The following is a 247,781-nucleotide window of genomic DNA, read 5'->3' as shown; positions in this document are numbered from 1 at the left end:
CCCAGGGGCAGCGGCGGCAGCTCCCACGGCGGCGGGACGCTCCGCGGGGCTCCCAGCGCTCCCGCCATGAGCGCGGCGGGGCGCAGCCCTTCGGGCGGGGCTGCCGGCCCCGGCCGCGCCCCCGGCCCGCGCCGCCGTTCGGGGGCTGCCGCTCGGAACAAAGACGCCGCGCTGGGGCGGGCTCCGCTGGCGCCACCACCCTCCGCTCCGCCGCCGCGGGCCTGCGGCCGCCGGGACGCGCTGGGTGAGGCGCCGGCTGCGGGGCAGCCCCGGGGCGGGCTCGGGCCGGCCGCGCTCGGCGGCTGAGGGGGGGCGCGGCCGGCGCCCAGCGCGCGACCGCTAAGACCGTTAGTGCGCGTGAGGGCGGAGGCCGGGGCACGAGCCGTCGCTGCCCTGACTGGAAGCGAGAGAGACCGGCGGGAGCGAGGGCTGGGGCCAACACGCGGGGCTCCTTCTGGTGAGTTCTTGGCCGCAGTCATCGACGTCAACCGCCGTACGGGTAATTGCTTCTCAGATCTCGGTCTGGGCTGTGCTCCCCGGATTTTTAATGGCTTCACCGCTTACCTCTCGTGCGACGCGCGCTTAACGCATTCTTCTCGCCTCCAGGCTGCAGCTCCAGTTCCTCCCAGTCCACGCAGGCGTTTATCTGAAGCGCTGAAGCACCGTGCTCCAGCGGCTCGCTGGCAGGTAGGTCCGCGCCGGCTGGAGGACCCTCTTCAAGGAGGGGCTCCCTTCATACAGGTATCACTCTCCAGTCTGGTCTCTGGCCTGAGAGTATTTCAGTGGAGACACAACCCACTGGGCCCAACTGGTGGCCCTCACAGTGTTGGTAAATCCTTTTGAACCCTTTGAAACACAAGTAAATCACCGCCAGTGTCACCGTAATTTTGTGGAAACATACTTTCTGCCAGTTTCCCATCTTCTGAAGTGGCTGCCTTTCAGAGGTGTTACATATGCAGTGCTCATCCTTGATCAAAACTGTTAATGATTTTTAATACAGTTGATTATCTTTTGAATAAGGATTTGTCCTCCCTTAACTGGGATAAAAATGTCCAGCTGTAACGTATGGGTTTTGCTCACATGCCTTATTTCACAATACCTAGCAGTGCTATTTCTTTACATACCTTCTTAGTAGATGGATAGTTGGTACTTTTCCAGTATTTGGAACACTTTTTCTGAGCGAAAAGAAGTAATTTTTGTGTAAAGGTTAAGGTATCGGTATTACTATGGTTTTGCTTTTACATTTTGCATGTCTAACTAAATAAAACTGAGAAAGTCATTCAATTTTTTTATGTCAATTTCTGTCTTTCCCTAGACATCAGTTTTATTTGTCCACAGTCTCTTACTTTGCAGCAATCCCAGAATGCACGTACCTCGAAGTATAGCATATTGCCAATATTCTCATGGGATCTGCTGGTTAATTTTGTGTAATCTTGCTAAAGAGAATTAAGTATAGCCTGCTATTAGCAAGGTGGGTGTAAGCTAGTCTATATTTGGAGGAAGATGTGTCTTATCTGTGAAGAGATTTGCATTTTCTGTGATGGAGCTCGCTGTAGGCCTAGATGATTCTCCCAGGACTGCATGAGCTTATGTGCAGGGCTGCCTTGTAATAGCATGTGGACTGTAATTACGGATGTGCAGATTGATGTCACTGAGTCTATAAAGGTTCCTAGGGGGAGATTGTCTGCATCAGAAATGTGAGCAGGGAATTCAGATTTAATCCAGTGCTCTAGTTGCAAAAAATTATGTCTGTTTTGCTGTTCATCCACATTCAGCTTTAACTTGTACTCAGGTCTTTAGTGAGTGGTCTGTGAGAATCCAGTTGGACTGACTTTACACTTTACTGGAAATGGCTGACGCAGCGTCTGAAGGGAATTAATTCACTTGCTCAGGTGCCTACACCAGCATCTCAAATATTCCCAAAAAGTCTATGAAAGTTCTCATTATTGCACACCATTCACCACCTGATAGCCTCGCTGCTCATTGGTTGTCCTTAAAATTACTCCAACATTTCTTCCTCTCAAAAGTTGGTATTAATAAAGAAAGCTTAGGGGTATCTAGTAGCAACCTTCCAACACCTAAGTGGAGGTTACCAAGAAGAAAGAGACAGGCTCTTTACTGAAGTGCATGACAGGAAAATGAGACTCAGCGGTCATCATTTGAAAAGAGGTTCCAACTGGCTATGAGGAGGGGGAAGATGTTTTGAGGCTAAGCAATCATTGGGACAAGAAACTAAAGAAATTGTAGAATCTCCATCCTGGGAGGTTTTCGAGACCCAAATGGGCAAAGCCCAGAATAGCCTGGCCCAAGTCCAGCGTTAACCTCGCTTTGCGCAGAGGTTGGACTCAAAGTCAAGACCTCCCGAGGTCTCTTCGAACTGTAATGATTCTGTCATTCTGAAATAATTTTCTTCTTTTTAACAATAACCAACCACACAGAAAGCTCTTGCTCCCTGCCAGAGTACTCAGTTGTGAACAAATACTATTTAAGTTTAATACTTTATAACTCAGCCTGACTGTTGAAAAGGGTGGCTTTGGTGAGATAACAGTAACTTCAATCACATATGACACGTCAAGCCTAAAAACATTATTAGGTATAGAAGAGCTGATTTTGGTAACTCCTAGGTTCCTTTCCTTCTGAATTCACGTTAAAAAGGTGGCTACTGAAAGAGCCTTTCTGTACAAACTACCAGTAGGTAAAATAAGTTCTTTTACTGATCGTTGTCATAGCATCTGAACATTCAACACCGTATTACATTATCAGGAGAGAAATATCAATAAGACATGGATCCACAACAGAGCATTAACATTTAAAGGGTTTTTACTGCATCTTTTCACATGTATCTACTGCATATCTCAGGAGCAGAGAGTAGCATAGAAGCCCATTTTGACAACATATGAATGTATGCAAATGTGCTAATGGAAAACATATAAACACCTCGGAGAAATTTACTGACATTTAAGGCATTCAAAAAGGGAAAAAGTGAAAGATTTGTTCTGCTTGATCTTATGGGGGCCAAGATTTCATCCCAGAGGAATAAAATTAGGAAAGAAAAAAGAAAGTGTGACATCAGAAGGAAAAAAGCTGGAAGCTGGCTGAACTGTGTAACTCTGCCGCTTCCAGTACCAGGGGAAAATACAAAAGTTTTCCTCTCATGTAAGCCATATATGTTCTAAAATAAAGCACACACAGCTTTAACCTGTCAAGTTACTGTGATTTATCAACTCGTCACAGAAGATTTCCTATACAGCGAGACAGAAATGCACACCTGTGCAATGGACAAGGACCTGGGAGTCCAGCAGGCTCATGCAGAAGGGCGGTCCGTCCAGCCTGCGCAGGCAGTGTCACGGTATGGCACATGCACGGCACCTGTGCAGGTTTTCTGGCATGTGGACACACAAGCCCAGCAGCCGGTAGTCTCTCTCCCACCTGGACAGAAAGTGTTGAGCTGGAGAAAAGGGACACATTTAAGGAAATTTGGATTGTGATAGCCTTAGCTCGTAACAGTCTTCCAGCGTCAGTAGATTTGATTGCCCCAACTGCTATGAGGGAAAAAAATAAAATCAATAATTCATTTTTCTAAAAGGCCCTTTTTTGTGTTACACAAATTAAAGTGCTAGTTCTACAAACCTGTACGTGTTTCACAATGCTACTGTGATAAACAGGACTGTTTATCAAGGCTGGAGGGAGTTCCTGTCAGGCCTGAGACAACACTAAAAATCTGTTTTTGTTGTTACGCTAGAGTTACACCTCTTCCTCCAGACTCCTTTGTTCTCCTCCTCTGCATCTCCCTTTTTCAGGGTAGTAAAACTAAACATGTGCATGTTTATAAGTTACACAGAGATGTGCTTTTTATGCCTTTTTAGTCTAGCTGGTTATGCAGCTGGTATTGCTCTGGAAAAATGTGTTAACCAGGTCCCTTCTGGGTCTATCAGATGTAGAGCGCTCTGCCAATCTCAGGGATTGTAACTGTAACTGAAACAGTTTGAGCACAAGTCATTGAAGCTATTTTAGTGCAAATTGCTCGCCTACTGGTGAATGCTGCATCTGTTATGGTGATGTAAACCAGGTCTCATGAGCCCATGTCTGTTTCATTTCTGCTTTTAATCAACAAAAATTAAGACTGTCTAAACTTCTGCATGAACCATTCATCCACGTAATATAAAGTACAAAACAAAATCTAATTAATTGTCTGTTCATGTTTCAACTTTAATCTGAAATGAATACAAAAGTGTTTGTAGGGAAAAAGTGCAGAACAGATTGCTTTACGAGTTAGTCCGTGAAAGAACGTAAGATTTTTCCTGTAGTCCATTGCATTAGTTTTCTTCCATATGATGCATGATATATCTTGAAATCAAGTACAAAGCCTGAGAATGATCATGCCTTTGTCTAATCACATAGCAAATAATTGGCTGATGAAACACATTTTTCTAAGCTTTGCAAGACAAGTTATTAGTGGACCGATCAAAATATGTCTCAGAAATGTGTACAAAGGGCACTCTAGTGTCATATCTATACTGGAACAAAATTGTTAAAGTTCAAAGCAAGCTATTAGACAGTTCTGAAACTTAGCGAGACTAATTGATTTCTTTTTTTGAGTGCACACTTACCTTTTCAGCTTACAGTTAAAATATAGCCATGCTCAGGTATTTCAGGAAACAAAAAAACTTCGATGCACTCAGATACTCTTGCCAACAACACGTATGACTTATAGAGTTAAAACCTACAATTTACCAACAGTTCTAAACTATAAAATTTTCTAGCTGGTATGTAAAAACTAATAAGTAATCATTTAAAATATGAAGACAGACATTGATTATCTAGTAACTTAAGTTTCATTATTGTATTTATTTATATACCAAAGTACAAAAGTTTTGACAAGAAATCCAGTGTGTGTGTATATATATGCATTAAAAAACCCTCATTTGATCTTCAAGTCACCAAGGAACATAAGATTTCTTTCCCCTTTACCTCTAGGATAAGTAAAAGCGAAATTTCAGTTTGCCATGTTAACATTATCAATATAATAAATTTTTAAAAGGGACAAATACATGTTTGACAAACCTTTGTGGGCTCCTCTGCAAAATGGACTACTACCTACTCAAAGAAGTGGCCGCCTGTTGAGCGATGAATAGTGAAATGGGGACGCTCTGTGGGGAAATGAAAGAAATGCAATTTCTTGCACTTTCTGGATTATCATCTTTAATCCTTTACATTTTCCTGTTTATCATGATTTGATGAAAAGAGAGGCAAGCATTTAATTTCTGCACTCACTCAGTTCTCTCAAGAGCCCTTTCTAGTTTTCTGCAAAGGCCATGCTGATCTTTGCAATAATTGGTTATGAATGTGCTCTTGGATCCAGACTCTGTCGATGACTTTCCTGAGAGTCAAAGTTACAAAGTTTGTTGCTGTAAAAACCCGAGGAGGCCTTGTCCCAGGGTGTCCTATGCATCAGTGCATTTTTAAGTAATTAAATCTAGGCAAAGACTCCTGGGATTTGCATTGCACAATTGCCAAAGTGAAATCTTTACCATAAAACTAGAGGAGTAGTAATGCTAACCCTAGAGGTAGCAGAGCCTCTTGCAGACAAAGCTCTCCAGGCTTAGCACAGTTCTGTGGGTGTTCTCTCATCTCAGCCCTGTGCCTCAGTTAAGAGCCTTGAACAGGCACAGAGCTTCCTGACCCATGCGTATCTGTCTGCTTGCACTAGAGGGAACCTTCCTGGATATGCTGCCTCTTTTCTCTTATACACCACCAACAACTTTTTTACAGTTCTGCAAGTCATATTCATTTGACAAGATCTATATATTACAGAAAGTTCCACACACAAAAATGCATTTGTTTTGGTTTATGGTCTGCTTTTTATGGTTTTGGGGAGCGCAGTTCACAGGGCGCTGCCTCTGGGATGGATCAGACCCATTGAACATTGCTGACTGAAGTCCTTGAATTTCAAGCACTAGGACCGCTTGTCCCGTCCAAGTTAAGGACATATGGACACTGCAGCTCAGAGTATCAGGCAGAGGCACTGAGCAGAGCCTCCCCTTACTACCTCTGTAGACTGTTCTGGATTATGTGATACCACTATATGCAACTTCTAGCCACACCACAGTTGCTCTAACCCTCATTACGGATGGGTAAATAACAGCTTTCTGCACTAAGGAAGAGAATCAGTACCTCATTGCTGTAGTCGAAGAGCACACGAAGGAATAGAAATCCATGCATTTGTGATTCACTGTCTTCAGTTAAAACCGACATGTATTAGTAGTGAGACAAAATACTGACGCTCAACTCATGGTTACAAAGGCCAGCTGGTTTTGATGTTACTGTAGTAGTTTCTCTTTGGAGGACTCTGTATTGGGGTTTATAGGGTACATCTGATCTCTCTAGGAAGGACATGGATAGTCAAGAATGGGGACAGATTTTAGCAAGAACATGTCTGTTAAGAGGAACAATTAATTTTACAGCCACCTCAGTCAAATTATATCACCTGCCGTTCCCTCCATCCAGATCAGTAGTTGAGTTTTTCAGCTACAATTATGTTTCTTTGAAATTAAGAGCAAGATGCTCAGAAGCCAGCTCTATATTAAACAGCAAACGGGACCAAAATCTTAGTACAAAAATATCATTAATATTTGTATTGGGTGTAGGTGGCATGGTTTTGGTAGCAGGGGGGCTGCAGGGGTGCCCTCTGTGAGTACAGATCAGGAGCAACAAATTAATCTTTCCCAAGCCAGGTCTGTTTTGCCTGTGATGGTAATTGGTAAGCGATCTCCCTGTCTTTATCTTGACCCATGAGCTTTTTCATTTTATTTTCTCCTCATTCTGTTGCGGAGGGGGAGTGAGAAAGCAGCTTGGTGGACATCTGGCAGCCAGCCAAGGTTAACCCACCATAATGTTGCAGACCTTCTTACAGTAAGACCTCATCTATTTGCGGTAATTACCAAGCATTTCCAGCATTTCCACAATTAGCAAGTAACAAGGAAATGTAGTTAGTAGACAGTCGAGGGGACTGCTACATAATAGTATGTGCTATATGTCCCTTTTTTTTGAAACTATAGCTTAGTCTTAATTTTTAAGGAAAATATTTACTGGAATGCAGTAACTAAACCTCTATTTTGAACAAGTAACTATGCCTGAGTAATAGGAGATCTGCTGGGAAGCAGTAGCCAGCTAGTGTCTGAATTTGGGGGTTTGTAGACTATGAAAGGAAAATGCAGCTACGGCATCAAAAAAAAAAAAAAGAAAAGATATCACAAACATACCATTGTTAGAAAATGCAGTAAAAAAAAGCCACTATGAAGTCTCAGAATTCTGCCATCCTTTAAGAGGAGATAACGAATCAAACTTAGTAACGTCTGTTGTGCAATGAAAGTAGGGAAGAACACCAGAACAGATAACTAAATATGCCTAAGTACACCGTGACCTAGTTACATAGATGCTGCACTCACCCATTACATCTGAGAGCAGCTTCCCTAATCCCCAGGCTAAAATTCACATGAAATCCAGGATTTCAAGAAAAGAATGTGGAACTGATTATTTAAAATATATGCACTATCTGTCCGCAAACACCAAAGTGGATTAAATTGCTTGACATGTATTACGCCTAGTGGGTCGGATTGAAAATCTGAAATTTACAGACAGACGTTTTAGGGTGCTACACAGCTGTTCCTACGGGAATCCTGTCATTTAGTTATCTGCAACTGCAGGGCTGGGCTGTAAGTTTTGGCCCAGCTGAGCTACAGAAGAGAAACATCATCACAAACTCTTAAAACCTTGTTGAACGCTAAACCACGTTGTGGAGTGCTTCTATTAAAAGGCTGTTTCCAGTCAACCCAACTACAAATGGCAACCTCGTCACTCGGGCTGAGACTTCTAAATCATAGGATATGATGCAAACCAGCACACTCTGCTGGGTGCCAGGGTGCTTATCCCATCTAGCCAGTGCTCAAAAGCTAATCACGGAGGTAGAACAGGCTCACGTAAACCTCTGAGCCTTTACAATGGCAGAAGTGGACTCTTGGGTATTGACTGTGATTCTAGGCTGTGCTACAATGGCTTCTAATATGCAGACCTTCTTCACTGATTTTATCTTATCATATGTAGATCACAAAGCTGGAGATGCAGTATACAAAAAATAAGAGGGTGCTTTCCTCTTTAATATAGTCATTTTTCTGTAAAGTAGTGTAAAAGCCAGTATCAGAATTCTTTCCTATTATGAACTAGAGGTTGTCTTGCTTTTGATTTTGCAGAAGAATTTTGATTGAAATACTTAGATCTCAAGCGTGGACTTAACTTATCCTTTGAAGTTGGAAATCTTGATCTCAAGGGATTCATTCTGCCTTGACTGTGGGTTTTGCGTAAAGCAAAGCCAGATTGTTTTATTTGGTAGAGACTGAGCAAGCTGTTACTGACTTTTAAATATTCAGGATCTATTCCAAAGCATGATGGTTGCTAACATGAATGATACAATTTTTAATGGAAATTAATTTTTTTTTTTAATTTTACAGTCTGTGCTGTAAACTATCTTACTTCCAACTTCAATTGCATGACCTAATACAGGGAAGGCTATGAGCAAGTAGTTCAGTGGGATTGTTTTAAGCTAACATGACTGAAAACTGCAAAAAGCGAGGAGGCAGCATATATTAAGCTGTCACTCATCCCCTGGTGATGGCTTTCAGCAAACCAGAGGGGTTAATTTCCTAGACCAGCATACCAAAATGCAAATTGTTAAAGGCTGTAGTGAGCTGTAGTGCGAGCAACACTTTTCCTGCTTTCATGTGGTGCAACTGCCTGGCAGCCTAGCCAGAAATCTGCTGCTTTACTCATGAAAATCTTTTTTTCCCAATGTATTGCCATGCAGATAAAAGGCAATTCAAGACCATTCTATTACCTTGACCTCTGGGGAGTCCCCAGTCTATTTCCAGCTAAAGCAGAATCCAGTGTTTTGGGCACTGATTTAAAACTTCCCATGGAGCAGTATAATAGGAAACATATCTTCAGTCACCCACAGAAATTCACTTTCATCCTTCAAAACTGCAGATGTTTACAGTATCTAGCGTCCCCTGGACCCACCTCGAATTTTGGTCAACTTCCAGTGACGCTTGAACCATCTCTCCAGAGAAACCCTGAGGAACTTGGACCACTTCACAGCACTGCCGGAAAACCATCTCAGCTGGTTCTTGGAGGCCGAACGGGGATTCACGCCTGACAGTAAGGGCAGAGGTCTCTCAGAGAGCAGCTGGCACCCGAACATTTGCCAGCCCCCAGACCTATCTTGCCAGCCAAGGGAGATCCTACGGACTAGGGATATCCATGCACGGTATTTCTTTCACTGAGGCACAGCTAGATTCTGAATTATTTGCATTTTCTGTATGTCTTAATGGGGCATTCGTGTGTAAATAGGATTTATATTATGGGATTTAAATAAAGCTTACACTCCACTTTCAGGTAGAAACGATATGGTATCTCTTTGTCAAATCTGAGCTTGTTTACCTGGGGCTCTAGCATGCAGGTATGTGCAGAGAGGAGGGTTCAAATCCCATCCTCTTCACTGTGTGGGGAGGAAAAGGTGAAGCCAAATCTTACTACATTAATTATAGAAAGAGTAGGACACTGCAACACGGACAGGAACAGCGTTAGCACCTACAGCTTCTCTCTTACTGACAGAGGATACGCTCTACTGTCCAGCACCAATCCTGAGACCATGATTGCAGATGAAGGCAAAAGGGGAGACAGACTGGGCTGCACAGTGCCAAAATGTATTAGAAATAAGAATTGGCATAGGTTAATCCTACTGATAACAAATGCTTATGCATCCCCAAACAGAAAACCCAACTGGATTTACTTGTAAATATTCAGAAAAAGAACTTAAGGAATAAGTGAAAGGAGAGCAGATGTCTTTTTTCATATATAACAAAATGCAAAGTCTGGCTTTAGGTGCAAAGGAGATTCCAAATCTGCAGTCACCAGAGCTCCAGATTTGGTGGAGAACTGGGCTGGTTTTCAAGATATACGTACCCAGGTTAGACCTTGGGGCAGCCAGTTCCTTTAACGCGTGGTGCTCTGCACAGCATTAGCAGCCAAATACAGGCACAGACTCTGCTTCTTAAGAGAGATGCCAATTTTACCTGCTAAGTGAAAGGATGAGGACAGGGAGAGGAATTAACCCATAAAGAACTGCTGCTCACCTGTTGTAGTGCAAGGGATGTTTCACATACTGCTATCCTGATGTGTTGCCACAACTGCAGATACGAGTCCTTTCCCTCCCTGCTCCCTGCTTTCCTGCTTGCTGGGGGCTGAGCAACCTGTAAAGCATGGCAGAAAGCTGGCCTTCATATTCCAAGGTATTGGTCCTTCTATCCAAAAAACAGATAAGCAAAGACTGTAGATTGATGTCACTGATAAACTAAACAAAGAAACAGCAATGCTGTCATTTCAATTAATGTGGCCATTCAATGTAACTGGCCCTCAGAGCTCACCTGTCTGAAGCTCAGACATTCAGGTTGGTGGCAGGCTGCAGGCAGGTAGCACAGCATCAGGTCACAAACCAGGGCTGTTTTAAAGCTTTCCTTTGCAATAACAACTCCTTGAAAGATGGGGCTTTACTATTTATTTATTGCTATTGAGAATGAGGATTCTGGACTGTAAAATGTACTTGTACTAACCAGCAGTAACATAATCAGGAACTGCAGTTGGTTCCTGATGGTTCTCGCCTAGAGAAAGAACAGCATCTCTAGTGGACTACACTGGTAGAGCTTTCGTATCACTGGACAGTCCAAGACTGACTGCTCCCTAGCTATTCGAAATTCTTTGTTATCTTTTTAAATTTAATTTATTTACTATATTTAAGATTTATTCATTTTTTAAAAATACTCTGTTAAAATACTTCATTATTTTTTCAGCATTGGTCTAATTTTCTCAATTACCTCTGAATAACAATATTTCAGTGTTCTTGTATTTGAACATAAGGAATAAAGAATTTTGGATTAGAGGTTGTTTTACAAACAGTCACTGCAGCTGGAGCTCTAATACTCCCAGGAATAAATGTCATATAAGCTACCCAACGTGGCAGAACTGTTCTATAAGCAGACTCTGCAGGTAAGAACAGCTGTGATTCATAAAGAAGCATGAGGAGGCTTTTTGGATTTCCTTTGTCTTTTGAGAATTCAAAAGGAAAGAAGGACGTCGTGGTTCTACTGTAGAATCCAGGCAGCCCGACTCATCAGCACGAGATGCTGCCACAGCAGAAAGGCTCTGTCTCCTAGGGGCGCACACAGCACGCCCTCTCTCGTAGAGGCACCTGTAAGTGACAGGGCGCATGGCTCTTAGAGTCAAAATAAGAAGTAAAAATAAATTTATTCAGAAGCAGTCATTTCCTGGACATAGAAGAAAGTTAGTGAACATTTATTTCAAATCTTCAATTCCCAATACTGTGATTTCAAAGCTTTGAAATACCCGTGAAGTATCTTTTCTTTCCCATTAAGTATATTCAGTGCCAGTGAAGAGTTCCAGTCTTCTAGGGAACAATATAGATGAAAAACCAAAGTGAAACCTACCTAAGTATTGCAAGAGTTCAAATTCCATTGCTGTTTTGTTTTTATTCTCCCTAGAGACCCTGTAAATAACAGCAGTAATTACTGTGGTTTCATTTCCAGTAGTGTAAGATTTGCATGGGCACCATTACTCTAAATCCAGCTCTGTACCTAACTCTCTAAACCGCCTGGCCAATTTTTCAGTTGCTTTCAGGTGACAATCAGTAATCAACCTGCTAGCAATAGAAACCTTTTAATCCCTATAGAGCATAATTTCCTCACTAATTTAACTTGACTGACTTTCGTCTAGAATGTAGTCCTTTGTAATAATAGCAGTTTGCCTTTTGACCAACAGCAACTGCATTTTCATAGTCTTGTCATGTGTTGAAATACCAGGTTCAACAGTTAGCAGGTGTAAAAATGCACGGAAAAACTCAGTAGTGCAGCTTTGTCAGCAGCTTTCCAGACTTTTGAGAACAACTGTGCTGAGAACCACATCTTCCACACCCAATGAAAATAAACCAAAACAGAGATCTTGCGTGGGTGTTTGACAGTAGTGGGCCACAGATGGAGTTTTTAGGTGGGAAATAATTCCAGGTACGTAAATGATACATGAATACATATTTGGGAAAGTTCTGTGAATTTCAGTGATAAGGCATGTGCAGTTTATTCTCTACCTCTTTTTATGACTGAGTGCCAACACCTCCCTAGCCGCTCAGCCTAAAATGAGGCACTGTATTTATATCTTCCTTGTTTTGAGCCACTCGGCAGAAACACTGACAATAAAATATCAAGTAGCATTTTTACTAAGGAAAACTTTTATTTCAACTGTGCAATCAATCAGTATTTAGACAGCAGTTTCATAAACATTTGGCATTTAAACTTCTATGACTTTTTGGCATGACCTTGGGGTAGTATATAAACAACCCTGGAGGGGAAAAATGAACCAACACACTAGGTAACATTTACTAGAATGCTAGAAAAAGAAAAACAAATCCACATTATTAAACAAAATAGTTTTTAAAAGACATTAAAAAGTTACATTCAAATCAGGACAAACATTAGCTTCCCTCATGCAATGGAATTCACAGAGCTGATCCCCTGAGACAAATATAAAATTAATACAATTCAGCTCCATCCTCCATTAGCCAGTCAGCCATTGCTGCCCTTAGAGGAAAATGGCACACAGAGTGAAAGGATCCAGACCACCACAATATGAGATACATACCTGGCTCCTACACTGGCAATTCATTCACAACTTTAAAAAAACCCAAAAGCCAAACAATCAAAAAGCAACATTTGTATAAGTCAGTTTTTCATATACAGTCAGTCTTTACTGAAAACACACCAGGCAGATGCAATGTGGGTATATGCAACCACGAAAAGCTGAAAACTTCCAGAAGGAGCACAGCTCGCAATGGAACCAGAGGGCCCAACACAGCAAAACTTTAAGCATGTGTTTACATCCCTTTTGAGTCAATTAGGACCAGTCTCAGTGTACATCTAGAGGAATTCCAAAGAAATAAACTTACTTGCATTTGAGCCAAATTGAATTTGTGTTCTTTTCATACGGGCCTCTATTAACAGAAAGTGATTTGGTTTTGGACTTGTATTGAAGAATAGTATTTTTTGAAACACATGTGCCAAAAGATACAGTTACATAAATAATATATTGTTAACTTACGTTATTATAGAAAGGTGCTCAATCTTTCCTGCAGTCAAATTCCTCCACTTTAGAAATTGCTTGCTATTAGCAGAGCTGCAGTTGCACCAACTAGTAAGCGCGTAACAATTGTTCAAGCTAAGACCTACCTCTTTAGCAATTACTAGGTGTAATTCTGCTTTCGATTTTACCAGAATAACTTCAGTAAATTGATTTCTGTGAAACACCACCAGTTACATCTGTGCAGCTCTCTTTTCAGTTGGTGTGAATGAGATTTTTGGCTAAACATGGAGTGACCTACAAAACCTACCAACATTCCCCATGCTAGGAGATGGACTTTTCCCTGCATGAACTTCATTCTGTAACAAATAAAATGAGCAAGAGCTCCTGGTCTTAGGGCGTACAAGTTTTTTCAGAGTAACATGTTACTGAGAGCCAGCAGTCCATGGTAACTATGCTTGCGTACGCTCAGGTTGCAGCAAATGGTAAGTCATTAAGTCTATTAAAAAAAAATACAAAATCAACTGATAGGCCCTGTTCACATTCCCAATTCTCCTAGATAACTCCTGAAAGATGAGAATACTTTTTATTTGTTAAATATGAAGAAAGTATACAAGTGTAACTGTCGGCAGATTGAGCGTTTGGTTTTGGATCCAGGTCCTGCAGAACAGGCATTGCTGTTGCAATTGAAGGGCAGAGTCCTTTCCTGTGTGGAAACACAATTAGCACGGTAAGCCAGTTTCAAGATTTCCTCTATAAGTTTTGATGCTTTTCAAGTCACATCAACTGTAATTAATTTTTGCTTTCTTTTTAAAGTACAAGGGTTGCATATACACTCATTACACCAGCCATGGCTCCTTAGTTCTTAATACACTTAAACAAAATCAATTCACATAGTGTAACACTAAATTCCACATTTATGTTCATCTTCCAGAACATATTTAGTAAAATTCATAATTAAAAAAATGATAATTTTTTTCTCCAGGACCCAGTTTCTACAGACATAATCAAGAAAAAAAATACTGGAAAACCTGAAACCATTCTGCCTGCTGTGTTCTGCCAGCTCTTTCTAGGCAAATGGAATGAACAAATTTTACGTATGAAAAACTGATTTCCTTAGACAGCCACGGGTATAAACTTTTAAGAAAATTAATATCTGTAATATCATATCTATAATTACATGCATTGGCTTCAAGGATATGAAGCATTTAAACTTTGAGCCCAATTTTGCAGTTACAATCATGAAGGATTGATTCTGCTATTGAATCCAATAGAGAAAGTATCAATTTCTACACAATTTTTCTGGAAATGCCTTTGCTTACATTGGTGGAGTTTTCAATCATAAAACAAATTTTCTCTCGCAAAATCATCTTGTGATGTATTAGTAATAAGCCATGAATTTTGAGGAGAACATATTTTTTATTCTGTAGTAATCATGACTGTGACAAAGTAAAGGGAAGTACATGAATGTAGACTGGGTTCTGGAGAAACGTATTATATTTGGTTAACATAAAAATAAAGAAAAAGAATAATTAATGTCTAACTAAGCTTGCCTATATGCTGAGGTAACCTTAAATATCTTTGGTTTTCTTTATTTGCTGATAAAAAGTACCTTAATAAAACATTAAGCGATGAATAGAGTTCTGGATGCACTCCTCTCTAATACACTGACTATTTTTTCAACTCCTTGGCTATTGAAGTTAGAGCATCTATATTAGATGAACAAATTTTATATGAAGTCTGTTTCTTTCAAATTACCCATGAGTTAAACTACAGAGTGGGTCTCTGGAAGAAAAAATTCAGGATTTAAAGTATTTACCTGTAATGAAGGTCATAAAATTAGATCCAATTATCAGTACTTACAGCAAACAAGTCTTTGGAGAAGCAAACAGTTACCATCTGCATATCAGCTCTTTCTGAATGAAACTAACAAAAGAGGCTACTCTGAAAGATGAAGTGTGAAACTTCATGCTACAGTTACACATTCTTAATCTAGTTTTGATTAATTCACACTTTACCTAACTAGAAACAGTACTCTGCTGTACACTAAACATTCTGCCTGATGAGACCAAAAATAAATCTTTGGTGAAAAGGTTTTCTTTTTCTTCAGCAAGTAGATGAAAAACTGTTCAAAAATATTCTTTTTTAATACTGTATTGTTGATCAGCTACATGCTGGAGAAAAAAAAAAATTACACTTGGAAGTCTTTGGAGATATCTGCTGGTATTATTATAACTTTCTTTAAAGGCTCTTGTAACAACAAGGTAGTTAAAATTGTAGAAGCATACAACTCATCTATGCAATCAACTACTACAATCAAGAAGCCCTACTGTTTTTTGTTAGTAACTACTTATACAATAAAATGTATTCAGCTCTTCAAACCTATAGCTTTTAACTAGTTCAATTATTTTTGGACAATATGTGGCTTCCTTCTCTTCTACAGAAAAGTCTTTGGTACAAGATTATTTTTAAAGCATTTGAATCAACACTGTTATGAAAAGGTGAATGTGTACTGTCTGGTTCAGAACTAGCGAACAGTTACAAGGTAAAGAACTACAGTAACTAGAGGCCGATTCATCAACACAAAACAGACAGAACAGTAGGGCTTATTGACGACTTCTGACCACCTTTTGATACACGAGGAACAATACAAAAGTCAGCCTGGCCTACCTTAAGGGTGACATCTTGGCCCCAGTAAAGTCAATGGGAGTTCTGACAGACTTAAATAGAGCCACGAGTTCCTGTGGTTGCTTTCTCACAACGTTACTTTTTTTTTTTAAGTAAAAACATATGCCTAATTTTTTTTTCTTTTCTTTCTTTCTTTTTTTTTTTTTTTTTTTTTTTTAAGTAAAACAGGGAAAGAAGAGGAGTGGAGAAGAGGACTGGATATAGATACAGGCAAGTTTATAACATTGGATGATTCCAACCTCCTCCCTGTCTCTCCCTCTCTCCTATTAAAAAACAAAACATGATACCCTGTCAGTTTGCTCCACGTTTCCGTGAGGCAGCTCAAAAGTAACAAATGTTCCCTGAGTACAGGAAAAAACAACAACAACAAAACCCCAAAAACACTAGAATAACTTTTAAAGGAGGTAGTATAAAACAGGAATTGCATGGGTTCAAGGCAGTAGCAGTACTCACCTCTTTCAACAGACTCTTCAACTAAAGCTCTGGCTTTTTTATTTCTCATGGTAGCCTAATCAGAGTTTTAGATTGGCGTGTAGGTAAAGTCACTCCCTGAGCTAAAATTCCTAACAGCACACTAGGCGAAGGCAAGGAGCAGGGTTGCATCCCAACAACAGCTCTGAGACATACTACAATGCTAGCAGTGCTCATGAGCACTCAAAGCTGGGTAAAAATGAACTATAAACTCATGATACAGTTTACTTAAAACATCTAAGAAGCATTTAAGGCATCTTTCTGTACTCCAGAGCAACTTTATGAATACTAAAAAGGCATAAGGCAAATCAGTAATTTCATAATATATAATGCAAGGCACCATTGCTAAGAAGTACTGCAATACTGGAATACTCAGCATTATTATCTATTCCACGACTCTCAGGCAGAGCTGAACTGTTTGGAAATGCTGAATACTTGTCATTTTGCCATGCTTTTTAGCATTACGTGTCAATAAAGGGGCAATGTTTGTCACTGTGGGGAACTCAACATGTCCCAGAGCCCTAAGGATATAGCATACATCCTGTCAGCAGTTGCTGGCATCAGTTTCTGGGGGAAAGGCACTGTCCTAGGCTTACTGGGGTTATGAGAAATCAAGAGGTACAAAAGATTTCATGTGGCTGTATACGTGGAAGCACCAACTCCAGTTTTCCCAGTTTTTAACATCCTCTATGTCAACCACATTAAATCATTACATTTTATACTCTGAGGTTTCCTTCTTTTTAAAGACAGAGCTTCAGCTAAACAATCTTGTTCACCTACCTATACAACTCCCTGATCACTGAGCGCACACACGTGCACGCGCACGCACACACACACACATATTCTACACACAACTGAAAACAAAACAAAAAAAGAAACCCAAAATAAAACAACGCTACTAGGAAGTATCATCAGTTCCATAGCTGAGACCAACTAGAACACAAATGAGGTAAAGCAGTCATCATTCAGAGTTCACCTCTCGGCAAACTGAGGTAGATAGTCAGCAAAAGGGCCAACAGCCTTCCCTTTGCTCCAGTGACATATTTTTAACTTTAGTCAGAAATCTTCACTGTCCTTTCACATTTGTTGACCACTGAACATTCAAAATGAGTGAGTTTTAAAAAACAAACAAATCAAACAAACAAACAAAAAAACCGCCCCATTCAACAGAAATATGGGATCACCTGCTAGGTTAGTCAGGCTTTCCACAATAAAACTTTGGCTCCCTGTTCATTGTCTTTCGAACAGACATACACTGCAAGAATGTCTGGCGTGGCCTTAAGCATGTCAGTTTTGCACCGCAGAGTGTATTTGAAGAGGTGAGGTAGGAGTCTGGTCAGTAGCGAACAGCAGAGGAGGCTCTCTGCAGTTACTTATGGCAGGGCTCATCATGTTCATACCCAAGTCACTGCTTACAAAAGAACTGGTAGTGGGAGGGGTGGCACTTGTCACAGAGGAGAGGTGTATCTCATCGTTGGACTCGTGAGAAAATCTTCCAGAGTCACCGGTCTCGTGGCTTCCTTCGCTGTTGGCTGAATGCTCCATATCGGCAACAATACTGAATGGCACCTGGAAATTAGACTGCTGGCCAGGAGAGCTGGGGGAGTCATCCTCACTGATCAGCACAGTGGTGCCCGGCTGATACAGACACACCGCCTGCACAAATCTTCTCTGGGCCTACATAAAAAGCAGAGAGAAAAAGGTTGTTCGGCCTTTCAAAAGTTAAGCCATAATCTGAATTTTTACTGCATTTCCTCTCTCCTATTCCGCCAGAATGCCTCTAACAGCATTGGCTCGGAACAATCTGGGCTTTCCTACAGGAGGTTAAAAAGAATCCATCTCAAGTCTTGCTCATACTTTTTTCTTCCATAATAGATGACATAATCCCTCCTAGCTAAGCATGGCTAATCAAGAATGATTTCACTGGAGGGACCTGAATGGTATTTTAAAAACATACTTGGTAGAGCTCTCTCCCATCCCTTTATGCATATTCTTTAAGCATTACTCCTTGGGTGGTAGCAAATATTCTTCTTACAGAGGCATCAGAAACACACAGCTGCTTCTGGTAATATTTTGGAATATGAATTTACAACATGGATATCAAGACTTCCTATTTCTTAAACATACAAGAGCACAATACAAGTTACAATTCAATAAACATTAGTTAGATGCCCCATAGGTGTGAATTTACATGACAATGTTCAGGATTTGGTTTAACATTTCAGTTTTAAACTGTTATTTTTCTCATCCAAGTAGCAAATGTGTCCAGAGCAACAATTTCAGAAGCCAGACAGTTCTACTCAGATTCTCAATTTCTTCAGTACTTTGGGTAAATCATTTAATTTCCCTCTTTTGGTTTTTCTTCAGCAAAGTTGTAGCTGTCAGTGTAGGAGGGGATTCTTTATATTTTTTTATATTATTTTTATTTATAAATACATATTTAATTTGTATTTGTATTTATACAAAGTCTCTGCAGATGTAGTACTGTAGATGCTATGCATAGACCCAGTACACAGAAATCCTTTTGCTCACAGATAAAAGGGCACAAGCAAGAAAGTAATCAGTTAACTGTAACGAGTTACAATATCTGACAACTTGGGACAGAAAACGAAACATCCATAAGACTTCACTACAAGGTAGAACACTATCAACCTTAACACAACTGAAACTATCCAATTAAAACTTAGACCACTAATTATGCTTTTCCAGAAATTGAAAACTACGTATCTTCCTTTGCAAACACAGAGTATTACAGCAAAGATTGCGCATCTCTGCCCATTAGAGCAATTACCTCCTCAGTCTTCACCTTCTTAGTATCTTGGAAGAACAGCCACTTTTTCTTGCAGTTAGCCTTTGTGACAGGCCCATAGCTGTTAATAATCAGATCAGATCCCCCCTACAATAGAGGGAGACACACAGACATTTATTTTAACAAACAAAAGTTCTAAGATATTTGAAAATATTTTTCTATTCCTACCTATTGGCTCCATCCTGAAAAGGAAGACAAATGAAGTCTTAGTGCTCAGTCACGTTTTTGTGGTCTGGTATTCATCTACTGCTCGAGACAAGACAAGACCAGATCCACTAAATCTGGCAAGCCCAGATGCCAGGCCCAACAGCTATAATACTGCAAACACACAGCAAAATATTCCAGCCACTGCTCTTGCTCTACTCCTTTGAATGTGACCATTCATAGACATAGTGTCTGTGCCTGTACTGGGGTCCATTTCCATTTCCCAGCTCTTGAATATATCCTCAGGGAGCAGCTCCGTTCAAGTTTGCAGTGTGTACAGAACAAGCCTTAAATCAGTACATCTGCATGTGAAAGTAAGGCCAATGTGGTTTTGTCACACTGGACTCCTGGACTGTAAGATTCTACACATCCACTGATACACCCTGCCATCTAGATTAATTTATAATTTGACCAAGTATGAGTTTATAAAATGTAACGTTGTCTTACCAGTAATATACAGAAAAATAATACTTTCTTTAATACCTGCTTAGTGTCATACTTGACTAGATAGTGCACAGGCATCTACTGAACTAGGTGCTGACAAGGACTCTCTCACCTATCTCCTTGGACTCGCAGAGGCCACCTAGCAGCCCTAAGTCTATGGAGCTTTTATCCTTTGATGCTGTGCCAGAGCCAAACCCTGCCATCTGCAGAGTACAGTGTAAGACAAGTGTATTGAATCAGATCTCTAGCTGAACTTTAAGATAAGTCTTGAAAATTTGACCCTGAATTGCCAAATTTGTGCTTGTCCCATTAAAAAAACATCCTGTGGATTTGTAGTGTACATATTTTACTTTTGATAAGGACTCCGATGTTATAGCCATGAATTCTAAAGAAAGATTTCTGTTTTGGGAGTGAGTAAATCTCACAGTACCTTAGCATCGATGAAGCTGTTTCCCACTATCATTGGCAATAAAGATTCTTCATTCTCTGCAATTCCTTCAATACTCTTCTCCACCTCATTAGCACTGGCTAATGAGATGCTGTTATGTGACAGCTGGTCAGTGCTTTGCTGCACAGGTTTAGGAGCAGATGTTTTCCTACACAACGTTAAGCGGGAATAAAATTGACCCACAGGAAGAAAATACAAAAAAATCAAGGATAAACTTCAAAGCTATTATTAATCAAATAATATGGGTATATTCTGGCATTTACGTTTTGTTATATGATACTCCTAACTCTCATGGAATTTAAATGTTATTGCTTGTGATAAAAATAACGTCTGCTTCCAGTTAATCATACACAGTAGGCTACAAGCTTATGTGCAGACAGGAATTGTCATCATTAGTAATATTACTTGGAGGAAGTAACCATTAATGATATTAAGACCTTTCTACCATGCTACACAGAGACCGTCTCCCAATCCATATTTTTTCCTGCATGTATGCTAAAAAGCCCTTGTTACTAAAATATACTTTCAGACAGTTTTTTAATTTATTATTTCAAGTAACTTATATTTGTTCTGATCCCAAAGTTATGGACAGAGTCACTGGGCCAGTTTATGCCCCATAGCAGCTGATGACAAGACAGACAGATGGTGGCTTGCACCACTGCAAAGAAACTGCATCATGGAACTGCTTTATGTCACAGTTCCTCTTGTCCAGCAACACCAGAGGGTTAAAGCCTTGCAAACCAGGTCTGGGCAGGCTGGAGCGTTAAGCAGGAGGAGCAGATGATATAAAGCAGCATGCTCATCGGACTCAAAGGGGTTTTTTCTTTGGAAACATGCCTCATACTTAGTTGTCAAAGCACCACTGACTCACTCTCTGGGTTCTTCCTTCTTTTCAGTGGAGAAGGGACTCAGGTAGAGTAGGAAGAGCCAACAAAGTGCTTTGTTTCCACTGCTGGTCAGAACAGGTGAAGAGACAGAGTACTTCAGAGAACTTGGCACTCTTGGAGAAGGCGGCATGTCCCAAGAATCAGTGCATTGAGAAAGAGCTCAGTCCGCAAGAACAAAAACATACCTGGCTTTACTGCGATAAATTAAGATCAGGACGCAAATAAGGATGCAGGTCAAGGCTATGCAAACCCCAACAACAATGCCAGTCATTGATTTCTGGTCCAGATGGTAATAGTCAGAATAAGCTATCGCAAAAAAGAACACAGAAAGGCTCAGTAAATAAGAAGAGTTACCCCCTGCTCCCTGTCAGGAAATTAATAGCATTACAATCACAACCACAGTGACAAATGCTTCCTTTCAATGAGATTTCCAGACCTTCTCTGTCATACATTTTGACACTTTTGAAAATAAAACTTGTAGACCAAACAGAGGAGTATATGCAGTCCTGGTGTGGGAAGGGAAGAAGGGACTGCCCCACACCACAGCCTCTTCGGTGACCTACAACATGGAGCAGAGGAGCTCTCTCCAACCCCTTCCTTACAGGGTGCTACTAGACAACAAAGGGAAAAGGCTTGGAGAAATCCAGCCACTGTCACCTAGGAGGGTTCACTTTGGTTTACACTTTGACATTGTATGTCTATTAACCTAATCCTGAGGGCATGGCTCTATTTGCTTATTCAGGCCTAAAATATAACTGAATTCCAGGAAGGGAGAAAACCTGAGCAAGAAAAATCGCTGTGTTTTAATCACAATTCAATGTGTAGCAACAAGGGAAGGTTAAAAGGTTCATGTACCTGAATAATTACTAGCTCTTGTCACCCCCAATAGCTTTAAAATCTGTAACAAGTCACCAGGATAAATACCGTTCTATGTCAGACAAAGACAATATGTTCTTCCCTTCTTATATGGAGAAAGCACTGATGTTACCTTAATTTCTGCAGGGTAACACATAGTTTTCCCCAAAAAGCTGCAGGTGGGGCTGACTACTTTGGTGAAAATATATGCTGGTGTATCACTGACTGACAGGTTGATTTGGGTTGCTGGAATACCAGGAACCAGCAAATTTCAACAGATTTGAGATGCCACTTCATCTCTGCTGGGCTGTCTGGTTTAACTGACCCAGTGCTACTGGTATCTCAAGCCAAATAAAGGACTTAAGGCAAGCGCCTTAAAAGAGTGCCTGCAAAGTTGATATTGATGTAAAATTCAAACCAGTTACGTATTCTTATTTGAAAGGCAAACTTCCAACTTCTGAGCAAAAGAATTAAACCAGTTCTGAGTTGAACTGAGATAAAAATTCCAAAATGGTTTCATGTAGAAGAAAATGCTACACTGTTAGGACTGCCTTACGTAAAACAGACTGGTTTACCCAGAAAGCGGTTACAAGCTAAAACAAACAGGGATCTTTTTTCCTGGTACTTGTGACAGCAGTAATCAAAACATTGCTACTGACTTGTGGAATCTCCCGAATCCAAGCGTTTAGGTCTCTGATTAGACTCTGATGTCGCCTTTGGCAGGACAGCAAGTTCTACCGCATTTGAGAAGGGTCCTTCTCCCACTTCATTGGAGGCTGCTATTTTGACCAAGTAGACATTTCCTGCTACAAGGTTTTCCAGCAAAGCCATGGTCATTGCTCCTATGAAAAGATTTGATAAACAGTTCGGTTAGACAAAGTCTGTACGAACAGACTGAGATTTAGACACTGGGACCTACACTTTCTTTCCAATACCACCTCCAAATCTTGTTTGAGGACTGTGATCACTTTCCTATGTTCTAACCTGCATATACAGGGTACAGAATGAACACTGGGGTTGCCTGCTTGTCCCTTCTGTCCTTTCTCTCCACACTGCTTGAACACAGCACACTGTGAAGTGCCAGTATAGTTCAAAACCAAGAGTCAAGTACTGGCTACGATACACAGCATACTAATCCTAAATCTAGCGCTAGCTGCATTTCAGCGTGATAGCATTTATGTTGTGATTGTATCTGTGAAGAGATGCTCCCAGCATTAACCAGACTTTCAGGCAGAGAAAGCAGGATGTTAGACCTCTCTCATATACTAATCTATGTGCCTCTCCTAGATCCACTGTACCATGAATGTGAATGAAAATTGTCATAACAAAATAATTCAGGTTCAGTTTATCAAATTTCAGGTCTAGTTGGTAAAATGAACAGGACAGATTTGGAAGAGTACATTATACCACACTTTTAAAATAAAATTAAACCCTATTTAGACCTGCATAGGCTTCCTTGATTACTGTGCATCTAAGCTGTGCCACTAAAAATATTACAGAAAATGTCTCTCTCACATGCTAAGGATTCATTTCCTAAAGTCCCTGAAGGCAGGAAAAACAGATTAAGAACATAAACAGGATTCACTTGCATTGTCCTTAGACAGGCAAAACTCCTATCAAAGTCAATGAGAGCTTTACCTGTCCAGGGACTGCAGACTGCTGCTTAAAATTCCAATTCCTTTCTAAAATGCCTGTGTTTCTTCCTACCACAGAAATATATTGCTTTTCTTTCCCTAAGTAGTGGCAGTTACAGGACCAAATCTATCCCTTGTTCTCTTTCACATATTCCATTTACTTTCTCAGACTTAAGTCTAAATTTCAACCTTTCAAATTAGTTTCAGAAGTCAGAATTTATAGTGTCATGGGAGCGTATAAAATATAAGGTTGTTTTGTTGACAGAAAAGATTATACATTTGGCAAACGGGAAGCTACTTCAAAAGCTATTTCAGCTCTTCCATAAAAAACATCCATTAGCTGAAAGCATTTGAAGTAAAATGTGAGGTATTTGTAACCAAAGGAGCTGTAATATTTAGCACCAGCAAGGGCGAAAGGTCACGTTTCAATATTACAGGCTCTTTCCCACCAGCTCCTTTCAAATCTGCTGCATTGCTAAAGCAAGCAAGCACTTTGTACTGATTTACTGCGCACCAAGTGTGTAAAGGCTGTAACTTCTGATCCACTTGAAGAGAACTAGGGAAAAGGGGGGAGGTGGCTGGAAGATAACTCACATCACGAATCAGCAACAAACTGCAGTTATATTTTCTAATTCTGCCATGCCTAACGCAAGCTCAGTCGCATTAGTGGGTTTTGGTTTTTAAATTGGTGGATTGGTAGAAATTTTCATGCATAGGACTTTTACAGGTGGTAGGGTTGGTTTGTGTTTTTTTGTTTTGGTTTGGTGGGTTTTTTAATTTTTTTATTTGAAGGGGGTGTCTTTGGAGGTGTGGGAAAGGAATGGGGTTAAGATTTCACAAATCTTCTGCAGAAAAAGTTTAGAGTCAAGACAAAACAATGCTATTTATTGCATAGAGTTAGCTGATCTTATCAGAATAAATTAATTAAAAAACCCAAACCCTGCTTCTACCTCAAATTACCTATGAAAGGACTGTCACAGGACTATCACAGTATTTGCCCAATTTTTCCTCTACATACTAATTTTCTTTCACAGACTTTTTCATCTGTACTTTAACTAAGAGCATTACAGATTGTCCTAACGTGTCAAGATGCCCAAACTCCATGCCATGCCTCAAACCCCAATATATCTGTCAAAATACAAAACTAGTGACTCTAACATTGATGGACATAGTAATACACTGAGATTTATAGCTCTCCATTTGCTCATTCCCTCCAACACTTTCAGCATGGGAATACATGAAAATGTTTACTGTTATTGCCATCCCCTCGTCCAAAATATCTATGGTAAAATACTGTTTGAGATGCTGTTCAGTTTCACAGCCATGGTTGAGCTGAAGTATATACCTGAAAGCAATTTAGCCACTTTGCTGCATACAACAAATACAGCGTATCATCACCAGAATGACAAGATTTGTTCTTCAAATATAAGCTCCCTGTGAATTTAAATCTGCTGGGTTTTTTAGTGAGTAAAAATTAATATTAAATTGGTCCTTTAATATGACAACTTTACATCACTGTTTCTTTCAACAATTTAATGGGACAACTTAATATCACTGTTTCTTTGAACAACTTAATAGTGAAAAACCATGGGCTCAATCTTCTCCCTATAGTTAGACCTCATTGATCTCTCAGAGACTAGCTATTTTTCACAGATTTTGCTTAAGATTAATAGTCATTTTACTGTTATTCTTCACAGCTGACCACTCTATTTGAGGCCAGCCCGACAAATACCATTCTGCTCCAGCAAAGACAAAGCGGCACTGCCACCTTTCAAAATGGCTGTTGGTCCTTCATCCTCTCTTTAGGAGCAGCACAAAGGACAACCACCATCTTTGAACTGAAACAGTTCACTCTCACTGATGGTGAAATGATTTGTCCTCTGTGAGTGCATACTCATTAAGTTTTATGAATTTTCTCCACAGAAAATTTAAAGCCTCACTCTCTGCTGACAACTAAGCTTTCAGCCATGAAACAACACAGAACAACAAAATAGTAACTCTTCCTGGGCCATCCTCTTAAATAAGCTACTCAAGCACATGACTTTACTCTCTAACACTGAGCTTCCCTCTCTGGTTTAATACATTATTAGAACATTACCTATTCTGGACTGCCTCTGTTTATTTTGAATACCAATCGAACAGTAAATGCCTTTTTCTTTTTTTTCTGGCTATAGTAGAAATCTGTTCTTGATGCAGCTCTTCAAGTCGTAGTATTATTCCGGAAAGCGCCTATAAAAATTTAGACTATATCTACATCTAATCACAAAGGTGTGACTGCAGTTCATATCGCCATACCTGAGTTACTGTTAGATTAGCTAGCTGGGGCTCAGCAGTAGAATAGAGCCAGAGAGTTAAATTGAATTTGCAGAGCAATTTACTGGGAGTAGTGGAAAGTTCATTAAGCAAACTGAGCTAACTGGATTGGCAGTGATGGAAAGAAACATATAAACCCACACAGCCACATTTATAAATTTATTTCTGGAGAGCAAGGCATCTCAGAGACTTCCTATTTGAAAGACTGCATTTACAAAATGAAACCATCACAATCATGGTTACAACAGAACTAAGATGGATGTAATTGGATTTATGAGACATTTTGGTTCACATGCACACACTGAGCTCCAGAGCAACACAGACAGCCCCTCTCCCCTCACCTTCTGAGTATTAATTGGTTTTTAATACATTTTCATCACAACCATGGGAATAATTCTAAACTAATTATAACTCTTATGTGAACATTTATATGAATTTCTTTCTTATTGTAGTCCAAGGGAGCTGAAAGTAACAAAGCATCTTATAAGTAGCATCATTGTCCAGTTCACAGGTTTATGATTTTAGTTTACCTTCTCTGTGCAACACTTGCCATTCCCCAGCAATCCAAGACTTCCTGGATGCATAGAGGATAGTGTATCGTGTAACAACTGTTTCAGGACCATCAGGTGGCTTCCAGGAAACCAAAGCAGTATCATCCTCTATCAAAGTCACCTTCACTCCTACTGGAGGGCCAGATGGTGCTGTGAGAACAGTAACACAATGCTATTAGGCTAACCTAATTTACATGCAATTAAATTGCTCAGAAAGAAACTGATGTGCAGACCTAGTGGCTACTGCTACATCCCAGATAAACAACATATAAACAAACACATGCTGCTCCTTCAAGAGAAACTCTCCTATTAACTCTAATCTGGTCAATAGTTTAGATTTTGTAAAAGTAAATTTTGTATTTTTCCTTCAGCTCCAGGAGGAGACAGTTACTGACAAAAACCCACATCATTACCCTGTGAACAGGTACAACCCAAACATTGCAATGCTGAGAACATGAAACTGAAGTTTTTGATTTTCACTGACCAAGCTGACAGAAAAGCAAACCAGCAGCTAGGGCAGTAGATGTGTAATATTCTTACAGTTTCTAAAACTTCTGGTTTTTAAAATATGTTTTCATAATGCCTATGAATCAGCCATGTCTCTTCAATACATATTTTAAATTTTTTATTCAAGTTACTTCCATTCAGTGGTTGCTAATGGTCTAAGTATATCACATTTTACATAAAAATCGTTGCTGATCTTAGGTAGATTTTGAAAAAGAATTTCACAGTTCCATAACAAGGATTTTCCTGACAGCATTTTCCTATCTCTCACTGAGAAGAGCAATATCTGTATCTCAGAGGAAAGTATTTCTCCTTCTTACAGACAGCTTAAAATTAATAAGCAACTTTTCAGGCCATTTGCTTTTCTTTTTAGAACCATGTGGTCCTCTCCTAGTGCCTTACCTTCTGGAAGGGTAGTATGGTAGACTACTGGACTCCAGGGACTGGAGAGCTGGTCCACATGCAGCCGAACTGCAAATTCATACATGGTTTTTGGCTCAAGACCTTGAACTAACATGTGAGTCTCTGACCTGTACCGATGAAGGAATAAAATAAATTTAACAGCAGCAGTTGACTTGAAGATCCCAAACTCAAATGATATCTCTTAGTCACTGTGAGTAGATTCTCACTGTCAGTTCAACACAAGACAAACCACTTCAAGTCCAGACACGTGGTCCATCTGCGCTGTCTACCTGAAAATGTAATTGTACTAACCCTGGAGCTCTCTGGAGGCTATTATGTCTGCTATCAGTTGACTTGAGCTCAAGTTTTTATAAAGGTTGTTTGGACAGCTGATGCACAAGCAAATCCAAGAATATTATTGCCCAGATCACCAGTAGGTATCCCAAACTCAGCTCTTTCCACATTTGTCCATACGACACTATGCTTCAAGCTGGAGTAACAAACTACAACCAGCACCACAGCTGAAAAGGCACATGCTGTTGGCTCCATCAGCTATTCCTGGATCTGCTGCTCAGTTCACAGAACAGACATAGGCTATGTGTGCAAATTCCCCTTCCACTTACGGCCTCATGTTTAGGGGATCTCTGTAGAATATGAATGTTCCCTACTCATCTTGTAGTCATATTTGGTAATTTATTAATTGTAAAATTGATTATATTAATTGTAATATTGCAGTTTACTATTTGATCACAAAGTTAATTGTAGACATTCTGCTTTATTTTGATTCTGGTGGCAGCGGGAAATCTTTCATATACACCAGGGTTAATTCTGGGTGATAATACCCAAGTTGAGATTGAATCTCAATTTAAAATGGTGTTACTCTACAGATACTGCTTTATTAAATCTCATTTAGTATTTCATCTTTCATACTGCAAGGGCAGTCACCAATATTTGCAATAGTCTCATCCTATCACAAAAAGCAGCATTCATTGCTATGCTCCATATTGCACACTAAGAATTTTACATGGTGATTATACTGTGTCTAATCGTTAAGCCAGGAGTTATACAGCAGGGGATGTGTTCTTTGAAGAGAAAACCATCAATATTAGGATGGAAACTATCTTTTAAGACAGCATTTTTTTTATTTAGAAGGCTTGAGTAAACCCAAGTATTGAGGGAGCTACACACATATGGATTCCCTCAACAGCACCATGGCCCCCAGCATAGGCAGGCACAATGGAGCAAAGTCTTCTGCTCCCATACCGCCTGGGCAGAGAGTTGAACACCAAGCCTAGGCAGAATTTCTTCCCTGTTCTGCCATTCTGTGGCTCACGCATTGCTTCTCTGAAAAGCAAGCTGTAGTTCCTACTCAGCTTTCTCCTGGCAGGGTGCCACACAGTCAGGAATGTGGCATTCCCACAATAACATGCTCAACCCCTCAAAACTCAAAAATTCTTTTTTCTACTCTTAAAATCAGACACTGGACTAAGTCCATCTTTGCCCAGACAAGCTACCTATAGAATAGGTATTCAATTTTGTTTGATTGAAGAAGAGCTTAAAATTAAATTCAACTTAGACAGCTAAAAAGCCATTAAAAATTCCAGAGCTCGTCCAGGGATCCAACACAAGGATCACAGGTAGAGAATTAAGCTGTTCTATGAACACAGCTTATAAACCCAAGAAACAGAGCTAGCAGCCACTAGGCAAAACACACAGTCCTCTAAGGGAGATAAAAGTTGTTACAGTAAAAGGCTATTAAGAGAGGGCAGGAAGAGTAGAAACTGAGTGGGAAGGATCTGGAAATGGGAAACCAAGACTCATTAGTAGCGCTGCACTTACGTTTGAAGGTAGAGAACCAGAGAAGCATTCTGCAGCCCCACTGGGTTGCAGCGGATTGTGTAGTTAATGACTTGTGCAGATGTAAAGGCAGGCTTTCCCCAGTGAAGGTAGATAGAAGATGAAGTGTTAGCTTTGGCATAGAGGTGGTGAGGAGGTGGTGGCGGTGGCACCATGCGATCACGGACAGCTGTTTAAAACAAAAAAGGAGCATGAATTATTTAATGAACTGTATATAGATACTGGTAAGAGTAAGTGACAGGTCTGAGCCCACAGGTTTAGATTCAAATCTGCCCCTACCCAGCACTGCCTGGCATTCAGACCCAGGAATCTGGTTCAAGCTATTAAAGATCCCTCCTAACCCAATACATGTCACATATTACTTCTGTAGTCCCACTTGTTTAGTCAAAACCAAAGTCAAAACTATAAACAGAGACAAGGGAGAGAGATAAATCCCTCATAAGATACATGATGCATCACTGGTTAGATGATGCAGACAATCCAAAAGGGGAGGAAAATGTGCTTGGTAGCTATTTGGTTTCCTCAGCTGCAGTTCATGAACACAGGAGACTGTCTCAGTTGCAGGATGACTAGGATAGTATTTGTCACAGATATAATCTTTCTGGTTCTCTGTTTTACACTGAATTAATTATTTATAGGTTAAAAACACAGAGCTGCTGGGACCTTGAAACAGCTCAGCTCTTAAATTCTTCATGCACCTACACCACTTACAGACACATCCTGGAGTGCTAACTGTTTGGTCTGCCTGATAACCTTCTTCCATACTGTTATATGCCAGCAGCCTTACATGATACTTTCTTCTAGGATCTGCACAAAAAGAAAAGGAATAATTAGACTCAAGTAAAAAAATAAGGATTTTCAGACTTCTACAGATAGTGAGATAACTTGATTCTCCTGCAAGTTTGGTTCCAAACTTGTCCGCTACGATCAGCAGACTGATGAACAGGCTGGGTGCCTGGAAGCCTGTCTTTAGCTCTGCGAATTTCCCTGAATCTTTGCCCAGAATCAGTCACATATCTCCCAGTCTTGATTCCGATAGCCTGAAACAGAAGTTTGTAACAGAAATCAGTGGGAGTAGGATAAATATCACATTTCTATCTGTAACGAAATCACACCTTCACAGCTACAGAGCTAGATTTAATAGTATGATTCAGCATATTGAAAGTGCTTTCAGTCTATAATAAAGATTTGTTAAAACAAACAGCATGAGGTCCACAGAAACCAACATTTATTTCTGGATAAGCAGGCTGTAATGAAGCAGGGCAATCAAAGCAAAGGCATAAAGACAGGATCCAGCAAAGAAATGGGAAATGTTTTGGTTCCAGGTTCCGAGAGGAGATATACTGTGAAACAACAGTGATTGTTAATAATGCCTTTGACTAACAACATCCGCTTCCACGTGTTTTCTTGAAAGCTGGTTCTGGCATTCTTAGAGGGTCACTGTTCCTAGCTTGAAGGGTCTCCCTATTTCCCTTTCTCTGGCCATGTCTTTGGGTACCCATATTGCAGTTTGCTGCTTCTCTCAGTTCTGTTAATGATACACTGGCCTTGATCCAAGTGAAAAATTACTACAGAGAAATGAGTTAGAAAGGGGCCTTGAGCTTTCTGTAAGTGGAGATGGTGTGGGGTACCCACAGGTGGTTAGGAGTGCAAACCACCAGGACGGCTGCACTGCTTCTCTGCAGCCTACTCCCTTGCGATGGTATTTGCAACAAATCCCTTCCATACAATGATGATTTGCAAGGTGGTAGCATTTGCTACTAGTACATACAAGCTCTTCCGGGTTCAGCTAAACTTTACCCCAGTACTGATGTAGGTATTAGGACATTCTCCTCTTCTATTGTCATGAACCTATTTCTTTCTATTAAGATTTTCAGAAGGTTCAGATGTTATATAACTCTGCTGATCTTGTTTATTTATTTTTTCCTTGCCCTAAAATACCATAATATTATCCCTTCTCAAAATAAGCTCTCCTCTTTCTCATTTTAGCTGAGATTCGACGTGGCCTCTCTCATGAAATAAACAGGAACACAAATCCTTGACTTTTCTTCACCACAAATAGGACTTTTGTTTACATCAGATCGTTAGCTCCCTCTGCAGTCTCTGCACCACCAATACAATTTTAACAACTCTTGATTTGATGTTTCCGTAAAGACAGCACAGTAATTTCATAATAATGCATTTTGTAAAATCTTTTCATATTTATTTTGAAATAGACAGTCTTTTTGTGCTGTAGTTACCAACATCAGCTTTAAATGAGATATCACTAGGTAGAGTTTACATCTCTATGTATGTTTATTTTTAAAAGACTATTTTACCAAAATCTAAATATAGGTGTAAAACAAAAGGGGATCTTAAATTTGGATTAAAATATTTCTTTGATGTGCTTAACGCTAATGGTAGAATAGGCAAGAGGAGCCCATTCCCATTTTTCAAATAGACTTTAACACCACAAATAGACAACAGAAATAACAAAACGTCACAAAATGAGTTTTTTAAACTAGAGTAAAATTCTCATTTGCTTTGAAGTTTTTTTCACTTTACAGTATCACTTTAACAACAGATGATGTCAGTTGTTCCTAGCCAACAAATTACAATGAGAGAAAAGAAGGAGATGGACACAAACACACAGAATAACCTTATGCATGTGATAAAAGAAAATATGGAATTTTAATATTGAAAATTCAGAAAGACAGTAAGATATTATATGTAAATCATTGCAATCTCTTAAAAAATTGTAAAAAAAACCAGAAGACATGTGAAGGGAAGGTGCATTTAAAAACACTGAGCCCAACCAAAAAGATAACTGCACTTCAAAAGTACCAAGTGATTTGAATACACCAAAATCAAGTTATGGTGACTTATTGAGGCGAATTACAGCGTGCATCTCAGAAAAGCAGAAATATATACCTTCCCAGGCTTCTTAACCTGTGGTAGGAATACATATATTTAGCGCGTAACTGAAATATTCAAAAACAAAGCCAAAATTTAAAAAAAGAGACCATCAAGCCATCTTTAAAATCTCATTAGGATTATGCTTTGGAGGTTGTTATAATAATCAATACTCCCATCCATTCTTAGAAAAAACTTGAATTTGGGTACTATTTAGCAGACCCTTGAACAGATTCCACATAAACAGGCGGCATCCAGCCGGCCAAGTGTCAGTCTATCTTTTTCTTTACAAGTTCCTGCAGAAGAGACCCCTGCTGCATTTCCGCAAGACACAGGATGACAGACATGACAATTTATCATCCTGCTGAGCACCTTCAAAAACTCTGTGCCCTTTGAAAGTGGTCACCCAGAACTGATCATCCTCACTGTGAAATGAAGAATAGCTAAGGTCTAGTGCCCTGCTGAGCTGAATGAGGAGCCTGTGAGGTCTGTTTATCCTCATTGCTTTTTTTTTTTTGCCTTTTTTTTTAAAAACCTGAATTCCTCATTAACACTTGATTGGGGAGGACAGGAAGAATAATGGGATGTGGAAGAAAGGCAAAAATGTAACTCCCACAAAAAAAATTCAAATGTCTTTGAGAAAACCACATTTTTTAAATCTCATTTTTAAGTGTCTTTAACACTCTACATTTAGAAAAAGCACAATGTTGAATATCATTCATCTTCCTCTTGTATAATGCAAGAAGTTTCAAAAAGAATTATCTTTATATAGAAGAACCTGTTTAAAAATAAAGTCTCTCAACTAGTCTCTACCATCTAAAAAACAAGGTTATTTCCACTTCAGGACATCATGGTTCAATTGGTAGCAAGACTAGTTCAATCCAAAAGCAATGTCAGAATTTTTAAGCTGTCACACATTACTGCTGCTCTGGCTGAAAAACCATCTGCTGATATCTGTAATTGAAACAGCAACTGAGGAGGGCTGCATTATGTACTGGCCTAGAAAAGCCTAAATGTTATAATAATCTAAAAAAGAAAATATAAAAGAATTTTAAAGGCAGTGTACTGACCAGTGAAAGAAATTGATGTGAAACTTGCTTCACAGATTACGTGTATAACATTAGCAAAGACCAATTCGAAGTACCTGCTGAGATGCCGTTCCATGTTGATCATAGCTTCACCATATGCAAAACAAGATAACCAATAGCCAAAGATCTGCCTCCAGTTCCAACAGATACTTGCACACTATTTGTTTTATGAAGTGGTGGAAAATATTGTTTTGTCTGAAGTAGCCTCTGTTTAGAATATTTTTAACAATTGTTAGTTTCATTTACAGGCTTATGATATGATTTACTCCTCAATGGCAATCCCAGTACAAGCTTGGCATAAACACTTATATCTAGCAGTTCATCAGCTGGATCAAACATTCAAAGCCAGACATATCCTTAGAGGGAAAACAAACTTCAGGAGCTTTCTTATCTTTAACCAACATAGGTATCCTGAATGGTTTACATATAAATCATTGATAAAAGATTGGGGATAGCATGGCCACCTGGGGGGCTGACAGTCTCAAATTTAGTGTATGATGCCATCCATGCACGTTATACAGCAACAGGAGGCTTGAGAGGCTCAGAAAACAGGGAAGCGACTATTGAGGCCATCAGTCATGCTCATAACAGACCAAGAAGTAACACATCTTTCCACAGAAGATCACAGCTATTCAGAAACAAATTAGGTGCAGCGATTACTCAGCCCATTCAACACACAAATTCAGTCTAAGTAAAAAAAAACCTCACATCAAGATTTCACCTCTGCATTTTCAAAATTTCTCTGAACAGCTGCTAACACTGAGTCATTTCAATTAATTCTCTTGCAATTGCCAGCATTTGTGTAGTGGTTGAAGGCTTGTTCCCAGACCTAAGGTGAACGGGAACAATTTTGTAGCCATTTACCAACTCGCTGAATTTTTTAAAGTTAATTTGTTTCTGTTGAATATGGTTTGGTTTTTTTAGTGCTGCTGGCATTAGGTGGTTGTAAAATTAAGTGTCACAGCACCTACAGCTTTTTAATAGGCATTTTAATTGTTATTACTTAAATCAGCTGATGGAAAGGATGCAAAAACTACACTGTTTGTACACATCAAGAGGCCGGCACTGATGTTGATATAAACATGCTAGAGCTAATCCATAAATTTTATTACAAGAGTGTCTCTGGAGTACACAGAGACTGTCTTAAAAGACATTATAGGCTGGATGGGATAAGCTGGCATAGCTTCACACAGTACAATGGATCTGCCTCACACATCCTTTTTATATAACCGAAACCTGTCAGTATTAAAAACACATGAATAATAGTTCAACCAGAGGCACAAATTTCACCTCTGGTAATAATACTCCTATAAAATAAGAGTAGGAAAAAGCTAAATATGCCTTATATTGGTTAATTTCAAATTAGCAAAATAGATACTGTTCCAAAAATCACTGTTTTACAATTTATGTAGGACCAGCCTCATTCTCCTATGGCAGTTTTTGTAGGTAGGTCACTGCTCCCTGGTGATACTCCCCTGGAATCCCATATCCTGTCATTCACTCTCCCATAAAAATCTGCAGTGAGCCCTGCAGATTCGACCCTGATAGGTCTTTCAGCAGCAAGACACACGGGGGAGCCTTCTCTTTGTTTTGCGAGTCTATGAATATGTTCTACACCTTATAGGAAAACTACGGCAAAGCTAAATACTGCAAGTATGAGCCAAAAAATTAAGTTGAACTATCATTTAAAACATGGATTGTAACTTGGAAAAAACATTAAACATTACAGTAGCGGAAGCTTGGTAAGAGTTTGGATGACAATGATTTACTCGTGTATTTTACTGTCTTACTACATCCCTGAGATATAATCTTAGAGATTATGTTCAGCTTCTCAGAAAGCAGCTAGGAAGCTCATATCAGTTACTGGTGTTAATGCTGTAAAAACAGATTCTTCAAGAAAAACACTACAGTGCACTCACATGTTCCAGCCCTGGTTTTGTGACAAGTCATTTCATTTCCCAGCACGGAGGGAGAACCATCCGTCTGGACGCAAGAAACTGAGAGAAACTGCAAAAATATCATGAAGAATTAAGACTTGATTTATTAGCAGTTCTATTGCTCTACAGTTCATTGGAACATCCACGTTTTATTGCATCAGCTCAAAGTTATTCAGTATTCTTTACTACTGCCATCAGCCTTGCTTCTACGTAAATCTTCCATTTCTCTTTCAGTAAGGGGAGAAGTTACAACGACAAAGCAGCTGTCAGTCAGATTTTCCCATTTTCTTTTCCAAAACTTAAGATTTTAATATGTTCAAATTATATATATTTATTAGTTAAACACGGATTAAACATACAGAGCCCAGTTTTCAAAGCTTAGGAAAATATAAATGGTCTAGTAAATACATACACAGTGGCAGGCAAAAGCAACTACAGAGTTGATATCCTCTCATGCCAGAACTAGTTTTAGTGTATGTTGGTGTATTCCATGGAATTCCATTGAGTTACTGTCTCAAACTTAGTTCTTCTAAAACATTGAGACAAATACACAAAAACATATAAAATAATGTGGCATTGTTCCACGATAGAATAAATGGTGCTTCTGTCGACCCTTACTGGCCTCTGAAATATATCCACTGAAACCCTAGGTTTTGCTGGGATGACTGCTGTAGCAGCTACCATTGCGGGGGGGGAAGGGGGGAGGCGGGGGGGGGAGTCCTCTGTTTTGAAGACATTTTCCTAGTGATAAAGGTGACATGGGGAGAGGAAGGAACATCTCTCCAACCAACATAGGTTAGTTCCATCTGGTAGAGTTATACCTCATTACTGCCAGATGGTGTCCTCATGCACTTCCAATGAACACAGCTGGAAAAACTAGAGGCATCAAAGATTAAATGCCTGTATTAGCAGTTAAACAACTAAAACCAAAAATGTGCTTCTAATCACTTTGCAGCTGGTGAAGTACTTTTTAATGCAACTACCTCATTCTTAAATTACCAAGATTGCACAGACTGAACTTTTAGGAAAAGTTACTAAGAACAATAAAGTCACTTCCATATTCACAATGGAACAAAAATTCCATTCTCAGTACATTCTATTACATAATTAAAACCCTCTAAGCTTAAAGCAGTACGACACTAACAACACAACCAATGAAAAATCCTAATCCATATATAATTCCATCCTCCCTTCTCAAAAGAATACATAGAAATGCAAATGTCCCGATTACATTTTACCACTATCTTCGAATCAGTTTTCTGCAAAAGACCGAACTATGTTTATCCCATTCAGATTTTGATAATTTGTCTTCATACGATTCTTCTATTCCAGGTAAATTTATAGCAGTAAAGATAAGTATAAAACCTGTAACAGCAGGTTCCACAACCACATTGTGTACACAAGACACGCTCTGGGTAACTGTTCATTCTGCTGAAACTTACATTGAACACAAAATGAAGAGTCCTAAACCAAGAGTGTTACAGAGCTGTGTTTGCTAATATCAACACAGCCAAAATTTTGGCTTTCTGACAAATGCTTCATAGAAAGCATCTGTTTACAGGCTACTTAGCCAAGGTTACAAGAGAGTGTAATATTGCAACCCCTAAAAGCCCTGTCATTGTTTCCTTCAGCTGCTGCATGTTTGTGAAGCTCTGAAGGCCTTGAAAGGAGCCAGAGCAGAGCCAACAGGTCAGGGCTAGATAAAATTAAGGAAGAATCCGAGGTCAGACCATGAAAGAACTTTTTTTTTTTCCTCCACCCCTCCAGAACAGTGAGTCCACCTCCAGCAGCCTTTCATTCAGTCCTGATAAGAAGAGACAGCACTCCACAATCTGGATTTCAGACTTTCAGTCCTCTTTGGGGAGTGGAAAAGATAAGGAAGCCCAAAGAAAATGGACGTTTTACTATCATTTACTGTTGACTCATTAAGTCTGGATACTGAACATACATGTTCAAAACTACCTGTTTTGAACATCCCTGTTCTCAGCACTTTAAAAGGAAAACACTGATAGAAATAAAAGTATTGGGGGCTTTGTTCTTGTTTCTAAAAGAATTAGGATTGCACAGAATTTCTAGAGAAAAAAAAGTTCAGTGGCTTGATGTTCTGAGTCAAGTTCAGCAACTAGAAACCTAGAAATCACTTCTTAAGCTACATCCAATATGGCGATTCTAACAGTTGCGGAAGGGGATAAGAAAAATATTTCAGTTTTATTCTAGCTTCCATACAAAATTTTAAATAATACTTTTTTCCTTTCAATTAAAGGTATCAAAACCACAATGGTTGTTCTAAGGACAAAACTTCTGTGGCCAAATGTCCATTTTTAATTTAATCTTTTGTGCTGCTGGATTTTTTGTGTAACCTACAGGTCCATTGTTGGGTAGTGGTCCGGCTGGATAGCTCATTGGTCTGGTTTGCCAGGGTGACTGCACTGCCCCCAAGCCCGTCCCTTCAACACAATAAACTCCAGATAATTATTCAAAGAAGAGGCCAGCAGCATGGGCTGCTCTGACATCGGGTCATGGCCTTTGACATCAAATCTGGGGCTAGCCAAAGTCTGCTCCAAGCAACAGAGGTCCAGGGGAATTATTAAGGGGGAAGGGTGGGAAAGGAAGAACACTGAGAAATACTATCCTTAAAAATGTACTTTTGAAGCAAAGTAATGTAAATACAGCAGAAACTTATTAGGAAAATAAGCAAATACATTTCAAATATTCTAGACGAAAGGGACAGAGAGAAGCGCATCAAGCCCAACAGTAACATAAAGCCAGGAAGTAGAAGGATGATACAGATTCACGTCTGTTCCTCTCAAAAGCAGGTATTCCCTCTCAGATTTTTCAGTACTGGATTTTATTTCTCTTTTCTAAAAAATGCCTTTTTACCTTGCTCGAGTACATATGATTAAGCAAATAAACACAGTTTAGCAATACTGTTCTACTATGGTTTTTAAAATCTTGTCGAGGCTCTGGGTATGTAATTTCTAAGCATTATTACTAGCTTCAGATAATAACATTGAATTACTTCTATTTTTAAAGGAGTTGGAATTTCAATTGATCACACATTTTAAATAACAACTTTTTAATATCAGATTAAAATAGTTTGAGAGGTTACAAATCGCCAACATTTTACATCTCATGGTTTCTTTTTCAATTTAGAGGTAACTTTAAACAGTTAGATGGAACAAAGACTGTCTGTGATACTCATGTTTTCCTTTGCAAACCAAATAACTGAAGTAGAAACTAACCAATTTGTTCTTTGTACAACATTGTAAAAGTTTATTTTGGTAGAAAGTAGAACATATGACACATGTGAATTGATCCAGCTAAATGGTCTGGCTTTCCACGGCTTTGGATGGCTCTCGCTTATTTGTCTAAATCTGAAAAGGGTCTGTATCCCTTTTGTAGCTTTGCGCTATCCCCTTAGAGGGCCCCAGGACAAACAACACCTCACACCCCCTTGCAGTGAAAACATCACCTCTCCTACTGCCCACCATCAGCAATAGCAGCTTTATACAAAAAAAAGTGTTGGGGGAGGGCTAGCGGGGCAGGATGAATTCCCAGCATACAGCATTTTACCCTTTTGGAGACTATGGAAACAAGAGAACTATCTAAATGTCTCTAATCTTTTTAAAAGAAGTGAAGCAAATCTCAAGGATTTTAAGTTTGCTCAATTTCCTTACGGGCATAGAACATTACCACTATGCCTGCAATGTTTTCAATCAGTCCCTACGTTTCTCTTGCGCTTTAGAGAACTGTTAGATTGCACAAGCAAAAAGCTCTCTTCCAATATTATTCTAACAACACACTCTAAAACTAGCAGACACCCTCATGTTAACTAGCCTGGCTCACCGTTTTCAAAGTGCGCCCTCAAAAGCTAACTTGAAAGCAATACCAGAGGCCTGGACAAACACCTAATTTTGATCTTTTGTGCTCGTCTTTTCTTCTGAGAGACCTTTCCTTTTGTTGCTGCCCAGTGGAAAGCACATAGCTCATTGGTCCTGCTTTGAAAGATGAGAGCGCTGCCCCTCAGTCCACCCCTCAGAGCACAATCACTTTAATGGAATTATGTAGAGAGGCCATCTCTGGAAGAAGAAAGGGAGGGCGAGGGGGGAGGGAAAGAGTGTCCGAAGGAGCCAGCAGAGCCTTAATTACCCCCAGTTACTAACACAGATATGTCCACTGAGAATTCACGCAGTGGTCCAAATAGGATGTGCCACCCCGTACAACAGGTTCCCTTACATACAGCAACTGATCCATGCACGAGTGACAGAAAACAGTTAGTGAATCAAACATTACAGTAGAGGGTCAGGAAAAAAAAAGAAAGAAAAAAAAACACACAAATGCTGCTACAAGCATGCCTCAAAACAAGAGTATGCTATAAAAGGTTCTTTTCCATTAGATGGAAGAGACTGAAAAGATGATCTCCCCAGTGAAGACCAACATTTCTGGGTCCTACAGATAGGAAGGAAGTTTAAACAATTTGCCTGACCTTCATGCTAAGAGGAATGCTTCCAGAAAATGCATCTAAACACAGTGCAATAAGCACTCTACCAAGTTTGGTTCAACATCTCTTTAGGTACCAAGCTCTATCATACATATGCACTGACTGCCTGACATCCAGCATCACCTTACAAACAACACATTTTTACACAATGACAAAGGCAATCTGTTCACAGCGCCCAAACTTTCCCCTGAAGCTATGAAATAAATTTTCTTTCAGAACCAACATTTTCTGCCGGTCTGTCATGGACTCCCCATGCCATTTTGACCCTTTTGTGCGGCAAAATGAAAACACTATCTATCATTACTTGCACCACAGTGACTTTCTAAGAGGTGCACAGTTTCATTGCAAAAACATCTGTGGTCTGGTGACTCTTCTCAGATCTCAAGCTTTAGGAGCTGAGCACAACTGCAAGATGCAAAAATTTCAGGTAGGGCAACTAACAATCAGTCTGGCACTCTCCTCCTTGAGAGGGCAACAAGGAACTGCACTAAAACACATTCAAATTGCTAGATGTAAGACAAGTCGGTCATGACAGGAAAACAAACAAAATATATGCAAGTAGAAACCACCACTATATTTTTCTTAAGGCAAATATTGGCTGGATGGCCTATAGCTGCATCTATAATTAGGGCCCAAACTTCAGTGGGACATTCTGTTACTGCAGGTGTCAAGGGCCATGTGTGCTCCCGCTCACACAGCGCTGCCTTCTATTTGTCAGACACCAGGTTGTGGTGGTGCACCTACTAGACAGATAGATACCTAATCTACACTCTGTGTCCATGGGCTTGCTGGCATGCACAGTTGTGTGAGCATTGAACTATTATTATACAGACACTTTGCAGATGTAAATAAAGCAACTGCTTAATGAAACTCAAAATTTGGCACTCATTTGTTGAATACAGGGGCAAGGGGCAAGTTAACCTAGAAGGCTGACAAGTTTTAGAGTGAATTTGCTAAACCGACACATTTGTCATAGACTGCCAGTTAGTCTGATAGACATTTCCTACTTCTAATATGACAACTCTTATACTTCATTTGCTGAAGTTAAATCCAGATGCATTTAAAAAGCTTAAAATAAAAGGCTGGCATCAAGCTTCCTTTGTACACTACTTTTAATGCAAAGTATTCATTGAAAACTGAGCATATAATGCTAAATATTTTCCAATTACACAGGTTAATAAACCAGGAAGCAGGGAAGACAGCTAATAGCACTTGTAAAGAGTTCAACTCAAATGCCTTAGCTCAGCAGGTAATTTCACCTGAAGTGTGGTGGCATGAGGACACAGATCTCTGTTTCCTCAGCCATGAAATGCATTGCAGCATCTCTCTCCATACATGAGTATGTACTGTTACTTTTTCCTCAGTATCTTCTTAGATGCCTCATTCTCTACAGACTCTCTGACTGGTTGCATATCTTTGACATTTAGCAAGGGTATTCATTTTAATTACATTTAGATTATGCTGAACTACCTCTCTAGTGGTTTGGCGCAGCAGTGTTATTTTTAGCCTTTACGTTTTCATACAGCACATCCTGGACTTCTAAAACATGCCCTGAAGAAAATTTCCATTTGTAATGATAATAAAAGTATCCAGGACCCTACAATGTCCTTGGCTCTAATATGCACCACTGTTATATTCAATGGCACACTGGCATGAGCTATTCATAATGAGTTTTGTTGTAGGAATTTGCACAGAAAAGTTTATTAAAAGAACACAGGAAGTGACAGCTTGTCACCAGGCGATGAAGCCTGATATACAACATACTTCTATTCCTTCTTGAATGCTTTCAGTGAGCTTAAATTTGGCACAAATACCTGTCTAGAGGGCCAGAATTTGCTTCTCTGTAAAAATTATACTAACTTTTCATCTCCACACTGATTTCATTTTTCAATGGCATCTTGTGTTCATCTCTTTCCAGGCCAGGACTCTGCTCTTCTAAGGTAATTCACCAGAAGGATTACTCAGTCTGTATTAGTGGCAGCAGCTGTGCAAGTTAATGTTGTTGTTGCTTTTAGTTAAATAGATGTTAATGGTTTACTTGAAGACTATTTAATTAAGACCAAATTTCTGGAAGAGTATTCTTGAAAGCGCCATAGACAGATCTTGCAGGTGGTGTAAAAGGGGTCAACATATGCAATCTGAATTTGGACCTAATATTCTCAGGGGCTCATATCCTTTACTCAGAGTAATTCTCTGAACTGTGTTCTGAGTACTAATACCCTTCTACAAAAATGTTGTTTAACGTCCATACAAAGAAGCATCTAAACAAGAAGAGTAGCCTGAAAGATTTCAGGCTTCCTGAAACTTCTGAAAATCTTTTGCTCTTCTGGCTGACAACACAGCACCTACTACTTCTTTTACACTTTGTGGTGTTTTGTAAAGACAAAAGCGTATTTCTCCCCCACTTGGAAATGGATTACAACATGTTTTTAATGTAAATACTACGTACTACAGGTAAATACAACTGTACTTTAAAGGATGCTCAGAATAGCACAGAATAGCAATAACAACATGGAAAAGTAAATTACAACTTTGCAGAATCTGGAATAGAATTTCACAGATTGTGTCCCTTTTTCAAGAATGCTTTTTATGTGTGTAAAGTATTTTCCATAATTATACACATGGGAATTTGGTCTGGCTTAAATTTTTCCTTCAAAATGTTTTTCTTTAACTTCTTTTTTTTATAAACAAAATCACTTCTCATGGCAAGCAATGCTGTTGTCGTCAAAATGTTTGACCACAGACCAGTTGTAATTTAAATCTTTCACCATACCTGCTGTATTTTTTAATTAGTTTTGTGAAGAACAAGCATTGAATACATGTCAAACATTGTATTAACAAACTGAAAGGTACAGAGTAAAAGACTAGGAGACTACTCATAATCAAGGTTATTTTGTTATCTTTCCTAATGCATTCAAGATTTAAATCCAAGTTATACTACTATCTTGATTGAAAAAGGGAGAACAAAATTATCTTGATGTAATTCCTCTGCATACGAAGTTTATACAACACTTAGAAAATGGAAAGCAGTCTGACTGATCGATTACTTAAGTAAAATAAACACACAGCTACTTAACTCTTAGCTAGCTATCTTCCTTTGTACAATTAAAAGGGTTTCCCATCATTAATTCAGTTTTACAAATGCTAACTTGAGCCTGCAGTTTGCTGAGCATTTTAAACCAGGATTAGCCAACACTGCTGCTGAAAGAAGCCAGCCTGCTTCCCCTCACCCTTCAGCCACTCACTCCTGCCACAACCTTCGCTGGCCGAGTTATTTTTCATTCAGGCTAACTTCCCACCCTGTCCCCGTGCAACCACACAAGTGTTAATGGAAGCACAAACAGGAGCAGCACAAATTAGCACAGACAGGTATACAAGCAATGTGGGGTGTTTTCTTCCAAAAGTGCCAGGTTTTGCTACTTTATTGTGCTCCGAGTTGCACTTTGATGAACTCTCAGAACTAAGCGACATCCCAAGGCAACAGAGTGAACCACTGGCAGAACCACCTCGCTATTCCTAGCTGTGGCCAGCTGGTTAGGACATAACACAGCCACCATGAGTCTGTTTCATCTTATGCAGCCTGGTGAAGTTGTGAACCTCAAACCTACCCACACAAAAACTCCAACGATAGAATAGGTGTATTATGAATTTATTAATAAAAGAAGTTTCCCTCAAGGGGGAGCTGTTATCTAATAGAATGCATGCAAAGCTGGAAATCTGGAAATTTACAGCTCAGTTGTGTCACTGATTTTGGGGATATCATCTCACACAGTTTAAACCATCAGTACCAGAGCAACTCCATGAAAATGGCCCTTCTCTTCCTTGTGTTTCAGGTACCCAGTTTGTAAGATGGGAGAGTGAACACTCATCCACCTGTGAAACTCATTGGAATGGTTACAAAGTGCTGGAAGAACACAGCATGTGTTATTAGCAGAAATAACAAAGAAAAGTGGAAATACGAATAACTGCCTAAAGTGGATTTTTGTCACGCCGCTCCAGGCAGCGTGCTTCAGCTGCCTTGCACGGGGGCACAACGGGCAACATAGGCTCTGGGGTCCCACAGTGGAGACGACTCCTGGCTTCAACAAGGGGGACCCTTCAGAGGCAGATCTTCCAACAGGGAGGCTCAAGCAAAAGAGGGAGGTGTAGGCACTGCTGGGCCAGCCGGAGCACCCTGGACTTGTGCCTGCATTTTGAATCATGCTAAGCAATTCACTTTTCCGTCCTACAACTTGACTGTGCTTTGGTGCTTTTCTTCAGGTATTTTATTGGGTTGATTGGAAGCATGATCTGGCTGTCATTTCTGAAGGAGAGGGATGATTATCACTGCATATATGACAGGGCTCTTCCAATCACAGCCCATGTATACCTGTCTACTCTGCTTGGATAACATACAAAGACTTAATACATCCAAACAACCCCTGAGCAAAGTTTTTCAGCACAAATAACTGGTAGGGAGTGCTACAGCTATGGGTTTCCCAAGGCAAGTGGTTGTCACCGAGGCAACAAGAACGGATGGGAAACTAAGAGGAAACTAAGAGAAATTAGATAAAGGCAGGTGAGAAGCAGTAAGAAGGCGGCCAAAAGACATGAATAGAGAAAAAAGGCTAGGTTACGCCAACATTAACAATTATCATGAAAACAAAAATTAATACAAAGGACTAATATAGTAAGAGGTATGCTTCTGATGGAGAAGTGCTGGACTAGACTAAGAGGATCAGGAAGCCAGAAGATATCCTATTCTTCTCCCAACAGTTTCTATATACACATGCAAATATAGACACAAAGATACAGAGCTAGGCAACAGGCTGTGAGCACATCCATCCCTGCATCTTAAATACACAAAGGAGGAAGTGGGGAATTGATGGGTAAATGGGTACGAGGCACAGTAGTGCAACATCTACTCATCTGCCTCTCTTCCCCCATATACACTGCCCTACCCTACTGCTTCTAAACATCTCCAGTTCAACTGCCTTAAAAAAAGCCCTGGGATCTGATATACAGACCACATTTTCAAGACTTATTTGCATACAATATTTTATGTCTCCTCCTTTGTCTGACTATGCAAATGTGTCATTTGTACAAAGAGCCACAGTATGCACAACTGGATGCACACAAGAGGCAGAAAACTCAAGTCTTTAAACTGATCTACCAAACAGGATCAAGAATGTATTTCCCTGTCCCAGCTTCTACAAACATGTGCAGTAACAAGTATTTTTGTTTTGTAATGATAACCAGCTTGAGTCAGGGTACAATATTCAGCTATGATAATGGTAAACACACTGTGAAAGTGAGTATAAATACTGAAATACACTTTTTATGCAAAACTTATTTCTACTAAACTTTTTTCCCAGATGCAAAAAATCACAGAAGTTTCACAGCAAGAGCTGCTTCTTCCAACACAAGATTGTTTTTTTTCCCCACTTCCCACATACCCTACCTTCATTTGCCACAAAAGTGTGACTCCAGGCAGCCTGGAAAAAAAAAAAAACATTGGCTTTTCCACAATTGCATCTTTTCCCAAAATAGAAAAATGCTACTGTTAGCAATAATGCCTTCATGGCAAATATATAACCAAGGTGTTACTCAAGGCAGGAAAGCTACCAGAAAACCTATTAGCTTAGCTTTAGAAGTGCATTTACTTATCACTAACACAGAATTTGCAAAGAGCCCCTACTATTACCTTTCCCATACAACTATCACAAGTGGTAACATGACCCAAAAAAGTTAATGAAAAAAACCTCAGGAGAAATTAAGTTAACATTTTGATCACAATATCTGGATTGTTGTTTAACAAAGGAAGAATATAATTTTTTTTTAAAAAGGGAAAAAATTAAGAAATGTAACTAGGCCTGTACAGCAAATGTTTTCTTCTGTCCACTCTGAAGTCTCTTTCATGTGCTAATGGTGGCATTTTTTTAAACTCTTCCCCTTTGACTTACTCAGACCTTTAAGGACCTCACACATCTAATGGTTCCTCACATTCACCAAGAACAATCAAGAGAGGTCTGGGGGTTGACATGCAGTATGATTAATGGACAATGTTGATTTAATTTCCTATAACAGGAGTTTTCTCTAAGCTTTCTCCAAGGAGCAGTTTCTTTGCAATCCAGGACTTAAGTATTTTACTAATGAAGTCCAATAAATAGCAAATTAAATAATGCTGTCTCCCAGAGATAAATCCTCTCATTTCAGGAAAACAGAAAAAAAAAAACCCCACCACCAAAAAAACAAACAAAAAACCCCCACCGTATTTAAAGTTCTGTTTAAATCTAAAAAAGGTTATATAGCAGGAATGTACATCTTTCTTTGGGGTTTTTTTGGTTTGGTTTGGTTTATTTTGTTGTTTTGTTTAAGAAACTCGAGCAATTATCTGGTCATTCCTGCCATTGTTAACTGCTTGCTCTTTTTTCTCTTTAAACAGGGGTACACATTTAACTCAATTCCTACTTCCAAGAAATTAGTCTTTATTTGTTTGTCACTTTTACATTATAGCTATTAAAATGTATACTATTACATATTCATTGTAATACTTAGAAACATTTCAAAAGCAACTTTGAGAGTTTTTATTTAAAATAATTTACAACTTTCTTGATGTAAGGAGTGATCAATATGTCCTTTTCATAAAGCAAATTTTAACCTTCAGCTCCAGCAAACGAACAATGAAACACTATTTGCATACATCCTAACTGTTACTCAATCAACATGACACAATTTCCCAACTGAATTCCCACACAGGTTTAGCTTTAAATGGTGGAATTTCTATCCTGAGAATGCAGAGCAGCAGAGCATTTCCTGCAAGATTCTAATCACTTTCCCACCACTGAAAATTTTACCTTTAAATACTTTGAAGATGACACATTTTGCTTTACTATAGGCTGGCAAGTTATCTTCCCAGAGTGCAAAAAATCTCCCCCTCCTATTTCCAAGGCTTTGCAGTACCCTTGATTCCAGTTCTTCGTGACACAGTTAGTCTGATGTCCTGAGAGAAACAACTGCATCTGACTCAGTTATGGGGAGAGTTGATAAAGAGACAGAAAGTCTCTCAAAAACAGGCAACAACCCTCCATGCTACTGGAGTGGGCCCATGGAACACAATCTCTCCTGTTGCCTTAGTAAAGCCTGTATCTTTACATTTTTACCTTTAAAATTGCTACAAGGCATTGTCCCATGAAATAATGAAACTTCCCTCATCCTGACAGCTCCCACTATCTCTTTAGAGTCAGGCTTAACTGGTCTTAGCACTCTATTTTGTTTTTTGAAGTACAGTACATTCAATCTTTATTCTGCACTTGGGTATCTCCTCCCTCACCATGTCCTTCCCCTTTAAAGAGCCACTAGCTTGGGAAGTTAAAATGAATCACTGCGAAAGTCAAGGCATGTTTAAATGAGGATGTCAGGACTATTTTCCCAGATAAATGGGTTCAAACTGGAACAGTTCAGAGAGCATGTTCAAGAAGGTTACATAAAAATATATTAGGCAATCCTTCCAACACACAATCTACCTGTTTCTGAAAGATCTTAACTAAGAGAGCAAGAATGCATCTTTCTGACCCAAGATTAAGTGCTTAGCTTGTAGACAAATTAATAATTTTCCCTGAGTTTTAGAGCCATTTCATGACTCTGCAGTTAATTCAAAGAAGGCCTAGAGATTCCTCTTAGTAAGTGTCTGTCATATGTAACATTTTAATCAACACCAAAACCAGCTATGCTGCTAATGCAGATGTTACAGATTTCAGTATTCTAGCGCCTACTGAAGTTGATTACTGGCTAAATCAGTAACCTATTGAGAGGCTTGATGGTGTAATTTAAAATTGACAAATACATTCAACATTAATTAAAGCTTTCCATTACAAATGAACTGTATGAAAATAACATTTACTTTCAAAAAACAAAAACATGGGCAGAAGTAACTGTGATGTGATTTAAAATAAAAGAATTGATAAATCCAATTTCTTTAATAGAGGCAAACTTAAATGCTGTCAGAGAGAATACATGACAAAGTAATTTTTTTTTAAGAACAAAAATTAAAGTGAAAATACGTAACTGATACAAATCTGCAATATTGCACAGTGCAAGAGAAATACTGGCAGAACTACACAGGAAGGAAGGTACTACATTTTTACAGATGTGGCACTTGGACTGCATAAGTATGCAGCATTAGCAGCTGATAGTTAACTGGCCTCTCTTCAGCAAATCTGCTCAGAACAAGCTGATATTTATCTAGGATTCCCACTCAGTCGTGTATAAGACGGCTTAAATAAAGCTGAGCCAAAGACACAGTTGTTGTAATGGATGCCATGCCAATAAGCTCCAACAAAGGGCCACATAGTTAAACACCAGCTTCAGTTTTGCTCAGTAAGAATTCAATTTACAAATGAGTGAATCAATTTTTCATCTAAACAGAGCAGTGTAGTATTTTTCTTCCATAAGGGAGACATGAACCAAGTGGGTGAGTCTGCAAATCAGTTTGTCTGGTCACCTCATGTCAGTATGTTTACGCTGTGCAACCTCCTGATATTCCCCGCTTGCTTGTCCTGGTACATGCCAAGCTGCACATGGACCAACAAGTACATAATCAGAAACGCTGCACAAGACAGAGGTTTGATTCCTTCTCTGCCTCTGCCACCCAACCTAGTTCTTGCACAAGCAAGAACAGTAAATCTGAATCTAAAAGGAGCTCTCTGCTACAAACATATCTAGAGAAATTACTAGCACTGACGTACATTTGAAATAAAACATGATGTGACAGTTTGTAAATTCCAACAACAAAACAGAACAAAAACCAGTTTGATCTCTATTTACACTTACAGCCTGTAAAATGCAATATGGTTCCTTATATAAAAGAGGTAAAAGCTTATCAAAGCAGCATTTGCTTTGATATTTTGCAGGTAAAAAAAAAGTTACAGGGTAATAAAGCCCTCTCCCTTCTCTTTTTTAATCTGTAAGGGTTTCTCCCCCTCCCCTTTTAAACCCTGGAAGAAAAAAACAAGGGAAAAAATGATATGCAGATATGCCACGTCTGCATTTGGAAGACAGGCTCATTTAGAGTGGTGACAGGTCTGCCTTTCATGATTATGAAGTAAGGAATGTGTGTCTCTTGTTTACTGACATGTAGTAGAAGCACACTATCATACCAGGACTAGTCAAGAGCTCAGGTTTGTTAAGTACAAATGTACGTAAACTGCCATGTCTGTGAAAGAGAAAGAGGTCACAGTTAGCTGAGGAAGAGGTTGCTTTTAAACATGCCCAGTCTACTTCTAGGGCTTTTGGTTTTATTAGTGTGCAATACAACCAATTCCTCCTCCCCTCTCTTAGCAAATTCCTTATGTTTTAGCTGATAAGTAGTAGTAGCAAGCCTGTTACACACTATCAGGAGAATTGACAGGTAAGAAGTTTAGTTTAAGGATGTAATCAGCATGAGTAAATACTAGACTGACCCAGCTGTAAACAGTGGAAATAAATGATAATATTTGTCCTGGTCACCTACTGAGCTATTAGACACTTTTCACTATGTAACAATGTAAATATAATGGCTACAGTATATACAGCATACAGTGCTATCATCTGGTTTTCCAAGCAAGAAAATGGAGCTTTTAGTTGATCTTTATTAAGAACTAAAGTAATTTCTGATCATTTTTTTAAACAGAGCTGTAGTTTGTTCAAATCAACATTTCATTAACTGTGAATGTCTGACGTGATATAAAATACCTCAAGCAGAAATAAAGCATATCTGTAATACTAGATTATATTTTACTGAATGCCATTTGAGAACAGTTAACCATGAAATAAAAAAAAAAAGCGTTGAGAGAGAAGACCTGTGTTTCTTTCACATCATCTCATGAAACTGTAGGAATGCCTGGCTCCTTGAATTTGTGTGGGAATCCCAAGCTAAATTTCCATAGTAACTAGTAACCAAAAAGCACTATCAATTCCCACATGCACAATTTTGGATCTCCCAGAATTTTCAGATACAAGTATGTGAGACTACATTTTGACACCAACAAAACCTGAGATAAAACTGAAATTATAGCCCTGGCTATCAGAAATAACTACATTAACACATGTAATGCTCTTACAGTATTCCTTCTCAATATTACAGCATTTGCAGTTCTTAATGAGAAAGAAGTCATCAAAGCTGTCAAACCTGTCATTAAGTTTTTAAAATTTACATTTTTCTAGCACATCCACTTGCAATATGGTGCAAATGAAACCACTATGTCATATCTGACCATCATATCAACTGCTTTACGAAACTTTATAAGCACTTTTACAGAATTATTACAAGAGACACTTGGGTGACATGCATCAGGCAGTTTAACTGGAGAAATTCTTTGCATTGACTCTTCTTACACACCTTTATTCAGTATCTATAGACTGTAGAATCACCTTGTCATCTTTGCTGCCCTCAACTAAAGCTTAGCTATAATCATGGTTGTAATGCGATACAAACAGATCCAGGGGAAATTAAACAACTGAAGGGCAAGTCTCTGGGGGAATGCTAAGCATAGTAGGTAGTTGGCTAATTCTTCAGCACAAGCCCTCTTTTCAGAGGAGAGTGCCATGAAGGGTCACAAAATGTGTCTTTGAGTCATTTAGACTTTGACAAATTCTTCACTTGGAAATTTTGTCCAAGTCGAGGAGGGCAGGGGAATGCACTCTCCCTTATTTCTCCTCTCTGCAACTGGAAAGAGGTAGGACATAGAAAAGCTTTCAGGCAGGGAAGTTTTTCTGATTAAGACCAAACTTTTTGGAGTAAATTGCACAAATGAGTCTGACAGAATCTAATTATTTTTCCAAAAGAACTAGATTGGGGCAGGGGAAAATACCACTGGGTAATGTAAAACTGGAGTACCAGGAAAAGCAGCAAGGGGTTGTGATGTCCCTCACGTTAAACAGCTTAGATGACCCCAGTCAGCATAGAAGAAGCTTTCCCAGAGAGAGAGCTTGCAGTCTCTCCAAGCCTCAGAGGAATCACCAACCAATTTTGGGGGGTTTTTTTGTGGTTTGTTTTTTTGGTTTTTTTGTTTTTGTTTTTTTTTTTTTACAGCAGATACACTCCATTTCATGGCCCTCAAATCACTTCGCAGTTTCTGCCCAGTCCCCTGCAGCCTGCAAGCGCCCCAAGCCCTGGGGAGCCAGCAGCGCTCCTGGGGGCTGCAGCTCCCAGGGCAGGACACACCACTCTGCAGGCTCTCCTGGGGAGAGGCCTTCACCAGGGAAAGGCCAAGGTATGTGGGCTCCCACGCTCAAGGCGTTTTCACCAAAGCCAACAGACCAGTTTTTCCATCCCCTAAGGTGTCTGCTTGAAAACGGTTATTTACTGCGATATCATCTTGTATGCAACAGAAACAAAAGAACACCTAAGGTGTGCACATCTCTGCCACAACCTGCTTTCAGGGTTTCATGTGCATTTAGCGAGACCCTACGTTAGCCTTGTCACCGAAGTGCAACTTTCTGAAATCCTCACTGTAACTACCATCACTCAAGGTGGTACAGCTCCCAGACAGCAACTATGGAAGAATCAATTAGCAGAGTGAATTCTTGCTTTCCTCCCTCCCTCCAAGCATAGAAGGCATTTAATGGCACAACAACATGTTGCATTTCCCCCTCACCAGTGGCATTCATTTAACTAATTACTAGCATGATAAGAACTGAAAAATAAAAAGTTCAGAGAGGGAGACTTCCAGGCAGCTTAAAGAACAGCGTTCTTGTCTTACAGCATCAGAATTGATCATGCTTTCTTGAGTTTGTTAACCAAGAAGTTGAATTTGATTTTATTCTCCCTAGATGTACGTTCCAGGATGAGATTCCTATCAGCATTACAACCTAGTTATGAAGAGTTCCTGGCTCCAATAAACTAGATAAGCTTAAAATAGGTTCTTCTGAGCCACTGCCCTTCTTGTATAGGCTCTACCTTCCTACCGGTCATATAGCTGCAAACACAGTGAGCTGTGACAGGCAAACAGTTTACCTAGAACAGTAGTGAGTACCAACAGCATTGAGGCACAGATGCATATGCACACACTTAAAATACTCCTTGAAAAAAATAATTTGAAGACATTTAAAGGGGGAGATGAGCTTCTTTGGACACTCCCTTTGTTTTAAGTTTCAAGCTTTGCCAATCTCTGTCCTGTTGCACAGCGAGAAGGTTCTCAAACAAACTCTTCCACCAACAAAACTCACTTCAACTTCTGAACACACATATTCTGAAACATTATAGAAATAGAACCCGTACCAGCAGACTCATCAAGTCTCACAACGGAAGACTTTCTGTTAAGGAAAACTTTCTAGAGCAGGAGGAAGCAAAGGAGGAATTAAAAATAGAGGCAAAAATGCATGGTATGCACCCAAGGGTCTGCTCCTGTGGCAAATTCAAGTAATAATGGAATTTTACACTGGACTAGGAAATGGCCTGCTATTGAAAAATAAATGCCAAGACCTTTAACACAAACAAACGTCCATGTGAAACTGTGGATATTTATTTTGAGAATGGCAGCCCCGACTCTGATCAGATCATTTAATTCTATTTACACGGTGACTATCATGCTAAATAATCCAGTTTCAAAATATACAGAAGTAACTGGGTAGACCTACACTGGAGTAAGAGAGGTCAGCTCTCAAAAAACAAGGTAGGAACCAACAAGACATTAAAACATACAGCATAATATTCATATTGCTATATTTCATGTTCAGTCATTGTAACCTATTTTACACTAGCATTGCTGCTTCTGCTTTACCCATCACACTTGTCTCTCCATCAAGTCCTGTAGACATTTGCAAGTCATTTACACTAGTTATATGCTATCAACAATCAATGCAATCAACAGTGCCTATAATATCAATGCTAATGTTCTCTTTGATTAGAGAATATTATGAATTCTGATTTTGCGATGCACTTCAATTGCCACAGAGTAAGTGAGCCGTCTTCTTTAAATACACGGATTTTGCACAATTGGCAGTAGTAGCAACATCTGCAGAAAGTTCCATGGAGAGACATATTGACATGCTCCAAATGTCACTAGCAGTCTATCTGCAGTTTATTAACTATGCAAGAGAACAGGGAATGGTAGAGCAGCCTTAGGTCATGACAAACTAAGACATGAAGAGGGAGTGTTTGGAAGCCACATAACTTCAGTGGCAACAGATAATGCATGAGAAACTGCTCCATCTTCGGCACTGGGAGGCACCTAATACTATTAGCATATTCTTCCAAATCAGGAATAACCTTTTCTTTTGACCATGTTATCCAACATATATGAAACCAAAAATCTTAAAACACACCTTTCCCCTTCAGGTTTCACACTTGCAGTATTCTGCTAATTCCTGTAGGTCATAACGAAGATGTTTATTTTAAAGAGGCTGTCAATAAATCAGTAGTTTAGTGTCCTCAGGAGAGGCAAATGGATGACAGAACATTAGTCCTCAAAGCCTCTGTCCAGTTCATGAAGATTCAGTTTACCATAGTCACAAAACCTAGAGTGGCAGCTTGCCTTGTTTTATCTCAAATTCTACCAGGTAGGACCACTTCCTAATAAGTAGTATTTTAAATTTGAAATGCATAAATAAAATAACCTGGTCCAAACAATTTAGATTATTCACAAGAAATAAAAAGAAAAGCAAATCTGTCCCTTCTTAATGCACGGACGTTGCTACAGTCTTTGTGGGTTTATATACTGCGTATAATTTTACCTGCTATATTCTCCACATGTGCAGCCACAGGCAGAAAAAGGTTGGTTGTGTACTGTTTTCTAAGAAATAATGTAGCGTGCACAAGTATTTCAAACAGGCAGCTTCTCAACGGGCAAATACAGCAGTCAGACAGGCACTGTCAGTATGAGAAGTCTGTGTGAACTTTCCAAGCTTCAACATATGTAATCATCTTGGCAGTGGAAAATCATGACCTAATCAAATTTCCTGTGCCAAGTGAGTCTTTTGTAGCTGTAGCAATGAATGCCTTTTTCTGTAAATGCTACAAAGCAACAAAAATAAGAAACCAGCAAAGAAACTTACACAGGAAAACTTCCCATATTTGATATACACTTCAAATAACTCAATACATCCCATTAAAAATAAAAAAAAAGATTACTTCTACTGAAGTTATGTGAAAAAAAAAATACTCTTCAGTGGATCTAACCTATGGCAGCATAAATTATACATATGTGAAAAATATAAATGATGGCAATCAGATTAGATGGGATGTATCATGTTTTGGTCACCGTATTTAGACACTTAGAATCATGATAAGGAATAAACACTCAACACATCACGTGTACCATGACTGAATGGTTAACTCAAGTACATGAATTCTTCCATGCCCACACTTCTTGTAATTCAGTTGACAATGTGACCGTGTGAAAGTTGTAATTTCCCAAACTCACTTTGCTTTTGTTTTCTCCTCTGTCTACATGCTTACTGGAAAGAAAAACCAATAAAAACACACAGATAATATACATTCTAACACAATTCTGTAAAATAATATTTTAATCTGAGGAGGATTAGTGTACTGAGAAAATCCGTATGATGTGGATCACACAGTTAATAAGTCTGCATGTGTCTGAAATTACTGCTGTGTAACTGCATAATGACAAGACAAAAAAACCCAACGCATTTATGTCCTAGGACACACAGATACCACATCCTTTCAACCCACTGCTCTTTTGTCTCACAGCTCTGTTAAACAGTCAGCTGCTGCCAGATGCTCCGGCTAGAAATGGTCACAGATGGTCAGTTGTCCACTTAACAGACCAGAATGCTCTCCTCAAATCTGCCCTAAAATAGTATCTCAACTGTATCGAGCAGATGAGAATATCTGAGCATGGTCAAGAGGCCATTTGACCTAGTTAAGACTACAGATCAATTTTGATAATTTAGTCAAGATTAATTCTCCACTCTACCCCTAAGTAAACTATCTCTCAACACACTTCAAACAGTAAGTGGCAAGTCCTATATTACTTTTGCTGATTACATTATAGATCACATCTTTTTATGAAAGAAATTCTCAGTTATATATGTAAACAGAAGCACCTTCTACCTAGGGATGATACCAACACATCTGTACTAATACACATCGCAAGAGCTACAGAAGGAAATAGAGTCAGGTGATCAATGGAAAGACTCCAATGGGACTCAGCAAGCTCTGTGCCCTAATCTTTGTGCTCAGTCCTGCAAATATTTACCAGTACTCCTTAAAAATATTAACAGGATAATATGCACAAGGGCTACTTGCTACTATGGTGTGCAAGCAGTGCTTGTTGTGCAATATAGCCGTGACAAAGGCTACAAGTAACAGAGAAATAGGCTAGAAATACCAGAGAAAAATCTTTGGTATTTTGTATTAATCTTTCACTGTTACTAGATCAGGCATAAATACACAAAAGGCGGAAAAACTGCATATTAAACTGAATATTAAAAAGACATGTCATTTACTAGCAGTATTTATTAACTGTAAGTTCTGTATCTTGTGGTAAGTAGTTGGGTGTCCTTCTTCTATCTTACACAAGATTTACAAGATCTGGTTATCTAAGTGTTGTGCAACACATATTTTGGGAGAGGATTATTCCATCAGCAGCATAACTCAAGATTGCAAAGCTTATTGCTGGGAAAATAGATGGCCAAACCTAATGTTGTTGCCTTACAGGTCTAATGATTTAAGCTCTCTAAGATGTCCTTTGACTTCGCTGTCTCCCAGAACAGTTAAGAAATATTTTATATACTCACCTAAACCACTGACAGTATACTCAAGATCACTAGCATCCAACAGAATTGGTCCATTCTCCTGTTGGCCTTCTTCCTTGTAATACAGCTTGTACCCTTGAACAGCTGCAGTGTCCTCAGAGTCCTGCTGCCACTGTACTGTAATGGTTGTACAGTTCATCGGCTCCAAACGCAGCTCAGGAGACTTTGGTGCTGGTTTTAGAGAAATATATATAATATTCTTACATTCTAGAAACAACTAATTTTCACGCAAAAATCTGGGTGCCCATCAGTTCAAAGTTCACTCAAGACTTTGATTCTAGCTTGTCTGTGTAGTCACATAATTATTTCTTTATTATGATGTCTGACTCCCTATAAGCTAATCTAACAATTTAGGATAAATCAGAATAGAAACATTTTTTAATTCTGCATCTTAATTAATTAATTAAATTTATAAGGCAGTTATTTTCAAAGAAAAACGGAAACACTCCAAAGATAGTTATAAAATTACCTTCTGTTTTAAAGTGAGCCAAAGCAAATGTGATTAACAGTAACATCACACTTCATCAAGTGCTATTAATTCGCTATAGTACTCAAAACTCAATGAAACCCAAAGTGGATGGATGTGGACTACAGCTAAGAAATAAAGTTACAAATTCAAATCTACATATTTTTCAAACTATTCATGCAAAGTTGAATGCTCTTTTGCATGACATTACTAAATAATAATGTAATCCAAAGCTCAATTACAACTTAAATTAGACTTCAAATATCAAGTCAATTTGCATATTCAAAACATATGTGCATTTTGTTCATAATACAGCCATATATGCATCAACTCAAATCCTTTAAGTACCTGTACACACTGCTAATGTGTACTGTCCCAATTTGCAGAAAGGTATTTTACACTAAACAACAACAGGTTTTGGAGTTGTTGGATTTTTTTATCCAAATTATATAGAACAGAAGAAAACTGTGTTATCATTGGAAACGAGTCTACAAGCGAAAACATTTGAGCAGCTCACAAACATGAATTAAAGTTTCCTGCTACCATGCCAAATATGTGAACATCAACATGTGGAAACAATCAAAGATTGACACCAAAATAATACATCAGCTTTTCCTTCTCCTGTCACATATAAGGCCTTTCATAAGACAGATTAGTTCCTCTTCAACTTTTGATCCTGAAATTATGTATTAACTGCATTTAATTCATTAAAGGAACCAGAATTTTTTGCAGATTATGCACAGAATTGTGGTTAGAACACTATTTTCTAGATCACCAGAACAAGAACATGTAATGAGAAAACCTATTTCACATCCTTGCACTACCTGTCAGAAAAAAATGTAGCCTTCAGATGAAGCATGCAATTGACCCCATCTCTAGGCTGCTGGTAATGTTAAGAATTACCTTTCACACTTGTAGCTTTGGGAGTCCGGTGGGAAGTCCACAAAGATGCCTCTCCCCAGCCAATCCTTGTTGCAGCAGTGATACGAACCAAGTACACACTGTCAGGCCTCAGGCCTTCAAGGAGATACTCATCTGAAGTCCCTGGAAGCTCCAAGACTTGGATTTTGGTCTCTGTGCTGAGGCGGAAAGACAGACGGTACAGGACCACCTGACCTCTCCTGTATTTTGCGGGAATTGGCAGCCAAGAGATGAGAATATCTGTAGGACTCCTGCTTGTCAAACTAATTTCAGGAGCTCTCAAAGGAACTAAAAAGGAAAAGACAAAGCTTTTGAGCTCAGGGAAAAGAGAGATGAAAAATTCTCATCTGACACCTTAGCCTATGATGAGGTGCCAGTAATGTAAGACTAAATAATCCAAGAAGTTTTGTAGATTCTTGTTTAAGGATAACTTGACACTGCTCATACTTCTCACCTTCTGCATGCAGTACAGCCTTAGCAAGCTCCTTTCTGTAAGGCTCTCAACATTTTCTTCTCTTATTGCTGCCAGCAGTAATCAAAGGCAATCAGCACCTTACTGTTCTGACAAACTATCAAGGTTAGATGCAGCAGCTTAAACTGAGGGTCTAGACAACAACATGTACTGTTGAAGACTCAGTGCACGTTTTCTTCCACCAACCATGTAACAAGGGTAGTAACTCCTGGCAAAGAGACAGGCAGACAACTGGGACTGGCAATGTTCCACGCTGCCAAAGTTTAACCCTGTCAGAATTTGTTAATCAGTTCTAATGAACTATACTAAACAGTTTGTTGTTGCCATGATGTTCAGATTAGTTAAATCACTGCACAGAAACAAGTCAGTAGGGTCTTTTATGAAATTCTGATTCTACTAACAAGCACATAGACCAAAAACAAAAACCAACAAAAAAAGTTAATTTTTTTTTTTAATAGCAAATTTTTATTCCAAATTTTCTCCAAAATTTGCAAAAGATGCAGTGGGTGTGCAGTTTGATTTACATTTCAGATGCCCAAGAGAGAGTCACAGAGACTAAATCCTAGGCTATCATCAAATTCTCAACACTGAGGGAGTTCTTAAAAATCTAGAACAGTTATTTACATGATTTAATGAAATGTCTTTCAATGTAGAAAAAGACACCATGTAAAATACAATGTTGCCCTGTTAGAATGTTATTTTATTCTCATTCCTTTCATTAGCTGGCTCAGTCTTACATTGTGCATATCCAGAAGTCTCACTGATTGTCAATGGAAATTTGGGATCCTCAAGAACTGTTAGCACTGGATCGCACATTTCTACTCAGTGCAAATAAAAATGTTCACCTAAATCAGTGGTATTTGTCTTACCATCTTCAAGGGTGTGCTGAGTCACATGATCTGACATCTGACTGGCTCCCAGAGGCATATAAGCTACAATATAGAAGGTGTAGTTGCTGGCTGGTTCCAAGTCATCAATAATGTAATGGGTTGTATCATTTCCAATGACCACTTGGTACTCTTCGTTATTTAAACCTGGCATAAAACAAGGGTTAGACAAACAAAAATTCCTGACAATCCCTAAACATTACAGTATCTTGGCTTTACGATCTTACAAAATTATTTCGTGTTCTTCCCTAGCCTACCTCTATTTTTTCAACCCTACTAAGTAAAAGCTCTTTTATGCACAGGAGTAACTGTGTCTTGCTGTGGTGAAGATTATGGTGTTTCAGGATTTTCCTGAATAAGGGATGCTGAATGCAATTCTAAACCCTATTTAGAATTAGTCACAACAAACTGTGCCCAATGTACAGTAACACAACAGACAAGCTCTAATAGCCTTATCACTCATACCAAGCTTCTAAATCTATTTGTTTAGAGTCAGGGAGGTTTTTTCAAAACCTATTTACAGAGCCTTTCTATAGCAGACCGAGGAATGCGAGGGCTCCACTCCATCAAAAACAAAACAAACACCCCTCCAAAAAAGAAACAAACAGAAAGAATTTATTCAGCAAAAGGATCTCATTTTAGCCCTGTGAATTCTATTACATTTGATTGACATGGTTTTTTCTTTAATTTGGAGAAAGGCCAATAAGAACAGACCAGAATGAGCTTCAAAAATGTTTGGCTCCTTATTGAGTTGTTTAAAAAAAAAAAAAAAAAAAGAAAAAAATTCTCAGCAATTCACATTAAAATATGCATAGCAATGCATGCAGCAGTCCTTGTCTTTGTTGGGCTTTATTCCTATAGAGGAAGGCTATAAAGTGGAATAGGTGTGGTGAAAGCTGCTGTGTTAACGAACAATTCACACCAAGTGCATGTCAACTTAATCAAAACTCTGTAAGAGCTGGCTCCTCCTCTTCACAACTGAATTTATAAACAAAACGAAAGGCAAATTCCACCATTAAGTTTTCCCACATTTATGAATTAACTTGATAGCATTTTAATTAGACAAGATTACGAGCATCTCACAACAGACTAGTTAATGGCTTGTTAATTAGGAATTGCAAGGCACGATTTCTGACCTGCTAAACAAGATCCTTGAGCTCAAATTAAAAGGACTTGTTCTCTCATTGAATGGATTGCTAGGCCTCATGCAGAGGTCCTAATGAAACAGCCATAATAGAGAACAAGGCTTGCCTTCCACCACAATCAGTGTTCCCTTTGTGCCTTTTCTAAATCACTAACAAGGAATTAACACACTCCAACATGCACACTCATCAGACCCTTATTCCTCTTGCTACTATGACCCTGATTTGAATGTAAAATATTCTGCTTAAAGAAACAAAACCCAAAACCACAAAAAAACCACCTGTTAGTTTCTTCAACTAACTTGATTAAAACACTAACTTTTTTTTCCCCCCCCAAATAGGGAAGAGGCCCTGAACCTGTTTTTACAGTGAAACATCAGAATACTTGAGTTGTGAAATTAAATGATGAGTGATGGTATCTTTTGTATTCAAACACCTACCACATTGTGAAGTCTACAGAAAAAACCTCTACAAAACTGCATATGATTAGTGTATTATCCAATTTTCCCTTCTGTTTAAAGTTTATGGAATCATAAGCATCAGTACAATTTAGGAGACTTAGCAAGCACTGTTTTTCTTTTGCAATAAAATGTTCTTTACTCACACTGACAAATGTGTTTCCTAACTAAAACAAGAGAGCAATATATGAACATAAATGTATAAAGTAAAAAGTTACACATGAGAAGCTTTAAGCAAGTAAGAGATACTCTAAGTCAGATACATCTGAGATCATTTTTAATCTTCATTAGGGTCTGAAACAAGGTGTAAAGGCGGACTGGGGAAACACAGGCTGAAAGGAATAATGGAAGCAATACATTCATACAAACTGTTTACATTAATATATAATTATCCAGAATTCTTACAGAGTAAATAAGGTGTTGACAATGTCAACAGTCTATGTTAGCACCTCTATGGCCTGGTATGGTGTGAATATCATCAAAAGATTTTCCTTAAGATTTAATTTGCATTTCTTTAAGTACCGTTGCTTCTAAATTTACATTAGAGAGATGGCTGATGTGATACTTTCTCACAAAGGCATTCTCTAGGTTTTTAATAATGCCTCTGATATGTGGTTTACAGAAAGGTTTACAGACTATCACTTAGAAAGCAATTACTTTTACAGAAGTGCAGTCCGCTAGCCTTTGAAGCTCAACATTTTTTCTATGAAACGAGACAGAAGTGTTTTTATGTCCTGATGCAGATCTTCTGGTACTACCCAATCAAGTTACCAAAGAAAAAAATGCATGCAGATCACCTACATTTTGATTCCTACCACTGTAATTACTCCTCTTACCACAGCCCTCCCCACTCTCCCTGTGTGGATTTCTTTACTAATGCGAAAGGACGCACAACAGCATTATATTAAATAAATATCACAAGACTGTCTGGAAAGATGAAAAAATGGGTATTTGAGAAAGCAAGGTCAAATAAATCAGAGTTTTTTGTTTGGTTGCTTGCTTTTGTTTGGAGTTTGTTTTGTTTTTTAAACCAAGACAAGCTACAGTCTCATTTCACAAGACATAACCTTTCGATAAGCAAGCAAATAAAGCAGGGATTGCAAAACAATTTTGCAGAAAACACATTTCAGAAGATACCTCCTTTCACCACTGTGCAAGAGTATTTCCTGCACAAATACACACTTCTCTAAGGACAGTTTTCCAGTTTTCCTTGAAGTTACCAGTCTCTGCTCTCTACACTGGCACCGGACATACAATTACCCAGGTAACTTATCTAGTGTGACTTTATTAATATTAGCTTTAAGAGGGGGTTGTGAGCACAATACCTCAGTGACTGAAAGTGTAGGGGGTAATTTCCCGCACCTCTTGTCCTCATTATCTTTTAAAATTCTTTCCTTCCTTCCTTCAGACAAAATTCTCTTGTGTCCTGAAATATCCCACTTGCAAAAGCAAAGGCTATTCCTGCATCAGTATTAGAGTAATTAAGCTGTCCTTCCTGTCCTCTGCTTAGCAGATGGCAGCCTGGTATTCCACACAGAGCTGAGCATCTGCAGTCCTGTCCTTGAATAAACCACTCACTGAATAGAAATGGAAAAAGAAATCACTCCTAGAAAACAGAGCTGCATCGCAGCTTAGTTTAAGCCATGCACCTAACAAATTTTCAGGTCATTTGGCAATCACTTCTCCTGCTTATGAAAAATGCCTGTTTTCTACCACCTTAAAGATTACCTTAACTTAAAGCAATTACATAATACTAAGGGATTTTAAAATGTTTAGCTACTCATTTTTATTCCAACTGTCCATTGCCTTTTATACAGGAATTTATATATTATTTCAGAGACCAGGATAAACTGTTCATGGCTATTTCAGCATATTTTAGAGTTTGAGTATACTTTTCTTATCATAGGAGACCAAGGGGTGAAAGGAGAGTGGATTTTACCATTCAGCCAATATTTGTTCCAAGAGAAGATAGTTAAGCCAATAAAGTATCAATTATTCTACTCCAAAATATATGAAAGCCAGTAAAGTCATAAGAATTTGGGGATCTAGACAAAAGAGCTGTCTCTGGTGAAAAGTTCAACTCTGTAAGCCTCCAGGATTCTGTTGTATGCTCTGTCCTTCCCTGCCAAGAACACACATGGAAGAGAGTAGGCAGAAGCTCCTGCTGAGGACAGAGGGAAACCCAGACAGCAGTACAGAGGCTTCAGGTTTTAAAGTCCATTCCTAACTTCAAAATCTGCTCACTGGAGCGATCAGACAAGGGTGAGTTGGAAGAACACTCAGTCCCACAAATGAGATGATGTGGCAAAAGCATTTTTCCCCAAGCATGCCTGTTGATTACAATATGCATTTATATGCTGGTATGCTCTGATGCAGCCCTGGTTATGAACTATTCAAATTTGACAGTCTTTGCAAGGACATCAAGTTCTTACCACATGCAAGTAGTTAAATAGTATTTAAATCAAACTACTTACCTTCTGCTTTCATGTAATGCACAGAGTATGCAATCACTTTGTCTGAATTATACAGTGGCCTCTCCCATGCTAACAGGATCGCTGAGCTTGACATCGTTTCAGCATGGACATTGTAAGGTGCACTGGGTCTGTCTTCTGACATAACTACAGTAAGCCTGGCCCTGGAGAGAATAGATCCCTGGCTATTCTCAGCCATGCACTGATAAATGGCATCGTCTTCAGGAATGATCTGGTTAATCACCAATTTACTGAATTCAAAAGGAAGAAAAAGGGGGGAAAAAAGCTCACATCTTGGATAAACTTAGCTCTACATAATGCAACAACAGTTATGTTTGCCTCTGCTTCATGAGTTTAGTATAATTATGTGCCACAAACTCTTCTATTAGAAATGGATGTGCAGCTGTGAAATTTAGCAACTTGAAGTGTTCCTCAAAACCTGCCATGTTTATGTTTATGTCTGCAAAGCCAGGCACAGTGAAAACAAACCTGTAAATCTATTCCCCGTCTGCAAAAAGCAGAACCTTAGAGTTGTCATTTCTTAACCAACTCTTTAATATGATCTGCTCACTCTACAGAAGTAGTGAAATGGAGCCTCAAACAACTAGCAAGATTCTGGTCTCTGCTACAGTACTGTCAATCTAGAGCAACTCTGTGGTAAAACTCTTCAGTTCTCCCCCCAGGTAAGGCAGTGATCACAAAAGCTTTGCCGAGGACTTTAGGTATTGACTAATCTGCATTCCTTCTGCCAAGCAAATGTCCATAACTACATTTAATGTTCAATTTCATGTTTACTTGAGTTATATCTTGCTTGGCTATATTTAGTTACTAGAATTTCATCCTTTGGTAGCACATCACTAGCACAGCTCTCATACAGCAATTATAATCTTACCTGTTGTACATTTTTATTCTACCATTGGAGTGTATTCTCCTTCCATTTTTTAACCATGAAATTTTGGGCGCAGGATTTCCTTCTGCCTGACAAGCAAAACGAGCAGTACCAGCTCTAGGCCTTGTTAAACTTTCCGGCCATTCCACAAATGAAGGTGGAGCTACAGATAAGTAACAAGGGGGAAAAAAAAAAAAATCAAGCCCCCACAAACGCAAGGACAGTCAGAATAATAAGGAATTTTCCACACACAAACCTCTCTACTCAGGCCACTCAAATACACATATACCCATGCAGAAAGCACATGCCGTGTAAACAAAGCACATTTGTTTAAAGATACATACTATCTGCACAGATAGCAACATTTCTACATTTTTGTTCATGCATTTATGAATACAAACAAATCAAACTCCAGCCTCTGACATACTGCTCACAAAGCACACTTATATAGTACATATTTCTACTTGTTACAGGATTCTTTTCTGTGTTGAAAGCTTGTCTTCCCAGAGCAAACATTGCACCTGGGTATCTTCAAGTGCAAATGAACTGCTAGTTTATAACTCGAACGTTGAGTATCTGACACTTCTCATCTAAGTCAACAGACAGAAGAAGGCAGCCACAGTTCTGATCTGTTTCATCTCTGCAGTCTCCCTACAGCCCTTGGTGCGCTATGTTTGAGATAAAAATTCAGCCCAGTACATAGCACAGCTCAAAACAGACACAAGATGTCAAAACACACTGTTGAAGTCAAAACAGGCTTACCCAGCACAGTGAGAGTTGCCATTGCTACCGTGAAGTTTCGTGTGCCTGGAATAGTGGCTCGACAGACATACACGCCTGCATGCTGCACCTTTACGTCAGAGATCATGAGGTTCCCATTTCCAAGGACACGGGTATTGAAGACATCAATGGACTTATGGTCTATTTGAGAGAGTGGGAGACATGTGGTTACAAGGCTGTTCAATGTATCTAAATAACTTATCTAAATAGGGTTGCCTAAGCAGCAATGGCATAGATTAGAGTTTAAAAGTCAAAAGATGCAAAGGGAAATCACAGATGAGCTTTCAGAGGCTTCCATTTTGCATTTGCTTTGCTCTTCACTTTAGTTATCTGACCATTCGGATGGTTGGGTCTCACCACTTGGTAAGTGGTTTATATCTGAAATTCACCATCACAGCTAAAAAACTAACGCCATTTTCCCACTTAGCCTCCCCAATTGCCTTGCACTATGATTCAGTTCATCACTACCAACATCCACATCATCTTTACAAACAGGGATCACCTGTCTCCTTCTGAATTATGCTGGGGATAAAATGAGTATATTTGATTACCATATATTTTCTTCTATTTTCACAGCAAATGCTCTATGACCGTTAGGTAACTTTTTTCTTACTTGTTTGTCTACAAGAGCCATCAAATCAACCAGGAAAGATGTGTTTATTTCTCCCACTTCTAGAAATAAAAAAAGTAGGAAAACTCTTCATGATTTGCTTCTACAGGTACAGTCCTGACATTTAGGTACATGTCAAAATAAAAACAGAGGTAGCTTTCATGGAAAAATGTGATGCACTGATGAATGTTATTATTCTTATTGCATTCCCTCTCTTCTCCCCTTCCAGGCAGACTACTCAGGGTTTGACTATACCTATCCATAGTCAAAATGGCCCATTAACACAAGGTCCAAATCACATTCACATAGTGCTTCTAAGAAGAAGAGGGGGAGAAACATTTACAGGATTGTTTCATAGGACACAACCACTACAACCTGCCCTACCTCACCGTTGATTCTACTCTGAGTCACAGATCCTTGGAAGTCACCACGCTGCAGGGCACTTTGCCGACACTGCGCCGGGGGCAGTGCAGGATTGACAGCAGAAGTAGGGAGTCCAAAGCCTCAGAAAACCTCAGGGCTTCTTAACAGCAGTATGGAAGCATGCAACTGAAAGTGTTTCACTTATCCTACCCTAACCTACTAATTGTTACCGACTACATGAAGCCTCAGAACAGTAACCTAATTGCTGAAATCCTTTCTTTCCAGTTTCACTTCCTCTCCACAAGGCTGAAGGTCGTATGCTGTAATTTTAAGACCTACCTAACCGGCTCCATGAGATGATTGGCTTTGGATTCCCTGTGGCTACGCACTCCAGTATGACAGTTTGATGAAGAGATGCCGTAATGTTTTGAGGACCAGCTATTATAGATGGCTTGTGAAAAGGCTTCAAGTCTGAGGCTTTGGACGGGGAAAAAAAAAAAATTAAAAAAATCAAAGAAAGTGAGAACAATTAAACAAAAACTCAATTAAATATGAAATAAAACATGACTTTTTTAAAAAAATGCTTAAAATTAAATTTACACCAAAGCCTTATTTGGTAATTGTGGAAACTTACACTGAACAATATTTTAGCCACAAGATACAAGCAAGTAAAATTATTATTTGGCATGTGGTTCAGAGGACAGTTACAGCTCTTCAACACATGTAAGTGTTTTTGCTATACTGTAAAAAAGAATATAATGCCACTGAAAAAACTCTCACATGGTAAGTACCTGGAATAACCCTCAGCACTGCCTCAGTGCTTTTACGTCTATTGGCTACGGTTGTGGCAACACATCGATAGTTCCCAGCATCCTTCTGTTCAACACCATAGATTTGAAGAACTCCTGTAGGTAAAGCAGTTATCCTGTCACAGAAACAAAAAAAGAAATGTAGATAAACGTTCAGCCAGTGAACACCATCATGGAATTAACTATTTGATTTACGAACAGCCATTGCTACACTGACCTGGCAACGGCAGGCTGGAGACTCAAAAACATTCTCTTATACATGACTCACCTCCCTGCATTTCTGAACTACAGGTGAGATTCCCCCCAGCACCACGATGAGAGCAGAGGAATTTACTTTCAACAAGCAGATCTTTCTCACCCTCAGAAGCAACCATCCCAACCTTCTTTAGCCAGCTACTACATTCATGCTATTCCGGTTGGCTGACTTTTGGCAGCAATTTCTGATATACTGGCATAACTGGTATACGGTTCCCAGAAACCCACCTATGCTTTCAATTTTTATGTTTCTCTTTTTACCTTCCTTTGCATGCTAGGTATCTTAGACATGTTCAACAGAAGTTACATGTTGAGATGGATGGGAGTAGGTTCAACGAATACAATCTGGACAGGGAAAGAATCTAGCAGGGAGCAGGCCGTACGCTTCAAGTTAATCAATTCAAGAGAAGTCCCCCTAAGCAGAAATTCCCTAGCACGAACTGTTTTAGCCCATTTTTCTGTACATATAATTCTTTATTAGCCCTCTAAAGAAAAACAGGTTCAGCATCTATTCTTCTGTGAAAGCAGTCCTGCTAGTTCAAACCACCCCCACAGCCAAAGTCCACCTATTTTGTATCCCACAGCAATTCCCATTCCCGAAGATGACTTGCATACAAAATTCACCAATAACAATTCATAGGTCAATGATTACTGTGTAGACAATAGCGGGTGATTCTGGTCTGCATTCATAACACCTATTTAAAATTCATTAACAACATAACTATTACTAGCTATTTTAAGAGTTGACATACTATACACATGGAACCTTTTTTTATGTAATGGTATCACAAGTATTCAGATTTTCTTCTTGTAGCAGGCTCAAAATTATCACAGAAAATAAATGACATTCTAAAATGTGTAACTCTACATACCTGTCCATGACTAAAGGTAAAGTTGTTCGATTCACTTCCCATGTCACAGTGGCAGGAGGGTTTGCGGTTATTTTACAGGCAAATCGAGCTACTCCACCTTCTTGTACCTCAGTTGAAAGTGGCTGGACTTCAAATGCAGAAATGGCTAAAAATAAGAGAACATCGACTTTAAAGGACTAAAGCGAGGAAAAATTCATGGCTAAACCAAACTCCAGATCATAGATCAACTTGCAAAAATACCCAGACATACTTCAAATAGTCCTCTCTTCTACATGCAAAGAAAGATAGGTCTAATTACCTTGTCAACTTTGCTTGATAGCACGGTTTCATTGGTTGAAGGTTTACTTAAAATAACTTTACTTTAACCTAATTCAGTAAAAAAATGTTTCAATGAAAATGAAAATGACACTCTCAAATAGAGTTAAGCATACAAATTCACTGGCATACAGCTGGAAAGCATATCAATTATTAAGCTAATGAAGTTCATGTCAATTCAACTAGTTTGGGACTGGCCCCACTACACTTCAAAAAAATTTTTGACTGCAATAGAAGATTTCCAAAACAACATTCGGTTCCTGACAGTCATATTTTAATATGTCCTTTAATAATATTCACTTTAGTAAAAGCACTTGCAGAGTTGTACAAGTTCATGTTTGATAAGAAAAAGAAATCAAAACCAAAAAAGATCTCAAAGTAAGTTTAATCATGTAAGAACACTTTCATCCCAACAGTCTGAGCAGCCAACAAGCAAATGCCTGATGCACAGAGCATCAATATAATTTCAAGCATTTACAGCTTAAGGAGTTCACAAAATTGAGCCAACTGAAGTGACAGATCAATAAATACCTTCCAGCTAACAGACACATAAGAAATTGATCAGTAGCTGGATTTCTTTGCTCAGAAAATAAAAGCCAAAGGGAAAGGAATACAAAATCCTCTAATTAATTGCTTATTTACTGCTACTTACAACATAATTAACAGAAAGAACAACTCTTCAGAGGCAACTCCTTTTGGATAACTCACAACACAAATAATTCCACACACATTTCCACCTCCTGTAACTGCAGAGGGAACAATCTCTGCATAAACTCAATGGTACTGATTTGTTTTTTAAAAAAAGTCAGATTTCAAATAAATTTCTATACTTGTATGAATTATACAGAAACATGATTTCAATAGATAAACCAATATTAGTAAGTTACTCATCTCTTAACATTCAAGTTCTGTGTTGAAAGAATTCCTCTATTTTACTTGTTTATTAATTGATACGGGTTTTCATCCTATTTGCTCTAACATGTTCTCAATAATGCCTTTCCGCATAGAGGACACATACAGTACTGATTCACACCAAGCATTCTAACGAATGCTCCTCCCCTCTGTCATTTTAATACTACTGCATAGCATCAATTGATTAATACTGGAGTGTGAAGGAAATGTGACATCATCTGGTTGCTTTCCCTTCCATGCACAAATTAACTCCTAACATGGGCCTAACTACATAACTTAAAGATTCCTATTACTAATATACCTATTTCACTTCCCAGGTCATAATAAATCCTTTTTTTGCACTGCATTCCTGTAGTTGCAGCAGCACTGCGGGAATGAGCGTTCCTAATCATCCCAGCAAAGCAAAATTGTTGCAGCTTTGTGAACAGACCTCCCAAAGATTGTGATTAACAAGACAACCGAACAGCCTTATACAGCAAAATCACCTGAAAGCAGTTGCAGCCGCATGATGCAAACACCGTGGCTGTTGGAAACTAGGTCTGGCACCTCAAATGTGATTCAGACTCCCAGGATGCAAGCAGAGATGCCCCTGGTATCCATTTTTATGACGAAGCCTATGCTTTTGGCAGTGGGTCCCCACAGTCCCAGCACACTCTGCAGTCTGCTCCCTACCCACCTTCACTGCAGGCAGAACTAGTCTCTCTCACCAGCAGAATTTAACCCAGTTCCCTATGTTCCACGTTCTGTTCTTTCTTTCACTTTTGAGCAGTACCAGGTTCAAGAACAAACAAACAAACAAAAAAACCCCACAACTTGCATAAAGATGTTACAACAGAAGTCTTACATTTAAAGCCTGTTGGGGAGAGGCACGAAAACGGTTCTCTCCTTAAACAGATTTTCTTTCGATTGCTAAGGAATTATCAGAAGAAAAAGAGACTTAATAGTTCTTTGCCTACCTACAGAAGTTCAGCTTCACAGAATAGAAAGACTCAGTGCAAGTCAAATAACCTGCACATACAGCAGGTTGTTCCCATAACTCTAAACTTTCTGGATTTGCTTTCTGCTGAATTTGATGCAGTCCGACTCTCCTGTAGTTCTCCACCACGGGGGGGGGGCCAAAAAAAAAAAAAAAGCATCCAGGCTTGACTTACTTCCTCCCTTCCCTCCTTCTGCATTCTAATTCCTCCCTACACAGACAACATGTGTTCACCTGGAGTCAGAATATTTCCCTAGTGCTGTTCTTAACAGATTTTCTAACAGAAAACGTAGTGCTTTGCATTCTTCATTTATTTACTGAAAGTATGATGTAGCAAACTAGGCAAGTCTGCTTAGCTTTCAAAACAAAATCTCCAGGAACATAACAAAGGCACAGAAAATAAGAAAAACACAAATCAACATAACATGAGTTTTAGAGCCATTATGTATGTAGCACAGCTGCACCACACAGCCAGTGGCATAAGAAAGGACCATTTTAACAAGGCAGAAAGATAATTATACTCTTATCAAAGCAAAGCTCTCACCTTTAAAAGCTTAATCTCCATAGGAACTACAAAATCACACCCAGAATTTTCTTATATTGGTACGATTATCTAAAGGGACAGAGTGAGACAACAGAAACACAATATTTGGTTTTTGTTTATATATAAAAAGAATGATTTATTTCCATGCATCCGGTACATTACAGCTGAAGATTAAAGACAGAAGTGAGACTCTCAAGAGCTACAAAAGAAAATTACTATTTCACAGAACACAAAATGTCATCATGATAGCAAGCAAGAACATATTCAGCTATACTATTTAGAAAATCCAATGCAAGTTGTTAATTGAAGTTGATATTTAAAGAACATCTTTCCACCTGAGCAGGAACAACACATTTCCTCAGAAAATGAATCTTTAAAAATAGCAAAAGTCAGAACTACAGAGAACTGCACAAAATCTTCAGAAAAACTCATTAATGTCACTAAATGTGGTTTTAGAAATAAAAATCTCCACTTATCTCTCATCTAAATTTATACATTTTTTTACCAGTTTATCTCAATACTTGCTCCTTCTGTATCTTGTTTCTTTACGCAAATCTCTGGTTTCTTCTTAATTCTGACTTTATTTGTTCCAGTAAAATCTGTTTTTACAAGTCTATTGCTGTCTCATGAAACCTGACCTCTTTGTAACAGGCTTGTTTTCATGACAAGCGCTGATACCAACTCAGAACCCCAAGAATAAGTCATTAAAGCAGTGCTGTTAAGAGGCCAGAGCTCTATAAAATGGATAAGAAACAAAGTCTCAAGAGACATGCGTTGTTCCCAAAACAACCCTGCAAAACGCAATAAACGTAAGTGCCTTTTTATTTGCGTTTTCCCCCTCTTCTCCAGTCTATTTAATCATTTTGTTCCCAGATTTATAGCCAAAAGAAAACAATTAATGTTACTCCGAGAAGCTGATGCTCCCACCCTTTTTAACTTGCAAGATACCAAACGCTGCTTACAGAAGAAAACAATAGCTAGAAACCATATTTAATTTTATAAATCCCTGCAATTTATGTGATGGGAACATGTGTTTGTGTAGTTACTTTTGAGTATGAATATCTTTGATGGTATAAAGCACACAGTTCTGTCCAATAAAGTTATCTATGCAGAGAGAAATCACAGTTCAGTTCTGGTATGAGTTCCCTCATTTACCATTGAGGCAAATATCCACAGGCTCAAAAACCAAATGATTACTTGCTGTCACACACCAATTAAATATTAGAGACACACTGCTGGTGTCTCCTGCACCATACATGGATTGAATACTATCCTGCATGCGTGCAAAAAAATTTTGTGTACCTAAATAGGTTTACATAGATTTAACTATTAAGGTACAAAAAAGTAAAACTTAAGAACCTCATCCCTCACACCTTTTTTTTTGTTTGGTTAAATACAGCAGCAATCCTTCACTCACTTTAATTAAAATATATATATATATATATAAAAGAGAGAGACAAATAAACAAAAAAGAAACACAACACACACCCACTTCATTCAATCCTGAAATGAAGTCCTGAAGCTCGTTCAAACACAAGTCCAGGTGACTTGTTCCCTTACATGCTGCACTTTCTACTCACACATTCTGTGTCATTAAGTGATTTTCTGAATGAGCTTTCTTAAGAGGCAAAAGAAACTTCAACAACCTACATGTTTATTAGTGTTAAAGCTTGCTGGTTTCATCACAGCTGACACTAGCCCAAGACTGGACCGCAACTGTATAATAAAGAAACTGAAAGAATAGAAGATAAAACCCCTGAACTGAAATTACTCCCTGAACTGCAGCAGTAGCACAGAATTGGGTTTCATCTAAGCAGAATGCAGCAAATATTGAGAAACTCTCCAGCACATGATACTGACCACTTAAGTGTTTCTCAAGAGATAATGGCCACTCAGATAGATGAACTGCTCAGGTGGAAAGAACAAAAGTGCGTAATGTCATTTGTAGAACATAGTGTTAATGCTATTGAGAATTACACAATAACCCTAACCCTTCAAATGAAACCAAGAATCTTTTCCTTTTTTTTAAATTCTCAGGTGAAGAGGTTGCATTTGAGAAAAATAAACTTGTATGTTAAAAGAAAGCTATGGCTTTTTCCAAAGAAATGGATTTCAGGACAGCACATGACAAATGTAATATTGAATTTTCTCTTCTGATCTAGTTTTCGTGATGCTCTCTCTCTCTGAAACAGTGTTTAAAAATGCAACACATATACATGTGTATTAGATTTTAGTACCGAAGCAAACTTGCACATATTTTCCTGGAGTTTATTGAAATTTCTCAGTCCTTGCAGGAGCGAGGCTTAAAACAGATTATGAAAGCAGTTCTGCCATGCCTTTTGGCTATAGGGACACATATTTCCAAATTATTTGCTACTCAAATGGCACACTCTGGTCTGGATCTGGATTGGGTATAACCTCTAAATGAGTACTGACAGATCCAGACATGCGGCAAGACTACAGACACATAGCTATTCTCCCCATTTCTGATGAAGCAGTTGGAGTACACAGAGCTGGAGCTGTGGTCAAGTGATCCAATGGGTGGATCTTTGCTGAGTTTCCCAGGAGATGCTAGTAAAAATTAAATGAAGTATTTCGGAGCTCAAGTTCTGCTTAGTACATACAGTTCAGAGGTGAATGTCACACAAATGGAGCAATATGGATAAAGTTTTTCATAACTGTAAGTGAAAAGGGATTACTGTGAAAGGGCATTCTGTATGTGCTACCACAAGCACAGTGATTTCTTACATTCACCCTTAAAATTTTAATCAAGTGTTGTTTGACCTAGAATTATTATTTTTAAAGTGTGAGGCATAAAAATGAGAGATTTCAGGAGAAAACAGAACCTGACCTGTAAGGAAAGATTAAAAGAGCTGGGACCTGATTAGCCCTGGGAAAGGAAACTGAAGAGAGAAGTGACAGTCTTACAAATATACAAAGGAGATATTAGAGAGGACAGGGAGTGATGACTCTCATTAATCAGTAAGAACAGAAAAAGCAGGAAGAGGCTTTAGCTCTAGCAGGGGAAGTTCACGTGAGGTTGCTAAAGGGAAATGTATTAGCAAGGAGCAGGCAAGTAAGGGAGGCCATACAACTGCTAGCAAAAGGGGTGCCTGGGCTGTTACCTATGCGCCCAAGGGCAGTGACACTCCTCCTGCCACTTTCCTCGCATCAAATGCTACAGTAAAGGTCCTTTCACAAAGAAAATAATTTTGTCCTTGAGAAACATCCAGAATCTATTAGTGTTTTGGTTTTGTTCCCCAGGCAAAAACACAATTCAGAGTAGATTTGTATGAAGAGACTCTTCAGTTTTCCAGCCCTCCGCCTCCTCCCCCACCCTGTCTTCTCTTTCATTCTTCTTTGCTCTTCAGAGCTTTATCAGTGTAGTACATTTTACATCGATAGGCCCTAAAATCTGTGGAGATAAGATAATGAAGCTAGTACATAAACAAAAGGATTTCTAAGAAAGAGTCAGTGCCAGAAGCACTCCTCTGTAGAACACGAGTGTCAGTCAGCAAACGATCCCCTAAGGCGTAATAGACAGCTGAGGTGTGCCACTGCTCAACCTCACCTGGAACCACTATTGCTGGACAACGGTTTGTACACTCGCTATTCAACAGCTGATGCATTTGAGTCGCTTTATCAATATCCTTACACATCTCCATTCTGTTCAAGCCAAGTAAGTCAATAAAGTTATTGCCGAGAAAAAAGTGACAAGATGATCAACAGGTATGAAAGGTAGCCTCTGATGCCTCAACAGCTGTTCAACTACATTGGAAAGAGGAGAATAGCCCTACCGATTTTTAAAAACAAAACATCAACCTACTTATTTAAAATGATACATTCAGGATTTGAAAACAAGTTGACTTGGAGATAAGTTTTACAGCAACACAAACCTGAACTGTTCAGTCCAAAAAAACCTGACTATCTTTAATCAGTATAGGCTGCAGTCTGCAAATGAGTGCTGCTTTTTTAAAAGACATCCATGCAAAGAGAACAAACACAGAGTGCATGGGGAAATCCAAACCTTTCAAAGTAAAGTATTATTGGCTTTTTTTTTTTAATTATGAAGCAGGTTATAAACTGTTGTGTTTCAATTTAAAATTAATAGTTTTAATTTTAAAAAAATCCTGAAGCCAACTTTGGCATACAACGTACAATGATCATAGTTCCATACTAAAGTATGAAACCATGCACACACAAGGAAAATCTCTCCAGATAGCTGTAAAGTCTCATAAAATAGGATTTCTAGGATGCAGGTAGATGACAGCTCGAGGCATTTAAAATGCCATGTTTTTAGTAAGCTGCTAAGGAAGCAGCTTATACATCAATTCATGCAGAAGCACATAGTCTGTAAATGTCATCTAAGAGGATGTGTATTTTGCTCAAGGAGTTGGGAACATGCTGCTCCTAGTTCACTAAGAAATGTGGCTACAGGTCTGATTTAAATTGTAAGTGACATTCTAGATATGAGACAAACATCTCCTTTGTATTATTATTTAAAGGCAATATAATATCCTCCCAATGAAGTCGTCAAAGTACCAAGAATCTCCCAACTGATTCTGAACATCTTCAGTTACTACTAAACATGAATATAAAATAGTGGATATGCTCATATAAAGTATGAACATCAGAGAACTCTAAATTCGAGCAGGGACTGCTTTAAGGTTCTTGATCTAACCTGTCCTTATAATTCACTGTGTCACGATGCACTCAAAAAAAAATTTCAGTAACCATTAGGCTGCTAGACCAAGACCAAACACTTGGACCAGTATAATTTCCTTGTAGTCTCCTGTCTGAATCTGTTTATTGTCTCTTTTTTCCTACTTAAATTGTGAATTTCTTGGCACAGGGACTGCATTTTTTTCTGCATTTGCTCAATTACAAGCAAATGCTGTCTTCTGCATGTCTGAGACCATATCTCAGTTTACAACAACCTTAAACCCATTAACAAGGAAGCTGGATTTTTCCTTCCCTCAGGTTCTCGTTCGTTTTTTTGGGGTGTTTTTTTGGGGTTGGGTTTGTTGTTTTTTTTTTTTGCAAGTATCTGTTTCAAGTTTCTCTTTGTTAATGCATGTATTATTCAGCAGGACTACCATACTGAACATAGGTGCCACAGTTGATGAAAGGGATTATAATACTCAGCTTTTCCTTATAGATTCCTGTTGACTTTTTTTTGGTCCAAATTATATCTGTTTTCAGCAAAACACCATGGACAATTCAGGTAACTCCACATCACTGGCACTGTCTGCTCTGCAAAAACTCAGAACCTGCAGTGTTCTGGGTCAGTGGGGAACTGAGTAGGATCAAGACTGTAAGAGAAAATTTGCAAAGTGTCAGCCTGACTTCACCCAATGAACAAATTTCCTCTGTTTAAAGAAAATAAAATTTAAAAAAATAGAAAAGGAGAAAGAGGAGAATAAATTGAAAGAACTATTATAACTATGTTTGGATTACTGTAGTTAATAGGACCACTTACACAGAAAAAGTACTTACTTTGCAAGTAAGTATAAGTAGATCTGAAATTGTAAGTCATTCTGGAAAGCAACCAGACAACAATCTACTGTTGTCACAGTGGAGGCATTGCTACAGCTGCAACAGCAGGAGATGAGATCAAGAGGAAATTGAATTTTACTGATATTCTGTGATCAGATGAAGACCGCAGCACCATACTAAAGAACGTGTCTTCATAGAATTATGAGCTAAACATTTGAGGAACAAACCATCTGACATCCTCTTCATCGAGCTGGATAAAATCCAGCATAATTGAAAGAAAACCAAAGACAAAGTATTAAAAAAACCAACCTCCCCACACACACAATGGAGGAGGAGACTACTTGTTGGACTTTGCTTCTTGCAAAGTATTCTCCTTTAATTGGTCCTTCTCTAACCCCAAGGATCAGACTCAATTTTATCTTATTTTGCTCTTCTTTGAAATGCAACGCTATATGTTAGCTTGGGACCAAAACATTAGTCCTCCAGTCTTCTTGACCACTCCAGGCATCAGAAAGATCTGCTTCTGAACTATGGACCTCCGACAGTTTAGCTCATAAATGCAAGCATCCGCAAAGACTTTATCTTCCTTCAGTCTCACTCATTGTCTGCACAGATATTTTCCTCCTCTTAATGGCTATTATTTAAGGCAAACAGCTGAGTTTGACACGGAACTGAGTTCCGTCTGTAAGAGGAAGTGATATCATCCAGAACACATTTGGGCCTTTCACGCACAAAGGAAAAGTGTCAGTTCATTCTGACTGTTATAAAAAAGAGGAAAAGACTGTAATTCAAACAACATACTGATAATGGCATTCTTGTAAATTACCAGAGATTTAACTCTTCTGATAAATTGGAAGTGTGGCTTTTTCCCTAAAGCCAGTTGTTATTTTTAATTTCTGCCACAGTGGTTGGAAAAATAAGCTTAATTAAAATATACTTTTTCCAGATCCTTGCATTTTAAAGAAATATTCTGAAATTGCACAGTTTTGTACTACTATTGCTTAAAACTTTAGTTTAATGCACTTATTTTTAATTAATAACCAAAGATGTATAACAGTGCCGAAAGCCTGATACTTAAACTCAGTTGGAATAAAATGAGTCTTTTTTTTTCAGAAAGTCAGAAGCATGACTAAATAAATAAATAAAATCATCAAATAAATCATACAGGCTGCTGACATCACTGCCAAGATGTTAAGAACTCAGTGAAAATTCTGGATAACACTATATCAGGTGCTTAACTTTTTGCACTAGAATTTTAAACCTTTTTTTTTTTTCTCTGTATTAATCCCTGGCAGTAAATGCTATCACACATTGACATATTAATGAGCTGAGACAGCCTAACATAAAGCAACTGATAGCAATAAAACAACCAACGAATTGTCCTCGCCTTCTCCCCAAAATCTAAAAACAGGGAGGGGACCGTAGTGTCCATAAGCTCATCCTATGCCTCTCCTCAAATTCATAAATTAAGGCTCTCACGATGGTGGTTCTTTGCACTTGCATGCTTAGAAACACCTGTAGTATGAAAGGGAGGAGAATAATGACCAATCCTGTTCCAACTACTCATACATACTGCCCATGCTGCATACTTGCAGGACAGAAGAGCAGAATATTGCACGTTACCCTTGTCTAATACACAAGGAAGTCTTGACTACAGGTTGAATCTCTAACACCAGTATCCACAGATTTTAATGTCTTTGAACTAACCCGAGCTCAATCACACCTTCAGTCCCAGAAAGGCAGTATGGACCTATAACTCCAACTGCCTTTCTTAACATTTCAAACAAGCTTTTCCAGACAATTTCACTTCCAAAGATAACATACATTATAAAGGACTATTGAATCAGTTCATCACAATTTTAAAATCCATACAGGTATGTGTGTATATATATAGTATAACTGGCACAATTAGAGAAACCACAGTCTTTAAGCCATCCCACTTCACCTCACCGATACCTTGGCAATAGCTTTGCTAGAATGGCACCTGGTACCCTCTAATCCAAAATTAAACTAAATCCTTTTAATGTGCAACAAGTAGATTGCTGCTATTAATCCCTGGATTTTAACGAGATACTAACACTAAACAGTTAGACATGACTTTAAATTAGTATTTGCTTGAGTTGTCTGGAAATGTGGTCATCCCTATTGAAGGGCATTCATTTTACCTTTCTGTTTTGTTTTCCAGCTTCATATTTTAGCTTCAATTTCTGCCTCTCCTTTGTTCTATCAAGCTGGTGACTAAGAACTCACTCTTACAAAGAAGACAGGATACAGACCTAAGATTACATGATAGAAACATGCTGGTTTGCCATTAGTAAGTATGACATTTAATTTCCCAATATGAAAAATAAAATAATTTTCCTGGAAAACCTAGAGGTTGCACATCAAAAATGAAAAAAAAAGGGGGGGGGACACGACACACCTAATTGGAATATTACGTAAGAGAAAATAAAACTTTTAAGGAAGAAAGAAAGAAAACCAAGAGAGATGGAATCAAACAAACAGTAGTGTTACCTAAATAAAAGGACTGCTCAAACCACAGTATCCTGTCAGTTTAAAAGCCCTTATAGCCAGGTGTACAATTTTTACTACAAACATTGCTACAAAGCAAGGCTTGGTTGGCACCTAAGTCAGTGTTTCTACATACAGAAATATTTCAGTACTTTTCAGATTCTTTGTTAATACCTTTCTCCAGAAACATCTGAACATGCAGGTCAATAGCTAGCAGAGAGCCTTTTCACAAGACAAAAAGCCCATATATCTACAAAAGAACTACTGTGCTGGGAGGATGAAAATTCTACAGAAAAATCTAACCGCACATTTAGCCCTAAATCTATACTGCCAATACCTCAGAAAAATCAGGAGATTTTCCTCAAGAATAGTTTTGAAAAATGCCTCTATAATCACTCCAAGTGGCAGTGAAACTTCCTTAAAAGAAATGTTTATACCTTGACTTACTAAAATTAAATCTGAGGAAGAAAAACCTTCCCTTTAGCAACTAAGCACAAGGTTTAAGTTTAAATTTATCAAAACTTTTTCCATGAAAAAGTATAGTTCGAGACAAAAATGTAAATTGAGTATGGTAACGAGTCATGCTTCCTTTAGTCTACACTGAAAAGTAGTCACAGAAGTGCAAATAATGCTCCCTTTTTTAATAAATTCTCTCTACATTGTTCAGGAACACACAGAACAAAAACCCCACAGCCTGCTGTGTATACTGGAAATATCAGCAAGCAGGATAACATTCAGCTTATCACCACGCTATTTGTGAAACAGATTACACTGTGTATTTTCACAGGTATTTCTTGAGTTAAACATATTTCCAGGACAAACCTAAGACACCAATTTTCTCTTCCTAAAATTACAACAAAAAGATAAAAAAAAAGTTCCTCTATGACTTTACCAATATGAAGACATTCTTAGACTGTGACAGTAATAGCAGCAGTTTTGAAGACGATAGTTCAGAATTGCATTGAAAAAGGAGTCCAGTCTCAGGCTATTACCTTAGAGCATTACCATTAAATAATAGGGAAGTTAAATGAGACTGAAACTGCTGCATTGATTTGACATCATCAATAATTGATACGGGACACCTATTAATCTGTCTATCCCAAAGATTTTTCTTAACCATTTGCCATTTAGAGTCTCCTAGCAGGCATTTTAACATTTTAAAGAAGGTGGATTGGAATTACAGCTTGTACAGAATGCAATCATATTCTACAGCAATTGTTATTATTCTGATGCTTTGGAAAACCTGCAGAGTGGGAAATTACAGAGCTGTATTTTTAGGAGCCACTAGCTTAGCACTACAACTTGGGTTCCTCTTTCCTTCCTACCATTTTTTTCCCCTAAGCCAAAGGATAGATTTTATCAAAATGGGATGACATTTTGGGAGCTACTTGCATAGCTTATTGGCATCCATGCACTTTACATTCACAAATCCAGAGAGTTTAAGAGCCAGACATTTAAGACTGCTGACACATATTTCTTCATTTTTTCCAACCTGTTGACCAGTCGGAGTCTTATCCTTGATTTCAATAGGCTTTGAGTCATGGCCTTACCTTAGAGAGATAAGAGACCCTTTATTGAGAAAATACTGTGCGTCCTCAATTCTCTAGATGATGTATGTATTACTCCAGAACTCTGGCATATATTGCTTTGTTGGGATCAGAAGGAGGGAAGAAGGAAAACTGGAAGGGAAGGGAGTTGTTCTGGTTTGTTTTATTAATCTTTACAAATTATTTTTTTTTATACAAGTGCAAAATATGGCAATACTTCAACTGAAAACACAAGCCTAAACAATTAAAAAAAGATTTTTAAAAAGATCCAAATATTGCAAAAAACTAACAAGATTAGAAACCCCATTTCTACAGTGTGAAAGACATGTAAGCACACAGAATGAGGCAGCTCTGGCCATGAAATTTGACATTGCCTATAGACAAAACTGATCCTTCACACCATGTGCTCCTCACATTTCAGTTCACTGAATAGTATTGGCAGGTTGTAGGTGAGGAGCAAATCTTTCTGAGGCATTAGTCTGCAAGACCCTCTCAAAATCACATTTTGAGTTTTGGAGGGACCAGAAACTGCTCTGCACATAGGGGTAATTACAGAAAGCTTTCACTGATAAATACCAAGAAGACTCCAGATGAGGTAATGAGTGAGGATTTGGGCCATCTGCCCTTTCTGCTATTCTCAATTCATTACCTCTGCTCCGGACAAATCTCTTCCAGGGCCCTGGAAACTGCAGTTTCGCTTCCAACAACCTGCCAGTCAATTACATCTGGGAAACTGCTCTGTTAAAACTTATGGTCACCTTATTGCAAAAACATTTACTTCTAGCCTACCATATACTTAGTTCTGCCACTAAAACCAAAGAGAGGGAGGTGCAATAGAGAAAGGAATGGAAAAAGGAGGAAACAATGGTATGTTTTAATTTTTCCTTTCCTCTCTCATATTCTTGCCAACCTGCTGACAGATATCTAAGAAGTGTAATTTTTAGACAATGATTTCCAAACTAAGATGCAGATGACTAGGAATTACTCTCCAATCTCTGATAAGAAAGGAGAACAGGAAATTAATCATTAGCTTCATATGTAAAAAACACACTTAAAATACAATGCAAAACTGTTTCTTTGTGCATTAAAATCTTTGCACAGCAATGGCCATGATTGCCTCCACCATCAAAAAAAAAAAAAAAAAAGGGGGGGTAGCATTTGCCCAGTCACAAACTAGCCACTACTTTTCTGGTACTGAAGAATGCTATAATCTAAAGGCAATGAAACAGAGAAGCAAAGAGGTCAACAGCCTGAGCACCCTTGAACAAAAGTTCCCTTGGAGATGTCAGCTGCAATCTCATTCGTTTCCTCTCACATTTTCAGGTCCCCCTGCTCCTTTCTTTAAAGCTCCTAATTCAGTGACTGACAAATGATTACTTTAAAAATTGCTGTACAGGAATAACCAAGTCTGAATATGTCCACTGAAGATCACTAAGCTCTCCACCATTTGGGTTGGGACTAGATTCTGTAAAAGTGTTTCTGGCCACACACAGACACACACACACAGAGACACAGTTTTCACCATCAGCTTCTCAAAGTTAAGACCAGCCTGAAGTTTCATATGTAGTATTTTCTCTTCCTGAAAACTTGGAAGTCAAGTAGACTATTCTGGACTAGGTTTTTAGGGAAATGTACTCATTTGTTCTTTCTTTCCTACAGCACCCTCTTATTCCTTCTTTCTTACAGTATCCTCAGAAAGGAAAGTATATTGTCTTCTCCACATACAGAATGGAAACTATTGTGAGCAAGTTTCTGATCTATCCCACTGCAGAAACTCAAGAGAAGAGGAGGACTCAAATGGATGCATGTTGAAGACAGCTGACAGGGAAGGAGAAGAAACTTGACAAGATAAGGACAAATTCCGCCCCCCCGGAAGAACTGAGAATAGCCTTTTCCTTGTATGTCCTGACTTTCCCAAGTTTGTTTTTGTTTTCATTAAAAACAAAACAAAACTTTCTTCCCCTCTTGCAAGAGCTCTTTAGAAGTGCAAGGTCTGGAGACAGGGTCTCAAAGATGGAGTATCATCTTTGGCTGCTCCACAGAAAAAACAGCAGAAAAAAAGAACAAATGAGGCATATGGTTCTGGAACAGCCTCCCTTTTGTGAGGCAGTTTTGGAAATGCAACCCCTTCCTATACACGTGCACATCACTGAAGGCAGAAGCAAGCCCTACCACTGCCATTTAACTATTGTCTCAGAAGCTTTCAGCTCCGTAAATGTTTGTTTTCTGGGCACAGGATACATCAGATGGCACACCAGACTCTCAACGTTTAAACATGTGACTGGCTGTCTAAGCTTTCCTTCTTGGCTAAAACTGTGAATTCAAAATTATTATAATAAGCATCACAATACACCAGGAGTCCCTATGATACTGATCCATTTTTTCAAGGATAAAAGCAATCATTTCATCTCAGGATATACTGTACTTTATGAAAGATGCTCTTTCCTTTTGCTAAATAGGCAGCACATGTTCACCGTAAATTTTGGAAAGCATAACCATAGCAACAGAAAGAGTTCATAATTAGCATGTCTGCTGTATGTTAAGAAAAAACATCAAAATCATTAAAGATTGGCTCCTCAGAAGTGGATAATCACCCTTCAAAAAATTCTCTTAAATGCAGGAACATGCATGCAGGAACAGAAAAGTACGATTTGACAAGGTGACTATTAGACTGTACTGTTTCCTCCTCACTTCTTCAGACCACTCAAACAGACACACAGCTTGTTATTCATGACATATTAACGTAACTGTGACAATAAATGGGATCCTAGGCAGCACCAATGTGCTAGGGAAAATAACAAGAGGATCCTAACTGACATACTACCAACCCATGAGCGCCTTATTTTACTGTTTGTTCTCCAGTCCATCAGGTGCTCTTAGAGCCACACTGAGATGACGATACAGGAGAAGTGCAATGCGGGGGGGCATGCATCAAAATTCCCAGTCTGTGAAGGAAGAAAGTACAGGATAATACACCCATGTCTTTCTATATTACTTCAGTCAAAGCAGCTAATGATATTGCAACAACGGCACTTTCCACCTCTTGCAGGTATGTGTAAGATATTCACATAACCACACATATTGCCTTACTACACCTCAATCATTTAGTAAGTGGCAAAAAATATACCACTACCACCCTTCCCAATGAAACCAGGCATACATATAATCTCAGGAGTTATCACTAGCACTGTTTTAAATGAAATAAAAGACTGAGGCTTAGAAATAGTGGTTCTATATACTCAACAGTTTATTGATGGTGTAACTGACATACCCTACTGAATCACGTAAACAAGCATGAGAGATTTGATCTTTTCACTTTTGAAGGCATCCCAGCTGGGGTTTTCCCTTCTCAGTCTATCTATCATCCAGGCAACAGTGTGTGGCCACAGAAGTGCACAATAAATGCTAATGCACTTATCAAGGAATTCCCCTCTGCTCTTCTGCAGACAAGAAATGTAGGAAATAGTACAGAAAAGGCACACTGTAAGCCACATTAACCAGCTTCAAAGCTGTTCTACTTGTGTGGCTGCATGCATTCAGGAGAAAGAACACACCACACTCTCCCTTGCAAGGACTGCTTTCCTTCAGTTTGCCAAGTGATTGCCTTCTAGTATCTATGCTTAATCCTATAGATGCCTTTCTTTGGAGTTGTTGCCATTCTGTGAAGAATTAGTTCTGCTTAATAGCCCAACTGTTGCATGGAGAACATCCAGCACAGTTGTGCACTTTACGACACGAAGAGAAGGATCAGAACACAAGCAGGATTGTGCAACAAAAGATGCATCCCTTCACAACTATCCTAATTTGGCATCCAAAGAAAAAAAACCAACCCACAAAGAAAAACAGAAACAGAAAATTAAAGATTGACTGTTACGATTCTAAGGTTCCTCAAAGAACAACCCCAAAAAGAACAACAAAAATGTCATAATCACTCAGTGCAACACAGAAAAGACAATTTCAGCACTGTGCCACAAGAACCTCCAGCACTGTAAGCACTAAAGCTGCCCCATTCTGATGATTGAATTTCACTGCAGATGCCAGCAGAAGGGTAAGACCTCTATTTATCAGTCATGTACCTGTAAAAATAAATAAATGCTATTCCTGGCTAAAATAAAACAAGACCCTAAGCAGAATGCAATACCCACTCTTCACCTCACCCTGCCCAGCTCATCAATCAGAGGAAGCACCGCAGAGCGCATCCCAGGACAGAAGCGGGGCCCCACACATTCCTCTGCTGCGCCACCCACCACTGTGCCTTCCCTCACATCTGGGGCGAGGCAGAGGAAGAGGTTTCATTTCATATAGTGGCAAACTGACACCATCCACGTATGAACAAGCGTAGACTGATGTGGTGGTGCTGTAAGTCTTCAGACTGTCAGAAATGCTATCCCTGAAAGATATGAGCACTCTCCATTGTTTGCTTACAGTGTTTCAGAATCAGCATCCTAGGATGAAAGACGCAATTTCACTGCAAAACACTGAGGAGAGGCGCTGGGAATTCAAGCCCTTCAGCCCCCTCTCCAAATGTCAACATTTCGGCATTCCCATGGGGAAAGGAAAGAAGAGATGCCTCCACTCTCAAGGGCCAAACGCCTGCAGCTCATTTCCCTGTCACCAAATGCCCCCCTACTGCATTACACAGCCCAGAGATCTCTCCCCAATAACAGTCTTTCTACAGAGGGTAGTAACTAACAACAAAATTCTGAATGTCTTGAAGTGTGAGAGCAGCAGGGAGAAAAACAGAAACAAACTTCACACAAAAAACCCAAGTAACAAAAGGCATTGTCAGTACTGCTTGTTTATTGAAGTTACTTAAATCCTCTAATTAGATGTTTATCTGAAAATTTCTGGACGTAGGGGAGGGGGAAGAGTTTACAACTCTTGCAATTTTCACATAAAACAAATCCGAAGCGTGGCTTCCAGATAAAAATCATATTGCCTTCAATGTCATAGAAATCCCTATATTTTTCCTCAAGTAGATTTCTCTCACTCCCTTATGTGTCTGGAAAATATTCTGCAAATTTGTTCTGAATGCACCATAAAAGCCCTCATATCAAAGGCAAACAGAAGAAACCAAAAAAATTTTGTCTTTAGAGGAAGTCACCTTGCTATGGCTGTTGACTGCTTGGGTGGGAGGCAATAGTTGGATTTCCAGTTTGCCCAGTCATAGTGCAAGCAAATAATCATGTTCTTCTAAGTAGGTAATACCTCTGGTTATTAGATTACTTATATTCTCTAATATACAATGACAACCCATTTTCCTTTTCCATGATTTTCAAAAGCTCATTATTTATCTTCAACTGAAGGCCATGAATCAAAGCCACCAGGAAGGTGCCGAGGGAAGTGTTATCTGGAGCACAGAAAAGCCAGTACCCCCATCTCAGACATCATGCTCCAGCCTGAAACAAGCAAGCTCTGAGAAAGGGGATTGATCCACGGGAAATGCAACTACAGACATGAAAAGAATACCACCAGGCCTCCATGAAAGATGGAGGCCTATTCAACAGGTGTTGTACTTATCCCAGATTTCTGACACATATGTAGAGGTGTATAACAGAGGAGAGTTAAGCAAGGTTAGATTATCTGAGACTTCCTTCCTCTCTTGTGCTCTTAAGATAGTTAAGCCACTCATCTCAACAAATACAAAATTCTCCCTTTTCCCTCAAAAAAAGGGAGAGAAAAGAATACAACAGACCAAGCCTCACTGTATTTTCTTCTAAATTATGCACTTGTACTTCCGTCAGCAGAAGTATAACAGCTTGGCCTGAAGCCAATCAAAAATCCCTCATAATGCGTTCAATAAGCCAAATCAAAACAATACATGGCTTATGAGAGTGGGATAAAGAAACTTGAAGGTCATATTTCATCTGCTGCAGCTCATCATGTTCATCAAACGGAGGCAGAAGGTTAACTGGCGGGATCTGCTCTTTAATGCCTGTTATTTCCAGTGGAAGGAGCTAAGCAACAATGTTCTTTTCTCAGTACTTCATGAAGAGAATCAGCAAAAAAATCCTAACGCTAAGGGAGCACAGCCCAGCTGAAGGGAAGATGAACAGAAGAGCCTGCCAACACAGCTCCCTAGTGCAACTCAAAGTTGGGTTTTGGACGCATTAATTATAAAACTGAAAACATGATTCAAGTTTCATAAAGCATGGAAACACCTTCCTCTTGTCTGAAAAAAAGAGGTTCTAAACCAGCAGACAAATGGACAGATAGCACTCTTGCGCATTTGGAAAATGCTGGGTTTGTACAACAAACTTTTGTTCATCAGGTGAAAACAGGGACTGGATAGAAAATACTAGGTTCTACCCCCAGCTTTACAGCTGCCTGTGTTGTCTGTAGGAAAGTAATTTATTAGTTTGATCCTGTAGAATTTATTCTCCTCTTAGTCTTCTCCACATCTAAAACAGAGGTAACAAACTAATCTTTTACTTACTCTAGGCTTTTCTGGATTGCTTAACACCATATATGAGATAGTAGGAGCATTAATATTCATATATCATACACATTAAAATGAAGAGTGAGATTAATAGAAATTAATATTCTTAACCCTCTGTCATATCAACTAATCACAAAAATCCATGGATTTGTTGGCAAAAAAATGGTGGGGTGGACGAATCATAGAAAGGAGGGGGGGGAACAACAAAAAAAAAACACAAAACAAAACAGCCCTATTGCACTGATGGAATTGAAACGATCTGTCCCTCTTCATGAGCACCACACTGTGCTGATAAACTAAATCTCTCTTTGATTGAAGGCGGAATTAAAACAGAGCAATGCAGGAACTCTTCTGACCCAAAAGTAATCCACTCAATCATATAATGCATCCCCTTCCTTTTAGTAAAATGAATAGCCCTCCATAGAACCTTTTTTTCCTTGACAAGTCCTTGACAGAAGAATGTGAATCTGGACAGTTAAATGAATCAATCACCAGCTGCTAGTCTAGGGCCAAGATGGTGAGCCGAGGGGCCTGCCAGAGTTCACTGACCACTGGTCAAAGCAGGACAAAGGCTTCGCCTCTATGAATAGCCTGCTTCTGGGATCCAAAGGTCACTTAGCTGCCTTGGAAACGGTCCCCTTTGGTTATTTAAAGTTCTCAGGCTATTCTGCTGCAGATATTATTGTTTCAGGTGGTCACCATCTTTCCTCTTCACAAGTTCGTAAAAGGCCAGGCAACCATTATTTAGGTAAACGTAAGACAATGGCAAACATGGCAGCAACTAAATAATGAGGAAAGGAACAATTAAAATAAGTACAAATAATGCTTTGCATTTCCTCATAATTCCAGCTTCTGAACATGCCTGTGAAAAACATCCTCAGAGAAAGAAGGTCCCGGCACCCAAAGAGCCAGATCCCTGACAGGATCCAGGTGCCTACCTTGCACTGGAGGTGTGAAGTGTTTAATACTTCACTGCCTTTGAGATTCTTTACATAAACATGTCAGGAAAAAGAACAAAAAAAGAGTATCAGGGCTTTTCTCTAGTCTTGACTGCTGGGCTGTAGAAAGCTGCCCTGTGGCTCAAGGTAAGACATGTAGCCTAACAAGTAGGTGGTACTCTAGGCTATATGCTGGAGTAAATACTTGAGAAAAGAGACCAGATGAAGGAGGAGGTGAAACCCACAGGTGCTAACTCCTCCGCATCACTGGAGCCTGCAGTCCTCCCTGGCACCTACCCAATACCATGCACCACAAAAAAGCTCTTCTCCCGTACACCAACAATAAACCCCATTTCCTCAGTGAGGTCACAGAGAGAGTAAAGGTTGCACTGACAAACACCAGGCAGTGTACAGGTGAGCACTAACCTAAGCCCTGTCCACACACAAGCTTAAACTGTAGTCAAAAGTATAAATTAAATATGGGTTTTGTTAGTAGTGTGCTAAAATGGTTTCCTAAATCAGATTACACGCTGATAAACAATACTACCAAGAGGTTTGTAAATGTTGCTGCAGACCTCTACAGTATCTTCACCGGTCAGTAAACCTTTACATATAAGAAAAAATTATCTGAGGATTATTATTATCAAGTTAAAGCTATTGCTAAATACATGCTTAGACATCAGCCCACGTTTTGGTTGAATCAAAAAGTTCTGATAAACTTATTTAACTTGTCTCAGAAGTTGTCACAGTGCCCTCTGTTACAAGTCTTTTTTTCTGACACCCTGCCTATATAAAACTCTAATACTTTCAAGCATATTTATTTCTTTTTTTTGCTGCATTACATACATCATTAGATAAATGAAGCTAACCCCTAAACTTTCCCACTCACACAGCATGTAGTACATCTGCTCTTATGTGTGTGTATACCCACACACATGAGATGAAGATTTCCAAACTGAAATGCTCAGAAGTTAGGAAACTGAAGAAATGAAGCTGCTTATGTAACTGATTTGCTCTGTTTATGTACATGCTTTAGGAAACAATCCAACTGCACAATCACACTTCCCCCACTATTCACAGCACCAAATGAATGGTGCTCACATAATGAGCATCTATTCAATATTTTGTTTTCTCTTCTCTGTTCAGTGTGTGGCCTCATTCCTTATTTATTACACTCTATTAAGCACTGCGTTATTAACTTCCCTATGGCCTTTTCTGCAGGGCTCTGCACTACAGTTCTTCACAAACGTTAATGCATCTTTCACAACACCTCAAGATGACGTTCTATTATTATTTTAATTTTACTGTTAGGTATGGACAAAAGTTGGATGGTAGCCCAAAATATTCACTAAATTTAGGTGTCCAAGATAAGACACTGATCCTTCACAGCACTCCATGTGTTGCAACCACAGCTCCCCCAACTTGTTGCAGCTCCAGCTGATCAAACCTCAGAACCTCATATCAAACACCAAGAGCATAAGAAACACGTAATCACAGACTTCCATGAAAAGTAGCGACAAGCTGACTTGTGTCACATATTGTAGAAGCTTCTGGCTGAAGCAGTGATGCAATTTAAATCCTCCAAAGCTCCCGTGACTGGGAGGTTATTCTTTGTCTTTCTAAAGTTCCCAAGGAAAGTCCAGGACCCCTGGGTCCACATTCCATGTCCTGAAAGATCAGCTGCTCCAATGGGCACACTCTCTTGAGTCAGTCTTTGCCAGCCCCTTGGTCCTCTCCTACTCCCAACTTGCACCCATGGCAATCTCCAAACCAAGCCAACCCCAGGCCTCACTCCACAAGCTTTTCCTTAGTACTAGCTGCTTCCCACCAATGCGTTTCTCTTACCCTTCCTGACCTCTAGACACGAGACCGCTCACACCTCCACCTCACCCACTTCCCCTCCCAAACTTCCTCTCCAGGTAATTAGACCATTGTTTTCACTTACTTCAGCTTTCGATGCCAGCTAGTTTCTCCAGGCAGCATTAGATCACACTTTAGCTCCTCATTAATTCAGAACAGGAAAAAAAGGCAAGTCCACAGCTGCCTAGGACTGCTTAGAGGGAAAGCCCAGCTCAGTGTTCACAAGCAACATGCTCAGCACGAACAGCATCTTCTGTGTCTCTAGCTAGTCAAGCTGAGTAAGTCTGTGCTGAACACGTGCAAAAAAAAGTGTGATATTTTTCCTCAGAACTTACAGGACAACCAAATTTGCAAATACATTCATAGCAACAGCAAAAGCTACTTCCAGACACAAAAACCACTTCCCCAACAAATTCCATGTCTCTGTTCCCTAAGGAGACATTCCTATGCTATCCTAGTGAAAAACAAAAATACAGAAAAAGCAGTTTCATCTTAGATTTGTTCTAGGGAACAGGATAAACAGTCCTGCAGAAGTATACTGTATAAAAAAAAAGTAAAATTAAAAGCAAAGAGATGGATATTGACATGACAAATTTCTATCCAAAAGGTTAACATGTCAGAAACTTAGCAACTACAGTTCTGCAATATAAATATTTGGTAAACTTAACAGCAGAGTGCCAGCAGCCCCCTTAGAATAAGATCATCATTTTCACAAAACAATAGAGCAGAAGAAAAGTCTCCCACTGGTATTTTTTGCAAGAGTCATGATTAAAAGTATCAACAGGCTTCATCTCTACTATGCAAAAATAAAGTTTGGCAGCCAATTCTCTTTCTTGGAATGGGTGATGGAAAGACTTTTTACGTCTTCTCAGAAAATCATGGGGGTTTTTTCCCATTGATACAACTCTAGGCTCTGCTATTCCTTCAGAAACAGTCCTGCTAGGACGACTACAGCCAGGCCCTGTTAACAATTCAAACCTATTTCACCTTACCTAGCACAACCATTTTGATGATTTTAAACTAAAATAACACCTGAGTGAAGTTACCTTCACACTGCTGTTTCTTGAGATGGTCAGACCTAATCTACCATTTAGTAGCTGCTAAAAAGTGAAGACAAACTCTTCCCACATAGTCCCAAATCCCCACTACTCTTGTCTGCTTACCTCCAGCCAGCTCTAGCAGTTGTCAGATAACACAGAAAGCCAGTTCAAATCATCACAGCTAACTGCATTAGTTAGATAACTATCTATCTAGCTTAAAAAAAAAAAAAAAAAAAAAAGGTGTTTTCTCTGCCAGGTTATCAATCACATGAGCACCACAGACTGCACAAGGGATATGGCATTAACTGCATCCTATTCTACATTTCCAAAATTTCAGAACTAGTGTCAGCCACTTTATGTTTAAAGCATGATTTATTGTTCTCTTTTTGCAAACTAGTGGACTGATTAAACTTCTTTATATTCCATTGCGGTTACTTTTTTAATAGCTTCATGTTTATGTCATCAGTGGACTTTCATATCTAGTACGCACCAAAAATCCCACAGGCTACTACTAATGAAGGGCATTAAAGCAAATGTCAACATTATAAATGTTCATCTAAACACAAAGCACAGATTTTGAATGTGCTTCATTCTCTCAGTAGGATCTACTTCCAGTATCACCTCTGGTGCACAAAGTGTAATACGCCTTTGACACAGCTCTAAAAGGAAAGAAATACTGTTTCTAAACTGAAGTGTAATTAAAATTCATGAGAAATGTTTATTATATTCTTAAAATTGACCATTTTCAATAAAACCTCTGCCCATAAAAGAGCCTTATATACACCATGTATCTCATAATGATACCTATTAGCAGATTAGGTATGTCGCCTTTTGTGCAGACATAGTTTCCTGCAGTTATTTTATGATAGATAGTATAAGGGTTTTTTTAGTGTGCATATTTTTTATTATTCTTGTTTATTTATCTTAAATAAAGTCACGCAAAAACAGTAATTATATTGGGGGGAAGGGGGGAATAAAGCACTGTGTGGATTTCAGGGATTCACCATCTGAAAGCTTTTATTCTTCCACAGTGAAGGAAAGTTATGACCTTTGACATGTGGCCGTGGTGCCAAAGAAACTGCTCATAAATGTGTGTCAGTAAAGAAGCAGAAATCAATAAATTCATTTAATCCAGTGAACTATTATGTAGTGAGACACAATATATTTTAAAGAGCCAACTGCTCTACTCTTTCTCTCAAAAGACAAAAATTTTATGTAATGGATTTTTGGATATTCAATTTTTGGAAGGTTTTACAATCTGAACATTATCTTTGACCCATTAATAAATATTTTAGTCAGTTATGCCACAATTTGTTAGTACATTCATTCCTGTTTGAAAGATCCCTGATACAGTTGGATTCAGGTAGCACAATAGGAACACTAGCAGGTGGGCAGATATCCTATTAACAACCTCTACCATTATTAGAGATAGCTATCCACAGGAATCAAACACAGGCAGGTGTTAAAAGTGCATTTTTTTTTCCACACTGGGTGCTCAAGAGCAGAACGAATAAGATATTGTTCATCATTCCAAACACAGTAATTTTAAAAGACCAAACGAAGCACTGCTCTACAACATATGTTATAAAGGCTTTCAACAAAGCATTTGGTCACCTACCATACATTTTATGAGAATCAGCAATAAGCAACATCAGGTAAAGATGATGACCATTAAAAACAAGTACTAAATGCCATGTGCAGGGAATGTCACAAAACATCCATTGATGCTACCAAGAATCCCATAATTAATTTCTTGTACACTGTATCAATGCTTATCTCTTCTAGTGTTTAGTATATCCCAGAATTCCAAACACTAGAAAACATAATTATTGCTAGAAATAAAGTTCACGCCCTTGAAAGGAAGGAAAAAAAAATAAATAAAAATTACTAACTGAAATAAACAAAAAAATTCTACTAATGAGAAACAAAAAACAAAACCAAAAAATCCCCATACTCAATTTGTCTCCACTTCTTAAATAAATGAAATACTAATTTTAAGAGCATAGGCTAATGCATCTGCATACAAACTCACATGTACCTGTACCACGAGCCACTGTGCACAGAGCACTGTGGATTTGTATTATGATCATTTTTACAATAGTTTGGTCGTGTGATAAAATTGAGCTGCCTTCCTGGCACAGACTGGCTGAACTAATAAAAGCAGTATCCATTTTCAACCTCTATTGAAGATCAATGATAAATCTCCTTGCAAACTGTAGGCCACAGGGTTGTTTGCATAAATAAGCATTAAAAGCAAGATGAAAAAAGAGCTGGTCGTATGCTCACGCTTTTGGGGAGACAGTGGGGGAAGGAGGTTTCACCCTTGTAATTTGGGACACACTATGCACAAAGTTTCTTTCTCCTCAGGCAAAATGACACAGTCATGCCAGAACTCCCAGAGAATATTTCCAGTTAACATCAATTTGCCGGATGTCACAGACAAGTTTAATGAACAAAATGATAAATGTCTGTCAATGGCTTCATAAAGTCAACAAATTCTCGTTTCAAAGAACATACATAATGCACAGCTCTGCCTGAGGCACATGTTACAGTTCTTAGAGGTTTACTAGAGATCTTGATGTGGACAGTGAATTTAACAATTTACAGTAGTTAATTTGCTAAGTTACCTAAACAATTATTAGTATGTTGAAAATTGTACAAGCAGGAGTAAGCAAAAAAAATTATTTAAAACTCTCCTGCATGTTCAAAGACCTTAAGATAAATTTTAAAGTTTCTTTGAAAAGATAATGGCTTATTTGATAACTTCCAGTTGTAACAAGTTGTAAAACAAAAAACAATACTGTGTAACACTGAGCTGTTTTTATTGTACGTTGTAATAGCTATCAAAACAGCTTTTTCTTAATCATAATTATTATCTGATTTTGAAGTGACAGCCAGACCACTTGAGACAAGATACTACACTTCTGTCAAATCATTTTTACCTCATCTAAATTTGGGGTCAAAACTGACCTCAGAGTATCTTATGACACTTCCCTCCTCTGCCACAGCTGTGAAAATAAGCTCCACTGGAAAACAGTACCTCCTCCCAGTCATCAGACAGGAATAAGAAAGGAGGGGTCACCAGAAGCAGTTTTGCAAATCCAAAACAATGGTATAGCATACATGTGACAATTTATAAAGAGAAAAAGGAAAAAACCCAACTGACTACATGCAGCAAAACCAGCCTGCACCTGACATGAGAATGAGAAAAGAGTGGGAACATGGGAGAGGACACAAATGATACGAAAATTTTGAATATTAGAACAGATCAGCAAATAAATGAAAAGCTTTTCTATTTGATACTTTTTCCTCTCCTTTTAAGGTGTACAGGAAGTGAGTGTCTCTCAATACAGCTTAAAAGAACTGGCAATCCCACTTTGTAAATAGGCTAATAGATGACTTTCATGATTTTAGTGGGAGAAGAGAAGGCTGACCATTGCTACTTCACATGAGAATCTCATGCTGCAAAGGCTGACGAGATATAGAAGAGTAAGTTATTTTTCTAATCCTATTTTAACTTGTTTTGTCTTTAATCTGAAATGGCTCAAAGGAGAGAAAAAAAAAAAATTGAAACTCAAAACCCTCTTGACTGGAAGATTCAGAAAGATCTTTGGTGCAATGCAAGATTTTAAAAGTGAGTTGTGTATCTATCAGTGTGTCCAAAGATGAGCTAGTACTCATGTGGTAAAATTACACTGATCAATTAAAAATCCAACATTTTTTCTACTTTTATAATCCTATACATTTGCCAGTGGTACCATTAAGACATGAAAGTTTTGCATGAGAAATTCTGATCTACTGAAATGAGAACAAACAACGTAATCAATCAATATGAACAGGATTATTATCTGAAGACGCTAAAAATCAAATCTGAAGATACAGAGTTGCTTCTGTTCACACAATCCCCTCCAGTTTCCAACATTCATGCATCACTATACACAAGATATACATCACAAGCTGTAAAGACTTAGTTTAACTGCCCTCTAGCTATGTATTAAAAGAACACCAGATGACATGTTTAATGCTTGTAATAACTTTTACGTACCCCTTAACCCTGGTCAATCAGGTGATTATTTCTTTCAAAACTGTCTCTCATACGCAAATCATTTCAAACTGGAACTACTACACCTCAGAGCTAAAGAGCAAATTTCCATTACACATACTTCTAAGACAAGGTAAATCATTGCTATTATTAAATTCAAAATCATAATTTTAGCATGTTCTGAGGCTAGAGGACTAGAACAAGGTAAGTTTTGCTTCTTTGCCATCAACATACCACTCAGTGTAGCCTGTAGCTAGAGACAAACTCTTTTCTCCTTTCTAAAAGACTGTATTCATCCCATCTAAAGCTGTGATTCAGAAAAGCCTGCCAATTTCGGACAGAACTGTAAACTTGCGCAGAATGGACAGGTTTCTAGAAGGAGCTGGGATAGAGTACATCACATGTTCTGCAAGCCTCGCAAGCCTCCACGCCCATGACTGCAGGAAACTCTACTTAATGAGGTTTCTACCTGTTTTCTAGTTTTACAACAGAAGTTCTTGTCTGTTCTCAATTTTGCTAGAAATCAGGGCACTTTGCAATCAGTGCATTTCCATTTATTTCATATTCCAGAAGTCATTCCTTTCCTCAAAACTTTGCCTACATGCAGAAACAACTTTGTAAGATCATTTTCAAATAATTTATAGGAATAAGTGTGTATTCTTACTACTTCAGTCAGAAGAGGAAATCAGTTTATACAGGCATAAACCCAAGAACCACGATTACAAAAGATTAAATAACTGCACTCCTTGCTGACTTTCTCCCTCCCCAGTAGCTAAGTCCCCAGGAACCCTTCCAGAGATGGTGAAGTAGTATCTTGGTACATTGCAACTTTTGCGTCAAATTAATGATTGTATTCTGATAATAGCTTTGGATATAAAGCTTGTTGTCAGCATTCCTATGTCTTTTATAACGTGCATTTTCAATATTTCATTTCTCACATTGCATTCTACAGCTCTGACATCCAGTAATTGAGAAGGTACTCACTGAATACTATCACAATTGCTGCAATGAAGTGTTCGGGCTAGAAGCAAACATAACTTCCTCAAGCTTAACTACTGAAAAATTTACAGTTTTCCCATCAGCCAAACTCAGGCAATACCCTGATCACAGCAGGAGTTTTAAAAGCTGTTTAGTGTAACAGTGGCACAGAAAGACTGGGTAACCATGAAATCTTTACCCCGTAATATACAACGATTGCACATTCTGTCATTTTTAGGTTATGATAATAAGAATCTAAGTGAACATCATGAGCACGCAGCAGACCTATGTGCATCTGGGGGGAATGATACCTGGATCCTTTTCCCCTAAGCTGCAGATGCACTGATGTGTCAGAAACCTCCTACCAGAAGCCCAACAGAGATGGGCAATTGAGAAACAAGCACTTTGGAACAGGGCCTTGAGATGATAACTGTATTATCCAGATGCCACTTAGTTTATTTTGCCTTCGTGAGCGTTCATGTTGTTAAAAACAAAAAAAATTCCACTCACTTAAGGAGATCAAATTCAATTTCATTGGAAAAAAAACTAACCAGAATTACTGTTGAGAGTTATGAAACAAAGTAAAAGCAGTAAAGAAAATCTGTCTAGTAATGCTTATTTACATTTTCCTCTAGTATATTAGGAAGGCCATCTCCCTCCAAAACTTTTACATACAGAAAAAACAACACAGAAGAGGAGGTTACAATAATTTCATAAAGTCACAGACAAACCCTCTACACTCCAGTGGTTTTACAACCATCTCCTTCCTATGTCTGCTGTTTTATCTCCATCTATTGAAAAAGTAACAATTTCATCCATACAAACAAAAAATGTTTCCACTATAGATGTAGGTTTTGGAAGGTTGCCAGATGGATTTCTAAGTCACAACACAGATCATCTAGTGTGATTTTTTTTCACCGCTAACTCAGTTGTTGAGACAATCAGTTTTAAAATGTAGATGCCGCTTAAAAGCTACACAGAGGTTGACCCTAGTAACTAATGTTGACCATACAACCCACACTTACTCAACAAAATGTGGAGACTTGACATTGTTGATTACTTTTTCACTTAGGTGGTGATTACCAGTTATAAAGACTGGAAGTAATCAATCCCAATTTAACAGCTGGGCCTATTGATGAAACAAAAAAAACAATGCAAAACTAAACAAAAGATTATGTCCACAATTTTGGAGATAAGATGTGGAAAAATATGAAATCCTGAGGAAAACACACAAAAACTAAGCACAAATTTGTCCAACAATGGAAATGACCGTATTTCTGTAGGAAAATGCTTAGTAACTTTTAAATTCTTCCTCCAAGATTGTCTTTTGTCATTGTCTTAAATTGTTCTGCACACCATCAATAGCCACAGCTGTTAAATTGTGAAGACGTGACAACAAGTCTCTAGGCAAACAACTGCTCAGAGTGAGATCCTTTTCTTTAGGATAATCAGAGCTGGCTGACAAAAGGAGGCCTTACTGAATGCCCTTTCAACAATTTCTACACCAAGAAATGCAGAGAGAGAGAGGGAGGGGGAAGAGAGGGAGCCGGGGGGGGGGGAGCACCATGCTGCAAGAACAGAACAGCATCCTTTGCTGCCATACATTGCTTTGCAAGTAGAAAAAAAATCTCAATAGTTTAGTGCACATATCACACGTAGAACTTGCACCAGGTAAGAAATGAGTGCCTCTAGTCACAGCTCTGAACAACTTCTAGCATGGTACCATGTTTTCCTTCAACATTTCTCATGTAGGTGAAGGTTTTATTAGCTACAGAATACACTGCCAATAAGACTGAGCATTCCTTTAAAAAAGAAGCTGGTAAAAACTTTATACATTATAAAGTTACGGTGATAAAAACTAGTAAAAACCGTAACAGCTTTGGCCTTACTAGCTAGGAAGAAAAGCAAGGGCATGAAATGCCTCAGTTTGGCATTATGCTTGATACAAATTTGAAACTGAGGTGTTGAGGAAACCCATAAAAAGCTCACTTCTCTAGTAACGTGGTAGTGGAAACAAACACTGTTGATGTGCACTAAGTAAAGTTTTATACATTTTTTTGTCCTGGCAACAATATAAAAGCCCATCCCTTAGTCTGTGGAAGAGCTCTTACAAGTGCAGACCAGTCATTGCTGAAAGAATAGGGAATGCCCTAGTGCCAAAAAGAGAAAAAACCACACCTAGTGGTTATGTCTTAAAAGGGTGTTGACAATTTCTTCTGTAAAGGTGTTGTAGAAGTTGAGGTCAAAAGAGGTCTCGGGGAGTTCTAGAGGAAAATCCTACAAGAAGAAGAGTTAAGAAGGAAAATATTTCTCAGTTTTCTTATTTCTTCAGTGTATCTCAGTTAAAGAACAAAAATCTTACTGCTCTTCTTTACCATTATCAACTGACATTGCCGACTGAGACATTAAATGTCCTCCTCCTGCCTTAAATACAGGAATCTAAATGCACTAAGGATCAGCCATGTGCACTCTCAGCTTAGAAATGGATTCTCCTCTCAGGACATTCAAATCAACTAATCAAAGCAACAGCAATAAGGCAGCACTTGTAAAAACCTAAAACAAGAGCTTCCTTAAACGGTAACCACACCAGTTCTACAGCATTAAGACCTGGCTATCTCTTTTAATGCAAGACCATTGTCTACAACTGCCATTTGCCATTTCACTTCCACCTCAGTCAAAAAACACTTCTGCCCCCTAACCCCATCCTTCCATCTCAGAATTTGTTCCTCTCTCCATTACTATTTAAAATAAACATACCTTTGAGCTCTATATGCATTTGGACCTGAAATGACAGATTCCATACAAAATGAAAACTATATTGTTAGACCACAGCTATTAATCCCTTCAGTTAAGGCAAGATACTAAAATTAATTTTAAAAAAAATTAGTAGCAGAAGAGCAAAATTTTTGCCTACACACATGTTCCATAAAGGCCGTAGTTTGATGAACATTTATTTTTGTGACAGTCTAAGTTTCAGTAGCCTTCCTCTGTCCCCACTGAGCCTTCTCACTTCCACATCATTCCTCTCAGTTATGCCAGTGCAATCACTGTGAGTGGCTCTGTGACAAACCGCATCAGGGAACTCATTTGGGTTAAACACCATCTTTTGTTTTAATTCTATTATTTTAACCCAGATCAGTTCCCTGTTCCATTAGCCATACATGCAGCTGTGCCCACACAAGGAAGGGCACAATGCAAAAGTGGGAACAAACAGCTGGAACTGCTAAGAAAACATAATTGTCACAGTACAGAATAAGGCTCAGCTGGATGCATTCTTAAGTGCAAATATTTAAAAGCAGAGCAAAAGATGTTATTAGAATATCAAAACATAAATATTGCTAATTATTGGCACGACAGTGGACCAGAAGTCACATCACTGCCACAGCAGGTAAGCAAAATTACAAACTCTCCACAAAGTATATCCTGCTACATGTAAAAGGCCCAGCGTTTCACAAACTGCAGTGCAGCGTGCACACGCAGTTTCCCTCCAGGAGCATGCTCCCAGAAACCTTCCGCTTGCATAAACTTTCAGTCTTGTGAAATGTAGAAACCTGTACACGAAGAATTGGGCTTATGTTTTCTGTAATTCACAAACGTTAAAATCAATTCAGCCAAGTTACAAGAGGAGAAAGGTTATCTAGGAATGCTCCTACCCAGCTGTATATAGCCCATCCAACCATCTTAAGACTTCAATTTCCACTTTTTCTGAAAAGGAAATAAACAATGAGCATCCTGTCCAATCACTGCCCAAAGCCCATGTTACTAGCTTCAGAACATGATCCACCTTCTCCATTTTTTCTTAATACTATCTTATTGGAAGTCTAGCTTTATTTTTAGACAGAATATTAGTTAACTGTGGTTAAATAGTCGTAATTTAAAAATGCAGGAATACAAAAAAATCTCAGCTTGTTTATTTTTGGCTGATTCAAAGTTGTACCAGAAGTGCTTAGACTTTCTCCACTGTCTACATTCCTTTTATATTCTGTTAAAAGAGACCTCTCTTAGTAGCAGTGGCAGCAGTAAGTTGAATTTTGAGTAAGTCATACTCTTCACTATTAGCATTTTACCCCCACATGCTGCCTCACAAAGAACCACACAGGAACCTCCTCCTCTCCCCCCCATGTCAATTAGCCTGCTTTGGAAGCAACTACAAGCATGTACTGAAACTAATATTTATTTTTACCTAAGCAATACCTCAGCCCCACAGTTTCCTTTAAAAGAGTAGGGGGATCTCACCGAAAAAAAGCCCTAAATTAGTCAAATTCTTTTGTGCATGGATGAACAACAGGAAAGCAAAGCCTTGGGGCCTCTGGGGAGGAACCCTGTCCCTGCAGACCTACTCTGATGTGCTGGAGAGATAAGGCTCCATAGTGACACTTAAGGAAAGGCCTGCTCACATTTGAATTTCTGCATTCCTCAAGAACAATTCATGGCAATCACTAACTTTGCAGAGGAGCTACATGAAAGCTTTGGCCAATGAATGAGGGTCATCTGCTCTTTATCACAAGGGTAAACCTCATCCTGGCCAGTTTCTAACCTTTTAACCTTGTGAATTCTTAATTTGCACATGAATAATGGAATTCTTGCCAAGAGTGCAACCTACAGCTTCCAGTTCCTAACTTTAGAAACCAAGACCTGATCTCCTTGTGTGTTCAAATCTTAAACTCTTGGACAGATTAAAGTTTTTGATTTCCAAATGCAACACTAAACATCACAATTCTGAAGCAAAAGATAAGCTTACTGGCAAAAGCTCTGACCAGGCAAAGTAAAAGAACATCCTCGCACCCTGCTGCTACCAGTGACTGAAGAGAGCATTTGCTTTTTTCCTCCAAAGAAAGAATGCCCATTTAATGCCTATTCTCCACCTGTTTAATACGTATAGTTCCTTCTGTACCCTGACCACAAGGTAATTTGCCTTCGCAGCAACCGACAACTGCTTCTAAACAAAATTATAAGCCTACAAAATCCCCCACAAGACTTTAATTTATTTCACTTAAAACGTCTGCAAAGTTCAATCAACTCATGATAGCAAGCAGAAACACTGTAAAAATGAGATATAAAACTAATTTTGCACGTGTTTTATGGGCTTCTAAGTATAACGATACAAATTACTGCCTTATTTCACAGCTTTACAGTAAAGATGACATTCTGAAACCGGTCAGATTGGAATATGACTAAAAAGAAGAGACTGCTACATAGGATAACTTCATATTTGGCCACTAGTTAACGACTTAATCGCTAAGTCAACAACACCTATTGTGATCATTATGGATCCACTATCTCTTCCAGTTTTCTCCAACAGCCATAGGAAACTTTTCAAGTATTCAAAGAAGAAAAAGAAACCTTTTGTCACAGTCTTACGGGGGGGTGGGGGGGCTGCAAAACAAGAGTCTCACTCCACAGCATGCAATCTATTGGTTCACAACTCTTCCTTGGTGAAAACCTTTCATTATCAAAAAAACCAAAACAAAATTAAACCATCTTTCTGGTGAAATAATGCGCTTCCGAGAAACAAACATTTGTAAAAGTTCAGTACTGTCTGAATAAAACCAGATACTACAAGTGTATTACTACGCTGTACTACTATAGCGCTCTGTACTGTTCCAGAAGTTCTCTTATATTAAGCACAGAGCTCATCCTGCAATGTCTCAGATTTAAAATGGCCCTGAATTTTCCACAGTCCTACACACAGAATCCATCAGCCACTGCTTTGCTTTATATTTAACAACAACAAAAATTCCTGTCCTCTTAAGAAAGGTTTTCTTCAGTCTGTTTATTAATGGTGCTAACACTCTGAAACCTAATGATGTGAATTTAAATGTCAACAATATTAATACTTCATTTTTCATCATTTTATCAAAAGTATCCAAGAACTGCTTGATCTATTAATCCTGTATGCGAGTAAGATGCCATGATACAAAGTAATAAGTAGCCAAGTTTTTGAAATGGAGAGTTCACAGATCAGCCTCTTACAGCACGTGAAACACTCATCACTTACTTGGAGCCACCTGCTTCCAGGCTGGTTTTCAACTGCCCAATGCTCTGGCTCACTGAACAAGGTATTTCACACCTTCCTGGGGTATCTTACGGACAGTTTTTATAATCAGTTCAGAAGCACACAGAAAAAACTAACAAATGTTAACATTCAGACATTTTTTAATGTAAGCTAATGTACTAACTGTATTAACTAGTTTCAGATTGCATTTGGTAAAACTTACAATTTACAACTAATGTCAAGTTTCCATAGAGGTATCAGCACCACAGTTTTGTGCAACTTGCTACTAAAACAGGGTTGAAGAGGTCAAAGGAAGCCTTTTCCTATTAGATTAAGTTCCTCAGTTAAGTCCTATTATAGAGGGAACATTAGAAGACTACATAAAGTGTGTACTCTCTGTTACACTTTCTTTGAAATGACTCCATGTACTTTTGGAAAGCAAAAAAAAGATAGCGTTGTAGAAGCAGCCTACTGGCAAAGCTCTGCACTGGCATGGAAAAAGGCGTGGCATTCAGTTCCTAACACACATCTCTTGCTCAATACATTTAAAGATGCTAGGAAAGCAGAGGGCAACACACACTCAGGGTCAGACTGTTAAAGCCATAAAGGCACTTACACACAACTATTTGCTTCACCATTCATCCAGTAGTAGAGAGTCACCCTAGAAACATGACTCTCACTTCCTCGTGGAATCACGTAACAGACCCTCACGGTTGGTTCCAGAGGACCCTGAAGCAGTTCCAAAAGAAACAGCACCCACATCTGCTTGGCTGGACACACGTGTCAGAAATGCAAGGGCTTGGTAATATAGCCCTCACGGTTGCCCAAAAAAACCTTTCCCCTCTTTCCTCTCACAAAGACAGCCATCTCTATTATCGTTCTGCCCTGCCCCAAGATGAAACAACACAACATCAAGCTATTGAACAAGGAATAATAATTTTTTAATCAGATTTGTAGATAACCCTTGTAAGACTGCCTGAACAGCACTTGAGAAATAAGACCCAGGACTTTTGTAGCAGGTTGTCAGCACAGCTCTGCATCACCACCTGCTCTGGAGACCAGTGACCCACATGAGCCACCCACACAAGGCACTACTGTCCAAGAGGTCTCACAGGTGGCTGTGCTGCTTCTGCCACATCAGGGACTCGAAAAGGGGCCACCACAAGTTTTGCTCATAATCTTTAAACATTTAAAAAGAAACAAAGGTTCTGCAGAATTGAATTCTCTTTGCTTTCAATATTTGTCTTTTCAGGTACACAATCAAAATGATAGGTTGTTGTGTGCTGTTCAGGGAATTGCTGTCACAAACTCAGGAGCAGGCTAATAAACGAGAGCTGGAACTTACTTGCTAGTGTGAGGTGGCTTTTTTGACTGAGAATGGCCCCATATTTGTTCAGAGCTAAGCACTGGTAAAATCCTTCATCAGACAGCTCTCCTTTCTTTCCTTCCACCTCACTGATATATAACGAGCCATTGGATAAAGTGTAGATCCGTTCATTTTCAGATACTTTGCCTCCATTTTTCAGCCATGTAATAGTTATAGGAGCTTCACCACGGGCCTGGCAGTCTAAAACCACCGGATCCTTCCTTGAGACAGTAACATCCTGAGGCTCTTTCACAAAAAACAGTTCACTAAAGCACCATATTCCTAAGAGAGAGAAAAAAAGATTTTGCCTGTAAGTATAGACATGCAAGTTACCAAGCGCACTTGCGAGCTGTGAGTCATCTTGCTGAACCCACAGCACGAGGTAAAACTATCGTTATTACAGGCTCCAAGGTCTCCGAGTCCCCCAAACTCAGAAAACCCTGGGAAAGCTGTGGTACTGACTTCAAGTGGAGTAAAGCCATCAGGCTTTAAAACACCCAGACGTTTGCCTCCTCGTTTTCAAACGCATTGTGTCAAGGAGCTAGAGAACCAGAGCCTTAAACGCCCGCGCAGCCATAACCACGGCTCAGCACGGGAGGCGCTGGGTGTCGAGGTGAGCATCGGTGACCCCCGCGGGGCCGGCCGGGCGGCGGGCACGGGGAGGCTCCCCGCTGCCGCCGCCCACCCCGCAGCGGCGGGGGCTGCCACACAGGTGCGACCATTACTGCTGCCGGGGCAGCGCCGCCCAGGGAGCCGGGGCGCCCGAGCCGCTCGCTAATTTTACAAGCCTGCCAAAGGAGCCGGAGCGGGGCGAGTCGTAAAAGGCTAATTTTACAAGAAATCGTTAGCGAAACCCTCTCGCCGGCGAGCGGAGAGGCGGCAAACCGCCCGGCGCCCCTCGCGGCCCCGGGCGCCCCTCACAGCCCGCCCCGGGGGAGCCTCCTGCCCCCGCTACCCGGCCCCTCAGAGCCCACCCCCCACCCCAGCTCGCGAGGACCCGAGCGCGTGGCTAATTAACGGTCGCTCATCGCCTAACGTGGCGGTGGGGAAGTCACCCGCCGCGCGCGCCCAGGAGCGAGAACCCGCGGCCCGCTCGCGCCCCCTGCCGGCGGGGCGGGGCGCCCGGGAGCCCCTCAGCGCCGCCCGCCCCGTCGCGGCGCGGCGCGAACAAAGCGCGGGGCCGGGGCCGGGGCCGGTTCCTGTTCCCGCTCCGGCCCGTGCCGTCCCGCCGATGCCGAATAAATAAAACCACGTGCGGCGCAGCGGGGCCGGGGCGCGGGCGGACAATGGGCCTTTGGGGCGCGGGGCGGGAGGACTCACCTGGCAGCGGGAGCAGCAGCGCCCGCAGCAGCGCCCGGCGGCGGAGCGGCGCCATTTAGCGGGAGGCGGCTGGCATGCCCCGCCGGCCGCCGCGAGAGAGACCGGTCAGCGGGCGAGGGGAGGAGACAGGGGACGGACGGAGCGGCCCCGGCGCGCCCGTCCCGGCCCTACTCTCCGCATCTCGTCTCCATTGGCCTTTGGGGAGGAGAGGGGCGAGGGGCAGGGCCGGGCGGGGGGCGGAGGAGGGAGGGACGCCGCTGGACGGGGCGGGCCGCGGCGGACAATACCCCGGGGAGGGGAGGGGGGCGGCAGGACCCGCCGGCCCCGCGCACGAGGGGCGACCGAGTCCGGCGCCATCTGGGCCGAGCACAGCCGGGGGGGCCGACCGCCGCCCGGGTGAGCGCCGGCGCTGCCCCGTAGACGCGGCCTCTCCCGGACGGCGGCGTCTCGGACAGCGCCGCGACCCGACGGCAGCTCCCCGCCGGCCCAGCGGGAGAGCCGCGAGCCGGCCGGGCTCTGCCGGCTCCGGTATTTCGCGGGCAGGGGCTGAGCCCCTCCGGCCAGGGCAGGAGCTGCCGGCCGTGCCTTGCCCCAGGGCGCAGGGGTCCCCTGGGACACCACAGACTGCAGCGCTCTCCTCGCGGGCATGGCGAGCATCTGCAAAACGCGCACTTAGCCAAACCCGGCTCTACCAAAGGTCTGTGCCAAAACTAGAGATGCCCACCCGGGGCATCCAGCCGGTGGAGCCCCATGCAGTGGCCCCTGCAGTGCCCGGTGCAGGTGCAGTGGTGTCCAGGGTTGGCAGAGCACCCCCACACCCAGGTGAAACTGGCTTTCCCACACATGCGGAGTAGTTTTTGAATGTGAGGATGGGAACTGATCAGAATTGGAGTGCCATTTTGTCAATGGTTCTCACTGACCCCTTCATACAGCACCGATAAAACCACTTCCAGATGGCCGTGCGGGGCAGTGCGCTGCTGCTGACGATGAGCCAGCTGCCCTTTACTTGTCTCCATCAGAAAGCAGCCTGTAAGTTTACATCTGCCTCGAGCCCAAAACGTAGCTTGCCACAATGCAACCTGAACTACAAACATATGGCTTGAAAATCATGCTATCAACACCCTATGGACGATTTGTACCGCAGATACCATCAAATCAAATGCTGCCGCTATCATTTAAGCTTTCAGCTTCACCCGTGATTTTACTCTATGCTTGCAGCCAGTGATTTCTAAGCTCTTTTTTGTCTGCTCAGAGTTCTAGTTTGTAAAGTTACGATGTAGGAAGGCATCTTCTTACTCAGCAGATTTGCCCCCTGTTTGCATTCATTGTCAGAGCTGCTGACTTCAGTGACAGGCAAGTTGTTACTGCTTTTTGTTCCTGCCAGCACTGCAAAGCTCACAGAGCTGGGAGCTGGCAGCCAAACTTGGCCCCTTCTGCTGCATCATCACCAGGACTAGGCTACAGTGACTCCTCTCAAAGTGTCAATGACTCCTCTCAAAGCCTTCGGGAGAAAATCAGAGCTATCTAAACATGATGTAAGCCATAGTTTGACCTATATCACCTTCCTTACTTGTCAAAAATACACAAGCAGAAGAATTCAGCTTGCTCTGATCTTAGCATGGGTTTTCAAGAAAGATAATGAGGGAAGATTTGCTTTACATGCAAATCAGTTACCCAAAAGGCATCCAGGCAGTTTCACAGTCACTTTGCAGAGCAGAACTGCACATGCACTGCTTTGGTGTCCAAATAGGAGCAAATACAGCAACAGGATCTTGACCCAGTATTTTTGAATTTTCCTCAGTGTTTTACTTTATCCAGTCACAAAAGTGTGAACTATGAAAAAAAGCATCACTTACAAGCAATTTTGTTTATACTATTTTTCAATATTAACAATTAAACGTTCATTCTTTCCTGCGGCAAACTCACGACTTTCATCTGCAGCTCATGCTCGGACTGTATTTTCTCCTGTTAAACTCTGGTTGATCAGAGTGACCTGAATTTGAGATTTCCTAGATGACCTCAGCACGTCTAGAAGACAAACACACCAACAGAGAATGCATTACCCAGTAACATTTCTATGCCATGTGCTTTGGTCAGTTGGTGGAGAGGCTGAAACTCCCTGGTTAGATGCAATGTTATTTCCCTGCAGCCCTTTGCTCTGCACGGCAGGGCGCTGCTTCCCGCAGGCACGAGCGCGTGGCTGTGTTATACTGCCCAGCACTGGGCACTATCCCACCCATCCCAGGAAGGACACCTCCTTGCCCGATTCACCAGCCCTTTTTGAAGCAGGAGTTGGTCCTAGTGGACCAGGAGACAAAAAAAGCCAACGGAGAGAGAGCAAGTTGTAGTCCTACTTGTGGTCTGGTTTCCATTAGCCGTGTCATCTGTGCTCACTGCTGTATTCTGCTGTGGCGAGGAAACGGCTTTACCGTCTCCCTGGACTACGCTGTGCCAGCAGGAGGTTTTGTCTCATGAGATCAAATGTAATATTTGTCTTAAATGGCTTAACAAAGAAAAGTGCTTCCCACTGGAGCACTCCTTGTACCTGGGTCTGGGCAGCTGCGAACACCAATATTTCCATTTCCATGTTTCTGTTGAGCAAAACAAATAATAAATTCCTTACTAGAATTAAGCAGTTCTATAACTAGATGAGCATAAACTCTCCCTCCTTAATTTGTCAGAAGTCATTATTTTAACACATTTTCCAGTAATTAATTGGATTAGAGATAGTGCAGACTTGCGATAACATATCTAAATTCATACTTCACTGCAAGCTGATAAACCCACTGAACTACAGTTTAAAGGCACTACCAGCCATAACTTTGTCAAATACACCATGTTGGTAAATACGGAGCCAATAAACACAATTATCTACTCGGCTAACCGTCTCACAGAAGCATTATCTTGAGAAAGCCAGAATGGCAGTCCAGGATGAGTACAAGATATTGCCAGCCAACATAAACAAAGCTATGCCTACTTTGCTGCAGGGCAGCAATTTTTCTTCTGTCACCAACACAGACTTTTTCGCTTGACTCTATCTGTATTTTTGGCGGATGTGGGAAACTATGCAAACCTCCCCAGTTTTTGTGGTTCTCTTCAGACCCATATAAACCCTTTTCTACACTTTCTCTTAGATTTTGGGGTCTGAAAACAAGCTGCACACATCTTTCAAAGAAATAATAACTTCTAATACTTCAGCAGTCAGCTCCTCAACGCCTTAAAACCCAAGTCAGTAGTAAGAGCTCTCTTTGAAGTGCTACCAACAGCTGCAATAACAGCATACTGTCCAGGTTGCTGTCTGTAAATAACCTGATTTACCTTATATGCTGCATTTCATCCTCAGCCCTGGCAAGCCCAGTTTATATGTTTCCTGAAAAGAAAGATTTTAAAAATGAGATTGATGTGAACAGATCTAGCTCAGGGCTTTGCTCCACTGCTCTTCTGCATGTGGGTGAGGGCAGCTGTCAATCCATCCAGGACTGCTAAACTGGGCTGGGGCCATAAAATCCAGAATTTTGGTCCCATTATGAACCAGCAAGGAGAGAGAGACACTTTCCAAAGGTGAATGAAGTCTCATGACCATAGTGTTCATACACTTTGTCTGACATGTTACCAGTATCTCTAGAAAGGGAACTAACAGGCAGGACTCTTCCCTGGGATGGAATGTAGCAGCCTCAGGAAAAGGAAAGAAGCTAAAAATTCACCTGTAACTGGAGCTTCCCAACGTGAACTCTGTATTTATGAGATCTCTGCAGCCACAAGCCCAGGTGGAGAATGCAATTTCTTGCCAGGTTACAATAAGATTTTTCAGGTGTTAGACCATTTACATTTCTTTCAGCTTAAACCAGAAATAGTTCAGTTTCGTCTGTGGTCAGTTTTGCACCAAGCATTTGAGCTCTACCTGAGAAAAGAATAGCATCACATTAGCTCTCTCATCCCTGTGGTCTGGGAAAAGCCATCACAGCAGCACGGATGGTGTTCGGCATGGCCACAAACTGCCCGAGCTGGGTGCCCACATGCTGCTACATCCCGCCTGACCTAACAAGCTCAGAGATGGGAAAGTGGCTTTGCCCACATGATCCATTCCCCTGGTTTGGCTTCGCACAGCTCTGCTCTAACACCGTAACGTCGTGGGACAGAAAAGGATAGGGATGAGCACCCATGGGTGGGAAACAGGAGAGGTGGGGAGAGAGCTGCTTACAGCAGTTTAAGTGTCCCCATTGCCCCATGTGCAATCACAACACTGTCCTCAATTACCTGCAGCCTGTAAGAGGTGGTAGTAGGGTCCTGAAGCCCAGACCTGTTTTCAAACCAACATATCACCATCATCCTGGTCCCCTCACTGCTCCCAGCCCCACAGGCTCAACCCTTCCCTGCTACCACTGCCAGGTCCCAGCTCATCCTTCGGCTCTGCCAGCAGGTCACTGCAGGAGCTGCTGGGTGTCACTGCTGGCATGAGGAAAGCTGTAGCTACAGGCACCCAGGGCGGAGGAGAGGGTACAATCACCACGGGCAGCGTAGCACAGCTGCGGCAGTATTGGAGCTGCGGTCATTTTTCAGGGCAGGCTGAGCGCAGTGGTAATTGCCAGAGCCCTGTTAACTGCAGGGGAATTACAGCAATTTGCACCGGCTCAGCCCTGCCTTCAGCCGGTGGAGTCCTCAAAACCCAGCTAACAGGCTGCCACGACACTGCACTCCTGGCAGGGTGTCATTAACCCTTCTTCTCAGGGAAGCCCCTTTTTTCTTTACAGTTCTTTCTCTGAGTGTTTTTGATCTGGTCTCACTGCAGGCATGTTTAGACACTTTCTTGTTTCTCATGCCAAACTCCTGACCCAATTACAACTGTATTCACAGATTTACAATATGTTAAGCTAACTCTATTAAGACCCACCAAAAATGTTTACTTTCAGCACATTTGGTCACTTAGTGGATTCTTGCTTCATTTTGAACCTGTGTACAGTTACCATCTCCGTTGCCTTCTCAAAGGAGATTCACTCCTTCCATGAACAGATGGGCAAACACACCTTGGGCTGAGCCCTTGGGATGCTAATGAACTTTCTCTCCAGGGAGCCTTCCTGTACAGGAAAAGCACACCTCCTTGACAAGGGGATTTTAACACAGATCTCGTCTGGTTATAAACCAACAAACACCAAAGTGGAAGGAGTACAATTATTTGCCACACTAGCATTTTTTTTTTTCTTCCCTTCCAGCCACCTTCCACAATAGTGCTCCACTGGCCCAAATCGGTGGGTACACCTTGGCCAGGTTGTTTCACAGTGCCGTGGAGGCAGCCTCCAGACATTTACCCCCACCCCTGAAGGCCTGTCACACCAGCAGGAAGAGGGACCCTGCCATGAATTTCAGCAGGAGAAAGAGGACACCCCAACATCCTCCCCTGCTGCTGGAGGTAACCGCAGGCAGCTTGGAGGAGTAACCTCACAGGGATCTGGCAAAGTGCATTTCCTTGCTGTCCCATGCCCGTTCGCTGCCACTGGAAGGTGTGAAAAATACCTAAGCATTTTTGGTCAGTCACTCTGCTGTTTGCTAGAAGCAAGCCATCAGGTCTTCTTGGTACTTTTAACAAACCGCACAGCTACAGCTACAGAAAGAGAGTACACACCTGAGGGCATACCTGATCCCAGATGCACTCTTCCTCTTACACACAGCGTAGAGCTCTTATGGTGTGGAGTTTGGGTTTACCGCAGCTCCATGCTCTCTCCTCTGGCCATCATGCCACAGCTGATGCTCCTTTGCCTGGAGTGAGCTCCTCCAGACACATAACCTGCCAGAAAACTCTTCCTTTTTTCAGTAGAGCTTGTTTTCTCCTGGTTTATCTCCCTAACCTGGCTCTTTATGGTGTAAAATGAATGGTGAAACACCAAGGGTTGCAACATGCAGCTGAAGGTATGGCAATAGCATGGGAGAGCGGCTGCCCTGACTCAGATCAGCCAAACCGCCATGAACGTTTCCCAGGCCAGCACTCCTGGGAGGTAAGCCCTCGGTGCTCGGCTGGCTTGGGACCAAAGTGACAGCAGACAGGCAGCCACAGCTGGAATCTGCACACCAAAACACATGGAATAACTTCATTAAGGGTTTATGCATATGTGGAAATCACAGCAAGGAGCAAGAATGGCCAGCAGGTGGAGAAGAGCTGCACCATAAACTGCGTTTGCAATGTATATGTTTTTAATTGGCTCAGTACAGTCCCCTCTCTCAACCCTTTCCCCAATAAGAAAACAAAACAAAATCCTGGAAATGCTGCAGTACTGTACTCTGATGTTATCTTCCATAAATCAAAGTGTTAATACACTGGGTCGATACAATAAGTATCAGACCAAGAATAACTGAACAGAAAGAAAATATCTCCTAGGTTACCACTTTCTATGTTTGAATCTACAAAGGAATCTCTCGAACCTTCCAGACAGAGGCAGCTTTTTGTTAGTGTCTTTCTTGCTTATCATGACAACCCGCTGTTCTGCAGCTATTTGTTTAGCAACAGGCATGAAATATGGTCTCCTTTCATCTCCCTATAAGTTACCTTCATTCTGCTGTTACAACAGGAAATAGGCAAATAATTTCTGTCTCTTTTCCTCTATATGTTTGCAGTCAGGAAACAATTACTAGAAATAAAATAAACAAAAAACAAGGCAAGTCAGAGGCTGACTAGCAGTTGGACATACTGCTGAATATATCATGCTACAGATACCTATTTATTTTTGCTGTGAAAGATTGCAGCCCTTTCCTTTGTCTTCGCGTTCTCAGCTTGTTAACAATGCAGTCTCTCCTCTTATCTACAATTTATCCCAAGGAACTATTAAAAAGAAGGATTGGAGGAGGCTTCCTGCTGCTCTTGTCCCATTTCATCTCAGAGAGACATAAGCAATTGCTGGTCAGGGAGAGGCCACTTGGCCAAAGCAGCCTGTGCCCCATAGGTTTATCTCCTCGCTGCCAGCCCAGCTCCCTCCAGCACGCTGCCTTGTCACGGGAGAGCGATCGCCTCTCAGGAGTGTGAAGATAAACAGATTTGAAGCCTTCAAGGCATGTTCCCAGCACCTCCTCCCCCTCACATGCACACAGGCTCGTCCTGCAAACGCCCCCGCACACAACACAGCTTTGGGGATGGATAACGAGATGTTTGAAGGGCCACGCAAAGCTGTGACTTACACCAGAATGGCTTTACCAAGAATTCGGGCTGAACCGCTAAAGGCAACACCCCGGTGTAAGGAGCAAGCCAAGGGGGGGCAAACTGAGGGGAGCCAAAAGCTGGGCAGCACAGGGGTGATTTCTTTTGATGCCAAAATTACTGCCTCCATCAGCTGCAGTCACTGAGATTTTATCTCAGCTGGGCTGCAGGAGTCACTTGGGAGCCCACAGGGATTTCTCATGTTTTAGAGGTTCTGGAAGAGCTGTCTGCCCGGTGCTAGACAGGAGCTGACGGCAGGAGGCATAGCTGGATCAGAGTGCCCTGCGCGGCCCAGGGGGCTGAGGGGAAACGGAGCAGCCCACCCCAATTCCTCTTTCCCCTGCATTGTTACTAATCTGGCTCAGGTCTCCATCTAGCCCCTGTCCAGGCACAGCAGGGCAGGAGGAGGAGACCAGAGGCTCTGCTGGAAGCACATCCACAGGCACCCTCAGTTTGTTTGATGCCATTCAGCGCTTTGCAACTTGCAGTGCCTATGTTGGGTTGGCATAAGAGCTTGCGTGGCCAAGTGAGGAATCAAGATCAGAGAACTGATCCTGATGGAAATAACTTGGGGGAGAAATAAAAGTATTTTTTTGCTGGAATCAAGTTCCTGGTTCAGTTTAGTATGTGGCATACACAGATGTGCCTGCATAGCACATCAGGAGAGCAACCAGCAGTTAAGGCTGCTGGTAGTATAACTTGGTTTCAGCTGTGCTGCTATCCAGTATCTAATCATTACCCCAGGATTATGTTTGTTAGATGCTAAATAACATTTTGCTGTCATTTATGTTCAGATACCTCTGAAAGGTCACAGTGGCCAAATGCTGGCACATGACAGAACTTGTATTGGGCAAATAATACACGTATAGAATACACACCATGTGCATGCCAAAATGCTCATCCTAAGTAACTAGGAAAAGAAAGTGTGTGTGGCAGGGAGGAAGTTTTATGACAAGTTAGTGAATTAAATTGGCCTAATGTGCTCAGTTGAGGACCAGGCCAGTGCAAGTCACTGAGTGGAAATCCCATCTGGAGCGGCTGGGGCCGCAGGGGCATCCCCTTCAGCATCAGCAAGCTGTTGCAGCGTTGAAAGCATGATGCCTCAGCCTAACTAGAGAAAAGAAAACCTTCAACATGCAGAGCGCAGTCCAGATCCTCCCCCGAGTATTAAAACTCCTACTGGCTTCAGGAGGGGCAGAGATGGACAAATGCCCCTTCCCAGGCATCCTGAGCAAGCTGCAGCCCCCTCCCTGTTAACATCTGCAGTGCGGGATACCCCAAGTCACATCCTGCAGCTCAGCTCCCTGCCACATCCCATCCCTGTTGCAGCTGCAGCCCAGTCTGCAGCCCCAGATCAACCGATTTAGCTGTTCAGTCTTCAAGTTAGATACAGTGTGATTAGGAATAAATTCTTTCCGCAGTGAGAGATCAGCTGATCCAGCCTGTTTGCACCTTAAAAGTCAATTAAATAGCTAGACTTTTGCCAGTACAAAGTATTTACGTGACTGAAATGTTGTTCGCTTTCCTAATTCAGGTTTATGTAAGCGTGCAAAAAATTTCAACTTCACCTCTTTTTTATCTTTAAAAAATTGTAGACGTTTATATAAGTGAAAATTTGATCTTAGAATGGTTTACAGTCAGACTTTGAATTCTCAGTGTGGAAACAGTAAAAATGAATTATTTTTTAAAAAGGCATAATTTTTAGCTACATATTAATAGAGCTCAACCATATTATTCTTGCCTTGGATGAAGCAGGACCTCTTATGTTTTGGTAGCTAACTTAATTACACTAAGAGAAGAGCAGTTGTAACGTTCTGATAAAGAACAGAGAATTATTTTTTACTAACCTGTGAAGTAATTATTCTGTGAGTCTTCAGCACAGGATATACATGATTGCTTAATACTTTTTGCACATGATGCCTATAATCATTGGACTGAGACGCAACATACGAATGAATAGCTTCTCAATTCCCTGGTTTTTGGTCCATTTCTGTAAGCCTACATAGAAAGGCAGGCATTTATTTAAAACTCTGCATTACAGCAAGCAATAGTGCATGAACAACTAATTAGGAATAAATCTATTAAGGACGGACAACTAATTGCTGGACAGCAATTCATAGAATGGGAGGACTCATAACTACACCAAATGCTTTCTGCACCTGAATTTATTATATAATGTATCATAACTAGAAAATAATGTGTTACAGCTATTCAAAATAAAGAAAATATATTCACAGAAACCACAGCTTCAGCTAGAGAGTAATTTCTAAGCTCTTCTATATAGCAACCACCCAGAAACTCTACTACCTGGGCAAAGGAAGAAAGCAGGTTTTCAGGACAAAGGGATGGCATGGCATGGCCAGGGTAACCTCTATTAGAGTGGCATAGTTTGTCATATCTGACAACCCACTGAAGAAAGTTATCACTAGTTAAGGGCCTGACCCTGCATTCCTTAAGTAGACAAAAATCCCTTTGAAGTCAATGAAGCATTCTGCTCAGATAACTATATCAGGATTTGGCAATTAATGAAAACTTTTAATTTCTTAAGTAGATTATAAAAGGTTTTCCCTTGAAAACAACTATTACATGTTACTCGCAGCAACTCCTCAGCAGTGTGGGTTTGTTTCTGGCAGCTCTTGCAGCACAGTAACTGTTTCTCACTAACTAGGAATTACCAAAAGTCAGAACCACATTGTTTTCTATTTGCATTGATCTGCCTTAAGTGTTCTTCTCTAGCTGATGTCTAGTTGAAGGTTTTGACAGCTTTGCATTCAAAAGGTCAGTAAGCAGTCCTCAGGGCAATTTGATTTAAACCTTTAGTATTTTGCATACTCCCAAGCAGCATTGCATAGTAGGACATGTATGTTCACAGCCTCCAAAAGGTCATACTTCCCAGCCCTTAAAACAAAACCTGAGTCAGAAATATTTCAGCTTGTAAAAAATATCAGAAAAGCTATCAGACAATTATGAAAACCTTTTCCATTAAACTCAAAAGGGCTTAAGAAAAACAAACTGTGATGTATGTTTTTAGACTGTGGTGTATTTCAACAGAAAGTTTTAAATTCTGTCACATTTAGGAAGGCTGCCTTATCTGTCTTTCCTCAAGAGGCATGCTCACTTACTTAACGTCTGTTCAAGTTTTCCAAGCTGCTTTGCCTTCCCCCTCCCCGAAATCCCAAGCCTCTCTCTGGGATGAAAACCTGAAACCTACAATGCAGAATTTGTTTGAAGTCTCATTAAGCAAGAAACCTCAAATTAAGGACAGCTCAGCAAAACAAAACATTTTTCTACAGAGTCACGTGGATGTAAACCAAGCATTACATGGAAGTTCTCCCTCATTATCCCCTCTGCAAGCTGTTTGTATTCTGATTAGCGTGCTAATGATAGATGTTCCACACAGAAAAAGCAATTAAGTCTCCAGTTCAAAGAAAAATTATTTAGTGTAAGAATACCAAAGCTTGTGCTTGCATCTCCTACTGATTTTGTGATGCCACAGAGCAATACGACAGCTGCTAAATGCTTAATGCCCATTTATAACAATGGAAGATGGTAGGTGTTGGTTGCCTTTTAAACGTATAGACGTTTCAATAAGGTGCTTCTATGGCACCAGAGGTATGGATTCTTGGCGGTGGTGGTGGTCTAACTGCAGATGAAGTGAGCTCCTCTCAGTTCACATCATAAGAACTGCACATTGATTTCTTTAAAGAAATCGTTCATTAAAAAGGGGAGATATTAAAATAAACAAACTGCCCTAAAAAAGCAGAATCTCATACAAAGAAAATCATTTGATAAGACCCTATATGGAGAACCCAAGCACCACGACAAACTAATTAATGAGAAACAGAAAGGAAAACACAAATGAACAGACAGCATGAAGAACGACAGACAGAAGAGCCTGGTCTCCTAACAATCAACATTCTTTTTGACCACACAAGATATGAGTAAAATGAAAACAGTATTTAAAACTGAATATGTGTAGTTTTAATTGCTTCATATGTGGTTTAGCATGTTATCATTGTAATCATGTAATTCCCACTCTAGGGAATTCAGAGTATCGTGTATTTGCTAAATAACATTGAAGTCACACTGAAAAAAGTACACAAGAAAAAAAGGAAATCTGTGCTGATCCAGGACACGTTTCACATTGACGGTATGCCAGAGGCATCTGTGGATTTCCATGAGACACATGCAGATTTTTGTAAAGACACCATCAATTAGTGAAATAGCACCAAACTGTGCTATGGATTTACAGAACAAACCAAATGCCAAGGCATTAGGTAGCTTGCAAAGTAAGTTAATGTATGAAACAATGAGGTTAGAGAGGGAAAAATAGGATAGAGAAGGAAAATGAGTAGCCTGCACTCATATATTTTGCCTAGGTTTGATGCGTAAGTACTCAACATTGTCTCTTGTAAAAAATAATTTGTTTAGTATGCTATAGATGTGACTTATTAATAGTTATTAAAAATAATTTAAGTCACAGGTCCTTTGAGCAGTGTAAGTGAAGCCTCAGTGGCACTTAAAAGAAATTATTGTTTTAGCTTCCTACTAATGCACAGCTCTGCCTCATGATGCAACAAGAATGCTGAAGAATCACCTGTACCACCTAGAGAAGTGAAAGATGTGATACAAATAGCACCCAGCTTAATAATCTGTCAGTTGAGAGAAACGAGTTTTGAAGAAAAAACCACAGCCCCTACTGCCCCAAACCTCCAAGTTATTGTTGGATGCTTCTTGTTCATACCTAAAGTCTCATTTCTGTAACACCAGGCTGCAAAGCATTTCCACATACAGGATAACCTTTGGAGTAAATGAGAAATTTTAGAGAAAGACCATTTCAGACCAAAACCCTTAAAGTCATAAAATTATTGACATCGATTGAAAAATCCAAGAAAACATCACCCACAGCAGTCTAAGTAGACCTTTGAATTATAAACAGTTCATACTGCAAGCCTTCGTTGAGATTAATCTGTATACTTTACCTTTTTTTAGGCTAAATAAATTCACTTCTTTGACAGCATCATATTTATTTATGCAGAAACAGAAATGCCGTTCACTATATAACGGTAATAATTAACACACAAATAAGCATCACCACCACCCATATTAAACATGACACAGAACCGGTTTAACTTCGCCAGAAAAGTTAAGCCCCTGAAAAATTTCCAAGAGGTTTTACGCTGTCCTTGGATGACCCAGCCCCACCTCGTAAGAAGCTGGCTGCACGAATCACATCCCTCTGCTTCCCGCCCGGCTCCAGGTGCGGGTGAGACCCAGGTCTCGCCACGCTGCTGACCCAAGGGGGGGCCAAAACCAGGGCCATTTTTTGTCAGGGGGCCGCAAGCCCTAACCCCCGCTGCGCGCGCGCCCCGCCGCGGCCGCGCGCCGGCGCCACCTGGCGGCCCTCCCCGGCGCCGCCACCGAAAGGCGGCCTCGAGCAGCTGAGGCGGCTACGGCCGGGACGGCACCGGGCTAGGGCCACGGTATCGTGCTGAAAGGAAAAAGGTTAAATACAGGGCAGATCCTCAGTCGCCTTTTTCAGGTTCTGTAAAAGCCGGTTTGAAGCAGTGTTTACCTGCAGAAGCCATAATCAATGGCAGGGAACTGTTCTGCTTACAGCTCTCAGGCTTGGAGCAGCCCAGAGAACTACCACCAAAAACACCCATGAATTTTCAGTGCTGTGTTTTTAAAGCTGAGAAGAGTGAAACTGTTCCTGTTGCAGCCACCTTCTCCCTCATGTTACGGTCCAGTCGTGCTCTAGCATTAGCATCTTGCTCAAGTCTCCCCTTAAAAGCTAGTTTCTTCACAGATCTATGCTTCTTAACCAGATCTGCACAAAATCTCTTACCAAATGTTAACCCTATATACTATCTTTTTCCAGCAGATTGGTACACGTAGCTCTTACCTACCTGGGAAATTTTTCTGCCTTAGCCCTCATCTGGCACCACTGGGTGTTAAGAGTAATGAAATGACAGTGTAACAGAGATGGTCATTAACACACAAGGAAGCAGCTGTTAAAGCCTCATCTGTAATGCCATGGTAAGTGGTCTGCAGCTGGCACACAGAGCCATACTAGGAACAGAGTTTCCGGTGAAAAAAATACGTAAGTGTTCATAGTAGTATCTTGGAAGTTGCCCCCCAAAATCTAAGTGTATATGTTTCAGGGAGTATGGAGGTGTGATGTGCAGAAAACACAAGTACAAAGGGACATACAGCAGATCCAGGAGAGCATCTCCCTGGTCGGCCAAGCCAGCACCCTTGTTTAGCTGTTTGTGACTCCCTCCAGAAGCCTCCCAGATTGTATCCCCTCGCATTGCCCTTCCCGCAGATGTCAGGGAGTTTAGTCTCCTGTAAAAGCCAGGGTTTGCAATTTTGGAATTCCTTGAGATGCTTCAAAGACTACTCTGCCCACTTCCTCACGAAAAACAGGTGGCCTAGGACAAGTCCTCACCAGGATGTTTCCTGTACTGGTGTCTCCTCTGATCCAGACCCACAAAGGTCGGTAGCAGCCTGTCACCCCTTGCACAGATCTCCCCACATCTGAGTGGCTCCAGCCGTATAAGCCATGTCTCTTGCTCCTCCTGGTCTTTCCCCGGCTGCCTGTGAGTGTGTTCAGGCACATGAGGTGGGCCCCCTTCAGCTTGTGGCATCCTCCACAAGGGCTGCTTCACTCCCATCACTCTGCCCCAGTACCGACCACCATTGACCTCTCTTCTCTTACCTAACCACAAGCTGTTATCACCATTCCTCAACAACCCTAGTTTAAAGCCCACAGAAGGGACTCTCTGCACTCTATCACCCACCACTTCTCGGTGTGAATGCTTGGTTCAGGCCCGTCTGGCTCTGAACCCTTCCCTCAATGCAACTTGTTCCTTTCTTCATCTATTACAGTACCATAGCAATTTTGTAAATTCATACCCAAGGGTGGAGAAGAAGCCTTTCTTCTGATGCCAGAAGTCACAAGCTTCCAGCTTCACCCATCTTGGGAATCTCCATCCACCACCTGCCCAAGGAGGGCCTCCAGCGGCCCCTTCTTACTCCCATTGCACAGTTTGGTCTTTTGCCTCTACAAGGTCTCTGTGAAGGCCCGTATGACCTCTTGCTGTTCATCCTCCCTGATGCCGCAAGTCTGCTCACTTCTCCTGTAGCTCTTTCATGGGGCAACTCAGTGCCTTGCCCACAGCAAAGCTCCTGCAGGCAAGGTCAGCCCTGCCCCAGCTCCAGGGAGAGGCAACAGGTACTCCCTGCGGCCCGAGACCTGGCAGCAGCATCCTTCTCCAGGAGCTTCCACCCATGCGCCAAGGCTGCTTCCCCCAGCTGCCACTGGGGACCAAGCCCTGCAGCGCATCCCCATCACTGCTGGGCAGTCCACGCTGCCTGGAGCAGAATTGCAGGGCCCCTTTCGCACCCCTGCTGCACTCACCACCGAAGTCTGTCGGCTGCGCACCTGCCAACCAGCTGAGAAGGGTGTTCCTGCAGTAGAAGAGAGGAGCCTGACCCTCCCTCAGCAGCAGTTAGCTGGCATTTCTGTTGGGCCTCCACCTTTGCCTGTCTGCCGTGTAGCATTTCTATGCTGGCCATACAACGAAGGCTCGCAGCGACCTAGAGCTTTTATAAAAACATGGTATTAATTTTTCAAAGACTGCATGTCTTGGGAGCAGAACACTAGGGAACAGCGATGCTGCTACACCTCAACACCTACACAAAAGTAGCAGCGTATTATGGTGGAACTGCTGCCCCAGTCTACCTAGGAGTGCTAAAATTACTGAATTCTTGCTATTCCAAGACTACCAATTTACACTTCAAAGAACTCGAGTCACAACTTATTAGAATAAACTTTTATTTACTGCTCTCAGGATCCTTATTTTATACTTTAAAGTATGCAACAAAACCTGCTACATTCAAATCTATACAGATTTACTGATATATCATTCATGTTTTACAAAACTGCACATAGATTTGGGAAATTTGTATAAGTTACCTTTATTTACATGTAATATTCTCAGCCTTAACAACCTAGTCAAAGAATAAAACAAAGTGGGATTTTAAATATCCCTTAAGACCCATTACATTTGTTACATAATTTACATGTCTTTATAGAGAGATGTGCTACACTTCCTTCTTGCATATTTATAAAGACTGTGACTAAACAGAAATTTGCTGGCCAAAGCTAGGTACTGTCATTTCCTCAGATCATATTGGTAATAAAATGCTAAAATTAGAGCAAGCCAGGTATATAAACCAATTTTTTCTTTTAGAACCAACTTTGCTAATCATTTTAACCAGCACTTGCTCAAAAAAAGTGTTAACATTAATACAAAAAATACCCACATTTACAAAAGAAATCAAACTAATATTTATATGACAAGTTGATCTACAATAAATTGCACATTGTTGGTTATGACTTTGGTTATACTGTATTAACAAATTTGGTTTCTAGACTAACAGTGGAGAAAAAAAATATAAAAATGCAGCTACAGAAACTAGCATAACCTGTAAACATATTACAGAACCAAATTCTGCACCTGGTTACATGTGCATAACCTCCGTGCAGTTCAGAGAAGTTTGCACATATCAGACTGCTGAATTTGGCCCAGAAAACCCTGTAAACATGTTCTTTATTGTCATGTAGTGCAATACTGCAAGAATGGATAAAGGCCTCTAACTACCAGTAACTAATACTGAGTGATATCCATACAAATTTCACTTTAAGATTAATTTGTTGCAAAAGGCTGAATTGAAAATATTATCCATTGTTGAACTACAAATTTATCAAAAAAGTGATGAACACTCAATAAACCAACGACAGTATACAAATTCAGACAAAACGGATATAATTTCTCATTACAATTCAGAATTATGCTGCTTGTCTGTTATATATAAAAATCCTGGGTTTGTTACACTGTTTTAACAAAAGCAAGTTAGAAACAGAAATCTAACAAATAAAATGTGTCAGCAAGTCAATGTTCTGCAAACTGATGGCTGATAATGCAAACAAATGCTTTGCAATGTTTTACCTAATATGCTGCATTATAAGGTGCTTTGGGCAGATCTGTAGCAAACAGCCTGAAGCAGCACAGATTATGATATCGCATTACATGAAGTTTGTTGGGTTTTGGGTTTTTTTGAAAACAGTTTAACTATTTCAGTTGTTCCTCTTAAAGCAGCAATTCAAATTTATACCCTCTGCAAAGATTTCTTCACAGTTTTACTTCAGTAGTTTACTGCAGGACAAATACTGTCAAATACTGTAGAAGAGGCAACTGCTTAAAAACATTTTAGTTTTTGACTTACTTGGCACTGGGCCATCCAACGTGTATATTGTAGTTATTAGCAAACTACACAAAACTGTGGAAATGGCAAAATACATTTTCAAAAGTTAGTGAATTTTTAATACTTACTTATTTTACAAGTGATACTATGAAGATTCAATAGCCATGTGACTAAATACAATGGTAGTCCCTGGAAAATTCGAATTTGTTTGTAAACCCTTAAAATGAAATTGCAGCACTGGACCAATACAATTTATGTCTGTGTCTTAATCAACCCCATCAAAACCCTGAGTATTTTCAATTGCTAGAAGAAGTTTATCCCATAAATCTTCAAACGAGTCATATGGAGGCAAATCCAAGCGATTAAAGCTGAAAAAGATGAAAACTCTTAAGTATTTTATCACTCTTACTAAAGGTCGTAATTTATCTAAATTAAATACTCACCAGGTATGAGCTCTTGGCAATTTTTCAGGGGTACCCCACTGTTCAACTGTAAACAACTGTGGTCCATTTGAACCTGCAGAAAAGAATACATCAATTTTCACCCCATTATGAGATTCTTTTATAATCAGAAATTCAAATTATGAAATATTTTGGTTTTTTGTAATCCAATTCTGACATTAGTAGGAGCTATCTATATGAATCAAATAGTCTATACTCAGTAATGGTCAATAATCCCAATTCACTTGTATTTTTAATTATTTCTTGCTATATCTTAATTTCAAGAGACTTTTACACCTTAAGCTCAGAAGTCTAAGACCTAAATGCATATGCATAGTAGTTGGCATTGAAAATTTTATGCAGAGGACAGTTTTATACTGTATAAATTTTGCATGTAAAAATTTAGACAGGTGTATCACAATGTGCCAAGTTATATAACCTGGCAGAAAGTATTCAGTGTCCACTTTTACCTACGCAACAACAGAGTAGAGTAACTGAGAACTTTTTGAAACATGGTGACCATGTGTGTACTCCAGGTACGTATATATGCACTGAGAGAACTTTTTTGGCTAGCAAGTGCAGCTCCAACTATGCCTGTGCCTTCAGCAACTGTCTTACACCATGTTAAATGTGAAAGTTTCTCGGACATCTCAGCTCTTGCCAAGTGGATGCAAAGGGCATTTTGTAACCATTTCCTTAAGCTGTTGAAAGCATTTGTGTCTGGAGAAGACTGTGTAGTTTAAAAAAAAAAAAAACAAAACAAAACATCACTGTCTTGTCAGAGAACAGGACATGGTCTGTGATGGTGGGTGTCCTCTGACTATTCTACAAGGAGACCATCAATACAATTAGAGAATCGTATTCCAAGGCAGATGGCTACCCAAGTATGAGTAGCCTTCTGCTTCTGAAATGGAAGATGTGAAACATGTTACAGATTAAAGATGAGTAGCAGTAATGAGAACAGGTTGATCTACGAATACAGCTGAGGTATAAGTGCTGTGTAGAGTACCTTTAGACCTATGAAATTAATTTGGTTTTACAAGGCAGGCAGACATCTTCCCTTTTTTTCATGACTCCTCCAAAATGTTGGGTTGGTTGTTTTGGTTTTTTTTGACTACACAAGTTATAACTGTCAATTCAAAAAGATTTCATTTGTGGTTTTACGGAGACGTGAAAAAAAATGTATACATACTCATATGTCCTGGTTTCGGCTGGGACAGAGTTAACTCTCTTCTTAGTAGCTGGTACAGTGCTGGGTTTTGGATTTAGTGTGAGAATGATGTTGATAACACACTGATGTTTTAGTTGTTGCTAAGTAGCGCTTATCTTAAGCCAAGGACTTTTCAGTCTCCTGTGCTCTGCCAGCAAGCAGGTGTGCAAGAAGCTGGGAGGGAGCAGAGCCGGGGCAGCTGACCTGAACTAGCCAAAGGGGTATTCCATACCATGGAACGTCATGCCCAGTATATAAACAGGGAGGAGTTGCCCAGGCGGCGCAGATCGCGGCTCAGGAACTAACTGGGCATTGGTCAGTGGGTGGTGAGCAATTGCATTGTGCATCACTGGTTTGGTTTTTTTTTCCTTCCCCCCCTTCCTTTTTTGTTATATTCCTTTTCATTACTATTATTATATTTCATTATTACTATTGTTAGTATTATATTTTACTTTAGTTATTAAACTGTTCTTATCTCAACCCACGTGTTTTACTTTTTTTTTTTTTCCTCTTTCCTCCTCCTCACCCCACTGGGAGGGGGAAGGGGGAAGCGGCTGCGTGGTCCTGAGTTGCTGACTGGGGTTAAACCACGACATCATAATACAATGAAATGATATTATGATAATATGTAATAATGCACATTGTAGAACTGGATTTGGAAGATATTAGCCAACTTATATACAGGGGGAGGGGAGGGGGGGGGACGGACCCCGACACAAAACCCAAGACAATTAATCCCAAACATGAAAATAAAACAAGAGGAGGAGAAAACCCTTTCACAACTACTAACATACACAAAGAGGCAGGTAATACCAATCAATGCACAGAAACCATACTTTGTATAAGTCTAGTGAATGAACTAGACAGATGAGAGCAAACACTGAGCACTTCACCCTAAAATATTATCAGTGAGACAGATATGTCAGTAGTTGCAGGAACACTTCCAGCTCCTCTTCTTTACTTTCTTCTTTGGGTTACATGTTTCTTCAATGCAGAAGGCTGGTTACAAAAGATAAGTAGTAAGAACGCCTGGAATAAGGATGAAGCAAAGAAGCAGCTCTACAACTCACAGTGCATTCTACCATGGGACAAGAAAATAAAACTCCCTTTTAATAGCTAGGTAAGAATAAGTCTGCATTTTAGCTATCCAACTAATTAACTAGAGGCTGACAAAGCAGGGTGGGAGGAAGACAAGAAATATAAGAAAGCCACGTCTGTTCAGTGTCCTAGTTCTCAAAATTGGGTGGATTTGCTCCTGGACACCAAGCCCTCCCTTTTTATGAGCAGAAATGCCTCTCTGGGCCACAAGAGGGAGATCTCCCGCTAGAAAGCCAGCTCTAGGACCGCAGCCTGAAGGGAACAATCACAGGGACAGCCCGGCAGCAGCAAAAAGCCACATACCAACACAAAGCACTGAAGAACCATCTACAGCTCTTCGAATACAAGCAGGTACTAGACATGTGATTGTGGTTATTACTGGGGTTTAGTGAGGATAGCATGCTGGCCACAGTAAAGCAGAAATAACTGTAAGAAAAAGAAACAAAGCACTGTGCAAGATAACTGCTAATTGAATTTCTCATTAATGAGTGAATAGAACTACAGAAACTAGGGCTTGGCCGGAAGACTGCCCAAGGATATCCTAACCCCTGGGCAGAAGGGAGCCAAGAGCTTCAACTGTTTTTTTCCCTATATCATTCCTTAGTGCTAACACTGGTAGTGTTTTTAGACAAATAAACAAAAATCCGGAGGCAGCAGAAACCTGATGGGGTTCCACTGCGATGAGCATGTGCTGTAACTCCAACAGTACCAAGGTTCAGGTGCAACAGCAGACACATGGCTCAAGTCCGCTGAGGGCACTGTCCTTCCCACTGGAACTCACAACTCATTCACTGATGGAATGGAAAAAATAAACCGAGTATTTACGATGAAAATGAAGAGAGGGGGAAATGGAGACACATGTTGGGTCGTATTTGCTCACAGTTCTAGTGTTTTATAAACAAATTACTGTCTTGTTTACAAAGAAGGAAATGTTTATTCAAATATGCAAGTTAGGCTATTCAATCATTTGCATAGATCTCAAGCACTTTTAGCCTTAATAAAGTATTCTAGGAGAAAACATAATAGCTGATTGCAGCTGAAAACAGACTTCCCATAAGCAAAACACCCCCAACACTTTGTGGGCTGTTCTATCTGCTTGCCCGCAGTCTTTCCACAGTGGGTTTTCTGGCTTTGGTATTGAAGTCTGCTCCCTGCTGCCATCTGCTTGTTTCAGTCTCTGCATTGTAGGTTCACTACTTTTCTTTTGGCATTATGTTTAACTCATGTCATTTCAGTGGTCGTCTTTAGAGTATATCCTTACAAACAATTGTATCTGTACAACTGTGGCTTGTGAGCAGATAAAAGCAGCTGGGGAACTTAGGAGAATCTGAAGTTAACTGCTGATGCCAGCATGTCTTTGTACTCAGATCTTAGATAACTGAGAATTTTCTTCAAGCTCCATCACGTGTTAAACAGAGATTTTTGCAGCTCTTTAGAACTTTAAAAATCCACATTCATTTGAGAAGTCCTATACATTTAAAAACTTCCAAAACCAGAATTAATATGAAGTATTTATAGAACATGGGAAACGTGTGATCTAAGTGACTCTTCTCTAACTTTGCTTCTTATAACTGCCAGTATATACTCATTTTTAAAGCAAAATTTGAAAAATAATGTGCCTATGTTTGAAGTCAAATATCATGACATCGGTATCGTGTTCTCTGTTACTTAATTGTGAACGTAATTGTAAGTACTCACCATACAGCTCAGCAAACCCATTCATAGGTACGCGTGATGTGCCAGTAACAAATTGGAGTAATCTTATTCTCTTTTCAGAGTCCATCATTAAGACTGCCTATGTATGATAATGATTACAATTAAAGATTTTTAAATTATGGTTTTAAGCTAGCAGATTTATGCAACATAGTTTCTATCTCTAAATCATTATCCTTTATATATATGCATTTTTTTTAGTGACACACATAGTCTACTTCTCTGCCTATTGCTAAAAGCTATGAAGTCAACAATTTTTTAATGGCACTGTAACAAGAGTACGGTTACTGGCTTAGCAGGCTGTTAAAATACTTCCCTTGAAGATTTGGCCCCTACTTTCTTTGAAGTTCCCTGATGTTATGAGCTAGCAGCCAAATTCCTGTAATTTATTAAACAGAAGAGTTTAACACCTCTTCAGTGTAACCATGCCAGAAAAACCTACACAGAAATATTTTTAACCCCAGTCAGACATGGATTTTTTTGAAAAAGCAAGTATCAGTAGTGTATTTACATTCTTACCATGCTTCTCATCATTAGTTTTCTTACTGTCTTTCTCAGGAGTTTTAATGGTCAAATATTTACCAACCTATTGATGAATCACACGATAAACTAGCATAGCTGAAAGGCAGCAGCTTTTGAACAGGTTTTAAGTAAAAAAAATATTAGAACTTCATGATACCTTCCAGAACCACTGTATTACTTGATGGTTTATGTTGTAGCCATTTTTGTATTTTGTATGTAGTTTCCAATCAGCCACATCTACATCTCCCAGTCCACACATTAGTAACTACACAGATTAAAAAAAAAAAAACAACAAAGTTTAAGTCAGTAACATTAAGTTTCAACGTAAATTGTTTTCTTTTCCATAATAGACTTACCTCTAGCTCATTTTCATCAAAAATTTTAATCAGATCCTGTGGTATTAGTTCAAAAAAGCCCTAAAAAGATGGGAGAAGTTTTTAAAAATCAAGTCAACGTTATTTAAGCATTTTTGTTCACCAAGAACAATATTTAGATGCTTTAGTAAACAGAGCCAAAGCAATACATCAAATACAGATGTTTGGACATCAGCAGTCCCCAGTTTGGTTATAGTACTTTTAATTCTAACTTATTTCACATCTTTATTGTGCAACACTGAATGGTGAATATATAAGTCTGAATATTATATATGTAGTATCATTTATACAAATAAGGATAAACCAGCTAGTTTAATTTAATTCTAATAGTTTGATTTAATTTTCATTTCTGCAGAGTTCATTAAATAGTTTGCACTACAGCTAAAGCTATCAGCCAGGACTGAGAAACAAGCAAATTTTTCAATATGAATTAAATGCCTCGGTAAAAATATTCCAAAAAGATTTTTAAGTCTGAAATAATTCAAAGCTGACACTACAAACAGTATCACTGCCTTTTTTATACCTGTAACAACATTATCTGTGGGTCTTCAGGATGTCCAAAAAAGCTTGTCTTAAGATTAGATGCAACAAATTCTTAGAAGAATTTCTTTTGTAATTAAAACTATACCTCTTTAAAGGCTGCCATTTGTTTCTGTACTCTGCTCACAAATCTCCACTGAATTACAAGACTGTAAAAAAGCAAAACAAAAACATTTAAAATAAAAGCAATTTATATACAAAGCAACAACTTCCTTTTGTTAATACAACTAACACACAGCCCCTATTACTAGGGAGGCAATCCAGTGAGATATGTCGCACATAGTGACCACTACTTACTGAATGTAGTCTCTCTTGTTCTTGTTGGTGACGACAATTTCTGATCCCCCACTTTTCAGTTCATGTTGATGGGTCTAAATGCAATACATAGAATAGGTCTTAAATGACCTAAGTATGTAACAGAATTCATATGTTAATATTAGGTAATTTAGTTAACTCTTGAAGACTGCAGAATTTGAAAACTATGAGAAATAGAACCAGTTTCACAGGTCACCTGAATAAATAGAATTTGGTTGATCGGTTAAAAAAAAAAAAAAAGTCTTATTCACAGATGCCAGACTGCAATGGGGCAACCTCCATTTTTTCTGACCTGCTACAATAGATCAGCTAAGTTTGCACACAAGTTCTCAGTAATGTGGACTTCACTAACTGCATATCCAATGACCCAGTCTTTTTTTCCAAATCTCAAGGAAAAACACTTACAGAACAATTTCAGCAATGGTTCCAGTAAATAAGTGAATCAACATGCATATCTGTTACATAATGATTTATACTACTAGAACCTCAGTAGACAAATATCTGATTTTCAGTTCATTACGGATGTACATTTTCACGCTCCTACTTAGGATCACTTTAGTTACACAAGACCACAAAGGTTATTATCCTACTTAGATCTAGTTGGCACCTGTAATTTGGAATTTTTATTCAACACCTGTGGTATTTCTGCATGACTTATCTTGGATAGCTTTCTGCACAACAACAAATTTGTTTATTCCATAGTTTTCTAGTACATCTTAGAGAAAAAACCCTATTATTATCTTCCAGTGAAATTTATGATTCCAACCATTTCCGAAAGAGCTCATCCTTTCCAGCCAATCACATAAACCCAACTTCTACTCCAGATTAAGTAATGGGACTATGGATATCTTAGTCTTAGTTGCATTCAGAGCAACAGCTACATTTCAACGTAAGAACTATTTAAGAAAAAAGCACGAGCTATTTTTTAAAGCTCTGCTTATTTCCAAGTCCTTTATCACATCACAGCCAGGCTAACAGAGCGCTGCATGAGCATGTGTCAGCTAAAAGAAGCAGCCAAGTGAACAAACAAACATGACTGTGAATGAAGGGTTTTTCTTAATACCATACACATAAAATCAGCTAATTTCACAGGTCAAATGTTTTCTTTCATGTTTTGTATATTCTACTTTACATAAACATACTAACCTGACCAAAAAGTTCTTCATCAACTATAAATCTGAGGTCCAGTTCTGTTGGATCATTTTCAAGAATCCATCTCAGAGAATTGTAATATTCACTATCCTAAGAAAGAGAATTACAAAATAGTAAATACAAAATAGAGTAGCCACCTTTTAAGCTACAAAAGGCTCCATTACTGCCTAGTGAATGCTGCTACCTAGGATAACCCTGTATTGGATACAGAGACTCTGCAATTGTAAAAAGCTACAAAGACCTTTAAAGACATTTGAAACCTGAAGACTCAGCAATCTCAGAACTAAAAACCCCTCACGTAGCAAAATGGTGATAACATGTCACAGCATTATCTGAAGTAATGTATTTTGGACTCTTCCCTGTCTCTCATCCTGTATTTATCTTCCCTTTATTGTTAGGCATTACTACAAAGAGCCTTAGGAAATGAAAATTAAGATAAACCCAATCGCATCCTGGGCTGCATCAAAATGAGCGTGGCTAGCAGGTCAAGGGAGGTGATTCTCCCCCTCTACTCTGCTCTCATGAGACCCCACCTGGAGTGCTGTGTTCAGCTCTGGGGCCCCCAACATAAGGAGGACATGGACCTGTTGGAGCGAGTCCAGAGGAGGGCCATGAGGATGATCAGAGGGCTGGAGCACCTCCCCTCTGAGGACAGGCTGAGAGAGCTGGGGTTGTTCAGCCTGGAGAAGAGAAGGCTCTGGGGAGACCTTATAGCAGCCTTCCAGTACTTAAAGGGGGCCTGCAGGAAAGATGGGGAGGGAGTCTTTATCAGGGAGTGTAGTGATAGGATGAGAGGTAATGGCTTTAAACTGAAAGAGGGTAGATTTGCATTAGATATAAGGAAGAAGTTCTTCACTGTGAGGGTGGTGAGGCACTGGAACAGGTTGCCCAGAGAGGCTGTGGATGCCCCATCCCTGGAAGTGTTCAAGGCCAGGTTGGATGGGGCTTCGAGCAACCTGATCTAGTTGAAGGTGTCCCTGCCCATGGCAGGGGGGTTGGAACTAGGTGATGTTTAAGGTCCATTCCAACCCAAACCATTCTATGATTCTATAGTACTGAGAAGAAGAAAGAAAGAAAAAAAAAAAAAAAATCAGGACACATCTATAAATCTATTACTCAGAAACAGATAGGAACTATATTCTGTATTCTTATAGGACAGCAAAACCAGTAATAGATTAAAGAGACTGAATAAAAAAATCACTCTGCCCACAACTATTCTAGATAAGAAACATCATCAGGGAAACAAACAAACAAGAAAATTTTAAGGACCACTTTTTCTTCTAAAAATGTTACATTGTATCACTCCGTAATATTTTCAGTCTCTGAAGAATACGTTTCTTTTTAACAATCAAAAGACAAACTAATTTAAAAACCAGGTTGAGAGAGGGAACCCAAAGATGTTTACATTTAAGAACCTTAGTGTCTAAAAATATTTTAAGAAAACATCACAGAAAGTTGAGAGTCAAGTTTTCAGTATAGCTTAACTGACTTAAACCACAGTCTAGGTGTCTCTGATTTTCAGTGGAAATTTTAATTCTTATACAACTTACAGATTGTGCTGGTTTTGGCTGGGATAGAGTTAATTTCCTTCATAGCAGCTAGTATGGGGCTAGGTTTGGATTTGTGCTGGAAACAGTGTTGATAACACAGGGATGTTTTTTTTACTGCTGAGCAGTGCTTACACAGAGTCAAGGCCTTTTCTGCTTCTCACCCCACGCCACCAGCGAGGAGGCTGGGGGTGCACAAGAAGTTGGGAGGGGACACAGCCGGGACAGCTGACCCCAGCTGACCAAAGGGATATTCCATACCATAGGATGTCACGCTCAGCATATAAAGCTGGGGGAAGAAGAAGGAAGAGGGGGACATTCAGAGTGATGGCGTTTGTCTTCCCAAGTAACGGTTACGTGTGATGTAGCCCTGCTTTCCTGGAGATGGCTGAACACCTGCCTGCCGATGGGAAGTGGTGAATGAATTCCTTGTTTTGCTTTGCTTGCGTGCACTGCTTTTGCTTTACCTATTAAACTGTCTTTATCTCAGCCCATGAGTTTTCTCATTTTTCCTCTTCTGATTCTCTCCCCCATTCCACCGGAGGGGGAGTGAGCAAGTGGCTGTGTGGTGCTTAGTTGCCAGCTGGGGTTAAATCACGACACAGACTTATAAAAGATGTAGCCTAAAATTTCTTTGAATCATGCACTTTCAAAACCTTCACATGTCATTAAAGATATATAAAAAAATTAATATGAACATGAAATCCTAACATACATGATAAAGCAAATTACATACCACAGACTCCATATCATGAAGTGTTATTGGTTTTTGGAGCATCATCTTGTAAAAAGGACGAATAAAAAAGGCTTTAAAGAAGAACAAATAAATTGAACAGTATGTAACTTAAAATTCAAAATATGCACAATATTAATCTAAATATCATATTACATAAAATAAATACTAACCATCCAAAAGTTTGCCATGGTAAACAGCCATTCCAGCTACACGACCTATAAACTTGAAATAAGAGAGATGATCTTCATTGCAAAGTCCAGAGTTTGGATTGATCTGCAGAGTATAGTTATCTCTGAAATTGAGGGAGGGAGCAGGGAAGAGAAAGAAAAACAAAATGTTGTACTATTGGAACAGTCCCACATTTGAAGATCTGAAAGACATCACTGGTTAAATCTGGTATTACCTTTCATGAAGGTGAAAAAATAATCATGTTGGGATTAATAAATCACTAATCTAATATTAAACAATACTCAGTAGAAGATTCTATTAGCATAGCAGAAATAACAGTTTTGAAACACCACAAACTACCTTTGTAAGTTAGAGATATACCAAAGAGAAGAGATTAACTCCTATTAATTTTAAAGTAGTCAGAATAACATTCTCCACATTATTTGTTAAATACTGTCTCTTCTGTAAGTAGTGGATGGTTGCAAGCATATGCTTGCCTATGCAAAGATGATATAGCTTATGTTAGACTGCTGAAAAAAAAATATAGGTACTGTCTCCACATTATTCTTCTATCAAACAAAGAACTAGGTGCAGAATATTGCAGTTGCTAACAACTAAACCCTCCTATACAGTTTGGGCGGAGGGGGAGGGGGAAAATAATTCCATTCTTAAAGTAGGTATGAGAAATACAATTGATCTGCTTTCCCTAACCAGTCTTTATGTCTTCCAGACCTGTATTACTTACGTAGCTGAATATTCGAATAATCCATAATAAGGATTAAACATTTCTTTAGAGAGAAGGAAGAACCATTCCCTGGCCACTCCTCCATAGTCTAAACCTTTTTCACCATCAAATTCAATCCAAAGTCTTGCTTTAAGGAAATCTGCTCTCTTTACAGCTATAATTCTTCTATAAGAATCTTCAAGGATTGTTGTGCGATGAATTTTCATTTCAAATCTATTTGGAATATCACTCTAAAAAAAAAAAAAAGAAAACATAGGATAATAGAACAAAACCCAGCATCTTTTAGTCTTGCAGAGTATGCAAATTCTGTAAACAGACAAAGAATGGCACACAAATCCTTTTCTTAAATAATTTGGAAACGTAACAATATGATTGACAAGAGGCTCTATTTACATACAATTCAACTAGCATGGACAGTTTCAGATACTAAGTTCTATTTCATACCAATAAAATAGGGTTAAAATAAGTTCTTACTAGCAACAGCATATGCTCAGTTGTTCTGCATGCAGCAAGGCACGGAATCTTTTTTAACACTGAAAATTCATCATATTATAAGCTTGATAAAAAAAAAAAAAGGTCAGAGTTCATAAATAAAATTCTTTTGGAACAATTTTACCTGACTTATTTCACCTTCTAGTTCAATATTCTAACTATAAGGCAAGGTGTCCTGTTCTCTTACTTAAGACATACATGACAAACAAATATTCCTACAATATTAAAATAAAAATCAGTTCACTTTAAATTTAAAGTCACAGGAACAGATCACAAGGTTTATATTTACTATCATATAGGAAAATATTTAAATAAAAATATCCAAGGAGCTCATATTTGCTGCTGAGCTTTCAGAGTAAGCCCCTAATAAACCAGGAATAAAACTCTGCTGAATCATTAAATCACTACATGAGAACAGAGTATTTTCTTGATTTCACTTCTTTTCAGCCAGTTTATTTCAGCAATACCTTCAGGCAAAATTGAGAAATTCAGTGAAAGTGGGAATAGGAAATTTCAACTCGTGTTGCTCTATGACTAGATTAGGATGATGCAATGAAACTCAATGTATTTCCAATTTCAAAGAACTAGTCACACACTGAGTAGAAATAATGAATTTTTGAATGCAGAAATATTTAATGAATCACTCTGAAGAGCACATGTTCAGATATGCTTCCTTTTTATTTTCTTATACTCCTTAAACAATCTATCCTAAATGTCCCCGTCCCCCCCCCCCAAAAAAAGCTGCATTTAAATGTAATGCCTATTTATATCCAACAACAGCTTGATCCAAACTACAAACAAAAAATAATTACTTGGGGTGGGGAAGCAAATTATTTGTCATTTTCCAAGTTGCAAAATACTGTACAATATTATATCTCTAATTTACATGGTGGCTGAAATATATAGGTCTTTTTCATCATTTCAGAAAGCAGTAAACATCCCTAAATTTAAAAAAAAAAAAATAAATCCTGTTTTTAGTTGCAAATCAACTTTTTCACGAAAAAAGTTCAAGCAATAATCAACTACTAAAACCAAACTTAGCTGATTAAAATAGTATTCAATAATTAAATCTCAATATAAATCAATCCATTACCCTAATTGTCATTTAGGTATTTGTGAATGCTTAAAAGGCAATAGTAATGTATGCTTTAAAATCTACACGTTTATTTAATTCTTAAATTACTACGATTGTATTGTGTGGCTGAGCTGTCTATCACTTCTCAGATTAGGTTAATGACATTTGAACAAATGCCAAGCTTGTTTGACTTGGAACACAAAAAATGAGGTGCATATATAATTGTGTGCAATTTACATGTCAGCTCAAAACACATAGGTTTCAGAAAGGGTAGAGACAGACTTGGTAGGTAAAAGGTGAAGTATGGGTCTAAACTCAAACGCTATTACTATATATATATTAAAAAAAAAAAAAATCCTCTCCCAAGGATACCCAGTTTGATTGCAGTTGTGCAAAGACTCATTGTTATCTAGATATCCAGATGCTATTTACAGTCTTTTATGCTATGCGTTATAAATATATCTGGCACTACCACTTCAAACTAGAACTTACAAATGAGATTCATAAACTTAAGATTTTAAGGCTATAACAATTTATTACAGTCACCTAGCCTGCTCAAGATGACACTACAGATTTCTATCTGGACAGTCTAAAATCTATTCTGAGAACTTCTATTTCCATATTCTGAGTTCCAAAAACTGTTATATGCTAGATCACTGATTTCCAAACTTTTCTGTTGCCAGCCTACTTCCCGGTTCATAACTTTTTTAACGTTTTAGAATTTCCACTTTTCCAATTAGATTACTTGCAGTCTCATCACTGCATAAAGTCACAAACCCTACTGTTAGATTAAATGCTAATTGTTACCAAGTCGCTGCTTCACAAATGTATTTGTGATCAGACAGTGAATCTACCTTCCCTAAGCAGGTTACAAAGTTCAATTTCCTTTCACTGTAATCCAAGCTTTCCTTTGTTTAGGGGCATAAATTTCTTAATCTTCTGCTGGATTCCTACTGATTACTAACCTGTTTCTTCAATTTCTTTCTGAAGAACTCATACTTCCGCTTATAGTCCCTGGAGTAAGGCACAGCCTTTGGGGGGAAAAAAAAAAAAAAAAAAGAAAAAAAGAAAAAGTGCTTGAGATACTCTAACAATTAATGTAATATAAACTAGTCTATATTTGTGAAACATAGACAATGCATTTAAGTTCTCAGAAAACAGGAATACATGTTTTACTAAGTATCGGGGGGGACTTTCAATTTATAAATATACAGACAGTTCAAAACATCTGCAATGAAAAGTACTTCTCTGTTCAGATCATTTGTTCTGATCAGTGCCATAGAATTTATCCTGTTCTTTACTATTAGCTGATGTGACTGACTAAGATCACTGGCTGGCCCAGATCAAAGTGACCAAAATGCCTTTGGTGACGTACATAACGCATAGTCTTTCCTTGCTGTATCATGAGAGACCTGGCTACAAACACCTCTATTTTCCATGGACAGAGAAGGTTGTTTACATATGTGGGCTATTAATAAACACAGATATCAGTTGAACACTAAAACCCATCTATAATTATAATGTGTTCCGTCTTTGCGATTAGTCCCGGTAATTTTGCACTTAAGTATCAAGGCTAGATAATTATCTTTCAGTTGGAAATGAATGTCATTCCTTTTAAAGCCTTTTTCTTCTTTTTCTTCTTTTTCCCAAGTTTACTTCATGAATTGAGCTACTTTTATTTTGGACACTGTGGATAAAAAAATAAATAAAGTTTCTTACCCACTTCAAATCCCCCCCAGTCTATAAGGAAACTTTCTTACTACTCTGGGAAATGATTTTTCTTTCTGGCATTTAAAGACCATTTCCACAGAAAGCTTTCTAAACAGGCTTTAAAAAGAAATAAAAATGCCTTGTTCAAACACCCTGGAAGTTTCATCTTCTAGACTGAGTACCTGATAAGTGACAAGAGTTTGTTTGGATTCTATTAACAATATTCTTGAAAAATATGTAAAGCCACATAAGGAAAGCTTACTGGTCCAGTTATTGCCACATTCTGCAGTCGAGGATCCTCCCATTGTGTTTTCTTTGTATCTGCAAGACATTTCTTAATTAGTTCCATTAATTTAGATAATGTTCAGAAATAAAACGATGAGTGGGGGGAGAATACTACATTGTACATACTGTGGTTTATGAAGAATATTCTTCCATCTGTGTGAGTTCTCTCTTCCCACCCTGGCTGTAAGAAGGACACACTTTTAATATAAATTTCTGACCGTATAGTTTGCATAGAACTCAACATGACCTGCAGCTGGGGGCATTCCCCCCCTCCATGTACTCTCAGCACTGGAATTCAAAATAAGAGTATTTTTTGTATGAAAAAAGCAGGCTGCGTTTTCTCATATGCAAGTTTTGATAGTGCTAGTTTAAGTATTTCAATTGTTATATCTGCAAAACAAGTATAAAACGGTTTACTTACTGGTAACGGGCCCAGATCTACTGGATCTAGGGAAGTCTTTCTCCTTGGAGGAGCAGAAATTTTCAGTCTTGGATCTTCCTTTGAAAACAAAACAAGCAGCATTTTAAAATCCTTTTGTTGTTTTGCTTTTAATCTTTTCCTCTTTATTAACAACTGTGTAAAGAATATGCCTAGTACCAACCAGATAATTGTTGCATGTTCTGCAGCCAGATAGTTCTTTGAGGATTCTGTCTTCCAGTAGTTTACAATCACCTTCTAACGACCTCTCACCTTATTTTATATATATAAAAAGAATCCCTCAATCAACTCAGTTTTAGTGTAATTGAGTCAAATTAATCTTCCCACATGGTTTCTGGCACACCTTGTGCTTTTTGGGTTTGGTGGTTGGGTTTTTTTGTTGGTTGGTTGGTTTAGGGTTTTTTGGGGGGTAGGGGGAAGGTGTTTGTGTTAAAGGAGGTCTTTCCATAATCCTGAAGAAATGAATATTCATTTTGAATCAATTTAATGCATTTCGCTGTTTCTCTTTCACCTGACAGTAATACTGACTTACTCTTTAAATGCTTAAATCCATCTATTAGCACTGCCTAGTGGTGTGCAGTGCCACTCTGTGGAACTATAGCTGTAAAACTCCCTCATCCATATTGTAGCTGCACCTAGCCTGCTTTCTTAAGAATTCACAGAAATTTGTGTTGTGCACTGTACCACGTGATAAATTCAAGGTAATGGATTTCCTGTTGAAGGTAAGTTTGCAAAACTGATTTCTGTTAACAGCACATATAAGCTATCACAGTTTTACAGTTATGACAGAAGTGTCATTCAGGAGATGCTTTCCATCTGTGAAACAGATTCCTATATACATCAGTCTTTTCCTCCTTCCAAGCTAAACTTTTGAGTACCAATACAGTTTGTAAAATTCATAATGTTCTACTCATGACAGATATTTTAAATGACTTTGCATTTTTATTACGTGTGTTCCTTAACAGACATGCGACAGCTATCTTGGCACTAAAGAAATCTACAGAAGCTTGCTGAAAGCAGCAAAGCTTTGACTTGAGAGGAACTAGAATTCTGGTCCACGAGAGCAGCTTTCCATTACCCATGTTGTAGTTTTGGTATTGTGGTCAATAAAGAATGGTCTCCCATTAGGTGCATGTCGGACTTCCCACCCTTTAGGGAGAAACCCTTGCTCCATTTCAGGCTGCTGCTGAGAAGACTGTTGTGATGAATCACTTGATGTTGCTTGTGGTTGTCTTCCTATAGAAATACTTTGCGCAGCTGACAACTGACCTGTTTCCGTAGCAATCTATGGTAAATGACCAAAAAAAAAAAAAAAATCAAAGCCCTGTAGAGCAATATACTTTTTTTCTATTAACCTATATTTTTGACTCATGAAAGCAGTTTCGTAAAGCAAGCACCAGAGAGTACATAGATTTGCTTAGACTAATATCAACAACATTGACTAACAATTACTGATTATGCTACCAAGGTTAAAAGTAGTCTTTCAGGCTTCTCAATCAGCTATCACTCTCCAGAAGGCTTTCTTGGTACATTAATAGTAGAGTGACTTGCCATAAATATTACTGTTCCTAACTCTTGTTGCATTCTCTCAGATACTTCATGTAGTGCTTTACCACAGTTTATGCCTTTTGCATGTTCTATTTCAAAGAGGTCTCTAACTTTACTTCTATTACGTGAGATGTTTAAAAGGTTAAATGAATAAAAACATAAATAAATTAGAAGACAGACAGTACCTGTACAACTGGCTTTATCCAGGTAGTGGTTCTAGAATTGTGATCTATATAATATGACCTCCCTTTTTCATCTTGCCGTTCTTCCCAGCCTGGGGGTAATCCAGATGAAGTAGGCAGTAACTAAATATTAGTGATAACAGAAGAAAACCAGTTCAGAAAACTATGAAACTGACTGTGAAAAGGCTTTCCTCTGTCAAATTAAAATGACAAAACAAAACTATAATCCAGAAGGTTCATGATTTTCACAAACTGGATAAAATAGAAAAGCAGTATTTAAGTCCTTACTGAATAGTATGAAGTGACAGAATTTTTTAATTGTATTTGTTTTTAAATTCAAGCTCCTCATCTAAAAGGATTCATTTATATACCTGGTTTAGGCATGGCTGATCCAGCCTAGTACTTCTGGCTATGAGCTCAGTTTGCAGTGTCACCATGAAAACATAAATGTGAGGATGGTGGTACAGGTTTTAATTATAAAACAAACAATTTGAAAAACAAAACTCATATCTTCATGGAAAGACTACTTCCTTCTGCAGGCTCTATCGACGCATTAAGCTAATGTTAAACCAAAACCACAAAGTTGGAACATGAAAGCTTTACAACTGAACTCCAATCTTGCTAGACTCATAATTGCAATTTTGTCAGGACAGCTGCCAGAAGCAGAAGGCCAAATCTCATTTTAAATGTCCGCACATAATACATAGTTAAAAAAAGAAGTTTTACATGAAGAAAATCCTTCAGCTTCTCTGCTACACCAGCCTGTGTTTTTTGAAAAATAACGTACCACTGGATGTGCAGGCTGCTCTTCAACTCTGTATGTTTGCAGACTACCTCTTCTGCTGGAATGGTTCTTGAAGTAGTAAAAAGGAATGACATATTAGCTATTATTGCAGCTTTAAGGATGGCAGCAAACAGTCAACAATGGTTATCACACTTTAAACTACTACAGTTTTCATCTTGAACAAAGTGTCTTACTAGTTTTGAAGCCTCGATTTAATATAATATTTTTGAAACTCCTGTTTTAACACTGCTAGAAACATTAAGTTCACAGTGTCTATTATAACCTTAAAACAGAATAATACAGAGGCTTGTGAAAGTTCTGAAAACCCTAACAACAGATGTTTTGGCACGTAAAACATTAGAGTTAATTGCAACCAGTTATATTACAATTGAATTTACAGTATAGAACTTACTGCGTTATCTTGTCAGTAGACTAAAGCCTGTGATGCATCAGAGCTAACACAACTTCTCAGACATTAGATTAAGTTAATAATGATGCGATATGAGAGTCTGAGACATCCAGTTTGAGAAGAGTAATTCAATCCCTGGACTTTGCATAAGCACCCACCCTTCTGCCTAGAGCCATATTTAGATCTCATCTGCTACAATTAAGCAATTGTATTTCATCTTGCTCCAGAATTTCCCCTATTATTTGAAGGGTTTTTCCCTGTCTATGTACCCTTTTAGAATACTTCAAAGAAAAAGCATGACTAAGTTTTTAAATTTATTTTTTGGGGGGCGATGGAGGTGAAGGAAGGCAAGACTGCCATTCTAGCTGGCTCTTGCAAATAATTTGAACATCTGCCTCTTCCTTTGCTTAGGCAACCCAAGCAAGCTGAAATAACAGTTTTCTTGCTGTCCATAGGATTCTGAATAGCAGAGATCAAGTAAAGTCTTGTTAGTCTCACTTTGCTGTTTCCAGCAACACCAGTGATGCCTTTGTACAAACTTAGAAAAACATTGTCAATTCCAAATTTGCATTTGGAATGGCATTCTCAGCATCACAAAAGCTAATGATTTTATTTAAATACCACAATCTAACAGACTAGATGGTCTGGGTCACCTCTATAGGCTTTCCTCGATGGACAGTGGATTTCTGAAGTCACATATCGGGTTACAAGGCTGTTTGTGGAGCTCGGGTTTCACAAGACACCTGAGCTTATTTAACTGCTTGCTACCACCAAAAAGAAAAGTCTCACTCCTGGCTAGGTACTCCTGGTGCTTCCCCTTTGCCATTGTAGTATTTGTCAGACAACCTAGCATGCCATTTTGGCTTGCCAAAACTGCAAGAAACCAGAGTTGGGGGAAAAAGAATAGTTTTCTGATGGGTTAGCAAGCTGAACAGACTCACTGAGAGGTCAGACAAGTTTCATAACTGGTGCAAGGGCTGTGGAACTGTATGAGCAAGGTCCCTTTTTGACTGCTATGGAGTCACCAGCTTTACTCAGCCTAAAACCTTATCGCAATATTCACAATGACTAATGAGTTATGTTAAAACTTGTCCTAGTGGAAAAACTAACCAATATAGCACAACTCCCTCAGAAATAAGCTTTCAGGATATAGACAGCTTCCTTCATCTGTATTTTTCAGCAGCACTCAGTATGACACTAGAATAAGAGGTTGATTTACAGACTGAAAAATAGTTCATGCAAGTCTGTTTTAATCTCAGGCAGAAATTCACGTAAGCAAAGTGGGGAAGAATAAAATGTTTGCTTAAATCGGTTTCTATAGTAAAAATATTAATTTCTCTGCATTTGAGATGAAATTAAAAATATAATTGTTAATATGAAGTATTTATGGATCTAATTCTATCAGCAGTATCATTTTGTGCAAAATATTATAGATATTTCTGTACATTAGAATAATGAGAAAAACAATTTACAGTGCAGGCTGCTGACTGGCCAGTAGCTGAACTTCCAGAGGTAGTAAGTCTGGTATTCAATTCTTCTGCAAGATGAGTCTGTATATCACAACTACTCTGTGAGAGAGGTATTTGAGGGTTCTGATTGCTATACATTGTTGCCTCATCTTCAGTTATAATTTCCCAGCTCTTCAAAAAGAAAATAAAGAAAAAAGCATTTTAAAGAAGTAGTTCCAAGTTACAAATAGTTAAGACAAGCTTTTTGACTAGATTAAAAAGCTACCTGCATTTCAGAAACATTTAGAGATTGTTTTTACCTCGGGGGAATCTCTGTTGTCTAGATTTTCTGTATCCTCTGATATCTGTCGCCGATGAGTGAACACATGCTGGGCCTCCAACTGCACACTACCAATATCTGCAACAGCTACATTGTCCCTATTGGGGAGGGGGGAAGTCAGCATACAGTAGCCATATTTTATCTTTCAACAGTAAGCTAGGCTAACAGCAAAAACATACATTATAGTCATTTTGGCAGAAGAAAAAGAAACAGTCATGAGCTATAAAAATTAATGTAAACTGTTTAAAAAGAATAAGCATTCATGTCAACATGAAGTGTAAGTTAAACTAAAGAACCAGATAGCATTCCAGGTATTATTTTTGTAATTCACATGCTAATGAAAAAAAAAAAATTCTGAAAAAAAACAAGGTAAATAATTTAATGCAGTCCCTGCTGGGAAGGAAGAACCAGGCTTAGAGCTGGAAAATAATTTCCTTTCCATTCCTATAGTTATTATCTCTTATGATTGCAGCCACTTTCTATTTGAATGCGTACTTCCAGAGAACAGGAACAGTACTGTGCAGTTAAAATGACCACTAGCCAGTGACCATTACACGTGGGCTTGAAGCTGAAACTATGGAAAGCTCTCTACGAATTCTCAGGCTGCTCACTTTCTAGTTCTCCTTGCTTTCAACGTAACTAGAGTGAACTAGTTACGCTAGTTAATATAAGACTTGAATTTTCAGGCCAAAAGACGTACTGAGCAGTTGGTCTTTTCCACTGAGTTCTTCTGAATTCATGATTGACATAGTAGGTCCTGCCAAGGATATCTTGTCTTTCTTCCCAGCCTGAAGGCAGTGGAGGAGATTCTTGCTGCTGCTGTTGTGGCTGGCTAGCAGCATCTGGTTGGTCCAATATAATCCACCCAGGCTAAGAGATATAATATTAACTAGCTTTAATATCATCAAAGTTGAAAAAGTATCTCAATTTATTAAACCACTCCCCTTTTAAGGTGCAGTTCCACTACATCTTAAGCCAGTAAGATTGGCTCTGGGTTTTATTGTATATTTCTCAAGAAATGATAGGACAAATCATGCAGAAATCTTATTTTTAACTCAAGTGTCTTAAACATATTAGCATCAAAAGTTGTTTATTCCAGGAAAATAAACAGCATTCACAGAATAGATGTAAAAAAGTACATAAATTTCATTTCATACATATGCTGCAAATGTACTAGTCAGATGAGCATACCATTTTGTAACAGAAAGTTTAACTACAGCAAAGGTGGTAATGCTGATTAGAGTTGCTTAAGTCTTGAAAAGAAATCCATTGATCTAAATTGGATGTGCTTACAAAAGATTACAAAAGTAAAGCAGTTAAGATCAAATTATCCCTATAAATTGGAGAGAGTTGAAATTCTAAAACCAGCAAGATGTCAGTGTCTGGCTGGCTGAGGTCACACAACATTAAACAGCAGTAAAAATAGTCAGCAATGATACTTCCATTAATTCTAAAACAAGGAAAGTTACATAAATGTATGGCAAGTCAGTACCACAAAAAAAACCAAAAGCCTAATGTATGTTTTCTTTTTTAGATATACTGACAAAGCCACTCCTTTTAGTTAGAAAAACTGCTCCAGAATTTTTATGCAGACTTGCAACTTTTATGTAAGATACAAGCAATCGCTTTTAACTGGTTTGTTTCTAAAACACTATTTATAGCTTAGTGATTCCTAACATGCATTCTTACTGTAACTACCCTTAATAGCTGAAGACATTTGCTAGGTTTTTCAGCAATAAATACATCTTTTCCCACCTCTAATTCTTCAGCCTGTTCTGTGGTTTCTTCTTCAGACCCATTGCTTTTAGGTAAGTAAGTCATTTTTAATCTAAGGTGGCCTTTAACTCTTGATTTATGACTGCAGAAGAGAAAATAAAATGTTCTTATTGTGCACTTGTGAAATTGTTACCTGGAAACAAAATAGCCAAAAAAGCACAGCTAGAGGATTATTCTTAAGTTTAACACAAACTTGGCTTTTTATAGTTTAAATTTATGAAGTTCTATAATGGTATTGAGTTTTTAGACTTCTGAATACACCTTGATATTATGTACCACAACTGGAGACCTTTCTTTCCAACTCACTCTTCTGAACACTTCCCTAGTATCCAATGCGTAACAATGAAAAACAAGAAAATAAGAATAATGACAATTTAATTCATCTAATTATAGTAATTTGACTGTGTGCAGACAATCTATCAAGCATTATTTCAACCTACAGGACTACTTGTCCTAAAACTTTACGTTACAGCAAGCTCATATACTTCAGCATCTGCCTCTCTGTATTTAGCTTAATGCATCATTAGAAGCCTGAAAATAGGATTTCTCCATATTATTTAATACTTTCACGTGGTAAAGAAATCTGCCAAATTATCTCATCTGTTTGACTACTGGTATAAAAAAAAGAAAATAAGAGTCCTGAAAATATCACTAGTGAGTCAACTGGATACCTGCACATCATCTTGTTAAAATAAAGGAAAAAAAACCAAACCCCCACATCACTAAGGTCTAATGCTTTGCTTTCTTTTTTTTTTTGCCATGCAGATAAAGTGAATGAGATTTTCTGACATCCAGAAAAACACTTCATGTTGGATTATAAACATGTTCATTCAGATCATATTCTGGTTTCAGAAAAGCCCACATCCCTTTGAAAGAGGAAGTAACCTACTATCTTACCTTCCAATATAATAGTTAAACTAATTGATTTCAGAGTATTAACATGCTAATAATTCTTACCCAGCTTGAGGCATTGGGAAGGTAGTAACCTTATTATTAATATTCCTGTCTAAGTAAATGCAAATATGAGCAAAATTTAAGAATGTGCATTAACAATACTAAAGCATCTAAAAAGTTGCAACAAGATTTCAAGGCAGAAAAGTGCCTGAACCTGTGGCAGTATCTCTTACTACAAAGCATTGCCAAGTTCATGTGGTAGCCACTACAGGAAGAGGTCAGATCCTTGACTAACAAACAATTGAAGTTAATTTACATAGAGACAATAAATATTATTCTTCATTCATTTATAGGATAGGAAACGTTAAATTCAGAAAAATAGGAGATCAAAATGAAACTTGACAGTCACTAACTGTTAAAACCATTGATCTGCTAAAAATCAAGAAATGTAAAATACTTTAAAAACACTTCTTCTGCTACCAGTGTGGCTGAGAAAAATCTATAGAACCCATGTGTTCTGATGCTATTTCTAAATTGGAATCTATTATATGAAAAATGTTGACATGCATTTTATGTATTTTATTTCTAATAAAAGTTGCTAAAAACTGCTCATTTAGGTTAAGAATCTACATTTTAAAAACAAACATGAAATGCACAACACTAATATCAGTGTCAAAGTGTTACCTATCATTTAAAAATTCCTTGTTTTTTTTAACACAGGCCTTCCTAAATGTTAAGCAGCTTTTCAGTTTAAGTTTTATTATGTTTATAATTAAGGTCACATGAAACTGCTTACATGAAACAGGTAAACAAAAGAGACAGGAAGGCAGGAAACAATTTCAAGTTGAAAAGGGATAAATGAGTTATGGCATAACATTCGTCACTGATTTCACTGTTCAGCGAAACAGTAAATTGTTCAGATGAAGTTATAATGTGAATTATATCATGGCCTGAAGAAAAATGGTTTATTCTCATCAAATAATCTATAAGCATTTAAATAAATGCTGATTTTTTAGTAAAACCACAAATATCTTACTTCATTGATGTTAAAATTTCTTTGATGAAAACATAAACATTTAGACAATATTTACATATGTACAAGTAACTACATAACAGCATTGTTTAGATATGAAAGTTAAAATTTTTATGTGGTATTTACTAACCTTCTGGGATGAAGAACAAAATCCTTAAATGTATATGGTCTCTCCATACTTGGATTTTCTGTCTGGAATAAGACAAGTTTTTTTTCAAGAAAAATCTGTATCAAATACTTGAAGTTAAAGAAAATTATCAGAAATTTACAATGAGTTTCTTTAAAGGCCATATAACATTTTAAAATTTAAATTATAGGTATAGGTACAGTAATAGCAATACCAGCTTTAATCTTAGTAATACGACTAATTCCCCGGTTCAAGAAAAAAGTTACCTTTCAGTGTATACATATATTACAGTTTCTAAAGCACAGAAAAAAAACTGTTTAGCCTGAAATCAAGAAACAGATTCTCAATTTTCACATTTAAAAGATCTACCATAACTCTTCTTCCTCCCTCAGTATTTCTCAAATATTTTTACACAGAACATACATAAAAAGCCATTTCTAGCTTTAGGACTTGGGGATAAAAAATAATCACAGAAGAATCCATTCTGAGAACATCTCTGTTCTGATTCACAAAAGTGAAGTTACTCAACAGAAAGAAGCGCAGAGGTAAACAGACATAATTTTATAAATATACATCCCAGGTACAGGTAGAGAAATACACATGAGGGATCATTAAAAAAAACAAAGATATTTATTTTTCTGGTTAACAAATATTTATAATCCATCTGAAGGTCTGCAATTCTTACAAAAATATTTGATTTTTACAATATCATATGCTTAGGAACATTTGTAAGTCTTTTTTTTTTTGAGTCTTCCCCCCCCCTTTTCAGCTGTTTGTAAGTTCTGGGGAATAATTCTAGGCTCTTGTTAATCAATACATTTTAACCATTTCAAGAAGTACTGTATAATATGAGGAAAAACTTCAATTGCTATATTTTAGGCCTTTTTAAGAACAATGGTACATGATGCAATCCTTGAAGGCTGAACTAATTCCATAATAGTATTTCCAAAAAACATCTAAAGTGTGTTAGTATTTGATTGGAAAGAAACAAACAAACAAAAAAAGTCCAGAATCTAAAGGTTAGACATTATTAAGTTCAAGATTTAGAATTTTATTTGGAACTGTTGAGCTTTTTTATGAAAAAGTCCTAAGACTAAGCTGACTAAATTTTACTGAATGTGGTAACTATTACACCAAATCTCAGAAAGAAAAACGCTCTCTTGTATTTCAGAAATTTCAGTGTAAGCTCTTATTAATACAATTTAGAAATACTACACTCAAGTTGAAGTGTTCCACCTTCACTCAATTAAAATGCAGATCTTCAATCCTGTAATGATATATGTGTTACACTGGTGTTATCTGCAAGATCAGGTTCTATACTTATAAAATTAATTGTCTTACAACTAAGGTAAATACTTCTTTGAAACTAAAATGGAATTAAGCTTGGGTTTTGGTTTTGTGGGTTCCCCCTCCCCAACATTACATTATTTCCACCAACACACACACTAAGACACTGTGGAAATACTTCACAGAGGAGAGAAAAAGATTATCTTCTTAATCAAAGTTTTATATTTTTTTTTCTGACTTTCCAAAAACAATAGTTGCCTTAGCTTCAATGCTAGATTATACTTGGATTAATACATTTTGGTTTTGGAAAGAGCAAATTCATATCTGCCAACTATCTTACCTTGCAGATGATTTGCCCTTTTTACATGTCCCTGATTACCAGCTCTTTTTAGATACGAACAGTCTGCATTTGCATAGTATCAAGCAAAACCAAAACTGCATGTAATAAAGAATTCATAAACTGATTTTATTTATCCAAGATATATTTACTTCTGTAAATGAAAGACTTTCAAAAAAATCCACCTATATTTGGGCCAATAAAGTACAATGGATTTAGATGGCAAGACCAAGTAATGAAGAACAAGGAACCAGGAAGACGGAAACAAAGAGGAGACAGCGAAAAGTTGACATCTGAGGAAGGTAAGAAAATAGCCGTAAAAATACTCAAGTGAGGCTCTATAGATTAGTTCATACTAAAAAAAAAAAAAGAGAGAGAGGGAGAGAGAGAAAAAGAAATGCACCAATATCTCCAAAAGACTCCAGCTATTGCTGTCCAGCTTATTAGTGGGAAGTGAAAACATCGTCTTCTCCAGAGGGACATTACGGCCAGTCTTTCCAACCCACCTGACTGAGGGAGAAGGGTTAGTGTGATCTCGCATCCCAGCTACAGTGGGAAACAGGACATATCTGTAACTACTCCTGACACAGTTCTTACCGGAATGAAAAAACAACTGCTCTTGGAAAGGTTTTGCCACGGTTGTTATCCTGTCTTTAAAACAGTTGCTGATAAATCTGTTAGTATTTGTTAATGTTTTGAGACCTCAGAAGAAAATGACAAGGCTTACTTATTTCAGTGTTCTTGGTGATATTTCTTTAAAACTAAGTGTGCTTTGCAAAAGGAATATAAAAACAAAAACTAAAAAAAAAAAAAAATTGAAAAATGTACAAAGCAACACTCAACACTAGCTCTATTTCCAACTTACCCTCTTCTGTATCTCTTTACGGGAATAAGGAATATTAAAAGTAAATTTGTATACTTTAAAGAAAATACTTTAAGAAATATAGCAATAATTGCAATTATTGCTATAACTGTCTCTTCTTGTCTTTAAGACTGTTTCAAACCTTGCATTTTTATTCTTGAAAAAGCTAAAAGCACTCCTAACTCTCGTAGCAGTAGAAACCAATATCTAAACACAAGGTAATGTATATTTTTTTATAAATATCAGCACTAAAAAACCCCTAACAAATCCACAAAAGAAAACCAAACAAAAAAATCACTTATATTATCAGTACAGTTAACTTTCTTAGATGACTAATACAGTTGCATACAGAAGCATTTTTCCCTTTCACAGTCTTAAAACAAAAAAAAACCAAACAAAAAATACAAACCGGTAACTGATAAAGAGGAATATCCACTTGCCCAAGAAAATCGTCTCGAGTCTATGGAAAATAAAAACAAACAAAAACCACAGAAAGTTTAAAGTTGCAAAGTGTTTTAAAAACATTGTCCCAAAGACCTGATAGCATAGTAATTCTTTCTAAGAATTTGAAGACACGCTTAAACTATAGACAATAAAACCTGTTCTGTACAGAATGAGTTCTGATTGACCCAACAGTCAGAGCCTCGGACAGTTCTGCCTTCCTCAAAATAAATGAAGTTTGAGGGAGCTGGGGTGGAGATTTAGATTGTTTTTTAAATCATATAGACTAATGCTAATCAAACAGGAGAGAGTTGTTCAGCATCAGGACTGAGATTGTCAGTATCTCCAGTAGAAACATCATCCTAAAGGGCAAAGAATAAAGACACTTCTTCCCTTAAGCTGTTTCAGTAAAAAAATTGTCTTGGTATATGCTTAAGCAACTAAACTTTTATCACAGATTAACACAGAACTAAAGACGTTCCTCCTAGGAGTGCCTGACAATTTCTATAAGCCTAGACAGCCGTTTAACACAGGCATATATAAACTTTTTTTCTTTTCAAAATAATACAGCTACTGTCACAAATAAGATGAAGCAAAAATAAGTTTCACCTATGATAAGTGCTTTGGAAGTTCCAGCAATTCCAGCGGTCCCAAGCCTGGCAGCAGGAGCTTCAAGTTTGGCATCTCCCCTAACCCCTGCCCAACATTCCTGTTGACATCTGAAAATGTGCTAAAATTCATTATATATACAAAAAAATACCATTTGCCTACACACATTGCGGAGTTTAGTTTTAACAACTAAAATCTGAAAGATTCTGCCCTGACTTGGATGTCTGGACTGTCCAACTATGGCCAGACTATGAACGCAACAACTTTGCAGCCTGACTCCCTCCAGCCTATGCTGTAGTACCAGGGGCGGGACTGACAATACATGGTATCATTGTACAGTTTACTTTTGATCATTGATTTTTGCCTGCCAAAGAAATTAAGATTTTAGTAATTTACATAGGTAATTTCATTATGCGACAATAATCACTGCCAACAGTCAAAGTACTTTACTTGACTTCTTACTGGATTACTGGAGCATATGCTGAGTTATTTCAAGTTCATTTGTGATTTGAAAGCCTTTGCGAACCTCCACAAAAGCAGGAAAATGTATTATATGGGTCATTTAACATGAAGACATATCACTGCTTATGTGCTAAAATCAAAAGGGCATGAAATTTTTAAAAGGTATGTATAAACCTATGGCATTTTTCAAAAACCTACACTATAACAAGACTACGCTTTTTTGCATAGACAGAGTAAGGAACTGTGGAAGTCTTCAACAGTGTAGCCTGTACAGCCTCTGGATTTCTAGTCTTCCTGATTTTTCCAGCTAAAAAAAGATTTGGTGCCTATTCTTTCCTAAATCTGTTGGTGTACCACAAGCTTTTATTCAAACTCATCGCCCAAGGATTTTGATGGCCTTCTTCCATAGAACTTTCCACTAAGAGGCTCTGCATCTCGCTGACATCTATTCCCTTCATCTTAGGGCAAAGCCATGTTTTTCACCTTTCTTCTAGCATGACTATATTTTTAATTTTCAATGCCAATGTTTTACAGTATTAAAACTCCAGTCCAATTCTACTCATTTTTTTGTCCCATTGACAGCATTCACCATTCAAACAGCTCTGACATTTAAGGCTATAGGTATTTCTTGAAGCAGTTCTTTCTCCCTTAATAATTCTGGTACTTTTTTCTTTAGCTCTGTTGTCCTAAGTTTGTCCATTTCATCTTTAAATCATACATGTATATGGAGAACCAGTGCCTCACATTTGTACAAGCTCTAATTTTTACACCTCCAAAAAGCACAACTAGACTGCAGAGTTTGTCATAGATGATAACGTGCAAGAAATCTAGATACAAAACTTTAAATTGAATTTGTAGTGTGTATGTCTTATATTCAGATTTGGGGGTGGGGGGGTGGGGGGTGGAAATAAAAAAAAAAAAACACCCACTTTTTTAGTTCACAAACTCGTTTGAGATAGAAAGCCTCAACAGGTTTTCATACCTGAAGAGTGTGAAGCTTCACTGAACTACTGAAGGAAAACTTTCTGTATTATTATAGACCACAAGCTTCTGGAAAAATATAGCTATCATTTTTGCCTATGAGGTTCTTTTTAAAATGGCATGGCACATACCTTCGACATGTTAAAAGGCTTAGTATTTGTAAAGTTCTTGGCAATCCTCAAGTGGAACATGCCTTTCAAACAAATTACTGGAATGTGGGACAAAAGTCTGCTGTATTTTAGAAAACCTCAGAACATTGTGTTTGTTACCAGCATTATTTTAGTACGGGCTCCTGTTATTCACTTTATTATTCTGCTGTCTCTCCTGCTATTTTTAGCAGAGCTAGCCTCAATAACCAACCTTTAACAGTACTTTCTCCTCCAGCCAGAGAGTAAAATCCTCCAGTGGAGATTTTTGTTGACCTCCAAACAACTAATACATAGATCAAATAGCAGGAATGCTCTTTAGCAATGTGCCTCACTATGACAAGCTGACTAACTGCCTTCAAAGAAGTGCCAAAGAAGCTTTGAAACAGACGTCGCACACATTAACAATTAAATGCCAATGGAGTTGAAACTGTTTGGATCTCTGTTTCATGAGAGCAGGCATCCCAGTTTTTTCAAGACAGACAAGTGGGTCAGTTGTTCTTGTCAACTTCTAATTTCTTAACAGCCAGAGAACTCAAAACTTTCTGCTTGCCAAACCATAAGTGCATAAACCTCAATTAATGATATAGTACACTAACAAAGAGGCCTTTTATTTTACTGATTCATTGGTTTAGTCTATAGAAAGTTATTAAAAACACGTGAGGACAGACAGCTGCTGTATACAATACATTTAAAGAACTCCAGTGCAATGCCAAAGCGAGTGCTCAAAGAGGAAAACACTGAAAGAAAGTAATACAGTCCAAAACTCATTTTCATCTATTTTATGAATATATACTTAATAAGCTTTAACAGTTAAGATTTTGGATGTTTTTCTGCAATTCCCATCAGAAACTGGATAGAAGCAGATTTTAAACAGACATGCTTATCTGAGTCACACACTTCAGAGCAGTACTGAGAACATTACCCGTAATTTATCAGGTTTGAAGACAGTTAACTGAATTTAATGCCTTTCTTATATGCTGGATTCACAACAATGCCTTTTGAAATAGCTCTTGTATAAGACCAGGGTGTTGAAATAACAGGTATTTTCTCTACCAACTTTTGTGACTAATTTTTGTTGGTGTTAGTGCATGAATTAGAACCCAAGTATATTCCCAGTCTTTTTCTGACTAAACAGACAGCTAGTTGTGCATAAGTCAGTCTTCGCACAGAAATCTACAGCTGTATGGTAAAATGAGAAAGCATACAGCTTTTATTGGAGGGAATATAAAGTATCAATTCAAATTGAAAAAACAAACAGTGATCCGGACTATCGCTGCTTAAGAAAACAAGGGCTCAATAGATCCCTTATAAAACCAACATTCTTCTTGCTTAAACACCCAAACATCAACATTAGTTACAAGCTTGATGAGAATGAAAAAAACCTTTCCTGAGCTACACTAGCAACTTCAAGTATTTTTCTTTTCATGCTGCGCTGAGTATATTATTTCGTTCTCTTGAACTCCAAATCGAGAAAAATGAGCTTTTTTTTCTTCCATAAAATACTGCCAACGTATGCTATTCATCATGGGAAAATAACAGTTTCAAAAAAAGCAAAATTCAATTGTCATGTTAAGGTCTTACCAAATTCAGGGATTCTAAAAGTAATGTTTTCTTTATCTTACAAAGCAATAAATGTTGCATGGAATTCATTAAAGTCCCAGTCTCCTATATTTTTAAGGGAGAGAGGTAGATGGTGAGGAGATTTTTTTTTTTTTTAATGACATGTAGGCATTTCTTTTTAGTTGGCATCTATGATCAACTACCTCTGATACTGAGATACAAGAACATATCAGCATTTTCAAAATAGAGAAAATACATACTGCTAGATCAGTAGTTATTACACAACATATGTTTCTGCAGGACCTTCAGCCCTGCTGGCTGCTTCAACAGCAAGGTGTCAGCATAACATGCCTCAGCAGTTTTACCATCTGTTTGACAGCATTTAGAAATGACACTGAAGTTATTTTCACTAATTCTCCCTCACTTCCAAAGATATTTTCAGAGAACTGCTTCTCTAAAAAGACCAGAGCAAAAGTGTCATCTGTTTCTCCATTTATAGCTTACATTTTTAATACAGAACCAGAATCTTATAGCTTCCTTAAAAGTTCATATTTAGTCTACAGTAATTTTATAACAACATTCATATATTACTCCACTCAATGTCTGCTACTTCAAGAACTTGTGCTTAAAAGTTCACTAACAAAGCAATTTAAGACAGCTTTTTTTTTTTCCCATACAAGGACTCATTTTCACATAGGTCACAGGAAGACAAGAAGTTGCCTAATATAACCGAAGCATACTTAAGCACAACATAAACAGAGAAAAGTCAAAAGTTAGTAATGCATATATTTTATTCATCAGGAATTTGAGTTCCTTTGGTTTTATGGACAGATGTGCCAAATAAGCTACCATATAAAAAGCAGGAATATCACATTTTATGAAAAGTCAAGAGCCAATCCAGATTTGGCCTCCTATGTTAAACCAGCTAACACCAAAAAAAAAAAAAAAAAAAAAAATTCAGAAAACAGTACCAAATATTTAATTAGGTACTATTTCAACAAGCCATTCCTGATATCAAGTCAGATAACTTCATAGTAGTATAAAAACATAAAACTTTTGCATCTATTTGTGGAAGCTTTTGTGCCAAATCTTAAGACTTCAAATAAAGTTTGAAAAACAAACTCTTGTAGCAACAATTCCAGGTGCACTTTTACCTTCACTAATTAACACTATAAAGCTTAAAACACTCAAAAAATGTAAAACCCTATCAAATGTTAAACTGCACGTGTAATTTGCTCCCTGAAATGAGCAACAGATAAACCAGATATGACAGATGTTAACCATACTGGCTAATTAATACATGCAGCCAAAGGACTCAACAGACAGTCAACTTTCTGTTATTCAGAGCAAGAGGGAACAAACAGAATTTAAACAAAAAAAAAAAAAAAAAGAAAAAAAGAAAAAAAAAGGAAAGAAAAAGAGACAAACTATTTGTCTCCAAAAGGCAGCTAGGCAGTTGGAGCATCTCTGCATCATGGTCTCACTCCTGGGAAGTTCATGAGGTCCAGTACAGTGCCACACAGATGCACAAATGCGGCTGAGCCTGGAAGCTGCTTTTTCCAGCCCTAAATATAATCTTGAACAGTCGGCCCAGGCTGTACAAGTAACTGACCCCTTCTAAGAAATTTCTGTGAACACGGACCTACAGCAGGGCTGGATGCTAGCTGAATGGCCTCAGCCTACCCCAAAGTTAGTCCAGCAGTTTTCAAAAGCATTTTTAAGTCTACTGTTCTCAGCTACTATTGATGTAAATTAAACATCAACACTAACAACTCAGGAATTCCCTGTGCCTTTGCACCAGCGCACAGCTAGTGGCCACTGCCAGCCACGCTGTAGTTTTCCAAGCTCTTCTGCGCTCTGCATTAGTCCTCAGCCACCACTGATCTGAACGGGAGCCCCAAGCCCTACCTATTGACCTCTCCCAGCTCCAAGGCTAAACCTACTGCTGCCAGTGCTAAATGTAGACAGATGACCTGGCTACAGTAGAACTTACTGGTTTGTCTTAAGCTGTGCTATGCTCAAGTTATAAATCCTATCTGTCCGAAACCAGCCTGCATGAACTGACCTCGGATGCCTCAACCTCTACGACACAAGGCAACTACAACACAAATAATCCACCCACAATTACTTTTACAACAAAAGCAGTGTTACAGTTTATTTCAGATAAGCTCAACATCATCTCTTACTAAAGTTACATTACACTTCCCACATTAGACATGGGTTTTATTGGCCTATAATTTGCCAGATGTTAACCACTTTGGATTTATTCTTTATAAGCTAAATATTTGTCCCAAATCAAACTTACTAGAAACAATTATTACTACAACAACTGGCTAAGGCAGAAACTCTATTAAAAAATAAGTAATGTTTGTAATAAATTCTGGAAACCTTTTTCTTCGAAAAGCCCTTGTGCTTTCACATTACTGCACAAGGCCTTCTCCCTTACACTAGGAAAACCACAGATTGCCAGAGAAATCATCTAGGTCTAAAAGAATCCAGTTGTATGTTTCTTCCTGCATTCCTCTTACTGAGTAGCTAGAGTATCCCATTTGCATTTTAATATGCCCTAACTTCAATGACTCCAATTCAAGTTTGTATGTAATTTCAGCCAGGAACTTGCTGATGTCCTTCTTAAATTCTGTTTGCTTACGTTACAGTTGATACAGCTGACAGCAGCCCAAGGTCTCAAACAACAATTGCACCTATCTGTAGACTTTTCAGTTTACTGTAAACTGCCACAACAGGAAAAAAGTGATATACTCTCTTAAAACAGAGATGATTATAGATCCATAAACTAACACTGAAATGAGCTACAAACATTTTGCTGGCTGCATTCCCAAATCAGCATGATCTGTTGGTCATAGGGAGTGAGGAAGAAAGTTCACTTGAAACAGAGACACTTAACAGAAATGCAGGGCAGTCCCTTCAGACAAGGGTGAAAGTCAGTCGTAAGCAAATGACTTGCCTGAAAAGGCCAGTCAGTTTTGCTTGCTTGCTCCATCTGTGAAATTCATCCACTTCTGGAAGATGAGAAAACACGTGTTGGAACACAGAAGAACACTCTCAGCCCAGGGTGAGGGGAGGACTTGAAAGAGCATTTCTACCATTTGATCCTAGGTGGCTGCAAGGGCTGAGCAGGCACCAAAGAGCCTAGTAGTCAGATTAATGCCCTGTGTAGCCTTGTATCCTCTCCCTAGTAATGGCCAAGAGCAGATGCTTAAGGAAATAATAAAAGCAGCAGTTAAGAACAGTACTTCCTCTGATATATCCCCCAGTTTCTAATGAGTAAGTGGTCGTGGACTTTTTGATCCTGATGTTAAAATACATATTGAGAATGTAAATACCCTTTGATGGACCTCTTCAACTTATCTAACCTCTTCTTAAAATCCATTTCTACTTTTAGTATGCACAACATCTTACAACAGTAAGCTCAGTAACACGTAAGAGAACATATTTGTTTTATAAGAGTGGATTCTCTGTTTAAATTCACCTCCCCTGAACTATAGTTTTATAAAACTTCCTTTATACCACTTTTTTTTTCCCCCCCAAAGCTGAAAAGCCCTTGGTCTACTTAATGTCTCCTCATATAAAATTTACCCAATCTTGTGACCCTTCTTGGTATTTTCCTAGTTCTGTTATACATGCTTCCTGAAAAAGGATGACCAGAAATATGCATGCCATGCACATATGTGGACTTGTACAACTCCATAACTGTGTTTTTAATTTTGTTAGTTTATTCCTTTCCTAATAAATCCTAACCTTCTATTTGCCTTTCAACTGTCAACAAGATTTGAGCTGACATTTTCAGCGAGTCACTCACCATGACATAAACTATTTCCTGACCAGTATGGGAGACCATTACCACGCATGCATCATTAGCTGTTTTTCCTCTGTGTGCAGTACTTGGCATTTATCAACACTGATTTTTAAATTGTCCATTCTACTGTCTAGTCACTCACTACTATGAGATTTTCTGCAACTTCAGAGGTGACAATTTAATTCTCACTTTTATTTACTTTAATTAGTTGTCATCAATGAGGAAGCTTTTTTCTGCACTTATGTCTTGAGAGTATTTTTCAGAACTTCTGCTAAGGGTTCTTGTCAAATATTTTTTAAAGCTCAGTGTCCTGCATTAACCAGCTCACCCATCTTAGCATGTCATTGCTTAGTCTGATTTGTAAGACAAAACTTCCTTTTATGAAAGCAGTGCTCAGTCTCCCTCCTTGTAAACACAAAACATGTCATATGTCTACTAATTCTATTCCATGTACTCTTTCTTCCAGACTGGCCTGTTGCAGTGGCCTGTAGTTCCCCATCTGGTCATTTTAAAATATCAGCATACTACTTACCATCTTCCTTCAGTAAGGGAATCTAATAGCTTAAAAGAGTATTAATTACAGTTAGTATTTCAACAATTTTATAGCTGAGCTTCCTGACAACTCTTGGGAGAATACCTGCAGGTACTATTAGTTTTGTTCAGGGCTTCTGTCTTACGCTATAATGCTTACAAAGACTATGACTTCTACATCACCATAACACTTTCCAAGAAGTGTTTTTGTTTAACCCAAAGTGTCGATCTAATTTCTCACAGAAAGCAAAAAGGATGTACCATTCAAAAAAAAAAAAATTTATAGCAATGATCATGGTCTCATATCTGAAAGCCTGCAAGTTAGTTGGCTAGTCAGGAGTAAAGGGAAGAATGTCTCTATCTTGTCTTGGGAACAAGTTTTACTTTAACACATTCTTAAATGTATACTGAGCCTTAAGAGACAGAATAACTATAGCTTGTGGCTATATTAAAGAAGCCACATCATTAATGCATCCCACTCTCTCATGGTAGATTAAAAGGACATGAATCAACCTGAAGGGTGGATAATTAAATATTTATATAAGCTGTTTCAGGAGCTCTGCTCTGCATGGTTTTGCAGTTTTAGTTTCCCCTTTTGTTGGCATGAGAAACCTACCCAAACTCAGTTCAGCTGCAGACTATAAACAGAATGAGGTTAATCATAATTTGTGCAGAGCACAATCAAATAAAACTCCTCCTTAATATGTACGTGTAGTGTTTGCTGGTGACCACAGTGCTAGAGCTTTGATATACAGGGTTATTCAAGTATTCTCCTACAGCCCAGACACTGTTCCTTACAGCATGATCATATTCTGAAAGTTACATATGGTTCACTGTTGTCAAATACAACTTGCTAAAACTGACAAAGAAAAATTTTAGGGATGGAGCTGATACCAAATAATATTGATTGCTTCCTTTGCTAATGCTTCCATGTAGCAACTGTTCACAGCTAGTCTTCACTGTAAGGTTTATCATATCCTTTGTGTGTAATCTTTTTTTCCCCTGGAGAAGATTGCTAATCAAAAGCTAAAGGCATGAAGAAAAGTGGAGAAGCAGCTGTAAGAAAACTCTGCATTTAAGCAAGATGGAAAATAGAAGAAATCAGTACAAATTATCAAAGCACTACCGGTCATTGTTACATAAAGGATGAAAGTAGATCACCTACAACTAATTATAAATTGTTAATTATTGTGATTAACAGTTTCCACTGTCTTCCCTTTAATGCTTTGATGTATACTTCAACTTCTAAAATTTGTCTGAGAGACAACATAAATAGTACTACGTGATTTAAGTCTAATGTAGTTGTCACCATGATTCCTCAGAAACACATCACCTTCCTTTCAACCCTAATTCTTGACTGAACTGATATACCATGACATAGCAATGTGCCATAGACAGTCCTGTAACATGATCCTTCAAGATACGCAATACTGAACAATATGCAAATTATTAGGTGATGAGGTTATCGTAGCACAATAGCATAAATAGATGTCAATTTGTGCTTTGTCTTGTACTGCCTCTATAATCTTTTGCTTCACCTGCCCCTTTTCCACCTCCCTTCCTTGCACAGATTTGGGACGCTGATACCCGTGCAGCCCCTTTGCTCAATATGCAAAGATGGAGATGGCTGGAGATAAGCCACAATTGTCTTCCCCTTCTCTCAGCACTTCTCCCTGGTTGGACCATTATCTTCTGTGAAGGAGTTTCGCTACGACAGAAGCTCTATATTTAAAGAGCATGCAAGAGAGAAGACAACCTCAGACTATTCAGTGCTAAGTTGTGGTGCAGCATTTATCAAGGGAATCAAGATCTTCCAGGCACAGGTTCCGGTCCCCTTAGCGTGTTCAGATCAGCTGGGAAGTAAGGTAGTGAAGGGAGACATCCTCACACACAGTCCCCTCCAATTACTGTTTGTCCAAAATTTAAATTTAGTACTGAAAGATTCAAATAGCATCTCCTTTTACAAATACAAAAGGTGGAGTTCCAGAACCTGGTGAAAAAAAAAACTCAAGAGTTCCAATTAAAGATTTTCTTCACATGAACCTGACAGTAGAAAAATGTTTTGGTTATTTTACACCACCTCTGAAGTTTTTTGCTTCAAAACGTGTATTTCATTCACTAGAGACAAAACTTGAGTAAAATTACTTGCAAACAAAAGGACAATAACACAATTCCCTTAATTGTATAAGAAATTATTTTAAAGGTATACAGTTGCTGAAACAGATTTGCAAGTATATTTATGATAGTCACATTATCTAATCAGCAGCGATACTGATGGGGAAGGAATGTCTAATGTCAACAGGGATGTCAGCATATTATAATACTTGTGGAAGAGATTAACATAGCTGCTTTTTTTTTTTTTTTTAAGTTTGTTTATGGTCTACAAGAAGTGGAACTGTAGTCACTGCTTCTGCCTTCCTCTGTACCACTTAAAGTTTACATACAGAAGATGACACGCAAACTGTTCCCTTACTCCTACCCTCCCAGTTCACACCTGTGATGTCAAAGTGCTTTAGCTGCAGATTTATTTCTGCCCTAAGCAAGAGATAGATGCACTGAAAAAACATTAAAAACATAAATACAAAGTCAAGGACAACCTTCAACGCTGCAACCATGGACTACCTCTTCCTCCTGCTTCGCATAAATGAAATTCCACTATCTTATTCAATATGTTTCCAGTAAAGATCAGCAGTGGTATGTGGGCCATCACCATTCCACATTTTTCAACCTAATTAAAAATAATCCAAGGCCAGTTGTCACAGAAATGGTGTTGGTTTTTGGTTGGGGTTTTTTGTTTTGGTTTTTTTGTTTGGTTTTTTTTTAAACTCAGCCTTTAACAAGCTGTTGATTATAGAAAGCAGGAAATCTGATACGAGGTGGCTGAAGGCTAGTAGCTAGGCACGTAAGAAAAGAATGCATAGACCTTTTGCTGCTTCAGACTCTGGAGTCTCCGAGCAAAGCACTGATTTGATTTCATGACTGCTCTGTACAGATAGCTGACATTACTAAATGCTACTCCAGTATCAACTTGTTAAATTTGAACCCAGACTCAGCATATCAATATACTAGGCCAGACTAACTGGAGTCAAGAGAAATATTTTGGGAGTTGTTTATTTTTAAATGAGTCACAATACACCATGATAATTAACTGGACTATATAATTAAACGATTACCATAGAATCTATTATATTTGTGATAAAGACTGTAAAAGCAAATACAATAGTATTTATTTTATTCCAGTGAATTGCTGAACTGCTGTAAAGTCAACTATGGGTTTTGCTTGGTTTGGTGGGGGAAGCTTTTAAATTTTTTGGTAACATGTTTTATAGGATATTCTATAAAAACTGATTTTACGTTAAGACTGAAAGGGCCATTTCAGGACTGAAAGGCTCCCGTGCCTGTTGTTGCCTACAGGAATCTGAAACAAGTATACTGCTATAAAACCTTTAGTGTCCAGTTTTCTGATGTCAGAGATCTTTTTAATTTGTATGTAGACATGGCACAAATCTAAGTATTTGCAAATACATGAAAAGTACAAGATAACTACAGCAATTTGGCATTCAGACTCCTTTTTTCTAGTTTTTATTTTTAAACTTGTCTCTCTCATCTTCTAGTCAGAAGATGAAATCTTAAGAATTCAGGAAGCTTAAAACATGCTGCCACATTAACACAGTAAAAATGCTCAACTACCACAGAAATATACTATCAAGTGCTTTAAAAAGTTAGGTCTCCTTAGATTTTATGTCAATCCACTGTAAACACCACTCCTGGGAACTGAAACAAACTATTGTCAGTCCAGTGTCCTGCGAGGTTTTCTGGAAATGTTTGCTAACAATCTAATCCTGAAGTTGGATTCTATCTAAATTGAATTTAATAAATCCACTCAGTATTAAAATATAAAATATCTTACATATCAACTGCCATTAAACACAGAGGCTAGCAGTGCAAGTTGACGAGAAATGTACTTGAAGTGCATGACTCAACATGTTTTCCTTTTTACAATGTTCTTTTTAAAAACAACTAGGTCCAGACTACTTAAAATATGTCATAATCTGTTTGTGCTTATTGTGGAATTTACCATCAACTTTAAAGTTAGATTTTGGGATGAGGAATCACCAAGCAATATGCATAGTGATTACCTGTGATCCACTGTGAGCTTTATAACGAAGCTTAAACATAGATTACAGTTTTACAAGAAGGAAAGTGCATTTTTCTTCAAACTCTTTTTAACCAAAAAGCAACACAAAACTCCAAAGTAGTCAAAAAGTGTAGAATCACCAGGCACTACTCGAAGGACAACAACAGACTGAAAATTACAGGCTAATACCTCCAAGGGAATTATATTACTAGCTTAGAAAGGGACTGTCATAACTATAGCTCTTTGGCATAAAGCCTTTTGCTTAAACAAGCATGTTAGTTAAATGGTAGTAGTGTCAATTCATAGAGAATGAGATCTTAAAACAATTGTGGTAAACATTAATTGTTGCACTTTTAACAGCATTCACAATTAAAACTAATATGTAATATTCAGATCATTCAAGTCTTCACAATGTTATTTAAACAAGTCTTAAAATCCACATTTCGTGTGGCTTATGCCTTACTAACAATATATACTGCCTTAAGAGTTAATAAGAGCAAACATACTTCTGCAGTTTAGTTGGACCTGAGTTTCATTACCAAAAAAATATATTTAATATAAGCCTTCTAGACCCAAGTACTATAATTTGAACAGCAATGTTGTTGGGAGAGGTATTAAGTTACAGTGTACTGCTCAGGCTGAAGCAGTGGTTGGAAGAACAAAAAAAAAAAAAAACAAAAAAAAAAAAAGGAGAGGAAACTCTGAAAATTCCTGTGGTTCAGGGTGTATACAGAAACAAATGGTATTTACAGCTTCTCTGCTCAAATATTACTTATCTTTAATTCTACATACAGCAAACTGTTCTGTAAAATAAAGCCTATATGAAATAAACGTAAAAGACTGTACAGTAATCCACTAATTTTTACCCATTTTATATGCAAACAATTTTAGCAATTACTATTCATTTACTGAGAAGTTATGTATTTAAAACTACAAAATTTCATCTGAAGTTTAAATAATTCCCATGTCTAGATAACTAGACAAGAAAATCCCTTTGCATTCATTTAAACAGGAAATTGTTTATAATATATTAAATACAGGTATTTCACTGTAAGACCTATTCACCTATGCTACTGTATGTACCATATTCTAAGAAACAAATCTAAAAAACAAATGTTACAGATAATATAAAAACTAACTTCCTAATGGTGACAGTTTGACACCATTAGGAAATTCTGAAATCACTGCATTTAAGTCTTGATTGTAAATTTTATTATTTTCCAGTTAAATTTCAGCTGTAAAATACTGTCAAATTTTTCTATAAACCAGAACACTCACCTTATGGGGCCTCCACAAAGAAGTGCTACACATTTCCCTTTTAGAGGTTCCATATCTTTTCTTAACACCAGTTGTTTTTCCTTCATTCCCAGGTTTGAACTGTATGTGCAACTGAGACGTCCTTGCACTGTGACACTTGTATTTAAGGCTGGATAAACAGCAAGAAACTTTTTGACCTGATCCTTCCAACGAAACACTTCTTTGCAAAACATGGTGGGTTTTGCTCAACTGTGCAGTCGGTCTTTCCAGTTCATTTATGTTAATCTGATATTCTGAATCTACTTTTGAGGGTAAACATGCAGATGTGCTACGTGCCAGTTTTAAATGAGGGTATTTTGCACAGGCGTTCAGATTTAACTCTTGACTGCAACAGCCATTAACCGTTTCACTGCTTGATGCAAATGCTCTTCGAGTGAGATGAACTGAAATACATGAGAAGCCGTCAGATACTTCTTCACAAGTTGCCTGCTCAGAACTACTCAAAATTTTACTTTTGTCCTGTAATGATGTATTCAAGTAAAGTGGTCGAATGTCTCTGACTTCACCAGAAGAGCAAACTGTTTTAGACAGCCGAAGTCCATTGACTGCTGTTGAAAGGAATCCCTTGGAAATGGTTTGATCTTCTTTTTGTGCCAGCTCACTAGGAGAAATAATTAGTTTATGGGATGTTTGATAGGCGCCTCTATGTGGTAGTTGACCTGAGCTTACTGGAGAAGCTGGAGGAGTACTGGAAGGACTCCTAGGGAAAATAACCAGTGATGAACAACGTCGCAGTGGAATTTTAGTTTTCTTCCTCACTGACAAAGCATCTTGGTCAAAAGTAGTATTATTTCTACACAGAGTTTCCTGAGGTGAGTTGTTCCTATAGGGATTACATTTGTTTGCAGTGCTTCTATATGAAGAATCATCATGTTCAACACTACTACAGAAAGTACCATCACTTGCCGAAAGAGCGCCACTACCACTGTCACTGATGACACTGTTACTATATGAACCTCCATCACTTGTGGTACTTGCACATGATCCGTAGTCACTGCCAGCACTGCTGAACGATCCACTGTCGCTGGCTGCAATACTGCTAAGACTGCCATTGCACAGAGCAGTATCGCTCAGAAGGCTATCATTAGATCGATGATCAACCACAATTCTAGCGCCACAATTTCCTTCGTTACCAATACCAATGAATGAAGTGTCTTCACCAGTAGCTACAGCATCACCAGACCGAAAACATCCACTATGCTTTCTAGACTGTAGGGAAATGTGCAGTGAGGTGCTCTTTTTTATTTGCAATGAAGAAATAGTTGCGTTTTCCTCTTGATTAATTACTTGTTGCGTTACAGGTGCATAAGCAACTTGTCTAGGAGTCAGTTTCATTTGTGTAACATTAGGTGCAGAACTCTGCAAATTTTTGAAGTACATACAATTGCTACTATCCAAAACATCTTCTGAGGTTTCCGATAATGGATCTGTGTTGCTTCTTTGGGTAGCAAAATGCAATCTTAACCGTCGTGCCATTTGTTCTCATTTCCACGCATGTTAGCAAATGAAAACCACAAGATCCTTCAGCAGAAAGGCTACAGGCAGCTGCACAGAACCTAGAGCTAGTACATCACAACAGTAAAAGCCCATAAAAGTTGCAGTCTTTGTCCTAATTTCTACAAGATACTAGTGTTAAAAAAAAAAAAACTGTACCTCTTGAAATAAGTCAGCCATTCGTTGAACTGCAGTTTCTGGACCGTCTTTGATTGCTTGCAGTCAGAAAGCATTCATTTACAAAGCACTTACATTCCAACGACCTTAGCTGCAACACACTGACAAACACTACTGACCTTCTTTCAATTATAACTTCTGTAATTTGCATAAATGAACACAATGATAAACTTCCAGTACTTCCAAGTTTAAAACAGCAACTCCTGCTGCAGCTGCACTAGCTGAGTCAATGTGTCCGTACTTTCCTCAGCAGCGTATGACTACTAATATTTTTACCCATAGGTTTAGAATTACAGGAAGTTGGTAGGAATGAAGTCCCATATAATTGAGTATCAAGTCTAGGATTGAATTTCCAAATAGTAACCATGCTAGCAAACTGCTGAGGTCTGAATTATGCATAAACCAGTGAAATACGCCTCCTCCCCCTTAAAAAAAAAAAAAAAAAAAAAAAAAAAAAAAGTCTTTCTGCACTATTTATATAAAACTTGAAAGAACTCTGGCATTATCTCGCAATCTACACACTGTTAAGCAATCGCACTTTCTAAAGATTTGCACATAGTATAAACCTCTCCTGCCAACTAATTCGTAATTTTCAGTGAGGTGCAACTGAATTAGAACCACAAAAATTTATTCTAATTAATAATTTGGCACTTATTTTCAGCCTACCATGTTAACTTTTTATTTTGTATTTTAACTTTCCAAATTACAGCTGTTAAAGGTAGAAAGAAAACTATTCTTACAAACTGAACTACCTCATCTTGTTTGCTGGAAGCCCACAATAAGCAGACATTCATTACAGTTGAATATGGCATGCAAATATATGACCAGCTACGTAAACTTTAGAACACTGAGCTAAGTATGCACATAGATAAATACAATTACCAAGCACAATTACAGAAGAAAGCTATTCTGTATAATTATATACAAACTGTCTCATACATTCAGAGCTAATTTTTTTTTTTTTAATAAAATTATCAGTATGTCAGAAAGTTAATATACTGTCAACTCTTACAAGAGTAATGGGATTGAGAATTCCTACAAAATGTTTCACTGGCTCATACTGTCTGAACAGGTCCTTTGCTGGCACCTAGTGGGACTTTTGAAAAAAGACAATCTTGAATCTTGCTGTTAAGTGGGGTTTTTTGTTGTGTTTTTTTTTCTTCTCCTCAAAAACAAACATTTGGCTATGAATGTACTTCTGAATACAGAAGCCATATATGATGCAGTACTAAATGCTACCACACTAACATGAAATTACTTAGTGCTGCTGAAAAAGGGCAAACAGAAGAGAACACTAGGCCATTTATACTTTTATAGGTCATACTACTAGATTTTTTTCCTGCTCCATATTTATTTAACCTTTACTGTATTTTAAGCTAGAAGGCAGTAAAATTAACATTTATACCTCCTTCCCAAAAAAGAGCCAAGAATCAAATTCACAGTACCCTGTTTGCAAGCAACAAATTTGTCTTCTAATTATACTCCAGGGCTTACTTAACCTCCCTTACCTGAATTCCATTATTAGAATGCAGCAATAAATGAATACTAGCTTATTCATAAAAAGCCAACAAATACAATAGTTCATTTATTTCATTATGCTTTACCAACTGTACTACTTCTGATGTTATATGTTGGAGGGGGACTGGGATGGAGGGGAGAAAAGGAAAGGAAAATACCATAAAAGATTCTTTTGCTCACAGTTTCAAAAAGTTATATTTGAACTTCAAGCAATATATTAAAAAAATAAACAAAAAAACCAACAAAACCAACAAAAATCCACCATAAGATACGTGAGTAAAAAGTAAAAAATGCATTTCTTAAAGCTCCTTTTCCCCCCAACAAATTTATTAGCAGCACAGTTCGTAACGTTAGTGCGATACACAACAAATTGCAACCACTTTATTAGAGATACTGCTTTTAGTAAAAGAAAGCAACACTTTCTCCCTCAATGGATGATCTGAAATGTTTTTCCAATTTTGCGAAAGAAACCTCTAAGAAAATTATAAGCTGACATAATTTGGTAACTCAGACTTAAGATTTAAGTGAAATTTCTCAATATGTTGCTCTTCCTTAGCTATAACTGTATAGGTATAGCCAGCCAACTACAGCTTCCTTAGTCAACATAAAACAGCTTTTAAAATGCAAAATTCTGTCTTGCTGAATTAGAGTTGACATAAAAATAAATTCAAAATAATTTTTAAAAAATACCAATAGCTCCATTCAAATCTTAACATCATTGACTTCTTCAGTATCAATAACAGATTTTGGCACTTTGTTTGAAATATACATAATTGTGACAAGTTATAGTAAAACAGAAAGAGATAGCAAAAAGTCATCTAGTGCCTTCACTGGTCCATCTCATAAGTGATCTCACTGTCCTTCTTGACAGATTTTTCTAATGTGTTTTCAAAGACAACCATAATTGAGGACTCCACAAACTGCTCAAGCCCTTTATTCTACTAATGGTTTGCAACAAGTCAGCAGAACAAACTACATTTAGTGTTCCCTTATGAAATTCAAGACAGGCAATCTTCGAAAAGTTTTAAAGCTGTAACAAAGATTTTAAAACTCCAATTGTTGGTGATATAACCAATGCAGCAGGACTTTGAATTTAAGCCTACCATTGAAGAAGATGAGTTTTGAGCCTGGTTTTAAAGAAAGCAACATTTCTTAGAAACAAAAAGCAGAGATACCAGGCTTCAATTTATCCCCAAAAGTTACAGGGAATAAAAGCACTTGGGATAAATTTTTATAAAGAGGAGATTATCCATTGGGAGGATGGTCTCACAAATGTAAGAGAATTTCAGTTTTATCAGCTTGCTCACATCTAGAGTTTAAACAGTCATCCAATAGGTAGAAGAAAGAAAGGCTGATTAACACCGAAGCCCACTAAAATAGTGGAAGATGAAACACCTTCTGATCCTAGCTGCATATCCTACTGAAAGAGTGCAAGGCACCTATGATTTCTGACATGTGAAGATGAATTAATAGAAGGGGGGAGCTTGTCAATGCTAAACAACAATCACAGCGGAGGCAACAATTTGACTTATTTAAAACAGCTCAAGACATCTGGGATAGAAACTTAGTGTTTCTGAGAGCAAGCTAAAGAGAAATAGGGAGATAGCCTTTTCCATTCACTGAATGAGGAGATGGAAAAGATTAAAAATATTGGGGTTACTGTAGAACTATACAGTGACTGATGAGGTCATGACGCTTTGATCTCTAAATATAATCATACATAGGGAACAAAGCACCATTTCCAAGTTGATGCCAATAAAAAGTTTTATTGGTTCCTCTCCCATAAGCAAACAGGTCAAACAACTTATCTACTCTAGATTAGAGAAAGAATGCTAAGGAATTCTCTTGGTGGAAACCACAAAGAAAGCATTGGCCTTCTCCCCCAAAAAATCAGGAATCTGACTTTCTAATCATGCCTCCTGGCTTCCAGGGGGTGGCAGTAATGTTCCAATGACTAATGGACAAAGTACTGTAGCCCACAACATCATGTTGAGATGAACATCTGAGCATCCTCAAAAATCGTATTTAACCTGCCATGTAAGCCACAAACGCTGGTGATTCCCTTTAAAATTGCTTTTAAGAAAATAAAAGACACCATATTTGAAATACTTGGGACAGGTAATACTGCCAGTCAAGAAGTAAATGGTTTGGGGACTGTGTAATGCCTGTAACCAAGAAACAAGCCTCTTCTTTCTTAAATCTAATTATTCTAGACAGTTTGTACTTATATTTACACACATTTTCACTCTTCCCAACTTTAGCAGAGCAGCACCTCCATAAGAGATACAATGGATTACTGAATATATGCAGAAAGCATTAGGAAAAAATAGTAAGTTTTTCATAGCCAACACATTATTCAAGCACAAAGAGATTCTTTATAATGGCTATCAGAATGAAACTGTGTTTGGAGTACAAACTAAAGAGCACTCAATCCCTCCTATTAGTTTCAAACTATTGCAGAAGGAAAAGCTATATATTCCAGTGATAAGGAATGTCTGTGAAGTGGCCCTAGGATGAAAGCATCACGATTGTACTGCTACCAGCCTTACTCATTTACAATAAAACGTACAGACAGAAAGATAGGTAAGTAGACACCTTCACACGTAAAATGAAAGCATGGTCAGAGGAGGAGTTTTGATTTCACTGAGAAAATAAATGCACAAGCTATCCCTATCTTACTTATGACCTGCCATTCAGAGAGTGACACCTATCTACAAGATCACAATCCACTGTCCACTTGCTAAGATTTCCAAAGAAAATGCACACATGCTTTCTTTCATGCTACTCCTCATACAGGGAAGAAGCTTCTCACACCATGTACAGAGATACCTACATTGTTAATGCTACTTTGTTTGTGGGAAAAATAAACATTCAGCACAGAGTTTTCAATATCACCAAAGAATTTGGCCATATCATTTGAAAAGCACTATAAAAGAACAATGCTTTTATGAGTTAAAGCACATTAGAAGTTAAGAATAATAATATAACTGCTTCAGAGCATTACAAAGTGTGGTAGAGTCAGATAAGTAAACAAATCAGGTCTGCCTTTAGCTTTAGGTTTCATTATAGAAGTTAAGGTTATTTGCTGTGGGTTTTTTATCCATGTTGAATCCAGATGAACTTACTTTCATTCAAGTCTTTAATGCATTGCAATGTTAACACAAAAGGACCTACCAAACGGTTTTCATCAAATACTTCAAAAAGGAGTCTGTGTTTCTGAGGATTAACCTAGGAAAAAGAAATACGTTAATAGTTAAAATATATGCTGAATTCCAGCATTTGTCTTCAGCAAAATCTCTATGTTTATGCAGGAGGAAAGAAATATGTAAGACCTAAATTAAACAGCAAATCTACACCTTGCTGACATTTCACTACGCAACACATTTCTATCGGAACCAATGAGCCAAGACTGGTGCTATCCTAAACTGTTTTTAAATCCATGTTCATGTTTTTAAACATTCACGGAATAAAGAAGATAACATCAAGACTAAAAATTTAACTCTGGCACAAATAAAAGTGTTAACAAATGCATGTCTAAGGAAAGCAGTTTGTGAGCCTTTTTGAGCATTAATTATAGACGTATTTCTGATTTTAAGCTGAAGTAGTGAGAAAACATTTTTCCTAATGTGTTAATATCCAACATAGGTAATAAGGCTGTAAAAAACACTTACTCTAAATAAGAGTTCTTCGTTCCACTTTGGGTTTAAGGACTATACATGGGTGGGGGGAAAAAAAAAAAAAAAAAAAGGAAGACAGCATTGGTTATAGTGACAATTCTGTATTGGTGTCTTTTTTGATGTTTTACATCTGTTTTATCCCATGTAACAATCCACTTAAGAAGAAAATACAAAAGCTTTAACCTTGCTATTGCAGGTAAAAGTCACAGGAGTCTTGTACTGTTTCATACAGTGCAGAATGGAGACAATTTATGCAAGTATTCTCAGATTTTGGCTAATGCCATGGATGCAAAGAAGGGCTCGTTATACAGTCCAAATCAGTTAATTTATGTTATGTCTTCAGTAATAATCACTGCCTTCTCCTCAGTCCACTATCCACATTGCTTACATGCAAACATATGTTAATCCTGAAATTATGAACTCTTAGCAAATGCCAAATCTCTCAACAACGTAATGTAGACAGACCAGGCACAGGTGGGCCAAACACAATATAACCTGCTCAACTAAACACATCTTTCAATTGTGGCTATTTTTAAAAATACTAGAGATACTTTGACCTCTCATCATAGCTAAACTAACAATTATTAACATGAAGGGAAAATGCATGAGTGATCTCATAACATCAATCACAGCCACTATCTGAGAACGATGATTTGGAAGAGTACTTTCCCTCTCACATACACCATTTTTTATTTCGAGTTGATCTTACATAAGTTAACAGTACTAAGACTGACTTTTTCCTGCCGGTATTCTAGAGAAACAAGCAGTATCATGATTCAGGTGTACTGTACAATTTTATGTTGAAATACAACAAATGGTGTTTGTGTTTCAAACATAAAAAAGATAAAAGCTGTACAGCAAGAGAGAGTAAAAAGCTGTACAGCAAGAGAGAGTAAAAAGCTGTACAGCAAGAGAGAGTAAAAAGCTGTACAGCAAGAGAGAGTAAAAAGCTGTACAGCAAGAGAGAGTAAAAAGCTGTACAGCAAGAGAGAGTAAAAAGCTGTACAGCAAGAGAGAGTAAAAAGCTGTACAGCAAGAGAGAGTAAAAAGCTGTACAGCAAGAGATTCTTATATCATTAAAGATCTCAGAAAATCAGAACAATTCAATATTTCAATGAATGATGTAGTTTTGAATCAGTACTCACCTTATATACCTTAGTGTTTCTCTACCTTTCACTAAAATTATTGAAGAGAAAATACCAAAATAATGCCATGAACAGAGAAACAGAGTAGGTCATGGAACATTCCTTTCCCTGTGTTCATTCACTCAAGTGACATATTAATTCTCATATTTCCCGTAATATTAACTTTTCCTCTAGAGTCTGATCAAAAAAACCCAGACAAAACCACCACATCTACAAAGATAACATGGCTAACCTTTTTAATAGTTTTTGTCTGAACACTGGTAAGGACTCCATTCACTGGATCATACACTGTCACTTTCACATATGGGTCACTGGGAAGGGGAAAGAAAAAGATAAGCATGCTGCTATATATCCTTTTTTGTCAGCATTATTAGCAGTTGAGTTTTAAAAGGCTTAAATTAATAGAAGCTATGAAACTAGGAGTTACAATTACTTTATGAACACCATACACATTTGTACTTACAATCATTTTCTAAATAGTTTTAGAGAGAAAACTAAACATTGTTACTGATTATGACCATACTAGCTATGCCATTTTATATTCTGTATATCACTACAATTTGATTCTCTCTCCTCTTTCACAGTTATTTCATGAGAACAGATTTAATAAATCCTCATGCATTTCAACAAGACATGCATGAAAAAGATCTCTTCTTTTTAACAATTTAGAACATCTGGAATTTGAGGTACTTCCTTGAACATGCAATAGTTTTACTAAACTTTCTATCAGTTTCACAGAGTTTGAGTTTAACCTGAATGTTTCTGTTAATGAAGGTGCCCTAATATGGTTGCTTAAAATGGCCTACTGCCTCAGAATTTTTTTTTTCCTTCCTGTGGTACAATAAACAACAGATTATATGAATATTTACTTTTCACGAGCAGAGTCAAGGCATTCAATTGCTCAAACAGACTAGTAACAAAAGGTAACCAAGACTGTCTGCCATATGGCAAAAGAGCATATGGTTTTCACATATTTAAGTTATGATGAGAAAAGCTGCCCTATTTTTGTTTAAAGTAAAAAAATTGCACATGAAAAAAAATTGAAGAGAGACAGTCTGGCTTTAGGGAAAATATGAATATTACAAGAGAAATTTTTCTAATGCTAAACTGATGTCACACGTAACAATTTTGCTAGTGCTAAAATAACAACATTCCTGAACATATGCCAAAGCAGCTGACAGCAGAACTAGTACTGTTCTAGACCCTCTGTACATGGGCCATAAGAAAAAGTAGCTTTAGTACAAGCTACGTGCTGCCACTTGCCAATTCTACAAGATCCTACACCAATTCAAAAGTCTGATCCTTCCCGTGGTAAATGTTAAGCCACTTTGATTTCTTCCCTTATACGGATTGTTAACTTCTAAATTTGTACATACCCAGAGCCTGCAGCCACTGGCATGGGTTTACCACATCTATAGAACTGGTGGATGCTGTTCCTCTGCATATAATTTGAGTTGAAATAGTCTTGTTGCTACCAGTCTTTAGTGTTGTGCTCATTCCAAGTCTTTAAAGCACAGAAGAGGCAATTTTGATTATAACTGAACTCGTTATTTTACCTGCAGTCTACTTGAAGTAAAATATATACACGTATCTATCCTCCATGGCAGAACGATTTTACCGTGCAGAGATTCAAACCTTCCCACCTACTGTTTCGCCAATGCATAAGATCTGTCCAAGTGACTCTTGGGCAAGAAAACAGGTATCTTCATGTTTATATAGTCTCTGATCCTTTTATAAGGCTACCAGTTAAAACAGTTCTGATATTTTTTGGAAAGAGGCACAGCAGGGTTTACTAAGATCTAAACAGCTGTGGAAAGAAAATAGAAGCAGCTGTCCCTTAATACATTAACGACATATATTCTTACCTGGCTCCTAAGATATCCTTCTTGGCCAGGCCAATTCCAGCTATAACCTTCACCCTGACAATACGTGTATTCTCCTAAAATGCAAAATAACATATTCAAGATACATTCAGATTTATTTTTCAGATCTATTTTTAATTTATAATGCTAAAAGCAATTATTGGCATAATTTTGAATTTACACTGAAAACTATAGACTAAGTAACACAGTTACTTTGTCTGATAGAAACAGCTCTAAGTTGCAGTAGCAAATTTATTCTACCTTTACTGCTTTTAAAGTCTTATCATCATTGTATCCACATATGATGGTAGACACAGAATCCAAAAAACTGGGTAAGTCAATACAGTAGGGTTTGGGGTTTTTAAAATTAATTTTATTTTGTTTCTCAGCGTTCTAAAGGAGTGGGATTTTGTTTTGAGTTAGGGTGCTTAATCCCACAGGACAGGATTGTTAACCTAGCATACAACTGTTCCTTCCAGCCTTCTTTCCCAAATTCCAAATTGTTCCGGCAGCGGCAGTCACCACTTCCCCCAGCAAGCCTTGCAATACACTTGTATCAGATTCGATGCAGTATGCACGTACTGCATAGCACACGTGAAGATCATCTCCTAGGGCAATGGTAAGGGCAAGCTGCTATTGCCACAATTCACACAGCCCAGTGACTTCTACTGCTCCCAACTGCTCGCAGGAAGGCAAGCATCTGGGAGCAGTTTCCATGAGCAGTTCCTGTGTTTCTCAGCAGGCAATTCTTAGCCGTCTTTTCTACAGAGCAGGCAAGGACCTTTGTGAGAACATGCTCTGAACAGCTGTCATGGTTTAACCCCAGCCAGCAACTAAGCATCACGCAGCCGCTCATCCCTTCCCCTTCCCAGTGGGATGGGGAGGAAGATCCGGGGGAAAAAAAAAAAGTAAAACTTGTGGGTTAAGATAAGAGCAGTTTAATAACTAAAGTAAAATAAAATATAATACGAACAATAATAATAATAAAAATATTATAATAATAATTGTAATGAAAAGGAATATAACAAAAAAAAAAAAAGAGAGAGAAATAAACCCAAAGAAAAGACAAGTGATGCACAATGCAATTGCTGACCACCCGCTGACTGATGCCTGAGCAGCGATCCGCCCCTCCCGGCCAACTCCCCCCTGTTTATATACTGAGCATGACGTTCTATGGTATGGAATATCCCTTTGGCTAGTTCGGGTCAGCTCCTGGCTGTGCTCCCTCCCAGCTTCTTGAAAAATCCTTCACTTAGGATAAGTGCTACTTAGCAACAACTAAAACATCAGCGTGTTATCAACATTATTCTCACACTAAATCCAAAACACACTGTACCAGCTACTAAGAAGAAAATTAACTCTATCCCAGCCGAAACAACAGGACAACAGCATAACAATTTTTGGTGCACATAGGCACAAGGAATGGGTTGCCATTAACATCTCACTAGCCATTCAAGCGAGTTGCATTAAACACTCAGACAAATGCATATGAACCGAGCAAGTTTTCACCTAGTGGTATCTTGGCATTCATCAGACGGTGGGAAATAGACTCTGACCATAAATTTATTTCCTGGCGGGAATGAAAAGGCTATCAAATTTATCAAAACAGATTAATAAAGCAGTAAAGAACTCTGGAACAAGGCAAGAATAAAGAATTCTTGCATCTATTTTTATTTTACAGCACAGAGTAGCCATGCTCAAAATATTGGGATTTCTGAAATGACCTGTCAGCAGGGTATGAGATTTTTAAAAACCAAAAGACTATTTCAGTTACACATTATTCAAATTACAGCTTCACAGGAGTGACATAAGTGATTGCACTCCTCCTGTTAATTAATGTAGTTGTGCAGAGTCTTACATAGCTCATCTGATAAGCCACTGAATTCAAGAGGGGAAAAAAAAATCCCAACAGCTGTGACCATGTCAGAGGAAGAAGACAAATGAGCACTGTTTCTCTGGAAAGCAAAAAGCTTTGCAGATGAAGGACTGTTTGTAGGCAATGGCTAGTCAGAGACACTTGTGAGGAAAGCTGATCCAATCTAGGTGGTTAAGGAGTTAAACAGATACCAAGAGCAATGGGTGAAGCAGCAGATGTTGTCCCTGGGGCCTTCCTGAATTCCACGTATGATTGAAAGTGCTTTCAAAAGGAGACTAGTAGGAAGCACTCAGAAATTTTGCTTTATCATTGGTCTCCTATATAACCACAGGGCTGGACTCCCTAACCAATATCAATTAGAAGGGTTCGTAAAGCTAACGGAGAGAATTGCATGCTAATCCTGAGGCAGAGACTACTGGCTGACAAGGTAAAGCTGAAAACAAACAACTAAATAAAAATAAAATTAAAAAAAAAAAAAAGCAAGTTTCTCCGACCCTCTATCGTCAGAGGTGATTGCCAGGGGACTTAGAGGAACTTCTACAATATCCACTTACTGACAAACAGTCAATCAGCCAAGACAATTCCAGCCAAATCACAAGTCTATCTTCCACCTTCACCTCAAAGAAAATTGTCTCCTACTAGGTAATCTAATAGTTCAGAAAAGAAAGACTAACAACCAACCTCACCCAGCACTGACCACTAGTAGGTGTCCTAAGCTTTCAAAATTCTTAGTCATGATCAGGCTTTTAGGCACATAACTCTACCAATATGACAGCAATAGAACTGACCAGATTAAAAAAAAAAAAAAGTCCAAAACTATGTGTCATGGTTTAACCCCAGCTGGCAATTAAGCACCACACAGCTGCTCACTCAATTCCCTCCCCACCCCCCCGCCCCACGGGATGGGGGAGAGAATCAGAAGAGGAAAAATGAGAAAACTCGTGGGTTGAGATAAAGACAGTTTAACAGGCAAAGCAAAAGCCGCGCACGCAAGCAAAGCAAAACAAGGAATTCATTCACCACTTCCCATCAGCAGGCAGGTGGTCAGCCATCTCCAGGAAAGCAGGGCTACATCATGTGTAATGGTTACTTGGGAAGACAAATGCCATCACTCCAAACATCCCCCCCTTCCTTCTTCTTCCCCCAGCTTTATATGCTGGGCGTGACATCCTATGGTATGGAATATCCCTTTGGTCAGCTGGGGTCAGCTGTCCCAGCTGTGTCCCCTGCCAACTTCTTGTGCACCCCCAGCCTCCTCGCTGGTGGGGTGGGGTGAGAAGCAGAAAAGGCCTTGACTCCGTGTAAGCACTGCTCAGCAGTAAAAAAAACATCCCTGTGTTATCAACACTGTTTCCAGCACAAATCCAAAACACAACCCCATACTAGCTACTATGAAGAAAATTAACTCCACCCCAGCCAAAACCAGCACGCTATGTTGGCATCAAATTAAGAAGAGCCATTTGTTAGTATTTTTATGTATCACAAATATCCTAAAATATCCACCCTTGTCTTACATTCCAAAAGAGCGTTCAATTTATCTTCTATCAATTACTTGGCTTCAGTGACATTCAACATCAGCGAGTTTCAGAGACTACTCAAGCTGAGGAGTACCACGTGTGCATTTCCGTTCTCACTGAGCGCTTATGCGCTTCACTCAGTGCACCACTACCCTCTCCCAACAAGAGGAGGGTCCTCAGTCACAGCCCATGGGACCCAACTGACAGAATCCAGCTCGAGAAACAATCTCACCATCTCCTTCTCAGAAAAAGACCAAGAGCAGACGTTGGTGTAGGATACGCTGCCCTAAAAGACACATACCTTTTCTTGTATCCGCATTTAGTTGGTTAGACCACAAGCTTTTCTCAGTTATTCAAGCATGAGAAAAGTAAAGACAATTAGATGCTTTTGGGCACGGGCCTCTCAGAGTCAGGCTTAACAGGGCATCAACGTAGTCCACACAGGGAAGATCCCAGAAATAGGATCCACACTCCTCAGATTTTAAAGTTGGCTTAATCATGTGGTTTGTTTATTTGTATCATAACAGAGGTCTGAATTTATCTGAATCCTATTTTACAGAAAGACAAGTTGCTTTGTACGTGACCTCAGGAAACTAGAAGCTGCAAACCTGAGGCTGGCATGCTGAAGGTTGACTTAAACATGCCTTGCTGAAAGAGAAAGTATTATTTGTTTGGAGTCGGTGCCAAACTAGGACAGCTACAGGATTTTAGTTAGCCCAGCAAAACAACTAAGCAAGCTGACATCTGCTTATGAACTGCCATGTAGAAATATCCTTCTAGATTAACAAAAACAGTTTTAAAAAACCTCTGAATTGTTCACAACAATCTTCCCCACAGACCTCCTTTTTCACTTTCACTTTTCCCATTAAGTGCTCTCAGCCCCCAAAAACCCACCACACACCTTTCTGTGTATTTTTTAAACTGATAGGTGATACTGAAGGGTCCACTTCTTCCTTTTCCAAGCTATAAAGACTAGAAACTTCAGGAAAAAAACCACGCTAACGTGCAAGGGCAATACTTAATCACGACATATTAGGTTCCCCATTCTCTGGTCACACTAGTGAGCAAGGCAGATCAGGAGAAATTCAGACAGCTCGATCCAAATGCAGTCAGAAGTGCCTTACACTGGAAGGACCCATTATGCTACAACCCCGCACATCCTGAAGAGGCAGAGGCCTGCTGACAGGATACTGGTCTCCGCTGTGACCATATGACCTTTTCTCCCCACTCACTGATGACAGGCAGAATTGCTAAGGAACTGCTGCTACAGCTCACAAAAGCTGCCCCAAACACACTGATCTCAGAAAGCAATGAGCAGCCGAAAAGTTCCAGGACTGTTTAAAGCTAATTTCATGCAGCCAAAAATTAGGCGATGCCAGCTCTGCACGGAGACAAAGCATCAGATACTTGATTCTGGCATCCACAGGGAATAGGTTCAAAACCAAAATTTCATGGTTTCAAAGGCAATTTTGAACCTTTTCTTCTTCAGTCACCTTGCTCAGGAGATCCTTATTTGCCCCCTTTGTAGCCACACATACAAGAAATGGTGAATCAGTAACTGCTTCTGTAGATCCACAGACAGCTGCAACCTGAGAGTGTTTTCATGGTCCAAGAAACACAGCCTGTACCTCTTCTATATTGGCTGTAGACACTCTCAAGCTTGCCTTGCTACTCTTTTCCACCACTGCGGTGCTTCCAGTGGTTCTGGTGGCATACGAAGGGATAGGCACCTAGTCAGTAACCAGGAACATGCCAGTTATGTCTAGCAGCACTGCAGCTTGTCTAGGAAACTGCTCTCTCAGACCCGTTTATCTCCTCAAGAGCCTCTTCCTGGCCATAAATGCCTACCTACGCTTTTGCAGTCCTGACGTTAACTTGAAGGGGTCAGTTTGAATTTATTCCATCTGTACAGCTGAAGAGACAGAGTATTCACTGCTGCTTTGAACACACTAGGAGTCTTACAGGTTTAATGCCCTAGTACCCAACTGCTCTGCAACACAGACATACACTTCTGAGAGACATGCACACATGACAGCCCATCAAAGGCAGCAGCTCTGGGCACAGAGTTGTACAGGGGTTGTTTGTATAGATGGAGCAAGCATGTTCAGCTTCTTTTGACAACATTTGACTGCCAGCCACTTCAGAGGCGGGAGGAGAAGAAGGGAACACAATAATGGCCCGCAACACAGCATCATATACAAAACACAAGCAGATCATTTTGCCATTAAAACTGTGAACTGTTAAGCTGTTCCCTCCGAAAATACAAGTACCCCAACATGAATCAGATAAAAACAGTGTGGGAAAAGAAGTAGTATTTGTTAAACTACTGAATCTGCCAGGGAGTGCCTGCATACAAATGAAGTCCAAATGACACTGAGTGTTTGTATCAGTTAGGCTGCTCCTAACAAATTCAAGGATAAATAATTTTTAGGGGTTATATAATATTTTTAAAGCTGAGGGGTGGGGTATGTGGGGAGGATAAGGCTACCACATATTACAGAGACTGAACTGTCCAAAAATGCGTGGTCTGATTAAGTCAGACAAAACATCCTTTACAGAGCTGAATCAGCAAGTTAGTTATCTGATCATGAACTTCCAGGTTTTATCATTATTCTATTGTTAATCTTATTAATATATTCTAAAGTACGTGTTCAAGATTAACTGGTCAAAATAGCTGGGTCTGCTAAAATGTGCCATTTTCACAACCTCTAACAATGAATCTATTTACTAACAGATAGTATGTAACAAGATGATGAAATAGAAGGTTTCTGAGATGATACATAGACAATCAGTAACTTAAAGCTTTAAAGGCAATGCCTGCCAGCCTGTGATACTTTGAACTGAAGGTAACACAGAAATCCTTTTTATGTATGCCTATTAAAATAGTTTTAAAATGTGTTCTCTACACAGCAAAGCAAGAGTCAAACTAATAAATTGGCACTTCCAGAAGTGGATAGTGTTTCATTTCCACAAAAGTCACTATGAATCTACCTAGATTCAATGAATATATATTAAGGTGAGAAGTTCTTGAACTGTTCATTTTGGGCAAGAAAACAGCATTTGGAAAGAAATTTTAAGCTTTTAAGGAGTTTAAAACTTGCTCACAACTTTATCAGAATAGAATGGTCTTGCCTGGGTTACAGCTGTTTATAGTCAATGACTATAAAGGACAAGTATTAACACTGTCCATTCTCACCCCCATCCTTCCCAAATTCACATGGTAGGAAAATAATGCTAATGACAACTGGGAGAGCGACTCCTACTTTAGTGGTCGAAGTCCAAGACAGAGCAGAAGACAGAAGAAAAGGCATATGCAGAAAGAAAGGGTGAGAAAGAAGGCACAAATTAATGGTGACATGGTGATGACTATCAGTGTACAAAACACTGAACAAACCAGAGAACGACAATCAAGTGTGATCCTCGTCTGAGTCCCCAAAGGTAGACTCCAGTCTGTGAGTGTGCGCACATGCATGTGTACATATCCACGTATGTGCGTGCAGTCAGAGTACGTTGCCAGTTCCACAAACTGTAAATGACAAAATATTTCGTACACAAACTAAATGTGATAAGATTCACAACAAGATTACAACAAAGAGTTGTAACTTGTCACTTTACAAGTTTTAGCTGCTGCCTATACCCGAGTCAGGGGAGGGGGGAAAAAAAGCTCAACATTTTTCATTTTGTGCATTGAAACACTATAATGTTACACCAGCAAGAGGCATTTACCTTTGCCAGTCATTAATGTCTGCAACACCCAATAATTCTACTATGAACATATTACACTACTAACTGTTCTCCTTTGCTTGAAGCAGTAAGACAAAACACATAACATGCTATTATCTAACTCAGTGGCTATAAGGCTCTCTGTGATGTTAATGTAAACACTTCAAGTCCAAATAATTTTACAGGAGTTTTCAGCAAGCTGCAATCCATTTCTCAGGCTAAACAATGATTCCTGACACATCCCAAACCTCTAACACATCACTGACTGGAGTCAGACTCAGATAAACTACCACCATACATAAAAAGCAGTTTGACATGTGTAAGATACATACAAAATTCAGATAAATTAAAATCATTGTATAGCAATAGAAGAGAAAGGTTTTTAACTAGGAGAAGGGCTCTTCAGAGTACATATTTGATTACTGTTGAAAATTTAATTTTACTGGCTTTCCGATTTTAATCTTTGGTTCAAGTTTTGGTTTTGCTTTTTCAATATATTTCTACAGAAAAGATTCACACAGGATGTAAGGAAACACCAAAAACTGGATGGTTAATCTAATGTAGAACATAAAATGGTAGTATCTGCTGGACTACTAGACAGCTTTTTTTTTTTTCTGAGGAAGCCAATATAAAAATGTCTGAGTTGTCTGACAGAGAGCACACTTTGTAGTAAACAACTGCTTTAGGCAATAACATCCTGTTATTCTTTTGTTCCAGCTAGATAGGTCAAGAACCAACTACCACTAAAACAAGCCAAGAAAAGAACATCAAAGGATATTGCAACGATAAAACAGTACAGCAGCATCACCTTTTAAGATTATGGTAACATCAGGAATTATATATTAAGGCTTTCTTAAGCTTCATACTATGTCTGCATACAGTGCACAGATAAAAAGAGAACAGAAAATTCAGATTTGGGTATGTGCAGATAAGGCAAGCTGAAATAAACATACCAATAGTTTGGAAGTTCAAAACTGAAAGCAGTGAATAGCCTGGCCCAGTGAAAGAGCATAAAAAGGAAGGGATGTTCAATGAGCTGAACGTGTTCTACGTCCCATGTAGAGCGATCCCTCCCATGCCATGTACTGAGGTCCAGAAAGTCAGTAGAGGGGAAGGGGGAAAAAAAAAAAAAAAAAAAAAAAAAAAAAGAGAGATTATCAACTATTATAGTGTTCTGCAGTGCACATCTACACAGACTGCTGACCTCATTAAGGAACAGCTATAAACCGCACAAAAAGTTAGGACACTTGCATGGGTAGAAGTGCACTAAAGCCAAGACCCTGTTAAAGAATAAGTACTAGCATAAGAGATACACACCATGAATGTATAGTTTCTTTTATAGCATGCTTCTCAAATCTGTGAGACATCTTACTCAAGGTACCCAGCTCTACCCTACTAGTAGCTTGTATTTCAAGCACAAATCATTAATTAAAAGACAGACATCATCACATAAAAGGCTCTGAAGCCTAGGAGCAGCTCAGAAACGATGCTGAAAGATTATTTACAGCTAAAGTGACTACATATTCCAATTGGATAGCTTCCCGCATCTGCAAATTTTAATAGATGACACTGCTGTGTTTCTGTAAGTTAAAAAACGCATATCTTAGCAAGTTTCCTAGTCTATATCTCCCAGCCAAGAGCATCAAATTGCATTAAAAGTTTGGGTTTTGTTTTGTGTTTTTTCTACCTTGAGATCATTAGTGACCATAAAAGTTATGTTTGAGTGTTTCACAACAAAAACATATTCCTTAATGGCATTTACTGGAGCAGTCTTTTCATCTCAAAGAAACCTTTCACAGTCTGAATAATTAAGGATTTGGCTCTTCCATTACCTACACTGAGGTTAGCACAGAATGTTTTCCCTTAAGCAGTTCAGAAGATACTGCCCTTCTTCACCTGTCTACTGTTAAAAACATTTAAGAACAGACCTTCCTCATATATTATAGAGAAAGAGGTACTAAGAATTTTAAATAAGATTCTTTAGATCTTAAACAAAAAACTCCAACACATAATTATAAGATCAGGCTAGCTAAGAGCACTTATATATGCTATATTCAGCCTGAGCAATTCCAGCAGGAGACAGATAGAAAGTTGACAGCGTGAGGCATAGGTTCAATGAAGTTACTGTTAAAACCTACCATCTCATTTGAAAGAAAGCATTTCACACAGAATGGTGAGCCTTAGCTGAAGGAAAGTAGTTCCTGCAATATTCAGACCTTGCAAGTGAGGCAGACATATGTTAGGTGACCTCTAAATGATAGTAAGTTTTGTTAGCGTGACCAGTTCATTTCACCAAAAGGTGGAAAGTTGGAAGGAGACTTTGCCATCTTGACCATTCCTTCACAACCCAGAGAGCACTCTCTTCCCCCTCTATGGTGACCAACAGAGCCAAATTATTTTTCTTTGAAGAAATTCTCTCAAAGCAAGCAAAGCAAGTTTTAGATTCAGGAAGATTCCTATTATAGAACTACATTAATCAATCTCGTAAACATAATGAAAGTCATTAACTTCCACCTGCCGGTTACAGTCCAGTCTTACTAACTCACTAAAAGAACTTAAATGTTAATTGTACCATAGGAGCATTTTGTGTTCATAAATAAGGAAGTCTCATCCTTCAAGAAATGCTGGCCGTTGCTACAGATTGTATTTAACACCTCCATTCGACTGCAAATTAAGGAAAAGATTCAAGAAGACAAGAGTCCACTAAGAGAGTTATCCTTTTGTCAAGAGAATTTTACTTTAAAAAAAACCAAACAAAAAACAAACCAACCACCAAACCACTTTTCAACACATGCAACCCAATATCCACAACAGTCACAGTCAGTGTTTGTTAGTTCAGTGTGAAAGAAAGGCTTTAAAAAACAAAACAAACCCAGGTACATAAGATAGCTTCTTGAAACCATCAGTTCTACACAAATTAAACTGCTGTTCAAAAAAAAAAAAACCAAAACCCACCAAAACAAAACAAGCCCAAAAGAAAACCAAAAAACCTCCCAAAACCCCAAACCAGCAAGCATCACCATTTCTACAAGTGTCTAAACTATTCCAGATACACTGGATTCCAGATCATGCCTTGCAATGGGAAAGTCCTTCACAGCCTAGAACAAATTCAGAGCATTTCTGAAGCACAGAGGCATGCATGTCTGTTTTTTTATATTTGAGTGCCCCATATAAGAACAGAGTTAGAGGGAGCAGACATCTAGCACAGAGGTGCTGGGGAGGCCATAGGGTTCGAACAGGAACAGAAGCACGGGGCTGCCTCAAGCTCAGGCACAAACAAGCCAAACAAAATTACTGTTTTCATCAGAAGCAATCCAGAGGAAGACTAGTCCATGCCAGTCTCCAAAGTAATGTCTAAAAGATCTCTGGTCATCAGCATCATCTCCAAAATATAGCAATATGAGAAGGGTTGTGAGGTAAGGTGTGCAGAAGTAGAGAAGACAAACCATGTATCCAAGACTTTCAGTTCACCAGCAGCAAGCTAAATAGCCATAAACAACCTACTCCAGTAGTATATCCTAAAGGAATATAAAAATATATCTAAAGCTTTCCAGAATGAAATAACATATGCTTATGAGAAATCTTATGTGATCTGCAGAAAACAAGAACACTTATTCTACATAGGACAGCTCTCAAGTGACTGAGAAACCTGAAATGGCAAATGCATGCAAGTGGGAAGTGTATTTTCGCCTGTCAGAAGTTCCCATTACTAGTTTGATCCCTGAAACAGATCAAACGTAATAGACACAACAGATCAAAAAAGCTAGCTACCTTACCATGTCATTTAGGCAATATAAAAAGAGCTAAGCAAAATCAGAAAGTCCTTAGTTCAGGCTGGGAGCGTAAGAACTTTGACATATAGAAATTTTTAAATTAAACTGGCAATGAAATACATGTACATAGACAAGTGGCGTCATTTTATTAAATGCCATTCCAAAGCCCTACAGTGCAAGCAGGTATTTTAACAGAAAACAGAAATAAATACATCGTCATTCTGGACAGTTCTTTAACAATTACATTTTTAACCCAGCAAACCACTAAAAATGTAATTCCTTCTGTAACCAAAGAAATAACAGAGCATTAGCTGAGATATCAACAATTCTTCCTTCAGTCTTTGAAAGAGAATTCCACAATTACTGTTAGAAAATGCTGTATTTAGTATTGCAGTCAATTGTCACAAAACCACAATAACTGGAAGTGAATAGCTCAGTGTCAGAAAATGCTTGATCAAAGTGTTTAATCTACAGAAATCCAAGTCTTAGCAACCTGAAAGTTTTGTATGAGAAAGTGCCTCAGCCAAAAACCCTGTAGCTATGGACGTCCCACCTCAACAAGCACACTTAAGAGCACCAGCAAAGTTACCACTGCTATGACAAAGAAAAGCAGCAGCAGTTCTGTCAGTCTGCTCCTGCAGATCTGAACCAACACTTGCAACTATATTTAAAGGTAGGTATATCCTGAGTATGCAACAACAGGCACGGTTACCCACTTCACAGGTCAAGACAAAGTCTGCAGCAGTTAATGCTCCCAACTGATTTTTTTAAGCAGCCTGAGGCAAACAGCACCGTGAGAGAAAGTCTGACCTGGAGGTGGGAAGTATACTTTAAGGCATTTCTTTCCTCTTTAAAAAAATTTAATTAGAGGATAAAAAGTAATTTTTAAAAATATCATTAGAGCTCTTTATTTTTCTACATTGAGATCAGCTGTAGTAAGGTGTATAATCTGTTCATTTGCCTTTTTTCTATATACTATCCTGCAATATAAAATAATTCACAATAAAATATTCAGAAATGTGATCAGCATTCAGTTTTAGTCTAATATTGTTCCTGGATTATATTCATTCTAGCCTGTTATTGCATATTCATCCTGTTAGAACTTTTGATGATAGGATCATAAACTATTTCTGAGAGACACCTTACTAAGTAAACAAAATTGGTATTGCTCACAAACTACCACTTTGTATTTTCTCCTGTTTTCATTTTTCAGCATGTGACCCCAGACCTCATTTTCCACACGCTGCTAAGCCCCTGCTCTGAATACAGAATTATTAGTTTTCCCCATTGACTCTTCTAGTGCTCATTATTTCAATATCCAACTAAGTCATAAGAAGTCCTACAGGTGACAGAAGGATACTATATCCATTTTACAGAAGAAAAACTGAACCAGAGAAATTAAGGACAACTGCATCTACTAGATTCAGGCACTGAAATTCAGATACCTAAATACAGCATATACAATAACCCACTGCATACACAATAACCTTAGCTACAGCTTCCTTTTCATCCCAGCTTCTTCATCTTTTTTTTTTGTGTCAGCAACATCGTATTAGCAATCCTTTATTAAGTCCAAGTGACTAATACACCATTAACCAAGAAATCTGGAATAAATGCTTAACTGCGGGGGGGGGGGGGATCCACACTCTAATACTGCATTCAACTGCCTCAATAATTAGACCAACTTCTTCTCACCTTCCTGCCTTATTTTATTTACCATTTATTTACAATTATTATATTTACCATATAATCGTACGCAATAGCTGCAACAAGTGAAGAGGCTTTGCAGGTAACACCGCTTTCTTTTACCAGACAATTTTGATTCATACCCCAAGCAAATCCATTTTGCAGAACGGGTCACAGAGCAGCCCTGGGGAAGCAGCAGTGTGCAGACATAAACCATGAAAAGCGTGCAAAATGAGGGCAGGGGAGGCTTTTACAGAAAACTCCCTGATGCTACTTTGAATATGATTTGGGTTTCTGACTTTGTGTTTTTGTTGTGATTCTGTGTATGCAATCTTCCAGATTTAAACTCTGGGAAGACAAAAAAAGACAACCTAGAGAGGCAGAACTCGTTTCCATTCTAGTACCCTAGGCAAAAACAGCTGGCAGCAGTTTTCCTATAACCCTAAGATCATTCATTTTGTCATTTGTGCATGCAGAATCACACATGAAAACTATGAAGAAAACTGAGCAAGTTCTTTACATGTGAATCAATAAGCACCAACTGCATATCAAAGCCTCTGATCATAAACAAACTGTATTTTTCACATTTGTAACTTGAAAAAGTTTGGCTAAGCTTTTGAATTACGGAAAAAAGTTGGATCTGATAGACTTGTTACATACTCAAACTTTCTCACCCTTCCCCCAGCTGTTCCAAATGAACATGTCCATGTTCAAAAGGATGGAGGGAAGATCAGAATTGTTCATTTTTGACCAGATTTCAAAAATATTTTCCCCGTAGCAAGGGAGGCTAAGAAACAACTAAACTGACCAAAGTTTAATAAATTTAAAATAGAGAGCCTGAGGCATGGAATGTTTTAGTCCAACTAGATAGCCTCAAAAAGTTACTAGCAACTGAAAACAGGATCTTGCAATGGGAAGTGCTATGCAACCCTTGCAGCATGCTGTGCTAATTTTCTATTAGAACTCCCATGCAACTCAAATATTAAGATGAAGGGACAAAAAAAAAATCATTTGAGAGCTTTATAGTTACTTCTCCAGAAGTAAAGCAGAACCTGAGAAAGAGAGCCATGCTGACAGGCTAGGAATAATATTTCATGGTTTTAATAAAGTGAATTCCTGCTAAGGACGCAACAAGTGTGCATTGACACACAGATCATCACTGCCTGGACACAAAAAGAGCTGATCAAAGACAGTCTTGGTAAAATATCCTGTTGGCTCAAAGACAATACTACTGACATTTCACACAGATCACCAAACAGCTTTCAGATGGATACAGCTTTTAGTCTTCCTGTACCTGCAATTAAAAAAAGCAGCAACCTTCTTTCTTCTTGATAAAGTTAACTATTCCATCAATATTCTGCCCTGTGCACAAGCCACAGTTACGATGCAAAAGCCCACCCCACCTGTCTGCCACATAAGCACAGTAACAGGTACATCAGTATCAGCCACCTTCCAAAGATCCACGTGCTCAGGAACTGCGACCTCATGACACAAGTCGTTGTAGAAGTCACTTTCAGTTGCCCACGAGTTTGTTGCAAAAAACACTGAAACGCACACAAGATTTCATACTCTCGCTAATGGAAATGCAGAGAAAAGCACCATCGCTCAGGCCCTAAACTACCTTTTGCACAATTCTAATCCACGCACCGCTTCAGCGGTTCGAATACTGCCTGTGACAAAGCCTGAAACAAAGACTTTATTCTTTAGTACTGGAGGAGGGAGCGGGGGGAGAAATCCCGCTTCACCCATCTAGCTCCGTCACGAGGAAGTTGCCAACGCACGCGAATTTCTCCGTCTATAGGAGGCTCGCACAGCTTTCAAAAAGCAGCCTAGAGACAAGAATGCCGGTGCTAGGAGACACGGCAGCCGCCAGCTCGCCGCGCTCCCCGCGGCCGGCCGGGGCTGGCGGGGTGGCCGGCAGCCGGTGCGGAGGGGAGCTGGCAGGGGGACGCCGGCCCCGCCCCTCAGCCCCGCTCCCCCACCCCCCGCCACGCCAGACCGCGGCGGGCCCGCAGGAAACCCCCGCCCTGAGGGGAGACCCGCCCGGCCCGGCTCCGCGGAGAAGCCGCCGCCCGCCCGCCCTCCGCGGAGAAAGGAAGCGGGAAGCGCGGGGGGGGGGGGGTCGGTCACAGGCCTCACCTCCTCGCCTGGCAGCCCGAACACCTCAACAGGAGAAGCCGCCATGGCCGAGCAGCGCGCGCTCCCCGCAGCCCCGTCGCCGTGTTTACCCGCCACCGCCGCCCCGCCGCGCGGCCCGCCGCCGCCCCGCCCACAGCCCCGCCCACAGCCCGCCGCGCGCGCGAGCGGCGGCCGCCCCGCAGCACCGCGAGCGCGGGCGCGCGCTCCCCTCCTCTCTCCGGCCCCCTCGCCTCGCTCGATTGGCGCAGAAGCCCGCGCCACCGCCCACCCGGGAGGTGGCAGCGCCTCCCGATTGGCTCTCGCTCCGCGCTCCGCCCGGAGACACGCGCCGCGCGGGCAGCCCGAGGGCGCGGGCGGCTCCGCGGCGGCGCGGGCCCGCCTCCCTCAGCTCCACCGCCTCTCAGGGCGCCCCGCGCCTCGGGCCGGCCTGCCGCCCGCCCCGGCGGGGGGCACAGAGGCAGCACCCTGCCTCCCCCCTGCCCTGCTTGAGGGGCACCGCTTAGCTCGGTCATGGGGTGAATAAAATCGTTTTTCTAAAAACTTTCCCTGTGGTTGACATCGTCGGGGTCTTTTCCACATCTCTGAGGGCCAGGCGCAAGCTGTGGGAGCTCTTGCCTAAACCCCTCACATCCAGGGAACCTTCTGCAATTGCAAAAATTTGGGGAAAACTGAGAAGAAAAAATAATCATTGTCAATGCGCAGAAAGGACCTTGCCGGCCAGGACGAGGTGGTGCTGCCTTCCAGGGTACTGGGAGGAGGAAGGAAGTCCCCGCTGTGTAAGGAGCTGACCTGACATAACACCCAAGCAGGGAGAATGCCAGAGGAGAGAAAAAGATGAACTGTAAAAGCCTTGTCTGAAATCAAAGCAACAATGTTGTAAAGACTTTAGATTTTCTCAAAAGAAAAATCTGGCACTGCTCCCCGTTCAAACTTACAAGCGGTATAGCAACATGTTAGTAAGGGAGTATGACAACATTTTAGCTGAATACTTGAGTTTGTTCCCAAATCGCCATTCAGTGGTGCTTCTCAGCCGTCACCCACACTCCCATTGGAAGGACCTGGTTCCATGATGGTTCTGTAAATGGCTTGAATTCACCCTGCCTTCAGCGGCTGCCTGTGAATCACTCAGGAGTCCCTCCCTGCCCACCGGCCTTCCCAACTGGCAGAGGACAACAGGAAGAGCTGTGCTAAAAAAACTATAAATAAAGTAGGGTGTTTTAGTCTTAGCTTTGTAGCCGTAAGCCTTTCTACAAGCCTGAGCCAAACTTCTCCAGGCACTGCACAGCCTCCGAGTGCAGAGAACGTACCTTCATCTTAGGATGAACGCGTGGAAAATCACGTGTTTGCTGACAACGAACAAATGTAGCAGCACCTGTACTGGCAGGGAACCAGTGTCTTTCATCATCTGTCAGCTCATCCAACCTGGCCCCTCACGACCTGAGTGACCTACTTCTCTCATCATCCAATGAGAAACTTTACCCTTTCCAAAACAAACACAGACCTAGGCTCAGCTCTTTGGACTGTGGCCCAAGCAGACCACGAAACACCCAGGTAACTAGCACCTCCACAGCAGGGTTCAGGCAAGCCAGGCAAGCCTGTGCCCGTTATCACACACACTTGCGCTCTCTTCCCAGGGCTAGCAGGAGGCTCCGAGGAAAGGCACTCTCAACAGCAACAAAAGTTTGTGCATGTCCCAAAATAAATGTAGGGTATTGCCTATGAAAAATTAGGTGAGTGTCTGAGAAACAGCCAAAGTGCCATTCGGGCAAGTGTGTTCATAGTCATGATCGTCTGTGAATATGAACAGGTAGATTTACATGGGGAAACAATGTCTTTTATTAGACCAACTGATAAAGTTTGGAAAAAAGACCCAGATAAGTTTTTGAGTAATTCAAAAGAAACAGTCCCCTTCTGTTTCTGGATTGAGCCTCTGGACACCCAATGTTTCTCTCCAGTTCCCTTCTCTCAGCGTTCCCCACAGCACTCTCCCAGCACGAGTTTAGAGGCTTGTCCACATTTAAGTGGGAGGTTCCTGGGTGACAGCCAGGCAACGAAAACCTGCCTAAGTTACAGCAGGCACAATTTCCAGGTCCAGTTACTTTGTGAAGCACTTGTTTCTGTGATTGAGCCTAATGTTGATTAGTAAATTGTTCTTATAGCTTGCTAGAAAAAGCACGTGGGTTTGTGGCTGTTGAGCATGAATACCTGGTTTTGCAGTGCTGCCTCTTACACTCTGCTAGAGTGTACAAACCATGTCAGACAGAAAGCATCAGACCCCCAAAAGCTTATATTTTTTCTTCAAAATTGTATTGGTTAGTCTAATAAAAGATACTGGTTTATTTCTCCCTATAAATCTCCTACTACAACATTACTGTCACTTGCCTGAACTCTGCTCGTCTGTTTTTCCGCAGTCTCAGTCTCAGGTTTTTTGTACACTAGAAGGCTATGAGAAGAAGCACTCTCAATCATCCTGAAGTCCTGGTTAACAAAGGTTTTGTTTGTGAATATTTTATTAACACAGTAGTTATTGGGCTTTTTTGTAAGACATCAAAACTCAAACATTAAATTCTGAGCAACGTGTCACTTCAGTAACTTTGAAATTTGAAATAATGCCCTTTTGAAATTTACAACAGGGCATTAGCACACTCAATTTGTTATATTATATTTTTTAAGTACCGGAGTGTAACGCAGCCCCAAATAAGATCTCACTGATTCATTTTTTGTGTGGAAAGACCACTGATTGTCCAGAACAGGAGTTACAACACAGTCAAACCCCAAATCCATAAGCAGATGATCTGCTATGAAGGCAGCTTGTGTTTCTGGGTTTGTTACCCAGAGGCATCCATATGCTAAGATAAGGTCTATGTGCATTTTCAGTGGGATCAATAGTTATCTTCAATATTCCAGCAAGACATCTAGCAATTCAGTCAAAATAGAAGAATTTTAAATTCAAGTATTCTTTTACTTAAAAACAGGGGAAAATAAACCACAATCTGTTTGTTAACAAACATTCAGTTCTTATGTAAGATATATATCTCCAGCATTTAATATTTTATGGTCTTATGCAATTACGACTAATAGTGGAAGAGAGCTCTTCTGAGAGCTCTTCCTCTTTCTGCACATAATTGATTTTCAGTTGCAGAGAATAACCTGCATTTGGATCATCTGAGTGCAATGGAACACTTTAACTGTATATCAAGACCATTAAAAACATATTAATATTTTATCTCATTACTCCATCCCAATAGTGAATTCTCATCTGGTAACAAAGAAGTTTGACTTTTCTTCCCATCTAAATTAACCTTCAATCCCATGACAGATCGAAAAATCTCAAACTTTAAAAATATTTTCCATCTCTTAGATGATGGCGTTCAGCTCAATAGACCCAATTTGTGGTCTGAATTTTATATACATTTACAATATTTGGTTTGCATCTTTCCTTATTGTAAATGTTTTTATAAGCTGAAGAGAATCCATGCACTCTAATACAGAACTGCTTTGAAAAAAACAAAACACTGTTTGTTCTTAAAGGAGGAAATAATATGGGAAAAGGAGATTTGTTTCAGAATTCCAAAGGGATATCATAATAAAATAATCTTTAGCTTAACAATATATACTAACTATAGTCATGGTTAAGTTACAAAAGCTAGGACTTCAAGTGACATCAAAGTATATTTTATCTTATTAAATATAGGATACACTTTTGCTACAGAGGATTTTAAATCAAATTGGATAAATTATCTTCATTGCTCTTCCTTTAAACCAAAGGAATCAGAAGTCATTTTAACCGCAATTAAACAAAAAATCTGGATGCAAATGACACATACAGATTTTTGTCTTATTGTCTTTTGTTCTACTGAGTCATACAATAGAAAATGTTGTGATGAACCACTCACAACGTCATAGTGGCAGGTAAACGGAAAACTACATACGAGAGGGAATTAATAGAAAAAATTTATATTGCTGGTGAGACATTGCTATGACTAAGAGAAGTAAATACCTATTGATAGCCTAGTAATCTCAATTTCTCTACTACCATGACAATGACTCACTAATGAGACTAATGCCAGAGATACAGTTAAGAGCCCAAGACTCAACACTCTTCTTGGCTCTAGTTACGTGCAAATACGTGCTAGATCCCAGCACTTAATACTAGATGCAATAACAAGATGCAAAATTGATACAAAGATGAAAGCTTAAATTTTGTAAGCAAGAACTTTAGTTTGGTAGAAGTCACCTCAGACCGACTGTTGTCTCTGCATTGCATTGCAACTAGACTGCCATTAACTCACGCTCAGGTTTTCACCAGCCCCTTACTGCTCCTTTTCATTCTCAGTTCTCCAAAGTCACTGGTTCTGTTTTCCTCAACTTTTCTTCTTTCCCTTAAAAGCAACGTATCTTCTGTTTGGACACGTCGCTTTCTGTGCTGCCTGCTGCCAAGTCGCTGCCTCCAGCTGTCTCAAACCCTGCAGCCCTACTTGTCCCTGCAGGATGACAGCAAGGCGTGACCATCACCCAGGGACAGACAAGATGTAAATCAGAAATTCTCCACTCGAGTAGCTCCTTTTCAGGGCAGCCTGCAGACAAAATTGAACACTGCTCTTGAAGCGTGGGTCTGTGTTCCCAAGGCACTAACGCCTGCCCTGGGCTAGCTCCCTCCATCCCCCTGCAGAGATCCCTGTCCCTCAGGAAAGCTGCTGAGATCTCCAGCTCTCACAGGAAGAGGCTGTGAGAAGGGAAAGATGTAAGAAATGTTTTTCCTAATTTCTGTGACTAGTATAACAGTTTACAAGCAATTTCTTTGGAAATATCTCTAGCTTGATGAGCAAACCTGCATAGTAAGAAGCGCAACTGTGGCGGAGGCGGAAAGTCACACTCATTTTGTGCATATGCATTTGAATGAAGCGATAAACACTTGTCTGAATCACCACCGCTCAGATGTCATCTTTCTCTCCCTATTTTCAGCTTGAGGGGGAGGAGAGCTGCCAGAACAGAAACCTGGAGGTGCTGAGCTCCAGTCAACTGCTGTCACGCTGTTCCCAGCTTAATTGACCAGCAGTGATCCCATGGTTAACACAGTCATTGTGGATATTTCTGCTAACAGCTCAACCCATCGCAATGTTACAGAAGTAAGATCTTTCCAAGGATGAGGTTTTTGGGCTTTTCTTCTTTAAATACCTTGAGATTATCATTCTCCGTATGTGTATGAAGTAGTACATGCTATATGCTCTTTGCCAGTGCCTAAAACATCACTAAGACCAGAGGAAGCTACTGTTCTGACTTGGCGGGTGACTGAGCAGCACTCGTGCACTCCCATCTTTACGCCTCTCATTTTCACACAAGATGCTCCTTCTCATAGTGTTTCTCCCTTATTCCATTAGGAAAATGGGAATAGTAAGTAATTGCCATTTTAAGTTGGTTTTAATTACTTCTGAGGTTTTTTTAGTGTTCAATTACTTTTGAGTACTCAGATTTTCAATGTGTTGTCCTTGGCCCACTGATTGGCTTCCAATGAACTTGAAAGTGTTGCCACTGGGAATTAATTACCAATAAGGCCAAACTAGACGTAATAGCACACCATCCAAGAAGTGTCCACACATCTTCAGGTCTGACTGGCATAGAAAGTAATCCCACAAGAAAGTACTCCTAAAAACCAGGACGTCTGACAAGGATGTAGGGCTTTGTGCATGCTGTAAAAGGATACCTATTAGTGAGAAGACTATTCCCTCTGCCAAACAAAGGGAAATGCAAATATCCTCCTGTATTACATAGCTACCTTTTGTAAATGTTATTTATAAAAAAATGCAACTTCAGATAATTCCTAAAGCAGCAAAATGATTCTAAAGTTATGTGCAGCATAACAGGTCTTCAACAATTCCTTATTAGGAAGCGCTGAGGTCTCCTATTTTGCTCTTGCAGAGGCAGCCATTTTAGGCCCCAGCATTAGTTTTGCTTTCCACAATTAAACTTCGTCAGAGCAGATTTTAGTTATGCCATTGGCACAAGAACCTCTGAGGGGGGTCTCTTGGATGTGGGCGCTTCGTTTCCCCTCTCATCTGTACATACATAGCAGGAGAGATTGTTCTGATTTTCAAAGCAGTTTGAAAGAGAATCAAATAGCATTTTGTTCCAGTGAGAAATAATCATTGCTTATACACAGCTTTTTAAACAGCACATTTCAAAATGCCTCTTCTTGTCTCAGAGCAAGGAGGAATTGGGCTTGATCTCTCTGGGAACTGATTATCACAGCCCTTGGAACAAGTGTCCTGTTGAAGTGCTGATATGGAGCAGGCAGATCAAACTCTCAAGGGTATTTTTGATAGAGAAAGGAGATGAGTGAGTCCTAATCAGTTAGTTCATGATGTAATACAGTTATACAGCTGTGTTTTCTCATCCATACTAAAAAACGAAGAATATTTGAGAAGAGGGAGCCCAATAGCTCTCTAAAGTAAGCACGTGAAGAAGCACAGATTCGTAGCGATGGGTAGGTCAGCTACCTGAGGAAGGCTGCAGGGACCACTTCTCTTGATTCCTACTAGCCACCCTCCTCCACCTGATGCTCAGAAAACCTGAGGCTACAGTTGGACTCAGACCCAGCAGCAGCCAGGTAACGCCCTGTTCAGTTTAGTCTTCGCAAAAATCCACTAGCACGAAGTTAATAACTGGACATAAGGCTATCAACTCCTGAATAAATGGAGATGTATTTTCAACTTCCTATGCATCTCCTTTTTCCTACCTTTAAGATACATGAAGGCTTTAAAAACAAGTTTAGATTATTTGGTGTAATTTCTATACTACTTTAAAAATATTTCTACCAAAAATGGCTACTTGTATGTGTAGGTAGCTTAAACTGGAACCTTCTCACAAGCTCCTGAGACTCATTTCCATCCTTGGGCCAATTTTTCCAGTACAATTTTAACTCTTGTGTCAGAAAAATCCCACATATGCAACAGAGTATGCTCCAGATCAGTGGCATACTGCTAACATCATTTGAACATTATTTGAAACAGCAGTTTGAGATCCACTGAAAATTTGATTCTATTAGGCATCATCTAATTAGGTAGTGTGGATACGCAAAGTTCTAATGATACATAACTTACTGTCATCCATATAAAAGCAGTTTATTAAAAGGAAGCTGACAAGAGGAAAGATGAGCCCCAGGGACAAAAATGGACCTTTTTAATGATTGCAGAGCTGAGGCATTATCAGATACAGAAAACGGGTAGGCAGGCCCAGGAAGAACAGACTCAGGAGGAGCCACGACAAAGCTGTTGGAGAATAGATACGCAAATGTTCCAAGGCAACACATCTCAAGTGTTCACATCACTAGTAGGGTATCTCCTACATATTCAGTGCACATAGCAGAAATGTTATGATCTATCAGGAACTAAAATCACTTGGTTATATATTCTGCATTATATCAAGGTGCTCTTCTATTTTGGGTATTTAAACACTGCAATCTGCAGAATGAAACTGCTGTCTTCGTAGCACTGTATGTTTTCTAAGCAAATTTCTGCATGTCCTCAGTTCACTTTTGACTTAATTCATCTGGCCTTGCTTAGTTTGTATTTTACCCTTTTTTCTTTTTTTAACAAGTTGAGCAGGAAAAGCAAAAGAGACTAAAAGATTTGCAATTTTATTAGGTAATGTTAATTATGCACTAGGAGGTGCTGGTTTGTTACAGTAACAGTAACAAAGGCGCTCAGATTCTGTGAAGTATTGCTTGAAATGCCATTTGCTAGAGCTAGCACTATAAAGAAAGAGAGGGCAGTATAGATGGTCTTACATCTCTTCAGATCCCCAAGCTATGCAGCACTGAACAGGCCTCTGATCCGCATGCAGATCCTGCCCATGGAAGGGTCACCCCATTTTGGTCATTTGAGCTATTATAGGATTTTCTTACCAGAAAACAACTCTGTTCATCACTTCTACTGTCAAGCAGAAAGGATGTTCACATGAGAACTTCTTGCTGCACTTTCAGATAAAGGCAAGGACACACAGGTGGCGTCATCGCCGGCACCGAGTGGGAGCTGCCTGCAGGCCCCTCTGTTATGGTTACCTGGCCAAGTTTACCCTGCAGCCGGGTGATAAGCACAGCACAACACAGGGACAGCACAGTGCAGCACAGGTCTGGGCATATTCAGGTTGTTAACTGTTATGTGGATCACTAACTCAATGTGTAATGGTCTTCTGGTCTGGATGATTACAGGTGACTATGAGAAACACTATGCAGATTAAAAGTTTTACATGAACCACTAAGTTTGCCAGTTTTGTTGCACTCCCTTATAAGCATTATTCAGAAACATCTTAAGCGTACAGTCAGGTCGCTGCTCATTTCTTAAGTTTGGAATTGCTTCCCAGAGTTATTCCATCATTTGTAAGCCTCACTATACATTTTTCTTGTATTTTCTCTCCTTGTCCAAGCTTAATTCATGCCATTTGTAAGAGGGGGAGGAGGGCAGCAAGATAACATATAACTATCTTGTAAGAGTGCTTTACTAGTGCTGAAAAGCAAAACCAGCCAAGCACCGCCACTGTGGATGGCTACACCAGCAATGGGATGTTGTATGCCACAACTGCAAGAGCCACCGCCCAGACATGAACACTTAGACCAGCAGCCACACTGGGATGAATGCAGCACAGAGGAGCTGCACGTGATGACAACTCTAACCAGCATGACTATCGCCACCACGTTCTGAAGTACAGCCTCAGCCAAAATATTATTTTAATGTTTGATGGCAAGTCTGAACTGTCAGGTTCAACTGTAAGCTGCAGCTGTTTTTATCCCCGAAACGTAATAGTATCACCACACAAGTACTTTCCACTTAAAAGGGATACCTACAGAAATGGAATATAAAGGTAAAGTGAATGGTCAGAAGGCTAACTTCTCTCAAGAGATTACTCTGAGAGCATAGACTGATCAAGGTATCCCAGCTAGGAAGATTCACCTTCATGCTCAGCTTTAAGTGTATAACTGGGCTCAGCAACTGCAGCAAGCCAGTACAGCTGGGCAGCTGTGATCTGTCTTCGCACAAACTAGAAAGCTCTGGATTTCAGGTCAATCTGAATGCACGTTTTCCTTATGAAGAAAAAACTCCAGAAGTAATTTTAATATAAAATGTTTTTATTGTTTTTGAAAACATTTAAAAAACAATTTTTGAGCACTTTCAATAAAAAAAATAACTGAAATGCTACTGCAATATTCAACTACTGTAGTTTCAGCAGTACAACAGACAACAGAACACTGGGAAAGAGGGGAGAAACTGGATTTCCTGCACTAAATGAAAACGTGGAACAGGGATTTTTCTTTCCTTACGGTGCAGTAAATAAAGCACAGTATAGTACAAGACTATTATATGAACCTCAGATGCACTGCACAAGAAACGCTTTCCTTCTTTTCAGTTCAGAAGTCAGTGCTTATTGCAATTATTTGCAAATTATTTACTTCATGAATTCTTATCATGATAAAATGATGCAAAAATGTTTTCAACACCAGAACAATAAAAAATAATCCAAGAAAGGAACATATTCAACAATAACTAAGCTGAATTAGTTAACATAAAAAAGTAAATAACTTGTGAATAACTATGCTCACCTGGTTAACACTGAACCAGTTTCAATACAGCAAAAGAATAAAAAAAATAAAAGTGGTTACAGGAATATATCTAGTACTGTACAAGATTAAGTCATTAACACTCATGCACATTTTGTGATCATGTATTAACATGGTGAAGCAAACTAAACTTAATTTTTCCTGCTGTAATATTCTCATGTAAGAGAATAAGAAATAGAAATATCTCATTGAGATCAATGCACATTGCTACATAAGACAATTTCACCTGTCACTTTTAATGACATTTTGCCTTTTAATAATGAAACACATTAAAAATTTTTTTTGTTTTGCTTTTTTTTTTTTAATCTGTGGGCCATATTTGTTGTATTTATCCTAAGGAATGTGCCTGCCACAGGTTCAACAGAATTTTAGTGCAATATATGAACCCAGAAAGTTTGCTGGACTAACCAACCAACCAAATTTAAAGTGTTTGCTGCAATACTGTACACAGGGTACAAATTCACTAGTTCGTATACTTTAGCAAAAACTGCTATCAAAATAATTTATTTCTCGTGTTAGTAGGAAGCCGATAATGTAAACAAGGGGTCAGAACTGTCTCAAATTCTTAGTTTTGGAGTATCTGACACGGACAGGCTTCCATTTGTTAGAATCACAGAATTTTCCTTTGGGTATTGCATACTTTGGTGTGCAGTAGTGCTCTGTCTCAATGTATAGTAAAGAACTAACTAGCACTAAGTACAGGGACCTAACATTATTAATTATAACACCAACACACAAACACTTCTAAAATAATACATACCAACGTACAAAGCTGTGCCTGTGCCTTGGATTTTACTTGAAACAATCCTTATCGAATTGAACACTTCTTAAAGTAAACATATATTTGCTTTAAATCCACTGATTATAGAGTATTTTCGCTAATTAAGTCACGTTAGGCCCAATGTAATGCTTGTATTTATAAATAATTTTAAACGCACTTTTAAAAACCTTTGGTGATGGCTGCATAATTTAGAACGCATCAGCTTTAAATCTACTCTTGCTTTTCTGAGAAATGTTCTTAAAAAACTAGTGAAGTTAGGTAAAAACTTATTTCCCCCAAGCCCATCTCAGTCTCAGTGTTAGCGACCTGGAGGTGAGGCCAGCACGTCACGCAAATGCAGGGGCTGCTGCAGCACGTGTGCAGCTTCCCCCCGCAGCGCCGGTGCTCACGTCCTCCCCCATCAACCTCCATCAAAAGGTAGGTGTCACCTATTCACAGTAGTGCTGGCACTTCACACAGGGTCAGGAAAAAAACAGAGGTGCCGAGTGTCTCTCAGACCCAGTGAAGTCACCAAGGTGAGAGGATGTTCAGCACATCTCTGGCAAAAGGCCACAGGCAGGTACAGAACTCAAGCCCTGCCTTCAGCAACTTTAGTCTACAAGAAAAATGGTTCAAGCCTTACTGACAGACACCTGGCAAGATAACAAGCAAAAGGCTACCATGCAGTTTTTAGTCTCCTCTCCATTTTCTTAACAAAACTTAAAAGGGTCACTTGGTCATAAACTAAGCAAACCACACTATCGCACATCCATGTGCTTCGAGGAGGGATCTGAACTCTCCAAGTTTGATCCTGACAAAGTGGCAAAACTTCTGATGCAAGCACAGTGAAATCAGGCCCCCATAAGGTGCTACAGCTTGGCACAACTGTTTGTCCCTGCAGAAGAGGCCATAGACTGGTGATGAATTGGGTCAAGAGCAAGAGAAGCCGTGGTACACCAGCACTTCACGTGCCAATGCAGCAGCACAAGTTGAACCAGCACTGCCAAAAAAACTGACCAGTACTGGGATCTCAAGTCATTAGCAAAAACTGAAGAAACAGACGACCACCAAGACACTTAAACAAAAAACCACTAATCACCCAAAAAATCTGAGCATCTTCCCCTTAAGTAAATCTAGGGGGGCTTATTGTGCCTCCCCCTTCATAAATTCATGACCGCTCCTTCAAAGAAGTAATGCAAGAGAGGAAAATGTTTTCTGTTTTGTAAGTGTCAGTTCACAGGAGAAATAATCAATTTTCTACTAAGCTTAAACGATGGTATTGTAGCATCCTCGGTGCCCCACTTCTTTTGTCAAAGCTTGCCTCTGCGAGTCCTCTTTCTAGCATCAGGGCCACGGCCAGTTAAGTACCCCTCTCTTTTGACCGTTAAGAGAGATCCATGCCATGCTGATAAAACAAAAGGCCTTTTTTGGTTCAAGTGAACTAGTGAGGCAGAAGTCTAAATCTCATTTTCCAGAGGGGCAGCTAAGGACTTCTAAAAAAAATTAGATTCACCAGTCCTGTCAAATCACTTATGAAAATGGAATTCAGGCTTTTAAACCAGTAAGTACTTTAAAAAGTAGTTTTACCAAAAGAAAGATCAAATGTCTTACTGTGTATCTGTAAAGTGCCTGGCAGTATTATGGCTCTATATGACATATTTTTAGATCAACCACATTTTCTAATATTTTAATCATCTTTTGTTTGAGAAAGAGAGCAAGCAAGAAAGACAGAAAGGCTCAACCTACTGAAATACAGAGAAAAGAACATCTTCCTACACCCTCCACTAGGTTAGGAAAGAGCAAACTTAAAAAATGAATCTTTAAAAATAGTATTTTAATGAGCTCCAGCAGCTCTTTTATTTAAAAAAAAAGAGGGGAAATATCACGTTCCTTCTCTAGCATTGATAAATAATTAAACAGTACCTATCACTTTAAAATAGGGTGTTCTGTCTAGATTAAATCTCAGTGCTCAAAAACTCTTCGCATGAATTTTACCTAATGTAAAAACATTGAAGTGAGAACTAAAGTATCAAGTATGTCATGAATATTAATGGATAAAATAACTACATAGATTTATTTCTCTTAAATAAAAAATTTAGTGCATCTTTCTTTTTCCTTGATCATTCCTGTTAGTTTTTCCTATCTCTGCGTTTTTACTAGAGATGTCAATGGCACCAGTGCTACAGAGATTTCCCACAGTTCACCACTGAGCAGTGCTCAAGACAGCTACACAATGATGAGGCACCTGCGTGTCACCTGGTTCACTTGTACCCACTCCCCACCACCTACCTATCTGCAGGCACCCTGCATTTCAGACTTGAACAACAAAGGTCAGTAAGGATCATCTACTAAGAAGTAACAAGCAATACAAAGTATGGAAGGCCTACTAACAAGCTCGACTTAAAACCTTCACAAAGCCTCAACCATAGCGGTCATTGCTGGCTGGCTATTAACCACTTCTTTATTTGCTACAATAAGAAATGTTGAATGGGAAACACTATAAAATTCAAATTTTAATACTGGCTCTTTGATAGCCCATCACCTTCAGAGATTCGTTTAAAATTGGTAAGACTGCCTTTTCCCTGCTGAAGAATGAGCAACAGGTACAGCAAACTTTTTAAAAAATGCCACAATACATAGCAAGTGTTTCTGCTGCAGGAGGCACTTCCATTAAGACAAATACAATACGTCTGTCTTTTAGATACAGTGTGCTACATACATATTATAAAACAAGATTAACCCAACATTTCAACAGCAGGATGATCCTTACTCTCCATCCACTCAAAACCTGATGTAGTCATTGAGTTAATGGATTCATTGCAGATTTGTTGAAACAAGGGGTCATTTTTTAATTCCTCCAGTGTAGCATCATCGTCTTGTCCCTGCTGACGACCTGGATCAAACAGTAGATTTGTGTCCAAAGTGTTCAGATCGTTAATGCTGCCTGAGAGCTCGGAAGACAACCTGATGTCGCTGGAAAAGACAGATGCAACGTTATTGAGATCTGATGCCACCTGATTCACCAGCTGCTGGTTTGTTGGCAGACTGTCCTCCCCTAAAAGGTCTTTTACAGTGCTGCTAAAATCTAATTGCTGCTCTCCGATGTCTGATTGTGCTTGGTTATCTCCAGAAGAAAAACTGATCTGATCGGTGCTGCTGTTCTTTGTGAGGTAATTTGGTGTTTGGAATTCATAAACTGAAGTGCTGGAATTGATCATGTTTTGCGGGTTGGCACTAGGAAAAGCAGCGGATGTCTCTAAAATCTGAGTGAGATTCATCCTGGCTGTGTAATTTGAGGGCATGTTGTTCATTCCCAAACCTCTCACTGCATCATCGCTATCAGAATCAAGTTTGTTTAACAACACATTGGTTATTTTTTTAGTGTTTGTTTGTTTCTGAAGAGACGGGAAGGCCGTCTGCATCATCACAGTCAACGGGACTGACTGGCTTCTTTGCGCTATGTTATTGGCACTGGTGTCTGCATGGATATTAGCAAATACATTGTGAACTTCAGGAGTCACTGGACTTCCAAAAGGTGTCAGGTTAGAGCGTGGTATATTTGAAACAGGGTAAACAGTGCTGCCACTGAGATTACGCTGGCGATGGACAGCAGGGCTCACGCTCCGGCATCTCAGACTGTTGTTGAGAGAGGAACCGGTTCCTTTGTTGTCCAAAGGAGCAGGAACAGCAAAGCCCTCTTGCTTGGTGGTGCTACTGACAGGGGCTGCCTGGTGCTGCACAGGTGAAACAGGAGTCACACGACCGAAGTGAGTATCATGGTGGCGCGGCTGAGACTGGTATGACTGGCCAGGAACAGCAAAAGCGTGAGGTTTCCTGAAGCGGTCGTCTACCAGCTCCTGATAGCTTGTAAGGATGCCATGGTTTGCAACCGACGAATTGTTAACACCGCTGTAGCCGTTATTCATCCACTCAAGCTTGGTTTTGTCGGGATGGGTAGCCATAGGCCGCTGCATTGGCTTCACAGGGCTACTTGATATAATGCTGGCGTCGTGGTAAGCCATACTGGAGCTGATGGGAGTAAATGCAAATGGGTTTCGGCATTCCACAGGACTTGGAGGGACACTGCTACTGCAGTTCGAATGCGGTGTGCCGATGGGCGTATGCCGGCTGCTTCCTAGAGCACTGTCTACGGGAGTCGTCTGAGCCAGCCTTGAACAAGGGCTCTCTCGGGACATGTTCTGAGATCCAGTGATCATTTCGGAGGTGGGTGTTGGAGTCGGGGTGGGGGTGGGAGTCGGGGTGGGGGTGGGGGTGGGAGTGTGAATCGGAGTGCTGTTGTTATGGATTGAATGGTAAAAGTGCGCACTGCTTGGATGAGATGACACAGGAGCTCCTTGAGCTGTGGTCTGACTCTGAAGTGCCATTCCTAGACAACCACCATAAGGATGAGAATTATTCATGGACATTTGCTCCTCCATGAGCACCAGCTCCTCCACAATGCTGTCCTGGGTAAGGTCATCATCAAATGAAAAGTAGTTTTCATTTGACTGAGGGACTGTATGTTCAAACTCTTTCAGCTCAGACTGCAGAGGTAACTGATTTGAAGACTGTGCTTGTATTTGACTCAAGGAGGAGTCCTGGATCTGGCTCTGTAGCTGCTGGTTGTATGCATCCTGCTGTATACCTTCGCAGTGCACTGGCTCCCATGCCGATTCCTGTAAGTCACCAGAACCAGAGTGCCCTGCAATAGTCATAACACTGATATCTTGCTGCTGTTCACAATTCACAGATGCAAAGTCGGAGGTTTTGGTGAGATGGTGCCACGTATTTGGGTTAAAGCTGCCATCAGATTTTGAATCATTTTCTATGATAAACATGTTTCCTTCCAATTTTACTTTTATATCTGGAGATGATGCTGATGCAAGCTGCTGTCCTAAAGTAGAATCACTGCTATTTAAATTGGTGCTCAAAGAAAGGTCTGTTGCTAAGTTTGCTGCAGCTGCAGAAGGTACAGGTACCTTCACAGGTACCTTGCTGGGAACTTGAGCAAGTGTTGCTGCATTGTCACTGTTAGCTAACGATCCAACCTTCGGAGACTTCTTAACGCTGTTTGCTTTTTGACCCTCCACAGCATTACCAGCTGAAAGCTGCTCCACCAGTGGTTTCTTTACAGGTGGTACCTGGGAATCTTGAAGTGTAGAAGGTTGTCGCTTTCTTGGACTTTTAGTGCACGTTTTGTCTTTAATCGTAGACTCACCAGTAGGAGGTGAACCGATGCTGGTGCTGGACAAGTTTTGACTGGCAACTGAGAGCTTTAGAGTGCTTTGATTATTGCCTGCTGAAGAAACCGGTGCGATCTCATTAGATTGTGTTTTATATTTGGTCCCTGCTTCTTCAGCTCCCTGATCACAGCCTTTAACTGGTTTTACCTCCACGACATCATCAGCTGAAACCTTCAAGGTTGCAACCTCAAAATTCATTAGTTGAGCAGGAGGCAGGTCAGGGGTTGCCTTTATGGATTTAGACACATCAGAACTCTCTTGGCCCTGTACCGAGTTCTCATCCAGCAATGCTTCTGGTTCCATTTTGATCTTGACTGCAGGTGCAGCTACAGCAGTGCTAGGCTTGGATCCTGGAGACTGAAGTGAAACAACAGATCCATTTTTTATCTGTGGACCAGTCCTCCCTTCTTCCACTGCTCCTGCACTACTGCTAACTGAAGGCGTCTGTTTGACCGGCACACTACTGCTGCTTGGGGCAAGAGATATTGCTGTCATTTTTACCACATTTAAGGAATTCACATGTGGAGCTGGCACAACAGTCTTGATTGGGCTACTGGTAAAGAGCACCGTTGTGGGAGAGCGGATGGTGAGAGCACTGGTATTTGCTGGCTTCGGTAAGATCTGTGGGTAGCGATGCCGGGCAGAGCGGTCACCAACTGGGCTGGCGGGAACGTTCTGGGGAGTCTTTGGTGACTGCTTGACTGATTGCATGTGCTGAGTGACCACCTGAACATTGAGTGGCAGGACCTTGCTATCAGACGATCCCACAGGACTTGGAGACGTCACCAACTGCCTGGTCCTTGGCACCTGTAGAGAGAGAAAAAGAAAAGGTGTGGCAATGAAGAAGTCCCCAAAGCCCACAGACCACCTCATCCCCAAGCATTTCAAAGGTGAAGGACAACGCAGCTCAATACACCAAAGCTAGTGAACGTCAGTTTGAAACAAAACAAGCTCTTCAACTATATACAAGACCGTTTCTATTTGTCTGCCTAAGGATTGGTAGACAGATACGTGGCCTCAATTTTTAAGGCATGAGGCACTGGTATACACACTAGTCTGCTCTTCTGCTAATGAAAGGCTCATTCTCATACAATCCTTCACCACCTGTAACAAAGAGACAGGCATACAAAGGTTAAAGAGGAGAGGATGTGTTCAAAACACTGCTCGTTGTTAAGGTTTCAAAAGCGAGTTAAATACAAACCCACTATCAGGCAGAAAAATTGGCTTACCTATTGAAATCGACAACACAGCTAACATCTTAAGAACAAATAACCTTCCCTCCCAGCCCAACTGTGTATGGCTGAAAGACAAAGATGTTCCATACTACAGACATTCATGCAAAAATAAAATTGCTGCTGTCACTAAATGCGCCAGGCCAATGAAAGGCAATTTAGATTCCATATTAGGGGCTCAGTGACCCACACGACTGCTGTCAGCTCTCCCATCTGGTTAAACTTCATCTCGAGGGCAATTATTCCCACATATAACCTTAATTATTGCTAGCTGAAATCCCACTGTCAATGACTTCAAAGACGAACTTGGCCTATGCTGTGTGATCAGAATTCTGCTGCCTCTGTATCAATCCCATAACTCCTGTGGTATAACACACTCATTGGGACAGAAAAGCATCGAGGGACTCAAGCCTTTGAATAGAAACCATTTTTCTATCCCACTGACACCACTGCTTAGTTACTGGCAATTTACAACCCCTTCATAAGGTGGTTTCTCTAGAGAATTGCTGGAGAACATTACCGGTATTGGGCTGGGGACAGCTGCCACAACAATGCCAATAGGTGGAGGAGACAGAATTGCAGGACTTCCATTAGATATACTGGTCACACCGTTGGTTGCGGTGCCTTCCGTTTTCTTTGCTGGAGACTCTCCTGGCAAAGGAGACTGCAGTTTCTGTTCTTGCTGCTTCTTCTGGATCTTACGCTGCAGCTGCTGCTTGGCGTCAACAGGAGACGGCAGAGTTTTCACTTGCGGTTGAAAAGAATTACTTTCAGCAGTAGGTATAAAAGCTGAGGGCTGGGGGATCCCTTTTATTCCTGAATACAAAAGAAGAAGAATGAATTATAACCACATATACCCTGTCTGCTGTAGTGCCAGTTCTGTATCTAACCACACAGAATACATGGCAGGCATCTCCACAACCACTCTGGGAACACCTCCTCCATGAGGTGCCTCCATCCACTTCATGCTCAAATCTCTTCAGTGTTTCAGTTTATTTCCACATTTGTGGCAAAACGTCTATCCGTTAGACAAGCTGGGCATTAGCTGCTAAAATACTATGTACTGGCAATCTTGTTTCTAGTAATCCCAAACTGCAACTTTTGGGTCAGCAAAATCTGAAAAACAATGCATTTCATTTAACTGCCAGTAGAGGGCAGCGGATATGTCTTAGAGGAACCTTTAAAATTCATCATCTACTGTGTTTTTGGTTTGTTATCAATGTCTAAGGGAGCTTTAAAAATGAAAAATCTTTCCAGAAAGCTGTGGGTCTGTGTCACAGAAGAGCAGCTCTGAGCAGATGATATTATCTAATGGCCAAGGCATTAAACACAATGCATCTTATATCAGAATGGATCACAACCTGTGTGTCATCAGGGATAATGGTGAAAGAAGGGCAAGAAGAGAAGTGTCCAGGGGAAAAAAGAAAACAAGAAGGAAAAGGTGAAAAAACTACGGAAATTAGAATGGGAGAACATTTTTTCTGGAGACAATGCCTTTGCTGATCACAAGCAAGCAAGTGGTGCTTCCAGGGAGAACAACAGGGAGTTAGTCTCGTCTGTGCAGCTGGTACCAATTTCCCTCACAGAATCACATCCCATTTACGATATTTTGTTTATTAACCGTCAAGAGGATTAGCATGCTCTCTCCGTGACCAACTAACCCTGTTGAACTGCCCCTCTAAAAATGCTTTAACACTGTTTCATTTACACTTCGCAGGTTTCACAGTTTTCAAAATAACTCTTAATTATAAATTAATCGACACCATTTTAGGGCAAGTACTTGGTTTTAGATACCCAGTACGTGCTTAGGAACTCTGGTCTGGGAGCCCACCCTCCCAGCAGCAGTCTGCATGTACCATGAGAGCTTGAACACCACAACATGCCTTCACTTTCACAATTCCTTCTTCATAGAGCAGTGAAATGCCCAAATATATTGCAATTACTGGAAAACAATTCATCTGTGTGGGCTGAATACTGAAGGCAAGTAACATTTGTGAGAACAAAAAATTCATCAAATTTTCCTTTGAGGGTAAAAGTTTGCTTTTTCCTCAGTTAATGCACAGAGACACTGTAGTTCCTTGCAATAAAGAGGAATGGGAATATTTTATTTGCCATTCTAGAAAGAACCTCTCCTGAAATGACTATCCAAGCCACAGACGCATGCACTGGAAATAACTGCCCTTTTCCTTGAAGGAAACCATCTTCTCTTCAAGGAAGTAAGGGGGAGAAGCTACATGAGTTGAAGAGCTGTACATATACCTAGTGCTCCTTCTAGCACCACGGCAAGCAGAACCAATGAAGCCAAGCAACGACAGGTAAAAAAGGAGCATACAGGCAGCAAAACCTGCCACTGCCACCCGTCAGTTCCAAGCTGCAATAAAGGAAAGAGCTGGAAGAAGAAAGAACATGATCCAGAAGGGGATCACCCCAACCTACAGCCCTGACTACCAGTTTCCATTTGAAATCGCCTGTCTCAAGTCAAGAGATTTGCCTTGATCCAAGCACATTTTGCTGTGCCACAGGCCTGGGCAGAACTTCCCAGAGGGAAGTCTGGGGGGCATGTTGTGCACCTGCACTTCCCCCCTCATCCTTCATTTTTGTAATTTACTTCATCCACAGCCACAAAAAAACACTTTAAATTATTAAGTGACTGATTTTGAGCATGAAGAGGGAAACAATGAACACAAAAGTAGATGCACAAACAACCACATCGAATGTAAGCCTTCCCAGAGATTGAATAGAACAGGAATTCATCTGATGTGGCAAAATACAAAATAACTCTTCTCTTTACCTCGATGCTTAATGAAGATTTGAAATCAAGTGCTGGAATCTCAGTCACACAACTGCCCCTGGAAAAGGCTCTCCTGTCCCTCTCAATGCCCCTCAAGCCCTTATTTCTAATGTGATCAATAACAGCAGCAGCTGACATGTTTGTACTACCTGACACTGATCAAACATCTCAGGAAAATCTGCACCTGACATATGAGAAATGCCTGTAAGAAAATCTGCTCTTGAGAGAAAATTAAGACAGACAATTGTTTCCAAATTAGGGCAAGTTTCAGACAGAAACACAGCTACACCAGCAGTTTGTCTACAAACCAGCACTGTACTGGCACCAAACTCCTGATCTAGCAAAGTACATAAATTCAGCACCATTACTCACATGCCCTGAAGTGTTTTAAAAGACCAGGGTCCTCATCAGAGGAACAGGAGAATCACAAACTAAACCTGAGACCACTGCTTATTTTCAGATCTCTTTACCCAGACTACCACCAAGAAAAGTACTTTGCAGCAATGTGGACTAAAATCACGTAAATGCATGCTCAACGCTCAGAGTCAGTGTTTAAAGTTTGCCCTGAAGAGAAGTGCTTCCTCAAAGCAAGACGTTATTACTCTTTAAAAAAAGATCCCCTATTTCATCAATTCAGCATTAAGGTATCTCATTACCTGCTGGTGCCCCTGCCATTACTGTTAAAGCTGCCATTGACTTGGTACCGATATAGTGACTCTTTACGAGGAAACGAGCCAATTCCAAGACTGTATCAAAAGGCTGGCTCAGCACTTTCTGGGCCCATTCACAAACAAGCCGGCAGGCCGCAGAGACAACTTCCTCATCAGCACTTTGCAGCTGCCCAGACTGCTCTGCCCCATCCAACTAAAACAAACAAAGGAGGAAAGGTTACTTTAATTATTAAAGGTCATTAAGGCATGAAAACAAAAATAGAGAGCAAATGATGATCAGAAACACACGAAAAGTTGAGCAAGTATGTTCACAGTTTTTCATGAAATTGGGAGAATGACATCACAACATCAGTATCATTCAAAATGAAATGTCTTAACATTAATCTACTGGTTGTTTCCAAAGGCATTATATGGAGCTGACATTTCTGGAAGAAAATCGCAGAGAGAATCCTAATATCTGGACCACCAACAGTTGATGCTCCCTACATCCGGAGTCTTGTCAACTCAGCAGCCACTGTTACCCAGGAATTGCTTCTTTCACTGGGGTTCCTCTTCCCTAGCATTCATTTAAAAAAAAAAATACAGTAAAACCAAAACAGAATCAGAGTTAAAAAGATATAGCTTGTGGGTGGCAATACTGTGAGTCTGCTTCACCTCCTAAATGAGTTTTTTTAATAGCACCGCAATTCATTCTGAACTTTACAGAAAAACATCAAACAATGATTCAGAATAAGTATCATAAAGAAAAATCTTAAAAACTACACAGCTCTTCACTGTGTTTCAAAAACTTCAGACAGAAAAACACCATAATAAATGTTGATTTGCAGAAATACATATAAATAAGCAAGTATATATCATACCCCATCTCCAGTTTTATGAAAGTCAAGGTTGGGCAGTGTTGGCATATGCACAAAAGCCTTCTTCCTCAGTCCACTGTAGCAATATGTGAACAAGAATTAAGGTCTAAACCGTCTCTGCTTGTTAGTTGGGGGATAGGAGGGAAGGGCAGTAATTCCTCTGATACCCCTCATAAGCTTTATAAGCAAACTCAACAACAGATCTAAGAATTACCGTCATTAACATAGTCTCACAGCCAGCCAGAATCAAGAGTCTATAAATGGCTGCGTTCTTTGGCAGGTCATTGGGCTTCTCCATCTATGCAGAGGAGCAAGTGATGCTGGGCGTGATGAATTTAATTTGATGACTTAGAAGAACCACTAAACCACGCCAAGTAGTTTCAATTAGCTACTCACTATTTAAATCATTAACAAAAATTTGGACTAAACTCCCTTCCTAAACTAGGCCTAAAACAAGATGGAGAACACATTTCCAGAAGTTAATCACTATTAAAAAACGTGTTCCCAAATTTAGGTTTTACTTCATTATGAGTTCTTCTTTTTTGCCTCTTTTTGCTAAATTTCCTGACATTTCCTTCTCCTAAGGGACTTCCACAAACTGAAGAAGTTCTCCATGACAAGCTAAAGTGACTGATGAGAACATTTCTTCCTAAGATTTCACACATTTTTTGTGGCTCTCTCCCCACCCATGATAATTCTTCTTCTGTAAAAATATGGATACAAATACCCAGATTTGTTCTTACTCTGATCTCATCAAATCAGTACACAAAAATATACTCCCTCCATTACTCTTACTCACTTGTTTATAGCTCTAAAAATCAAATCAGCCTTTTTTCCTCTCCACAGTATTACTCTGGGAGTTCACATACAGTGTCTCTTCTCTGTGACACACAAATCTTTTTCATGGTCACTGACTTTTCACGTTCTGTAAATATGTCTGTATTTCTCTTTCCTAGACCATGGAGTTTGCATTTGCTTGCATTAACCTGGATGGAGCATAATTACAGTAAAATAAACGTAAGGAGGCTAGGTATTCAGGTAAGCGTGAGATAAGGTCACATTTTAATCATTCTGAATTAGAAACTTAGGAAACAGAACTGAAAGAGATCCCCTGGGTCAAGCTACAATTACATCATATGATTTCTTCCTTAAAACTTCTCTAGCTCTATCCAGAACATCACTACTACATTTTGGACTCCACTGCTAGATAATCCAACACTGTATTTTATGACACAATTTAACTGACACACAACTTCTCCATTTACTACTACGTGGAAGGGTTTTTTCCCTCTATGGAAGACAAATAATTCTGGGCTGCCCACTAGCATTTAATTCTCTCTGTAAGTGCATGCTACCTTGGCAAAGGCCAGTATTACAGTGCATCCATATCATTACCGCTAGTTCTTTTGAGTGGTTTTTAATTAGAGCTTACAAGCACCTTGATGCCTTTTGGCCTTTTAACGCTCTCCCTCCCTTGCTTACTGCAGTGGCTTAGCCTACCCAGCATGTCAGAACGGAGCAAGAGTCGACCCTGGGGGATGCAGCAGGCGTTCCATCACTTCACGATGGTTTCTAAGGATTCTCAAGGGAAGGTGTAATTCTCAACTTGGAAAAGACAAAATTCTTGCTGATGAAAAAACTACTTTGAAAATCACTAACAGTTTTTGGTTTCTAATGGAACACCCCAGCGTGCTAAAGACTAGGCAAACTGCAGCTCAGTCTCAGAAAAGCCTGAGAGAAGTTCACATCCTTGTAGCCTTTAGACTCGATTACTGCATTTCTTTCCTAGCTGAGCTTCTTGCCCCTACACTGAAGCAGCAGAACCAGCAGTGGTATGAGCAGACTCTTTTGCACAGCATTTGCCCCAAATTCTTCACAGTGGCTGCCTAGTAATTGATAAACTAATCTGTCCCAAGATCTGTGTATAGTTCTGCCTGTAACAATTATGTCTAGTTACACTATGACAACATCAGTTTTTTAAGTACTTTAAGTTTTGTATTAAGTTACAATTAAATGGGGTAGTGTTTTTGCACACCCTCTGGGATGGAGTATTTCTCTGACACAGGGAAGGAGGCAGATTCCAACTTTGGGCACAGGGAACAAGACTCTGCAGTCAAGAGAGAGAGACAGCGCTCCCCATTCTAGAAGCTCTTGCTCTGAATTGTCTTTCCTATCTCAGGAGGTCTGCACCATGCAGTGAAGGAAGCCGTCTCTCCCCTCTGACGGCTGGACAAGGCTTGGATCGTGCCTTCCAAATCTGAAGTCAGCTTTTGTAATGACTTCCTAGTTCCCTCTTCTCTTTCAAGCAATACTAACGGTTGAGGAGAGGCAGTTTTATGAAATATCTGTAGCACAGCTTAAGAAGGATCTTCGGCTTTACAACTAACTTTTAAATTACTGGTGCGCACAAGTATAATATAAACCCAAGAAATGTTCTGATAATTCTGAGCTGTACTACCAATAAAATATTAGTTACTGCACATATATAAGGCAAGTTCCTTTATTCCAATATCTCCCTTTGCACTAAATGATAAAGCTTCTTTGATTCCTCACTGCTGTGACAACTAAACGTCAGAACCTAAATTTAAGTACTTGTTTCCGAAGTTACACCTTGCAACCTAACACTGCCGCAATTAATAATTTTTAAAGAACGTTGGGAAAGTGTCTGCATTTTTTATTTAACATTACTTCTACATTTAGCTGGTAGTTAAGCCATAACGACAGATGATCTCCAGGCAACTGCAGAAGTTACTGAGAAGTGTTCTAGCAAAGGATATTTTGATTTGCCTCTTGTGCCTAGACGACGGGCCTTCATATTTGGAAAGACGTTTTTCATGATCTTTCCAAAGTCAGCAGCACTTAGTGGGTGGTAGCCAAGATTGTCACAATAGCTCCTGCAACAAAGAGAAAGAAAGCGTGAATGGAATCAAAGTTAATACAAGAGGCCAGCCTGCATCCTAGACTCCATCAAAGGTTTTCAAAAGAAAACACTTATACACATCCATATTTAGAACAACATTTAACATTAATGAAGCTATCCACAACGAACTGAATGCATTAAAAATGTATAAACAGAGCTATTAATACCACAGTTTTTGCCTTGTTCTCTACTGAGTTCAAAGACAAGTCATGTGGAGACATAACAAGTAGTGGCATTATCTAGAGCACAGTTAAGATTTACTCCACAACTTGGTTTGAAGCATATGTTTCAATTCACTTATTTTAGGACATAATAAAAGCAGAGACATTGTTCTAGCCAGAAGCATAGCTTGAGTGTGGTAAGGCCTGAAGTCCTGCAGGAATATTTGAGAAGCAGTAGGTAAGAGATTTGTCAGTGTCCAGAGAAAGATTCTGCCTACACTACGTCAATTTAATAGAGCTTAACAGAACTGAATTCACCAAAACATACCTTCCCAGGGAATCAGCTTCACCTTTATAGGTGCAACATAAACATGTACTGAGGACCTAGTCCTCTTACCACTGTACCACTACTGAACTACAAGAGCTGCTTAATTATAGACATTCTTATATTCATTAACGTCCTATGTTAACAGAGACTTCAACTGCCTCTGCATACGTAGATCTTCGTGTGACTGAGTATACAACTTGATGATATACGGCAATAAAGCAACAAGAGGTAATTATTTTACTAAGTTTACTTATTCTAGTAAAATGGGCATTGTTATCTGTCTTCAGTTCTCAAAAACAGCAGAAGGAATTTTGTTTCAACATCTGAGATATTTAAAAAATATCTCCTTGAGGCAGAGAACAAGAATTGTTCATTTCGCTGCAAAACATGAATGTTCTGGAAAAACATAAAAGCAGAGAAGAAAACCGGGAACTGCTCTGGAAGGTTTACCTACACAGCAAGTGGTTAAGGCTGCACAAAGATATGAATGCCACATTGCCTTTTGTTCAAGAGCCTTGTGGTATTTCACAGATGTGAACGTGCTAAGGCCCAAAACATACCATTAAAGCATTCTCATTCAGATTTCCTACAGTCAGAGTCAGTACCAGACAGCAGTGACCTCCTTTCCCCTGAGAAGTCTTACCAGCAACACTCAAAAACAACCTGTCTCTGAAAAGAAGAGGTGACTGTACGCAATCCTGTGTGGGCATCAGCAGGAGAGCAGAAAAACAGTAACTTCATACGCCACGTTGCCTGCTACTCTGATCAGGTACATACACGCAAACAAATCTCTGCTCAGGACGGAAGGAGGGACGAAAGAAAGAAAGAAAGAGCAGCACTCCTGAAACAGATGTTTCATTCCCAGCATCACTTAGTAAAAACAGTAACAATTAGCGATGGCATTTGTATCCAAGTAGGCCAGTCAAAATGTCTTCTCTGAAAACTGTAGCTCTACAGAAAGCAGTATATACTTCTTGAGATACTTACACTGCATTTATTTTCTCTGTAAAAATACTAGTTATTACAGAGCAAGTATCTGCTGCTTTTACCTTGGCTCTATGTAGGTATCCTCCACTTGCAAAGCACCACCACAAATGTTACGATTTTGATCATGATAAACAGCAAGATTTATGCTATTTGGTTCGGCTATTTCCCTGCAGAGCTTGTGTAGGCCCGCTTCCCCCAGCTACCAGGCCACTCTGTCCAAACCAGGAGATGTTGCCTACAACTTGGTATACAGTCAGCCATTAGTCTAGTTTCTGTATGGGTTTTATCCAATTTATATACCAACATATTTCATTTCATCGCATGTCAGTCATAGAATATGGATTCCGGATATGTCCCTTTGAAGTTAATACAAAGAAATACTTCTGCCTTGCTGCATCCTCTTAGGAATCACATTGCGGTTTTTTTCCCCCTTGCATCTTGCCAGGCTCCAATGGATTTTAACTTTACTCTGAAAATTCCTAAACGGTGGGTCTTTGTCACCTTCTGATGCTGATTACAGGACTTCAAGTCTCAACTAGCATGCAATGGAGGGCTCTCTGAATTTCTCTGCCACAGTCAGCAGTATCTTTGACTGAAACTCAACAATGTCAGCAAAATAAAATAAATAAAAAAAAACCAAAACAGCAAACCAAGAGGATTATGGACCTACCAATCAATCAACTTTAAAGTTAAAATTATTCCCTCCCTAGGAAAAAATAAATAAATAAAAAAAAAGAAAAAAAAAAACCCCCATCCGTTCCTCAAGTCTAGCACATCTGTTTCAAGACAGTTACTTGCTAGCAGCAAAACATACATTCACATGGTCCCCTCCTATCCATACTGGCAGCTCCTGCAAGCTTGTGATTTCTGAGCTATTGTTATTATCATGTAATTTCAGTTTTCAGACAGATCATCCCATATGACCCCTCCTCCTCCCGGCTCAGCCAAGAACCCTCCATGTCCATCTGTGGTCTCTCATTGACTTGACAACACATACCAGGAGTCTCTTCCCTGAAGCTCTTCTCTCTGCTACTTGCACTCTTGGCACATCGCTGAGCCCAGGAGCTGTTTTGCTTATTTGAAGGGTGGGTGGGTGGGAATCAGATGGGGGGAGGGAAGATCTACACAGAGACAGGAACGACAATGGACACGCGGTTGCTTACGTTCCATTGTACAGCACTCCCCTACATGATAAGGAGAAAAGGCCTTTTTTTTTTTTTTTTTTTGGTAAGATCTTCAAATTAAACATACTCAAGACATAAAATACACTGGGAGTGCACCTGAATTAAACCACAACAAAAGATTAACCAAAAAGCTAATGAAGACAGTCAGGCTATGCAGCCCAGCTTACATAGCTTCCTGGGCAGAAAAAACATTATGAATAGGAAGCGATAAAGAACCTATTGCATGAAACGAAACAAAGATCTTGGCTCATCCAATCCAGCAAAACAACTGTCTCTAAAAATGGTTAGAGCGAAGAACCTTAGTAAGAGGTAGGCTCTCATTAAGCTGACGAACAACGCTGGCACAGAAATGAGTCCCAAAAATCAGGCAGGATGGAAACTAGATGTCTGAAAACCATTAGAGAAATGAAATTGCAGGTCAGACTCCCAAGAGCAGCAGCAGAGGTGGGAAACAATTGCTTTAGATGGAGTTTGATCGGCTTTTAAAAGGAATATATAGGTAGTTGCTTATGACAGAGGCCTGGACTCTACAACACAATAGGTCCCATCCTGTTCCTATCAGGGAGTTTTATATAAAAACACTGGTTAAGTGCTATCAAACAAGATTAGTATGTATCTTCTGTCTTTTATTTAATAGACATGGTATTGCTACACCTACTGCCCTCTTCTGTGCTACCTATTGTTAGAATATTCTTCTTCTAACTTGTTGGTTAACATTCTTAACACTTAGTGCACATAATCTATGCGTCAGGTGGCATCAAGTGGCCCAGCAGCCAGTAAAGCAAGAATTAATGACTTACAGACTAAAGGAAAGAGATACGGGATGACTCAAAGACCTCCTAATCCATATTAAGCGTATCAAGTGAATCTTCAGGGCACCAAACTTAAATATGAATGACTGACTTTCCTTGTGCCACTGCAGCAGAAGCAAGATAAGAGGACCCAAGTGTTTACTGAAGGCCCAACAAATCATTTTGTAGGCAAGTAGGGATTTTGTCTGCGTAAGTACTGCAGGACTGCACTTAGACTCGAAATCCTAATTCTCTAAACTCAGCTAAATCTACACCTGGCTGCCTCCAGAAGGGTGTTTACTAATAGGGAGAAGATATCCAAGTAAAGCTGACTACAAGAAAACATTGAAAGGATTTGATGGGAAGCAGCATCCATTCTCTGCAGGCTAGATGTTAGGCAGCTCCCCATGAATTCCCATAATATTTTCCAGACTGTATTTCCCCATAACTCCCAGAGGAAGCTGGCAGAAGAACCGCGTGTGCCCAACAGAAACACAGCTTCTTACAGCCCAGCGTATTCTGTCAGTGCAAGCAGCATCACAGCACCAACAAGAGAGGTGAACGAGCTCTCATCTACCTCCTTTCTGAAATTCAGCTGCAAGCTCTCAACCTTCCCAAGTGCTACTGCCTTATATTATGATGCATTTTTCATTTGTTTTATCTCTTTCAAAAGGGAGATGAATCCATTCACTTTTATCCAGTTAGAGACATGAATTCACAATTAAACAGAAGAGTAAGAAAACAGAAAGAACAGTCAATGTGTCAAATAAGCTCAGCGAGAAGAGGCTACTGAAATGTGGAGAAGCTGGAAACGCTATCAACACTTGCCAATGGTGGACTTGTGTGGAGTGCAAGCTTCTGTCTTTCCCTCTTCACAGGAAAAAAACCACGCATGAAAGGTGATGCAGAAGCCCAATAGTTTTGCAAGATTTATTTTGACCAAAATTTACAGCAGGAGTTGAGATGCTGGTATGATGCAGCACTCTTCTGAAGCCTTGTAACTTTGATTTGTACATGCAGAGTGCATAAGCTTGCTCACTGTGAGTTCATGCAACATCTACCTTCACACACAGAGGAGAGAAATGGTAACTTGTTAATATGACAGAAGTGAGTTTTGAGAGATCTTAACACCCTTAGGTAAAGAAAAATGACTTATCAAAACTAACTCTCTTATCTATTTATATGCCTGTTCCCCACCTCCCACTCCAAGACTACTTTTCCTTTGGTGTGCAAGAATAACTCATGAGAATATTCAAAGAAACTGAATGTTTTAAAAACAGAACAGATGCTTTCAAAGGAGAACAGATTCCAAACATTTGATATTTTCCTGAATATTTGCTTACCACCCTTATTTTGTTAGGAAAAAAAATACAATACACAAATACTTGATGCAGCTACATACAAAAGCCATCCAAATTTCACACTCCACAATCTGTAGATGATGATTTTTCCGGGCATCTGCAGCTTGGCACAGCATGGAAGCCAAGCAGATTTGTTGCTGAAGCAGGCCATAAATTATTTAATAAGAAATATAGTTAAGAATAACGCTTCCATCTCTCTCCCGCACAGCAGCTGCCGCTGTTGCTGTGTCTGCGCGAGCGGCTGCTGCTCGGGGATTGGCCACCCCAGCACGTCTGTGCCATTGGCTATATTTCCAGGCTGTGTCACCGCTCCAGTTGATGGCAAGGTTTCAGAAATAGGTGTGTGCATGTTTACCAACCCCAGGCAAGCGAATGCCATCATGCTTCAGCTCAGTTAGAGTAAAAAACTTGACCAGAGAGAGTTAATTAAAAGGAGGTATTTGCAGACGGCAACCCTGCAATAACAATTACTAAGGGCTGAATCCTGTAGGCACTTAGGAGGTGAAGGGATTCAGCTCGCTGCAAATTACTGTAATCGTTTAGATTATGGAAATATTCATACTAGATCATAAATCTGTTATTCATCTTCAGGCAACTGGGCTGAGGATGATTATTTCCCCCCTCCCCCATGGGGAATGTTCTGTAAATGAATTCAAATCCAACTTCCATCAGACAGCTCCCTCTCCCTTGCTTCTAATCGCTTTCTTGTTACATGGTAGCTTTGAGACCTGACAACACAGACTCTCAGTGGCCTTGGTTACTGGTTTCATACATATTCAGATACACTGTGCCTCTGTAGAGATCAGGTTTGCTGCAGGAAGCTCCAATATTTATGCATTATTCCAGAACGAAAGGTGTGATGGCCTAGATCTTATGTGCAAAATAGCTGCATTTCCAGGAGGAACAATTCAACCCCTCATCCTTGTCGAGGCAGTCATATACGTATGTATATACAAGCAGACCAAAATGTACTGTAAGATAGTAACTGGTGCTTTTTACCTGTGCCGCTCTGTCCACAAAACAAAAACAATATTCATACAGGTATTTACTTGTTAAGAAATACTTGTACCTTTCCTTCAGCATATGTAATGCACAATTTAAACATCACAGTCGTATCTTCAGTGGCAGAAATAATGAATACAGTTTGCCTCACTGTAGCTAGTACGTTCTCAGGTACATTAGAATACAAGGCCTTGTTCTGCTATATGCACTTGTACCTGTACATCAGTGGAGTACCTGTAGAGCTAGTGTCACAGAACTATCTACGCTTGCTACAGCCAGATGTATGGATCCAGTTTGGGAGCACTCACTTGTATTCATCATAAACCTCCTGCTTGGGAAGGGATGTCTCAGGGTGCTCTTCCAAGGTGTTCCGTATCCACGAGAAGGCGTGCATCTGCTGGGCACGGCTGGACGACATGGAGATCTGATCGCTAGTGAAACAAGAAGCAGTGCCAATGAAGACTTCGCTCCACAGCTCCTCCTCAGTTAGAAGACTTAATAATTGTCTGCCTACACAGGTGGAGAGACACCAGAGACAACGAGGGCCAGTATCTCACACATTGAGCTGTTTCTTGAGGCGTGGGCAGCAGTTATCTCCCTCTTTCATCCACAATTTAACAAAGAGACTCCACACTCTAGTTCTTGACTGATACACAGCTGTGAGTAGACAGTGATGTGTGAGAGTTCACCTACTTCCCCTCTTGAATTTATTGTTCCTTACTGACCACTTCTAAGCTTCTGCACACTCACTTTGCCAGCTGCCTTTTGGAAACACCCAACTTTCCCAGCAGGTGCTCAGAGTGCTTCCTGTAGGCACCTGCCTGCCTATAACCATTCTACTGGGAACATATACTAATTTTGTGATGTTGTGATCTGTGGGCTGGTTTTCTAGACCTTCCTTTAGTCAAACAAATGTTACCAGAAATACTATTAGTTCCTTCTTTCCCCCACTACCACATTTGTGTTGCTATATTATCACTTCCTACATAAAAAGCGAAGGAACAATTACACTTAGGCTACGAAACACTTTCTCTGATGACTCTTGCATTTTAGGAGGTTTATGTTTACAAGCTATTCATGCACTGAAGTTTCCAAAGTTAAAAAAAAAAAAAATCTTCAGGAAAAGAAGAGTCCTTAATGTTTAATAAAGACTGCTTCTGCTACCAAACACGTAATGTGAATGGTTCCTCAGCAGATAAGTGCCACAGGAAGTAAAGTAAGTTTTCAGTACTAGCTGCTTACGTTTACACACTCACACACATACCTTTTGTCTCCATTATTGGGACCCGAAGGCAGCTGAAGGTAGAGGTAGAGTTTCTCTAGGTCTGTAAACTTCTCAACTTCTTGCTAGATAACAAAGGTGTTTTGGTTAAAAAAAAGGGTAGGGGGAGGCATGGGGAGAAAAAGCAAACAATAAGAGTTGAGCTTGACAGCTAAAAACTGTCATCTGACAGTGTATGACTAAATAATGTAATTTTAAACAAGAAAATATTTACTTATGTGAAAGAATGTGACTGAGCACTCTGGGACTAGAAATGTGATTTTCTATTTTATTTGCACACCGTCACACACTAGAAAGCACTTGTCACCATTACAAAATTCACATGCAACAAAAGCAGAATCTGGAAAAATGTCAGTAACAGATCACTTCTGTAACCAGACATGTAACATGAAAACTTTGTCTTCTCAGAGCACACATGAAGCACCTCTGAGAACGCAGCATAAAAAACTGCTATGCTGTAACAATGCGGGATGTCAGACCTGTTCCTGTGATCCACTATATATTAATAGTTAAGTGTCACAGACTTCAATGAAGACATTTTAAAATCTATCTACATACACACGTATTTTTTTGTTTCCTTTGGAAATCAGAGTTATTGAACAGGTACTGAAGACAAGCCATTCAGTTAACACGAATCTCAGTGATGCCGGACTCCTCCTCCAGAGGATACCAGCTGAGGATCTGACACAAGGGTGAGTTTTACCTGGTGTATGCAAACAGTGATTGCTACATACAGACTAGCTTTTGGTCATGTGAAACCAGCTACATGGACTTAGAAATACTAGGAAAATCAGTTGTGGTAATATGTTCAGGCCTGCTCAGCAGCAGTGCGAGTAAAGCCATGCACCAAGGAGCAAATGGGCTCTCCTTCAGGAAGATGCTGTAGAAGCAATGCAGGAGGTGGTGCACCATCAGTACAGAGCCAAAGACTCACATGATCCCTTTTTAAGTCAGAATACAGCTTTTGGATTACAGTTAATTCTCTTTTCCTTTACTGGTGTCTTATTGCCAACGTAACCTTTTCCAAAAGGAAGAGAAAAGAAGAGAGCGGGACCGACAGGTAGTGAGACCTGGCTGTTTACTTCAGCAATAAGCAGAATAGAGAGCGGGGAAACTAAAAACCTAAACTTCACTTCAAACCGGGGCTCCCTACCCATCCCAGTCATGTCCAGATCCACCTTGCTTCAGCTGGCACAAAATTAACAGCAGTACTAGAGAGAGGTGAGCTCCCACTTCCCCTCCACTGGCTTTGCATCCAACGCACGGTCCCCTCCCTGTCCCCAGACTCCGGGCAAGGACTGGCGGGACATGCTGTCCGGGGAAGGGCGCTGGGAGAGCACGGGGGCTCGCTAATCCCCGCTGTCTAAACCCACCGCAAAACTGCTCCACAGAACTGGGCCACCAGTGATGCAACAGACGTTCTCAGAGCCAAGAGAAACACTTCCAGCAGCAACCAGGTAACAGACACTGGATTTGTTGCTTTTATAAGCTGCAGCAAGCAACAATATTTGGGGTTTTTTCTTTTCCCTCTGACAAACTCCTAAAATTTGCTGACACCAATTTCTGCGTGGCTCTACAGCAGCTTACACAGCAGTGGTGCTCAGACCACCAAATATCCAGAGAGGTATTTCTGAATGGGTGCGTTTTGTCAAATTCTCTGTTCTTCCTTTCCTGCATAAATCACAGCATTTGGACTGGTGGGTTTTCCTTTAACAAACCCATTATTGAAAAGATCAACATTCTTCAAAGAAAAAATTTACAGAAAATTAATCATTTATTTATGAAAAGATAGAAATTTAACAACTGCAAGAAAATTTGCACATCTTTATTAGAGCTCCTCTTCTTTGAGGAACTTAGCTGCTTTTTGTTTTAAACAGCAAATGCCAAAGCAGCACATCAAAGGATGCGGTTCGGCTGAGATTACCTTGCATGGTAAGTGCTAATCCAAGCTGCAAAAGCATCCCAGGCAAAACAAAAAAAACCCCCGATGACTCTGACACTGAGGTGGAAGACAACCTCTCACTTGCAAATCTAATGTGCCAGAGTGCAACATAACGGGCAAGGTTGTAGAAGAACCTTATTTCATCAAAAATTACTGATTATTATTTCACCAAAAAATACTGAAGTAGTCTCAGTGCCCACTGCAGTTGAATCAACTTCTGCTGTGTCCCGGCAGAAGGAAGGGGCTGCGTGGAAGGGCCCTGCCTGAGCTGTGGAGGCACTGCTATGCAGACCCCATCCATTAAACCCCCTAATTAAAAAAAACAACAAAAAAACCCCAACAATATATGTGTAGAGAAAAAATTTGACTGGAATTATGTTAGCAGAGCCTTTTCTAAAGGATGCAAGCGAGCCAGTGACGCTCTCATCAGCAAAACTGCATCTCTAGAGCTGAGGCAGCTGAGGATTATGGCTTTCTCACATTCTTAGCAGAAGCGGCTGGACAGCGATGTTATCTCACTGTTTTCACTCAAACCCCACTCCTCTCCACGCCTGGCCCCAGGCAGCACTTTCTGCACAACTCCTCCAGCTTCCAGCGATGGCTGTGGGGAAGCCCCGGCGAGGCAGGACCTCCTCGAAACAGGAGAGTTAATACGCAGCCAGGAGTCACGGGCAGTTCACAGAGGTAATCCTACCTGGGTGATAATTAGATAAACCTAAGCTTATTAGATGAGACTGAATCTATTTAGAGAAAATCATCTTAAAACTGAAGAAGTGGCAGCGAAGAGATGGAGTGTGACAGTCAGTGCAAGTAGATTCCAGAAACATGTTTTATTTAGTTTAAAAGTTTGTTAAACATTGTGTTTTACTTAGGCTGTTTTCTCTAAACATGTCTAAAACTCTCAAAACTGGGTTTACAACCTCAGTAAGTACAATGTCTTCTTCAACCTCAGCTGACATCCACCAGTTCTCAGTGCTAAAGGTCTGGTGAATTCAGTAATAACTCTGTTACTGCAACTGTTCAAAGTATCAAAACCTTCAAATTTCTTAATGTAATTAAAAAAGAATTTGGGAAAGTGGAGGAACATTTCAGCTGGCCTACTGACTACTGCCCAAGAAGAAAAAGATCCATTCATCCTGAGTTTTTCTTTGTGCTAAGTTGGATGCATATGGAAATGAATATAAAGAAACAAGAACACAAAATATACTATAAATTTTCTCCATCACCACCCCCCAAATAGGTCAACAGTGTAGAAAAAATAGGCCAATACAGTGGAAAAGAGTCACAGTACCAAAAGGAAGACTGCGATGCTGGCACCATCTTGGACAAATTCCCCTTTGCATAGCCCATTAAAGCTTATGCTACAGTAGCTTTAAAACCCATACAGAATGTAAAACGTCTGGGGAATCCTTTTCCGCTACTTAAAAGGATATAAGTAAAAATTTTGCTTGAAGTTTCCTGATCTTGATTGACTGACTGGTTCTATCAAATCAGATGAAGACTATCTAATTCTCAAAAGGCTATTTATAAGCCATATTTCTTGAAGCTGCATTAGAAAAAATGCATAAGCATGCTAAACTGCTTGCAGGACTGAGGTGTAAAGCCATCACAAAGCACCACCTCTGTTACTCTTGGTCTTCACATGTTGTATTTATCTCCTGTAACTGGAACCACATTAAATAAAGGAAGATGCAGTGAAGATGGGGAGCAAGCAGTGTTCATCCTTATTTTCACAACTTGGCTTCAATTTAGCCAAAAATATATCAAGTACTCAAAATATCTGAGTGATCTTATATTCTGAGACAGAAAAACTAAGGACAAAGAATTAGAAACCTCAAGTCACAGCTAAGCAAAGACTTTCAGTAACATAAAGGAGCAGAAATCTCTTCAGTAACATATAAAGGAGCAGATATTTTTGTTTTGACAGTTACCAAATATAGATAGTTTGCTAAAATGCACAAAATATGTAGCAAACAAATTAAACCAGAGATCCATTTATATTTGTGTTATCAGTGGCCACACAGATCTGCTCCAAATCAATCTGTCCTTTTGCTAAGACAGACACAGAACAAGGATCTCTTAGGAACAGATGCAACTTGCTTTTTCATTCTAACAGGCATTTTGATAGAGCAAATAAACAGCTGTGAAATAAACCAGGATGGCCAAAATGTTGTGGGTTTTGGTTTTGTTTTTTTTTTTACATGAAAATAGCAGGTTTTGACATCTGGTTCCATTCTGAGAGACACTAACTAGACACTGAAACTTTTCACCGCACAGAAAGATCAGTTCAACATAGAATGTGGTTAAAGACTTAATATGTGTTATAGGAAACGTGAGTTTATTCATGTTCCTGCTTGAACCAGAGAACCCAGAGATTTGAACGTGAGTCTCCAGAACCACAGAATATCATTTAAGGTTTCCTGACCTTGGAAGACTGGTTCTCTCTATGTGGTTTTCTCTGACTGCTGACCTACTGTCAGGTCACAAACATTAGTGAAGTTTCATCCTAAAGTTGTCAAAAGGGATTACCATGGGAAAACTCCAGGGAATGTACTTTGTCTGGATTGTTTTAAAGAAGAAAATATTTAGCGAGGCCAAACTTCAAATAAGATAGAGGAAGAATATACTAAGGAACAACTAGCAGAGTTACCACTTCTGAAATGAACTCAGTGAAAAACAGCATTCAAATTTGAACTATTTCACATTTCCGCAATGAAGGCAGAATTACAGGTTATTTCTGTCCTCCAGTTCTGGTGAAGAGGAGCTCAAGGCCAGGGGCACTGCTGCAAGCTTTTTGCAAGACTACTATTTTAGAGAGCATGGACTGATCCTAATACTTCTTTCCACATTTTGAGTATTTATAGATAACTATACTCTAATCGAAGTAAAAAAGGCTATGCCAATGGCAATGTAACTTGCACCTACTAGCAAACTGCTTCTAAAACTTGTCATACTTCAGCAGAACAAACATCTATTATTTAACAACCAGACTAAGAATAGCAAAGTAGTCAAGCAATCATCTCCCCGCTTTGTGAACAGAGAAACAAGAAGCAAAGGTTAAATAATTTGCTCAAGGTCAGATGGTTTGTTGGAAATATGATCAAGACAGAAAATAGCTAATACTTGAAACAGAACCTGTTATTCTAAACAGCTACTAATAAATACATTTGATATGCTTTATCTGAACAGAAGCAGAAACATATTTCAGGTGCTAAATATTCCAAACAAGCCCTAAAAAACACATGGCAGCCTTGTACTGACAGTGTCCAAGCACAGCTGTCAAAGCTTCATAGAGCTTCTGCCTGTCTCCTGTAGGGCTAAAAAGACAAGTGACAAGCCACCACCTTCTCTGCAGCAGGACCAAGGCACATTGCTTCAACAGATCTTCACACTGCTGCTGCCCACACTGTAACTGCTCCAGCCATCAGCAGCTTTGGTTTTCATGGCCATCGATCCAGCACTCTCTCACCAGCACTTGACCTCTTTTCAGAGGACTAAAGAAAGAAACCTTAAGCTTCTTGCTGAGCGATTATATGGAGCATACCGTTTTAAAAATCAGGTTCAAGAGTTCACTCAGTATATGGCAACAAATATAATAAGCGAAGTCATAAGAGAATCTACTGCTAGACATGTTTACTACAGTTAAAAAGATGTTATAATGAATTTTTAATGGCTGTTTACACCACAATTCTTGCTAATTATCTTTTTTGGATTGCACAGCATACAATGATTTTCTTATGATCTTCCAGAAACTGACAGTATGTCAGAATGTAAGTGGTGCAGTATAACAAGTAAAAGGCAGATAACTTTGGTCTCTCGTATGAGTAATTGCAGTCCCAGTGCCCTTATACTAGCTGTTTTCCATAGTCCTCTGCTGCTAGCTACCTCCACAACAAGGACTATTGCCATCAGCTCTGTTTCTTCTTCCTATTTCTCTCTTTCTTGCTATCCTGTGTTGAACTAGGCAGTCTATGTGCTAAAGAGCATTTGTGTGCGGCTCTGTGCACTGCGGCTGTGACTGGTGTACCAAACACAAATGGCAACAAGCATAGTCTGATTCTTCTCTACTGGTGTTTTTTCTTTCAAGATTGCTAGCAAACTGATCAAGTTTAAATGCTTTAAGGTATCATCAGCACCTCCCAATATAACTGAAAGCTAGTCCCAAATCTCCTCCTCAGAGTAAGAAGTGAGACAAAGGACAGACGTTGTCCCTTTATGCTTCGTGAGAGTGATTCAAAGGCCCTGAAAAGGCTTCTATCTGAACCAAACACGTAAGAACGTGCACTTAGAGGAAATGTTCTGACCTGCCCATAAGCTTGGAGTCGGACTCTCTGCAGGCAGCTGGCACCCCAATCACAGGACCGCTCTGACAAACCCATACACATTCCACCAAAGATGCAACCTGCTCATCTACCTTCTGCAGGACAAAACGGGACAGGGCTGCAAGGAAGCTCCAAACAAGTTATTTAGAGCTATACAGTCACGGCCTTTTAGTTCAACATACTTCTAGATTCTGTCTTGCAGCTCACAGCTTTCCAAAAGCATGTAAAAATGCAGAAACCATTTTGCCAGAATTCAGCTTAATTTTTATTTCCTGAAACTACTCTGATCTTGGATTTTTCTTTTTTAAACTACCTGAACAGCATAGATCTACCTAGGCCTAGAGTGGCCTTTCCACTGTTGACAGGACTCCTCTGAACTCATCAGCAGGACAGACAAAGAGGCATCCGGGAACAGAGAATTAGATCAACAGGACACTGCTGCTCTGTTCCAAGTCAAGCTATGGAGACTGCTTTGCATCCAAGAGCACTATTCAGAAAAATACCTTGTCCATCTAATGGATGAGACCTACACAATGAATGGGCTCATACAAACCAATAATCCCTATCTCAGTACCCTAGGTCCGCAAATCTGCAGAACTTAATGCAAGAATAGTCCCAGTGTAATTCCATTTTCTTAAAACAGATTTCCAAGAAGCAGATGACCAGTTAACCTCCTACTTATTTCCTCCCTCTCTGATGCTACTTAGTAACACCTACCCCACTTCCCATTTTTCACCACAGAAAAACCTGGCGTTAAAAGAATTTTACAAGTCCAATTTTGCAATTTGCCCTTTTGCCACTGAAGGCTCACATAGAAAAAAATTAAGATCCTAAGACACCTGCTTTGTGTCCACAAATGTCAATGAGGAATAAAGTGGACAAAAATGACATTTTGCATCACTATTTTAGTTGGATGCATCCAAGAATTTTTAAGCATAGGCAAAATTGGGTCCAAAGTTTGTTTGCAACACACCAATACAGCTTACTTTAAACCCCTTACCACAATAAATTAAGGTAACATTTTAAGGAAAGAGAATTCAGTGCCATCTGAATTAGCCTTTGATAATGTGACTTTAAGAAGTATTCTTATTTAGCTCAGCCGTACAGCTGAACAGATTCTATTTGATAGTATCCAGATGGCTGTCTATGTCATCTTTTTATCTTACCCGCTGGTACTTCTGGATGAAATGCCAAAGGTAGAAAGTCAGAATAAGCAGTCCCTTCCAGTCTTAAGATTTATGAACTCAGGATTCTGATTTAAAGAAACTCGCAACCTGCTCACTATTAAAAACAAACAAATAAAACCTCTTTCTGAGTTAGTGCTAGACATTTGCTTCCCAGAAATAATCTCTTATCACTGTCTAGATCCTGTTATTTTAATGCACAAAGGAAGACAATGTTTATGCATTTCAAGGGCTTTCCTTCTTCAAAAAAGGATATTATCTCTCTGTCCTAAGAAGTACAGCAGAGCTAACAGGACCTGTAGTGTTGCACATTTCTGGGAAGGTACCCAAGATGGTGTGCAACTTCTGAGGTTAGCAAGATTTTAAAAACCAACCAAAAATTTGATAATTATGACACCTGCAAGATTTTCACAGACCAGAACATTAGTCTGCCAGGTTTTGTGCAAACATGCAGTTCAATCTAGTTTTTTCCTTAAAATGTAGTACCAGCCATGAATTAACTGTTTCAAGGAAACACCAACGAAAGCAATAATCACTGTCATTAAAGACCTAAAGAGCAATGGAACTTGAAGGCACAATTAGCTTCTTGCATACTCTGATCTGTGCAATACACCATCTTGCACTTAATAAAATCATGCTTACAAAAGCAATAAGTCACCTTTCTGTGCTGTATGTATACTGACAGTTCTACAAGTGGCAATCATAGCCACTTGCTGCTGGCAACAAGAGGTCAATACTTCCATGGAAAACAAACACCAAACCCACATCATGTATTTTTTTTGGCAATGGGAACTAATTTTGATCACATTTAGTGGTAGCACCTTAAAGCACTGCTAAGGAAAGGCTTCATAATAGCTGTCAGTCTCCAGAGCCATCTATTTTGGTCTTGCAGTTTATTAAATATTAAAAAGCATTCTGGAGTTGTACTTACCAAAATGCAGTCCACTTTAGATTGTACAGTTTTGCTAGACGTGAGGGAAGAAAGAGAGAATAGAAATCTTGAATTAATCTAAACAGCAATGACAAAAATATTACATATTAGAATTTCTATCACTGTACTACAGGCTTAATCTCCTGCTGTGAAATATCCTGCTAGCCTATGGAATAATACTCATCTGGCTATTTTTTTGTAGAAAGCCACCCCAAACTTAACTGTTTGTTAGAATTCTTGCTGTTTTGCTCTTTTATATAAGAACTGTTGGTTTGTTTTTTTTTTTTTTTTAAATGAAATATCACTGGAACCAGGAGCTATTACCCCAAGTTTCGAAGCAGCCAGGATGGATGTCACTACTTTTACTGTAAGCTCTTCCACAATTCAGATGCATTTTACTTGTTCATCTGTAAACACAATTAACAGCCCCCTCTCCCCACACTTCAATAAATCCCACCACTTCAAGTCATTTATTTCTAGCTTTCCAAAGAGCTGCTACAAAGCAGACAATTGGTATCCCACTGGCAACTTAGGAGTTTTTCACTTCAGTCTCACTACCTCCCAGGTGGCTTATTAAGATGACATTGGGTAGGGACTGGATTAGAGTATGCCATAAATGACCTCAGTACATGTGCCAAGGAGTGCAAACAGTATGGAACTTATTATACTTCATATAAATACACCCATAAGCAGCTTTTTTGTTTCCTAAGGGCGCTGCATTTCACATGCTTGGTCTGACTGCATTAGTTGAAGGCATTTTATCATTGCTCTGAAGAGGAGCAGGAGCTTTAACATGGAAAAAACAATAGTCTTTACTGCTGGACACCTATTGAACAAGCACTAAACAACCATTTTTGGAGTTCAGGGAGCGATTCTTTTCCTGGTAGAATAAAACATAGTTCAATCTCCTGTTAACACAACAGAACATCTCATTTCCAGTTATTTTACTTTTGTACAGGTGCTACCACATACAAAGAAAGACCAAGTAAGGTATCTGATGGATATACTAAAATCGTAAGTAAGAAACAAGCAAAACAAATGGCTGTAGAGTCTGGTGGTGATAGGAACCAAAGCTACTGAACCAGCATCTACTGTTGTATCAGATGCTCAAAGAGGCAGGAGTTTGGTTGTCCTGCTTATTACACCACCTCATTCTGAAACCAGACGGTCTAAAAATTTGTTCTGCAGGAGCTGGTAATACTGATGCCCCTTCCCATACAAGAACTGGATATGCTATAGTGACAGAATACAATAAAAAATTTCAACAGGTAAGAATACACAAGTCCACTGAAGTAGATACATCAGCAGACATCCACTTCAGCTGACTTTGTGTAGAAGACAATCAGATGGGTGGACACTCGAGAACACCAAGGAGGGAGCAAAGCAGAGCTGTTGGGGATTTGTGAGAACAGGGAACGCTAAGGACAGTAAAATGGGAGCTTTTCCTTGCCTTCGGGAAGATGCTCACATCTACCACAGCAACTGAAGAAGGGAACCCAAACGTCATCTCACTCTTCAAAAACCAGCATGCTAACAGAAAAGTCAAAGGACACCAAGCATGGAAACCTGCTGCTGCTGCTAGGAGTTATCACTGGGTCTGACCCAAACAAGGCATGCTGACCAAAGTCATGCTGAAACAGACGGCTGCTCCAGCAGCACCTCTTTCACCTTGGACTCCACCTCGCCCCACTGCCTCCTGCCCCTAGCAGGGTCTCACAATCCCTGTACTGCTCCAGATCCACAGCCTCTCCTACAGAGCAGCTCTCGTGGCAGCAGGCAACAGGGCTCAGGCATATGTGCCCATTTTTGTACCTAAACCTCTTCTATGGCTTCACATGATAGCTTAATGCAGAAAAGGAGCATGGAGGATAAGGGGATACAGGGTACAGGCAGATCAAACTTAGTCCAAATACAGCCTCTACTCTACAGACTTGCAGACGACATTGTGCGCTAGGCTTTTCAGGAGAACATGCTTCAGCCAGCACAGTTTCCCATCCTGCTAGGTTCTGCCAAACTGCACATAAGCACATCCATTTGCATTAATATTTTCTTCTTGCAAAGAGAAAGAGGCAAGTTGCCAGGAGGCAGCTGGGCAGGAGATCCCTAGAGCTGTCCTTTTGTCTCCAAATATCAGTCTGAGTCAGTAAACGTAAACTCTCAAATTTAGTTCAGGCTCTTCCAGTTGTGACCTCTGCTCCTACAGCACCGATCAACAGTGTTGAGAAGCCGCAGCAGCAGAGCAATAATAAGGCCAGCAAATACAGTTTTATGTTTCCTTTTCGTCAATGGTGTCACAAAAAGGATAGTCAAGTTCATGTCCTCCAATATGCAAGCAGACGTCGTGACATTTTAAAAGGCAAAGGTCCTACGGCTTCAGCAGGGATAAGCGTGATGTCTATTTTAACAGCAATTTTTTTCATCTCCTGCTCCATGTTCCCTAGTATACTGGGAGGACATCACAAAAATTCGTTAGTGGTAAACTGAGGCTTCTTTCATCCTAACCAGAGCACAGGTTAACATGGCCTGATTCTATAAAGCCTACACCTAATGACATAAATGCTTCTTATTTACCTTCCAGTGGAGTTCATCCATGTCAAAGTCAAGCAATGGCAACCCTGAGGAACCAGCCCTTTGACCGGGAAGGTGCTGGGACAGTGACCTTCCCGTGGTCCTGAGCACTGCACAGAAAAGCTGTCTGGTGACACTGCAGGACACATCTCCATCGAATCAGTAGATAAAAGGACAAGTGACAAAGATGGCAAAGGAACAGCCATCCCAGTTACAATGTATTTGCCACTTCTGTTTATTTCACCCCACTTCTTCCTTCACTAACAGGACAGATGTGTTTTGAAAGCTGAAATTTCATTTACAAATAAGTAAGTCTGCTTCTGCCTCTGCCAAATGCATCCCTTACCTAATTACTACTGCAATTACAGTAACTGCAACCAGCAATCCCAAGAGCAAGGCTGGATCAGGCCCTACACAGAGCTGTTTCTAACGTTTGGAGGCTGCTACCGACATGCTTTGCTACACGTCTAGGAACAGCTGCGGGAGAGTAGCAGGAGCGATAGATGTTCTTGCTAATGAAAATAACCGTTTGAATCTATTAGGGACCTGAGCCCATTGGAAAACTAAACTTAGAAACCGTACCGTAAGCCAACAGCCAGCGTTGCTCCTCCTGGAGAGCTGCTCCTGGGGGCTCGCTGTGACTTACCCCCACCTAGAAGCACAGCTGACGTTACTCTCTCTTTCACAGCTCTTCATGCTGACAGTCTCCTTGAAGTTAAACTAGTTCACTTACTTGATCTAAAACTTAATTCAGGCTACTTCAAGCAGTTTCATCCAGGACAAGAAGGTGCCTTTTCTGATTCTGGGGGTAGCTGTCTCTTACGAGTGATAACAAAGGTGGCTGCTTTTACAGCTGCCTTGGATTTACCAGCTTGCACCAGATACTGATCCACCACAAGAACGTGGGAGCATAAAACTATAGATCAAAACCTCACCCAAAAAAAAAAAAAAAAAAAAGACACTGTCACAACCAATGAAACTTTTGCTTGGTGGATACCACCTTGCAGACTGTTTGAAAGTTAAGGCACCCTGAGCGACTCAGGAGGGATGTAGTCCTGTTCTACTGTCTATAGCCACGCTCCTCAAAAATGTTAACTCTGCCCCAAACACCACCAGTCTGGTTCAACCTGCTCACCTCTGAAGAACTACCATCAGCCACTCAGAAACAAAAGTCCAGCTTCTACTTATCAGTAAAAAAGCTAAGAAAAGGGGGTTTCTTAGCCTGTGGTTTAGAGAAGCATAGCAGGGTGGCTCCCTGCAAAAGCCATTGTGTTTCATGGAGACCCCCAGTCCTACGTCCTCCCAGGGAACATGTGTTGGCTGCTTTGGGTCTGCAGTGGAAAGCCTTACTGGAAAGCCTCCAGCCCACCTTAACAGCCTCAGCTTTTGTTTTAACCTTTAGGCCCAAGACCTTTGAGAGAATCTTGAAGGTAATTTTCAAAGGCTGCAGTAATTTAAGCTCCTAAATGCTGAAGCCACGTTGACAAACTCCTGGAAGTATGTTGGGGAGGACTGGGAGGGGGGAAAATCAGACTGAAGCATTTCCTCAAACTGTTCTTCTATCTTATGCCAAAGTACGCATGTCTGCTTTCCCTGACCTATTTATGTATTTCTACTCAAAACAGCCCCATTTTAACGGCCCCAACTTGGCACGGGCAGAATGAGGAGTGTGTTCTCTCCCCAGGTGTGCAGCTGGGTTTACTTTGCACTGAGGGAGAGACGAAGGGGAAAAAGCCGGGGGAAGAAGGCAAGGAGATGTAATTTTTTTTCAAAGTGGCATAAAACCAGATGCTGCCAACCTTCCTCTAATTAAGCAATACTTTACTTTCAGGAATAGGTAGCTGAACTATGCTGAGCAATATGGGACTATCATGTTACAAGAGGTGGCAGAATTCAGTTGCTCTGAGCACACCAAGTATTTCCTTAGCGCTGCAAATAGTAGAAGCCATATAACCACAAGGGATATGAGAAGCCTTATGCCTGTAAGACCAGAAAGAGGAAGGTGGTTGGGAGGGGTAAAAGAAAGCCCTCGAACTTATTAGCTACTGCCTAGTTAACTCTAAGCCTTCTCCAAGCCTGCACAGCCACTGAAACTAATCCTTATCAGCTTTCCAACTGCTGATCATTCACTCCCTATGAAAGCTAGCAGCACGACAAATACTGGGGGAGCACATGCACGTGCACAGTGAACACACTGTATGAACATCCACCCGCTGCAGCACAACTCCTGTCCTGGGACACACTGTGCAGAGGAGGATGCTGGCAAAGGGGCTCCCGGTTGTGTCCCCGGCAGGAGTGGGACTGCAGCACCTCCAGGACACTGCGGTTCTGCTCAGACAGGGGACCTCCGAGCCCCAAAAGTCACACGGGACACGGCTCATCATTCAGGCACTAGCAGTGGACTCAATCCGTGAATGGAAGAAGATGTCAATAACAGCAACAAGTCCAGTTCAGCAAAATTCAGGGGACAAGTGGAGCCACAATTTATTGTGCAAAATATCATAATGGTTTGACTAGGTGGTCAAACCCAGGGAGCCCAGAGTGATTTTTTCATCCTAAGTTTCATCCCATCAGTGAAGTTGCCACAGATACTCTGTATCTCCTTCAGCCCAAGACTGCAAATATTTGCATAAACTGGAACACCCTCCCAAAAACAGCCTCTGTAGCTGTGTTTCGTATGCTTGGTACATTTTGGACAGCCTAGGGAAAACATTATTTCCGCCAAATCCTCATGCAATTTATGAAAAGGAACCACTTTCCATCACTGCTAATAGCTGTGCCATACATCACGAAGACAGGATACAACTCCTGACCTGACAGCAAGGGTTCCCCACTGCAGGGCTCCCAGTTTCCAGTACTCATGCATTATGTTACATTATTACCTGATATACAGGATGCAGTAAGTAAAGTTGCTGTGCTGGTTTTGGCTGGGGTGGAGTTAATTTTCTTCATAGTAGCTAGTATGGGGCTAGGTTTCGGATTTGTGCTGGAAACAGTGTTGATAACACAGGGATGTTTTCCTTATTGCTGAGCAGTGCTTACACAGAGTCAAGGCCTTTTCTGCTTCTCACACCACCCCACCAGCGAGGAGGCTGGGGGTGCACAAGAAGTTGGCAGGGGACACAGCCGGGACAGCTGACCCCAGCTGACCAAAGGGATATTCCATACCATAGGATGTCACGCTCAGCATATAAAGCTGGGGGAAGAAGGAGGAAGGGGCAGACATTCAGAGTGATGGCATTTGTCCTCCCAAGTAACCGTTAGGCATGATGTAGCCCTGCTTTCCTGGAGATGGCTGACCACCTGCCTGCCAATGGGAAGCGGTGAATGAATTCCTTGCTTTGCTTTGCTTGCGTGCGTGGCTTTTGCTTTGCCTATTAAACTGTCTTTATCTCAACCCACAAGTTTTCTCACTTTTACCCTTCCGATTCTCTCCGCCATCCCACTGGAGGGGGAGTGAGCAAGCGGCTGTGTGGTGCTTAGTTGCCAGCTGGGGTTAAACCACAACAGTTGCAACTAGGAAGGAAAACCCCAGTGTAGTTACTTATCATCAGCACTGTTAACTAGTTACCATCTCAGATGGCAAACCACCTACCCTCTCAGACAATTAACGGAAAGAGAGAGGAGGTTTATAAAGTTCTAAAATAAGCTTTCTTTGGAGAAGGGGAAAAACCAAAACCAAACCAAAAAACTCGTAATTTTTTTTGTCTTGAGAGTTCAGCACAAGACCAGCAACAACTCAGTGCAGCTCCAGCAGAGGAACAGGAGCAGGGGCTGTTCAGGGCCACAGAAAACCCTCCCAACTGCTCACTCGTAGTCCACGTGTACAACCCTAACGCTGTATGAAGACACATTGCTGCCCCAATATTTTTACTCAGATCTCTGAAAACAAGCCTTCCGTATGAGAAGGATACCCAAGACAGCAGTTAGAGCTGTCTGCCAAGGAAGAATTATTTTGGCCACGTGGCCTTTTAAAAATTACTCAGGTCTGAAAAGCCTCCATTTCCCACTGCATCAGTCGTTCCCCCATACAATCTCTGAAGGCTGTCTGTCAAACTATTTAACAACAGGGTCTACAGGTAGTCTTGAAAGGCTGTTTCTATGCGAAACAATACCACATGCACAGCATTTGCCAGGCCTGTGTCTCCCAGGCACAGGAGGTATTTGGGTGTTGACAGCACCCAGGAGCTCTTTTTCCTGTGCAGTGTCCTGCTGCCTCTTTGCCTCTTGCAAAACCCCAGTTAGCTCCCGAGGAAAGCAAGTTAGATTTCACTACTAAATACCAACAGTGACAGTTTTGGCAAAGTCATCTTTCTGAAAGCCATGTTAAAATAGAGAGGGTCATTATTAAACTGACGACGCATCCTTTTGGAAAGATTCGATATCTCTTCCAAAACTCTGATGCCATCAGGTGCCATTTTTAAAAATATCTATTTACTCTGCATGCTGTGAGGAACCACTCAATAAAAGGATTACCAACCCTATTACAGTAAGTGGTACTATCAGAAAGGTACTATTATCACATCCTTACCATGACAAGCTCTGTGTCCCAGCAGTGCCTGCAGGATTCAGCCGTTAATTCTTAATCTTAGTGAATTAATGCTTCTCTTTCTTAGACTAACAGCTCTAAATATATCTTTATATAACCTTCCATTCAGAAGCACAAAGAAATGTTAAACTGGAGCCAAGGATCATCTAAGGAGAAAATTATGAAACAGCCGCCTATGTGTGCTGCTACTCAATTAACATCTTAACATATGCCATGTTACATTGTCTGGCTTGGCTCACGTTGATAAAGAAGTGAAATGGCTGTAAAAGCATTTCAATTAAATATTTAGAAAGCAGAGCTGCAAAAGGTTGAAACATGTTTGAATTGGTGAAATGACTATATATACTGCTCAGCTAATGGAGTAAGAGCTTTTGCTAGCACAGGTTACTGAGAAAGGAAAGCACACCCAAGCCAGGCACATCCGCAAGTCAACCCTGGCATCCCAGAGCGCAGGACTTCCCTCCCATCTGCACCTCTCACCCTCTGGCATGCAGGAGCCAAAAATCAGGGAGCTTCTGATGCCACCTAGGGGCTCTCTCCCTGCCTGCACTTCTCTCTCCCCTGGGGATAATTCAATGTCATGCCTTAGAGACAAGGCACTTGAACCTAGCACAAACAAGCAAAGAGAAGCAAAACATTTAATACAAGACAAATCTTCCAGTATTCAAATGTAGACATAGTCTTACTCCAGAGAAAAGCTACAGGGACCATAATTGCATACTGGAAGCATATGAAGTATTGTTATTTCCCTAAAGCATAAAAATAGCTACAGTGTTGTGTCCACTGGAAATGTAGAAAAGCGTCCAACTCTCAGGCCTCAAAAAGTAAACAAAGCAAGTATTCAGCAATTTGTAAATACTGGCTCTTTCAGCATGAAGGCAGACTCCTCCTCAATCCAAGTCAAACCACTCTTCTCAGCAAAATAAGGAAGCAACAAGCACAACAAGCCGATAAAACAGTGCAACAAGGGCGAGCTGCAACCATTTCATCTTTCCTGTAACCTAATCTACCTCCTTCCACTCACCGAAGAGAATATACCCGACCGGTTTTCCATCAGACACAAGCAGGAGCAATGCCGCATCACAGTGCTGGAAAAAGTAGTAGTTCAACATGCAACGACATCTTAAGTTAGTGCAGGTTAAAATTGGTCAAATGCATGACTTCAACACTTGTTACTAAAATAAATGCAATTAAAATATTTCATATAGGATAAAAATTTAATCCCTTCACTGCTTCTGACACTATGATGATTTTATGAGTATTAAACAATGCCAACTATACAAACCGCTGAACAAAGAAGGAAGATAAGGCTGCTAATGAAACGCCCAAGTCCCAAATGTAGCCCACTGTACTGAACCGCCAAGAAATAATTAGCCAGCAGACATCAGAATACCTATGTCTGAAATTTAGGTCTATAAACATCTCTTTCAGCTCTCTGAAGAAATCTAGCTGTATTCAATGCTAAAGGCTTGTTCCACAATTCTTAAAATAACAGGGAAGAACTTGCAACAACCACACGCTATCAGGTGCTCTATTCCAGCAACAAGACAGTCATTTAAGTTCCTGGGGGTTTTTTACATTTATTTAAATGCAGTATTTTGCCACAAGTTACTTTAATGAACTCTTAGAAGAGAAAAAGAAAATGCTTTTACACAGCTCTCACCCTGGTTCTTTCAGCATTGCTCTGAATTAACATCAGTGCATATTGTTATACTCAGGCAGGACACTATACCAAGGATGCGATGCCCTCTGTACATTATGTGGGAAGATAATATGACTTCAAAGGAGCTGCATCCTATATTTATTAGTAAGAATCTACATGGGGCACTGCAGGGCTTTGTTCTAAGATCAGTCTGCAAGGATCAATTGCCTAGAAAGGCTAAATACAAAAAGCACAGGGTGATCTCAATGAAGCGACATGAAAACAGACTGCTTGAGTAGGAACTTTAATCTAAAGTATGTCCCACTAAAAGCAGAAAGAATGGATACAGTCGCCAGACAGGCAAGTTTGTGGCTAAACGGCAAATCATCCATCGCAATGGCTCACGTATTTCACAATGAAAACTTCTGTTTTTAAAACTAATTATGAAAAAACATATCAATCTTTGGTTGCTTCTGAATTCAGTCCATAGATAGCTAAAAAATCTGCTGTGGTATTTTCAGCCATGGTCAGCAGAAGCCTAATCACAACATTATTACTTAAGGCTAGTATTTCTAAAGGGGTCTGAACTGGAGATGCTATAAAGCACAATGAGATTTTTCTCAAGCCTTTGTCCCACATGGCTCTAAGAAAGGATGCCCAGTGAAACTAAAGGGGTGACACTCCTCAGCAGCACTTAAAAAACCCACAAAGAAAAAAACAGGAAGAAAAAGCACACCTACAAAACACACATGCACAAAATCGTTTCACTTCCATGCCTGCAGAGCCAACAAGACGAGGAGGAGGAAGGCAGCGCCTCGCTGTGCATCGCCACTGGCCACAGGGCACAGACCTGGTCCTCCGCTGCCTTTCCCTTGAGAAATGGTGGCTACAGATGGCTGACAGCAAAGTGAAACAATCATACTCATGAGAAAATAGGAATGGTTCTACACTCTGCTTATGTTTAATACACACCCATAAATGTACAAATCGGTATAGGCCTATGTTTATTGTACATAGTTACACAAAGCTCAGCTGAATCCAATATAAAAGCTTCCAGCGTTAGCAGCTCTACTGCAATGCTTTCCTACCATACGCATTTCCCAACACTGGTGCAGGTGCCCGGATGGCAGATGTAAGCCTGCTGACAAAAGGCGTGTTTCTTCTTTATTTCTCATTATTTCCTTCAACATTTCCATGACCTACAACTATCCTAGTTCCTTTCTGTTAACCAACAGGTTTGCTACTGGTTGTACTTCTTCATTACCCTATTCGTTTGGTACCCAGGGAGGTATCATCTGGTTAGCAGTGCCATAGCCCAGTCCTATCCGAGCTCTTTCGTGGCTTTACTCTGAGAGAGCACCAGCCTGCGGAGCAGACCAGACCCTCCTGCACTGCCAAGCCCAGTGCTGAGCCCCACACACTGCTCGAGTCCCACCAAGACAAGCCAGTACTCAGACACCCCAGGCAGTCGTCCCCTCTCCAAAACCTGCCGGGTCAACAGCTGCAGGTGTCCCATTGTCAGCCTGGAAAGGAGCCCCAGCCTTCACACCGTGCTACCACCTCAATGCTACCTGGGGCCTGACATACTAGGAAGCGGAGAAGCATTCTGAGGGCTGCAGTGGGGCTGGTCAGCCCTTCACAGACGCTGCACTGGGAAGGTTCAGCTTAACCCCCAGGGCTTTCCTGACACACACTTTTTCCCTCCTCCATGCCACAGACATCCATCTCTCCCCTCTACATTGAACAGCTCATCCATAGGCATCAGCCTGTCTTTCTGCAAAGAAATCCAGCTTTTATCTAGCCCCCCTCTCCTGATGCTGCTTGCAATATCCTATTACTGCTGCTTCTGCATCCGATCTCTGGATGTCTGCATTACTCCTCCTCCTCGCTCCCTTTCCTCTCATGGCTGTCTACCACACAGCTCCTCTGCACCCTTTTTTCCACTTGAGGAACCTGTACCTGAGTGCTGACCTTGGTAACTCCCAGGGAATGCAATCCTTGCAACCTCTTAGGTTTCCCTGTGCTGAGTAATGCCCCGAGTATCTACAAGCACTCTCCAAGGATCTGCCTACTAAAAGAGTCACTTCTTTCGTGCTAGATGGGCATGGCTTCACCGCCACAGGAAAGGCAACTTCTCCCCCTGACCTGTGCCACACTGCTCACTGGCACATCCCATAACCCTACTCCTGTCCTTGACTTTTTCGTAGAGGTGAAAATTTAAAAGCTGAACATATGCAGGATGAACATGGCACTGCTGCCTGATGGTCACAACCATACAACCTCCCATCTCAAAAAAATTCCTCCTTCTTGTTCAGCTGCCACAGGTTCTTTCACGCCTCCATCCTTCAGCCTTGCACCTGCACCCTGAGGCATTTCTCTCTCACCTCTGCTTACTGGCTTTGACCCACTCCAGGCGCAGAAACTGTCTGGTCTCTGCAAATAAAAAGCTGCAAGTAGCCAGAAGTCTCTTGCCTACCTCAAAGGTCAGTTCACCGAATACTAAAGCAGTATAACTCATCAGTTTTCAACTCGCTGTTTCTGGGGGTAAAAAAAAAAAAAAAAATCCTAATTGCATCTTTTAAAATGATTTTAATCCCTAAACTAGGATCTTCAAAAAAGTTACAAACATGTGCTACTCCAGTTCTGAAGGATTTACTTTGGAAAGTTTGAGTTCCCCTAGCCTGCAACCCAAGTGAACTTTAGTTTACTTGCAGACTAAAGAGCTTGTCTAAACCTGTAAGCTGCGCTTGCTTAAAATTAAAGCTGCACAAAATTTAATTAAGCTAAAGCCGTGTCAGTTCATACCTGCATGCATCTATTTCAGTTTGCACCTACAAAGCTGAGTTTGAACATAACTGCACTCACTCCTAAGTGGTAGCTTAACTGTGTCAAACAAGCATCTTACATGAGCCCGCACTGCAGGACCGGCTGCTCCAACCCACTATTACATTTACCAGCTCTTGGCCTGAGGCATCCATCAGGCCTGTACAGCTTCACAGCAGCCAGAACAGACAACTCCACTGCCAGCATTGCATAAACTACAAGCGTAGGGCAGACAAGCATCATTCACTCAGTCACCTTCACTCCACCCACTGCCTCCTTCACTGCTAGGCTGCCTCTGCAGCCGTGATGAATGAACAAGCAAGTCTACCAGATTATTTCTTTCCTCTAAAACCTAATTTATGAATGGAAATTATGAACAGCAGGCACCTGAGCAGTACTTAATACCTCACAATTTTAGGGTTCAGTACTCTGTCTCCTTGGAACAGAGGACGATGTATGCAGCCAGTTCATTGCAGGCAGACTGTGCTATGCCTGGCTCTGCCACCCCATCCTACTTCTGTAGGCAACTGGGGGGATGGGACCCAAAACCCCAAGAACTTAGCCATTGTCTTCTCAAGTAACATACCTGCTTTGCATGCATGGCATTGTCCATAAGCATTTTGACATCTATTTTAAAAGTTTTCATATTGACATGGTTTTCTTTTAAAAACATAGCAGAGGGCATGTGACCTGTCCTAGTACAAAGTACTGAAGCCACAGCCACGCAGGTCACTGAGTTTAGCACCCTATTAAGACAATTTGCAGAACACCTGCATGGATTCATTATTCATAAGAAGTCCATTTCAAACATCCCAGGAAACCGCAAAGTTACACCACAACTTACTTAGTAAAATAGTCAGAAACAGAAAAGGCTGTCCTTGATTAAATCTAGAACAGTTTTCAGAAAAGCTGCATTAAACTTCTGACTTTCCAAAAATCACAGCACCAGAGGATTATATTTAAGACAGATGTAGACAGAAAGCTACTAAAGCAATATTCACTGAGATAACCGCACTGTTGAAATTCACCTGTAGGCTGCAGCATGTAACTGGCTAACATCTTTCAGCATCTAACAATTTACTGAACCGTGCTTGTATAAAAGTCTCACACTAATGTTACCCACAATTACTTGTCTGATAGATCCTTCCAGAAGGAGACATTGTCTAAGAGCACTACAGAATTGGTCTGTTTGGATTTTCATTCCTGTGAACCACATCATGCATAAACATGCCAGTGGAAGAGCAGGTGTCTGCATTAAGGGAATGAAAATGTATTTTCCTGATTATTACCACAGTTTTATTTCAATTTTCAAGGTGAACTATATGCTGCTTTACCACTCCCTGACTGAGCAGCTGAACTAACCAAGCCAAAACCGCAGCTCATCCTTCTGAGTTTGATGAATTTAGGAAGGACCATCTCTTCCAGAAGAATACAATGTACTCAAGCTATCTCCTGATCCTACACTGGGCCTAATTTGCCACAAAGCTACCGGTATTTAAAGTATTCAGTGGTAACTAAGAACTTTTCTGAAGCGACAAGAATCACTGTGAAGTGACAAGTAACAATTATTAGGTTCTGCACTGCAAATACCCGTTGTAAATATTTTCACCCTGAACATCTGGAGCTATTTATTGACAACATCCCAGTACACACGTGTGTCTAAGTGTTCACAGAGAGAGGGCTTCCACACACTGAATCACTGCACACACAATCTAAATTTTGTTTTTCAATTAAGCTACAAGTTTCACCGACTTGAACATACAGGCCATGATGGTACACGAACCTCATGTTCTTAATCCCTCCAAGAGAAGTAAGCTTCTAGCAAGAAGAAGATGCAGTCCATGGGGATTTGTGCAATGAAAGCTAAATGGGGACTGCTTAAACTTATTGGTACTAAACAAAACAAACAAAAAAAATCTTGTTTTTCATTTTTGTTCTCAGCCTGAGAGAACAAGAGTATTACCATTTTTTTAGCCATTATTAATCAGGAAAATCGACTACTCATAGTGTATATTCAGGCATATATCTACAGGGTAATCAGACACCTAACTTCTACTCGGAAGTAATCAGTAAGAGATAGTTGTCTGAATATCCTCATGGATCAGGGACTTAATTATATAGGTTACCAAATCTTCAGGGTCAGCATTTTAGCATTTTTTGCATGATAAAATGATAATTTACAAGATCAATTTTTAACTGAAATGTCACTATAAACCGCATTTAGACAAACTTTTGTCCGATGTAATGGAACACACACAAACCACCATTTCCAAATTGCTGTATAAAGAAAGAAAAGCGCTTTTTCTTACGTCTTCAGCACATTTGTTGATTACTTGGGATTTTTTTATTTGACTCAATAAGCTATCTCTAGTTGTTAAGTACAACTGATGGCTTCTGTTCAAAATATCCCTTTCCACATTTTTAAAACTAGATCTGTCAATCCCACTTCATTCACTTGTTCAATGGAAGAGGCAAATACACTTTTCTCTCAGCTGCCAATTCATTTCTCAACTTTTTATGAGTTAATCATTGAACTATACCACTGGAAGCAAGCATAATGAAGGTAATTCTGCAGAGCAGGCTCCTGGAGCTAAAAGCTGGCTTAGCTCTTCAGCAAACTGTGGTTCCAGGTGTGCAGCTTGCGATTACTGCCAGTGAGTAATTTGACTGTCTTTTAAATATCAACTAATTTATTTAGTTTACATGACCACTAATAGCAACTGTAAGCCCTAACACAGCTCATCATTTATAATGCTAACAAGCTTAATAAAAAATAAATAAATAAAATCAAACCATAAAGAAAACAGGCAAACTTTTTATGTACCCTTAATGAAAGGAACACCATACTTTGTCAGAGCTTGGATAAAAGGTTCCTGTGGCACAGTCTCTGACTCCTGCAAGATTATTTCAAAAAGATTTTTGACCTTTGCTTCAGACAGTCCCATCACAGCAGAAAGAGCTGCAGCTTTCATGCAAGGGCTGAGCGCCAGCTGGCCAGCCTCACAGGCACCTCACCCGCAGCTACCGACTTTCATATAATCAGCACAAGGATCATGGAGTGATCATTTACCTTTCACTGAGAAACACTGCGAGAAGCACAAAGCATCTGAATCTGAACGTAACGTGGGGAGATGGCAGTCGTAGGCAGACGATGCTGTGTAAGTACCAACAAGCACAGCTCGTTTTGGCAGCGTACCTGTCCTGCAAGGCAGCCTCCCTCGAGGGCGCAGCAGCGACAGCAACAGGCACCTGCCACCTGCATGCTCTTCCAGAGAAACTACTGCCTGCACACCACCAGCATGGACAATAAACCGGTCCTGCCAGAGGATGTTCAGCCCCGAAGTAGAAGCCTCGAGTCCCAGTTTCAGATTGCCTCCAGACATGGCACTCACATGGCATCCAGCACCACCTTGCCCCGTTCTTCCCCCAGCTTAATAAGCATCCGAGCCTCTTGAGTACTTTTCTCCACTGAATTAGCAATAAAACTAGCATGTAGTTCTGGAGGAGGGAGTTGTCGCTATTTTTCAAAGCAGATTAAAAAAAGACTTAAAATTCCATGCACAAAAAATAGTAAACAAACGTTAAAACTTTTCAGTTTACAGGCCTTCAAACAGTTACCACTTGTGGTACCATGTAACTGTCTTTTAAGTCTGTATTTTAATACGGCAACAGTTCTGAAGAGGAAGGGAGAAAGCACACAGGAGTATTTCCACTGAAGTCACAAAGACAACTCCAAGTATTTTCAGGTGACTTGAAAATAAGGGCAAGAAGGTGAGGAAAATGCAGCAGAACAAATTGCTCATCCAACTATCCAGCATACCTTGCTCACAAGCTAATTCTTGTTTGTCCGAGGGATGCTCGAGGCAGACACTTTCAGGCAACCTTGTACTAAGAGTAAGTTACAACAGTCTGTTTGTATTGCTGACAGCTTTAAAAATAATTTAATTCACTGCTTTATAGGCAACCAAAGTAATCAACTGTAATTCCTGCTGTCCAGTGCAACCCAACTTTTTCACTGGCAGGAGTCCCAACAACCTTATAATGGCACTTAGGAATCTTTGACTAAGAAATACGGATTGCCTCCATGCCTGTGAGACCATCCATCAAAAAGGACAGCCATAAATCACAGGCCTTAACATTTAACCACAAATTTCCTCTCAGGGGGAGATACGAATATGCCTCATTTAATAAACGAGTTCTTCCCAGGAACAAGATTTTCTTCCCAAACTTGAAGTACCTGACAATCGGTAAGCGATACCATCCCCAGGCAGCTCCAGGGAAAAGCTAAGCAGGACCCATCGCCCTGGAGGAGCGCAGGTACGCCCCGAGAAACCCACATCCCTAGATACATGCCCTACCTCCGCAACCGCCATGCACTGCGCCATGTGGTGTGTTTATAGGTTATAGTTAGAAAAAGGTAACAGCTCATGTAGCCTGAGCAACAGATAAAGACCAGACCACTCACTGGGTGCGGTACCGAGCAGGTCCAAAAGGAGAGCCTGGCAGGTCTGCCACCCATGGGAGGCCCCTCCACCAGGACTCCCAGGGTGCAGGTCCCACCCACAGAGACCATCCCCATCCCTGGTCCCGCCTGCAGCAACACCTGGCCTCCCCACCCTTTGACTGGTACAATGTCACTGCAGCAACCACAAGCAATTAAAAACAAGCAACAGGGAAAATATTGGGGAAGTTTTGAATGTTTTTTCCACTGTCTTAATGATTAAACATTCAACAACAGAAAACACTTGGCAGCTTACTGAAAGCCTGTTGATGGCACAGCAGCCGATAACGAGCATCCTGCTTGATGACAGATAATCCTTTTTCCATTAAATCAAGAAAGTATTAAAATTGAGATACTGGCTAACTCCATTTAGAACAAACCAAACCAAACCCTCAAAATTCCCAAAGATCTGAGGGAACGCAACAAAACACCCCAGCACTTTCAGAATTTTTAGATGTATTTAAGGGATTCTTCTCACTGGCTTGAAAGTACCAATTTGTGCTGGCCTTCTGGTTGGGCTCTTTCTGGGCGACGGAGCACTGCATTTTCATCTATTCAATTTACCTTTTGAATCATCTGCTGATAACTTTTCGGACATACAGTCCGGCATTTTACCTGGACTAGTCCAGAGGCAAGCTAGAAAGCTACCTCCACCTCCTCATCTTCGCAGTTTAAAAATAAGGAGTTCCTTATTTATATATGAGGCTTTGTAATATTAGATATTAGAAAGGCTTGAACCAAAAATCCAAATCTGGATCCTGATCTGAATTTTGCAGTTCTGGCCCTTCTCCAAATACTTCTGTTTGGCAAGCAGCGGAGTGGAGTAACAAGAGAAGGCAACATACATAAGTTATGGGATCTGTATAAAAACATTAAGCTCAACTCCTGCTCTCAAAACTACGCACACAAAAAGACTAACAAAACCAGCCCAAGCTTCAATTAATTAAAAGATTAATCAGTGCTTCAGTATAAATCTGATCACCCAAACCTGAGCAGTACCATCATCTCACCCAGTTACAGTATTTTTTCTGATTAATTCATATGGCACCCAGAAAATTTTAGGGAGTGTTTCTAAGTGTTCTTTTCAGATAGATATTTGGATTCCTACTCGCCAATGGCATACAGACACATGCAAATCAAACAGAACTGCCCCAAATGGCAAGCAACCCAGCTACGGAGGCCTGGGATGACAATCCTGCAATCCTGTGCTTATTAAGAACTCATTAGAAATGCTGCTCCAAATCACAACGTCACACAATCTGATTTGCTTCAACGAAGGGAACTCCTGCAGTGGAAAGTAAAATGTTTATGAAACAAGGAATTGCATACGTTTGATGCTGTGAAGTCAACAACTTAATGCACTCCTATGCATTTTAAATGAACAGCAGTAGAACTTAGCCAAATCTTTTATTACTTATTGTTTTTCCCCCCATATACTTTATTAGATCCTATTGTTTCAAGAAACAAACAAAAGCCATGAGCAAGAGTGAAAAATCCACTCTTCCTAAAAGCAGTTTTACAAAGATCTTTTTTCGGCAAAGCTATTCCGTCCAACTCGGAGCCAGGATATTCAGTAAAACCTCAACTCCATTCTCAAAAGGTTACATAAAGGTCAGCATTCATTTTATTCAGGTTTATTTTCTAACCTTGTAAAAATGCCTGCAGACCAAATTGGCTTCCACACCTGCTGACCTAGAAACTCCACCACCGTGGTGGCCGTGCCCCGTTTTGGAAAGTTGCTTCTCCTCCCACGCCGATCTGGCACTGACTGCTGCATGCTGCTGACCTGCCCGCTCCCAGCAGTCAGCAGCATGGGGGAAGGCTTTCCCAATAGCAAGGGGATACATTTCAGCAGAGAAGAGTAAATGCTTTTTTAAGCCACTTCGGTGAAAAGGAATTCTTCCGGGGGGCTTCCCCCCAAAGGGAGGGTTTCCTCCATACAGTAATGTGTAGTAATAGATAAAGGGTGTACCTGGACCTTGTTCAAGGGAATGGAAGATCTCCAAAACAACCCACGGAGGGGATGGAGCAGCCATCCTCCAGAAAAAGAAGTACAGTTGAAAAAGTGACAAATGGTGTAGGTTTATTTCGCCCAATTCAAGAGATCTGCACCGCAGACAGTTACACCCTGGCACACAGTTTACAGTCAAAGAGAAACAGGCACATAAAATGATCAGATGGATTGTTTTATGGAAATGTCTTCCCTAGGAGATGGCCCTCACCTCAGAAGTGCATTCTTCTCCACAACGGCTATAAGGGAGCTACCTCGACCAACTCGTACAGAAACAGATGGAGTCAAATGAAACAAATTCCACTTTCTGTTCCTATTCATTTGGGGAAGCAGAGTGTGAAGGAGAATGACATGCTGCTAAATGCTTTGCCCAAGGAAGGCTGACCTTCCCTGCAATCATCAAGAACTACTCTAAAATATGGTCCACAGCTCAATTCTTTCCTATGTATTTGATTGCTTATACACTGTATCGGGAAATACATTCACGACAGGCAAGTCTCACCGTCACCTGTAAACAATGGAACCATAAAGCCAGGGAAAACTGGGTTAGTGATAAGAAATTTTTGCAGTTTTATACAGCATCTCTTAGCTGAGGGGCTCAAAGAACTTTTTCAAAGGAGGTAAACATACTTCTGATGTTACACAGATTTAGTGAAATGACTGCAGCCTGTACGCCTGCGAATGATAATTATTAGCTCTTCCTCAGAATAGTTAGTAATCTTTTACTGAAGAATTGTAAGTTTTGTTTCGCACCTCCAACAATGAACTAACCAGGACAAAGGAGGGAATGGTGGCTGGTGAATTTTGGGCTGGGGGCACAGAATAACCACAGAGTCTGCAATCAGTTACAGGAAATTTTAAAGTTCTCCACTCAATTTTGGCAGACCATTTAACAAAATATAGACGGTTTGTTGGGTTTTTTCCCCCTCTTATTCCCTGCCTCCCTCTCCCAAGCTACAGAAAATAGAAAAAGAGTAAATGCAGATGGATTGGTCTACAGATTAATCCAACCTGACCCAAGAAATGTGTGTTTTAAAAAAAACACATAAAGGGCGTTACAGGAATTTCAACTGCAGAAGAAAACTACCAAAAAGGTGTTTGCACCTGCATTTGCAAAGAGCCTGAAACACATACCCCTTGAGCTTCCCTCTTCATTGCCAGGTATTTTATTAAAAATATCAAGACTGTCAATCATTTTTTCTGCTGACCTAACCATACAAATAAGTAGCAATTCCTATTACAAAAAAAACTCAATGGCATTTCCCAAATTGCAGAACACTTGCTCTGCCAACAGCTAAGTGACGATCCACACTTGCTGACAACGCCTAATGAGGAGTGATGGATGCAACTGCAGGAGGGAGCGGGAATGATGTAAGTCATAAGAAAGAACAGAGCCTTCCAAAGATTAGAAAATACTGGTGTTATGATCAGCTAATCTGGTTTTCTAGCATGATACCAAGAGCCCAAAACTAACAAGGGCACAATTCACCTCCTAATTCCCCTTCAACATGAGACAAACTGGGCTGTAGGACATATAATTTTGGCACTGCCCGGCCTAGCTCATGTGGTTTTCCCATACAACTTCTAGCTAGAAGAGCGATTTGAGGACAGAAATTATGGATCTGAAACCGACACCCACGTCCAACTGACATGGCTGCAAAAGCAATGCTTTGTGTTGGCTACTCCACGCCACGTGGTCCTCAGCTCGGTTTACACACGAGATATTGGGGAGAGGGAGGAGAGAAATTAATCTCTCGAGCAGAATTATTATATTCAAATCCTAACAGATGCCTTTAGGACAAAAAGAGCCGAGATGCAGGCAAGGTGAAAGAAGCTGGGGCCAACCCGTGCACAGATGCAAGCATGAGATTACTATTTACAACAGTAAACAAGTACTCATTGAAGAATCATCACCAGTTATTCGCAACAGTGAACAAGAAAACAAACCCATCCGTTCCTTCAATGTTCGCAGCTACGGACTGGATTTTAGATTAATACAGTGAGCAGAGGGATTAAATTGCCTAAAACTGTTGGTCTTTTTCTTTCATGCCAGCGAGAACAGATCCTCAGCTGACACCTTCCTCCCTTGGTCATCTCCGCATCTCAATCCTTGTGCCACCCTGCTTTTACATACGTACATCACTGGCTGTCTTCAGCTATAGCATATTACTTGGCAACTTAATGTAATATTGAGTAGACTCTGTCTTCACCACCATATGTTTGGGTACAGAAACATCATATACAAATAACACACATTTGGAAATACAGTACCCTCACCCGAAAAAAATAATTGAAACCCCATTAGTCTATATGCTCAGACAGCTGACTAGGGAGGTTTTCCCGCCTCAGGCTCTAACGTCTGGACAAAAAGCTACTAATAAATATGAAAGCTTTAATGAATCTAAAGGGAAATAAAAACAGGCAGATTAAGGCCCAGTGTCCAGCGAAGACCAGGGCAATTTACAAACCCGTCCAACCTGACACTAATCAGCCAGGCTGGGCTCCCAAAGACGTGTTCTCCCCGTCTAGACTTCTAATCCGCCAATGGGAAAAGACATCTAATGTTATTTCTGCCCATTTCATCGACACTGTAAGAATACATCCAACTGCCCCAGCAACTCACATACGCAACACGAAACAAAAACGGACGCCACTTTGCTGGATGTGTTCAAGTGGGGCAGACAGGAAAAAAAATACAGTTAGATAGTGATGAACTTTAATTATTGTAATCAAACAGCAGTTAAATACCTGCATGTGACGGTGCAATGCAAATAAATACTTCCTGATTTGTTTTTAAGCACAGCTAAGTAACTCTTTTATCTTCCCCTCCTCAGTCCAAACTAATGGTCACTTTATATGCAAAAAAACAACAAAAAAAGCCAGAAAAACAGACTGGACTCCTAGCAAGCACATTTTTAAGTCTTCAGTACATATACTGACCATGCCTGCAATTTTAACCAGCAGGATTTAACCTATTGTTTCATTTTAATGGACTCCACATGTTCACAATTACTTGAGCTACTTTTGTCAAACTACATTTTAATTTAATAAACAGAATAAATTAAGTATGAGTTGAGATAATGAATAACTCATTGTCCCGCTCGAGGCCTACATCATACACTATATTTATATTTGTCTGTACAGTGGAAGGACAAGCACAGACTTGTTTGTGATCCTCAAGTCCAGTATTTCAGTAGCTGCTATATTTTGCTATACTATTTTCATTGACAATACAATTTGAAGACTGATTTTTTTTTTTTTTTTTTTAAAACAAACACAACCAACTAAATACATCCATCTACTATGCATAAACATGTGCAGGAGAAAAGAGGTGGGGGGAAAACAATACAGAAGAGTACTAATCTAGATGTGCTAAACCCTTTGGGAAGCAAAGGAGGAACTGAACGTGCCAACCTGCCAGCACACAAAACTGGCACAGTACGGGAAGAGGGGAGGAAGAGGAGGGAAGGCAGAAAAGAGGAAGCTCTCTTCTGCACGTTACACCGAGTTCTGTTAACAACAGAGCACTGCCATTTTCACAAGCAGCCTTCCACAATCTCTCCCACTGTTTATCCATCACCAGCACACAGCACCCACTGAACAGACTAGCAGATCCGAGACTGCAACTACAGGAGACTTTCCACTGTTTACTCCGAGTGCAGTGTGCATGACTTCCCTGGCAATGCTCCTCAACCTTGCTGCTCAAAAACAACCACCACATCTATACGAAGATGCAAATTAACATTAAACTCCAGCCTTGAGTTTAAGACTGCTTAATCGCAATACAGAAACACAGAATTTCTAGCAGTCCCAGACAAAAGATTTGAAGATATCAACTAAAAGGTTTTCTTATAAAAAATAACTTTATCTTCAAATACTGCATTTCAACAGTATAACCTGCAGGGAGTGGATACTGCCTGAAAGCAGCAGGGAAGTCCCAGCCCAGTGCAGGAAGCAGGGAGCCATGAGGAACACTTGCACAGAGGTGAGGAACATCTGTGAAAGTACCAGGAGACAATGCTGCGAGGTGCTGGCAAAATCTCTGCTGGTCACAGGCACTTGGCACCAGGCAAGCCACTTACACCGGGCAAAACGCTGCATTCCTTTGTACCAAACATGGGCTGGGGCTACTCATCAAGTTTACCTGAATCAAATAAGCAGCTTTCATTTAAAAGGCTAACATATGCGCTCTTTTTCCTTGAAAAGAAAACCCATAATAAAAGCAGAGGTTTTACTTAGTAGCCATTTTGTCTTCAACTTGGACATGATACCTAATATGAATGCAATGTCAACAAGCTCTCTAAGGCTCATTTCCAAACAGCATGTTCATGGAAAGAGAAGAAAATATAAAAAGGCCATCAGTAAATACCATAATAAATTAGGAGGGTGTGAAGATTTTGTGATCTAAACAGACAGGAAATTCTGCAGTTCTTATTCCTTCCCTAGGTCACATTGCAGAGAAAACCAAAACAAAAGGTAGCAAGTGTGGACTAAGGACAATGAATTATTATTTACTGTTTAAATTAAAAAAACCAGCCAACATCCAAACAATAAATGCAATTTCAGTAAGCCATATAATAAAAGAATCTGAAGGTAAAATTATATTTAGATTCTCTTTCTTTTCCAACTACATCAATTCAAACTATGAAATCTAACTATAGCATGAAGTAATATGCAAGCTAGATCAGTATGTTTTTATTAGGATGAGTACATGTATATAAATACATATATAGTGTGTACATATAAAGGAAAACATTATGTATGAGTAACCAGTATTTACAACTCCCAACTTTCACAATACTTTATCAGCTCCCTCAGCCAAAAGCAACTTTTAAAAACATACACAAAATATAAATGCTGCAGGTGACAGCCTCTTGCAAATATTTTTTTAAAAAAACAAAATATTTTATTTGCAGGGCAAGCTAAAATCAATTTATCTCTTTCCCCCAAATGCACACAAAATAAATATTCTTAAGTAAAACGTTGGTTTACTACGAATTTTGGTTTAATTTTTAGAAAACAAACCCTGGATTCCTGTGCAGGAACTTGCAAACCATCACCACAAGTTTCAGCCAAAATTGCATTTCAGTTGCCAGACTGGAAACTCAGAAGAACAGAGGTTTACAGGGAGGCTGGAAAAATGCACCCTTACTGCAACGCTCTGCATTCCCTGCTGCATCAACACTCTGTGCTGGGGGTCTCATGTGAACGTTAAAAAAAAAAAAAAAACAGACGTAAAAGCAGAGGGCCGTGTAAGATGCCGACTAATTAAAATGCCTTCAGCAGGTGAGATTGTACTCATCCGTCTGAGCAGAGCCGCTCCGTAATTACCATTATCGCCGAACACAAGCAGGCAGCACCACTAACCCACCCCGGGCACACGGGAGGCTGCCTCATTCCTGGAAAATAACAAGTACCAGCCACGGCAACAGCCACGAGCCTCCCGACCGCCTAACCGGCACACCTGCCCGCGACCACGCGTGTTTTCCGCACGGCCGCCCGCGGTCTGCGTCTGCGGGCGCAGCCCCGCGCGGGAGGGAGCGGGGGGGGGGGGGGGGGCGGCGCAGGCGGCTGTGCGCGCAGCTCCGCGCTTCCCGGCACAAAGGGGCCGCGCCCCCCCCCGCGCCCGCGCAGCGCCCCCCCACCCCACTCCCCCCGCGTACCCAAGCGCTGGCCTGGGGCGCAGCCGGCCCGGGCGGCGCGGCGGCGGCGGGGCCCGGCCCTTACCAGATGGAGCTGCGGATCTTGTGCTGCAGCGCGCTGGCCTCGCCGCCCTGCAGCCCCGGCACCAAGGCCGGCAGGGCCCCGCCGGGCGCGGGGGTGCCGGCGAGCCGCCGCGGCGGCTGCCCCTCCGGCTGCTGCTCCTCGGCCATGGGGGCGCGGCGGCGGGGACGCGGAGCGGCGCTGGCCGCACTAGGCCTCTGCCGCAGCCCTCGAGTGAGTTGCCTTCCCCTGTTGCCCGGGGGACATCACGGGCGGAAAGCCGAGCCGCGTCCCGCCGCTACGCCGCAGGATGGCGAGCCCGGCGCGCGGCACGGCGCATGGCGACCCGGCCTCCGCCGCCGCCCCCGCGCAGGGTCGCTCCGCGCTCCCCCGCCTCGCAGCACCTGGCCCGGCCCGGCCCGCCCCGCGCCGCCGCCGCTCCTCGCCCCGCGGCCGCCGTGCCCGCCCGGGCGCCGAGTGCGCAGGCTCGGCGCTGCCCGAGCAGACGGGCCGCCCCGCGCCGCCGCCGCCGCCGGGGAGGGGGCCGGGGCCGGGGGCGCGGCCGGCGGCGGCGAGCCGGAGCCGGGGCGGGGGGGGCGGCCCCTCCGATAGCCCGGGGCCGGGGCCTGCGGGCCCCTGCCGCGGAGTGGTGGGCTCCTCCCGGAGTAGCCCGGCTCTGCGGGGGCGGCCCCCAC

At 39.9% G+C, this 247,781-nt stretch overlaps 3 protein-coding genes across 8 annotated transcripts; all 3 read right to left on the bottom strand.

Annotated features, from left to right (window-relative positions):
* Positions 1-16,761: 16,761 nt before the first annotated feature.
* On the bottom strand, positions 16,762-103,167 carry PRTG (protogenin). Its single transcript, XM_050903282.1, is given in 20 exon segments — positions 16,762-18,030; positions 19,145-19,249; positions 20,241-20,406; positions 21,331-21,451; positions 22,660-22,842; positions 26,478-26,648; positions 27,405-27,532; positions 29,244-29,430; positions 29,973-30,068; positions 55,400-55,588; positions 56,787-57,092; positions 58,146-58,310; positions 62,238-62,485; positions 63,127-63,286; positions 63,886-64,044; positions 65,216-65,353; positions 65,668-65,801; positions 66,813-66,957; positions 101,751-102,053; positions 103,092-103,167. Coding segments are annotated over 20 exon segments (3,570 nt in total). The 3' UTR covers positions 16,762-17,640.
* Positions 103,168-118,126: 14,959 nt separating this feature from the next.
* On the bottom strand, positions 118,127-183,751 carry NEDD4 (NEDD4 E3 ubiquitin protein ligase). Of its 6 annotated transcripts, XM_050903045.1 has the most exons (29): positions 183,728-183,751; positions 169,017-169,090; positions 167,384-167,462; positions 166,001-166,039; positions 165,504-165,557; positions 145,545-145,595; positions 142,653-142,714; positions 140,575-140,677; positions 139,520-139,689; positions 138,800-138,917; positions 138,504-138,671; positions 136,626-136,691; positions 135,842-135,961; positions 135,187-135,393; positions 134,091-134,168; positions 133,796-133,850; positions 133,647-133,705; positions 132,640-132,705; positions 130,108-130,337; positions 129,365-129,486; positions 129,195-129,265; positions 126,906-127,001; positions 125,742-125,815; positions 125,533-125,593; positions 124,887-124,946; positions 124,688-124,795; positions 123,994-124,090; positions 119,991-120,063; positions 118,127-119,915 (listed from the first exon to the last, which is right to left on the bottom strand). In XM_050903045.1, exons 7-29 carry the CDS (start codon positions 142,697-142,699, stop codon positions 119,813-119,815), a joined length of 2,352 nt encoding a protein of 783 aa, XP_050759002.1. In that variant the 5' UTR covers positions 142,700-142,714; positions 145,545-145,595; positions 165,504-165,557; positions 166,001-166,039; positions 167,384-167,462; positions 169,017-169,090; positions 183,728-183,751; the 3' UTR covers positions 118,127-119,812. The 6 variants fall into 6 exon arrangements, with proteins under 6 accessions (XP_050759002.1, XP_050758997.1, XP_050758999.1 ...); XM_050903040.1 differs by lacking the exons at positions 165,504-165,557; positions 166,001-166,039; positions 167,384-167,462; positions 169,017-169,090; positions 183,728-183,751 and adding exons at positions 146,450-146,465; positions 159,118-160,616; XM_050903042.1 differs by lacking the exons at positions 165,504-165,557; positions 166,001-166,039; positions 167,384-167,462; positions 169,017-169,090; positions 183,728-183,751 and adding exons at positions 146,450-146,465; positions 159,118-160,616 and having other exon boundaries at positions 139,520-139,638.
* A 9,085-nt stretch (positions 183,752-192,836) lies between these two features.
* On the bottom strand, positions 192,837-247,186 carry RFX7 (regulatory factor X7). Its single transcript, XM_050903108.1, has 9 exons — positions 247,111-247,186; positions 223,290-223,323; positions 214,893-214,975; positions 213,937-214,059; positions 207,672-207,788; positions 204,898-204,982; positions 204,023-204,230; positions 201,096-201,391; positions 192,837-200,150 (listed from the first exon to the last, which is right to left on the bottom strand). The coding sequence occupies exons 4-9, from the start codon at positions 214,044-214,046 to the stop codon at positions 196,836-196,838; spliced, it is 4,131 nt and encodes a 1,376-aa protein (XP_050759065.1). The 5' UTR covers positions 214,047-214,059; positions 214,893-214,975; positions 223,290-223,323; positions 247,111-247,186; the 3' UTR covers positions 192,837-196,835.
* Positions 247,187-247,781: the final 595 nt, after the last annotated feature.

This window comes from Gymnogyps californianus, chromosome 11 (assembly GCF_018139145.2).
Source record: "Gymnogyps californianus isolate 813 chromosome 11, ASM1813914v2, whole genome shotgun sequence".
Taxonomy (NCBI): domain Eukaryota; kingdom Metazoa; phylum Chordata; class Aves; order Accipitriformes; family Cathartidae; genus Gymnogyps; species Gymnogyps californianus.
This window is presented reverse-complemented; position numbering and strand designations above follow the sequence as displayed.

Bases quoted from the DNA above. Each gene is read 5' to 3' on its own strand.
- NEDD4 (XM_050903039.1), bottom strand. From the start codon at position 160,616: ATGGCACGACGGTTAAGATTGCATTTTGCTACCCAAAGAAGCAACACA. The intron at 138,918-139,519 runs GTACGTCTTTTG...CCTCCCCAATAG, and splicing joins TGGAAAAGACCAACTGCTCA to GGACAATGTAGCTGTTGCAG. The intron at 132,706-133,646 runs GTAAGCTTTCCT...TTCCCCCCAAAG, and splicing joins ATGTGGCAATAACTGGACCA to GCTGTGCCTTACTCCAGGGA.
- RFX7 (XM_050903108.1), bottom strand. From the start codon at position 214,046: ATGTCGTCCAGCCGTGCCCAGCAGATGCACGCCTTCTCGTGGATACGG. The intron at 207,789-213,936 runs GTGAGTGCTCCC...TCTTTGTTGCAG, and splicing joins GAGGTTTATGATGAATACAA to GAGCTATTGTGACAATCTTG. The intron at 204,983-207,671 runs ATATCCTTTGCT...ATTCTTGTTCAC, and splicing joins GGCACAAGAGGCAAATCAAA to ATATTGCTACAGTGGACTGA.